We start from the raw sequence: 288358 nt of genomic DNA, 5'->3' as shown, positions 1-288358 counted from the left end.
TGATGGCCCACAGCATCTCATGGAAGCCCAGTTTTGATCTACTAGATCTGTTCCATGTAACACAGTGGTAGTACTGTACAACGTGATAGAGGGTGTTGTAAGAATAAAGACAGGATTTCGTCTCCACAAGGATTGAGTGGTTGTCACTTCTACCAATACTGTCATGGACAGATGCAACTGCGACAGGTAGATTGGTGTGGATGTATAGATTTTCCCTCGTGTTGGTACTTTCACCACCTACCACAAGCCCAGTATGGCAGCTATATCTTTCAGGATTACTGATTCATCAGTTGGGGGAGGAAGGTAGGTGGTAATCAGCAGAAGGATTCCCTGCCAATGTTTGACTTTTGCCATGAGACTTCATGGGGTCCGAAGTCAATGTTGAGGACCCTCAGAGCCACTCCCTTCCAACTGTGTGCCACCACCCCTGGTGGCTCTGACCTGCTGGTAGGAAGGACATACCCAGGGATGGTAATGGAGGAGTCTGGGATGTTGGCTGTATGATTCTGTGAGTATATCTGTCAGGCTTTTGCTTGACTAGTTTGTAGGACAACTCTCCCAAATTTGGCACAAGGAGGAGAACTTTGAAGGGTTGACTGGAATGGGTCGATGCCAAGTAATCTGTCCGGTTTTATTCTTATTGTGATTTATTGTAGTAGTTTGATACAACTGAGTGGCTTGCTGGGCTGTTTCAGAGGGCAGTTAAGAGTCAATCGCATTGTTGTGGGTCTGGTGTCAAATGTAGGCCAGACCAGGTAAGGACGGCAGATTCCCTTCCCAAAAGCACATCAGTGAACCGGATGGGTTTTTATGACTATCCAATAACTTCAAGGCCACCATTACTGATAACTTTGTATTCCAAATTTAGTTAATTAACCGAATTCAATTTCACAAACTGCTGTGGTAGGATTTGAACTTGTGTCTCAGATTACAAAATCCAGCAACAAAATCCGTTGTAGGGCTGAAGGAGGTTACAAAGATAGGGAGGGGCAAGGCCATGGAGCAATTTGAGCAAACCGAGGCATTGTGGGATCTGGAGCCAAATTAGGCCAGCAAGCACAGGGGTGATGAGTGAACAGGTCCATCCATCTGTAATCACTGATTATAGAATTATTGTTGTTGAGATTATTAATTTTCCATTTTTTTGTCTATTTGTCATACAATGCAAGTGAGAACGTCAAATTTAAAAGTCTTAATATTTCAGACCTAATCCTACTGAAGAGGTAGAGTAACTAGAGCTCTGCTGTGTTCACTCCCTAATGGGAAAGACAAAAGCGTCTCCTCTGTATTTGAAAAAGGCCATACATTTTTCGATTGAATGGTCCTCGTTGAGAAACTAATATGTAGAAAACTAATGAGGGCTGATTTCATGCATAATAAGTTCATAAACTGGTTCTTTACAAGTTTGTTTTACAGCGCTGTCTATGAGTGGTTTACATCTCTAAACCGCACCCCTGCCGACTCTTTGAGACATTGGGCAATCTTTGCTGCTTATGTAAAATGGGCCACCAAACGGGGTTACAGTTTTCATTGCACACGGTGAACAGAAGGAATCATCGACATGATCTCTTCGCCCAGTTGTGGGAGATGAAACAGGGGAAAGGTCCAGAACTACGTGCTGAGGGACGCCCTAAAGCTTGGGGCAGCCGCAGCAAAGGCTCAATGGGGAAAGACCACTGTGTAAGGTCCCCCCACCAAGCTGAACGGAGGGGCTGGATCCATGGAAAACCCTTCGAACTGTATCGGGAAAATTTTCGTTTGCTGTAAAATGTAAAAGTGTATATGGCATGACAAATGAAATGGAAGGGTTGTGAGGCAACTCATGATTGTATTGAAGAAAACTGATCTCCTTTGCACTGTTTGTATTTTTTGACTTGGTGCTGTTTGAAACTGTTTGGTAATGTATTTTTTTTTTACAGATTTTTATGAATAAAGTATATTTTGGAAATTTAAAAAAAGGTGCTGGCTATAGTTCTGTCCCATTGCTTTTGTCTTTATTTATCAAGCACAACGAAGGTGTAATTGACAAAAAAACTGCGAAGGTTTCAATTTAATTGAACCTGATTAGCAAGAAGGTGTCAATCCAACCAGTGTCAAAGCTAGGGCCAACTGTGAAGTGAACACCATCAGTGGTAACATCGGACAGGAAGTATCGTCTGTGTGTAATGTAATGTCTGACACCCTCTGTTTGCACGCCAATGACTAAAACTTTCCTGTGCAATATGTCCCGTGATCTCCTGCTGGGTCCCGATCAGCATTAGGAGCAAGGCTTGCATTTAGATGGGTCCCGGAGTGAGCGATGCTGGCAGACTCTTTCCACTTTTGTCTGGATATCCTGAGTCGGTGCTAACGATCCGCCTCAGAGTACAGACCTGTTCTTGAAAGTTCAGTTGTGCAGGGCGCTCTCGGCAAAAACAGTTCCTCTTCGAACATAATAGCAGTGAACAAAGGAGAAATGCATGTAAACAAAGCAGTCGGTTTTATGTCCAGTGGATTAGTGCAGGCAAAGACAACTTAGCACAAAAAATAACACAGGTTTTGGAATCTTGTTCGAATTCAGCGAAGATAATATAGGGCAGGGGGATATTGCTGGGATAATGATATAAGACAGTGGGTATTACTGAGGATATTAATACAGGACGTGGGGATATTACTGGGGATGCGACTATGGGGGGGGGGGGGCTGCTATTACTTGGGTAATGACATAGGACAAGGATATTATTGGGGATACTAATATAGGACAGGGGTATTTCATGTGATGATGATATAGGACAGTTAGTGTTACTGGTGTTATGATCAGATGCGGAGGAATCTCCTCGTTTGACTGCAACACGGTTTATTTCTTGTAAACAGTGGATATGCTTATCAATTAATGAGTGTTTAACCATTTATGTGCCATGATCATAAAAGAACCAATCAGACAGGTTTTCTTGAGTTTAAACAAGAAAGAGGTTAGTTTATTATACTTAAAACCAAAAACCTGATCTAAGTAAAATAATAAAATACACTTCAACTTACACACACATGAGAATCACACGCACACAAATAGATTACAGAGTGGCGATGAACAGATTGGCTGGATTAGAGTCCGGAACAATAAAAAAGGGTATACAGTCTGTGGAGTCTGGTTATTCAGCTGCCTTTCAGCTGAACTCGGTCCTGAAGTTCCTAGCTGGTAGATGTGGCCAACTGGTTCAGGGTTTTCTTGGAGACAGTGATGCAGATGGTTTTCTTCCTGGTGTTTCAGTCTGTAGCAATGATAGGCTTGGATGATTGCAGCCAGCAGGCAGGGTTTGAACTTGCAAGGTCGCCTGGGGAGAGAGAGAGAGACCCCACTTGGGTCCTTCACACTGGTCAGTCTCTGGTGTTTGTCTGTCTGTAGAGAGGAGTGGCTAGCTTCACACAGATGGTGAGTCTGTTACACGAAGACCCAGTGTATTCTCTCTTGTGCAACTTAATTAGATCAGGTCTAAGAATTCCAATCTCTCTCATTGTTTCAGTGATTACACTTTGAGTGGTCCATCTCCACCAGTGTTAATGTTCCAAGGTTGCCTTTAATGTCTTATTAATGAAGGCAAGGCCTTCCATTCAAAATTGCCAGGCCATTATTCTGGTTGGAGATTTACCAGGCCTGGGTCCCCACCTTGATACATTGGAATGTAGGGTACTTGGATGCAAATTGTGGTGGCCTTTTAGCTGCTAACAGTCATATTTTATCATTACTTTGTCTCCTATTTAAAAAAAAACAATAATTCAGGTTTCCAACCAATGGATTAAAAAAAATATCATTCAGCCTAGCACGTGTTCATGATACGGGGGATAATGATAGAGGACAGATGGCTATTACTAGGGATAATGTTACAGGACAGGGGGTTTACTGGGCATAATGATATAGGGCAGGGGATTTTACTGGGGATAATGATATAGGAGAGGGCTATCGCAAAGGGATACTGATATAGGGCGGCACAGTGGCGCAGTGGTTAGCACCGCAGCCTCACAGCTCCAGGGACCCGGGTTCGATTCTGGGTACTGCCTGTGCGGAGTTTGCAAGTTCTCCCTGTGTCTGCGTGGGTTTCCTCCGGGTGCTCCGGTTTCCTCCCACATGCCAAAAGACTTGCAGGTTGATAGGTTAATTGGCCATTATAAATTGTCACTAGTATAGGTAGATGGTAGGGAAATATATAGAGACAGTTGGGGATGTGACAGGAATATGGGATTAGTGTAGGATTTGTATAAAATGGGTGGTTAATGGTCGGCACAGACTCGGTGGGCCGAAGGGCCTGTTTCAGTGCTGTATCTCTAAAACTAAAAAAAAAAACAGGACAGGGGGTATTACTAGGGATAATGATATAGGACAGGGGGTTTTATTGGAGATAATGATATAGGACAGGGGCAATTACTGGGAATACTAATATAGGACAGGTGGTATTATTGGGGTAACTGATATAGGACAGGGAGTATTACTGAGAGTACTGCTTTAGGACAGGGGTATTACTGGGGGTACTGATATAGGACAGTAGTTATTACTGGGGGTGCTGATATAGGACAGTGGTTATTACTGGGGGTACTGATATAGGACAGTAGTTATTACTGGGGGTACTGATATAGGACAGGTGGGTATTACTGAGGGCACTGTTTTAGGACAGGGCTATTATTGGATGTACTGATATAGGACAAGGGGTATTACTGGGGGTATTGATATTGGATAGGGGTATTACTGTGGTAATAATATAGGACAGGGGGTTTACTGAGGGTACTGCTTTAGGATGGGGATATTACTGCGATAATAATATAGGACTGGGATTATTACTGGGGATACTGATATGGGGTGGGGGTGTTACTTGGGGTAATGATATAGGGCAGGGGGTATTATTGGAGGTAATGATATAGGACAGGTGTATTACTGGAGGTAATGATGTAAGACATGGGGTATTATTGGGGGTAATGATATAGGACAGGTGATATTACTGGGGACAATGGTGTAGGAGAGGGGTATTATTAGGGGTAATGACATAGGTCGGGGGTATTACTGGGGAGAATGATATTGATAATGGGTTATTACTGCCTCTTCCTCTGGCTTTTGTGATATAGTGATGTTGTTTTACTGATTTCTTTCTCATTTAGGGACAGACATTGTTCTTTTATTTCTTGTACCAAGTGCATTAGTTTTAGTTTAGTTTTTTAGTTTAGAGATACAGCACTGAAACAGGCCCTTCGGCCCACCGAGTCTGTGCCGACCATCAACCACCCATTTATACTAATCCTACACTAATCCCATATTCCTACCACATCCCCACCTGTCCCTATATTTCCCTACCACCTACCTATACTAGGGGCAATTTATAATGGCCAATTTACCTACCAACCCGCAAGTCTTTTGGCTTGTGGGAGGAAACCGGAGCACCCGGAGAAAACCCACGCAGACACAGGGAGAACTTGCAAACTCCACACAGGCAGCACCCAGAATTGAACCCGGGTAGCTGGAGCTGTGAGGCTGCGGTGCTAACCACTGCGCCACTGTGCCGCCCTGAATTAATTACATAGAATCTATTTTAGTATGTGTATATGCAGAAAATAATAGGGTGTAAGACACCTGGTCATTAGCACTTACCTCTTGACTGTTATATAGCACATTTCACTTGCTCAGAACATCCCAAATTTGAAGTTCACTCACTGGTAGGGAAACATGGCAGTCAATTTGTGCTCAGCATGTTCACACAAATACACCTGAGAAGAATGACCAGTTCATTTGTTTTTGATAGTGTTGGTTGAGGGATAAATTTAAACCAACTTTGAATAGTGCCATTGGATCTTTGACATTCACCTTTTACTTCTACAGCTCCTCCCTCTATCCCCAAGAAGGGCTAGGGTATTGTTATGGGAACACTATCATCTCCAAGCTCCCCTCCAAGTCATGCACCATCCTGACCTTGACATACATCACCGGTTATTCAATGGCACTGGGTCACTATTATGGAATTCCCTATTTAACAACACTGTAGCAATATCATCACATCAAGGATTCAAGGAGAAGGCCTACCACCAACTTCTCAGGTTACTGGAGGTGGGCAATAATGGGACATTGCCGTCATTGCCCACTCCCCTCGAGGACTGACTGGGCATCAGATTAATCTCTCATCTGAAAGATGCATCTCCAACTGTGCAGCCTTCCCTTGGCACTGCACTGAAGTATCAGCCTAGATTATATGCTTAAGTGTCTTGAGTGGAGGTTGAATTCATGATGTTTTCACTCAGAGGACCTTTGCTCCACTCTATAAAGCCTATGTTGACTGGATAGGTTGCATGGACTTTGAACTCGCACCATGCAAACATTAGCATGAAAATGCTGAGCATAAATCATGTGAAATTCCACTTGGAAAGCTTTGTGTGTTTCTTTTAAATCTTGGCGATATCACGCTGCTGCAAACACACACAAAGAGAAGGGGTTAAAAATCAGCAGGAGTGACTTGCTGCTGCTACCTGGTGCTGAGACTATTCCAGGCAATGGAGCCCGCGGGTCGGAGTCAGGTTTTGTAAAGACCAAAATTACAGCAAACGGCAGGGGTAATGTATAAACTCTACGGCACTTATTTTGTCAAATCGCACAGATATAAAGGGGGGAAGGTGCCTTTCAGGACAGTTACCCATTCAGTCAGATCCCACGGTCACTGCAAACTGATCCTGCAGAATGTAGCCGTCAGAACTACACACTGTATAACAACCCCCAGTTTTGATTGGTAGTAAACGTTAAATGGACCTTGAGAATAACACATCTTTCTGGCTTGCTCAGTTGCCCCAAGCTGTAAGGTTTCGCGTGTGCAATTCTTTCAGTGAGTTTATAACCGTGGCGGTGTACATCTGATTGTCAATCTAGCTCTATACTTACGCATGACTATTTGTGTACCTGTATCTCGTCCTCTGCTTGTATGTGCATCTGTGTGTGTGTATGTTTGTCCCTGTGTGTGTATGTGTCTATACAAAAGCAAAATACTGCGGATGCTGGAAATCTGAAATAAAAACAGAAACTGCTGGAAATCATCCGCAGTTCTGGCAGCATTTGTGGAGAGACAGAGTTAATGTTTCAGGTCTTTCATCAGTCCTAGTGAAAGTTAGATAAGGTGGTTAAGAAGGCACACAGGATACTTTCCTTTATTGGCCAAGGCATAGAATATAACAGCAGGGAGGTTATGCCAGAACTGTAGAAAACACTAGTTAGGCCACAGCTAGAGTACTGCGTACAGTTCTGGCCTCGGCATTATAGGAAGGATGTGATTGCATTAGAGAGGATACAAAGGAGATTTTGCCAGGAATCGAGAATTTTAACTATAAGGAAAGATTGGATAGGTTTTCTTTGGAACAAAGGAGGACGAGGGGAGATTTCATCAGTTCTGATCAAAGGTCATAGATTTGAAACCTTAATTCTCTCCACAGAGGCTGCCAGACCTGCTGAGTATTTCCAGGTTTTCTGTTTTAATTTCAGATTTCCAGCAAATGCAGAATTTTGCTTTAGATTAATTAGTGCCTTTCTAAATGATGATTTATGATGTCCCTCAGAACTTTTTCCAATTTTCCCACCACTGAGATTAGGCTGAGTAGCCTGAATTATTCAATCTATCCTTTCCTCCCTTTTTAAACAATGGTAGAACATTGAGAGTCCTCAAGTCCTCCAGCACCACACCTGTAGCCAGAGAGGACTGGAAAATGATGGTCACACTCTCCACTATTTCCTCCCTCACTTCTCTTAGCAATCTGGGATACATTTCATCTGGGCAAAGATGATAAACCACTTAATATTTCCTTTCTCACTATTTATACCAGCCAATATTTCACACTCCTCCTCTTTACAATGTCTGCATTCTCTCCTTTTGTGAAGGTCGACGCAAAGTACTCGTTAAGAACCATGCCCACATCTTCTGCTTCCGCTCACAGGTTCACATTTTGGTCTCTAATTGGCCATATTTCTTCCTTTGTTATCCTCTTGCTCTTTATTATTTATAAAACATCTTTGAGGTTTCCTTGAATTTACTTGCCAATATTTTTATACCCTCTCTTTGCTTTGCTAATTTCCTTTTTAGTTTCACCCCTCTATTTTCTATACTCAACTAGATTTTCTATAGTATTGAGCTCTAGGTATCTGACATAAATGTCCCTTTTTTGCCTTATCCTATTCGAGATGTTCTTTGACATCCAGATTTGGTCTGTAGATTTGGGAGCTCTATCCTTTATCTTTGTGGGAACATATTTATTTTCTATCTCCTCCTTGAATGCCTCCCACTCCACTGTCACTGATTTACCTTCAAGCAACTGCTTCCAGTTCACTTTTGCCAAATTACCTCTCAGCTTAGGAAAATAGGCTTTTTTTCAATTTAGAACATTTACACCCAGTCTATCTTTGTCCTTTTCCATAACCATGCTAAATCTAACTGAATTATGATCATTACAATATAAATGCCCTTCCACTGATACCCTTCCACCTGCCCAAATGTTCTTCTGAATGCATTTTAAGAATTCTATGTCCCTATACATTTTACACTGGTTTTATCCAGTTAAAATTAGAGTTGTTGAAATTCCTATTATTAGCCAAATGTTTCTGCACTCCTCAGAAATTTGCCTGAATATTCGCTCTTCTATCTCCCTTTGACTGTTTGTGGTCTATAATATGCTTCCAACCATGTAATTGCCTCTTTTATGTCCTCAGTTCAATCCATATGACCTTATTTGATAATACTCTTAGCATAACATCCCTCCTCACAGCTGTGATTGTTTAACCAATATTAACACCCCCTCATTTTTATCCCCCTCTCTAGTCCATCTGAAAACTCTAACTAAGAATGCTGAGCTGCTGTTCCTGCCCTTCTTTAAGCCATGTTTCAGTAATAGCAAGAATATCATCCTTCCAAGTGCCTATGTGTGCCCTCAGTTCCTCTGACTCATTCATTAGACTCCTTGTATTGAAGTATATAGCACTAAGCACTGAACAACTCCTTTGTTGTATATTTTCTAGTCTTTGTTTTCTCTGCCTTCCAAACATGCTTATTCATTTTCCTCTTTTCATTTCCAGCTTTGCTTCTCTCCCTTCTGAATCTGGGTTCAGGTTCCCATCCCCCTAACAAGCTATACTGATCAGGAAAGTTCTCCTGTACACATATCAGAAATTATTCTTCTTCCCTGTCCTTAGGACCATGTTTTCCCCAGTCTATAATATGGGAATTAAAGTTTCCTAATATTACAACTCCATTTTTGTTACACGCCTTTGAAATTTGCCAACAAATGTGCTCCTCCATCTCCTCTCACTGGAGCTCTATATATAAAAAAAACTCCCAACAATTTAACAGCTCCCCCTCTGTTCCTTAACTCAGGCCAAATAGATTCAGTCCTGGAACCATCTAGCAAATCCTTTCTATTCAGAACTGTAGCATCATCCTTTAATCAATATTGCCACACCCGCTCCACTTTTTTCCTTCTCTAAATCCGTGGCCTCTAGTTACCGACCATAATGCCACACATCTCTGAGTGTGTATGTGTGTACTTCTATGTATGTATATAACTGAATGTGTATATCTGTATTTATACATTGCTGTGTGTAAGTCCATTAGAGTAACAGTTGACACTGCCAGTATGGATCTACCCCCGTGATGAACACGTCATTGTCCATACATGGCTATGGAGCGTGCTCCATTCATAAGATGAGTGCATAAAAAGAGGGGTGGCCAGCGCTCTCCTGGGAATTCACAGCGGTGCTGGAGTCCGTGATACAAGCGCTGGTTGTGTTTTGTTGCTTTACAAAGCAAAGCTAGCAGCCAGATGTGGATTGCGGGGTTCTAGTGAGGATGGAGGTGTCGGATGTTGAGTGCAGCCAGGTGAAGCGGTTCGTGAGGCAGGACGGCCGCAAATATCTAATCTTGGACTGTAGATCATTCTTGGCTTACAGTGCCTGTCACATCAGCGGCTCACTCAACGTCCGCTGCAACACCATCGTCAAACGCAGAGCCAAAGGCTCTGTCAGTCTGCAACACATCATTCCGGCCGAAGAGCCCCGCCACCGGCTCCAAGCTGGCTTCTATTCCGCCCTCGTCCTGTACGACGAGAGGAGCCAACGATTTGACCTGGTCAGACACGACAGCACCGTTAACACGGTGCTCAACGCACTGCTGGGAGCCTCCTACCCAACTCAGATCTACTTCCTCAAGGGTAAGGGCGCTAACCAGTTTCCCATTCATCCATCTGCAATTGGACAACCTCCTCCATTCAACCCGCTTTGTCTTCCATTCACCCCCAGTTTAGTAGGGTTCACTACTCGGTTGGATTTGAATGTAGGAAATTGACCTGAAATTGCTCAATCCTTCGGTAAAGGACATCACGGTTCTAAAGTATTGTTTTTCGAGTTGCGATATTTAACATTAGAATTTGACATGATAATACTCGTGACATCCCGTTTGATATTAGTGTGGGTTAGTACTAGATCTACATCTTTAATATTCGGCATAATATTAGTGCTTACTGATGGTGATTATCACTAATAGTTACCAGTAATAATAATAATTCGCGTTAATAATGTGTTTATGGTATTATTAGTACTTACAGGTAACATTGATATCGACTGCTAATATCAGAAATTCTTGGTATTAGTAATTAGATAATAGTGGTCAATGGTGATAATATTTACCGATAATTGTATTCAGTGATGGCAATGTTAGCATTTACTGCTGGTTTTGTTAGATTTGTAACATTCAAACTGTTACCTGTGCACATCGATAACTGCTGCATTTTCATTGAAACCTGCTTTTACGCTTCATATATTACTCTGGTTTGTTCTAACAACGGTGGTTCTGATTTTATTCTGAAGTAAGCTTGTGTAAGAGGCCAAGTTACCAATATCTGTGAGATTTCCTTTTTCCCCCCGTTTACCATTACACATAAACCGGAATCGTTTCCTTTCAATCTGTTGGGAGAAAATGAGAAACAAGACGCCAATGGGTAGAGAGGACTCGGCATATGGTGGCTGTGAATGTTGACATCCGTCTCTGGGGGGCTCACATCCTCTTCATTCACAATTGTAAGAAATACTCCCTCCCTTCCCCCCTCCTCCACTACCGCTGTCGCCCCATTGTAATCTCAGCTCTGCCAGACGTGATTTTATCACGTCTCAACAACGGGCGAGAAAGTACATGAAACAAAACAATTATCAAACAAAAAAAAATGTACATGCCGTGAAATGAAACGATTACTGCGGTACATCAAACTGACCAGGAGACGGAGTCAGCCCGGGTCGAGCAACTTCGTCGCATTGCATGTTTACTTTTTCGCCCTGTGCTCTTTATCAATTAAATGCACATACAGCTTCACTGAGTGTTTAATATTCCAGAGGTTTCCCCGTGTACCCCTGACTGGTGCTGCTGTTACATCTCCCCTTTGTGCACCAAAAGTTACAACTATTTGCAACCAAATGGTCGGTGGAAAAATGCAGTGACATTATGTTGTTAATTAACCACATGGTGAGAATGTATCTTCTGGTGAGCGGTGTCTGTGGCTTTTATTGAACTATGTAACACTGGCGCCGTTTATTTTCGGCTTATTTCAAATTCTGTTTGTTTGCTGACTGTTCACATGTTTACCATTCTGATCTGTATCCCTGTCCCACCCTTTTGTTAATGAATGGACCCAGAAATGTGTGCGTGTGTGTCTATATGTGCGAGTTTGCATATATGAGTGGGTTTTCTCTCCAGTGTGCAGAATGGAGGATCAATCGCGTTCACTTCTCATCTGCCCATATGTAAAATGTGCCTGGAAAGCTACAGTTCTGTCCAGAGTGGCAATCTACCCTGGTGATGATCCTCTTAAAAGTAACAGGTCGGCAGCCCAAGGCAGAGTTGCGTTTGTGTATTGGCAGTTGGTTCACTTCATCGATTGTAATTAGATCCCAAATACTGCGAAAAAAATGGTAAAGAACAGAAACAGGCCATTCGACCCACCGGGTTTATGCCCGTGTTCTATCCCACACTATACTCCTCCCGCTCTAATTACATCTTCCCACTCTGCTCCTGTATCCCTCTGTTCTCCCTCGTGTATGCATCAAGTCTTCCCTTAAATACTTCAATGCTTTCTACTTCTCGTGACCACGAGTTCCACATTCTCATATAAATTATTGTTTGGGTGGAGGGCAGTGAAAACACAAGGAAGGACTTGCATTTATATAGCATCTTTCATGACCTCAGGATATTCCAAAGGACTTTACTGACAATGAAGTACTTTTTAAAGTGTAGTCACTGTACAATGTTAAATACATGACAGCCAATTTACACACAAGGTCCCACAAACGGCAATAATGGCCAGAGCAAACTTGGGCAGGGAGATTGTGTGTCCGTGATGGAGTCTACACCATTTTCCTTCCATGGCAGATTCCATTACAGATGTCCAATTCTTCCCACCTGTTTTCCTCTCTGTATTCTATCCATATGATACTTTACATCTAGCTGGTACAGAAAGTCTACCATAGTGTGTTTTGTAATAGACAGGGTTATAATATTGATCTGTAACAGCCTTTCACCCCACTCTCTCTCTTTCTCTGTACTTTATATATTTAACTTCTACCTCCCTTTCCCCTAAGGTGGGAGGAGTCAGAACTCCAGATTCCCTCAGGATGTTTACATTATAATTGTATAATACAATTTTAATTCATTAGATTAGATTCATTAGATTTTTCTTTAAATTAAGTTTTTCCTAATTTTCATTTCATCCAGAATCTTAATATCCAGAATCTAAATATCCAAATTCTATAATCACGGTCCCCCAACTTGTCTTTTCTATTGGAGTAAACAAATGCTTTTGAGCCTCTCGGAGTAGCTCAATTATCTAAACACTGGAATCATCCTGTTGATCTTCTTTATACTCTTGTCTCCCCCAGTTTGGACATTTGGACAGAGATATTCAACCTCCTGGGCATTAGGGCAGTTCAAACAGTTTTACACTATTGACCATATCAAACAACATATAGCATTCATATAGGACCTTTAACATAATAAAACATCTCAAGGCATTTTCAAAAGGGTCATCACACAAAAAAAATGGATAGCAAGCATATCTAATATTAATTAATGTGGCATTAATGTTGAATATTGTGATTAGAAATCATAGAATTGTTACAGCACAGAAGGAGGCCATTCGGCCCATGTCTGTGCTGGCTCTCTGCAAGAGACATCTAGTCCCACACCCTCGTCTTTACCCTGTAGACCTGCAATTTTTTTTTCTTCAGATAATGATCCAATATCCTTTTGCGAGTCGAAGAGACTTAGTAGTTGGCAGGAAAAAAGACAGAGGCGCAAGGGGAGAGCCAACTGTGCAACAGCCCCAACAAACAAATTTCTCTGCAGCACCTGTGGAAGAGCCTGTCACTCCAGAATTGGTTTTAATAGCCACTCCAGGCGCTGCTTCACAAACCACTGACCACCTCCAGGCGCGTATCCATTGTCTCTCGAGATAAGGAGGCCCAAAAGAAAAGAAAAAGAATCCTTTTGAAAACCACGATTGAAACTGCCTCCACCACACTCTTAGGCTGTGCATTCAGATCCTAACCACCCATTGCAGAAAAAAGTTTTTCCTCATGTTGCCTTTGGTTCTTTTGCCATTCACCTTAAATTGGTGTCTTCTGGTTCTCGACACCTCCACCAATGGGAACAGTTTCTCCCTATCTATTCTGTTCAGACCCCTCATGATTTTGAACACCTCTATGAAATCTCCTCTCAACCCTCTTCTCTAAGGAGAACAACCAGCTTCTCCCATCTCTCCACATAACTTCAGAATGGGTTTGTAGACAGGATATTAAATTTTCCTGTGGATTAAGATCACAAACTCATACTCTTGTTACATAATAATGCATCATCACAAAGCATATAACTCCTATTATTTTAACACATAGCAGGAAAGAGATTACTACCTATAAGCAGAACAGAAAAAGGTTTAACAAGATTCCCAATGTATCCCCTCTGAAGTGTTGAGAACAGAAAGACAGACTTGGCTTTTATATAGTGCTTTCTTGACCTTGGGACATCCCAAAGTGATTTTTTTGAAGTAATTTTGAATTACTGCATCTTAACTTGCCACCAGCAATTAGTCAAGACTTCCAACTACCAGATATTAGCAATATCAGAAATAATCAGTGAACAAATTGGAAATCAGCTCCTGACTTCTATATTTTGATGATTCATTGATTCCATGATCCCCAAGATATGTTCCCTGCTAGGAGGACTGGATGGTGGAATTAATCCTCATGGCCATACCACCAGCTGAACAATTAGAAAATAGTGACTGGAGGGGAAATCTACACAGCCAAAATTCACTGAGTTGGCCATGCACCTGGGAAAGGCAGCAGTGATAGAAATGAATGATTCTGAGACTCTGGTCATGGAGAAATGAATGAACCTGCCAGCTGTCCAGAACGGGGCATCCATCATCTTCTGAATATAGTTGGACACTGTGCTTTGGCCAAGGCCATTATAATCTTCTCCTTGTAGAAGTATGCAAACAAAAAAAAAATCTCAGCTGTGACCTGAACTGAACCGATATCCACTGGGTACACTGTGGCTGCAGTGTGTACAGTCTGCAAGATGTCCTGCAGCAGCTCATTAACAGCACCTCCCTCCCTGTGACTTCCACCATCAAGAACAAGAACAGCAATGTTGTGGGAAAGAAAGAAAAACTTATATTTATATTTTGCCTTTCATGACCACAGGATGCCCCAAAAAACTTCACAGCTAATAAGGCACTTTTGAAGTTTAGTCACAGTTGTAATGTAGGAAAAATGGCAGCCATTTTGTGCACAGCAAGCTCCCACATCAATGTAATAATGACCAGATAATCTGTTTTTGTAATGTTGATTGAGGGGAAAATATTGGCCAGAACATTGGGGATAACTCCCCTGCTCTTCTTTTGAAATAGTGCCATGAGATCTTTTACCACCTGAGTGGGCAGATGGCGCCTTGGTCTCATCCAAAATATGGCATCTTCGACAGTGCAGCACTCCCTCAGTACTGCATTCAAGTGTCAGCCTTGATTTTCGTGCTCAAGTCCTGTAATGGAACTTGAACTGACAACCTTCTGACACAGAAGAACACCATCACTTCTAACACTCCAACCAATCACACACTAGCCTGCCCTGGACATATACTGGCAATCCTTCATCACTTCTGGTCAAATACTGGAACTTGGTTGACTCTTAACTACTTTTGAAGTGACCTAGCAAGCCACTCCAGTTGTATCAAACAGTTAGAAGTTCAAGAAGATGGCTCTCTACTATCTTCTAAAGTACAATGAGATATAGGCAACAAATGCCAGCCTTCCCAGCAAAGCCAAATCCTGGGTATGGGGAAAAAATCTTCCTAACATCATTGTGGGAGTGGCACCAACTCAAGGACTGCAGCCATTTCATCATGTGCTGTTAGGCACAGAAGAGATGAAAATTACCAACATTTCCTAAACTAAATACTACAACGGTGATCTTCCTAATACTATATAGTGTGCCAGAATCACTTCAGCAAACATTAGAACTTGTTTCACTCTGGACCACATAAACCATGAGTGGGTCCTGCTCTCTTCTGCCAAAACTGTTCACTATTGCAGGATCATCCTGGAATGCAAAGATAACACCAAACTTCTTTTCTCTACTGCAAATTATCTTTTTAAACCCCTCTCCCTTGTCTCCTTCACCCTCTCCTCCAATAATAAGTATGAGGAGCTCATGGATTTCTTTGTCACTAAGATAGAGACCACCTGATCAGCTGCCTTTGCTGCTTCCTTCCCTTCCCCCAGCTCTCCAGGCCAAACCTCCTCTAAGTCACCCCTCCAACTAAACTTGCATCTTTCTGTAATTTCTCTCCTATCTCCTCGTACACCCTCTCTGAGCTCAACTTGTCCGTGAGATCTACGTCCTGCTCACTTGACCCTATTCCCACTAAACTGATGACCACTCAAATTCCCTTCCTGACTTCCATGTTAGCTGATATTATTAAGAGTGCTCTCTCCTCGGGTAATATCCCCTTTTTCTTCAAATTTGCCATTATCACCCCTCTCTTCTCACAAAAACCAACCCATCACCCATCCTTTCTTGGAAACTATCACACCATCTCCAACCTCCCTTTTCTTTTCAAAATCCTTGCCAGTGTTTATCCTCCCAAATACAAATCCAGCTTTCCCAGAACTCCATGTTTGAAACCCTCCAACCAGGTTTCCGCCCTTGCCTCAGTACCAAAATGACCCTTATCAAAGTCACAAATGACATCCTATGTGATTGTGACAAAGGTGCACTTTCCCTCCTTGTCCTTCTCGACCTGTCTGCAGCCTTTGACACAGTTGACTGCACCATCCTCCTCCACCACCTCTCCATGGTTGTCCAGCTGGGTGAGACTGCATTCGCCTGCTTTCATTCTTATGTATCAAGTCGTAGCTAGAGTCATTTGCAATGGCCTCTCTTCCTGCTCCCTCACTGCTTCCTCTGGTGTCCCTCAATGATCTATCCTTGGCCCCCTCCTACATCACATCAATAAGATGCCTCTTGGCGACATCATCCAAAAACACTGTCAGTTTCTACATGTACGCTGATGACATCTATGTCACCACAACATCTCTCGACACCTCCACTGTCTCTAAATTGTCAGACTGCTTGTCTGACATCCAGTACTGGATGATCAGAAATTTCCTCTAAATATGGGAAGACCAAAGCTGTTGCTTTTGGTTTCCCCCCTCCACACCCCCCCCCAACCACCACAACAATCTGTGTTCCCTTCCCTCTGACTCCATCCCTCTCCCTGCCCACTGTCCGAGGTGGAACCTGACTGTTTGCAACCTTGTTGTCATATTTGACCCTGCGATGAGCCTCCGAACACATATCCGGACTGTCACTAAGACCATCTATTTCCACCTCTGTAACTTCGCCTGACTCTGCACCAGCCTCAGCTCATCTGTTGCTGAAACCCTCATCCATGCTTTTGTTATCTCTAGACTTGACTATTCCAATGCACTCCCGGCCAGCCTCTCACATTCTACCCTCCATAAACTTGAAGTTATCTAAAACCCTGCTGCTCATGTCCTAACTCGCACCAAGTTCCATGCACCCATTACCCTTTTATTCTCTGACCGACATTGACTCCCAGTTAACTAACATCTCAATTTTACAATTCTTATGCTTGCATGTCAGCCATGGCTCAATTGGTAGTATTCTCACCTCTGAGAAGGTTGTGGGTTTGCGTCTGATTCCAGGACAACACTGGGTTGACACTCCAGTTTAGTACTGAAGGAGTACTGCACTGTCAGAGGTGCTATCTTTTGAATGAGATGTTAAACTGAGGCCCTGTCTGCCCTCTCAAATGAAGGTAAAAGATCCCATGGCTCTATTTTTCAAAGAAAAGCAGGATTGTCCTGGTCAATATTTATCCCGCAATCAACATCACAAGAACAGATTATCTGGTCATTATCACATTACTGTTTGTGGGAGCTTGCTGTGTGTAAATTGGCTGCCACATTTCCTACTTTACAACAGTGACTACACTTCAAAAGCTCTTCATTGGCTGTAAAGAATTTTGGAACATCCGATGGTTATGAAAGGTGCTATATAAATGCAAGTCTTTCTTTGGTTCTGTTTTCAATCCCTCCATGGCCTTGCCCTTCCCTATTTCTGTAACCTCTTTCAGCCCTACAATCCTCCGAGATATCTGCACTCCTCCAATTCTGGCCTCTTGAGGCTTTCCAATTTTAATCACTTGGTAGCCATGCCTTCAGCTCCAAGGCCCTGAGCTCTGGAATTCCCCCCTAAGCTGCTTCACCTCACTTTCCTCCTTTAAGATACTCCTTAAAACTTACCTCCTTGACCAAGCCTTTTTTTATTTATTTAGAGATACAGCACTGAGACAGGCCCTTTGGCCCACCGAGTCTGTGCCGACCAACAACCACCCATTTATACTAACCCTACAGTAATCCCACATTCCCTACCACCTACCTACACTAGGGGCAATTTACATCGGTCAATTTACCTATCAACCTGCAAGTCTTTGGCTGTGGGAGGAACCCGGCGAAAACCCACGCTGTCACAAGGAGAACTTGCAAACTCCGCACAGGCAGTACCCAGAACTGAACCCGGGTCGCTGGAGCTGTGAGGCTACGGTGATAACCACTGCGCCACTGTGCCACCCATATCATCTTCCCAATTATCTCCTTATGTCGCTCCTGTGAAGTACCTTGGGACATTTTACTACATGTAAATGTTTTGTGACCTTGTCCTATCAACACCTTTACTTTTGTTATCTTTTGCCCCACCCCCGCTTTATTTGCTTAAAACCTATTACATTTCTAACCTTTGCCAGTTCTGATGAAAGGTCACTGACCTGAAACGTTAACTCTGCTTCTCTCTCCACAGATGCTGTCAGACCTGCTGAGTACTTCCAGCATTTCTTGTTTATTCAATGACCCCACCTCCACCACCTTCTGAGGCTGAGAGTTCCAAAATCGTACAACACTCTGAGAGAAAAAAATTCTCCTCATCTCTGTCCTAAAAGGGCGGCCCTTAATTTTAAAACAGTGCCCCCTAGTTCTGGACTCCCCCACAAAAGGAAACATTTTTTTCACATCCGCCTTGTCAAGACCATTCAGGATCTTATAAACTCCCCTCACTCTTCTAAACTCCAGTGAAAACAAGCCCAGTCTGTCCAACCTTTTCTCATAAGTCAACCTGCTCATTCCAGGTATCAATCTCGTAAACTTCCTCTGAACTGTCTCCAACACATTCACATCCTTCCTTAAATAAGGAGACTAAAACTGCACACAGTATTCAAGATGTGGTCTCACCAATGCCCTGTATAACTGAAGCATAACATCCTTACATTTATTTTCATTTCTTCTCATAATAAAGGATAGCATTCCATTAGCCTTCTTTATGACTTGCTGTACCTGCATACTAACTTTTTGTGACTCATGCACTAAAACACCTAGATTCCTCTGCACCTCGCAGTTCTGCAGTCGTTCTCTGTTTAAGTAATACTCTGTTTTTTTTATTCTTACTGCCAAAGTGAACAACTTCACATTTTCCCACATTATACTCCATCTGCCAGATTTTTGCCCACTCATTCAACCTATCTATGGGCGGCACAGTGGCGCAATGGTTAGCACCGCAGCCTCACAGCTCCAGCGACCCGGGTTCAATTCTGGGTACTGCCTGTGTGGAGTTTGCAAGTTCTCCCTGTGTCTGCGTGGGTTTCCTCCGGGTGCTCCGGTTTCCTCCCACATGCCAAAGACTTTCAGGTTGATAGGTAAATTGGCCATTATAAATTGCCCCTAGTATAGGTAGGTGGTAGGGAAATATAGGGACAGGTGTGGATGTGGTAGGAATATGGAATTAGTGTAGGATTAATACAAATGGGTGGTTGATGGTCGGCACAGACTCGGTGGGCCGAAGGGCCTGTTTCAGTGCGGTATCTCTAAACTAAGCTAAACATATCAGTCTGTAATCTCCTTATGTCCTCTTCACAACATACTTTCCTACCTATCTTTGTCTCATCTGCAAATTTAGCTACCATGCCATTGCTCCCCTCATCTAATTGATGTAAATTGATATAAATAGTAAAAAGTTGATGCCCCAGCACAGACCCCTGTGGGACACCACTTGTTACATCCTGCCAATCAGAAAAGGACCCATTAATGCGTATTCTCTGTTTTCTGCCAGCCAGCCAATCTTCTTTCCATGCTAATGTTACCCACTACACCATGAGCTCCTACTTTGCGCAATAACCTTTTATGTGGCACTTTGTCAAATGCCTTCTGGAAATCCAAGTACAGTACGTCAACAGGCTCCCCTTTAGCCATGGCACATGATACTCCCTCAAAGAAGTCCAATAAATTGGTTAAACACGATCTCCCTTTCACAAAGCCATGCTAACTATTCCCGATTACCATGAGTTTTTCTAAGCGCCCAGCTATAGCCTCCTTAATGATTGATTCTAAAACCTTCCCCCACATTAGATGTCAAGTTAACTGGCCTATTGTTACCTGTTTTCTGCCTCCCCCACTTCTTGAATAGAGGGGTTATATTTGCAATTTTCCAGTCTGATGGAACCTTTCCAGAATCTAGCGAATTTTGAAAAATTAACACCAACGCATCTACTACCTCATTAGCCACCTCTTTTAAGACCCCAGGATGAAGACCATCAGGATCCGGGGACTTGTCAGTCTGCAGCTCCATCAGTTTGCTCAGAACCGCTTCCCTGGTAATTGTAATTTCACCAAGTTCCTCTCTTCCTTCCACCTCCTGATTTATAGCTATTACTGGACTTTTTTTTGTATTCTCTACAGTGAAGCCAGAAGCAAAATATTTGTTAATTTCATCCGCCATTTCCTTATTATCTACTATTAACTCCCCATTCTCACTTTCTAGAGAACCAACACTCACTTTATTTACTCTTGTCCTTTTTAAATATGTGTAGAAACTCTTGCTATCCGTTTTTACATTTCTAGCTAGCTTCCTCTCATACTCTAATTTCTTTCTCCTGATTAACCTTTTTAGTCATTCTCTGCCGTTCTTGATATTCTGACAAATCATCTGAACTGCCACTCATCTTTGTGCATTTATATGCTTTTTCCTTAAGTTTGATGCTTTTCTTAACTTCTTTTGTTAATCATGGATGGTGCGTCCTCCCCTTAGAATTTTTCTTTATAGTAGGAATATACTTATCCTGAGTATTCTGAAATATCCCCTTGAATGTCTGCCACTGCTTCTCTATTGATCTATCTCCTAGCCTAGTAACCCAGTTCACTTCAGCTAGCTCTGCTTTCATGCCCACACAGTTGCCCTTATTCAAGTTTAAAATACTAGTCTTAAACTCACTCTTCTCTCTTTCAAACTGGATGTAAAATTCATTCATATTGTGACCATTGCTACCTAGAGATGCCTTTACCCTGAAGTCATTAATGAATCCAGTCACATTACACAATATCAAGTCTAATATAACCTGCTTTCTGGTTGGTTCCAGAATGTGCTGCTCTCAGAAACTATCTCGAAAGCATTCTATGAATTCCTCATCCAGGCTACTATTGCCAATCTGATTTTTCCAGTTTATACATAGACTAAAATCACCCATGATTACTGCCGTCCCTTTATCACAAGCACCCAATATTTCTTCTTTACACATTGCTTTTTTCCTTTTGCATTGAAATTAAAGGAATAGAAAATTGGTGGGGTGTAAACAAGCTTCTACTGCCCACTTTGCACTAATATCCAAGACATATTTCACCCACTTTTGAGTTTTGGGGATTATAATGAGTACCATTACCCAGATCCCTTCAATCCTGTAAAGTACATTGACCTCAGAAAACCACAAAAAACTAGCAGTGTGTAATAAGACTATGCTTCTTTACTAATGCAGGAGGATATGAGAGATTTTCTTCAGAGTATCCTGAGTTCTGCATAAAGGCAAAAAGTCTATCGGGAATCTTGTCACCATCCAACATTGAGTCACCTGGAATAAGTTCAAGTGCCTGCGGGACTCCACTCCATGACCAGGTAGCACAGCCTCTCTGTCCCAATTGTCTTTCACTTCACTCCTCTTTTCCCAGTTTGCAGAGATAAAAATGGGAGTGGGACTCTTATCATATCTGATTTATTGTGAATGTTCCTATCTACTGACTGGCTTGTTAATAGCTTGTCCTCGTTTGGAGGCTTGTAGCTACTTACAAACATGTTAATTGAGAACTGCCTCCATCAAATAAGTTAATACAAAAGCAAAATACTGTGGATGCTGGAAATCTGAAATACAAAAAGAAAATGCTGGAAACGTTCTGATGAAAGGTCACAGACCTGAAACGTTAACTCTGCTTCTCTCCCCACAGATGCTACCAGACCTGCTGAGTATTTCCAGCACTTTCTGTTTTTACTTCAGATTTCCAGCATCTGCAGTATTTTGCTTTTATGAAAACGAGAAATTGCAATTGCATAGTGCCTTTCCCATCCTCAGGACATCCCAAAGTTCTTCACAGCCAATGGAATACTTTTGCATTGTGGTTACTGCTGTGATGTAGGGAAATGCAGCAGTCAAAAATGCACACAGCAAGGTCGCACAAGTAGCAGCGTGTATTGACACGAGAACCTGTTTAGTGATGTTGGTTGAGGGATAATATTGGCCAGGGCTCCGGGAAGAACTCCCCTGCTCTTCTTCAAATAGTGCCATGGGATCTTCTTTGCCAAAGAGAGGGCAGAGAGGATCTTGGTTTAACATCTCATCTGAAAGACAGCACCTTGAGCAGCACAGCATTTGAGTGTCAACATAGATTATGTGCTCAGGTCTCTGGAATGGGATTTGCACACACAACCTCTGACTCAGAGGTGAGAGTGCTGCCACTGAGCCAAAGCTGATGTCTGAGTCATGGGCTGGGTGTGTAGCAGTGGATTTTTACCCCTAGGTAACCCCTACATTGTGTACAATGTTGCTACACAAAACGTGGAGTGAATCCTATTGATTTTGAAATGCATTCTGTGAAAATAGTAATATGCAAATGTGTACAGAGATTTTTGCTATATATATATTAATGAAGGGAGGACTTTGCCCTGCTTTCCCTCAATTCTTTCTAGTGGTAGTCCCAGGCACAGTAAGTGTTCTTTTTTTTAGTTAAAGACACTACTGATAAAGCAATATGATGTAAAGAATGCACAGTCAGGTGGAAGTCAGAAGTTGCTGAGCAAGGCCATGTCATAACGGAGAATTGTCCGTTAAGGTGATGCAGTGTAAGATCGGAACCAGGGCTTAGTGTAGGCATGAAAGAATATGGAGGAGGATGGCTTTACCAGAGTCAACTGTTCTCTTCCAGTTTATTGCCTTTACTTCTAACAAATGTGTTTCCCCAAACCTTCTGACAAACTGTAAGGTCCCAACTGGAACTGAGCGAGATAATGTTTCCTAGAATGAAGCTGCCATAATCCCTGATGTCATAGCGTTGTGATGTCATAGCGTTGTGATGTCATAGAGTTGTGATGTCATAGAGTTGTGATGTCATAGAGTTATGATGTCATCAAATACTATTATCATTCACATTGGTATTCCATGACTCTGTCTTCTTGTTGTACAGTGCTGCTACATTTCAGCATACTTCTAGCAGGGTAAAAGAGCAGGATGAAGGCAGCCAACCTGAAAACCAGTCCCCCTGCCATGTCCTCCCATTACTGTTCACCTGCAGTCCACAGAGTCTCCAGAGACCAGACAGTCCAAATTCATTCTGTGTGTACCCCACAGTGTCCCACTATAGCACATGACTGAGACTGAATGGTTAGCATTGAAAAGTTTCACAGCCACCCCTAGCCACCAACTGACCTCTTGCCAAATATAAAAGTCGGCGCAAGTTACGTATCTAGCTAGATGTGATCAATAATGCAAAAGTTCTTAATTTTTTTAAAAAGTGTTAGTTGAGTGCTCCAGTTTTGCATTATACTATAGAGGATCTGGGTTCTTTGTTGCAATACCCCCCACCCCTGTGAGATCTGATCTCATTGATGTTCTAGAGGGGCAAGTTACCAAGCTGAAGAAGGAAGGAACATCAGAGAGAGTCAAGAGTGAGGCAAAGCCATTCCCATTGACATGAAAGCATGGGTAGAGAAACTGAACAGGTTTTCAAAGTGTCTACTGGGTCCAGGAAGGAAGAGCGCATAAGAACATAGGAAGAGAAGGCCATTCAGCTCCATGAACTTGTTCCACTATTCAATCACATCATGGCTGATCTGTACTTCCATTCCATTTACTCACGCTTTTTCCATATCTCTTGATACCCTAACCCAACAAAAATCTATCAATCTCAGTCTTGAAAGTTTCAATTGACCCAGCATCCAATCTTTTGGGGATGTGAGTTCAAGATAAGAAGGTTTACAAATGGTCTAAGCAATGGGGAGTAATTCCAGTGCTGCAGTTCCAATGGCTGGACCTTACATTGTGTCAGAACAGCATGTGATGATGAAACATCACATACAGAAAACATGCTGCTCATCGCTTCATTATCTAGACTGTTTGAGGCCCATGAATTATGAAGTCATGGCAAGCTGGATCTTCCTGTTATACACGGAACCACTGCTGCCTATTCTACGTTGTTCCATGGTGTTATGTTGTGATACAATACGGTAACATCTCAGAGCCAATTGCATTGGGAGACTTGCTTGTTAGTCGTGCATAATATGAAATTAAGGCCCACTGCTGGCAAGTGTTCAGAAAGTCAACTGCGTAGACTGCTGTCATTGTTATAGCAACTATTGTTATATATACTGATTCATATATTTGATTATAGGGTGGCCCAGTGGAAATACTCCCTTTTCTCTACCTTGGAAGTGCATATCATGCATCTAAAAAGGATACGCTCGATGCCATGGGAATTACAGCTCTCCTAAATGTCTCCTCCAACTGTCCTAACCATTTTGAGGATCATTATCAATATAAATGCATTCCAGTGGAGGACAACCAAAAAACAGACATCAGTTTCTGGTTCATGGAAGCAATAGAGTATATTGGTAGGACATATATCTCTAACTTCATAACCGTCACTATTTATTGCCTGGTTTCTTAGTGTTTTACTTTCACTAAATAGTCAGTGATTAGATGTTTGGGGCATTATTTTTAGACTAGTCCTTTGTTACCCTACAATGTTGAGAAGGTATCACTTTTAAGTGTTCCCAATGCAGACCTTTGGCACCCCAGCTGCATCCATCTAGAAAATTGAAGGTAAATCACAGGGCACATACTGTCCTCCTTGCTTAAATTGCTAACAGGTGCTCTCAGTATATGAACTGCTGAGCCAAGAGCACTAATTTATAAAAAGCACCTACTGTGGCTTAATCTTTTACAGAATTCTTAGGGACTAATTTTCATGCCCTAATGTTCCATTTACATTTCAAAACAGGGCTGGAGTGGGACCAGAATTGTGAGGGACACAGAATCATTGACTTACCGCCAACCTTAATCCAGGAGGCTAGAGCGTCCATTAAAGGAATCCTCAGCTGCAGTCAGGGAATGCTGGATGCTAGTTGGCAATTTTTTATGCCAGTTACATGTGGGCTTATAGGCTTCCATATTTAATGTCCTCCCTGCTGTCGATGTTGCAAAAATTTTGGCAGCTGCTCTAAACAGGTGCTTCCCTTCAACTGAGACTCATCTACATCCTCCCCCTTAAAGTGCTGCCACAGGCCCTTCAAATTTGGCTATCCCACTGTAGTTCATGCTCACCAGACTGTCGAGCTCCCTACCTCCTTCGGGAGTGACACAGTGTGTGCACTGCCCACTGCCTGCCTGATGTGCCTCCCTTTCCAAAATTGAGCCTCTATTGATCTTCAACTAGAACTATCTAGGTTCTACGTGATATGGATGGAAAGGGTTAAAGATTGAGTCACCCTCAGAATTGAGGAGATTGTGTAATTTAAACCAATATTATTTTTTGCTTGATCACATTATTAGTCACTATTGATATTCTGTTTTGTTTTTAAATCTCTGTGACTTTACCTCTTACATACAATGAATGTTGAAAGTATCATGAGGGAAGTAGGAGTCAATGGGTTCAATCTACTGGCACAATGTGTTGGTCGGTCACCCACACAGGCAGCGAGGAGGCCCTCTTGATTCTGAGGCTCTTGCTTCATTTAAATCAGGCAGGCAAGCTGTAGAGTGCAAAACAGGCGACCGGATTGAGGCATCATGATTGGTTCGGGGGGTCACGAGAAAGGTGGGTTAGAGAGGGATCACGATCATGGATGGTGGGGATCCCAAAGTGGCAGCAGCCCAGATCAATTTCATGAACCTTGGAGGGGAATAATTCAAAACTTAGCTTTAGCGGGCATCATTGGCTCCATCACCCATGCACTTTGGACACCCAGTGTTAGGCCTCTTTCAGAAAGGAGGCAGCCACATCACCAGTTTTACTCGAGAGGTAAGAGGACCAGCCCCATTTTAAAGCCGAAGGCACTTCAAATCAACCCCAATGAGACTGACTCTGTGAACAAACTGAGGTAATCCACACAATCAAAATGATGGCACCATTCAACAATTTGCATATAGCACCTTTAAAGTAGTACAGTAAAGTGTCCAGGGTGCAATACAGGAGTGTTATCAAACAAATTTGATACTGAGATACGTGAGGAGATGACCAAAAGCTTGATCAAAGAGACAGGGCTGGACTTGATCTGGCCCTTGGAGATGGGCTGGGAAGCGGGCGGGGGGTACACAAAATGGTGTGGGATGGCATCGGGTGGCATGCATGACATTCTCCGATCCCCATACCATTTTGTCCACGGCAGGCAGAAGTCCACCAGGAGACCAATTAAGCCAATTAGATGGTCCATTAAGGGTCACCTCCTGCCTCTGCTGGCTGTTAGGCAATGTCGGAGGGGCCCACTGCTGCGTGGAGACACTGCCAGGTATGACCTGGCGGCCTTCTGGTGAGTTTGGGGTGGGGGGAGCCCACCTCTAGGTGCAATCCCTGGGCCATCAAGGGGCCCCTCAGGGGCAATGGCTGCCCCGCAGCAAGAACCCCCCCCCCCCCCCCACCCCACACCTGCCCTCACCAACACCCCGTCATGCAAGCCCCCACCTGCCAAGAATGAGGAATATTAATTCTGCCACATGAACATTAATTTTAAACTGTTACTGGAGTGAAGAAAGAACTGGGTTAAAAAAAAAACCACAATGGATCCTCGGCTGGAGAGACATTTTTGCATATTAACAGACAGTACTTGGAAAGGACAAAGGGGCTACTCCCTGCTCCAATTTAATCCACAATGGACTTTTGATTACCGGATGTTGAAGGTGGAGGTGAAGGTGGAGGAGCTTGCATTCCAGGTTAACTACTAAGATGGCTGAATACACAGAAGACCTGGTCAGCTCAGTTTAATCACATGACTAACTGGCTGTTGCAGGAATTTGAACTTGCCACAGAGTTTTGAACTGGCAGAAAGCTGTTTGTTCCTGGACTGAAAAGACCTCTTGTGGCTGGCTCGCCGCAGCCTTTCCTGTCTGCTTCCATCTCTTTCTCATGGAACTGAAACTCACTGAAGATACATGAACCCCAAGAGAGAAAAGTCTCCTAGAGTGAACAAGGTTTAAGAAGAATACTGGGGCCCAACGAAAAGCAAGAATTACCTACAAGCAAGGACTGTACAGTGAGCTTGAAGCACAGTAACAAGAAATTCTTCAGATATTGCCTCAAACCTCTCCACTTTATTTTTCTTCTGCTCTTTTCTGTGTCTATTTGCATGTGCGTATTGCATATGCATGCTCGCGTGGGGTGAGGCGTGTATCCATAGCTGTTAACTGAATTAGAGTTTAAGTTTAAATTTTAATAAATTTCACTTTTCTTCTTGAAACCTAAGAAAGCCTGTTTGTGCTCATTTCTTTACCTTATAATTGGAAAGTGGTGAACAAGAATTTATCAAGGGGGAGCTCAAAACACAGTGTGTTTAAAATTAAACCCTGTTACAGTAAGACCAGGTGAAGGCTGTAAGGGATCCCTGGACACCTTTCTCACCTGGTTGCAACACCCCCACAACCACCTCACCGGGTCCTGCCTGTGGCCCCAGTGACCCTGACCCCACTTAACTTGGTCCTGGGGTCTCCTCCACCTTTGCGGCTCTGGGCCTCCTGCAGTATTGGCAGTGGCCACCGCTCCTGGTGGCGCTGCTGATACTGCTGAGCTGCCAGCCCTCTGATTGGCTGGCTGCTCTTGGGGCAGAATTTTGTCCCTTAAAGGGACAGCGTCCCGATAGCAGACAGTTAATTGCCTGCCTCCTGTTGAATTCAGCTGGGGCTCAGATAGAGGGCCGAGGCAGGGCTGCTCCCTGCCTTCCCGCCTGTTGCCGATCTAAAATTCAGCCCATAGTTTTTAAGGTCTGTTGTAAAGGAGGAGGGAGAGCTGGAGAGGCAGAGATGTTTAGGGAGGGAATTTCAGAGCTTATGGCATTGGCAGTTGAAGGTACATCGGCCAATTGTGGAGCAATTAAAATCAGGGATGCGCAAGAGGCTAGAATTGGAGGAGCACAGACATCTCAGCGGGTTGTAAGGCTGAAGGAGTTAGAGATAGGGAGGGGTGAGGCTATGGAGGGATTTAAAAACAAGGATAAGAATTTAAAAATTGAGCCATTGCCAGACTTGGAGTCAACGTAGGCCAGTAAGCAGGTGTAATGAGTGAATGGGACTTGTGAGTTAGGCTATGGGCAACGGCGTTTTGGATAAGCTCAAGTTTGCAGAGAGTGCAAGGTGGGAGGCCAGGGAGGAGAGCATTGAAATAGTGGAGTCTAGATCTAACAAAGGCATGGATGAGCGTTACATTAGCGGATGAGCTGAGGCAGTGGCAGAAACAGGCAATATTACAGAGGTGGAAATAGGCTATCTTGGCGATAGAGAGGATATAGAGTCAGAAACACAGCTCAGGGTCAAATAGAATGCCATGGCTGTGAACAGTCTCAGACACTGGCCAGGGAGGATGATGGAGTCAGTGGGTAGAGAAGGGAGTCTGTGGCGGGGAGCAAAGACAATTGCTTTCGTCTTCTGGAGTGATTTGAATTTAAACCCAAACAGCTACTGACCAAACATGTCACTGGTAATATTTTACAGCAGCTCTGTTATCTATTTCCTCGTGGTTTTCAAGTTAACCTTTCACATCCGTACTGCATCTTTAGTGTTGTGAAATCCACCTGAAAACATTCACCTACTTCCTGCTTCTTTAATAGGAAAAATTTACTGACCAGTTTTGTTTAAATGTCTGCTAATCAAAATGTTTTTGTTGAAACATAAATTTGAAGCAGAAAAACTGACCATAGGAACAAGAGTAGGCCATTCAGCCCCTTGGGTCTGCTCTGCCATTTAATTAGATCATGAGTGATCCATACCTCAGCTCCATTTACCCACTTTTGCTCCATATCCCTTTATACCCTTACCCAACAAAAATCTTATTTCAAAGGTTTATGAAACTCAGTGAAAAGAGAAACCTCCTCAACGTCTAACTTTAGTTCTATGTTTAAGTAACTTATATGCAGAGAGTTCCAGTAGTCGGTTACACATAGCCTAAAACTATTAAAATTAACTGCTGCATGTGATACTCATGATCTATGGATGATCATTGACAACATTCCATCAGCACTTTTCCCATTAGGCTAACCAATTAGCAATCATCTGGCTTGTTCCTTATTCTCTTTTGGAAGATTGGAATCATGTACACTGTCCACATCATTAATAGTTGGATACTACTCGAGTAACCATGGAGATCCCAAAAAATCTACCAGAGCCTAACTAATCTCCTTTCACCTGGCCCCGATAATGCTAGATTTAACCCATCAGACCCAGGAAGCTTGTCAAGCTTCAATCCTTCATGTTTCTGCATAACACAAGCCAGTGAATATAAATAATTGAGAAAGGGAAGGAGCCCTTGCTGTAAACATACTGAATGTAATATAAAGATGGTGTCATTTCATCACTATCCATTGGACTGTTTGAGACCCAGGAAGGATTATTAAACCAACAATGTGAAGAAGCCATGTTTATTAGGGTCCTGTCTGTAGATTTGAGCAACTGTAAAGGAAAGGGTAATAAGTGACTCCTGTACAAAACTGTGAATGATTGAGAGATATTTTACATTTCACGTACTTTTCAAAAGGGATCATTTAGGTTTTTTTTGAAAAAGAAAGGTAAAATCAAATTGTTGAAAGGACTGATTGAGGTTTATGTGTGTGCGCCAGGGGTGGGGAAAATTTGTGCTGGGGTGGGGGGGTTGAATGTATGTGGGTTTGTGCTGGGAGTGTAGATGAATTTGTTTGGGGGAGGGCTAAGCTCGTGCTGGGAGTGTGGGTGGGTTTGTGCTGGGGTAGATTTATACAGGGGCAGGGGGATGAGATTGAGGCTAGGCTTGTGTTGAAATAGGGGGTTGTATGCTGGGGTGGAGGTGGGTTTGTGCTGGGATTAACTTTAATTTACTGTACTAGTGGATAATAAATCGGAATGTGAATTCTTTAGGATCCAGGCTTGATGGTGTATATATTACTTTCCCATTTTGATTGTGCTCAGGTTCTCTCTTGGTACACCACAGCTTGTTTTGAATCTGCTCTGCCTCACACACGTCTGCTGTTCTTTTTCTTTTCAGATTCTGTCAAAAAAGTTGATGGCCGAATACTGGTTCACTGCCAAGCTGGCATCTCACGATCTGCCACCATCTGCCTTGCTTATTTAATGATGACTAAACGCGTGCGGCTGGAGGAGGCCTTCGAGTTTGTCAAGCAGAGACGGAGCATAATCTCTCCCAACTTTAGCTTCATGGGGCAGCTGTTGCAGTTTGAAACTCAGATCCTGGCACCTTCGTGCTCTGTAAAAACTGCCAGTCCTTCAGGGGCCCTCAGGGAACAAAGCAAATCTTCATCAACCCCAACATCTCAGTTTGTCTTCAGCTTCCCAGTGTCTGTCAGTGTTCATTCAACCCCGAATGGTCTTAGTTACTTACCCAACCCCATCACAACATCACCAACTTACTAATGGATGACAGTTAACAAACTCAGCAATGCGTCTATAAATTATATCCAATAGAATATCCAGTCAAGTGTTTGTTAAACAATCTGATCCTCTTATTTTAAAGGAGCAGAAGTAGGTTGGCATTCAGTTTTGACAATAATTAACTTAGAAAAAAACTGACTAGTTTTACACCTCATTTCTTAAGTGTGAAGACTGGAAACTGTCTTTTGCAATAAGTCACTTTTGAATAAACATGAAGTTTTCTTTGACTTTCTAATTAAATGCATTTGCCTCAGTATTTATATTGCAACTACCAATTAATGCAAGGTTCCTTCTCTATGGACAAGCTACCAGTGTGGGTCCCCATGTCAAATTTCTAGTAGGCAGCAAGTTAATATCTCTTTGCCCATGTGTAAATCATACTGGGACTTTCTTCTGGTGTTGCCATCAGCACCAGAATCTAAAATGGCTAAAATGAATAAAGGGATCACACTCCAAGTGTGAGAGAGAGAGATCTGCTACGTATCACTCTGTTCATTGGTGCCAGGCCAATTAATGAAGCATTCCAATCTCCCTGTCACATTTCTGACTGGTTGGGCCACTGCTTGGGATAGCTGCGATGTGACTTGGACTTTCAGCTAACTTACCTGTTTTCAGCTTTCTGAATTGAAAAAGGGGTTGGAAATGAACAGGTATAAAGTGGGGAAAGAAAACACCAAAATATAAATGAATACTTTTGTACTTGATGATCTGTTTGTAGAAAAATTATCCCCAACAAGATTGTAACCTGTATAAGATCAGAAAACCATCTCTTCTAGTGACGAGACACAGGAGCCCTACACACACTAGAAAAACTCAAAGTTTAGGAACAACTTGGATTGCCCACTTGCACAGAAAATAAATCCTCATCAGCAAGCTAGGTTATCCTTATAGATGGAAAGAAATGGTGTGCTGTAGTCTCTCAGGATGGACAGGCCATTGGGAGTTTGGAACATTTCATGAATGAATCCACAGTGCTGCAGTATCCACCAGAGTCCAAATAGTCCTGCATCCTTTGGAGAAGCTAGACTGCTTCCTGGTAATTTGATTGCATCTCACGTCTAAAACACCACGATCAGAAAACCACCAGACTATCACAACCAAGTTGAAAGATAAAATCTAATTGGCTGAGAGATGTTTCCCATGGCAAAGTGAAGCCAGCTCACCTGTAGATTCCCCTGACGATATGTGACATTACACAATCATTCAGAGGTACGGAGAGGGGTCAGGGGCCAGCACAGTACCATGTCAGAGAAACACTGTACCTCTTAAAATGCAAAAACAATGTCGAGTTGAAAGCACAATTTTAAAAAAGTGTGACTCAAGTGAATGATTGAAACTTGTTTCACTGAATGGCCACAGTGCAGACAGGCTGGACAGTGAATCAGTTTGATCTGCAATCTCCAACACTGTGGAGTGGCTATTACTGTTTCGTTCTGTACAGGCCACAGATCTTTCTCAAGCTGTAATTTGCTTTTAAATTGAACTCTCTACCAATAGCAATTTACTCTGGACCTTTTTTAGAAGCTGTTTCTGGTTGGCTGGGTTTGAAGATCAGAAATGAGCCTTCTGTTGACTAGTCCATCTTCACGAAACAATACCCTCTAGATTCTCTGATGCTCAGCGATTTTATTATCTTTTAAACCTCTTTTCCAAAGCCAGTTGTTACTGTGGTCCCTACGCAGTACAGACCAGCTGGTAAAGGATTTTCTTAAAAGCACAGCTTTGGTCTTGTATATATTTTTGACTTCAGTCTTATTTAAATCATCAGGAGTGGTGTGTGGTTGGGAGGGGTTATTTTTTGAGTATGTGCTGTTGGAGCCTTGAAGGCATATCTGGAGAGGAAGGCTCCCCAGCTGTGGCGCATGCTCAGAAAATCAACCAAGTGTCTCAGATGCACCCATTCAAACTCAATATTTTTTTCTACTTGTCAATATAATGGCCCAGAATTTAATGGGAAAGTAATGGTGAGATTAATACATTCATCATTATTAATGCAGCATTTGTGACGAGGAAGAGACATGCCATGAGTTGCAAATCATCACAAGTTGCTGGACAATTTGTGCCACTCTGCTGTTAATCTCCTAACAATGAGAACTTGCCCTCAAACTCCTTGTGAGTGTCAAGAAATTGCTGGATTTTTGCCATAAATACAAATTAAACTCACTGTAGAAAGTTAGGGCTGCTATTTCACAGTGTAAAGACCCTGTGAATCCTGAGAGGCCAGTCCACCTGGAAACCCAGAAAGGGAACAACTGAAACTGTGGAATCTCACCCCTGCGGGTGGTAAATCCTAGAGGATTTTTAATTTTCTTTTTATCCTTAGTGTTCCTATCAGTCTCTTTTCTTTCTCTCTTAGTCCAATCATTATTTCCCTCTATTTATCTTTCTGTATTTAATTTGACTCTAATTCACCTTATTTCCTTCACTGTCTTTCACTTCATTTCCTTCTCTATCCTTAAATTTCATTGGTTAAGGGGATAGACTGTTCATCTCATAGTTCAGCAAAATCCCAGATGCCCTTTTGACCATTATTAATTCACACACAAGATGTCCCACTTCCTTAAATTCAGGGCCAATAAGAATCATTGTTCAATCAGAGTTTTATAAGCCATTAATGAGATTATTTAAAAACCTGCTTGTTGAGCACCCACCATTGGAGCCTCACCTGAATGTAGATCATGGCACAGAATCAATGTTCCACTGTTATAGCCCTATCTCTGATCCCCACTCCTACCTAGTAAGGCTGTTCACTGATTCAGAGCATCAGAAAATTAACCCTAATGCAATATACACAAGTAAACATTTTGATATTTGCACATTATTTGTCCTATCTATTTACGAGTAAGGAGCAGTAAGTGTTATTTCAGAAATTGCTTGAGAAAAATGTACAATCAGCAGTATATGAATGTGTTGTGGTATTTTATACTTTATATATAAATCATTTCATTTGTCTCTCTGAAGGTCAGAATCTCTGATTTATTTATTGCCCAAGGAACTATTTGTAAAATAAAAAGGAAAAGGTAAACTTTTCAACTATCATTGGCTGTCATTGGGTGTGTTGATACTTTTTTTTACTATGTTTCCAACAATATTGTCAACTTAAAACAGGTCACCTTCAAATGCTACAGGGATTGCTCATTGGTGTACGTGGACCTGGAGTGCAGTTTCTGTTGTTTACTGCTGCATAGACATGACAGAGATTCACCCTCGCTGTAATACAGCAAATATACTGTCACGTATATGACTTGACTGGCCTGAGGTAAAAATATTCCACATCTAACTGGGACCGAAACTGACCTCACCGATCTAATTGTTTACTTATCTGTTCTTGGGATGTGCAATCCCTAGTTGCTATGAGATGGTGGGGCCCACTTGAAAGGGCGTTAAAAGTCAAGGACATGTGGACTGGGGTCACATGTAAGACAAACCAGGTAAAGATGGCAAGATCCCCCCATAAAACACATAAGTGAACCAATCTATGGTCATTCTTTTCTGGTGCTAGCCCACAGATTTATGGTTTTGACAGCATTCAAACTCACAAACTCTGGGTTGTTGATCCACTAGTGGTACTAATGCCACTAGACTGCTCTGCTTGATTTTACCAACTGCTCTCCAAAACTTTTTTAAGGTGTGATTAACTTTGTTCTTCACTCCTCAAAACCTCTTATTCTCAGTTATTTACATTGTTTTCTTTTGCCCTACCTCCCACAGTGAATTTAAAGGTGGTGAATTTCTGCAAAGGGGAGGGGATTCTTTCTCCCTCACCCACTCTAACTACATTGAAATTACCCTGGAGATCCAGAATAAACAGCATAAACCATCGAAGTAGGCGTGTGCGAGTGGGAAACCCCTTCTGGAAATGTCCCTCTGCAGTATCTCCTTGAGATGCAAGTACTTCTGTTGTTTTTTTGTGTTTATTCTTCCTTCCTCAAATCCTTTTCTCTGCTTACAGTTATAATTTCTTTAATTGACTTATAGACCTTGCCAATATAGACTTTTGTCAATTAGCACCACACAGGTAGATTTCCCTCACTGTCCAGTCTTCACTGACTAGAACCTGGGCAAGTTGTCATTCAGCATGGTCAGGCTGGCCAACTGAAGCTGGTCACAATGTCTGAAGTCAGCATCAAAGCACCTTATAAATGGCCTTTGCTGTAACCAGCAGAAATATCAGTCCACTCTGCAACAGAAGAATAACTCATCCCAGACAACTTTGTTAGCTCAGTAGCTGTCCTCCCAATTCCCCTGTGCTCGCTGACATACATTGGCTCCAGGTTCACCAATGCCTGGAATTTAACATTCTCATCCGTCAGTTCAAATCCTTCTATGGTCTAGCCCCTCCTTACCTCTGTAATCTCCAACCTTACAACCCTTCGAGATATCCATGCTCCTCCAGTTTTGGCTTCTTGTGCCTCCCCAACTTCCATCACATCACCCTACCTTCAGCTACAAAGCCCTAAGCTCTGGAATTCCCTCTCTATAGTTCTTACCCTCTCTCTCCTCCTTTAAGACACTCCTTAAAACCTACCTCCTTGATGAAGCTTTTCGTCACCTGTTCTAATATCTCCTCGTATGGTTTGATGTCAAATCTTGTTGAAATGCTTTTGTGAGGTGACTTGGGACATTTTACTATGTTAAAGGTGCTATATAAATGCAAGTTGTTGGCGACCTAAGGCAGATGTTCCCAAACTTTATTTGCTGAGGCCCCAGCAGAAATTCATGTCCCATGTGATGCCCTCTTTCTACAAAAGAACCACCTAGAAATTCAATCATGCCTGAAAACAGCTGCATAGTGTATGGACACATGCTGCAACTACCTGATCACGTGGTTTAAGGCAGCATGTGAAATTAATGCTGGGACTTCATTATCATGAGTTAGACATGCAGCCAGCACTACCTGTGCTATTCGTGGCTCTATGCCTATTTGGAGGCATGGGTGTAAATTGGGCGTCTCTGCTGCCATTTAAACCAGCCAGCATGTTTTAAAGGGGAGGTGCACTCTGGCTACAGACAGCATGAAGTGCTTGTAAGAAAAGAAATGGCTGCAAGACCCACAGAGCAGCCCCCAGTTTCATCCAATGCTGCCTTGGAGGCCCTGGTCCAAGTGAACAGGAGTGGGGAGATCCTGTTTCCCCTAGGGTACAGAAAACCCTCCAGGCAACATCTTCATCACCAATGGGAAATGCTCACTGAGGAGGTCTATGCCAGGAGCCTAGCTCCCAGGATATGGTTGCAATGTAGAACAAGGTTCAATGGCCTCTCCAGTGTTGTCAAGGTAAGAGTACTAGTCTTTTACTCACTGCTCGCACCTCCACCCTTACTACTCAATCCGCTCCTCCCCTGCTTGGGCTTACGACCACTATGTCTTGGTGCAACCTCGACAACAGCAGCAGAGATGGAGGCCGTCTGTTTGTTGAGCTGCACCATTGCCTTTGATGACCATGGCAGGCGCCATCTGGAGGTTTGAGGGCTCCGGCCTAATGGAGGTCTCCTGCACTGGAACAGGGGTATCCTCTTTGGCCATACCTACTGGATGTAACGGGATCATAGTCGGAGAGAATAAGGAGAGGCTGCTCATCCCAGGAGTGTCCTGAGACGATGGCCCCGGGGCCATTGGCAAGCATATCTCTTCCATTTGGGTGCGCACTGGCTCCCAGAGGGGTAGAGGCATCTGGAGGGAGGTCCATGTGCCTTGTCCCCTTCTCACCCAGCCACTGCTGCACTAAGCCCATGGCTAGAGTGCTGGAATGCAGGTCAGAGTGCACATGTTGATCTACCTGGCTCTCCATGGCAGTCACTAACCTCTCCATGGAGGAAGCCATGCACTTACAGGCCTGAGACATGGTGTTATGAAAGTGCTTCCATTATTTTTAATATTTTTATTTTTTTGAGAACTTATGTTAAAACTGAAAAGATTCCATGGATGTGTTTTTTTTTTACCAAGTTCACTGACAGGACAAGATGTTGTTTGAAAGCCACCTGTGATTTAGGCTCAGAAAACAGCAGAACCCTTGGTGACCTGGGAAAAAAAATGATTACTGAGAAGCCACATGTCAAGGTTTATGGCAGTCCGGAGGTCGACTCTCTGTTTGGTGTTTGAACATTGTTTTCAGTTTTAGTGTTGTGGTATGAACTGTTTGAAGACAGTTGGAGAGAAGAAATCACCCAGCTCACCTCCTTCTCCACCTTATTGAAGAAATCCTGCCAGGATGCAGTTTGGGAAAAAAATCCCTGATGCCGTATAGCTCCTGAGGAGCTGGAAAAATTCCTGCGATTCAAGTGTGTGCTGGCGGAAAAAACTTGATGCCACATTTCTCCTAGAAATTTCTACTAGAATAATTCTCAACATCTCTAGTGTGGACTGCTTCTCAGACGAACCCAGTGACCCATCTCCGTATACCCAGATGCCAGACCAAAAAGAGGGACAACTGACTTCCTTCCATATCTTTCTTTTTTCATCAAGAATTAGCAAGTATTTGGCCAAAGTAGGTTTTTTTTGTCTTCTTTTGTAACAGACCTCTGCAGAGTGAATTTCTGTATTTTTCTAGTGTGTGTGTGTGTAGTTGGGGAATTTCATATTTTAATCAGTGTGTTAATGTTTTTTTTAGATTAGAGATACAGCACTGAAACAGGCCCTTCAGCCCACCAAGTCTGTGCCGACCATCAACCACCCATTTATACTAATCCTACACTAATCCCATATTCCTACCAAACATCCCCACATGTCCCTATATTTCCCTACCACCTACCTATACTAGTGACAATTTATAATGACCAATTTACCTATCAACCTGCAAGTCTTTTGGCTTGTGGGAGGAAACCGGAGCACCCGGAGAAAACCCACGCAGACACAGGGAGAACTTGCAAACTCCACACAGGCAGTACCCAGAATCGAACCCGGGTCCCTGGAGCTGTGAGGCTGCAGTGCTAACCACTGCGCCACTGTGCCGCCCTCTGCTTCGTTAATGGTGATGCCTTGATTTATAATAAACTGATAATTTTGTTTTTTATTAAAGAAACATGGTTGATGTATTTTATTCTTGGATAAAAAATAGAGTATATGATTGGCTGTATCGGTAACCGGGTAAACATTTAAACAGATGTTGTGACCTGTGTAGAAGTGGAACTAGAAAATACAGTGCACTCCTCCCACCTCGGTCTTAACAATGGCGGAAACTCATGGCTTGCATGGACTCCTTCATCGCCCGTGCAAAGCTGCACATGATCTCTGGCATCTTTGAGATATGTTCTCCTACCTTTTGCTGCATGTCCAGCAGGTTTCTTGTGACTGTTACCAGAGACCCGTCATCAGCGTGGGTCTTAGCAGGGGCCTGGTCCTCAGCAGTCATCCGAGTGTCAGGGGTCCCAGCTGTCTCAGTCTCCATCTGCTGCTGTAAACTGTCTGTGTTGTGATCACCAGATTGTGGCCCCGATTCCAAACATGAACTCTCTGTGACCCACATGGGTGTAACTGCACTGGTGGAGTTGCTGAAGAAGCAGGTGACGGTGCATCCTCTGAGACAGCAGTCTCATCGTCCCCAGAGGTGGAGTCTTCGGGCTCCTCCCAGAGTTGAGGCCTGGTCCTGGGATTGTGATGAACTGCAGCAGAGAACAAACAGAATCATATTAAGGTTCACCACAATATGAGAGCTACACATCTATTCACATTCCACCTATGTGCCTGTATGCCATCATCAGGTTAAATGTATTTCAATGCTTACGCCTGGCCTTTCCAGCCTCACCATCTGCTACTGCTCTTCCTCCCTCCTCTCCTGCGAACTGCAGAGCCTCTTCCTCAGCGAGGGTGAGAAGCCTCAGGTCAGGAGCACCACCTTTGACCTCTCTCTTGCATTATGGGTCTGTTTGTCCTGCTTGACAATATTACATGTCAAGTGACAGCTAACTCCATTGTCTGTTCGCAATCCCCTCACACATGCTGGCCTGTCAGTCGCATGTTGCATCCAAACGTTCACACAAGCCAGACTTTTACACGCTTTGGCCTCAGATTGCCATGCTGCACTGAAGCTGATCATGCATTCATCGGCCTGGCATAGCTGCCCACCTGCAGATATAAATTATTGATGACCTCACGAGAGACCCTTTAGTACGATGCAACCCTGCCACTTAACCTGGCAGATGGGAGCAGGTTGTTGACACATTTCCTGTACCCAGGTTCATCGACGCACCCCACAGTTGCTCACCTCCTCTGTCCAGGCGGCCTTGGTCAGGCGGGAGGATCTTCTGATGCCATGTGGGGGGAAGTGCACCTCCCACCTTCCCCTAACAGCGTGGAGGAGAATCTGCAGGGAGGCATTGCTGTACTGTGAGGCCAGTCCCTGTCTGGTCTCAGACACTGGATGTGATTGGGCTGGTCAATGACACTAAATAATAAGGTAGGGAGTGATGGGGGGAGAAGTTTTAGTGGGGGGGTGAGGATGAAGATATGTTGCACAGAAAGATTAAATAAATTACTTAGGTTATGGATTTGGGCAGGAATGCTGTGGCCGTGATGCAGAACCTCCCTGATTCTCCAAGAGGCTCTTTTATAGCCCACCTATACCTGCTGCATTAACCGACGGTGGGTTTCACCAATCAAAAGCTACCCTCACCGCATGATCGCACGTGTTTCCTGTGCCCGCCGTCGGCCCTTTAAATTTGAATAATAATTGCATGGGATCCGGCTCCCGACACAAAAGTGGAAGTGCCGTCTACTTTTGGTTGTGCATCGGGAACAGCGCACCACGGATAAAATACAGCCCATATACACACTCCTTCAAATACCCAAACACTAGATAGTGATCAGGAGTCGAATACCTAGCCAACTGTTTCCTTCCTAACTTATCTACTGAAGCAGCCCTATCATTGCCTCAGCTAAGATCAACTAAGTCAACACTGGAATACAAGATTAATGGGAAAATACTGAGAAGTGTAGAGGAAGAGAGGGACCTTGGAGTGAATGTCCACAGATCCCTAAAGGTAGCAGGATAGGTCGAAAAGGTGGTTAAGAAGGCATATGGAATCATTTCCTTTATTGGCCGAGGTATAGAATATAAGAGCAGGGAGGTTATGCTGGAACTGTATAACTTATTGGTTAGGCCACAACTTGAGTACTGTGTGCAGTTCTGGTCACCTCATTACAGAAAGGATGTAATTGCACTAGAGAGGGTACAGAGGAGATTTACGAGGATGTTGCCAGGACTGGAAAAATGCAGCTATAAGGAAAGATTGGACAGGCTGGGGTTGTTCTCCTTGGAACAGAGAAGGCTGAGGGGAGATCTGATTGAAATGCATAAAATTTTGAGGGGCCTGGATAGAGTGGAGGTGAAGGGTCTATTCACTTTAGCAGAGAGGTCAGTGACAAGGGGGCATGGATTTAAAGTGATTGGTAGGAATATTAGAAGGGAGATGAGGAAATCATTTTTCACCCAGAGGGTGGTGGGGGTCTGGAACTCACTGTCTGAAAGGGTAGTTGAGGCAGAAACCCTCAACTCATTCAAAAGGAATCTGGATATGCATCTCAAGTGCCATAATCTGCAGGGCGAGGGACCAAATGCTAGAAGGTGGGATTAGAATAGGTGGATCCTTTTTCAGCTAGCACAGACACGATGGGCTAAGTGGCCTCTTTCCGTGCCTTAAACTTTCTATGATTCTATGATTGTGGATCAAACATGGAACCTTCCTGGTCATTGTGCCTCAGTCTCACTGGGATAAACTCATTGAGTCATTGGAACAGCTGAACATGGAATTATTAAGTTAGTTTGGACATTAGTGCCATTGATCATTGCCTCTTTTGTGCATTCTGTGACTGTCAGACTGCATAAAGCAATCTCCTGACAGCAATATCATTTCAGCCTGTGTCCCAATCAGCTACTTGGATCATTGGGATGACTCCCTGTGCCACGTGCTAGTGAGGGTAGGAATAGGAGGATGAGGCAAACGAATGCGTGGCTGAAGAGCTGGTGTAGGCAGGAGGGCTTCAGCTACTTGGATCATTGGGATCTCTTCTGGTGCAGAGGTGATCTGTACAAGAGGGACGGGTTGCATCTGAACTGGAAGGGGACCATTATCCTTGCGGGGAGGTTTGCTAGTACTACTTTGAAGGGTTTAAACTAGTCTGGCAGGAGTGTGGGACCCAAAGTAGTAGTCTCTCTGATGAGATAGTTGAGGCAAATGTAGAGGTTAAAGCAAGCAAGTCCAGTAGGCAGGCAGGGCAGGGGCAGGACAGCGAGCGTGGAAGGTCTGGTAGGCTAAACTGCATTTACTTTAATGCAAGAAGCCTTACAGGTAAGGCAGATGAACTCAGACATGGATCGGTACATGGGATTATGAGATTATAGCTGTTACGGAAACATGGTTGAGGGATGGGCAGAACTGGCAGCTCAATGTTCTGGGGTACCGATGCTTCCGGCGTGACACAGGTGGAGGTAAGAGAGGAGGGGGAGTTACACTATTGATTAAGGAGGACATCACGGCAGTACTTAGGGAGGATATCCCGGGCGGAATGTCCAGTGAGGCCATTTGGGTAGAACTTAGAAATAAGAAAGGGCCGATCACTTTGATGGGATTATACTATAGGCCCCCCAATAGTCAGAGGGAATTGGAGGAGCATATATGTAGGGAAATCACAGATAGGTGTAGGAATTATAGGGTTGTAATAGTAGGTGATTTTAACTTCCCTCATATTGACTGGGACTGCCTTAGTGCTAAGGGATCAGATGGGAAAGAATTTGTTAATTGTGTCCAGAATACTTTTCTGAAGCAGTATGTGAATGGCCCTACTAGAGAAGGGGCTACACTTGACCTCCTCTCAGGAAATGAGGCTGGGCAGGTGGTTGATGTGTCAGTGGGAGCACTTTGGGACCAGTGACCATAATTCTATTAGCTTCAAGATAGTTATAGAAAAGGATAGGACTGGTCCTCAGGTTGAAGTCCTAAATTGGGGGAAGACTAATTTCGATGGCATCAGACAGGAACTCTCAAAAGTTGAATGGGAGAGGCTGTTTACAGGTAAAGGGACGTCTGGCAAGTGGGAGGCTTTTAAAAGTGAGATCGGAAGAGTTCAGGGCCGGCATGTTCCTGTTAGATGGAAGGGCAAGGCTGGCAAGTTTAGGGAACCTTGGTTGACAAGGGATATTGAGGGTCTGGTCAGGACAAAGAAGGAGGCATACGTCAGGTATAGGCAGCTGGGATCAAGTGAGTCCCTCGAGGAGTATAGGGGATGTAGGAGTACACTTAAGAAGGAAATTAGGAGGGTGAAAAGAGGCCATGAGATTTCCCTGGCAGATAAGATAAAGGAGAATCCTAAAAGATTCTATAAGTATATTAAGAGTAAAAGGGTAGCTAGGGAGAGAGTAGGTCCCCTTAAGGATCAGTGTGGTAATCTATGTGAGGAGCCACGGGAAATGGGCGAGGTCTTAAATGAATACTTCCCATCTGTATTTACCGTGGAGAAGGTCATAGAAGCTAGTGAGTTCAAGGGAGGGAACAGCGATATCCTGGAGCATATCAACATTACAAAGGAGGAGGTTGTTGGAGGTTTTGAAGCGCATTAAGGTGGATAAATCCCCAGGGCCTGACCAGGTGTATCCTAGGATGCTATGGGAAGCAAGGGAGGAGATTGTTGGGGTCCTGGCAGAGATTTTTGTATAATCGTTAGTCATGGGTGAGGTACTGTAGGACTGGAGGATAGCTAATGTTGTGCCTTTATTTAAGAACGGCAGCAGGGATAAGCCAGGGAACTACAGGCCAGTGAGCCTTACATCAGTGGTGGGAAAGTTATTGGAAGGGATTCTGAGAGACAGGACTTACATGCATTTGGGCATTTGGAAAGGCAAGGTCTGATTAGGGATAGTCAGCATGGCTTTGTGCGTGGGAAATCATGTCTCACGAATTTGATTGAGTTTTTGAGGAGGTGACCAAGAGGATTGACGAGGGCAGGGCGGTGGACGTTGGCTACATGGACTTTTAGCAAGACCTTTGACAAGGTCCCGCATGGTAGGCTGGTCCAGAAGATTCAAACACATGGGATCCAGGGTGAGCTGGTCAGTTGGATACAAAATTGGCTTGGTGATAGGAGGCAGAGGGTGGTAGTGGTGGGTTGTTTTTCAGATTGGAGGCCAGTGACCTTGATGTGCCACAGGGATCGGTGCTGGGCCCTCTGTTGTTTGTCATATATATTAATGACTTGGATGTGAATGTAGGGGGCATGATTAGTAGGTTTGCAGATGACACCAAAATTGGTGGTATAGTGGACAGTGAAGAAGGTTGTCTAAGTTTACAAGATATAGATAAACTGGGAAAGTGGGCAAGGGATTGACAAATGGAATTTAATGCAGAAAAGTGCGAGGTGATGCATTTTGGGAAGTTAAACCAGGGCAGGACATATACAGTGAATGGCAGGGCCCTGGGGAGTGTTGTTGAGCAGAGAGACCTTGGGGTGCAAGTACATAGTTCCCTGAAAGTGGCAACACAGGTAGACAGGGTGGTGAAGAAGGCGTATGGCATGCTTGCCTTCATTGGCTGAGGCATTGAGTACAAGAGTTGGGACGTCATGTTACAGTTGTGCTAACGTTGGTGAGGCCGCATTTGGAGTACTGTGTGCAGTTCTGGTCGCCGCACTACAGGAAAGATGTGATTAAGCTAGAGAGGGTGCAGAAAAGATTCACAAGGATGTTGGCTGGTTTGGAGGGCTTGAGTTATAAAGAGAGATTGGATAGGCTGGGTCTGTTTTCCTTGGAGCGAAGGAGGCTGAGAGGGGACATGATAGAGGTATATAAAATTATGAGAGGCATAGATAGGGTAGATAGCCAGAGTCTGTTTCCCATGGTAGGGGTAACTAAAACTAGAGGGCATAGATTTAAGGTGAGAGGGAGGAGGTTTAAAGGGGATCAAAGGGGTAAATTTTTCACACAAAGAATAGTGGGTATCTGGAATGAGCTGCCAGAGGAGGTGGTGGAGGCAGGAACAGTAGCAACATTTAAGAGGCATCTGGACAGGTACTTGAATGAGCAAGGCATAGAGGGATATGGAATTAATGCAGACAGGTGGGATTAGTAAAGATAGGCATTATGGTTGGCATGGACGCGGTGGGCTGAAGGGCCTGTTTCTATGCTGTATGACTCTATGACTCTATGTCATAAAGCTTGGAGAAAAATAAAGCTTGGAAAAAGCTATTCAGCAGTCATCCACTGAACTCCGCCCAGTGTTAATGCCTTGTACCTGGGCTAGGAAGATTATTAGCCATCTTCTCAGCCATGTAATTTGCAGGAAATTTGATCTCTAATAGAGGTACCTGCTGGTCCACTGGGTGGTTACCGCTCTAATAGTTATGGGGAGGCAAGGAGAGTGTGGGAGAGGTTGAAAATGGCCAAAGAACCCAGGAAGTCGGGGACATGGAGATCTTGCTGAGCTTATTACCATGGCTTGTTCTGCTTTCCGCTGAGTAGCTGGCCAAATTGACAGCCTGATGGTAACCAGCAGGAAAAATCACCAGCAGGAGCCAGCAGCCGCAGACCCTTGGGGCTGGTCCCCAGCAATCACTGGGGGAAATGGGGAGGGAGGCGTAAGGTCAATGATAGAGGCCAGAGACAGAAGCCATTGAGATTTTCAGGGAGGAGATCAATCATTACAGTGGGGTTTGGGGGGTGGGGGGGGGGGGGGGGGGGTGGGGGGTGCAGAGAGAGGCCACGATCAATGGGCGAAGGCCGAAGCCTTCCTTGAGAGGCTTTTGGAAAACATTCCTGCTCCTCCTGACCCATGAGAAGTGCTGAAAAAGGGTACTTATCTTTTGGAACCAACAGTCCCTGCCTCCCTTTCACTACTGGGTTTCCCAACCACAAGGAAACCAGCACAGTGCAGTATATTTTAAATTGCACTAAGGGAGCCCAATTTAAACAGGTTCATGAAGTGCATGACCATTATTTTTCAATCATCTCTGGCCAGAAACATGGTTCCGAGGACTGGAGGACCGCTAATGTTGTAATGTTGTTTTAGAAGGGAGGAAAGGGTAACCTGGGTAATTACAGGAGAGTCAGCTTAACCTACTTGGTGAGCATATTATTGGAAAAAATTCTGAGAGACAGTATAAAATATCATTTAGAGAAGCACAGATTAATCAAGGACAGTCAGCATGGATTTGTTAAGGGAAGATTGTGTCTGACTAACTTGATTGAATTTTTTGAGGAGGTAACAACGAGGGTTGATGAGGGTAGCACGCTTGATACAGTCTACTTGTATTATAGCAAGGATTTTGGCAAGGTTCCACATGACAGACTGCTCAGAAAATTAAAAGCTCATGGGATCCAAGGAAAAGTGACAAGTTGAATCCAAAATTGGCTCAGTGGCAGGAAGCAAAGGATCATGGTTGATGGGTGTTTTTGTGACTGGAAGGCAGTTTCCAGTGGGGTTCCAAAGAGCTCAGTACTTGGTTCCTTGCTCCTCGTGGTATATATCAATAATTTAGACTTAAATGAAGAGGGCATGATTAAGACGCCTGCAGTTGATATGAAAATTAGTTGTGTGGTTGATAGGAAGAAAGCTGTACACTGCCGTAAGTTATCAGGTGGGAAAAAAAATGGCAAATGGAATTCAATCTGGAGAAGTGTGAGGTAATGCATTTGGGGAGGAGAAACCAGGCAAGGGATACAGAATAAATGGTAGGATACTGAGAAATGTAGAAGAACAATGGGACCTTGTAGTGCATGTCCATAGATCCTTGAATGTGGCTGTACAGTTAGATAAGGTGGTTAAGAAGGCTGATTTCCTTTATTGGCCAAGGCATAGAGTATAAGAGCAGGGAGGTTATGCTGGAACTGTATAAAACATTAGTTAGGTAACAACTAGAGTACTGTGTACACTTGTGGTCACCACATTATTGGAAGGATGTGATTGCATTAGAGAGGATAAAGAGGAGATTTACGAGGGTAGGGCCAGGAATGGAGAATTTTAGCTGTGAGGAAAAATTGGATAGGCTGGGGCTGTATTCTTTGGAACAGAGGAGACTATATGGAGATTTAATTGAGAAGTGTATAAAATGATGAGGGGTCTAGATAGAGTGGATAGAAAGGAGCTATTTCTAGAAAGGAGCTATTTCCCTTAGCAGAGAGGTCAATAACCAGGGGCATAGATTTAAAGTAATTGGTGGAAGGATTAGAGGGGAGCTGAGGAGAATTCTTATCACCCAGAGGATGGGGTCTGACATTCACTGCCTGAAAGGGTGGTAGAGACAGAAATCCCCATTGCATTTAAAAAATACTTGGGTATATACTGAGGTACCGTGACCTACAGGGCTACAGACCAAGCATTGTAAAGTGAGATTAGGCTGCATAGCTCTTTTTTTGGCTGAATGGACTCCTTTTATGCCTTAAAATTTCTATGTTTCTATGTTAAATTTTCTGCCTCTTCACTGTGGGCCATTCAGATGCCTTGATATCTGTGTTGTAAAAAGGGCTGCAGTACCCGCAATGGCATGTTGGAGATGCCTGCCCCATATTTAACCTCCTCCCAACTCTCTCCTACCCACCGTTGTGGGGGGGAGGGTGCAGGATAGGGGTAAGGGGGTGACGGTTTTTAATATCGAGGCCCATGCATTTTTCACAGAAGTCAAGACCTTCCTGTTTGTTCTTTCCTCCCCTCCCTGCTTTCCCTGCCTGGCTTAAAAACTGTTATATCTCTGAGTCCACTCAGTTCTGACGAAAGATCACCGACCTGAATCCGGAACACCATTTCTCTCTCCACAGATCTGTGAGTATTTCCAGCATTTTCTGTTTTTATTTCAGATTTCCAGCATTTGCAGTATTTTGCTCTTGTAATTCTTGCTATTAATCAGTTCCTTAGATTTCCTCAGAACTGAATTTAAACCCAGAGGATTTGGTGGGCCATTAGAATATAAAGCAGGTACATTGAAATTCGACTCCTTTAATGTGCAAGATCCTGCAAAATAATAGCAAGTCCATTGAAGTGTTGAAAAGATGAAGGCGATCAACCCACTGAGTTCACATCACATTTCCTGTTTTTCATATTTGCTTGCTATATATTTACTGGTGTGCATTATGCTTCATTATACTGGGTCCAAATTGGTTTTGACTGTCAAGACCTGCAGAGCAAACTTGTTTCTATCCTGTAAAGTCTTTTTATCTAGATTCCTCACAACAAATTCTAAATTATATGCTACTAAAAATCCCAGTCTTTCAAAAAGAAACTGAGTTTTCCTGTTCCCAGTCAAGTTGCTCCATGTTGCATGTTGTAGAATATTCTCTTTTACTGAAGATTTTACCTTTGGTGCGAGCTCACTGATTCACAGGACTGCATAATACATCATTTGCTTAGTTACCTTCCTGGATGAAGGAAGTTGTATGCAAGGGAGAATGAATGAGAAAGAAAAAGGGAATGTGACTAACAAAAACAAGAAATGCTGGAAATACTCAGCATGTCTGGCATCATCTGTGGAGAGAGAAGCAGAGTTAATGTTTTAGGTCAGTGATCCTTCTTCAGAACTGCCATTTGAATGTGACTGTAACAATGTGGGATTGTCCCTCCTTATCCTCCGCAGAGTTCGGTGTGATTGAAAACATCATCCTCCTTCAATGCCTGTCCTCTAACATCCATCTCAATGGGATTGTCCTCACATTGTTCCATTCCCAACACAGATTGCAACTCCTCTACTAGTTCCTCTTTATTCCCCATACCAAAACTTCCAGAGTCCCACAAGAATCTCATCCATATCTACATATTGTGCCTTTGTGACATTATCCAAAGACATAGGGACAACCTCTACATGTCTACTGCTGATAGCTAGCTCTAACCCTCCACCACTTCTCAATAGCCCTCCACTCTCTCCATACTGTCAGACTTCTTGTCTGATACTAAATCTTGGATGAGCAATGGCCGCCTCCAGCTCAACATCAGTAAACTGAATCCATTATCTTTGGTCTCACCATAAGTTCTGTTTCCTTGCCTCTGGCTCCGACCAATTCTGGGCAATGTCTCAAGATGAAGGAGACCATTCATAATCTCTGTGTCTTGCTCAACTTGGAACTGAGCTTAAATGCCACATTCTATCTATCTCGAAGACTGCTTACTGCTTACTTCAACCTCCGCAGCATTGGCCACCTCAGCTATCACCCCGAGGCTGCTGAAATCCTTATTCACCTGGAGGCTGAACTACTCTAATCCTCCCCTCCCAGCCTCTACTCTTCATAAACTCTAAACTGTCTGTACCCTGTCCCACACTAAATCTTGCTCACCCATCACCCCAATCCTCCCCAAATGCATTAATTTGAAAATCTTTGCCCTCATCTAGAAATCCCTTTTTGACCTCACTTCACCTTTTCCCTGCAATCTCCTCCAGAATGCTGCGTTCATCTGATTCTGGCCTCTTATGCCTTCCTACCTCCCTTTGCCCCATCACTGGTAGCAGAGACTTCCGCCACCTTGCTCCTAGTCTTTGGTCTCCTAGTCTCTTCATAAACCTCATGCATCACCACCTCTGACTCTACCATTAAAATCCTCCTCAAAGTCCAACTCTTTGACCAGGTTTCTGCTTACTCAACATAATCTCTCCCTTCCAGCTCAGCATCTATTTTCCTTACCATTATATGAGAAGTACATAGGCATATTACTTTAAATTGTGCTTATCAAGTGCAAGTTGTTGTTATTGTTGAATGGAATGGAAGAGAAGCAAAAGTGACATGAGGAAAAACTTTTTCACGCAGTGAGTGGTTAAGGTCTGGAATGCACTGCCTGAGAGTGTGGTAGAGGCAGGTTCAATTGAAGCATTCAACAGTTATATGAAAAGGAAGAATGTGCAGTGTTATGGGGAAAAGGCAGGGGAATGGCACTAAGTCAATTGCTTGTTCGGGGAGCTGGTGCAGACATGATGGGTTGAATGGGCTTCTTCGGTGCTGTAACAATTCTGTGATTCTGCATGGGGCAGCTACAGACGTAGTACTTCTTTGCGTTTGTGAGGGTGGGGGGGTGAACGTAGACTAGTCTTCGACCCACAAGGTACAGACTCCAGTATTCTTAAATCAAGATAGACAGTTTATTAAGCACAGCAAGGATTTACAATGCAATACTTAACCAACGGCAACAGTTATATAGCAGAGTGCCGAGCATCCTCAGTTCTTGCTTACTGCCATTGTGGCGCAGTCTTCTCTCTTCAAGTGTCTGTTGACTGTAGTATTGTCTCTTCTTCAAATCTGTGCATGCCATTGTCTTGCAGCACCTTTCTTTTATCCCCCTCAGAGGGTTTCTTCGTTTCATATTAAGTCATATTCCAACTTATCCCTTTCGATTGATCAGGTGTGACCTTACTTCAATACATGGTCTCTACAAATGGCTTGATGGCCTAAGTAACTGTCACACAATGGGGAATGTTTGATAGCCCCATCACCATTTCAATTAGGAATAGCCTCCCAATACCTTTATTTACATTTCCATCCCTATGAGGCCTGCAAGTCTATCGGTTGTCGTTACTCTGGGTCTCTTTAATTGAAATGGAGAGGGGCAGTCATGAGACATCCTTCCTTATCTCAAAACCAATACTGCCTTTGCCCTGCAGCAGACACTGTCTATCACCATCTTTCCAGTACAGTATACAAATATACATTTTAAATAACATGATTCCAGACACAAAGTACACAACTTATATCTTATATAATGCATTGATACACAAAGTATAACAATTCCCTAGCTTAACTGCATCATTTCCTAAAAGCATTCTACTTTTAAAATATAGCACTTCGTGTAAACTGTAGCAGGCTATAATCTGCACAGTTTCATTCAAGTAGTTAGCTAACAACAGATTAAACATGACAGTTGTTAACCCCCCAAGTTCCTACACAGGGTCTAAAAACAGGACTTAAATTGGGAGGTGACATTCTATTCTTCTCAGGACACACTGGCCAGGAAATTCCTTTGAGCTGTTCCCAGTCTGTTGCAGGCTGCTGCTGCACTCCTGGCAAAGTTATGGTAGTGGACTGGCACCAGCTTTGAGGAGTTTCCCAGTTAATGTAGTGGTCCTTCCAGTTCCCGTGCTTCGGTGTATTGAAGTGATTGGGTGCAGTGCAAAAATGAAATTTAGAGCCGGGTGCCTTACCAGAATTTGACCCTTCCATGCCCCAACCACCGATTTGCCTCCAAGTTCCACACACGTGATCCATTACAGCCAGATGCAGGAGCAGGAAGACGTACTCCTTTCAGCTGCGCAGAAACAGCCAGAAGCAATTTTTAGATTTGGCTGTTTTTGCAACAGGGACCATTCAGACTCATTTTATTTCTGCACTTCAATAATCATTGGTGGGAGTAAGGCACTATCAGGCAAACCCCCCACCTGCCAAGACTGAGGCACACATGATTTTGCCACATGAACTTTAAAACTTAAAATTGCAAGCCCCTGGATGGAAAGACATGTGCATAGAACCAGAAGGTGTTGAAACAAAGGAACCAGTCCCCGCCCCAATGCACAGAAGAAACCTGATAAAACCAGCTGGTCACGTGACCACCTGCTGCCAACTAGGGGAATTTTAAACTGGAAAAACAGAATCTGAACTCAGAACGCCATGTGCTCCTGGAACTGAAGCAAGAATTACCTTCTCTCTTGTCTACCCTCATCTCGCTCTCACCAGCTTCGGAAACCACTGAAGACACGTAAACTCGAAGAGAGAAAAGTCTATGTGAACAAGGTTTAAAAAGAGTACTGGGTCCCAACAAAATGCAAGACCATATCTTCAATCAAGGACTACAGTGAGCTCGAAGCACAGTAACAAGATATTGCCTCAAACTGTTCCACTTTATCTTTTCTTCTCTTTTCTGTCTCTATCTGTATGTGTATATCGTGTGTGCATGCTAGCGTGGGTGCGTCGTATATCCGTAGACGTGAACTGTATTAGAGTTTAATATAATAAATTTCACTTTTCTTCTTTAGACCAAAGAAAGCCTGTTTGTGCTCATTTCTTTGCCTTATAATTGGAAAGCAGTGAACAAGAATTCACAAAGGGGGAGCTCAAAACACAGTGTGTTTAAAATTAAACCCTTTTACAATAAGACCAGGTGAAGATAGTAACAGACCCCAAGACACCTTTCTCACCTGGTCGTAACAGCACCATCTCCTCTTATTGGCCACAGACCTCTCCCAGTTGTTCTGCAATGTCTCTGAAAAGGGGCTTAAGGGATTCAAAAAAATAGAGTAAATCAAACTGCTACTTCTTCATGGACAGCTGAAGCTATCTGGATTCATGGATCAGGTTCATGGGCAAGGAAATAATTACTGGCCTGGATTTTGTGGTCTGTAGCATGTAGCCATTCATCGCACTTACTTGCTCACAGAATTTTGACCTCGCTGGCCATCTGTTCCCATTTCCTTCTGAGGGCTTTCCTTGAGGGCCTGGCCCCCTGCAGACACATGGCCTGTTTCCTCCTATCGACCTCCATCACTAAGGCCTCCATCCGTGAACCTTGGTGCCCTCGCTCTACCCTGCTGCTCTGTTTGCTTAGCTTCCTCCTGCAGTCAGTTGTACTACATGCAGTCAGTGGCAGCTTCTTTCTAATAATTGCAGGTCCAGTTTACGAAGGCAAGCTGCCTTTAAGAGATACAGGATAACTGGAACACATGCTAACCATACGTGCTGCCAGGCTTCCTGTTGAGCGTTCAGCCGGCCAGTACGGGATGCACACGACTGAACGCTACGATCATTGAAATGAGGTGTGTATGGCCCCATACCCAAAAACAGGAGCAAACAAATTTTTAGCCAACAGAGTCTAACCCAGGAAGTGCAAATTAGAATATTTAATTCATTGCCAAATCATGTACAGAGAATGAAATAAAGATACGAAATATGGAATTAAGAAACAAAAGAGACAAAGAAAAATATAAATTTTTTAATTGTTTAAAAATCGCCAATAATAATTAAAGTCTGAGGAATGAGACTCCACACTTATAAAATTTAATTTTCAGTGCCAGAGGGGTTTATTGGCAGTAATTAACACTTATCACACCATTAAAGATTCAATTCCACTTGAATGGACAAGCCCTAATTTTTTCTGCTGAGTTTAGTGTGTACCTAGTGGGTAAGTCCAGCAACTTCACACTTTACATCTATTATGATGCTGAGTGTCTCGGTGAGATACTGTTAGAGCGAAGCTTCTGGAGGAGGAGGAGGGCTTCCATATTGAACTAACGTGCAGATGCCAAACATTGCTGTCTGATTTACACCTTAATAACCTTGAGTGCTGATAGCCTCACTGTTATTTCCACTGCAAAATCTGGGATACTTGTTATTGACCTCCAGGCCAGACACCTAAACATGAGGAGTTACTATGAAAACAAATGACTAAAACTCTGAAACATGCCTTTTTTGGTGGCACTGCAAACCAGAGTGCCACTGAACAGAAATTAGCAATGTCAGTGCCCCTTAGGGGGCACTCTCCCAGATGTTGGAACTAATCAATATGTAATTGGTGCTTTTTAACTTGTATATAGATATAGGTATGGTTTGGAATGAAATCAGTGCCTATCATAAACAAAGCACAATTCCTCCTGAATTTGTATTTAACAGGTATTTTAGGAACAGTAATGGTCATAGGGTTCAGAAATCAATCCCACCTGCCTGACTCATCTAGAATAAATTTTTCAAATTAATGTTCCCTAGCCAGGGTTTTGCAAAACTGGAGCTCATTCTGGGAACGGGAGCTCATATTTGGAGCAGGAGCTCATTTTGGGAACCAAAGATTTCAGTGGATGGAAAACTGTGCAGGTTGTAAGTATGTAAGCATGCTGTCTGCCTTCCTTGTATTTCCCATCTGCATACTGGCTGTGCAATACTTTGCAATACTGGGAGTGCAAATTTATAGAATCTTTCTATGCTCTTAAATCCCTTTGTTTTCCAGAAATCTAATTGTCTCTTGAACCATTGATTTGGTTTTATAGCCTTCCCTTAGAATATCCCAGAACTCTACAAGGCCACTGAATGACCTTACCCCTAAATTTCCACTGGGACTTGAACCCTTCACAGTAAACAATTTACTTTGATCAGTTTTGTCAATTCATTATACTGAAAATTTCAATTATTTCACTTAAAAGCCTTCTCTTTGTGAATTTCCTTAACCTATGCTGATATCTTCAAATCCTAGAATACCCTCTGTACCCTCCCAAGGGTAATATCCTTCCTGGCATTAGGTGACTGAGAGGTGGCGGAGGGCAGTATTTTACAAAAGGTGTTTAACCAGAGGAGTATTAAATGTAGAAGTGGTAATGATGGTTTATGATTCAGAACTTTACCCACCTTTTAAAAAAGTGTAGTACCATTAAGGAATAAAAGTAGCTTACTATAGTCCTATTAACAGATTGTTAATGAATTATCCTGAAAGAAATAGTAACTTCTTGCTGGGTGGAGGGGAATATAAACAAACTGCTCTGTTCTGAAATTGGACCAAACTACTGATCACCAACTTCCCTTTAAGGATCCCATTCTAGCTCATAATGTAAATGGTTCCCCAACCCTGTCAGAACCATCATCATCCCCTCCTCAAAAAACTCACCTTCAACCAGTTTGTCCATGCAAACTACTACCCCACCTCCAACCTCCCTTTCTGCTCCAAAATCTTAAAAATGTTTACCTCCAAAATCCATGCCCATCTTTCCCACAAATCTATTTGAATCTCTCCAATCATGTTCCTGTCTCTGCCACACCACAGAAATGGTTCTAATCAAAGTCACAAATGACATCCTCTATGATTGTCACCACAGTGCATTTTCCTTCATAGAATGTGGAACAGGCTCGAAGGACTGAATGGCTTACTCCTGTTCCTTGTAGATCTTTGTTAGGTAAGGGGATCAAGGAATATGGAGAAAAGGTGGGTAAATATAGAGTTGAGGATGAGCCATGATCTAACAGAATGGTGGAACATACTCAAAGAGCTAAATGGCCTACTGTTATTCCTATGTTTTTCATCCTATCGCCAGTCTTTTCCACCATTGACCTCACTATTCTTTTCCAGTGCTTCTCCTTCATTGTCCTGCTCAGGGACTGCCCTTGCTTTGTTCTACTCTTACTGATCTGAGACAAGGAGGCCAAAGAAGGAGAAGACTGATCTGATCACAGTTTGAGCAGCTCCATCAAGGGCTTCTGTTCTTGCCCATTTTTAGTTTTGGAGTCCCCCAGGGATCTATGCTTAGCTCCTCTTCTGCCTCATCTACATGCTGTTCCTTAGCAACATCACGTAAAGATATGGGAATAAATTCCTTACGTATGTTGACAACACCCAAGTACTACCTCTCTACTGCTTCTGAGTTATAGGAACATCCTTAGGTTTACTGCAATTCTTCTCCAAGGATCCAAAGATCTGTAAAATATGTTGTGCTGTAAGTACCAAGGGTTGTAATGAGGGTGAGACCAATGCTAAACAATTTTCCAGTCCCAACCTATGACACTCACAGATGCTGCACTGTCTCCTGAATCTGCTCTCTTGTTCTTTATAGAGCACCTAATGACATCCCTCACAACCAATTTGATTACTATTGAAATGCTGCCACTATTATTATGCAGGCTAAAGCAGCAGTTAATCTGTTCTTTTGGCAGTGCTGGTTGAGCAGGTCACTGCTGTTCCTCAAATAACATGGGAAGATTAATGCTACTAGGCAGACATGACCTCGGTTTAATGCCTTGTCTGAGAGGTGGCAATTCCAACACTGAGTGCCAATCAAGATTCATGTTCAAGTCCTGGAATGGGGCTTGAATCCATGACCATCTGACTCAGAGTGCTGCCAACTGATTCAAGCTGGCACTTACTGACAAACACTATTGCATTTCATGTGCAACTGACTCATTTATAATGGCCCTCTTAGCACAGCAGCTCAGTATATGTAGAGATACATATATGTCAAAGGTTGTTGTGATGGTGCACACTTGGCTGGATCTAAGCAGTCTATTGCAGTCCAGGAATTTCCAGTGTACAATATTTGAAATCATGAATTATAAATTGCTAATCTTCCTGATCCCGTCTCCACCTCCAACAACTTACTATAGTGATATAATGTGCTAGTCTCATCCCATGTACTGTGTTGTTACTGCACACTCATCACTTACAACAATGCACCCTGCTAGCAACAGTGCAAAACTTAACAGTAATTGCTGCAAATCCAACTTGTTTTCACATTGAACTGGATAAAATCAGAATGTGTTGGCAGGCAGTGACTAACAATCCTGTAATTCAGGGCAAATCTGATTCAGAAGCCAAATTTCATTTTTTGGAGCACCAAGCATGTGGGCTGTAAATCACACTGAAACAATGTATTGGCATTTTTATAACACCTCGTCATGCACTCAGGACATCCCAAAGCACTTTAAACCAATGAATTAACTGTTTCTTCTCCCCCACCGCAAGTACTATTTACTATTATGCATGTAAATACACAACCAATTTGCAGGCAGCAAGGCCACACAAGCAGCAAACAAATGAATTTGTTGTTGCATTGTTAGTTGAGGGAGGAATGTTGACCAAGACATCAGGGGAACACCCTGGGATCGTTTAGGTCCACCTCAACGGTAGACGGAGTCTTGCTTTGACATCTTATCCAAAAGATAGCACACCTCTAACAGTGCAGCACTCCCTCAGTACTGCACTGCAGTGTCAACTTGGATTATGTGCTCACGTCATGGAGTGGAACTTGATTACATGACATGCTGATTTGACAATGAGTGCCACCAAATGAGCTGACACTGACAAATGGGATTCAATACTATCCATGTTGTTTCATTGAAACAGTCTTAGACATGTCTGATGCATTATCCAATAAATACAAATTATGCGATTTAGATACTCATTACTTAGAATGCTTAAAATACATTTTGGCTACATCATGACCAACCTGGCACTTACTGCTGTATTTTGTAGAGATTGAGTGGAGCTCAGCCAGATGATTATTTATGATACAGCCCAAGTATATTTAGTATATTTCTAAGCAATGCATGTTTTAAAATTACCATCTACTACGTCTTAGGTTTTATTTAAGCACTTCTTGCGTAACAAAATGTCCTAAGATATCTTAGAGTAAGAAACTTGATGAGACTCTTGAAAGAACGATCAGAAAAGATCATTTCTGAACTGATTTTTGAAAGAGTTAAGATAATACACAGAAACAGGCCTTTTGGCCCAACTAGTGTCAGCATTTACCCTCCACGTGAGCAAATCATTCCAATCATATTTATCCACCCTGTCTAAAGGCCTGCTCGGGTTTGCAATTGAAACCCAACCCGAGCCCGACAGAACCACATCTGACTCGAGCTCTTTGATTTTTTCTCGCGCCCAACCCGACCACCGGAATGAAGTTGATTATATTAGAGGTTGTGCTCTACCTTGGGTGGAATTGCTCACTGCAGACTAGTTTGGAGTCTGGATGCATGTTTCCTGCCTTGACGTCTGGCTGTCACTGTGTCCGACACGTTGTCAGTCCTGTCAGGTAGCTATGCTCTAACCCTATCCCTACAACCACCTACCCAATTTAATCTTGAATATTGACATAGGGCTGGATTTTGTGTTGGAGGCGGGGCTTCTGACACCAGGCTGAAAAGACAGGGGGAACCCCACTTTGGCCTTTTTGCCCCATTTAAAGATGGGGATCCCGCTTCCAAGAGCTGCCAGCCAATCAGAGGGCCGGCAGCTCAGCAGCATCATTGGAAGCGGTGGCCACTGCTAGGACCTTGGACCCAGGTCCAGCACTGGAACCCCAGACCTCAGGCAAGTGAGCAAGGTCACCAGGGCCAGTCTGGAAGGCACCGGCAAGGGCGGGGTGGGGGCGAGGAGGTGGCCGTGCAGTCCAAGGTGGGGTGGATAAAGTGGTTCCAATTGGGGGTCATAGAGAGATACAGCACTGAAACAGGCCCTTCAGCCCACCAGGTCTGTGCCAATCATCAATCACCCATTTAAACTAATTCTACATTAATCCCATATTCCCTACCACATCACCTTCCCTCAGTTCTCCTACCACGTACCAACACTAGAGGCAATTTATAATGGCCAATTTACCTATCAACCTGCAAGTCTTTGGCTGTGGGAGGAAACCAGAGCACCCGGCGGAAACCCACGCGGTCACAGGGAGAACTTGCAAACTCCACACAGGCAGTACCTGGAACTGAACCCAGGTCGCTGGAGCTGTGAGGCTGCGGTGCTGACCACTGTGCCACAAATTGCCCACAAAGGAGGAACCCCCCCCCACCCCGCATGGAGTGTCACATGTTACAAGGCATCCCCCCCACGCAGAAGCACACCCCACCATTGGTAACATCCCAGCGACAGTGGGAAGAGGCCTCTGAGCGGGAAGACCATCATCAGCCTATCTTGCTACTGGGAAGATCACTTGCTGACAGGGAGGCAACTGGCCCTCCGCCACCACCGCCCCCCCCCCCCCCCAACCACCCATTGCAACACTCCTTGCCCCACCTCTGAACCCACCTCAGGGCCACATAAAATCCCGGCCTCATTTCTGCCTCAACCACTAACCCTGGAAGTGAATTCCACAGCCTTACAACTCAAGTCTCTCCTGCCCTCTTCGAAATCTCTTGCACTTTTTGGCTACTTGTTCTTGAGCCATCAAGAGTTTGCTTCCACCTATCCTATTCCATTTTTTCATAATTTACACCCCAGAATCCATGTTGTTGTAATGAAAAAAAGAATCTTTTTATTGACTAGCAAGGAGTTTGGGAAGAGAATTCCAAAGCACAGGGTATGGTGGCAGAAGGCTGGGAATGGGTGGCCGGGGACAGACAGTAACTGGAAGATTAGAATGTGCAACCTGTTTATGCAGGGCTAGGAAAGACTGCAGAAATAGCTTGGAGAAGGCTCTACAGTGATTTGAAAGCACACACATGGTTGGCTTCGGTTCTCAAGGACGGGTGCGAGGGATGGGTGGGACCTTGTATGGGATAGAACACAAGCCACAGAGTTCTGAATGAGCTGCTTGTGGTAAGCATTGGTGAAATTGAAAATTGAGGCGATGGAGGTATAGATGGGTGTTCTCGTGGCAGATGGAATGTGGTGGGGTGGGACATTAGCCTGCAGATAGAAGTAAATGGTGCTTCTAAGACTGAATGTGGAGTTGAGGCTCAACTCAGGAATAACCAGGCAATGAAACTGTGCATGAGTTCCTGAGGGAGCAGTCAAGGAAGAAGCTAGGATTGACACTTGAGGAGTAACGTTCCTACGAAGTTGATCAGGATGGCTTTGATATTGCCAATTTGAGTTGCTGAATGTTTTGGATCATCCAGAATTTAGTGTCAGAATGGCAGTTAGACAACAGGATGGAGTTGGAGAGGTAGAATTGGGTGTCATTGGTATATATGTGGAAGATACCTCCTGTTTACCCTTCCCCAACCAATACCAATGCAAACAAGAGAAAATGAACTAATGATGTGTCTCCTGGCTATTTGTGGGAGCTTGCTTGCACAAAACGACCGATGCATTTGCCCACAAAACACTTCAAAAAGTAATTCATTGTACTATTGGAATGCTGTACTAACAGTTTAACCCATTTTCTACTGCTGTTACTATCTGTGGAAGTCTCAAACACAAACTGGGCATTGACATCAAGTAGCTAGCCCCAGATGTTGCAGTTGTATTGCGTGGAAGCACATATATTGAACTGTTCCATAAAAATGGTGTTCAAGATCCTGAAACCCAGAAAACCTCATAATTCTGGGGTCAGCAAAGTAGCAGAAATAAAATATTGCAGTTTTCCTAATTTATGCAAACTTTCTCTATAGCCTCAGAAACTTTTGTACAACTAAAACAAAGTTACTCGATAAAAGCAGTGGAATGAAAGTCATACAAAACAAATTTTATCTGGTTACACTATCTTTTATTGGACCCTAGCTTCATCTAGGGCTGGACTGGTCTTTCTGAAAGACAAGCAAGATAATTCTTCAAATGGATTCTCTTCCTAATCATATATTTATGGACCCCAGAATAACGCCCCTTCAGAAAATTCAGCATGTGAAATATACAAAAATCATGTGCAGATGTGTTAAGGAAGGAAGGTGTAGTTTGCAAGTTTCAAAAGTTCACTGGTATTCAGAGAACAGAGTACCTCAGTACCTGATCTCATCACAAACTGTAGAAAAAAAGTCCCAGAAAGCAACAAGTATCATTAAGTTGGCATCACTGCAGTTTATTAACAATTACTTCAGTACCACACACATCACAACTCAGCACATCTTTACAAGTCAAACCTTCCACACAGCTGTACACTCTGAAATCAAGGAATAATCAGAGACTTAAATGAAAGAATCGGGGGGAAAAAAAACAAGATTCGAATTAAAATAAAAACAGCTATTTATACTAATCAGGTTTACATCTCTCCCTTCCTTCTTGTTGGTGTAAACATATTCACATTTCCAAAGTTATTTTCATTGATTTTACTACCAATACATTTACAAACTAAAATACATATGTACAGTCTCCATTGTTTATACGTACAATTTCAAGCCACTGGAAAAGTAAATGGCATCTATATTAAATTACTTAACACCCATTTCAAGAGTTCTCCTGCAAAAACATTAGCACCTTGTATTGACAAAATGTGCATATTAAAAATACCATAATTACAAAGTAAAATACAAAACAGAAGGTCACTTGATTTATCAAGTACAATACATAATACATTCCATAACATATACTGCAAATGGTAATCTAGGGCATAAGGGTAAGAAAAAATACAGCTCAATTTGAAGGAGGAGGAAGCTTAAAAAACCTAAATCAATTTTCTTTAATGAAGATGGCAGCTAGTATGACAAATTCTCTTAAGGACTGAAATGGTTTTCTTTCCTTGAATTCTGCTGCATATGCTATTTAAGCGACAAATGCCAAAAGGTAAAGCCTGGCTCGGGTATAAAATTAAAACCCGACCCGACAATAGCCAACCCGAACCTGACCCGGGCCAGAGTCCTTTAACTTTTTAAAATGCCCAACCCGACCCAAAAATAACAAACACATTAATGAACAGAAAAAAAAATCGTAGATTAAAACGAAAACAATACAGAACAAAACAGAACAGTCCAGCCAACTCGAGCCCCGAATACTGGACGCAGAATACAGACCCGCCCCGAACCCGACACAGATAGTTGGGCTTGGTCAGGTTCATGTTGGGTAGCCAGACTTTACAAAAGGGAACTGATTTATTAAGAACTCAGTGGTATGTGTTTGGGGTGAATCCTATCTAGGTATCATCCACAGTCTATGCATAGAACTGCCGGCTACATTTTACAGACTGCACAGAAACACATCTGTTTAAAGTGTGCAAATCTCTCTTATGCCGACAATATGGGAAGAGTGGAGGCATTTGATAGTGGCAGGGATAAACTACTGAAAAAGCCTAAATTGTCTGCTTGAAAAGGGGATTTGCAAGGTGAGAGAAATATTACTTTTCTCCTTCAAAATTTTATTTCGCTCAAAACAGGGGTTTCAGTTGATGTAGCCCTGATTCTCAGCTGGTAGATGGAAAACTGTATTACCAATAACAATCTGTACAATTATCTTGCATATAACACCATCTGCTGTCCATTCATGGTTAATTCCTTAAAGGCAAGCAAAAGTGTTGCTAGATTTGTAACCTCAATACCCCAAACCACTAAAAATATGCTAAAATAACTGAGAAATTGCTCTAAAACGTGATTATCTGTGCAAAATATAAAATTAATGCATGCACGAATGCAGCATTAATGTGAATAGTTAAATACAACAGTAAAACAAATGTGCAAATAAGGTCATCATATGAAAGCTTTACTGCAGTGGTGTTGGCTGTAAAGCAAACCATGGGCAATTATCATTCACTGGGAACTTCTGCAGACTCCTTTTTAAAAATAAAACTTGTAACACACCTTTTAGTCATGCTGCAAGCAAGCTTTTCAAAATGATTACACCTTTTGATACGACTTAGCAATGAGGTTTTGAAATACAATTAGTGTAGATTCAATCCCAAAAAGGTTGTCATTCAGTAAGCAGGCTAAAGTGTCGAACCAAAAGTGAACGTTCAGAAAATCTGAAAAAATATAATCGGAAGAGACCGCTGGAAAAATTGAAGTACAGAATGAAAGTAGCATTTGTATGGAACTTTGCATTTACATGCAAGCTATAGGTAAGGACACAATTTTCAAAATACCTTTACTAACTCCAATCCACATTCACAAATTGACTGCTGAATATAGCTACTCAGTTGTGAAATAGGCAGAGGTGTAACTAGTTGACAAGTGTTAAGTCCACTTCAATGCAAGTTACATTTTTTAAAAATCCAGATTCGGGGTGAAGTTTCCCGTAATTAAAAATAAAAATCAAGACCCCTTTCAGGATCACATAGCTTTGATGCCACATTATGTTTGCAGATCATCACATCTATTTTTACAACACTTTAGCACAGTGAAGTTGTAACTCAGTCACTTTTTCAGAGAAGAATCATTCCAGAATATCAACATGACCTTGTGTGTGATGGCACATTAACACTTAGAATCTTAATTCCTTAAGCAAATTCAGACCAACCATATTAGTTTAGTGATGTGCTAACAAGTTGGAACTGGTTAGCATATGCTACTAAAGTGTTGATTTTCAGAGATAAACTAGTCAACTATCGGTTTTGACCATTATCACTGCCTTTTAACAGTTCATGTGACTCAAAGGTAGATTTGCTACAAGCTTGCATTGAACAATAAATACGAAAGATGCTCGAATTTAACATTTTCCAAATACATTTCACATCAGGTCAAACCACTCTATTCCTCTCCAGCAGGCCATCTACAGAAACTCAAGAACAGCTTTTAAACAACATTCCAATTATACAGAGCTACAGATCATTAATTATGCTACTGATACCAAGGTGTGGAGTATGTGTCACCAGCACGTACAACAAAACACAAAAGGAGGGTGATGCCATTTACAAATACAAAGAATTGTCAACAGATTGGATTAAGATAGTTAATTACTTATTCAAGATTTCGAATGTTAAGATAACACACTGCAAAAGAAAATCCATTTCATCTGCAATATGACACCATTCCAATGTGTATCACATCAGATACAAGTAATTCAAAACTGATTAACGGTTTACACTAGTTATGAGCTGACGATGAGTATCAACAGCAAAATACATGAGAGAATAGATAGACGATGAGAGTCTGAACAGCAAAACACTAAGGGGAGCAGAAGCCGAGGATCTAAATAGCAAAACATGGTAACAACTTTCAAACTACCCAAACAGTAAAGGGCAAGGTTGCTTATTCACTAATAACTAACATGGATAGTGAGAGTTGAAAGTGAACTCACATTAACTCTGGCACATGTGGAAGGGCACAGCCATGGGTGGATTTACAAACCTGAATGAGATCACCACATTCTTTTCCTCCCCACCGCCTCCCCAAAAAAATCTAATTCATCTGATCATCTCCTTCTGAACAAAACATCCATCAGACTCGTATTTCCCACTGTGCAGTGGGATATCAAATCTAGATGACTGCACAGGTAAGCAGTCAGTCAGAATCAAACAAAGAGCACACAACATCACAGGATCTGCTACATAATGCTCACTTGACATCAGGGATATTCTGCACGTTCACAAAAAACATACTGCATTAATTTTCAGAAAATTATATACCACACTCTCAATTACTTTTTAGTTTGGCTTTAGAACTGAATAAATTCCATTATGCCTACTGAAAAATCGCATTATTCTGCAGTGATGACTTTGTAACAGCCTCAGGTTTAAATGTATTTCAGCTTAGCTTCATTTTGAAATTAATATCCTCAAAAATAATAGAATGAAATACAAAATGCAATTTAATCTCAGGGCTCCAAAATCATCCATAAAATACTCTGGTTTTGTCATCTGAATCATGCTCCCAGAGTAAATTACAGTCTTGCTGTCTATAATCGTCTAAAACTTTATTCATAAAGCTAACAGCATCTCAACATTCAGAAAGCTTTATAAAGTGAGTTGTTTTTTTCATCATTTATAAATATCTAACACTCCTCAAATGGGTTGCAGTAGAAAACTTCAAGCTAACTTTTGTTCCACATCACCATTTCAAAGAGGATAATCAACTAGTATGCAATGCATCAGTCCATATTCATCTGTAGCTTATCCCATTTTGTCCACACTGCACATTAGCCAATGTTGGGACTACTTTTAGCAGTGCCAAGATGACACCCGTTATCTAGTGAAGAATCTTACTTCTTACTCTATACACATCAGCCACAAGCCACATTTAAGCTACAGATAAACATTTCCGTTTTTATTTTTGTGTAAGCTTCCACAAATGTCAAAAATTAACCTCGGGTCATGTGAAAGTGCAAAACTTCAGTAGATACCCAAAAATATCAGAACAGATGGACCAAACTTCAAAGCTGGGAAAACCAAACTGTTACTGTAGATGCCATACCCATGCAAATAACCTGCCCCATAAGAACATGTGAGTTAGACATTTATTTGCATGTTGATTAACAGTGTTATCCACTGTTGTGAGCAACCGAGTTCTGCAGCACTGATCTTGGGTGAAGCTGCAGTATCACTGGTCTACAGAATTTTTATTCATTGCCCACATTAAGCAGCTCAAGTCTCTTCACAAAACAGATCATCTCTTTGTCTTTTGTGAGGGAGGCGTTATGGTTCAAGCACTGCAGTTTTTGATCAGATATCCTGGCTGGCTAAAAGAGACAGCTCAATGCCAAAATTGATTATGACAGACCACCTCTTCCAGGACTTGAATTAACCATGGAGGTAACCACTACAAACAAACTTAGCTGTGCAGATGTACTTTTTTTTATAACCGTTCTATAAGGCTCCCAACCTTCATGCTTGAAAAAATGAGACGAGAGGGAAAACAAGTAAAAAGCTGCAAATCCATTGCAGCCCAAGGCTAATAAGCATATTTTCAGAGGAAAGGACAATTTACAACATACGGCTATTGGATCTGGTGGTGAAATCAATGTTTCTTTCTTGAGGGGGAAGAATTATAAACTGAAACACCAGTTTTATTTTTAAAGTTTCTCTCAAATAAATATTCTAACAGTCACATGAAAAGGCATTCATCACACAGAGCCTTAGGTGCAAGTTCACTTTGGTGCCAAGGTTTGGCTTGGACTATGACTTCTGCTCACTCGTCGTTGTCTGCTGTGACGGACTTTCTGGCTTCAAGATCTGGTATGTGATGAGGTATTCTGGATACGCCTGGGTAAAGATGTACAAGAGTTAAAAATGGCTTAAATGCAAAGGACAACAAGACAGGAATACTATACAAACAGCAACTTGAAACCTGATATTTGATTAGCGGAATCTAGGGCGGCAATTCCCCAAGAATGCATTTAGGTTGCCAGTCATGCATAATATTAAATACATGCCTGTAAGGATAAAGAATTTTTTTCAGGCTAGGTTACAATCCTCACAAGTCCCAATATCCCTCTGCCTCCCCAGGCCACCTAACAAAGAAAGTGAGCGGATACAATTATCTGAGGTGTTAACTTGTGCGTCTCTGGAACTGACCGAAAGGCACCATTTTTCACACAGCAAAGCCCCACAAACAGTAAGATCAATGAGCACTTAGTCTAATTTCTATTAACTAAGGGAGAAATACTGTCTAGGCCACCAGAAGGATTCACTGCCTTTTTTAAAATTATTGCCATGACATCTTTAACATCCACCTAAACATTCCATCCATCGAGTAGTGACAATGCAGCATTGAAATGTTAGCCCTGATTACTTGTCCAAGTCCTGGAGTGAACCCACAATCTTCTGACACAGAAATGAGTGTTACCACCAATGGGCTGAGCTGACATTTTGTATTTGCAGGTTAGGCCCAAAGGTTGGTGCTACTGTTCTACAATAGGTAACTAATTTGAGTTTTTCCTTTGTAAAATAATTATTTAATTGAATATTTGGCCAAGATGGCTACTGTCCAACACCCAACTCCTGAAGGGATAGTATCCTTAGTGAATTTTGCCTTCGATTTGAAGGCACAGTATTTATATGTAAGTGGAGGCTGAAATAATTAAGTGGATTCCACTTTAATCAAATTGTATCTCAACTGCACTAACCAGAAAATATCTGTAATGTTCAGCTGTATAGATTTTACAGAAAACTTATTGCATCTTCAAAGACACTGAGGTTTAATACCAACTTCAGCATTACTGAACAACATCATCAGGTAGACCATGCAATAATTTAAAGATTAAGTTTGAGATCAAACCGTTAAGATCTGTGAAGTATGAAGATTTCAGTCCATCAAGACCTGGTTGGATCAAAATTGAAGCACAAAAATTTACACTAAAATTCATGCAATGGGCAGAGGTCACAAAAAACCTCATGAGATGGGCTAAAGTCAGAAAAACCTACTTCACAAGATGGGCGATAGTCACTTTTAATTAATCAGGTAAATGAGTAATGTGAGGTTTAACACGAGAAGCTTTCAGCTTAGATGATTGTGCTGACCTACTCTTGATGATCAGCTAGTAACTGAATCTTAACATTGCTTGATTCTAATTAATTTCTAGAGTTGAAATGTATACAATCCCCAGATAGTTCAGTACCTGTTCTCCCCTATAGATGACATATTCTGCATAAGCAAGTCCATTGACACTAGGCCTCCCAATCACAGAATGATGTCCCGGTGGGGCATGAGCCATCTTCATTGCACTGAATTGTAGGAATGACTTCCCGAGTGTAACTCTACAGAAGAGCATCTGTCTGCAATCAAAATAAACATAGTGCCTGTGAACCAAATATACCAACTCAATTTTACATTAAACCTTCAAACATGGGAAAATGTGAGGCAGAACAAGTTGACTTACTCTCATTAAGCATCCATGACAGATTCAGATATTATACTTTTATTTTATTCATTCATGGGATGTGGGTGTCGCTGGCCAGGCCAGCATTTATTGCCCATCCCTAATTTCCCTCGAGGTGGTGGTGGTGAGCTGGCTTCTTGAACCGTTGCAGTCCATGTGGGGTAGGTACACCCACAGCGCTGTTAGGAAGGGAGTTCCAGGATTTTGACCCCACGACAGTGAAGGAACGGCAATATAGTTCCAAGTCAGGATGGTGTGTGGCTTGGAGGGGAACTTGCAGGTGGTGGTGTTCCCACGCATTTGCTACCCTTGTCCTTCTAGGTGGTAGAGGCCGCGGGTTTGGAAGGTGTTGTTTAAGGAGCCTCGGTGGTGTTGTTGCTGTGCATCTTGTGGATGGTACACACTGCTGCCACTGTGCGTCGGTGGTGGAGGGAGTGCATGTTTGTAGATGGGGTGCCAATCAAGTGGGCTGCTTTGTCCTGGATGATGTCGAGCTTCTTGAGTGTTGTTGGAGCTGCACCCATCCAGGCAAGTGGAAAGTATTCCATCACACTCCTGACTTGTGCCTTGCAGATAGTGGACAGGCTTTGGGGAGTTAGGAGGTGAGTTACTCGCCACAGGATTCCTAGCTTCTGACCTGCTCTTGTAGCCACGGTATTTATGTGGCTGCTCCCGTTCAGTTTCTAGTCAATGGTAACCCTCAGGATGTTGATAGTAGGGGATTCAGCGATCGTAATGCCACTGAATGCTAAGGGGAGATGGTTATTGCCTGGCGCTTGTGTGGCGCAAATGCTACTTGCCACTGATCAGCCCAAGCCTGGATATTGTCCAGGTCTTGCTGCATTTCTGCACAGACTGCTTCAGCACGTGTGGAGTCGCGAATGGTGCTGAACATTGTGCAATCATCAGCGAACATCCCCACTTCTGACCTTATGTGAAGGAAGGTTGTTAATGAAGCAGATGAAGATGGTTGTGCCAAAGACAGTACCCTGAGGAACTCCTGCAGTGATGTCCTGGAGTTGAGATGACTGACCCCCAACAACCACAACCATCTTCCTTTGTGTTACATATGACTCCAGCCAGTGGAGTTTCCCCCCGATTCCCATTGACTTCAGTTTTGCTAGGACTCCTTGATGCCATACTCGGTCAAATGCTGCCTTGATGTCAAGGGCAGTCACTCTCACCTTACCTCTTGAGTTCAGCTCTTTTGTCCATGTTTGAACCAAGGCTGTAATGACGTCAGGAGCTGAGTGGCTCTGGCAGGACCCAAACTGAGCGTCACTGAGCAGGTTATTGCTAAGCAAATGCCGCTTAATAGCACTGTCAACGACACCTTCCATCACTTTACTGATGATTGAGAGTAGACTGATGGGGCGGTAATTGGCCGGGTTGGGCTTGTCCTGCTTTTTGTGCACTTCACACATTACATTGATAATGACTAAAAATATGCCTATCTAGGTTTGATGCAAAAAAAAAGGTTTGGAGGTGATAGTATATAGGACTAAATGAACCCATATACAAAGCATATTACAATGTAAACTAAAACACGGGGGCTTGAAGCAGGTATTCGTAATCTAGGTTTGGGGTGTGGGGAGGGGGTGGTGTGGGGAGGGGGTGGGGTGGTGGTGGTTGTAGAGGGAAAGAAGGCTGTAAGAGAATACACTTTATATACCAGTACCACCTCCAAATGTTCACTTTTCATGTGTGTGCCGAGACTGTGAGCAGTGTTTGACCGGGATGTGCATCACAGTTGAGCCCGATCCCAACACTTGCATTCAACAGAGGTTGCAGTTAAGAGCAGGAAGCCAAGCTGATGTTTCCCTTTCTCTTCAGCTAACTCCATGCAGACCAGGAATTGAATCCTTGACCTTGCTGGTTTGCCACAGCACAGAGTGTAGTTATCCATGATGCCAATAAAAAGTCTACAAGATGACTTTGCAGAATGTGAATTACTACTGTAAACAACCAGAATTTCGCAAATAAAAACAGAAACTGCTGGAAATACACACAGGTTCTTCAGCATCTGGAATGTAAAAGGATAGGCTAAGATTTTGGCTATAGACCGGACAAGTGCGCTCCTTAAAGGACTGATGGTGGGGACCAAGGATACTCTCCAATGCCTTGAAGAGGTTGCAGAGGAGATATACAAGAATAGTATGAAGGATTTCAGTTATGTGGCAAGACAAGAGAACCCAGGTTTGTTCATCTTAGAGCAGAGAAGGATAACAAGAGATTTAATAATGGTCGTCATGCAGGCCCCCACCTGCCAAGAATGAGGCATATTAATTTCACCACATGGACATTAAATTTCAAATTGTTGCTGTGAAGAGAAGGTCTGTTACAAGGACTGCCAGACCTTGGTTGGAAAAAAAAGGGCATTTGCATTTACTTGGAAAGCACAAAGCAGCCATTTCCTGACATTCAACCCACAATGGACTTTTGATCACCAGACATTGAAGGTGGGGGAGCTCGCATTCCAGGTTGACTGCTAAGATGGCCAAATACACAAACAGATGTGGTCCGACCAGTTAGTCACATGGCTAACTGGCTGCTGCAGAGTTTGAACTGAGTTTTATAAATTGTAGAGAGAATGTTTGAACTGGCAGAAGGCAGTTTTGCTCCTGGACTGAGAACATCTCTCTCTCGTCTGTTCCCAACTCTTTCTCAAAGAACTCCAAAAAAAACAACTGAAGACACATGAACCCCAAGAGCGAAAAATCTCCTACGGTGAACAAGGTTTAAGAATAATACTGGGCCCCAATGAAAAGCAAGATCTACCTACAAACAAGGACTATACTGTGAGCTCGAAGACCCGTAACCAAAAACTCTTCAGTTATTGCCTCAAACTTTTCCACTTTATTCCTTCTGCTCTTTTCTGTCTTTACTTGCATGTGTGTATCACATATGCATGCTGACGTAGGCGTGTCGTGTACCCGTAGGCGTCAACCGAATTAGAGTTTAAGTTTTAATAAAATTTCACCTTTCTTCTTTAAACCCAAGAAAGCCTGTTGGTGTTCGTTTCTTTACCTTATAATTGGAAAGAGGTGAACAAGGATTCACCAAGCCGGAGCTAAAAACAGTGTGTTTAAAAAAATAAATCCTGTTACAGTAAGACCAGGTGAAGGCTGAAAGAGAACCGTAGACCTCTTTCTCACCTGGTCATTACAGTGGTGTTAAAATTATGAGGGGTTTTGATAAGATAGGGAGAAATTGTTTTAACTAGCAGGGAGATTAAGTAACCAGAGTAAACAGATTTCAGATAATTAACAAAAGAACTAGGGTGATATGGAGAATTTTTTAAAAAACAGAGCATGGCAGGAAACAGCGGGAGCAGAGCAGGGCATAAAGAACCCTGGAGAGAAAGGGTAAGAGTTCACAGCAAGAGCGAAGGGGGGAACAGTGAGAGCACAGTGGGGCATAAAGAGCCCAGGAGAGAGCGAGACTTCATTATGAGTGGCGGGAAACAGCGGGAGCTGAACAGGGCGTTAAGAGCACAGGAGAGGGCGAGAGTTCACTGTGTGAACGATGGGAAATAACGGGAACAGAGCAGGGCATAAAGAACTCAGGAGAGAGAGAGCGAGAGTTCACAGAGCGGCGGGAAACAGCTAGAGTGGACCAGAGCCCAGGAGAGAGAGCGCACAAGAGAGCTCCCCGACAGCGGCAGGAGCAGAGCAGGACATAAAGAGCTCAGGAGAGAGACAGCGAGAGACAGAGAGTTCCCAGAGAGCGTCAGGAAACAGCGGCAGTAGAGCAGGGCTAGTTGCCGCCACCATCAGTCTGTAGTTTCAGAGCCAGCGTTCAGAAAGAAAAATTGAGTTTCGACATCACAGGGAAGCAGGTAAGTAATTGGCTGGTGAGTATTTCCAATTTATCTCATCAAAACTAGGGAATTAACTGGTGACTCCTTTCTTTTTTTAAATTAAAAGTAAGGTTTATCACTACTAGTAAGGTGCATTAAGTATTAGTCAGGTTTACCAGCATTAATAAGGTTTATTAGCATTAGTAAGGTTTATTAATAGTAAGGCCATTAGTATTGGTAAAGGTTTATTAGCACTACTAAGGTTTATGAGCAGCAGTAAGGTTATTAACTAACAGATAGAGGAATGGCAGGGCTGCTCCAACCTCGAGTGTGCACATCCTGCGCTATACGGGAACTCCGGGACGCTTCTCGTGTCCTGGATAACCATATGTGCAGGAAGTGTTGTCAGTTGCAGCAACTTGAGCTCCGGGTTTCGGAACTTGAGCAACAGTTGGTGTCACTGCGTTGCATCCATGAGGTTGAGAGCTTCTTGCAAGGAGTATAGCAAATAAAGCAGATGAGCTGAGGGCACAGATAGACATGTGGCAGTATGATGTCATAGCTATTACAGAAACAATGCTTAAGGAGGGACAGAAATGGCAGCTCAACGTTCCTGGTTACAGGGTTTTCAGATGTGATAGGGAGGGGGATAAGAAAGAAGGGAGAGTGGCAATTTTGGTCAAGGAAACTATTACAGCTGTGAGGAGGGATGATATATTGAAAGGTTCATCAAATGAGGCCGTATGGATTGAGCTAAGGAACAAAAAAGGGACAATCACACTGCTGGGAGTGTACTATAGACCCCCAAACAGTCAGAGGGAGATAGAAGAGCAGATATGTAGGCAAATCTCTGAGAAGTGCAAGAACAATAGGGCAGTAATAGAAGAGGATTTTAATCACCCCAATATTGACTGGGATAGTTTTCGTGTGAAAGGAATTGAGGGAGCGGAATTCTTGAGGTGCATTCAGGAGAACCTTTTTGCTGAATATGTAGCAAGTCCAACAAGAGAGGGTGCAGTTTTAGATGTAGTTTTAGGAAATGGAGATGGACAGGTGGAAGGAGTGGCAGTGGGAGAGCATTTTGGTAGTAGTGATCATAATTCAGTCAGTTCTAACATAATTATGGAAAAGGAGAGAGATAGAACAGGAGTTAGAGTTCTCAATTGGGGCAAGGCCAATTTTACTGAAGTGAGGAGTGATTTAGAGAAAGTGGACTGGAAACAGCTACTTGAAGGTCAATGTCAGAACAGTGGGAGGCATTCAAAGGGAAGATTCAAGAGGTTAAGGGTAAACACGTTCCCACAAAGAATAAGGGTGAGACAGCCAAATCTAGAACCCCATGGATGTCAAGGAGCCTACAGGGTAAGATAAGGCAGAAAAGCAAAGCTTACGCCGGACACCGAGAACTCAATGCTACAGAAAGCAGAGAGGTGTATAGAAAGTGGAGGGATGAAATCAAAAAGGAAATCAGGAAAACAAAGAGAGGGCATGAAAGAATATTGGCAAGCAAAATCAAGGTGAGCCCAAAGATGTTTTATCAATACATTAGGAGCAAGAGGATAACTAAGGAGACAGTGGGGCCCATAATAGACTAAAAAGGTAATCTATGTGTAGGAGCGGAAGATATTGGGATGGTTCTTAATGAATACTTTATGTCTGTCTTCACAAAAGAGGGGGACGATGCAGATATTGTAGTTAAGGAGGAAGTGTGAGAAGTATTGGATGTGATAAACATAGGGAGAGAGAAAATATTAATGGGATTAGCATCCTTGAAAGTTGATAAATCACCAGGGCCAGATGAAATGTATCCCAGGCTGTTAAAAGAAGCAACAGGGGAAATAGCAGAGGGTCTGACCATCATTTTCCAGTCCTCACTGGATACAGTTGTGGTGCCGGAGGATTGGAGAATTGCTAACGTTGTACCTGTGTTTAAAAAGGGAGCGAAGGATAGATCAAATAATTACAGGCCGGTCAGTCTGACCTCAGTAGTGGGCAAATTACTAGAATCTATTCTGAGACACAGGATAAACTGTCACTTAGAAAGACACAGGTTAATCAAGGATAGTCAGCATGGATCTGGTAAGGAAAGATCTTGTTTGACCAACTTGATTGAATTTTTTGAAGTAACAAGATAGATGAGGGTAGTGCAGTTGATGTGGTCTACATGGATTTTAGCAAAGCTTTTGACAAGGTCCCACATGGCAGACTGGTTAAAAAAAAAAATCCCATGGGATCCAGGGAAATGCAACAAGGTGGATACAAAATTGGCTCAGTGGCAGGAAAAAAAAGGGTAATTGCCGACTGCTGTTTTAGCAACCGGAGGGCTGTTTCCAGTGGCTTTCTGCAGGGCTCAGTACTGGGCCCCTGCTTTTTGCGGTGTATATTAATAATTTGGAAGTAAATGTACAGGGCATGATCAAGAAGTTTGCAGATGACACAAAGATTGGTCGTGTGGTAGATAGCAAGGAGGATAGCTGTAGGCTGCAGGAAGTTATTGATGGTCTGGTCAGATGGGCAGAAAAGTGGTAAATGAGGCGATACATTTGAGGAGGTCAAACAAGGCAAAGGAATACACAATTAATGGGAAAATCTGAGAAGTGTAGAGGAAGTGAGAGACCTTGGAGTGAATGTCCACAGATCCCTGAACGTAGCAGGACAGGTCAATAAGGTGGTTAAGAAGGCATATGGAATTCTTTCCTTTATTAGCCGAAGTATAGAATACAAGGGCAGGGAGGGAGGTTATGCTGGAACTGAAAAGGTTAGGCCACAACTTGAGTAGTGTGTGCAGTTCTGCTCACCTCATTACAGAAAGGATGTAATTGCACTAGAGAGGGTACAGAGGAGATTTGCAAGGATGTTGCCAGGACTAGAAAAATGCAGCTATGAGGAAAGATTGGATAGGCTAGGGTTGTTCTCATTGGAACAGAGAAGGCTGAGGGGAGATCTGATTGAAATGTACAAAATTTTGAGGGGCTTGGAGAGAGCGGAGGTGAAGGGTCTATTCACCTTAGTAGAGAGGTCAGTGACGAGGGGGCATAGATTTAAAGTGATTAGTAGAAAAATTAGAGAGATGAGGAAATACTTTTTCACCCAGAGGGTAGTGACGGTCTAGAATTCACTGCCTGCAAGGGTATATGAGGCAGAGACTTTCAACTCATTCAAAAGGAGTTTGGATAGGCACCTCAAGTGCGGTAAGTTGCAGGGCTACGGACAAATGCTGGAAGGTGGGATCAAAATAGGTGGATCATCTTTTGGCCGGCAGACATGATGGGCCAAGTGGCCTCTTTCTGTGCCTTAAACTTTCTATGATTCTGATAGCACATTTATAGATGTGATTACCCTGCAGCTTAAGTGTATGCAGGGAGAGAAGGAATGGGTGATGCCAGACAGTCAAGAAGAAACAGACAGGTAGTGCTGGAGACCCCTGAGTATGTCTCACTACCCAACAGATATTCAGTACTGAATACTGAGGAAGGTGATGGTTCATCTGGGCAGTTCAGCCAGAACCAAGGCCATGGCACCACGGCTGGCTCAGGAGCACAGAGGGGCACAAAGAATACTGGAAGAGCAACACTGATAGGGCATTCGATAGTCTGTGGCTGCAGATGTGAATCCAGGATGGTGTGTCGCCTCCCTGGTGCCAGGGTCAAGGATGCTACTCAACGGCTGCAGGACACCCTCAGGGGGGAGAGTGAACAGCCAGCAGTCGTGGTCCACATTGGTACAAACAACACAGACAGAAAGAGGGATGTGGTCCTGCAGAAAGAGTTCAGTAAACTAGGTAAGAAATGAGCAAGCATTCTCTCATAAGTAGCAATCTCTGGATTACTTCAGTACCATGCTCAACTGAGTATAGAAATAGGAAGATAGTGCGTGGCTGGATAGTACAGAAGGGAAGGCTTCAGATTCCCTGGGATACTGGGAGCAGTTCTGGACAAGGTGGAACAGGTTGCTGGACAGGTTGCACCTGAACAGAGCTGGGACAAATTTCCTTGCAGGTGATTTGCCAGTGCTACTGGAGAGAGTTTAAACTAACTTGGCAGGGTGTGGGAACCAGGAGGAAATATCAGAGAGGAATGCCAAGTTTCACAGAATACTGGGAAAGATAGATAGCACTAGAGTATGGAACAGTGAGTTATTAGGTAGGGTCAGAGTAAGGGAGAAAGTAATAAAGTATAAATCAGGGTTAACGTGCATGTACACGAGTGTGGTTAATAAGATTGGTGAGTTCCAGGTGCAGATTGACATGTGGAAATATGATGTTGTGGCTGAAAGAGAGACCTGGCTCAAAGAAGGGGCAGGACTGACTAGGTGTTAAATATTCCTGGATACAAGGTGTTCAGGAAAGAGAGAAAACAAAGAAAAGGGGGAGGAATGGCAGTATTGATTAAGGAGAGCATTGCAGTGCTGGAGAGAGAGGATATCCCTGAGGGATCAAGGACGGAATCTATTTGGCTAGAGCTAAGGAACAAAAAAAGGTGTAATTACATTGCTCAGTGTAGTCTATAGGCCACCGAGTGGAAATGATGAAGAGGAACAAATTGCAAGGAAATTACAGAGATATGCAAGAATTATAGTGTGGTTATAAGGGGGGACTTTAATTATCCAAATATAGACTGTGATAGTAGTAGTGGAAGGGCAAAGAGGGGCAAGAGTTCCTAGGAAGTGTTCAGTAAAATTTTCTACAGCAGTATGTCTCTAATCCAATGAGAGGGGAGGCACTGCTGGACCTGGTTCTTGGGCATGAGCTGGGCCAAATGGATCTAATATCAGTAGGAGAACATTTAGGTTACAGTAATCATTGTATCATAAGATTTAGGTTGGTTATGGAAAAGGACAAAGAACAATCTAGAGTAAGAATAATTAACTGGGGGAAAGTCGTCTTCAATGGGGTAAGCATGGATCTAGGCTGAGTAAATTGGAATTCAAGAAAACTGGAAAGGAAGAACAGTAGCTGAACAATGGGCAACCTTCAAAGAGAAGATAGTTTGGGCACAAAGTATATTCCCTTGAAGGGGAAAGGTAGGGCAAATAAATCCAGAGTTCCCTGGATGACGAGAGAGATAGAGATGAAGATAAAGAAGAAAAAGTGTGCTTATGATAGATGTCAGGTAGATAATACAGTGGAGAACCAGACTGAATATAGGAGGTGAAAAGGCAACTAAAAGAAGCAGAGACAGAGAGTATGAAAAGAGACTGGCAACTAACATAAAAGGGAATCCCAAAGTCTTCTATATGCATATAAATAGTAAAAGGGTGGAGTAAGGACTAAAAGGGGGATTTACACATGGAGGCAGGGGAAATAGCTGAGATATTAAATAAATATTTTCCATCTGTCTTTACCAAGGAAGAAGATGCTACCCAGGCCACAGTGAAAGGAGGTAATTAATACACTAGAGAGATTTAAAATTGATAAGGAGGAGGTATTAGATAGGCTGTCTGTACTTAAACTGGATAAAGCACCAGGACTGGATGAGATGCATCCAAGGATACTGAGGGAAGTGTGAATGGAAATTGCAGAGGCACTGACCATAATCTTCCAGTCTTCCTTAGACTCAGGGGTCATGCCAGAGGACTGGAGAATTGCAAATGTTACACCCTTGCTCAAAAAAGGATGTAAAGATAGGACCAGCAACTACAGTCCAGTCAGTTTAACTTCGGTGGTGGGGAAACTTCTAGAAAAAATAATTTGGGACAAAATTAATGGTCACATGGACAAATGCAGGTTAATTAAGGAAAGCAGCATGGATTTCTTAAGGGAAAATCATGTTTAACTAACTTGCTGGAGTTTTTGAAGAGGTAACTGAGAGGGTTGATGAGGGCAATGCTGTTGATGTGGTGTATATGGACTTCCAAAAGGCACTTGATATAGTGCCGAACAGATTTAAGCAAAATTATAACTCATGGAATAAAAGAGACTGTAGCAAAATGGATATGAAATTGGCTGAGTGACAGGAAACAAAGAGTAGTGGTTAATGGATGTTCTTTGGGTTGGAAGGTTTGTAGTGGAGTTCGTCAGGGGTCAGTGTTGGGACCTTTGCGCTTCCTGATATATATTAATGATATAGACCTTGGTGTACAGGGCACAATTTCAAAATTTGCGGATGACACAAAACTTGGAACAATTGTGAACGGTGAGAGGGATCGTGTAGAACTTCAAAAGGACATAGACAAGTTGGTGGAATGGGCAGACAAGTGGCAGATGATGTTCAATGTGGAGAAATGTGACGTCATTCATTTTGGTAGGAAGAACATGGAGAGACAAGATAAAGGGTACAGCTCTAAAGGGGGTGCAAGAGCAGAGGGACCTGGGGGCATATGTTCATAAGTCATTGAAGATTGACAGCGTGGTTAATAAAAGCATATGGTATCCTGGGCTTTATTAATAAGGGCATAGCGTACAAGAGCAAGGAGGTTCTGTTAAACTTATAAGACACTAGTTCGGCCTCAGCTGGAGTAATGCATCCAGTTCTGGGTGCCACACTTTAGGAAACATGAAGGCAATGGAGAGAATACAAAAAAGATTCATGACAATGGTTCCAGGGACGAGGAACTTCAGATATGAAGACAGATTGGAGAAGTTGGGAATGTTTTCCTTGAAGAGAAGGCTGAGAGGTGATTTGATAGAGGTATTCAAAGTCATGAGTGGTCTGGAAAGAGTAGATAGGGAAAAACTGTTTCCACTCGTGAAAAGATCGAGAATGAGAAGGTACAGATTTCAAGCGATTGGCAAAAGCAGCAAAACTGCACGAGGAAAAACTTCACGCAGCGAGTGGTTAGGATCTGGAATGCACTGAGTGTGGTGGAGACAGGTTCAATCAAAGCATTCAAAAGGGATTTAGACTGTTATCTGAAAAGCAAGAATATGCAGGGTTACAGGGAGAAGGTGGGGGAATGGCATTAGGTGAATTTCTCATTCGGAGAGCCTGTGCAGACACGATGGGCCAAATGGCCTTCTGCACTAACAATTCTATGATTTTGTGACAGTGGCTTGTGATGATCTCAAACACGCTGCCTGAAAGGGTGGTTGAAGAAGTTTCAATAGTAACTTTCAAAAGAGAATTGGATATATACTTGAAAAGGTAAAATTTGTAGTGCTACAGGGATAGAGTAAAGCTAATTGGATAAGCTCTTTCAAAGAGCTGGCACAGGCACAATGAAGACAACAGGGTTGTTGTGAAAAGAGGGAGAGGGTGCACGAGTGAAAGCATGGATGGGAGCTTTGTTGACCAGATGACGGAAAACCACTGCAGAGCCATAAAGAGAATGCATCAGGAGAGAGAAAAATAAAACACTGTTCAAGGGTACAAGTGAGGTATGGGTCAGTGGAAGTAGTGACAAAAGGTACACAGTACATTTATTTATATTTTATCCTGCATATGCACATTTTAAACCCTAAAAACTAAACTAGCTCAGATGGCCATTAAAACTGAAACATGGCAAAGGAGTAAGGCCACTGATATAGAATCACAGAATGATACAGCATAAAAGGAAGCCAATTAGCTAATGTTTGTGCAGGCTCTTTGAAAAAGCTATCCAATTTGGACCATTCCCTTGCTCTTTACCCATAGCCCTGTAATTGTTTGGTGGTCCTAAACTAAAGAGATAAGATAGTACAAGCTTTACCTTTTCCCTTTCACTGAGACAAAGGATGTCTTAATTCTATCATTTCACTGCACAAGTAAAACTTTTTTAAAATTAATTTCATGGGATGTGGGTGTCGCTGGCAAGGCCAGCATCTGTTGCCCTTGAGAAGGTGGTGATGAGCTGCCTTCTTGAACCGCTGCAGTCCAGCAGGTCAGTGCTGTTAGAGAGGGAGTTCCAGGATTTTGATCCAGTGACAGTGAAGGAACGGCGATATATTTCCAAGTCAGGTTGGTGTGTAGCTTAGAGGGGAACTTGCAGATGGTGGTGTTCCCATGTGTCTACTGCCCTTGTCCTTCTAGGTGGAAGGGGTGAGGAGAGAGTGATTGCCCTTGATATTAAGGCAGCATTTGACCAAGTGTGGCATCAAGGAGCCCTAGCCAAATTGAGTTCAATGGGAATCAAGAGGAAAAACACTCCACTGGTTGGAATCATACCGAGCACAAAGTAAGATGGTCGCAGTTGTTGGAGGCCAATCATCTCAGCCCCAAGACATCACTGCAGGAGTTCCTCAGGGTAGTGTCCTAGGCCCAACCATCTTCAGCTGCTTCATCATAAGGTTAGAAGTGGGGATATTTGATGATGATTATACGCTGTTCAGTACAATTCACAACTCTTCAAATACTGTAGTCCGTGTCCATATGCAGCAAGACATAGGCAACATCCAGGCTTGGGCTGATAAGTGGCAAGTAATATTCGTGCCACACAAGTGCCAGGCAATGACCATCCCCAACATGACAGAATCTAACCATCTCCCCATGGCATTCAACAGCATAACCATCGCTGAATCCCACACTATCAACATCCTGGGGGCGGGGTGGTTATCATTGACCAGAAACTGAACTGGAGTAAACACAAACACTGTGGCTGCAAGAGCAGATCAGAGGTTGGGAACTCTGTTGCGAGTAGCTCACCTCCTGACTCCCCAAAGCCTGTTGACCATTTACAAGGCACAAGTCAGGAGTGTGAAGGAATACTCTCCAACTTGACTGGAAGAGTGCAGCTCCAATAATGCTCAGGAAGCTCGACACCATCCAGGGCAAAGCAGCCCGCTTGATCAGCACACCATCCACCACCTTAAGCATTTACTCCCTCCACCACCTATGCACAGTGGCAGCAGTGTGCACTATATTATCCATTATCAAAGATTTTATAGCAGAGCACGTACAGAACAGTGGTAGAATCGGGCAGAGTCAGCATGGATTTACGTAAGGGAAATCATGCTTGACAAATCTATTAGAATTCTTCGAGGATGTAACCAGTAAAGTTGATGAGGGGGAGCCAGTGGATGTGGTTTATTTGAACTTTCAGAAGGCTTTTGACAAATTCCACATAAGAGATTAGCGTGTAAAATTAAAGCGCGTGGGATTGGGGGTAGTGTATTGCGATGGACAGAAAATTGGTTGGCGGACAGGAAACAAGGAGTAGGGATAAATGGGTCTTTTTCTGAATGGCAGGTAGTGACTAGTGGGGTACCGCAGGGATCGGTGCTAGGACGCCAGCTATTCACAATATATATTAATGATTTAGATGAGGGAACGAAATGTAGTATCTCCAAATTTGCAGATGACACAAAACTGGGTGGGAGGGTGAGTTGCGAGGAGGATGCAGAGAGGCTTCAAGGTGATTTGGACAAGTTGAGTGGGCTAATGCATGGCAGATGCAGTATAATGTGGATAAATGTGAGGTTATCCACTTTGGTAGCAAAAACAGGAAGGCAGATTATCTGAATGGCTATAAACTGAGACAGGGGAATATGCAGCGAGACCTGGATGTTCTCTTAGACCAGTCGCTGAAGGTAAGCATGCAGGTGCAACAGGAGGTAAAAAAGGCAAATGGTATGTTGACCTTCATAGCGAGAGGATTCGAGTACAGGAGCAGGGATATCTTGCTGCAATTCTACAGGGCCTTGGTGAGGCCACACCTGGAATATTGCGTGTAGTTTTGGTCTCCTTATCTGAGGAAGGATGTTCTTGCTATGGAGGGAGTGCAGCAAAGGTTTACCAGACTGATTCCTGGGATGGCGGGACTGACGTATGAGCAGAGATTGGGTCGGTTAGGATTATATTCACGGGAGTTCAGAAGAGTGAGGGGGGATCTCATAGAAACCTATAAAATTCTAACAGGACTTGACAGGGTAGATGCAGGAAGGATGTTCCTGATGGTGGGGGAGTCCAGAACCAGGGGTCATAGTCTAAGGATACGGGGTAAACCTTTCAGGACTGAGATGAGGAGAAATTTCTTCACCCAGTGAGTGGTGAGTCTGTGGAATTCACTACCACAGAAAGCAGTTGAGGCCAAAACATTGTATGTTTTCAAGAAGGAGTTAGATATAGCTCTTGGGGCAAAAGGGATCAAAGGGTATGGGGCGAAAGCGGGAAAAGGCGACTGAGTTGGATGATCAGCCATGATCAGAATGAATGGTGGAGGAGGCTCGAAGGGCCGAATGGCCTACTCCTGCTCCTATTTTCTATGTATATACAAGATGCACTGCAGCAAATCACCAAGGCTCCTTCGACAGCACCTTACAAAATATTGCATGTAACCATTCCCCTTGATGTACTGTAGTTTTAAAGGTTATTAAGGTACCTGGACATGGGACAGAAATTTCTTAGCAACAAACTCAGAGTCTTGTTACCAGTTTTTTCTTTGCCAAGTTTCTTACTTCTGCTCCCGAAGGAGCCCACACTTTTCTGGAGTAAAAGCTCCAATCATCTTTTGGTACCTTGCCCTACTGGCCAATGTGTATGTGTGAGCTTTGAAAGTATAAAAGCAGGCTATTCAATTTTGGGAACCATCATGGTTAAGTTAGAACTGTCCTTAACATTTACACAGACACTTCTAGCAGGATTGCCGGGTAGCAATCAGAGAACAGAAAGTCAAGTCATTTGTCTCCTCCCTAACCCAAGGGTGCTGAGGCCAAAGGTAGAGGTCCATCACCATCCAGCTGAGACCAGCTCACTTACCAAAGACTGAGGATTGCACATAGCAGCTCGCTGGGCTGAATGACTCAGCTACTCACAAGATAAGCTCAGGCAGCCATCAGGGGAGCAGACCAGCAGCTCAAACAAGAACTTGGAATATAGATTGGCATTCAACTGCACTCTTCCTCATGCCTCCCTCATATCAAAAATGCTACAATAGGAGAAACAGGCATTGTGTGTGTTTAATCACAGCTGCTATATTTAGTGTTCCACAGAGCGGATTACACATTCTCTTGAATATTGCTTTACTAGTTGATAATTCCTGATTCGTTTAGTCTGCTTAACAGTGTGAACAAATTATTGATACCAAATGCTACCTGAGAACACAAGGACATGACATACACGCTTAGAATGCTTTTGCTTTTTCATAGAAATCATTGAATGATTACAGCACAGGAAGCCATTCGGCCCATCATGTCTGTGCCGGCTCTCTGCAAGAGCAATACATCTAGTCCCACTCCCTCGTCTTTACCCTGTAGACCTGCAATTTTTTTTTCTTCAGATAATTATCCAATACCCTTTTGAAAGCCACGATTGAATCTGCCTCCACCACACTCTTAGGCTGTGCATTCAGATCCTAACCACTCACTGCGGAAAAAAGTTTTTCCTCATGTTGCCTTTGGTTCTTTTGCCATTCACCTTAAATTGGTGTCTTCTGGTTCTCGACACCTTCACCAATAGGAACAGTTTCTCCCTATCTACGCTATCCAGACCCCTCATGATTTTGAACACCTCTATGAAATCTCCTCTCAACCTTATTTTCTCTGAGAACAACCAGCTTCTCCCATCTCTCCACATAAGCTCAGAATGAGTTTGTAGATAGGATATTCAATTTTCCTGTAGATTAAGATCACAAACTCATAGTCTTGTTACATAATAAGCATCCTCACAAAGCATATAACTCCTATTATTTTAACACCTATAAGCATAACAGAAAAGCTTTAACAAGATTTCCAATGTATCCCTGGGGCATGTAACTCTCAAGAGTTGGGAACTGAAAGACAGATTTGCTTTTATATAGTGCTTTTCACAACCTTAGGACATCCCAAAGTGATTTACAGCCAATTAAGTACTTTTGCACTGTAGTCTACTATTGTAATATGAGGAAAAGCTGAAGCCAATTTGTTCACAGCAAGGTTCTACAAACAGGAAAGAGATAATGAACAGGTAACCTATTTTGGTGATGTTGGCGAAGGGTTAAATATTGGCCAGGATACAAGGTAACTAGCTAGAACATTTTCTTTTTTCAAGTTGAATGGTGTACTGAATTACTAGTCACAGTTTTCCATTTCTGATATAAAAAAACATTCTCTACAGAGAAAGCATCACCCTTACCTGTGACATATATAACATGACCTATCCTTATGGGTTGGGCATCCAGTACCTCCACCTATGCCATAGACATACTGATTACTTTTAGAGGAATTTTCTGCAAAGTAAATCCCTGCACCAAACATCCCACCAATGTACGCATGCCTTTCATCAAACCCTTTGTAAATGATGGCATTGATGAATGGAGAACCTAGAAAGAAAATATACAATTCACATTAGCTTAACATACACAGAATTATGGTACAATTAAAAGTATTGCTTCAGCCATTATAAAAATAAATCTACGTGAAGAATTAAAATGCAGTTTGCCAACATAGGTCATTTGTTGCCCATACAGCAGCTCCAGCAGTTAAATAACAGAAGCTGCATTGGAAAGACAAACTGAAAGATTGGTCACTGAAACTTGATGAATCTAAGTGTTTTGGCAGGGTGCTAGCTGAAGTGAAAGGCATTAAGACCCTGTAATGAGCAGGAGGAAGGAATTGAAGGCACTGAGGTGACATTGACTGCTTTTATATTACTGTCAATGAGGCCTTAGCGTCACTGGTTGCCATGTGACGAGCGGCAACTAAAGGCCTGCTACCTGACCTGAACCCGATGGGACCTGACATGTGTCGGGTTCGGGTTGCACTTCCGGGTCTAGCATTCGGGCTCGGGTCGGACACGCTCTATCACAGGTAAGTGGCTCCACTGTTAATTTAATTTTTGGACTAGAAAGGTGGTTTTGTTACAGTTATTTTAAGCTTGTGCAGATCAGCAACAAAGTGAAAAATGGAAGTTAAGTTAACTAATGGTTGGGTCGAGTTGGGCACGGTAAAAAATGGAAGGACTCCGGCTGGGTTGGATGTGGTTCTGTCGGGCTCGGGTCAGGTTTTTTTTTTTGCAGACCCAAGCAGGCCTTTAGCGGCAACCTCATCCTAAAACCTGCCAGGTTTAGAGTCCGGCTAGCAGTTATAAAGAAAATAACCCACTGCCACTAATGTTCATGCACAAAGTCTAAACAATCCTGCGTTCCCCAGCAAGGTAAGAGGTGACAGGCAGATGTTAAAGATCTTTCTGGCACAAAAATATTACACAATAAGAAAAAAGGTCTAGCGGTAGTTTGACAACAGACTTAAACGTGTACAGAAAGGACAGCAGCACTGACTGACTTACCTGGAGGCACTACGTAAAAATAGTCACAATCTACAATGCTATTTGGGCTTCTTAAAGCTCAAACATGCAATAATATCCACAATCCATCTGGGTTTAGAATAAGCAGTGCTTCTTTTTAGATCTTCCAATCTTTCTCTTGCCTATGCACTGAATGTTTTGTCATAAACTGAACATTTAAGGGGAAAAAGTCGAGACATTTTTGACTTCATAACTGTAGTTCAATCCTCACAAACTAAGAAGCAGCCATCTAATTTATTTTGGGTGGGGGAGGTGGGTATTAGAAATAGGACCCTGCCCTTGTACATTTTGCACAATCGGGTCTCCTATTTATATAAAACTTTGTTCTGAAACACAGCTTAATATACTTGAAAGGAGAAAGTAGAGTGAGATTAGGCAAGAGATAAAAAAACATGAGTGGTAGTGAGCAACAGATCAGTGTGGGCACGCAGGGTGATGACTTTGCTTTACATTAAGCATGCAAATTGTATTTCATTTTGAAGGCTCTACTAACTCACCGTGAAAGAGCATCCGCTCGTTATGATGATTATGATTTTCCTCTGCTACCTCCTTCTGGCGGTGAATGAAACGCTCCCGTAGTTTTTTGTTGACAACTTTCTGAATCTAAAAAGAATTTATGCACATTTTGGCCAAAAGGATTTAAACACACCAACACCCAATTAAACCAGATCAGCATCCTCCATCCCTCAATGTATAACATAGTCTCATTCTGAGCCATATCTTCAGTTTCATCCTTGATATAACATGTGGCCCCAAAATACAAGGGCTCAGAACTTTATTGGTACAAAGGAAGTTCCCTGCTCCAACACAGTGCTTCGATTTATTCATTCATGAGATGTGGATGTTGCTGGCAAGGCCTGCATTTATTGTGCATTCTGAGTTGCCCTGAGGTGGTGAGGTGCGCTTTATAGTTTGGTACAACTGAGTGGCTTGCTAGTCATCTTCTCAGGGTAGTTAAGAGACAATGTTGATATGGGATTGGAGTTACATATAGGCAAGATCAGACAAGGACTGCAGAGTTCCTTCCCTAAAGGACATTAGTGAACCAATTGGGTTTTATGAAAATCTGACAGTTTCAGTTACTTTTACTGATGCCAGATTTTTTCTTTAAGTTGAATGCAAATTCTCAAACTGCCATGGTCTGAAGGAAAGCAAGTAATTCGAGAAGGGGCTTTGCTTGTGCAGCTTGAACATCAAATAAGATGATCCGATCAGTTATTTAATCAGTCATCTTCCTTTGATCTCTATGTACAGGATCATACCAAAGTACTGTAGAATTTTGAAGGCGGGTTTCATAAAACCTACATTTTCACTCAGGCTTGGTGTATTGCTAAGCCAAAAGTGCTTATGATCTTGGGCTGTCACCCCAATACGACACTTGGTAAAAAGCAAGATGGCTTGCCTTATGAATGGGTTTGAGAAGACTCTTTTGCACGCAGGAGCAGGAAGTGGTTACTGATATTCCTTTGTGGATCAGGACGCAACAGGAGGACAGGCATTCTGCAACTCAGTTTGTTAACTTCTGCAGAAAGTTCTGTACCAAAAATGCACAAACTGTATGGACCACACAAAACTTTAGACTGCCCTCATAAAAAAGCTGCTGCCCTACACATACAGTGATGGACTTCCCTCTACTGGAGCAGCAGCTGATCTATGAAGCTGTATTCTGAATATCTACATGGAGAACAACCTGGCTGTAATGTCCTTGCAGACAGAACAGATTGGAAAGATTGTGTTGAGTGTTTCAAATTCTCACACTGAGCCAGGGAAAGGATTGACACTCGAGAGAAAAAAGACAAGCCCCAAGTGTCTGTCAGCAGGAGATATCCACAGTAAGCAATATAAAATTTAATGTCAGAAAATGGTATGGATCAATTCTTTTCTCTTTATTGTAGGATGCATTCCCATAATTAGCCCAAAGAAGGCGACTCAAAATAGAGCCAGAAAACTGCAGAACTTTGCAGAGAAATTATGAGCTCTATAGTGCAGAGATGAAGTTTTAAACTCTCTAGAGAGCACATTGGTGCTCAGAGAAACCGGGCCTGAGGGCATCAAGCAACCTGGCAAGACCACAATGAAGGGGGAAAAAAATGCCATCTGAGAGTCCTAATGCAACAAAAGACAATTTCGGTAACAAGAATGAAAGCCTGACAACAATTTAAAAACGACAACTAAAATAAACTTTCTTGGGTGGAATGAAGGGAACTTGTACAACAACAACTTGGAACAATAAAGTGCCTTTTAATGTAATAAAATGTTCCAAGACACTTCACGGTGGCATTATAAAACAAGATAAGATGATATGGGACAGATGACCAAAAGCTTAGTCAAAGAGGTAGGTTTTAAGGGGAGTCTTAAAAAGAGGAAAACGAGGTAGAGAGATGGCGACGTTTAGGGAGGGAATTTCAGACCCTAGGGCCTCGACAGCAGAAGATACACCGCCAATAATGGAGTTTTCTTTTATTCATTTATGGATATGGGTGTCGCTGACCATGCCAGCATTTATTGCCCATCCCTAATTGCCCTTGAGAAGGTGGTGGTGAGCTGCCTTCTTGACCCGTTGCAGTCCACATGGGGTGTAGGTACACCAACAGTGCTGTTAGGAAGGGAGTTCCAGGATTTTGACCCAGCGACAGTGAAGGAATGGCAATATCCTTCCAGGTCAGGATAGCGTGTGGCTTGGAGGGGAACTTGCCGGTGGCGGTGTTCCCATGCAACTGCTGCCCTTGTCCTTCTAGGTGGTAGAGGTCGCGGGTTTGGAAGGTGCTGTTGAAGGAGCCTTGGTGCAATGCTGCAGTGCATCTTGTAGATGGTATACACTGCTGCCACTGTGCGTCAATGCTGAATGTTTGTGGATGGGGTGCCAATCAAGTCAGCTGCTTTGTCCTGGATGGTGTTGAGCTTCCTGAGTGTTGTTGGGGCTGCACCCATTCAGGCAAGTGAAGAGTATTCCATCACACTCCTGACTTGTGCCTTGTAGATGAAGGACAGGCTTTGGGGAGTCAGGAGGTGAGTTACTCACCACAGGATTCGTAGCCTCTGACCTGCTCCTGTAGGTACTGCTGGTCCAGTTCAGTTTCTGGTCAATGGTAACCCCCAGGATGTTGATAAAGGGGGAATCAGTGATTGTAATGCCATTGAAGGTCAAGGGGAGATGGTCACTGCCTGGCACTTGTGTGGCACAAATGTTACTTGCCACTTATCAGCCCAAGCCTGGATATTGTCCAGTTCTTACTGCATTTCTACACGGACTGCTTCAGTATCTGAGGTGTCGCGAATGGTGCTGAACATTGTGCAATCAGTGAACATCCGCACTTCTGACCTTATAATTGAAGGAAGGTCTTTGATGAAGCAGCTGAAGATGGTTGGGCCTAAGACACTACCCTGAGGAACTCCTGCAGTGATGTTCTGGAGCTGAGATGATTGACCTCCAACAACCACAACCACCTTCCTTTGCGCCAGGTATGGCTCCAACCAGAGGAGCGTTTTCCCCATGATTTCCATGGACTCCAGTTTTGCTAGGGCTCCTTGATGCCATGCTCGGTCAAATGCTGCCTTGATGTCAAGGGCAGTCACTCTCACCTCACCTCTTGAGTTCAGCTCTTTTGTCCACGTTTGAACCAAGGCTATAACGAGGTCTGGAGCTGAGCGGCCCTGGCAAAAGTGAGCGTCACTGAACAGGTTACTGCTAAGCAAGTGCCGCCTGATAGCACTGTCGACGAAAGCCTCCATCACTTTACTGATGATTGAGAGTAGGCTGCTGGGGCGGTAATTGGCCGGGTTGAATTTGTCCTGCTTTTTGTGTACAGGACATAGCTGGGCAATTTTCCACATTGCCAGGTAGATGCCAGTGTTGTAGCTGTACTGGAACAGCTTAGCTGGAGGCATGACAAGTTCTGGAGCACAGGTCTTCAGTATTATTGCCGGAATGCTGTCACGGCCCATAGCCTTTGCAGTATCCAGTGCCTTCAGTCATTTCTTGATATCACATGCAGTGAGTCGAATTGGCTGAAGACTGGCATCTGTGATGCTGGGGGCTTCAGGAGGAGGCCAAGATGGATCATCCACTCGGCACCTCTGGCTGAAGATTGCTGCAAATGCTTCAGCCTTGTCTTTCCAACTGATGTGCTTGGCTCCCCCATCATTGAGGACGGAGATATTTGTGGAGCCACCTCCTTTAGTAGTTGTTTAATTGCCCACCACCCATTCACGACTGCATATGGCAGGACTGCAGAGCTTGGATCTGATCCATTGGTTGTGGGATCGCTTAGCTCTGTCTATCGCATGCTGCTTCCACTGTTTGGCACGCAAGTAGTCCTGGGTTGTAATCTCACCAGGTTGACACCTCATTTTAAGGTATGACTAGTTCTGCTCTTGGCATGCCCTCCTGCACTCTTCATTGAACCAGGCTGATCCCCTGGCTTGATGGTAGTGGTCGAGTGGTGGATATGCTGGGCCATGAGGTTACAGATTGTGGTTTCTGCTGCTGCTGATGGCCCACAGCACCTCATGGACACCCAGTTTTGCGTTGGTAGATCTGATCTAAATCTATCCCATTTAGCATGGTGGTAGTGCCACACAACACGATGGAGGGTATCCTCAATGCGAAGAAGGGACTTTGTCTCACAAGGACTGTGTGGTGGCCCCTCCTACCAATACTGTCATGGACAGATGCATCTGCGGCAGGCAGATTGGTGATGACGAGGCCACATATGTTTTTCTCTCTTGGTTCCCTCACCACCTGCCACAGACCCAGTATTGCAGCTATGTCCTTTAGGACTCGGCCAGCTCTTGGTGAGGGACATTGAAGTCCCCACCCAGAGTACATTCTGTGCCCTTGCTACCCTCATGCTTCCTCCAAGTGGTGTTCAACATGGAGGAGTACTGATTCATCAAGTGCCAAGGAGCGGTAGATGGTAATCAACAGGAGGTTTCCTTGCCCACGTTTGACCTGATACCATGAGATTTCATGGGGTCCGGTGCGGATGTTGAGGGCGCCCAGGGCAACTCCCTCCCGACTGTATACCATTGTGCCGCCACCTCTGCTGTCTTGTCCCACCGGCTGGACAGACCCAGGGATGGTAATGGCGGTGCTGGGAACATTATCTGTAAGGTATGATTCTGTGGGTATGCCTAAGTCAGGCTTGTTGCTTGACTAGTCTGTAGGACAGCTCTCCCAACTTTGGCACAAGCCCCCAGATGTTAGTAAGGAGGACTTTGCAGAGTCGACAGGGCTGACCTTGCCATTGTCGTTTCCGTTGCCTAGGTCAATGCTGGGTGGGCCTTCCGGTTTCATTCCTTATTGACTTTGTAGCGGTTTGATACAACTGAATGGCTTGCTAGGCCATTTCGGAGGGTATTTCAGAATGAACTACATTGCTGTGGGTCTGGAGTCGCATGTAGGCCAGACCAGGTAAGGACAGCAGAATTCCTTCCCTAAAGGACATTAGTTACATTATGACATTTTTACGACAATCAACAATGGTTTGGTAGCCATCATTAGAGTAGCTTTTTAATTCCAGATTAATTGAATTCAATTGAATTAAATTAACTGGATTCAAATTCCACTTCTGCTGTGGTGGGATTCGAACCCATGTCCCCAGAGCAATACCCTGGGTCTCTGGTTTACTAGTTCAGTGAAAATACCACTACATCACCACCTCTCCTGATTAAAATCAGGCATCCTCAAAAGGCCAGAATTAGAGAACTGCAGATACCTCGGAGAGTTGTGGGGCTGGAGGAGATTACAGAGATAAGGACGGGCGAGGCCATGGAGTCATTTGAAAACAAGGATGAGAATTTTAAAAACTGAGGCATTGCTTAAGCGGGAGCCAATGTAGTTCAGCGAGCATAGGGGTGATTGGTGAACAGGACATAGTGCGAGTTTGGACATAGGCAGCAGAATTTTGGATGACCTCAAGTTTGTGCGGGGTAGAATGTTGAGGCTGGCCAACAGTGTGCTAGAATAGTCAAGTCTAGAGGTAACAAAGGCATGGATGAGGGCCAGGGAAGTCTGGAGATGTTACGGAGGTGGAGATAGGCAGTCTTAGTGATGGTGCAGGTATGAGGCTGGAAGCTAATCGCGGGGTCAAATATGAAACTAAAGTTGTCAACAGTCTGGTTCAGCCTCACACAGTTGCCAAGAAAAGGGATGGAATTAGTGGCTAGGGAGTGGAGTTTGTGGCAGGGACTGAAGACAATGGCTTTGGTCTTCCTAGATTTTAACTGGAGGAAATTTCTTCTCATCCAGTATTGGGTGTCAGACAAGCAGTCTGATGAATTAGTGCCTGCGGCGGGGTCAAGAAGTGGCAGTGAGGTAAAGCTGGATGTTGTCAACATACATGTGGGAACTGTGTGTTTTCGGATGATGCTACCAAGGGACAGGCTGTAGATGAGAAATAGGAGTAGGCCAAGGATAGGTCCTTGCGGGGCACCAGAGATAACTGTGCAGGAGCAGGAAGAGAAGCCGTTGCAGGTGATGCTCTGGCTACAATTAGATAAGAACGGAACCAGGTGAGCACACTCCCACCCAGCTGGATGATGGTGGTAAAGCTTTTGGAGGATGGTGTGAAAGGCTGAAGACAGGTTGAGAAGGATGAAAGGGATAATTTACCTTTGTTAAGTCACACTGGATGTCATTTGTGACTTTGATAAGAGCTGTTTTGGTACTTGGGGCAGAAACTTGATTGGAGGGATTCAAACATCGAGTTCCAGGAAAAAAGGGCACAAAATTAAAAGGAAACAAGTTCAAGGACTTTAGAGGTAAGGGAGGTTGGCAGATGGGGTGGTAGTTTGCAAGGGCGGAGGGTTCAAAGGTTTGTTTTTTGAGGAGAGGGGCGATGATGGCAGATTTGAAGGAAAAGGAGACAGTACCTTAGGAGAAGGAAGCATTAGCAATGTCAGTTAACATGAGAGCCAAGGAGGGGAGTTTGTTGGTCAATAGTTAAGTGGGAATAGGGTTCAGAGAGCAGGAGGTGGGTCTCAGACAAGATGAGCTTGGAGAGGGCATGAGGGAAAGTAAGAGAGAAACTAGAGAAAAACACAAGTTCAGGGCTAGGGCAGGGGGAGATGTAGGGGAAGGAAGGGAAGTGGCAGAAGCAGGTGATCGGATAGTCTCAATCTTAGTGACAAAGAAATCTATGAACTCCTTGCACTTGTTGGAGGTGGAGGGTGGAGACAACCAACTGTATAAGAGAAGTAAGAGAGTGCTTTTAAACAACTCCTCCACCTGTGAAAAGCCAGGGTTATTCTTTGCATTCCAAAATGATCCTGGAACAGTGAGCCATTTTCACAAATGACAGCAGGACACGATAGTGATTTATATGGTCCAGTCAGATCCGGTGGTGAATGGCTAAACCAGTTGCCTGCCATATCAGTTCAAGTCTGCATCCCTTGGACTTAAGGCTACAGAGATGAGGGCCAAATCGGGGGAAACATCCAAGGTGAGAGAGATGGTTTTAAAGGGGACGGGGGCATTGAAAGTGGAGATTAGTGCATGGTTGAGCAGATCAGTAGCTGCAGAAATATTGTGGTGAACAGTGAGCCAAAGGCTCTTTGAAAGTGCAGCTGTAAGTGAACTGGGGGAGAATTTTTCCACGACACAGCGGAAGTAGGAACTGGAGGGGCAAGCAGAATGTAGGTGGAGAGCAATACAAGGAAGTGATTAGAGATGGCTTTATTTGTAATTGATATTGGGATACTGTGCTGATGTTGGGATAAAAAGGATGGTCGAGACTCAAAAAGGTTGTCTACATAGTGGGAGAGAGTGATGTGAAATTCCTAGACAGTACCTCAAGTTATTTTCCCCATAAGATACAAGCAACGCTGTCTTTGTATGTAAAGGCTGAACAAGTGCAGGAGAGCAAGTGTTAACACAGAGGTGAATATTAACACTTGAATCCAGAAGACATTTTGCTTCTTCAAGGGATCATTTAAAAAATATTAAACACTGAAAAAGGTCAAGTGAATTAAAAAAAGGTTTTATTTATACTAGAGTATGGGTCTGATCCAAAATTAGGAAAAAGACAATACTCAGGTGGTACGTGCCTTTGAGGGACAGAGCAACATCCACTGCCACTAACATGATGCAATATTGCATCCGATTTTCTCTCAGTAATTAGGTAGCAATTGTCTTCATGACCTACAAAAGTCCTGAAATGATATGCTTGAATTTTAACTTGACAATTTTTTCTGAACATTTAAATTGTGTTTGAATAAGAGAACTCAAAATAACCACTGCAAAATATTCTACAGTAACTTCTTACCTTAATGATGTTGTATCTATTAAAAACTCCACCTGCTGTCCCACCATCTCTGTGTTCACGGATTGTGCTTTGCATCTAAATAACAATATCTTTGTCAGTGTCCATTTCTCTATAATGGGACTAGACTTTGCCTTAGGATGTTTTGAGGACAAGATAGGGCATGTATAAATTTAAGTTGTTTCTTATGATAGCACTTAACCAAATATCTTCAAGAAAGAAAAGGAAAGAGAGAACTTGCATTTACAGAGCACCTTTCACGAACTCAAGACATCCCAAAGCGTTTTATAGTCAATTAAGTACTTTTGAAGTGTGGTCACTGTAGTAATGCTATAATTCCAAAGGTGATATGCTAAATGAAACCTCACCAGATTTGTACATTACTTATATTAATAACTAATTTCCTTTCAGCACAAATGATTTCTCAATAGCTCAACAACTCACAGACTAGCATGTTACAAATTAGCTCCATAATAATTTTCCATACGTAGCAAACATATTCACAGAGAACGAAAAGATAAGGACTATATCAATATTTTTTTAAAAATTTGTTCTGGGATGTGGATGTCACTGGCTAGGCCAGCATTTATTGCCCACCCCTAATTATCCTTGAGAAAGTGGTGGCGAGCTGCTGCAGTCCTTTGACATCGTAGCAGTTCGATACAACTGAGTGGCTTGCTAGGCCATTTCAGAGGGCATTTAAGAGTCAACCACATTGCTATGGGTCTGGAGTCACATGTAGGCCAGACCAGGTAAGGACAGCAGATTTCCTTCCCTAAAAACATTAGTGAACCAGATGGATTTTTACAACAATCAACAATGGTTTCATGGCCATCATTTGACTAGTTTTTTTAATTCCAGATTTTTATTAATTGAATTCAAATGCCACCTTCTGCCGTGGTGGGATTCCAACCCATGTCCGCAGAGCAGTACCCTGGGTCTCTGCGTTACTAGTGCAGTGACATTACCACTAAGCCACCGCCTCCCCAATGCACACCTTGTTTTTGATTAGTGAACGCACTTACAACCAAGAATACAAGAGCTATTTTAATCTACATTGTTTACAAAAAATTCAGTTAAAATTATTGTTGCATTTGCTTCTCAACTTCAACTAAAGATGATGCTTTAGTCAGAATAGACAACAATGAACCTGTTCACCACTGCCTGTAACAGGTAGAGACAGCAGAGGAAAAGAACAGCTACTGCTGCTTAAATTATTTCCTTTTCAGCGACCATACTCTTGCAAATATGGATGACAAGTAGCAAGAGTTCAAAACTTCTTGAACCATATGCAGCAGATGCCCTTCATATGGCAGCTGTCTACAGCCCAAAAATCTTATAATGTAAGATTAGGCTTAAATTGTATTTTTCTCAATGTTCAGGAAGCAAAACTATGCAAACATAATAGCTCAGCACTTAATTTACTAACTTTCCCTCTGCACTGCCCCAATACACAGACACCCCCCCAGGTTAATGCCTCAGAAATCCTCCCCAGGCAGCTACCACTTTAATGTGGGGACTGATAAACTGCAAGTGGCAGGCAAGTTTGAATAGCGTTCTGTATTGTAACCTTCCCATAGCTCAAACTATCATCTATAAGTGCTCAATACAAGACTACTGAATAGGAACACCAGAACAATCAGTTAGTATCCAGAGTGTTAAAACTTCAACTTTATTTGGAAATTCGCCTTCCCCACATCTGGCATTACCCTTGAATGTGATAATTGTTTAAACGTTTGACTGTCAGCAGCTTGATCATTGGGTAAAAGCTATATCCTACAGCAGCATTAATTTGCTCAAATAACAATGGCATACAGATAAATTAATGAGTTTCCTTCCATCCTCCACCCTTTCCAATTCTTTTCACCTCTATTTCTTCATTTCCATCTACATTCTTTTTCAGGAGTATACTGAACCCAGCATCAATTTTGGAGTTGGGACCCCTATCAGAAAAATTTGTCTCAGCTTGACTAAGTTGGCCATCAAGGTCAGTTTTTCAGCTTATTGAAAACTAGAATTCTGAAAACTGACATAATTTAAGTTTTGATTTAATTTTCCAACACCTAAGGCGGATGTGCTAATGTAAATAATATACATGGTACTGCGTGTAATTATTCAAAAAGTTATTTGATCATTGCAGACGCGCACATGAACAGGAAGTCACAATACACAGAGCAGTGCACACTAGGTATGAATTGAATTAGCCATGTTCAATTATTGTTTGAAGTGATATATGTAGTGAACTACAGAACTGTAACAAACCAACTTGCATTTATATAATGCCTTGATATAGGAAAATGCCAAAAGCATTCAAACATATTGAAAAAATGAACACCCAGCCAAAGGAAATCGTAATTATATTAAAAGCTTGGTCAAAGAGATGGGTTTTAATCAGGGTCTTAAAGGAGAGTGAGGTAGAGGGGAGGAGTTTAGAGAGGAAATTCCAAAGGCTGAAGCAAAAGACTACTGCTTATTTTGTTCTCAAACCCAACAAGTATAAAGTTAACAGTACCTCCTCTTCCACTGACTGGTACTCCTTGTCATCTGGCGCAAGATCGATAAGAATGGTTCCTTGGCTTGCACAATGGAAAGTCAGGTAAGGATTTGCACCTGGGAAGAGGGCAATCAACATTAGCTGATTAAAATTCATCCAGCAATCTTACTGAGCACAGAGACAAGCATCAGGCACAAGTGGTCTCATGTGAACAGACATCTCAAGAAGGTGGTCATAATGACATCAGGACAGATAAAACATAACATGTCCCAGAACCAGACAAGTTCCTGTGTATGGCATGCCTGAAAGTCAAAGTAAGTTCTGGTATGTGGGGCAGATTTAATGGTCAAAATGGAAGAAAGCTATTTACTAATGCCACGTTCTACAGACTGGTAAGATTGTGACTGGCTGATTTTACTTTACACACTTAGTGCTAAAATATAATCAACTCTGCCTAAGAGGTAAAAAAAACTGATAGGAATAAGTTAAACACATAAGGTTCAATTTCCAAAGACTTCAAATTTCAAAGCACAGTTTAAATAATGTTTATCCAACAATGCATTCCACAATATTAGCAAGGAGAAAGCTTTGACGTCTACACACGTTTCCTAAGCCATAAAGTTTAGGCAGGAAGTTTTAAAATTCTGTCCCAAGCAGCTGCATGAAAATACTGTAGTTTCCAATCTAAAACAAGCAAATAGTAGTTCAGTTTACCTTGTTGCCCCCCAAGCAGCCGTTCAACACCCTTGATTAATTTGTGACGGTGCCCGTAGGCATTAATTCCAATCTCTTTCAGCTCCTCATGTCCCATGTCTGCCAGCACATCCAAAGTGATCTGAAAATTTCAGCACATCATCAAATCCTACAGCTAAGAAAACAGCCATTCAAATTATTAAATGTTGCCACCCCAAGATAAAAAAAACTTCGATTTTCAATTTCCACCATTAACCTATCTTCCTCTCTCAGCATTCCAAAGGTACTGGTCCTTCTGCAACATCTTGGTTCACTCCTCAATTATCCCACAACAACCCTTCCTCTTCCCATGGCACCTTCCTCTTCAAGCATTGGAAACACCTGCCTTTTCACCGTTTCCCCCCACTTTCCAGGATCCCACACACTCCTTCCAAGTGAAACAGCCATTCACTTGTACTTCTTTGAATTTAGTATATTGCATTCACTGCTCATGATGCACTGTACATTGGGGAGACCAAATGCTGATTGAGTGATCGCTTTGCAGAACACCTTCATTCAGTCCGTGTGACCCCAAGCTTCCAGTCGCCTCTCTTTTGAATTCTCTGCCTCACTCCCACTCTTATCTCTACCAGTGTTCCAATGAAGCTCAATGTAATATCAAAGAATTGCACCTCATATTTATATTAAGCACTTCAAAGCCTTCAGAATTCAATATGCAGTTCAACAATTTCAGATCTAGCCTCTGCCCCCATTTTTTTTGTACAGCAGCTGTTGGCATGAATTCTGCTATTCCCATTTAAATCTCCTCCAGACCCAACCTTTGTTTCTTTACTTGTCCCATTACCTTGCATCACCATCCCTTTTGCCATTTAATCTTTACTGTCTTCCACTCCATCAGAGACCATCACCTTTCGTTCTTCATCCCCACCCCCCTTTCCCTGCCTATGTACTTGCTTAAAATTTGTTACACCTGTTTCCTGTTCTACTGAAAGGTCATCAACCTGTTTTTTGTTCCACAGATGCTGCCTGACCTGAGTATTTCCAGCATTTTTGTTTTAATTTTGATTTTCACTTACCTGTTCCCTTTCAAAAATATCCCGCAGGTGTTCCAAACCTAGACTTTTAAGGAACTGGTTTATGTTCATGTCAAGTACAGTAACTGGAAAAAAAAATACAACTGTTCATAGTTTTCAATATCAAATTAAATATATGAGCATTAAATGCATAAAGGAAAAAACCCTGCATTATTTTAGCATCTTATCATGGCTTCAGACAGTGTTAAAGCACTTCACACCCAATGAACTACTCATCTAGTACAGGTATCCACCTTGTACATGCCAATATCCAACAGTGGTGTTGGTTCAGGAGGAACAATGGCCAGGGCACCAGAACACCCTGCCCAGTTTCCCAAGTATGTCATGGGATCATCTAGAAACACCCAAACAGGTGGCTCCAACTTCATATTAATGAAATACGACAATGGTGTCAGCGTGGATTAGTAACAAGATGCAATTCAGTTGCTTCAATGACGACTGAATACCAGACACTGAGCATTTATAAGAATTGAAAAACGGCTACAAGAGCAGGACAGAGGTTAGGTACTCTGTGGCTCACCTCCAACATACCACTTTGTTTTGCAGTGCTCAGTCGATTCATTTAAAATGCACGGGCCCTTTACATTTTTTTGCGCAGCCACACAGGCGGGGTAACTTAAAGGGGCAGATTACTGTGCAGGACCTATGGGGTTGTTGTGGTGCCATGCAGTTTAGAGGGAACATTGCTCACCTCCTGACCCCTCAACCTCTCTCCAACATCAATAAAATACATCAGGAGTGTGATGAATACTGACCACTTGCCTGAATGTGTGAAACTGCAATAGTCACAAGGTCAACGCCATCCAGGGAAGAGCAATAAGGGCAGATCGCTTCATTGGCATCCGTCACCAACCTTACTAAGCACCATCTCCAACGTAGGCGTGCTGTGGCTGCAGTACATACTATGTACAGGATGCATTGCAACAATTCACCAAGGTTACTTTGACAACATTGGCCAACTCTGCAACACTCCCACTGAAAACCAGAGCAGGAATGCTGTGGGAACAAGATGACTTCCAAGTTCCCCTCCAAGCGACACACCACCCTGACTTGGACATATATTTATGTTCTTTCAATGTCACCAGGTCAATATCTTAGAATTCCCTACTCAACACCATGTGGAAGCACCAATGAACACTATATACTGCAGTGGTTCAAGATGGTCCACCATCTTCTCAGGGCAACGAGGGATAAATACAACCATAACAATATTGCTAAAACCCTGACAACAAATTAAAAATCTATATATCTGTAGATGACTTGTGTGCAATGCCAGGCAGCATATCATCATAGCTCAATCACATCTATTGTGTTTTATCAGAATCCTGGTGATAGGTCATGGCTTTCAAGTAAGTCATTGGTTGGGACTATGGTCCTTGCCTGGGTAACTTTGATTCAGGATAACTAAACTAACTATACCCAGCAACAGCGAAGCTTGACAGAAATTTCAGAAGATACAAGGTATGTCACGGCTGGGTGAGGAAGAGGTCTCAGGCTCCCCTCTGGTCCCTTTCCTGATTTGGCCCTAACAGGGTTTAACTTTTAAAGTACTGTGTTTTTAGCTTAAGCCCTCAGTGAGTCCTTTTAAACAAGTTATGTTCAACGTCCAGGAAAAAGTTCAAGTAGTGTTCCATATGAAGAAATTAATAGGTTTCCATTTGTCAGGTTTGGTTTCCGTCACACCTCCACCTCTCGCCAAATAAAATGCGACATTAGGACAACATTTCAGTATAAACTAGAAGGAAGAGACAATACAGGAAAGCACATATGCATTTCCCTCATTCATTCAGAAATTTAAAAAATTGTTTCAGCCTGTCTTTCCTTTGTAGCAGTGCTGCTTTAAACTGTCCCTTTTCCTTGAGGTGGGTCTGAGATAGTTACGTGTTACCCAAGGGTTTCTTCCCTATCGGCTTGCAATTAATTGGGACCAGGCATCCCAATAAACATGTGATTTTTGGGGAGGTTTGAGGCTTGCATATTTCCATGATTGTCTAGGGTGTCTTTGTTCCGATTAGGGTCTGCAAGGGGATGGTTAGATTTAGTCAGCCCTGATCATGGAAGGCAGCAGTGGGAGGATTCACTCTGACCTCACTTTCAGCGCTCTGGTGAGTCACGCAAGTGCAGTTCACTTCAGGGCATTGTTGGTTCCCTCTTATCCCGACTGTGGGGGTGGATTCTTTGCTAATCTTCCCTTTGTCCTCTGGGACATTCTGCTTTCAGGTATTGGTCCAGATTCTACTGCACTCCCCTGCGGCACTTCGACTAGGTGACGCATCACCCTCAGTTTCTTTGCCCTCTTGAGGACATTCTTTGTCTCTGCAGGTTTCTGTAAAAGCCGTCAGCAATTCTGGTGGGGTGCTTCTGGTGTCTGTATTTACATAGGAGGATGTGGGGTCTAATTTTTCAAACGTTTTGGGGTTAGCTGATCAGACAGTAGGGGTTTTCATTTGGGAATCCTCCCAGACCTCCTGTAACCTGTCCTCTTTGTCCCTTTTCCCCCATTCCTCTCTAACTTTTTGCCAGATCTGTGCCTGTCTGCCCCCTTTTGTTCTTGGCAGGGTCCCTCAAAATTCACCAGCCCTCTGCTGGAGGGTCCTCCAAATGCCGGTACAGGACTTAGGGGTGCAGATTTCACTGCAGATTGTGGTTTCCCCTCAACCTGGCACGTGGCAACTCCTACAGTATTCCACCACATCTTTGTGGAGTTTTGACCAATCAAACTGCTGTCTTATGCAGGCTTTGGTTTCTCGTACAACATGTACAGCCACTGTTGTCTCGTGGGCCCTTCTTAATATTTCTTTCCGGTACTTCTGTAGCACCACTACCTGGTGAACCACTGCTCACTCCTTGCTCTCAGGTCTGTGAGGAGAACTCCATTTCCTCATCATTCTTTAAATAGTAGCAATCAGGGACTCCCTCTGCTTCAATTTCAGTCTGGGCAGCCTGTGCTATCTCTCTCAATACTCGGGTCGGCTCGCTGAGCCTCAGCTAGGGAAGATCCATTTAATCCATTCCCTGGGTCCACTAACTTTCCAAAGAAAGTTTCAGACAGGCAGACCACATGGTCAGGTGTCTGCAGTGTTGATTCAGTCTCCTCTGGAGGAGCTGGTTTGGCCATGGCCCGAGTCACTACACAATCAGGGAAACTGCAGGGGACCGTCTCCTGCCACTGCCCAGTCTCTCTGACCTCCTGCAGTCTCTCTTTCACTACTGAGGAAGCTAACACATTCACCCCCTCTAGATCATTACCTAGGAGGCCAACCCCGTCCACAAGCAAAGGAACAATCCCTATGGTCACCGGTCTCGAAACTAGGTCGCACTCCAAGTGCATCCGATGTAAAGGTACAGGTGTACACTGCCCTCCAATACCATTCACCACCATTCTGGTATTTACTGACCTCTCTGGGGAAAAGGTCAGGCATTTTCCCAGTAAAAGGGATCTGGTGGCCCGTGTCCCTGAGGATTACCATGGGCTTGCCTTCCCCAGTTGAGGGGTATGGGGTTACTCTCCCTTCAGACACAAAATCCTGATAACCTTCAGGTATCCTATTAAATTTTCCTGCACCCACAGCAACATTTTTTCTGGGTCTTACTGCTGCAGTCAAAGCCACAACTTGTTCTGCTGCACTTTCCATCAGGGTCCCTTCTCCTTCACTGAGCAGGTGTGCCTTGATTAACCGTACAGGCTTTCCCCGTAGTGTCCTGCAGTCAGCTCTTAGATGACCTGCCTTATTACAATGGAAGCATGCAAGCCTCTGGGTCTCACTTTTACTTACAGTACTATCCTTTTTGCCTGCAGGAGGGCCCTCTGTGTGTCCAAATTTTCTTTTTCTCCCAGGACTGCTTAGGCTCCCATCATCTTCCCACCCTTTGGCCTTTACGGATTTGTGGGGGTGACTAGGAAAGGTTTTCCCCTGGAGAACCGACTTGTATATTCGAGCAAACTCATCAGCCAGAACTGTGGCTTGCCTCGCTCTATGTACTTTTTGTTCCTCCACAGGGGTCTTTATGGAGAGTGGGAGAGTGCTTTTAAATTTCTTGAGGAGAATTACTTCTCTGAGGTTTTCATAGCTAGGCTGCACTTTAAGAGCCCTCAACCACTGATCAAAAGCCAGCTGCTTACTTATCTCAAACTCCAAGTAAGCTTGAGCAGCTTGTTTCTGGAAGGATCGGAACTTCTGGCGGTTGGCTTCCGGTACAAGCTCAGCTGCCCTGAGGATAGCATCTTTAGTCAGTTCATAATTTGATGAACTCTCATCTGGCAACAGGGAATAAACCTCATGGGCTTTTCCAGTTAGCTTACTTTGCAGCAGGAGAGTCCAACTCTCATCCGCCTATTTTAACTGCCTTGCAAGTTTCTCAAAAGATACAAAAAATGCTTCCACATCTCCCTCACTGAATTTTGGAATCAACTGGAAGATTTCAAGAACTCAGCACACAGCCCCAAATTACTATTTACGCATCTGCTCTGATGATGCTACCTTCCATGACGGTGCTTCTGATATGACCTCCTTTTTCCTCAACCGAGGATTTCTCCCCACTGTGGTTGACAGGGCCCTCAACCGTGTCCGACCCATTCCCCGCACCTCTACCCTCACCCCTTCCCCTCCCTCCCAGAACCGTGACAGGGTTCCCCTTGTCCTCACTTTTCATCCCACCAGCCTCCATATCCAAAGGATCATCCTCCGCCATTTTCGCCACCTCCAGCGTGATGCCACTACCAGTCGCATCTTCCCCTCCCTTCCCCTGTCAGCATTCCGAAGGGATCGTTCCCTCCGCGACACCCTGGTCCACTGCTCCATTACCCCCACCACCTCGTCCCCGTCCCAGGGCACCTTCCCCTGCAATCGCAGGAGGTGTAATACCTGCCCATTTACCTCCTCTCTCCTCACTATCCCAGGCCCCAAACACTCCTTTCAGGTGAAGCAGTGATTTACTTGTACTTCTTTCAATGTAGTATACTGTATTCGCTGCTCACAGTGTGGTCTCCTCTACATTGGGGAGACCAAGCGCAGACCGGGTGACCGCTTTGCGGAACATCTCCGCTCAGTTCGCAAGCAGGACCCTGAGCTTCCGGTTGCTTGCCATTTCAACACTCCCCCCTGCTCTCATGCTCACATCTCTGTCCTGGGATTGCTGCAGTGTTCCAGTGAACATCAACGCAAGCTTGAGGAACAGCATCTCATCTACCGATTAGGCACACTACAGCCTGCCGGACTGAACATTGAGTTCAATAATTTCAGAGCATGACAGCCCCCCATTTTACTTTCATTTTTAGTTATTTTTTCTTCCTTTTCTTTTTACATTCTTTTTTACATTTTTTACTATCTTTTTTTGCATTTATTTCATTTCATCTTAGTTTGTTCAGTTTGCTTACCCACTGTTTTTTTCAGGTTTGCACTTGCTGCTGTTCAATATTCAGTGTATTCACACCTAATCTGTACTAATTCTTTGTCTTTCAACACACCATTAACATATTGTTTGCCTTTGCTCCATGACCTTTTGGTCAGCTATGTGGTCTGGTCCAATCTGCACCTTCTCCTTTGTTATCTCTTGCCCCACCCCCACCTCACTTGCTTATAATCTGTGACTTTTCTAATATTTGTCAGTTCCGAAGAAGGGTCACTGACCCGAAACGTTAACTCTGCTTCTCTTTCCACAGATGCTGCCAGACCTGCTGAGTGATTCCAGCATTTCTTGTTTTTGTTACTATTTTCCATATTGGCCATGCTTTTACTGGGGTTACTCTGTTGCCCCCTAGCTAACTCAAGCTGCCTCAGCTCACTTTCCTCCTGTTCCTTCCAGAAATTTCTTTTTCTCTCTCTCTCTTTCCCTGCTTTCTAGTTCAGGTTTCCTCTGTTCCAATTGTATCTTTGCCAATATTACTCTGCCTGACTCAAATTCGAACCCTGCCTCTGATTCTCCAGATTCGAGGGAGAAATGGTTGGCTACTAGTCCGATTTCCTAGCTTCGGCACGGAACGTGATCCCACACTGCTCAGCCATATTTCTCAACTCTTCCATACATAGTGCCTAAACTTATCCCAAGTTATTTCACCCTGGCTTGGGGAGTTACCGGCTTTGGTCGCGGACTTGTTAGTATTCCAGCACACACAACCAAAAGAAAACCTGTACTGAAGTCTTTTGTTTTGATTCAGATCAATTTGGCTTCCCACTTCCAATTTCTCATTTGTCTGTGGGTCCAATCCAGATGCCAGCCCCCAAATTTCTGTTACGACCGGATGAGGAAGGGGTCTCAGGCTCCCCTCTGGCCCCTTTTCTGGTTTGGCCATAACAGGATTTGACTTTAAAAACGCAGTGTTTTTAGCTTAACCCCTCAGTGAGTCCTTTAAAAGAAGTTATATTCAATGTCCCGTAAAAAGTTCAAATAATGTTCAATATGACAAAATTAATATGTTTCCATTTGGCAGGTGTGGTTTCCGTCAGAGAGGAACAAAACATTGCTCCTGCTTTCATCTTTAAAAGAGAAACTCAGTTACGCGATTACTTTATCATAGGGTATACTATATTCTGGTACTATGGATTTTTCAAATAAAGCATCTTGCATAAATCTAGGACTGTTGAGCTCTTTCCTGAAGGCACAGCTATTGTGAGACTTTCCCCACAACTGACATCAATAGAACACTTGTTTTAGTCAGCCTACCTTCCCCTTCTTTCCTCTCAGTGCCGGTAGCTCCATCAGCCGCACCTGAGGCACCACTAACAGCCAACTCTGCGAGTGGGCCAGTCAGGTTATCTATACTGCTAGCAGCAGACAAACAAGAGGGAGTTGAGGCTGGTGAGATCACTGCTGCACTAACAACAGTTGCCTGAGGTTTGTAACAACTAGGGAGGGCTTCTGGTGGCATAGCATCAATGAGCAAGGCCCTGATGTCGTCAGCCTGAAATAAGAAAAACAAGAACATTTACAAGTGCCCAGCCTCAGAAATATTAAACACACTAAAAGTTCTCAAATATTAACCATCAATTTATGTAGCTCCCATCATCAGCAATGTAAACACACACTACCAAAATGCAAAACAAATACTTGTTACTGTTTTGAAATTAGAACATACTGTAGCCAAATCTAAAGGAGTCTGGCCTTCCTGGTTCTTCATGGTAGGGTCTGCCCCATGAGCCAGTAGCAGAGCACAAAGCTGTGTCCTTCCTTTCTGTGCTGCTTCATGCAATGGAGTGAAGGCCCACTTATCAGTTGCATTGACGCAGGTGTTGTATTTGATTAAAAGTGCTGCAATATCCACATGCTGAAAGGAAAGCAAAATAGGACCTTAAAATTGTACCTTTACCTATATTCAAATATATTTGAAAAAGAATATGGGGAAAGGGCAGGGACTAAATTGATTCAGCTGAAGCAGTAGCAACAGCACAGCTGCGATCGGCCAAATGCTGTTTCTGTGGTGTAATTTCTATGATTAAACATCAGCATAAACGCAACGGGCTGAATGGCCTGCTTCTGTGTTATAATATTCTACATTAAAAATTAAGAATATCAATTTATGCTTTAGCCTTCCTACTATTGCAAACATTGGGAACCTGACCTAATAGTTTTTGTCATTGTTTTCTTCAAAAAAAGATCAAACAGGTTAAACACACAAAAAAAATCAGGTGTATTTCCAGACAAAAACATCCCTAATCTGGTTTCTGATCTGTCTATTTACTGATCTGTACACTTCACAATTGCGTTTTGGCTCGATTACCTTGACTTAAGTGGTTAATTACATCTAAGTTAGACAAATGTATTTAAAAGGACAAGAAAACAGCAGCAGGTCCATCGAGCTTGTTCAATCCTCGTATGATGTAACTCCTGCATACAATTACCCCCATCAACCCTCCCTATCCTTCGCAGCCATGCAATTACCCAGATAAGCCGAAAGAGAGAAAGATTCAGGTCAATTTAGGAAAAAACTGTAGAACCTCCTCTTCAACCCCCAGAGTGCAATTGAACTCCCAGAGCCAGGGTGACTGAGTATCAACCCTCGATGGCACATGTGCCTTCTACATGTATGGATGTTGGCTACTCTCCAGAACTCTTCCAGCTTCTTTTTGAATGTTATGAGAATTAGTGACAGGTGATAAAGTAGCATTTTCTTACCCCATAGGATGCTGCATTATGAAGGGGAATAAGGCCTCCTTTATCTTGTGCATTAACATCTGCACCATGCTCCAGAAGATAATCAGCAACTTCAAGGTTATTATAGCCAGCTGTGAAATAAAAACAGATTAATTAAAAATATTGCAGTATGTATATTTTTCAACTATTTCTGGGATCATTAGTATTTGTGTTAAGTTTTACAGAATTAGCTATTTCGGGAACTTCCTTATCATTGCCTTACAATCAAACTTCAAATTCCTGATCAGGGGCACATCTGTAGCCAAGGTGGATAACATATTAACGTGTGTGTCAACACACTCTGAAGAGGCAAATTCATGAAATGCCTATTCTAACATGTTGTTTAGGGACTGTGAAACTGAGAGGTAGCCACAGCAGTTGAATCATGATTGAGTACCAGGTGTTTGCCACATTAGCTGTTTCTGCAGAGCCATCACTGGAATCACCATCTTCAACCTACTGAAAAGGAGTGGTTTGATTTTTCATAAATCATTGGCTGCCAATAAATATTCTATTTTAGAAAGAAAAGGATTTGTATTTACATAGTGTTTTTAACAATGTCAGGGCACCCTAAAGGACAATGAAGAGTAGTCATTATTGCTGGGAATGGCTATCAATTTTCACGCAGTGAGGTCTCACAAAAACCAATGAGGTAATGACTTTTTTTTAGTAGCATTGCTCGAGGGATATGTACTGGCTAGGACACCAAGACACTGCTCTTCTTCAAATGGCATCACAGGATCTTTTATGTCCACCCAAGAGAGCAGATGGTATTTCAGTTATATGTCTCATCTGAAAGACAGCAAGCACCTCCAGCAGTGCAACAGTCCTTCAGTGCTGCACTCGAGTGTCAGCCTAGATTATGTGCTCAGTTTTCCGTAGTGGGACTTGAACTCACAACCTACTGCCTCCAAGGCAAGAGTGCAACTGCTGAAACCTAGGCATTTTAAATTTATCTAGGCTTATATTTTATTGAAGAATTCAAAGTTTGATTTAATTTTGTGGCAATGCGAGACTGTTTCACCTGAAAGTTTCTCACTAAATCACCTGAAACTGACAATATAAGTGGTAAAATTTCAAATTGAAATCATGGACAAACTGATAAGTCATACAGTCTTCCAAAAATTGAAATACTTGTGAATGGACTATCACACAGTAATTTAAATAAATCATTGTTGGATTTGCAGACCCAGTTATCAATGAAGTCGCCGAACTAACTAAAGCAATAACTGTCAGAGTACTTCTCAGTGCTTTACATTTGACAGCACAGTCCCTGAAAAACATGTTCTTACATGTAACAGGACATTGACTAATTATTCTTACTTCAGCGTGAGAAGCGTTGTCCTCTGCTATAGAATCACAGGTGATTTACAAAAATTACCAAAGGCCAGAAAGCAAATCAGATAGTTTCAAATGTTGTAATCTTGCATTTCTAGACATAATCAGGGCATCTTGACAATGTGAAGATTCCTTCCCTCCCCTACCATACTGTGTTATCTTCAGTGCAAGATTCGGAGACTATATAACAAGGCATTACTGCATTTGCCCTTTTCCTTCCTTCCAGTTAGTGGGCTCAGGTTATAATTCCACAATATGCCATAAAAGTGATCATTCGTTAGATGCCATAGACTTATAGAATGATGCAGCACAGAAGGAGGCCATGCGGTGTATCGTGCCTGTGCTGGCTCTTTGGTACTGCTAGCCAATTAAGCACATTCCCCTGCTCTTTCCCCATAGCCCTGTAAGGTTTTCTCCCTTCAAATATTATCCTATTTTCTTTTGAATGCTACTACTGCATCTGCTTTCACCACCCTTTCAGGCAGCATATTCCAAATCATATCAACCTGCTGGGTAAAAAAAAATGTTTTATGTGCTTCCCTGGTTACTGACCCTTCTGCCAATATCATTTTGAACACCTCCATCAAATCTCCTCTTAACCTTCTCTCCTTGAAGGAGAACAATCCCCACCTTCTTCAGTCTCTCCACATAATTGAAGTCCCTCATCCCTGGTACCATTCTAGTAAATCTCTCCAAGTCTTTGACATCCTTCCTAAAGTGTGGTGCCCAGAATTGAACATATTCCAGCTGGGAATTCTGTGGCAAGTAGCTCACCTTCTGACTCCCCAATGCCTGTCTGCCATCTACAAGGCACAAGTCAGGAGTGTGATGGAATATCCTCCACCTGCCTGGATGGGTGCAGCTCCAACAACACTCAAGAAGCTCAGTACCAGCCATAATAAAGCAGCCTGCTTGATTGGCACCCCATCCACCACCTTCAACATTCACTCCCTTCACCGACACAGTGGCAGCCATGCGTACCATCTACAAAGATGCATTTCAGCAACTCACCAAGGCTCTTTCGACAGCACCTTCCAAACCCACGACCTCTACCACCTAGAAGGACAAGGCCAGCAGATGCATGGGAACAACACCAGCTGCAAATTCCCCTCCAAGTCACACACCATCCTGACTTGGAACTATATCGCCGTTCCTTCACTGCCGCTGGGTCAAAATCCTGGAACTCCCTTCCTAACAGCACTGTGAGTGTAGCTATACCCCAAAGACTGCAGCGGTTCAAGGCAGCTCACCAGCACCTTCTCAAGGGCAATTAGGGATGGGCAATAAATGCTGGCCTAGTCAGCGACGCCCACATTCCACAAACGAAAAAAAAACTGATGTGAAAGTTAGAGAACAATTGAAAAATGAGAACAAAGTTTCATCATAAAAACAGAATATAGTAACAGTCAAAAATAAGAGCGCTGGACCGGAAAAGGGCAGACTTCAGTGAGAAAAGGAGAAGTTTAGACCAAATTAACTGGACAGGTTAGTAAAACAATGGATCAGCAGTGGGACAACATGTAGGCAAGGTGTTACCTGCAAGATGAAGTGGTGTTGAGTTCCTTCCTTGAGTATCTCTGCAATTTATGTTCTCTGGGGTACACAACTTCTGGACCCGAGCGAGACAGCCTTTCTTGGCAGCATCGAGCAGAGCAGCATCGCCACGCAGTAAGTCCTGAATATCTGTGTCCCCTTCTTTCACAAGGTCCAGAGGTGTGTTCCCATCTCTATTCTTCTTTGTTGGATCAGCTCCGTGCTAAGAAAAATGAAGGTGATCGCAATAACACACAAGGACAAGCTTCCTTTTACATAAATTGACCCATTCTTAATGATATAAAAACAAATAGTGCTGGAAATACCCAGCAGGTCAGGCAGCATCTGTGGAGAGAGAAGCAGAGTTAATGTTTCAGGTCTGTGACCTTTCAGATTTCCAGCATCTGCAGTATTTTGCTTCCATTCTTAATGATTTTTGAGAACACTTAAGAACAGGAGTAACCATTCAACCCTTGAGCCTGTTGTCATTCAATTAGATTATGGCTGATCTGTATCTTGACTCCATTTACTAGCCTTTATAATATACCTATGCCTAATAAAAATCTATCAATCGCAGTTTTCAAACTTTCAATTAAACGAACGTCAACAGCTTTTTGGAGGACAGTGTTCCAGCTTTCCACTACCCTCTATGCGAAAAAGTGCTTTCTGACATCACCTCTGGATGATCTAGCTCTAATTTTTAAGGTTATGCCCCCTTGTCAGGAGTCCCCACCACAGGAAATAATTTCTCTTTATCAACCCTTTCAACTCCTTTTATCATCTTAGACACCTCAATTAGATCGCCCCTTAAACTTCTACATACAAGTAAGTCCAAGACTAATATATGCAAACTCTTTCAGCCCCGGTACCATTCTGGTGAATTTGCATTACACTGCTTCCAAGGTCAAGATATGCTTCCTGAAGTGTGGTGCCCAGATCTGAATGTAGTCCTCCAGATGGGATCGAATCAGAGCTCTGTATGGCTGTAACATAACTTTTACCCCTTGGTATTGCAGCCCTCTTGTAGTAGTCATTGCTGTAAAAGAGTAACAAGACTCTTAGGCAACATTCTTTTATTAATTCATGGGATGTGGGCATCGCTGGCTAGGCCAGCATTTATTGCCCATCCCTAAGTGCCCTTGAGAAGGTGGTGGTGAGCTGCCGCCTTGAAGTGCTGCAGTCCATGTGGCGTAGGTTCAAGCACAGTGCTGTTAAGAAGGGGGTTTGAGGATTTTGACCCAGCGACAGTGAAGGAACGACGCTACAGTCCCAAGTAAGAATGGCATGTGACTTGGAGGGGAATTTGCAGGTGATGGTGTTCCCATGCATCTGCTGCCCTTGTCCTTCTAAGTGGTAGTGGTCGAAGGTTTGGAAGGTGCTGTTTAAGGAGTTGCTGCAGTGCATCTTGTAGATGGTACACACTTCTGCCACTGTGCATCTGTGGTGGAGGTTGTGAAGGTTTGTGGATGGGGTGCCAATCAAGCAGACTGCTTTGTCCTGGATGGTGTCGAACCTCGAGTGTTGCTGGAGCTGTAGCCATCCAGGCAAGTGGAGAGTATTCCATCACACTCCTGACTTGTGCCTTGTAGATGGACGACAGGTTTTGGGGAGTCAGGAGGTGAGTTACTTGCCTCAGGAATCCTAGCCTCTGACCTGCTCTTGTAGCCATAGTATTTATATGGCTACTCCAGTTCAGTTTCTGAGTCAATGGTAACCCCCAGGATGTTGAACGTGGGGAATTCAGCGATCGTAATGCCATTGAATGTCAAGGGGAGATGGTTAGATTCTCTCTTGTTGGAGATGGTCATTGCCTGGCAATTGCGTGGCACAAATGTTACTTGCCACTTCTCAGCCCAAGCCTGGATATTGTCCAGGTCTTGCTGCATTTCTAAATGGACTGCTTCAGTATCCGAAGAGTCGCGAATGGTGCTGAACAGTGTTCAATCAGCGAACATCCCCACCTGACCTTATGATTGAAGGAAGGTCATTGATGGAGCAGCTGAAGACGGTTGGGCCGAGGACACTACCCTGAGGAACTCCTGCAGTGATGTCCTGGAACTCAGAATATTGACCTCCAACAACCACAACCACCTTCCTTTGTGCTAGGTAAGACTCCAACCAGAGGAGAGTTTTGCCCCTGATTCCCATTGACTCCAGTTTTGCTAGGGCTCCTTGATGCCATACTCAGTCAAATGCTGCCTTGATGTCAAGGGAAGTCACTCTCACCTCCCCTCTTAAGTTCAGCTCCTTTGTCCATGTTTGAACCAAGGCTGTAACAAGGTCAGGAGCTGAGTGGCCCTGGTGGAACCCAAACTGAGCGTCAGTGAGCAGATTATTGCTAAGCAAGTGCTGCTTGATAGCACTGTCAATGACACCTTCCATCACTTTACTGATGATTGAGAGTAGACTGATGGGGCGGTAATTGGCCGGGTTGAATTTGTCCTGCTTTTTGTGTACAGGACATACCTGGGAATTTTCCACATTGCAGGGTAGATGCCAGTGTTGTTGCTGTACTGGAACAGCTTGGCTAGGGGCGCGACACGTTCTGGAGTACAAGTCCTCAGTACTATTGCCAGAATGTTGTCAGGGCCCATTGCCTCTGCAGTATCCAGTGCCTTTAGTCGTTTCTTGATATCACGCAGAGTGAGTCGAACTGGCTTAAGACTGGCATCTGTGATACTGGAGACTTCAGGAGGAGGCTGAGATGGATCATCAACTCAGCACATCTGGCTGAAGATTGTTGCAACTGCCTTATCTTTTGCACTGATGTGCTGGGATCCCCCATCATTGAGGATGGGGATATTTGTGGAGCCATCTCCTCCAGTTAGTTGTTTAATTGACACCATTCACAACAAAATGTGGCAGGACTGCAGAGCTTAGATCTGATCTGTTGGTTGTGGGATCACATAACTGTGTCTATCGCTTGCTGCTTATGCTGTTACGCAAGTAGTCCTGTGTTGTAGCTTCACCAGGCTGATATCTCATTTTGAGATATGCCTGGTTCTGCTCCAGGCATGCCCTCCTGCATTCTTCATCGAACCAGGGTGATCTTGAGACACCGGCTTGGTGGTAATGATAGAGTGGGGGATATGCCGAGCCAAGAGGTTACAGATTGTGGTCGAGTACAATTCTGCTGCTGCTAATGGCCCACAGTGCCTCATGGATGCCCAGTTTTGCGTTGCTAGATCTGTTCGCAATCTATCCCCCTTAGCACAGCGGTAGTGCCACACAACACGATGGAGAGTATCCTCAATGGGAAGATGTGACTTGGTCTCCACAAGGACAATGCAGCGGTCATTCCTACCAATACTATCATGGACAGATGCATCTGCGGCAGGCAGACTGGCGAGGACAAGGTCAAGTATGTTTTTCCCTGGTGTTGGTTCCCTTTTTACCTGACGCAGACCCAATCTAGCAGCTACATCCTTTAGGATTCGGCCAGCTCGGTCAGTAGTGGTGCTACCGAGCCACACTTGGTGATGGGCATTGAAGTCCCCCACCCAGAGTATATTCTGTGCCCTTGCCACCCTCAGTGCTCCCTCCAAGTGCTGTTCACCATGGAGGAGTACTGATTCATCAGCTGAAGGGGGTGGGGGTGGGGGGGGCGGTGCGCGGTAGATGGTAATCAGCAGGAGGTTTCCTTACCCATGTTTGACCTGATGCCATGAGACTTCATGGGCTCCGGAGTCAATGTTGAGGACTCCCAGGGAAACTCCCACCCGACTGTATACCACTGTGCCACCACCTCTGCTCGGTCTGTCCTGCAGGTGGGATAGGACATACCCGGGGATGGTGATGGTGTCTGGGACATTTTATGGTATGATTCGGTGAGTGTGACTATGTCAGGTTGTTGCTTGACTAGTCTGTTGGACAGCTCTCCCAACTTTGGCACAAGCCCCCAGTAAGGAAGACTTTGCAGGGTTGACAGGACTGGGTTTGCCATTGTCGTTTCCAGTGTCTTGGTCGATGCCGGGTGGTCTGTCCGGTTTCATTACTTAACGACTTTGCAGCGGTTTGATACAACGGAGTGGCTTGCTCGACCATTTCAGAGGGAACTTAAGGGTCAACCACACTGCTGTGGGTCTGGTGTCACATGTAGACCAGACCAGGTAAGGTCAGATTTCTTTCCCTAAAGGACATTAGTGAACCAGATGGGTTTTTACGACAATCAACAATGGTTTCATATCCATCATTAGATTAGATTTTAATTCCAGATTTATTGATTGAATTCAAATGCCACCTTCTGCTGCGGTGGGATTCAAACCCATGTCCCCAGAGCAATACCCTGGGTCTCTGGGTTACTAGTTCAGTGACAATACCACTACGCTACCGCATACCTCAAAATCTGATGTAGAGGACATTAACGTTGTTGACCTCAAATTTCAAATACAGTCAGTATACATTTCACTAAATCTGTTTTTCGTATTCACCACGCATGATCATGTGATCTACACCTCCATAAAAGCTCCCTTTATTATTTTTACTATTTTGTCCAGAATTCAAAACTTTAATTGTCAATGCATAAGACTGTATAAAATTCTAGACATGGATCAGTAAACAAGTGGTACCCAGGTAGTGGTCATGTTAGAAGTTTTGAAAGGTGATGGAACATCTGCTAAATATTATCAAATCCCTTGTGCATCATGTGCATCTTATGAAAAGATCTGTTTAGAAATCACCAAGCTTATATACAAGTCTTTCAGATTGAAAACCACATACCTTTAAAAGTAGTTTACAAATTTCGTATTTGCCTTTGGCTGCTGCTTCATGTAGAGGTGTGAACTTCCATAGGTCAGCCACATTCACCGAGGCACCATGCCTCACCAGAAGTTCTGCTACTTCATAATGTCCATACGAGCAAGCATTGTGCAAGGGCACTAAACCCCTGAAGGACAAACAGTTCAAATTTAATCATCACTACATTTGTACAAATTGTCACCTCAACCAAAAATTGTAAATGCAAACTTCGATCAAGGCTTTTTTGAACTGATTAATAATGGGCAGTTTCACACAGAATTAATCACGTTTCGAAAACTTGCTTGTGGCTCCAGGTGAATTCTGACAACAAAATAATAAAAAATATTGTTGCTAATTTTCTCCTCCTCGACCCTGAAGGCACGATTCCTTGCTGGCGTAAGGTATTGTTGGCACCAAGAGCCTGCTCAAGTGAGCACTAATCATATGAAACACTTTTCAGGCAATGTAATAAAGGGGAGCATCACAGGCAGACTAGATCCTGTCTGCATCTGATGTCTACACAGATGTATTTTCAGCAGGGAAGCAGCAACGACAAGGAACCCTGTCTGATTTTCCCCTCCCCAATCCACGGGTGTTGAGGTCAAGTGCACTACATATGCCAACATCCTGGCTGAAATTAATTAACTCAGTCATCAGGGAGGGAAAGGAACTTCAGGTCTGACTGGCCTGTACAGCTAATGTCAGCTAGTCACCTGATTAAACCTGTTGGGGGCTTTGGGGAAAGCTGGATTTAGGGTTCCAGTTTTAGCTTACTTCACAAATTCTGTCCAATGTGCATGCAAATGGCTTAGTACTGTGAGACTCAATACTTGTGTCAACACATTAAGTCTTCAACAAATGTGCAACTTAAAATTAAAATGATAAAGATTACTCCCAGCTGTTTGTGCAAATTACTTTTGAACACGAAACTCAAAATTGAGTCTAACTTTTATCTCGTTCCACCACACAATGTTGTTCTATTATATTGTTTTATAGATTCACCTTGTTTGGACTAAGTCTAGGGATATTACTTTCATGAGCTCAACCTCTGCGTAGTGATTTTCCTTGGATGATGTTTGAGGAGATGGCAACAAACCTTGAATTTCTTCCAAAGTGCTAAGAAAGATAATTTAATTTCCAACGCAAATAATCCTTGTATACAATTCAATGGAGCAATTGCTATAGACTTGATCCACATAAGACTAACTTAATATGTAGTTTAACCGCAGCGAAAAGTGGCGGGGGAGGCAAGGCAAGCAGGGGTGGCGGAGGACACCCTTCAAAACTTTCTATTTTGCAACACTTAAAACATACCACACTGATTTTCCACTTCCTTTTAAAAAATGGAGGCTTTGTAAGGAGTGAGGAGGAATATACCAAATCCCAAACTGTATATGTACATACCCCTTGTCTTTGGCATGCACATCAGCTCCATGATGAAGCAAGTACTCTACTACAGCCACTCGATTGTAACCTGCAGCAAAATGCAGTGGGGTGGAGTGCCGTCCTTCCAGGTCTCTGCAGTTCACGTTCTGGGTTGTACACAATTGCTTTAAAATAAAATAACATTACAGCCTCATCAGTAAATGTTAATGGATTTTTGCTTTGCCCTTTAAGGTTGATTTAAAAGACTAAACAAAGTCAAAGTAAAGCTACTCGTTAAATTCCAATGATTACAAACTAGCGATTAAATAACTTGGAGCACCATACTTTTGTTTGCTGTTCCACCTAGTCCAATTTTTAATCCCAACAAATAAAGAATACATTCTGAGCAGAATCCGCTTTTTATATTAATATTTAATACTACAATGGTAGTGAGAAGAAAAATGTTTGTGAGTCGACTGAGAAGTTACCTGGATTTTGCTGCAAAGGAGACATCACTTTAACCAATCTGAACTTCTGGCCCTCAAGCCACTGGCCTCCAATTTTATTCTTCTCTTGCCCAGATTGGTTTGATGCAAAGCCTTAATCCACAGGGATTTTAGGCCCTAAATTTGGTTAATATTTCTAAATAAACTTAGCGGTTACACATTTTCACCATATTAGATTTTAACGTTTGAGAATTTAAAATCACTTTGGCAATGCCTACAGCATCAGCAAACCTCTCACTCATAGAAGCAATTTAAACATTATGACCTACCACTGGTGTCAAATTACCAATGATGCACTCAATGACCATCTGCATTTATATAGCGTCTTTAACATATAAAATGTCTGAAGGTGCTTCACAGGAGTGTAATCAGTTAAAAGTGCCACATAAAGGGGATATCACAGGTGAACAAACAGGTTGGTTTTAAGCAGTAATAAAAGACAAGAGAGAGAGAGGTGGAGAGGTTTAAGGAGGGAATTCCAGAGCTCATGACCTGGACAGTTGAAGGCCTGGCAGGCAACTTGGCGGGGGCGGGGGGGTGAAGAGGAGGAAATTGGGGATACACAAGAGCTCAGAATTGAAGGAATGTAGAGTTCTCAGAGGGTTGTAGGGCGGGAGGATGCTACAGTGATAAGGAGTCCCAAGGCTATGAAGCAATCTGAGCACAAGGATGACAATTTCAACATTGAGGACTTGCTGCGCCAGGAGCCAATGTAGGTCAGTGAGCACAGGGGGAATAGTGACTGAGACTTGGTGCGAATTAGGATATGGGTAGCAGGATGAGCTGAAGTTTTTAAAGAGGGTGGAAGATAGGAGGCTGCCAGGACTCACTAGCTTAGTTAAGGGAGCTGTAACGGAAACTCGAGTGCAAGGTGAAAGTTAAATGAGGAGATGTACCTTACACAAATCAAAATATCTTAATTTCTATCCCCTCAAGCAAAAAAAATACAATAAACCTCTTACTAACTACTTATCTTAAGACAAACTCATTTGCACCATTTAGGAAAGGTTTTCTCTTGAGATAAATTGCGATTCCAACACACACATTAGAGTGTAATTTTAAGCCAGACTAAACATTCTAAACATTATTTGAATGAAACCAATAAGGGCAGTTTTGCATTAGATATAGGGAAAAATGATCAAGACCAGATACATCCGTATCTTGCCCTCCCCAATGGCATTCAGCTGCTCCATGCACCTTTATGCTCCTATTCAACTTGCATTTATACAGTATCTTTAACTTAGTAAAACATTGAAGACACTTCACAGGAGAGTAATCAGACAAAAGTTGACAGAGTCAAAGGAGGAAATATAATGACCAAAAGCTCGGTCAAAGAAGTAGGTTTTAAGGAACACCTTAAAGAACGAAAGAGGGGAAGAGGAGGAGAGTGGTTTAGGGAGGGAATTCCTAGAGAGCGGAAAGTCAATGATGGGGAGAAGGAATTCAGGTCTACACAAGAGGCCAGAATTGTCAATTTCTTGGAGGCTCTACGGATCCATTTATGGCCGATCCGATTATTAAATATTTCTGCTTTATTTCTTGTGGAAAGGAAGCAAAGGTATGCTGTTAAGCAGAGGGCTATTCCAGCATTCCAACAGCAAATGAAAAAGTTCTGTAAGAAACATGGATCCGATGATTCGAATGGAGCTCAGGTAGTTCAATCTTCCACCTTTTGCAAAAGTACCTAGCCTCTACATGGCAATGACCCAAAATAGCACTGAAACAAAGGGCTCAAAATGTGAAATGCCAGTGCAGCCTCCATATGGTGATACTGGTGATACTGAGAAGTATGTAGGAGCAATTCTAAGAGCAGTTCTTGACAAAGAAAAGTTAATGGCAAACACTGATTTAGAACATCTTATTTCCTGATTCCTCTAATACTTTTACCCAACTTATACCTTATGGCTGTAATACTTAGATATGGTTTAAAGATTTCTTTGGACCCTTTTTGCTACCTAACCATAATCTGCTTTTCTGTTGCTCTCTTAATGCTTATTAAGTTATTCTCAATTGACTATATCTTCCATTTCTCACTAGATAAGAGTTATTTTTACATGTAATAATTTATTACTACTACAACTGCAACTGTAACACCTTTGAAGTAGGAAAATGTCCCAAGGCTCTTCACAGGAATGTAATCAAAGAGCATCTGACACCGAGCCACATAAGGAGATATTAGGTGACGTGGCCAAGAGCTTGGTCAAAGAGGTAGGTTTAGCCGTATTGATTCTGACCAAATACTGGCACCTTGTGCTTGAAAAGTTTCCTTTTTATACAGGTATGTATTTTACCACAAAAATTTCCATTTTACTTTCGGACTCTGATTTCCAGTTAACCCTTTCTTCCTTCAGCTATAAGATTTGCTGCTTTGAAACCTTGCAAATCTGTCACCTTTGGCATTGATCTTCATATAGTATCACAAATGTTATGCTCATTAAAATCAACATGTTCATGACTAGATTATAATTTCTGGCGAATTATTGATAAACCCAACCAGGGAGCAGGCTATTCTACATTTGGTATTGTGTAATGAGGTGGGATTAATTAATGATCTCATAGTTAAGGATCCTCTAGGGAAGAGTGATCATAGCATGCTACAATTTCAAATTCAGTTTGAGGGCGAGAAACTGGAGTCCCACACTAGCATTCTGGAGTTAAATAAAGGTAGTTACTTAGGCATGAGGTCAGATTTGGCCCAAGTGGACTGGGCAGGAAGACTAAAAGGTAGGACAGTTGATGCGCAGTGGCAGATGTTGAAGGAGATATTCAATTCCTCCCAACTAAAATATATTCCAGAGAGGAAGAAAGATTGTAAGGGGGGAAAAAACATCCATGACTAAGCAAGGAAGTTAAGGATAACAAAGACAAAAACTAAGGCATACCATATTGCAAAGGCCAGTGGCAGGCTGGCAGATTGGGAAGCTTTTAAAGATCAACAAAGGGTTACTAAAAAAGTAATAAAAAGAGCAAAGGTAAATTATTAAAGAAAACTAGTGCAAAATATAAAAATGGATAGCAAAAGCTTCTATAAGTATATAAAAGGGAAGAGAGTAGCTAAATTGAATGCTGGTCCCTTGGAGGATGAGACTGGGGAGTTAATAGTGAGGAACACAGAAATGGCAGAGGCATTAAATCAGTATTTTGACTCAGTTTGCACTGTGGAGGACACTAGTACCATCCCAATAGTAACAGGTAATGCAGAGGTTATAGAAAGGGAGGAACTGAGAACAATCATCATCACTAGGGAAAAAGTACTGAGCAAACTATTGGGATTGAAGGCAGACAAGTCCCCAGGGTCTGATGGCCTACGTCCTAGGGTCTTAAAGGAAGTGGCAGCGGAGATAGTGAATCCATTGGTTATAATATTCCAAAATTCCCTGGATGTGGGAAAGGTTCCAGTGGATTGGAAAAATGCTAATATAACGCCCTTATTCAAAAAAGGAGGGAGGCAGAAAGTAGGAAACTATAGACCAGTTAGTCTAACATCTGTCGTTGGAAAATTGTTAGAATCCATTAAGGAAGTAATAACCAAACATTGAGAAAGTCAAAACGCAACCATCAGAGTCAGCATGGTTTTATGAAGGGTAAATCATGTTTAACTAATCTGCTAGAGTTCTTCGAAGATGTAACAAGTAAAGTGGATAATGGGGATCCTGTAGATGTAGTATATCTGGACTTCCAGAAGGCATTTAATAAGGTGCCGCACAAAAGGTTAATACACAAGGTAAGATCACATGGGGTTAGGGGCAATTTATTAGCTTGGATGGAGGATTGGCTAACCAACAGAAAGTCAGGATAAATGGGTCCTTTTCTGGTTGGCAAGTTGTAACTAGTGGGGTGCCACAAGGCTCGGTCCTTGGGCCCCAACCATTTACAATCTCTATTAATGACTTGGATGCAGGAAAAGAAAGTACTATAGCCAAATTTGCAGATGACACTAAAATAGGTGGGATAGTAAGTTGCAATAAAGAGATAAGAAATTTACAAATGGATATGGATAAGTTAGGAAAATGGGCCAAAATTTGGCAGATGGAGTTTAACGTGGATAAGCGTGAGGGTATCCATATTGGTCGGAAGAATAGAAAGACAAATTATCTAAATGGAGAGAAACTTCAGAGTCCTTCGGTGTGGAGAGATCTGGGTGTCCTTGTGTATGAATCGCAGAAAACTAGTATGCAGGTGCAGCAGGTAATAAGGAAGGCAAATGGAATTTTGGCATTTATTGCTAAAGGAATAGAGTATAAAAGTAGGGAAGTGTTGCTGCAACTGTACAAGAGTGAGACCACACCTGGAGTATTGCGTACAGTTTTGGTCCCCTTACTTGAGGGATGTAGTTGCATTGGAGGCAGTTCAGAGGAGGTTCACTAGATTGATTCCAGAGATGAGGGGTTTGACTTATGAAGAGAGATTGAGCAGTTTAGGCCTTTACTCTCTGGAGTCTAGAAGAATGAGAGGAGATCTAATTGAGGTACATATGATGATTAAGGGGATTGACCAAGTAGACGTAGAGAGGATGTTTCCTCTGGTGGGGCAATCTAGAACAAGAGGTCATAGTTTTAGGTTAAGGGGTAGCAGATGTAAAACAGAGATGAGGAGAAATTACTTCTCTCAAAGGGTCGTGAGTCTGTGGAATTCACTACCCCATAGTGCGGTGGAGTACAGTGAGTAAATTTAAGGAGAAGATAGACAGATTTTTAAGTAGTATTGGGTTGAAGGGTTATGGAGAACCGTCAGGAAAGTGGAGTTGAGGCTGAGATGACATCAGCCGTGATCGCAGGCTCGAGGGGCTGAATTGCCTACTTCTGCCCCTAGTTCTTATGTTAGTAGCCTGCTTCAAATTTATGCTAAGGAACAATTACTTAACCCTATAAAATTCATATCCGATCTATCCACTTAATCTCAAGGAAGTTCATGTATCCTAGAGGTTGTCATAGTACCTAACTGATCTCCATTATGTCTAATCACCCAGTTTCTGGCAGATGCCATCATGATTCAAATAAGCTAAACTAAACAAAATTAAACTGAACACCAATTTCATAATTCTGTGATCACTGATTTTAAATCTTATAAATGTAAAATATCTTACGCACTGGCCAAATAACATTAAAACTCGAAAGACATATTATACAGATGTATGTATGGCGGGGGGGGGGAAGAGAGGCGGGTGAGGGGGGATTCAATTACATTAAAGGGAAGAATTACTCTGTTCAATTGTCACAATCTCAAATGCTATAAAGTAGGAGAACTGAACAGTTACTAGCTGATTCAGTCACTCTGAGTCTCTGAGTTGCAATTGAATGGAAACAGCTTGGAATTTTTTTTTTAACTTTTCATGTAAGGTTACAAAGCATCAACAATCTCATGAATGAGGAATGCTGCCAGTAATCTAGTACCTTCATTCATGCTGTTAGAAAGGGAGTTCAATCCAGCATGTTTACCTTGGATCAGTAACAGAAAGAAACCATTTGACACTGTAGCTAGAGGTGATTGAAAAACCAGTAAGTGCGCAGATATTTCCCTTTAACAAACCATATTTATCTTTTAACTCTGATAGACTGAAGAAAAACAAAGAAGCTTTGTTAGTTTTTTTCCACTAAAAATTTCATAAAAATTAAACACCTTCACAGTTTCCAAGTCTCCAGCCTTTGCCGCCTCCAGAAGTCGATAATCAACATCTGAATTGTGTAAAGGGACGTTCTCTAAATAAAAACATTCAAAGAAAGGGTTAGCATCCCTGCGATCACCATGACACGTAAAGTTCACAAAATAAAACATTGCTGTACCTTTTATTTAGCTCCTTCTCAATTTTAAAAGATATTTGACAATATATTTCTCACAAATATGTATTTATAGTGTACCTCATCACATCATTTGGAGTTGGCAAAGTGCAATTATTATTCTGAAAGTAAATAGTGGTCAACTTGCACAAAGCACGATCCTACAAACAGGAAACTGAAATGTACGACCAATCTCAAGTTGTACTGTAGTGATGTTGGTTCAGAGAAGAACGATGGCTTGGACATTGTACTATGACTATTGCTTTTCTTTGAATAGTCAGGTGATTTTTTTTTGTACTCCAGAACATCCTGATTGCCAACAATGAACTCAAAGTTCTAACACCCACTACATCCTACAACATTTCTTTTCAGGTGCTAAGGATTGCCAATTTGACCACTAGCGCTTTGAAACATTATATTCTACTACTTATTTGATATAGATTTTTCAGGTTATTTCTTTATCTGAACCTTTCCCAACATCATCTGTAAGTCAGTGTGTGCACCATCAGTAAGCTGTGGAGACAGAAGAGACAATCCCAGAACCAGGAAGCAACCTGCTAAATTATCTGATCATTTTCAACATTAAATTGGTTTCGTCTTTCCTACAGCTACATGGATACTGAAAGGCCTAACATCTGCTCCTGAAGCAGAGGTGCAAAATTCAGTCAGGTGCCTGAGTTACACATCTGACATCTGCTCTTGAACAGTGGTACCAAATTCAGTTAGGTTCTTGAGATACACATCCGATCAATTATACGCCATGCACTAAATTAAAATCCAACCCAGTTGCCGAGTGTTGTCTGGTGCAACAGTCGCACACAACTTACAAGCTGAAAAAAACCTTCAGCGTGTACAGGGTTAATGACTGTTAGTGTCTGCATGCAAATTTATTAGCCAGTAAAACCTTTTCCCATTCACTAAAGGAATGAATAAAACCATAGATATGTAATCTAATGTGATCTGCATACTTTTACTTACCGTTAAGTATCTGCTGCACAGACTCATTCCCCATTTGTGCAGCCGTAAACCCTTGAAGGGACAAAATGGAAGGGTCGCCGCCATAACTTAGCAAGAGGCGACATGTTTGTAGGTGACCGCCATGTGCTGCTCTGTGTAAGGCTGCTTGACCAAGAGTGTCCAAAGCATTGATCTATGGAAAAAGAGGATACTGGTCATGGCAGAAGATTTTTTGTTCACATCTTTAATAGCATACATAAAGTTTGAGTGTGTCACACTACAACACAAGTACCCTCTCCTGGTTGAATAATATAGCTGATTATAAATTTACAATACAATGGAATTGGACAGTACCATAATCATTACAGTATCAGCTGGACAAAACTGTCTAATCTGTTACTTTATTCACAACAGGGCACATTCTGAAGATTTCATAAAAGAATATGTCACACTACTTTCATTCTCAGTCCAGAGTTAGTTGAGCTCAGTTGGGATGCTATAATTGAGCTCGATGTCTCTGGGTTAGGAAGGGATATGAAAAAAAAATCAACTAAATCTTGAGAAGTGTATAAAATGATCTGGCTTGGCTATTATATCCCATTCATTCAAATCTCCTGCCAAAAATCACTACCCAGCTAATGTGAAGAATGGGTATTTGGGGAAGACACCAGATGACTGCTGCTTCCTGTATAATGATATCCCAGATGGAGACACCACCTGCAAAAGATAGGCTTGGGGAAATTTATGACACAAAAAGGTTGGAAGAGCCTTCCCTAATGCTCAGTAGGTAAAATGTACCACATGTGTTATTGAGTCATGCAACCCAGTGTTACGCTCACATGAAGTGCGGCGAATGAAAACACAAGAACCCAAACCGAAGAGTTATAAAAATCAACTTTGCCTTTAAAAAATGGACAATGTGCTGGAAAAATGGCCACCGAAGGTCGAAAGACCTGGCCCTATATATTCAAACTGTCTGATAAGAACAAAAAGATACATTCAAAGCTAAGAGCTGTCAATTACACCCATTCTGAACCCATTAAGAGACATTTTTGAACTGAATATGTTCTTCTGAAAGAAAGGTGTGAAGTAGTCGCATCCTCCGTCATTCAATAAAATCATGACTGATCTGATTGTCACCTCAACTCTACATTCCCACCTATCCCCGATAACCCCTCACCCCCTTGCTTATCAATAATCTATCTACCTCGGCCGTAAAAATATTTAAAAGCTCTGCTTCCAGTGCCTTTGGAGGAAGAGAGTTCCAAATACCCATGACCCCAAGAGAAAAAGTTTCTCCCCACCTGTGTCTTAAATGGACGACCCCTTATTTTCAAATAGTGGCCTCTTGTTCTAGATTCTCCCACAAGGGGAAACATCCTTTCCACATCCACCTCATCAAGACTCCTCAGGATCTTAGTATCATTCAAGTCGCCTCTCATTCTTCTAAATTCCAGCAGATACAAGCCTAGTCTGTCCAACCTTTCCTCAGAAGACAATCTGCCCATTCCAGGTATTAGTCTAGTAAACCTTCTCTGAACTGCTTCCAATGCATTTACATCCTTCCTTAAATAAGGAGACCAATACAATACACAGTACTCCAGATGTGGTCCCACCACTGTCCTGTATAACTGAAGCATAACATCCCTACTTCTGTATTCAATTCCCCTTGCAATAAATGATAACATTCTATTAGCTTTCCTAATCACTTGCTGAACCTGCATACTAACCTTTTGCAATTCATGCACGAGGACACAGATCCCTCTGCCATCCTGGACCATTGGGGGTCACCAGAGGCAGGGAGATCTACGTCTCCCAACAGAAGCAAGATGTGAGACAATTTTGACCTTAAAAGTAGCTCTCTGAAGAGAAAAAGAATCAGGACAAACGTCACGAAAGCCTGTCTAGCCGAGACCTGGGAGAAATCCAGCAAACCAAAGAAGGTGCCTCGCTGTGAGTTCTACACTTCAACTTGTGCAGCAGAGAACTGAAAGTGGTCTCCCATCTCTAGAGTGAAGTGTCAGCTACAAAATCCAGGCCTGCAACTTTAAAAAGGAGAAATTGACCTCCAAGAAGATTCAACAGGTTACCGTGAACCCCAAAAACCTACCTCGCTTCAAACTCCTTACCTCTTTCCCTCTCTATCTCATGTGCGTGTGTGTGCAAGTGAACGCACATGCGGGTGCGACCATTTTGAAAATGAATATTGCTCACTAAATAGTTAATCTTCTGTTTTAAACCTACAAGAAAACCTGTCGATGTCTGTTTATTTGACAAATGAAACACCAAGGGGTTAAAACCCTAATAACAAAAACAGTGCTGCAGTCCGTTGGGAGTTGAACAGTGGGCACCACCCACACCCCTTACCATGTGGCCACAACACCAGTAAAGTCTCAGATTAGATCCAGTGCTGAAAAGGGCAAGGTCAAGAGTGGAATGGAGCAGTGGAAAATGGCATGGCCGAGAGCTAAGCGGCAGAAAAGGGTGAGGCCAAGAAAAAAAATATATGCTGCTTCAATTACTGGTTAGTGTTCAGTCAGCAGAACTTTGAGGAAATCAGTTTGTGTTCCCAGTCCAGTAAGTACATGTGCTCAGTGGCTGAAGGCAGGATTGGGATTGGCTGCAATGCCATTAGCTGAATCACCCATCATTTCCAGTTGCTCAAAAGATTAAGATACCAGTGGATGTCACTTGTGCAACTATACTCCAACATCAGTTCCTGCTTTAACATAGCAGGTAGGAGGGGTAAGCAATATTGAATTTGAGTAAAGGGGTTAAAAGAAAATGACTGCCTCATACTGAAGAGTTTTAATTTGTTTAACAGTGGTCATGATGTCTCACAGGCAGCAGGATAAGATCTGCATTCAAAATTGATAGATGGCTAGTACCAAGTATAAACAAGCCAATTCCCTTCTTTGCATTGTTAACAAGGCCCTTGCCATTCATCAGCTTTTTGGGGATGACTGCATCAACATTATGGCCTTGATGGAAACCTTGCTGACATACAATGACACCTTCCACCTAAATGAAGCCTCTCCAGCTGGCTGCACCTTCCACCACCTACCCCTTCCAGACCACTGTGGTGATTGTATGATTCGTATCACCAAATCACAAACCTCTGGCACCTTCTCCTCCTTTGACATCATATTAGAGATGGCTACCCGACCCATACCCAACAGGATCCGACGACATGTGCTGGGTTTGGGTTGGGTCGGGTCGCACCTCCGGGTCCGGCATTCGGGCTCGGGTTGGGTTGAACACATTCTATTACCACCTCCGGTAAGTGGCTCCGATGTTAATGTACTTTTTGGACTTGAAAGGTGGCTTTGTTACAGTTCTTTTAAGCTTGTGCGGATAAGCAACAAACTGAAAAATGGAAGGTAGGTTAACTGATGGTCGGGTTGGGTACGGGAAAAAATGAAAGGACTCGGGCCAGGTCGGGCTCAGGGTCAGACGCGGTTCTATCGGGCTCGGGTCAGGTTTCATTTGCAGACCCGAGCCAGCCTTTACATCTTACCTACTATCCACCCCTCACCTTTCCTCATTCTTAACTGCCCACCCAAGCACACACCAAGTTTCTCACCAATAGATTTCCATTGCTTTCCTCCCTCAGCCTCTGCACTGAGCAACTTTTCTTTGGTGATTTCTATTTTATTTATAGATACCTTCGGCCCACCAAGTCTGTGCCGACCAACAACTATCCATTTATACTAATCCTACATTAATCCCATATTCCCTACCACATCCCCACCATTCTCCGACCACCTACCTACACTAGGGGCAATTTACAATGGCCAATTTACCTATCAACCTGCAAGTCTTTGGCTGTGGCAAGAAACCGGAGCACCCGGCAGAAAGTCACACGGTCACAGGGAGAACTTGCAAACTCCGCACAGGCAGTACCCAGAACGGAACCCGCGTCGCTGGAGCTGTGAGGCTGCGGTGCTAACCACTGCGCCACTGTGCCACCCTGCATCTTTCAAACCTCTATCTCAACTCATCACGCCCTCTCCCTCCGAATTCACTGCCCTCCTATCCTCCCTTAATCTCTTCCTCCATCTCAAACTCCCTGACCCATATTCAGAGCCACTCCCACGACTTTGCCATCGGACATGGCCTCTCTACTTCTATCCTGTTAATAACAGATAAGGACATCTCTGATCACTTCCTTGTCTCGCTCTCTACTCATATTATCCCTCCTTCTGCGTCCGTCCCTAGAACAACTCTACCCCAAGCCCGTTCAACAGCACTTTCAAATTCCCAACTGTCTAGCCTTTAGCCTTCCTTTCACCATAACATTTCTGCAGCTAAAGGGCTAATTCACACCCTCACCTCCACCTTAGATGCTCTTTGTCCCCATTAAAACCATTACTCGCTCTCTCATCCTGGTGGTTTTCCACTAGTTTGGCCTTCATCTTAGCTCCCTTAAGTCCATTAAGCCTATGGATGCTGACTTAAAATGATATGGTAAACAACTGGTGTAGCCATTCATTGCCAAATCTATCTGGATAACATAAAACGCTACTGGGGCCTGCTCTCCTTTGTTAAAATTACTCATTGCTCCAGGAACATCCTGGAATGCAAAGATAGCCTCAGCTTCTCTTCACCACAAATCATCAACTTAAATCACTCACCACTGCCACCTGCATCCTCACTTCCAACAAGTGCGAGGAGCTCATGGACTAAGTTTGAGACCATCAACTCAGCTGCATCTGCCACTTCTCTCCCTTCCCTTAGCCCACCAAACCAAACTTCCCCTAACAATTCCCCATGCTTCTGATCTGAACTCGCATCTTTTTAGTTTCACTATCTGCCCCACTTCCTCTCCTCTCCAAGCTCATCCTATCCATGAGATCGGGCGGCACAGTGGCTAGCACCGCAGCCTCACAGTTCCAGCGACCTGGGTTTGGTTCTGGGTACTGCCTGTGCAGAGTTTGCAAGTTCTCCCTGTGATCGCGTGGGTTTCCGCCTGGTGCTCCGGTTTCCTCCCACAGCCAAAGACTTGCAGGTTGCTAGGTAAATTGGCCATTGTAAATTGCCTCTAGTGTAGGTAGGTGGTAGGAGAATTGAGGGAAGGTGGGGATGTGGTAGGCAATATGGGGTTAATGTAGGATTAGTATAAATGGTTGGTTGTTGGTCGGTGCAGACTCGGTCGGCCGAAGGGCCTGTTTCAGTGCTGTATCTCTCTATGACTCTATGAAATCCAGCTCCTTTGATCCTATTCTGACCAAACTGCTGACTATCCAACTTCTCTTCTGTGTCTTAGTTGATATTAATGGTTGCCTTTCCTCTGGTACTGTTCCCCCTCCCCTTCAAATCAGATATCACCACCCTTCTCCTCAAAAAATATCCACCCTTGATCCATCTGGCCTTGTAAATTACCACCCCATCACCAACTGACACCAGCCACCCCCCCACCCCCTCCACAGTCCTTGAACGTATTGCTGGCTCCAACATCCATGCTCATTTTCCCCACAACTCGATGTTTGAATCCCTCCAATCAGATTTCCGCCCCTGCACAGTAGTGAAATGGCCCTCAAGGTCACAAATTATATCCTATGTGACTGTGGTAAACTATTCTTACTCCTCCTTCTTAGCCTGACCACAGCTTTTGACACAGTTGACCATACCAGCCACTTCCACTGCCTGTTCTCTGATAGCCACTCAATGGGACTGCCCTCGTCTGGTTCCATTCTTATCTATCCAATCATAGCCAGAGAATCATCTGCAATAGATTTTCTTTCTGCTCCTGCACTGCTGCCTCTGGAGCCCCCAAGGATCTATCATTGGTGCCCTCCTATTTACAGCTCCTATTTGGTCTAACAGGTCTCTGTTGATGTTTATATTCCACAGAAGCCTCCTCATACCCCACTTCAACTTAGCCTATCAATGTATCCTTTTATTCCTTTTTCTCTCATTGACTTATCTAACTTCTCCTTATGCTATTCGCCTCAACTATCTGATGTGGTAGCAAGTACCACATATTCTCCTGAATTCCCGATTGGATTTATTGGTGGCTATCTTAATTTTATGGCCCCTAGCCTTGGCCTCTCCCACTCGCAGAAGCATCTTCTCTGTATCTACCCTAACAAACCCCTTCATAATTTTGAAGATCTCTATTAGATCACCCCTCAGCTTTCTCTTTTCTAGAGAACAGAGACCAAGCCTGTTCTCTAGCCTTTCCTGATAGTTATAAGCTCTCAGTTCTGGTATCACCCTTGTAAAACTTCTTTTCCACCTTCTCCAGTGCCTCTATGTCTTCCTACAGTCGCAGCATCAAACAAAGCTGAAGAGATCTTCTCACCTACATGCTGGCCCTCAACGATATCATCTGAAACCACAATCAGGTCCACATATATGCTGACAACATCCAGCTCTAACCTCACCACCACCTTTCTCGACCCCTCCACTGTCTGATTTGTCATATTCCTTGGGCAACATCTAGTACTAGATGAGTGGAAATTTCCTCCAGCTAAAGATTGGGAAGACCTGAGGCATTGTTTTGGTCTCTACCACACACTTCATTCCATAACCACCAACTCTATCCCTTTCCTTGGTCACTGTCTGAGGCTGAACCACCGTCCGCAACCTTGGCGTCATATTGGACCCCAAGATGAGCTTCCGACCACTTAGCCACTCCATCACCAAGAAAGCCATTTCCACCTCCGTAACATCACCCATCTCCACCCTGCCTCAGCTCATCTGCTGCTGAAATCCTTTCTTAACTCTAGGCTTGACTATTCCAATGCTTGCCTGGCCAGCCTCCCATCTTCCACCGTCCATAAACTTGAGCTCATCCAAAACTCTGCTGGCCGTATCCTAACTCACATTAATTTCTGTGCACCCATCACCCCTGTGCTCACTGACCTGTATTTGCTCCCAGCCCAGCAATGTCTCAAGTTTCAAAATTGTATCCTTGTTTTGTTTTCAAATTCCTCCATGGCCCCACCCCTCCTTATCTCCGTAACCTCCTCCAGCCTTACAACTTTCCGAGATCTCTGCCGTGCTTCAAGTCTGGCCTTTTGTGCATTGCCGATTTTAATCACTCCACCATTGGTGGCTTGTGCCTTCAGCTGCCTAGGTCCTAAGCTTTGGAATTCCCTCCCTAAACCCCTCTGCTTCCCTACTTCTCTCGTCTCCATGAAGACGCTCCTTAAAACTTATATCTTTGACCAAGTTCCTAATATCTTATGTGACTCGGTTTCAAATTTTGTTTGATAATGCTTCTACGAAGTACCTTGAAACACTGTATGATGTTAAAGGCACTATCTAAATGCAAGACGTTGTTGTAGTGAGGTGGGGCAGGGGAATGGCAGGAAGGAGAAGCAATAGAGATTCACCACTAAATTTGGGTGGATGCTTTGAAGAAAATCACACACCTTAGCTCCATGCTTGTGAAGGACCTCTACCACATCATTATGTGCTCTTTCCGCAGCCACGTGTAGGGGTGTAAGAAAACTGCAAGAAATTTAACATATTATGAAGCTTCAAAATTAATGCATTTGTTGTCACTCAGTAAATGTCTACTTCCATTACGAAGGAAGTGCAACAATACTTAACATTCATTTTCTGAAGCTTATTAGGGATATCAGTATGAATTTGAATATCTTATGAGAAAGACATTATTTCAAGTTACATTCTGCAAAATTTAAATATATAAAAGGCAACAATGGGTTAACATAAAAGCAAAATACTGTGGATGCTGGAAATCTCAACTAAAAACAAAGTGCTGAAAATACTCAACAGGTCTGGCAGCATTTGTAGAGAGAGTGAAGCTGAGTTAACATTTCAGGTCTGTGACCTTTCACCCAGACTTGCTGAGTATTTCCAACACTTTGTTTTTATAACAACAGGTTAATGTTATTTCTGAAATGGAAATTTACCAAGATAATCCTCTTATGACACAGTGAATGCATCTGGTTAGGACATGCGTCACTACTAATTAACGCAGAGGCTTACAACCAGTTACTTCAGATGGTCAACCCAAGGATCAGACTTATAACCGATTACTTTCCATGGTCACCCTCAAGGATGACAGGTTTATTACCAGTTACTTTACACAGTCACCCTGAAAAGATTTTCCCCTTCCCTTTCTACAATGTAGAAGCTGGCTTAATTATCAAGCATTTTCAAGCTGTGAAATTTGACATGGTCACCGGCATCTAATAAAGGTTTAACAGCCTAACTAGAAAATAATATTTTTTGACCAAAACATACTTACTCTTTATTTTTTTCATTGACATTTGCTCCTTTTCTCAAAAGCAGTTCTGTTACCTGCTTGCGTTTGGGGTGTTGTGAGGCCACAGCACAGTGCTGAGAAAGGAATTCAGACATTAAGTTCCAGATATTATTGGAGTTTAACTAAATGTAGACAACGTAAACTGCTTTCATCACCTTATACATCAGAGTTGTCCAACATATGGCCGGCGGACCAGCACCCGGCCCGCCAGAGGTTTCCATCCGGCCCGCGGGTATAAACTGCACCCGGGGCCGTTCCTCATCCTCGCAGGGCTCTGTGACTGGAGATGGGAAATTTCCCCTGGTTGTTTGCTTGCAGAAAAGCCTTTTAAAAAATATCGCGCTGAGTTTCACAGCTGACAGCTAATGAAGCAGGATTGCGCTTCCCAACTTTGACAGATTAGGGGTTTTCCAATGTTTTCTAAAAGCCCGCCGGAAAACCCTGAATCTGTCCGATGTTGGGAAGCGTATTCCTGCCTCACCAGCTGTCAGCTGTGAAACTCAGCACGATGTTTGTAAACAAACCAGCCACAAAGCTGCTGTGCTGAGCACACCCACTCAGTGCAACTGTCAGAAATAAAAAGGGGGGGGGGGGGGGGGGGAGAAAGAGAACAGAGAGACAGAGTGAGAGGGGGAATAAAGAGAGAGGGAGGCAAACAGAGAGACGGTGTGGGGGGAAACAGAAAGAGAGGGGGATCACAGAGAGAGGGGGTAAGAGAGGGGGATCACAGAGAGAGGGGGTAAGAGAGGGGGAACACAGACAGGAGGGGAGAAACAGGGAGAGACAAAGGGGGGGGAAAGACAGGGGGAATGGAGAGACAGGGCATGGGGAAGAGAGGGGAAACAGAGAGGAAGAGGAGAAACCGGGAGAGGGGGCGGGGGAGGAGAGAAACCGGGAGAGGGGGCGGGGGAGGAGAGAAACCGGGAGAGGGGGCGGGGGAGGAGAGAAACCGGGAGAGGGGGCGGGGGAGGAGAGAAACCGGGAGAGGGGGCGGGGGAGGAGAGAAACCGGGAGAGGGGGCGGGGGAGGAGAGAAACCGGGAGAGGGGGCGGGGGAGGAGAGAAACCGGGAGAGGGGGCGGGGGAGGAGAGAAACCGGGAGAGGGGGCGGGGGAGGAGAGAAACCGGGAGAGGGGGCGGGGGAGGAGAGAAACCGGGAGAGGGGGCGGGGGAGGAGAGAAACCGGGAGAGGGGGCGGGGGAGGAGAGAAACCGGGAGAGGGGGCGGGGGAGGAGAGAAACCGGGAGAGGGGGCGGGGGAGGAGAGAAACCGGGAGAGGGGGCGGGGGAGGAGAGAAACCGGGAGAGGGGGCGGGGGAGGAGAGAAACCGGGAGAGGGGGCGGGGGAGGAGAGAAACCGGGAGAGGGGGCGGGGGAGGAGAGAAACCGGGAGAGGGGGCGGGGGAGGAGAGAAACCGGGAGAGGGGGCGGGGGAGGAGAGAAACCGGGAGAGGGGGCGGGGGAGGAGAGAAACCGGGAGAGGGGGCGGGGGAGGAGAGAAACCGGGAGAGGGGGCGGGGGAGGAGAGAAACCGGGAGAGAGGGCGGGGGAGGAGAGAAACCGGGAGAGAGGGCGGGGGAGGAGAGAAACCGGGAGAGAGGGCGGGGGAGGAGAGAAACCGGGAGAGAGGGCGGGGGAGGAGAGAAACCGGGAGAGAGGGCGGGGGAGGAGAGAAACCGGGAGAGAGGGCGGGGGAGGAGAGAAACCGGGAGAGAGGGCGGGGGAGGAGAGAAACCGGGAGAGAGGGCGGGGGAGGAGAGAAACCGGGAGAGAGGGCGGGGGAGGAGAGAAACCGGGAGAGAGGGCGGGGGAGGAGAGAAACCAGGAGAGCGGGCAGAGGAGGGGAGAAACCGGGAGAGAGGGAGGGGGAGGGGAGAACAGAGAGATGTGGGAGCACAGAGCAAAGACGACACGGGGGGTGGGGAGGGGGCAGTGAACACAGGGAGAAACAGAGACAGAGAGAGGTCAAGATCACTCCTGAGAGATGGGTATCTATCCAGAATAGTCTGCATCGCTACATCAAGTGTGCGGGCAGAGATTGACTACTTATGCAAGCAAAAATGCCAGGTATGTCACTAAATCAATATAGTGGCGAGAAACTAAGTCAATAAACTAGTCTTCTCTTTCAAAGCCTCTTCACAAAAATGCACATTTGCTGTTGTTTTTATTAGTAAGATTAAATCTTTAATGCCTTTATCTTGTGTAATCTGCTCACCGGCCCCTTGGGCCGAGCAAAAAAATCATATTGCAACCCTCCGCCTGAAAAAGTAGGACAACCCTGCATAGTAAGTACTTAGGGTGTGTTGGAATAAAGGCATTTCTGCTCTCTGCTGTGCTTGCGTGGGCTGCCAACTAGTGAAAGTTCACCAGCTCCTCACAGGAAAGGAAGAGACATAATGAAAACAGGGTAAAATAATAACAGCACAAATAACCTTGATTCAAAGCAGTAGGAGGCGTTAACTAAATGAGTAAAACTTCAGTGACTTAATATACACTTACTCACTAAGCAATTTTTAAAAAATAATTGAATGCATTTTAGACACATTCAACTCCTGATCAGTAAATTAGTTCTTTTTTTAATTTCAGCAGCTAAGGTTAAAATTCTTGCTCCTGCCACTGAAACACTTGGAACATTAGATATTTACTGCTAATATTTTATTTTTGGAAGTTGATCATCATTCCAAAACAAATACTATTTTCATCCTATTGAGCTATCATGGGAAAAGTCTGAGAGGAGGACAGTCACATTTGGACACCATAATCCAATGGCTTTGCACCACATGTAGTCATCATCACATTGCAACCTTCCCCATTTAGCCATGATTTTTTTCTGTATTGTACCCCGACTGAGACAGCACTGAGCGTATCAAATATATAACCCCAGTATAAAATGCAGGAATCTCAGCCATTTCAACAGAAAAAGGTAGGTCAAAAAGAGAAATGAGGGGTTGGCCCGATGGGAGCTGTGTATATAGAGGTTGAAATTTGTTTGAAGACCGAGGGAGACCATGTCTACTGCAGATAGGGTTTCTCCTGATCTGCCAGTCAAGGCAATGGTGCTTTAGAATACCTTGCAAAACTGAATTCTGCAATGGTTCCTGCAAATTGGAAGGCAGCAAATGTCACCCCACTATTTAAAGGAGGGAGAGAGAAAACAGGCAGGTTCAATTGAAGCATTCAGAAGGGAATTGGACAGTTATATGAAAAGGAAGAATGTGTAGGGTTATGAGGAGAAGGCAGGGGAATGGAACTGAGGGAATTGCTCTTTTGGAGAGCCAATTGCGACACGATGGGCCGAATGGCCTTCTTCTGCACTGTAAAGATTCTATGATTCTACAGACCTATTAGCCAGACATCAGTAGTAGGGAAAATCCTAGAATCTATTCTAAAGGATGTGATAAATGGACATTTGGATAATAATGATCAGATCGGCATAGTCAACATGGCTTTATGAATGGGAAATCATGTCTGACAAACCTGTTGGGAGTTTTTTTGAGGACACTACTAACAACATTGATAAAGGGGAGTTGCTGGACGTAGTATACTTGGATTTTCAGAAAGCAAAATTAAAGCACATGGGATAGGAGGTAACATACTGGCATGAATTAAGGATTGGTTAACAGGCAGAAAGCAGAGAGTAGGAATAAATGGATCATTCTTGCGTTGGCAGGTGGTGACTAGTGGGGTACCGCAGGGATCAATAATTGGGCCCCAGCTGTTTACAATATATATCAATGATTTGGATGTGGGGACCAAAAGTAATATTTCCAAGTTTGCGGATGACACAAAGCTAGGTGGGAATGTGTGTTGTGAGGAAGATGCAAAGTGGCTTCAAGGAGGCTTGGACAGACTTAGTGAGTGGGCAATAACATGGCAGATGGAATATCATGTGGAAAAACGTGAGGTTATCCATTTTGGTAGGAGGAACAGATGTGCAGAGTATTTCTTAAATGTTAAGAGATTAGAAAGTGTAGATGTACAAAGGGACCTGTCAATAAGTCACTGAAAGCTAACATGCAGGTGCAGCAGGCAATTAGGAAGGCTAATGGCATGTTCAGCATATATCGCAAGAGGATTTGAGTACAGGAGTGGCGAAGTCTTGCTTCAATTGTATAGAACCTTGGGTTAGACCACACCTGGACTACTATGTGCAGCTTTGGTCCTCTTACCTCAGGAAGGTTATTATTGCCATAGAGGAGTGCAACAAAGGTTCACCAGACTTGTTCCTGGGATGGCGGGACTGTCCTATGGTTGGGAGTCTAGAACTAGGGGACACAATTTCAAAATAAGGGGGAAGCCACTTAGGACCGAGATGAGGAGAACTCTCTTTGCTCATACGTTTGTGAATCAAGAGATTGTCAGATTTCTAAATACCAATGACATAAAGGGATATGGGGCTAGTGTAGGAAAAAGGCATTGAAGTGGATGATCAGCCATGATCGTACTGAATGGCGGAGCAGGCTTGAAGGGCTGAATGACCTACTCCTGTTCCCATGTTCCTATGGTCCAGGTAGTTGACTTACAGAAAGCCTTAGATGGAACCCTCCCCATATGTTGGCCATGAAGAGTACAATACTCAGGCACAATGATCTCTAATATTCCCTGGCACCTAGTAGCACAGGGAAATGAACTTCACTACCCAATTTTCTAGCTACTATTTAGAAACCAATTTACTCTCTTGCTTATTTGTAAATAATTCCTTAGATTGACAAAATCTTTTATTCTATCTACATAGGATGCTAATACTTTGTATATAGAATCATAGAATGGTTACAGCACAAAAGGAGGGCATTCGACCCAGCGAGTCCATGTTGGCTCTCGACAACAGGAATTTAGTTAGCCCGACTCCCCTACCCTTTCCCTGTCGGCCTGCAATATTTTTCCCCTTCAGGTGACTATTCAATTAACTTTTGAAAGCTACAATTGAATTTGTCTCCATCATCCTTTCAGACAATGTATTCCAAATCGTAACCACTCACTACGTATAAAGTTTTTTCCTCATATTGGCCATAATCACAACACTGAAATTTCCCAACAGAAACATCGTTAAAAATTAGGATACAGTCTAACAATTGCCTTGCCCTAATTTAGCCTGTTGTACAGCATGTCCAACAAATATGGTTGATAGCAAACATTCTCCTGTGTTTGCTCTTGATGTACCAGTTGATAATGAAGGTTAAGAGAGCCAATAGCTAAGTGTTGCTGAACCATGAAAGGAGTGCTGCGGATGACTGTCATGGTCGCAGACCGAATCTCATAAGTGAGGCTGATGTAAAATGGGGTGGGGAGGGGTTCAATGGAAACTAACAGTTGTTCCTTTGCCTAGAGATCTAACAGGCCAACTCATAGGGTCATAGAGTTATGCAGCACAGAAATAGGCCCTTCGGCCCATCGTGTCCATGCCAGACATCAAGCATCTATCTATTCTAATCCCATTTTCTCGCACTTGGTCCATAGCCTTGTATGCTATGGTGTTTCAAGTGCTCATTCAGATACTTCTTAAATGTTGTGAGGGTTCCTGCCTCTACCACCACTTCAGGCAGTGTGTTCCAGATTCCAACCAGCCTCTGGGTGAATAAATCTTTCCTCAAAGCCCCTCTAAACCTCCTGCCACTTACCTTAAATCTATGCCCCCTGGTTACTGACACCTCCGCTAAGGGAAAAAGTTTCTTCCTATCCATTATGCCCCTCATAATTTTGTATACTTCAATCAGGTCCCCCCTCAGCCTTCTCTGCTCTAAGGAAAACAACCCTAGCCTATCCAGTCTCTCTTCATAGCTGAAATGCTCCAGCCCAGGCAACATCCTGGTGAATCTCCTCTGCACCCTCTCCAATGCAATCACATCCTTCCTATAGTGTGGCAACCAGAACTGTACACAGTACTCCAGCTGTGGCCTAACTAGCGTTTTATATAGCTCCATCAGAACCTCCCTGCTCTTATATTCTATGCCTCGGCTAATAAAGGCAAGTATGCCATATGCCTTCCTAACCACCTTATCTACCTGTGCTGCTGCCTTCAGTGATCTATGGACAAGTACACCAAGGCCCCTCTGACCCTCTGTACATCCTAGGGTCCGACCACCCATTGTATATTTCCTTGCCTTGTTAGTCCTCCCAAAATGCATCACCTCATAGTTCTCAGGATTAAATTCCATTTGACACTGCTCTGCGCATTTTACCAGCCCATCTATACCGTCCTGTAATCTAAGGCTTTCCTCCTTTACGACACCACCAATTTTCGTGCCATTACTCTGTTGAACCATTATTGCATAATAATTTCAGTAACCTCTCATTCTACAAAGTAACGTAATGGTCTTTTCCAATCAACATGACACTCAAAAATGAGACTGAGTAATCTCCAAATAGAGAGTCTACTTGAACAGGTAGATGTTGATCACAAAATGTCTAAGCATCCTTTTATGTTTTTTTGCCCCATTAACAGCAGCTAATGCAAATAAGGGGTTTGATACGGTGCCAACTGGGAGGCTTGTGGATAAAATTAAGGGAATTGTGGCAACATGGACAGGAAGTTGGTGAAAGAATTTAAAGGAGTATTGGTTAAATGCTTCAAACTGGAGGGATGCAGGGATCAGTGTCAGCACCACTGGTACAGAGACATACATACAAAAAGATTCCGACTTGGGTATCGGGCACATCAAAATTTACATAAGACATAAAAGGGTGCATTGTTAACTGAAAAGGACGATAAGCAACTTCAGGGGGAATTAGGCAATTAGTGGATTTGACAGATAGAAGTCAAATGCAATTTAATGCAGAGAAATGAGAGGTGACATCTTCTACAAGAATAAATAGAGAATATATACATCAAATGATAAAACTTTATAAGGGTTAGAGAAGCAGAGACTTAGAGGATTAGATGCACGAAACTTTAAAAATGGGAAGACAGGCTATAACAAAGTATATGAGAGTATGGGTTTTATAAATTGGGGCAAAAAGTGAAAAAGCAAATTGGTGATGCTAAACCAAGATGAATCATTGATTAGGCTGCAGAATACTGTGTCCATTTTTGGGTGCCCTCATTTAGGAAGGATGTCAAGGCCATGGAGTGTGTGCAGATGAGATTTTTAAGATAACAGAGACAAGGGCCTTTAGTAATCAAGAGAGACTAAAGAAACGAGGCTCTTTACATTAGAACAAAGGAGGCTCAGAAGAGATTTGATACGAGTTATGCTGTCTGTTGATAAGAGAATTAAGGAGTAAATAACTCGAGGGCATAGATTTAAGATAATTAGAACATGGGGAGATTATTTTATTAAAACACAAGACTTTTGTTCCTATGTTTCGGCTTTTCCTGAGGCAGAATGTGTCATATCATTGAAAGGGAAGTGATTCAATATTTGAAAAAGAACATTTTAAAATGGTATATGGGGGAAGGGCATAGGATTAGTACTAAGTCGACAGCTCTTTGAGAGCACCAGTATGAAGAGCTGAATAGGCTATCTCTCTGTGCTATAAAAATCTAAGATTTTTTTCATGATCATGCATTATTTAAAAATACAAATACTAAAATAATTTTTCCACTATAATTAAGCATACGAGTTTAGATCGTTACCAGTGGAGTTTCATGGGTCTGTGGATGCTTGAAATTTATTATTTCTAAAGCAAGACTCTTTTTCACTTTGGTCAAATCTGCTTCCTTGGCAGCTTGCAGTAATGAATGTCCTTTGAACTCATCTGTTTAAAAGAAAAAGCAGTTTTCAGTATCAATTTTCCACAATTTTACAAGCTGAAAACTACTAGGTTTTTTAAAATTTATTTTAATATATAGTATATGTACGGGGGAGAATGACCAATTTCTATATGCCTAGATGCTATGTAAAATTTCTGATAGGATAGACTGGAGTTCCTATGATATGAGGACTATAAATTAACTCCCAAAACAAAAGATAACAATCAGACATTTAAAAAATGCCAATGCTGGTTTAGGCACCATAGCACAAATATAATAGGAATGGAAAACACAAAATTTCCCTTGTAACTAGAAAACATACAATTGAAAACTTTGAGAATCTTTTAAATACTAAAGCACATATAAGTAGAAACAATAAAAACTTACGGCAATGAGATACATGTAATTTTAGATTGTAAACATATCAAGTAAATAACAGGCAAAATATTCTCAAGGACAATAAGCATCATTTAGCAAAAGTTTTGTGCAGCTTATGGTGTGCAGCTTTGATTAGAACATCTAAATCTGCTGTTTTATTTTAATTCCTTGGATGAATAAGATTTATCTTTGTAAATAGTTTAAATGATAATGGCACGATCCGATTATCAAGTGTTGTGGCTGTGATCTCTGGAGTAGGGAGAGGGTAAGGGTTGAAAAAGTTGAAATAATTAGTTTAACAGCTCAGTGAGTCATGCTTTAAAATGCTAATGGAAACTCAAAGATCCACTGGAACCAGCTCTCAGATTTATGACACTTTGTGCTACATGTAAATCTCAAAACTAAGGCAAGTAACTTGAAATACACTGCCGATGCTGCTTTGTGGCCAATCTGTGAATAGAGTGCTGCGATTGTGCTCCCTTAAATTTTCCATCCCTTTCTTGGTGGGATAATGCATTTAGTAATTCTTTTTCCCTTCTTTCATCTCACTCCCTCCTAACCCACAAGTACAAATGCACATACCACCACTTCATAATCTGATTCTGTCCAAGTCCATTTACTCAAATTTTAAATGCTGTAACTAGTTTAATATGCAACAATGCTCACTGCAGTAAGATCTCTAAACACTCCTGATACTTACAAGCAAGCCTCTCTTTTAACTCTGGAGTGGGAGCCATATCCATGGCACTCTTACCATGGCAGTTAACTAGAGTGGGGTCCGCACCATGGCTTAATAGAAGTGAACAGACTTCCACTCTGTTCTTAGATGCAGCTTCATGTAGTGGTGTGAATTGCCAGAGATCCATGGCATTTACACAGGCTCCATGCTAAAATGAAAAAAACACAAAATTCTAACATCCACAACCCTCCACTATTGTAACTAATATAACGTCTAACAGAGTTCTCTTTGTTTAGTGCCTTGTCAGAACCCAAAACAATAAAATGTTATAGTACTTATTAATAAGTTCTCATAATTTACAAAACTCAGTAATGTGACACTAGCTGCCTGATTCAGTTTAATCTGCAACTTTTCAAGTGTCCAACAATGAGAACTGTTGCGATCAGCTTTCCCATTAAAACAAGGGCAAGTTCAGCTGTATTTCTTTCTATACAAATAGATAAACTTCAGTAGAGAATGGAAATACACCCAATTTTCTTTAACAACTGGGTCTTAGAACTGGAGACAGAGGATGAAAAAGCAGATGCACCTATTTGACTGTTTAATAAGTTAAACAAAAGCACAATATGAAGTTTTAAATATGCCACTGCACTGGTAAATTTATATTTATGATTTGAAGTCTAAAAGTGAATGTGGCTGACCTTACCTTAAGCAGCAGTTCAGTGACCTCGTAATGGCCATATGAACAAGCATTATGAAGAGGAACAAGGCCACTAAGGAGAGAAATCAGAGGTAAGTGAAAGGATTTTACAAACCAATGCACATTAACTAAAAGCACATTTTTATTTTTGAAAAGAATTCATATTGATTTTCTCATTTGCCCAAGGAAATCCAATTGCAGTAACTTCACTGAACCCGACATCCAACTTTCTCCTTATCCCTCTTCTACCAAGGCAGAAGCTCATGGGTGCTCACAGGAAAGGCCTGCTACCCGACCCGAACTCGATGGGACCCGATGACGTGTCGGGTTCGGGTTGGGTCCGGTCGCTCTTCTGGGTCCTGCTTTCAGGGTCGGGTCGGATACACACAGTAAGAATTGCATTTTTCTCTGCTGCTAAGTGTCAAAAGTTGAAAAGCCAACCTGAGCTGGGAGTCCGGAACGTCAAGGAGGGAAACTCTCGAGTCTGCGCAGTGAGCGTCTCTATGACGTCATCACGCTCATGCTGCAGCTTCAGAATTGCAAGGTAGGTAAAGTGAACATTCCAGTGGTCGGGTCAGGTGCGGGAAAAAATGGAGGGACTCGGGCCGGGTCAGGCTTGGGTCCGATGTGGTTCTGTCGGGTTCGGGTCGGGTTTTTTACCCCTGACCTGAACAGGCCTTTAGCTCACAGCCCTTAGATAGCTCACCTATGGGATCACAGTTCATGTGAACCTGAGACAGTTCATGTGAACCTGAGACAGTCAGGACTGGTAGCCTAGTCAATCATTTCGGTTTTGAAGGCGGGGGGGGGGGGGGGGCGGCGGGGCGAGGCGAACAGGCAAACATATCGAGGTGTGGTCAAATCTCATTACTTAACATTTCCTCCACACACTTCAAACAGGGGCCACTGCATAGCAACCTTTCTCTGGACCATTTCTCTGGCTCAGGAAGTTAAGGCAAACTGTACCATCCCCATTGCTATGTTCAGATGTTTTCAGGCAAGTTAAAGAAAGTGGTAAGAGCCACAAAAAGGGAATGAGAAAAGGTTTGCGAGGGATCTCAAGGACGAAACTAAAGGTTTTTACAAATATATTAAGATAAGGTGGCTAAGAGTAATGTGTCCCCCTAATGACAGATACAGGTGACATTGCAATTGGAAATCAGGAAAGGGCAGACTTATTACATATCTATTTGGTATTGGTCTTCACAGTAGAGGATCACATAAAATACCCAAGACACAAGGAAAACTAAATCAAGATGAGGAACTAACAAGATTCAATAAAAATAACATGAAGAAGAAACCAGTAAGAATATGATAGACAAATCTCCAGGACCCGATGGCTTCACCCAGGGTATTAATGGTAGAAATTGTTGTTGATCTTCCATAACTCACTTGATTTAGGAATTATCCCACTGGATTGGAAAATTGCCAATGTCACTCTACTATTTAAGGAGGGTAACAGGGATAAACTAGGAAATTATAGGCCTATTAAGTCAAACATTAGTTGTGGGGAAGCTACTAAAATCTGTTACTAGGGACAGAGTGACTGAGTATTTGGACAAATATGAACTCATGCGAGTCAGCATCCATTTGTAAAGGGTAAGTTATGTTTAACAAAGCTAGCTGAATTTTTTTAGATAATTAACAAGGTAGATAAGGGAGTACGGATGTTATTTATACGAACTTTCAGAAGACATATGACATGGTTCCATGCAGGAGACAGGGAGACCTGAAGATATTTTTATAAATACATAATGATCATGAGAATAAATAGGAGTAGGGCCAATTAGAGACCAAAAAGGTAATCTGGGTGTGGAGGCAGAAAAAGTGGACATGGTTTTTAATGAAATCTTTGCATCTGTCTTCACAAAAGAAGGGGACGATGCAGACATTGTAGTTAAGGAGGAATGTGAAATATTGGATGGTATAAACACAGTCAGAGAGGAAATATTAAGGGTTTAATATCTTTGAAAGTGGATAATTCATGAGACCTGGATGAAATGTATCCCAGGCTGCTAAGAGAAGCAAGGGAGGAAATAGCGGAGGCTCTGACCATCATTTTTCAATCCTCTCTGGCTACAGTTCTGGCGCTGGAGAACTGGAGAGCTGCTAATGTTGTACCATTGTTTAAAAAGGGAGGAAAGGATAGACCGAGTAATTACAGGTCAGTCAGCCTAACATTGGTGGTGGACAAATTATTAGAATTCTGATGGGGCAGCATAAATCGTCATTTGGAAAGGCATGGATTCTTCTTCTTTGGCCTCCTTATCTCGAGAGACAATGGATAAGCGCCTGAAGGTGGTCAGTGGTTTGTGAAGCAGCGCCTGGAGTGGCTATAAAGGCCAATTCTAGAGTGACAGGCTCTTCCACAGGTGCTGCAGAGAAATTTGTTTGTCGGGGCTGTTACACAGTTGGCTCTCCCCTTGCGCCTCTGTCTTTTTTCCTGCCAACTACTAAGTCTCTTCGACTCGCCACACTTTAGCCCCGTCTTTATGGCTGCCCGCCAGCTCTGGCGAACGCTGGCAACTGACTCCCACGACTTTTGATCAATGTCACAGGATTTCATGTCGCGTTTGCAGACGTCTTTAAAGCGGAGACATGGACGGCCGGTGGGTCTGATACCAGTGGCGAGCTCGCTGTACAATGTGTCTTTGGGGATCCTGCCATCTTCCATGCGGCTCACATGGCCAAGCCATCTCAAGCGCCGCTGACTCAGTAGTGTGTATAAGCTGGGGATGTTGGCCGCCTTGAGGACTTCTGTGTTGGAGATACGGTCCTGCCACCTGATGCCAAGTATTCTCCAGAGGCAGCTAAGATGGAATGAATTGAGACGTCGCTCTTGGATTAATCAAGGACAATCAGCATGGATTTGTTTAGAGGTCATGTCTGACTAACTTGACTGATTTTTTTTTAACGAGAAATAAAGACTTGCATTTATATTGTGCCTTTCACGACGTCCCACAGGATTTTACAGCCAATTAAGTACTTCTCAAGCATAGCCACTGTTGTCATGTAGGAAACGCGGCAGACAAAGTACGCACAGCAAGCTCCCACAAACATCAAAATGATAACGTCCAGATAATCACTTTTCTTCTGACGGGATAAATACTGGCCAGAACACGGGTAACTCCTCTGCCCTTCTTCAAAATAGTGCCATGGGATCATTTACAGCCATTTGAGGGTAGACACAGCCTCGGTTCAACGTTTAATCCGAAAGATGCACCTTTGACAGTGCAGCACTCTCTCAGTAGTACCTTGGTGTCAGCCTTAATTTTTGTGCTCAAGTCCTGGATTGGGACTTGAACCTAAAACCTGCTGACTCAGAGGTAAGGGTGCTACCAACTGAGCCACAGCTGACTTTGAGAAGGTAATAAGGAGGGTAAATGACAGTAGCACATTTGATGCAGTCGACATGGATTTTAGCAAGGCTTTTGAAAAAGTTCCACATGGCAGACTGGTAAGAAAGGACTATGGGATCGAAGCTGGACCCAATAGTGGCTCAGTGGCAGAAAGCAAAGGTTAATGGTCGTCGGATGCTTTTGTGATCAGAAGGCTGTTTTCAATGGGGTTCTACAGTGCTTAGTACTAGGTCCCTTGCTTTTTGTGGTATATAAATGTAGGGGGCACCATTAGGAAGTTTACAGATGATATAAAAATCAGCCTTATGACTGATTGTGATGAAGAAAGTTGTAGACTACAGGAAGATACCTATTGACTGGCCAGGCGGGCAAAATAGGCAGAGGTGTGAAGTAATGCATTTGGGGAGGGCAAACAAGGCAAGAGAACACACAATAAATGGTAGAATACTTTGAAGTGTAGAGGAACAGACCGACGTTGGAGTGCATGTCCTCAGATCCCTGAAGGTAGCAAACAAGTAGATAAGGTGGTTAAGAAGGCACATGTATACTTTCTATAGAATACAAGAGGAGGGAGGTTATGCTAGAACTGTATAAAACACTAGTTAGACTGCAGTTAGAGTTCTGATCACTGCATTACAGGAAGGATAGAGGAAATTTACAAGAATGCTGCCAGGAATGGAGAATTTTAGCTGTAAGGAAAGATTGGATAGGCTGGGGTAGTTTTTTTTTGGAACAGAGGAGGCTGAGGGGAGATAATTGAGGTATAGAAATTATGAGCGGCCTAGATAGAGTGGATAGGAAGGGCCTACTATTGTTAGCAGAGGTGTCAATGACCAGAGGCAGAGATTTAAACTAATTGACAGAATGATTAGGGGGCAGGGGAGTTGAGAATTTTTCCTATCCAGAGGGGGTCTGGCACTCACTGCCTGAAAGAGTGGGAGAGGCAGAAACATACTGCATTTAAAAAAATACTTGGATATGCATTTGAAGTGCTGTAACCTGCAGGGCTACAGAGCAAGAGATGGGTCGTGGGATCTGGCTGGACAGCTCTCTTTCAGTTGGAACAATCACAATGGGTCGAATGGTCTCCTTTTGTGCCATAAATTTTCTATGTTTCTATATTAAAAATGAGAGCTTGGAATTGGAGGCAACCTATTGGTTCAGATAGGGAATTAGCTATGAGATATGACAGAGGGAGTAGGATAAGGGGTATGCACTCAAATTGGCAGGATGCGACTAGCAGTGTCCTCCAGGGATCTGTACTGGATTTGCAGTTTTTCGCTACATTTATAAATGCCTTGGATGAAGGAACAGAGAATTACATTTCAAAGTTTGCTGACAAGTTAGGTGGCAGAGTAAATATTGTAGATGGGAGCAGAAAGTTGCCAAGGGACATTAATAGATTAAGTATGTGGGCGAAGCTGTGGCAGATGGAGTTCAATGTGGAAAAATGTGAGGTCATCTACTTTTGGGCCACTGCACCTAGAAAGCATATACTGGCCTTGGAGGCAACGCAGATTCACCAGAATGATACCAGGGCTAAAAGGATTAAATTATGAGGACAGATTGCAAGAACAGGAAGTGACAAAGATGATTGATGAAGGAAAGGCAGTGGATGTTATCTATATGGACTTCAGTAAAGCCTTTGACAAGGTCCCTCATGGCTGACTGGTACAAAAGGTGAAGTCACACGGGATCAGAGGTGAGCTGGCAAGATACAGAACTGGCTCAATCATAGAAGACAGAGGGTAGCAGTGGAAGGATGCTTTTCTGAATGGAGGGATGTGACTAGCGGTGTTCTGCAGGGATCAGTGCTGGGACCTTTGCTGTTTGTAGTATATATAAATGATTTGGAGGAAAATGTAGCTGGTCTGATTAGTAAGTTTGCGGATGACACAAAGGTTGGTGGAGTTGCGATAGTGATGAGGATTGTCAGAGGATACAGCAGGATATAGATAGGTTGGAGACTTGGGCGGAGAAATGGCAGATGGAGTTTAATCCGGACAAATGTGAGGTAATGCATTTTGGAAGGTCTAATGCAGGTGGGAAGTATACAGTAAATGGCAGAACCCTTACGAGTATTGACAGGCAGAGAGATCTGGGCGTACAGGTCCACAGGTCACTGAAAGTGGCAACGCAGGTGGATAAGGTAGTCAAGAAGGCATACGGCATGCTTGCCTTCATCGGTCGGGGCATAGAGTATAAAAATTGGCAAGACATGCTGCAGCTGTACAGAACTCTAGTTAGGCCACACTGAGAATATTGCGTGCAATTCTGGTCGCCACACTACCAGAAGGATGTGGAGGCTTTGGAGAGGGTACAGAAGAGGTTTACCACGATGTTCCGAAGAAGGGTCACTGACCCGAAACGTTAACTCTGCTTCTCTTTCCACAGATGCTGCCAGACCTGCTGAGTGAATCCAGCATTTCTTGTTTTTGTTTCAGATTTCCAGCATCCGCAGTATTTTGCTTTTATTTACCATGATGTTGCCTGGTTTAGAGGGTATTAGCTAGGAGGAGAGGTTGGATAAACCTGGATTGTTTTCACTGTAACGATGGAGGTGGAGGGGCGACGTGATAGAGGTTTACAAAGTTATGAGCGGCATGGACAGAGTGGATAGTCAGAAGCTTTTTCCCAGGGTGGAAGAGTCAGTTACTAGGGGGCATAGGTTTAAGGTGCGAGGGGCAAAGTTTAGAGGGGATGTGCGAGGCAAGTTCTTTACACAGAGTGTGGTGAGTGCCTGGAACTTGCTGCCGGGGGAGGTGGTGGAAGCAGGTACGATAGCGGCGTTTAAGAGGCATCTTGACAAATACATGAATAGGATGGGAATACAGGGATACGGTCCCCGTAAGTGCAGAAGGTTTTAGTTTAGGCAGGCATCAAGATCGGCGCAGGCTTAGAGGGCCGAGTGGCCTGTTCCTGTGCTGTTCTTTGAACAAGGCTTGTATTCCCTTGAACACAGAAAATTAAAGGTGATCTTATTCAAGTGCTTAAAATGATTAAAGGATTTGACAGGGTAGGTAGAGAAAATCCCTTCCCTCCGGTTGTGGACTCCAGAACTAGGGTACATAATATCAGAATTACAGTTAAGCCAATCAGGGTTGAAGTCAGTTAACATTTCTGTATACAACCTAGAACTGTACTCCAGGGAGAATGCTATCACTGAGACTGCCCTCAATGCAGCCCAGCCTCTACCAGTCATGGATGAGCTGGACATACAGCCAACCAAATCAGAACTCAGTGATGCCATTGATTCTCTAGCCAGTGGAAAAGCCCCTGGGAAGGACAGCATTACCCCTGAAATAATCAAGAGTGCCAAGCCTGCTATACTTTCAGCACTACATGAACTGCTTTGCCTGTGCTGGGATGAGGGAGCAGTACCCCAGGACATGCGCGATGCCAATATCATCACCCTCTATAAAAACAAAGGTGACCGCGGTGACTGCAACAACTACCGTGGAATCTCCCTGCTCAGCATAGTGGGGAATGTCTTTGCTCGAGTCGCTCTGAACAGGCTCCAGAAGCTGGCCGAGCGCATCTACCCTGAGGCACAGTGTGGCTTTCGTGCAGAGAGATCGACCGTTGACATGCTGTTCTCCCTTCGTCAGATACAGGAGAAATGCCGTGAACAACAGATGCCCCTCTACATTGCTTTCATTGATCTCACCAAAGCCTTTGACCTCGTCAGCAGACGTGGTCTCTTCAGACTACTAGAAAAGATTGGATGCCCACCAAAGCTACTAAGTATCATCACCTCATTCCATGACAATATGAAAGGCACAATTCAACATGGTGGCTCCTCATCAGAGCCCTTTCCTATCCTGAGTGGCGTGAAACAGGGCTGTGTTCTCGCACCCACACTTTTTGGGATTTTCTTCTCCCTGCTGCTTTCACATGCGTTCAAGTCCTCTGAAGAAGGAATTTTCCTCCACACAAGATCGGGGGCAGGTTGTTCAACCTTGCCCGTCTAAGAGCGAAATCCAAAGTACGGAAAGTCCTCATCAGGGAACTCCTCTTTGCTGACGATGCTGCATTAACATCTCACACTGAAGAGTGCCTGCAGAGTCTCATCGACAGGTTTGCGGCTGCCTGCAATGAATTTGGCCTATCCATCAGCCTCAAGAAAACAAACATCATGGGGCAGGATGTCAGAAATGCTCCATCCATCAATATTGGCGACCACGCTCTGGAAGTGGTTCAAGAGTTCACCTACCTAGGCTCAACTATCACCAGTAACCTGTCTCTAGATGCAGAAATCAACAAGCGCATGGGAAAGGCTTCCACTGCTATGTCCAGACTGGCCAAGAGAGTGTGGGAAAATGGCGCACTGACACGGAACACAAAAGTCCGAGTGTATCAGGCCTGTGTCCTCAGTACCTTGCTCTACGGCAGCGAGGCCTGGACAACGTATGTCAGCCAAGAGCGACGTCTCAATTCATTCCATCTTCGCTGAATCCGGAGAATACTTGGCATCAGGTGGCAGGACCGTATCTCCAACACAGAAGTCCTCGAGGCGGCCAACATCCCCAGCTTGTACACACTACTGAGTCAGCGGCGCTTGAGATGGCTTGGCCATGTGAGCCGCATGGAAGATGGCAGGATCCCCAAAGACACATTGTACAGCGAGCTCGCCACTGGTATCAGACCCACCGGACGTCCATGTCTCCGCTATAAAGACGTCTGCAAACGCAACATGAAATCCTGTGACATTGATCACAAGTCGTGGGAGTCAGTTGCCAGCGTTCGCCAGAGCTGGCGGGCAGCCATAAAGACGGAGCTAAAATGTGGCGAGTCGAAGAGACTTAGTAGTTGGCAGGAAAAAAGACAGAGGCGCAAGGGGAGAGCCAACTGTGCAACAGCCCCGACAAACAAATTTCTCTGCAGCACCTGTGGAAAAGCCTGTCACTCTAGAATTGGCCTTTATAGCCACTCCAGGCGCTGCTTCACAAACCACTGACCACCTCCAGGCGCGTATCCATTGTCTCTCGAGATAAGGAGGCCCAAAAGAAGACACAAAGGATAGTGGAAATCTGGAACTCTCTAACTCTCTACCCCAAAACACTGCTGAGCTAGGTCAGTAGAAAGCTTCAAAACTGAGTGCGATATGATTTTTGATGGGCAAAGGTATTAAGGGTGATGGATCCAAGGTGGGTAGATGGAGTTAAGATACAGATCAGCCATCAACTAATTAAATGGGGGAACAGACTCTCACAGGGCTGCATGGCCTACTCCTGTAGCTATGTTCCGGTATTCACAGAAATGGACACACTGGTGATTGTCAGTTTAAACTAATCAATGTAGAATTGATAGCAAACAAGACAATATTTTTAAATAGTCTAAATTGAAAGATTATATATATATTTTTTGCACAACCCCAAGGCCATAAACAATCTCACTAAGGCACATTTGAAAGGAATGTTGTTAAGGCACTTCATTAATATGGAAGGCAGTAACATAAACAGCTATTGTTACACATCATTTCTCACCTCTCACGCGTAACAGATCAGGTTAGGTTAACTTCTCATCAGGTACGCTCAACTTATGCAGGGATTCAAAGCTTACTCCACTTTAATAGAACATTTCCAGACAACTTAACAGAATAATAAGGCCAATAAGTACCTTATTGATCAGGCCCCCCTAGAATGATGCTCAAATGACTTTTATTTACTTCTTCCCGCTACTCCCAGCCCTACGATTTAAATCCCGATGTGGCAATATATAAAAAGACGTTTTTCTTTCTCAATATTGAAACTTTAACTTTATTCTTAATAGCTCGAAATAGCACGAGGGGTTAAAAACTTGTAATCGTAAGGGATTTCTTAAAGGAAAAGTTACTGAAATCAAAGACCAGACATGCTGCAGTCAGCTTCACAAGATATAAATTGTTGTGGAAAAAGAATAGTGAAGCTAATGTGCTAACTGGATAAAATGTCCAAAATTTCACATGGGATAGAAATATCAACAGCTTGCAAATGTTCCTCAGCTCTTCATGGAGATATCAAAAATGGATCCTGAAATCTTTGTCAGAGGTGGGTTTTAAAAAGAGGATCTTAAAGCAAGAAAAGGAGGTAGAGAAGCAGAGGGTTTAGGGAAGGATTCCTAGAGCAGGGCCTAGACAGCTGAAGGGATAGCCAACAGTGGGAAATGGTTTGAGGGACTTGTCACAGAAGTTTGTGGGGACTAGGAGCCAATATACAGCAGTAAGGACAGGGACTAACACGGCTTGAAGCAAGATAGGCTCACAAGGGCAATTAGGGATGGGCAACAAATGCTGAACTTGCAAGTGATGCACACATCCCATAACAAAAAAAATAAAGAATATGGCCAATGGAGTTTTGGATGAGTTGTAGGTATACAAATGGTGGAGGATGAGAGGCTGGCCAAAAGTCTGACATGAGTGTGATGTTCTACAGTAGATAGGCTGAAGTAGGGGTGAAGGTTGGTGATACTGTGGAGGTGGAAATAGGTGTTTTTTGTAAAGAAGATATAAAATCAGAGGATGTTTACAGCACAGGGGGCAGCCATTCGGCACTTCATGTTCATGTTGGCTCTCTGTAATAGCAACTCAGCTAGTCCCACTCCCCCACCCTTTCCACATGGCCCTGCAATCTTTTTCCCTTCAGAAAATTATCCAATTCCCTTTTGAAAGCCACTGTTTCATCTGCCTCGTGTATTCCAGATCCTAACCACACACTGTGCAAAAAAGTTTTACATCACGTCACCTTTGGTTTTTATGCCAATCACCTTAAATCAGTGTCCTCTGGTTCTTGACCCTTCTACCAATAGGAACAGTTTCTCCCTATTTACTCTGTCTAGACCCTTCATGATTTTGAACACCTCTATCAAATATCCTCTGAATCTTCTCTTCTCTAAGAACAGCTTCAGCTTCTCCAATCTATCCACGTAACTGAAGTCCCTCATCCCTGGAACCATTCTCGTAAATCTTTCCTGCACTCTCTCTAACGTCTTCACATCCTTCCTAATGTGTGGTGCCCAGAACCGGACACAATACTCCAGTTGATGCTGAACCAGTGTTTTACAAAGGTTCACCCGAACTTCTTTGCTTTTGTTCTCTACGCCTTTATTTATACAGCCCAGGATTCCACATGCCTTATTAATCACTCTCAACCTGCCCTGCCACCTTCAACGATTTGTGCACTTACACCCCCAGGTTCCTTTGCTTCTGCACTCCTTTAGAATTGTATCCTTTATTTTATAATGCCTCTCCTCTTTCTTTCAACCAAATTGTATCATTTCACAGTTCTCTGCATTAAATTTCAACCACCACATGTCTGCACATTCCACCAGCCTGTCTACTACTATCCTCCTCACAGGTCACAATACTTCCAAGTTTTATGTCATCCCCAAATTTTACAGTTTACATTTTATTACCAACGTTAATCCAGTCAAATACAAGATAACAGTGAACTTATTAAAACCATTATATTTAGGTAATTTAGCCTCGAGTCTGTCCACCATTCCATTAGATCGTATAGATGATCTGTATCACAAATCCATTTACCCACCTTTGTTCCGTATCCCTTGATGGATCAATCGATTTTTGTTGGGTGAGGTTAAGTCTTAAAAAAATTTATCCCTGCATTCACTGATAGGAAAATGTGTGACTATCGTCAATTTTGAATTTCTACAACTTTTTTTAAATGAAGACATTTAAAGAACATAGCATCCACAAAAATGTTCACCAGGAGACAAATGTGTCATGCATGCTCCAGTAAGTCCCATAATTAAATTGTAAATTAGTCGCTTCTAGGAGGTCTGTTTGCTCTGCATGGGATAACTGGTTTTCTTGAATAAACCACATACTCCTCAATCCAGTTGACTGAAAATGTGGAAAAAGACAAACTTACATTTAAATAGCATCTTTCACGACTGCAGGGGGCCTCAAAATGCTTTACAGTTAATGAAGTACTTTTTGAAGTGTAGTGTCCTGGGCCCAACCATTGCCAGCTGCTTCATCAATGATCTTCCTTCAATAATAAGGTCAGAAGTGGTCATTGCACAATGTTCAGCACCATTCGTGACTCTTCAGATACTGAAGCAGTCCGTGTAGAAATGCAACAAGACCTGGGCAACATCCAGGCTTGGGCTGATAAGTGGCAAGTAACATTTATGCCACACAAGTGCCAATGACCATCTCCAACGAGAGAATCTAACTAACTCCCCTTGACATTCAATGGCATTACCATCGCTGAATGCCCCACTATCAACATCCTAGGGGCTACCACTGACCAGAAACTGAACTGGAGTAGCCATATAAATACCGTGGCTACAAGAGCAGGTCAGAGGCTAGGAATCCTGCGGCACAGTGGCGCAGTGGTTAGCACCGCAGCCTCACAGCTCCAGGGACCCGGGTTCAATTCTGGGTACTGCCTGTGTGGAGTTTGCAAGTTCTCCCTGTGTCTGCGTGGGTTTTCTCCGGGTGCTCCGGTTTCCTCCCACAAGCCAAAAGACTTGCAGGTTGATAGGTAAATTGGCCATTATAAATTGTCACTAGTATAGGTAGGTGGTGGGGAAATATAGGGACAGGTGGGGATGTTTGGTAGGAATATGGGATTAGTGTAGGATTAGTATAAATGGGTGGTTGATGTTCGGCACAGACTCGGTGGGCCGAAGGGCCTGTTTCAGTGCTGTATCTCTAATCTAATCTAATCTAAAGTAACGCACCACCTGACTCCCCAAAGCCTGTCCACCATCTACAAGGCACAAGTCAGGAGTGTGATGGAATACTCTCCACTTGCCTGGATGGGTGCAGCTCCAGCAACACTCAAGAAGCTCGACACCATCCAGGACAAAGAAGCCCGCTTGATTGGCACCCCATCCACAAACATTCACTCCCTCCACCACCGACGCACAGTGGCAGCAGTACGTACCATCTACAAGATGCACTGCAGCAATGCACCAAGGCTCTTTAGACAGCACCTTCCAAACCCACGACCTCTACCAACTGGAAGGAGAAGGGCAGCAAATGCATGGGAACACCACCACCTGAAAGTTCCCCTCCAAGTCACACACCATCCTGACAGAACTATATCACCGTTCCTTCACTGTCGTTGGGTCAAAATCCTGGAATTCTCTTCCTAACAGTACTATGGGTGTCCCTACCTCACATGGACTGCAGCGGTTCAAGGAGGCAGCTCACCACCAACTTCTCAAGGGCAATTAGGGATGGACAATAAATGCTGGCCTGGCCAGCGACAACCACTTGGCATGAATTTTTTAAAAAGCCAACTTGCGCAGAGCAAGGTCCCTCAAACAGCAATGAGTAAATGACAAGATAATCTATTTTAGTGATGTTGGTTGAGGGATAAATATTGGCCAGGACACTGAGGGAACTTGAACTAGTATTACAGGATAATTCTGTCCACCCAAAGGGGCAGACAGGGCTTCAGTTTAAAATCTTATCTGAGACACTCCCTCAGTATTGCACTGGTGTGTTAGCCTAGATTATGTGCTCAAGTTTCCAAAGTGGGACTTGAAAACCCAGGATCTTCTGACAGAGGCAAACGTTAGCAGTGAACCAAGGCACTTTAAATTTCCCTAGGCTTATATTTTATTGAAGACTTCAAATCTTTTAGTTTTATGGCAATCTGGGATTGTTTCACCGTAAAGTTTCTTACTATATTTACTAAAACCAGTGATAAAATTTGTAAAATGTGACAATTCAAAACATACAAATTGAATACAAGTCATACAGTGACATCCACAAATTGAAACACTTGCGGCATCAAGTACCACTCAGTGGTTTAAATAAATCACTAGCTGTACTGCAGCCCCCAATAATCAACCTTGGGAAATAAAAATGTCACAAAATTAGCTCAAGCAACAGAACACATACAGCCGTCAGAATACTTCATTTCAGTGTTTTACATTTGATTACACACACCCTGAAAAAATGTACCTGTGCATAACATGAATAATTAGTCAACTTCCTATTTTAGTGGCAAATGTAAAACGAGAAGAGTTCTCCACTGCTTTAGGAGAGGAATGAAAGCGCCTACACCTGCGGGATACTAGTTTGTGAAATTCATTTGATACCAGAAGTGGCACGAGAACATTACTCTATTTCCTTATGGCTCACTCAAAACCACAGATATTGTATAAAAGACAAACAACAAGTCTGTTCAGTCTGCTGAGGTGGTTTGTAAGGGTAATTAAAGCTTTAATGGACCGTCCTTACCTTATACACAGCAATGTAGTTACTTTGTGCTCTGTAAAATTAGGCTAATTTCCTATGTTTCATATTCTGTTAAAGGGATGCTTAAGTTTTTTTGGTCTGTGGGCCACATTGGGTGTGTATTAGGAGCTTTGCAGGACACATACTAAGTTCAAATCCATTTTCACATTAATCTGATTTAAGCTTTATTGCAATTAGACAGCTAAGCACTCAAATGCAAAGACCATAATCTGTTTCGAAGTAGCACTTCAATTTTGCGGATAGAAAATCTGGTACTGTATCCTTTACTGTCAGCTATTTTATATGCAGATTGAACTTTCAAAATGACTATTTCTCGCTCAATGCAGGTCAGGCAGACATCAATGTTACCTACTGCATAGTGTTAACTCATTTTCAGTAGAACAGCAGAGACTGGTGAGAGGATTATACCAAGTATTTCATTGTTTCACCTCCAGAAAGTTGCACAAGGAAAGCAGCCTCAATCAGATGAGCCATTGTGTGGCGAGTCTCTTCATATTTCACAGTGAAAGTTAAAATAAGTTGCAACAGACAAGAGGAATGTGACTCATATCTATATTGGGTTTATGGAAAGATGGTAGAGGTAATGCCATTTGTGAAATCACTGGACAGTGTGTTTACACTCTAGGCTGACTGCAGTATCTTTAGATTTAACACACTGTTGTTATTGGCTGCAGAAAAATGTAGGCAAGTAAAATGCATTTTCAAAAAAATGCTGAGCTTGAGAGCAAACATCTTCTACAGGACAAAGATTAATATAAGATCATGTGTTATCATTGGTCTTGACCTTGTATTAATAGTTACCATCCCAAGCAGTTCTAGCTGCGTTTTAATTAACCAAACAGTCCCACTTAACATGTTGCTCCATGGAGCCCTGCATTCCAACAACTAGAAAAATAATAACATTCTAATGGGTTAATATCTTTTATAAAGTTATTTGCTGATGGCGTTTGATAACTGAAATGCATTCATTGCCAAGGAGATGTACTATAACTTTAACACACCACTTTAAATTCAGCCCTTAACTCACCCTTTGTCCTTGGCGTGTACATCGGCTCCATGCTGGAGGAGGAGTTGAACAATCCGGACACGATTGTAACCGGCAGCCAGGTGAAGAGGAGTAGACTGGAAACAACAACCAACAATTTAGAAAGTAATTATCATAAATCAACAATTTTTGATCAAAACCAGCATTATTAGCTGAAATAGGCTAAAATAACCCTTATTTCTAGAAATAGTTTCCAATAGGCATTAATAGTTTGCATTCACAATCCTGTGGGCCAAGCAGTCTTCAATACTTCAGTCTTCAATTCATAAACTCCCTTCCAATGCAACTTTAGTCAACAAGCATCAATACTGGATATTTACCATACTAGAAAAATGGGAAATCCTATGTTGACATACAAAATCCACAGGGAGAAATGTTTATCTTCAGCACCTGACATAATCTGGTGGAGCGGATCCACTGCCTGATACTGAACCTGCTCAATTTGCATTCTATTGAAAACCAAGCAGGTTTTACAAGGGTTGGACAATCCACTGCATCGGATTAACACCAGGCATTGAAGGTGAAAATCTACCCTACGGGTTAACATATGTGCATGACATATTGTTAATAGTGCTCAAGGTTGTAATATTTGGATTGAAAATTAGAAAAAGCAATTTTTTTTTTAAAAGAAAGATAAATATTGTGAGGTGTTAAGTAATTTTGATATTTAAACTTATCTGTTGAATAACTGCGTTTATATTTACACTATCTGTAGTTGGTTCCACTGAAGCAAAAGAAATCCTGAACTTGATATTTTTTGCCTCGTAATTAAGATGACAACATTATCCATAACTGCATTCCCATTAACAAACCAAGCATGGCTATATATGCATGAAAACAGAGCTTGAAATTAATACTGGTCACCTAGACCGAGATCAGTACAATCAATGCTGCACTGCTAGTTTAACTAGGTTAATGATCAACAATTGCAGAGTAGCAACCTTTGCACATTATTGACCTGCAAACTCAACCTTTGAGACAAGCATCCTATGGAAAGAAACTATTGACAATAACTCTCATCTGAGGGGCGGCGGTGATAATGTCACTGGATGAGTATTCCAGAGGCTAAAGCCTGGCTACCCTACCCGAATCCGACTAGACCCAACTACACGTGCTGGGTTTCAGTCGGGTCAATGCTCCGAGTCCAGCATTCGGGCTCCGGTCAGGCCGGGCTAGACAGTGCTGCCTCCGGGAACTCACGGGATCAAACTCACCCATGATTCCCCACAACTCCACCTGCAGGAATAGCCTGCTGCCGGAGCGGATGAATAATATCCGTGTCGGGTTGGGTCAGGCACGAAAAAGAATTAAAGGACTCGGGCCTGGGTCGGTTTCAGGTTGGCTATGGTCGGTTTGGGCCCGGTTTGGGTTTCAATTTTATACCCGAACAAGCATTTACCAGAGGCCCAAGCTAATGCTCTGGGGATAAGGGTTCAAATCCCACCATGGCAGATGGTGAAATTTGAATTCAATTAATAAAAATCTGGAATTCAATGCTAGTCTTATGGTGACCATGAAGCCATTGTCGATTGTTGTAAAAAACCACCTGGTTCACTAATGCCCTTAGGGAAGGAAATCTGCTGGCCTTACCTGATCTGGCCTACATGTGATTCCAGACCCACAGCAATGTGGTTAACTCTTAAATGCCCTCTGAAATGGCCTAGCAAGCCACTCAGTTTAAGGGCAATTAGGGATGGCAATAAATGCTGGCCTAGCCAGCGACGCTCACATCCCACAACCGAATAGAAAGAAAATCTGATAAATCTGTGTCAAAGTACCTTATATAGTCTAGATTTAAAATGGCCAAGTAAATTTATCAACCTTCCCTTGATTGAAATACCCTAACCTTAAAGTCTATCTTTGGTAAGAATGGTAATATAACTCAAACACTTCAACATACTTCAAGGGGGGAAAAATGAACCCACTGCAAAATAAAGGGCAAATGTTACCTCAGCTTTCAACTGGTAGATTTTGTTGCAGGAAATAAAAGTGCTTGGTATTTTGCAGATCCAAAACTTCTAAAATTTCTGCAGAACCAATCTCAAAAACTATCACTTGTAAGTACCAATCTTTCCAACAAAATTTCTTTTCCTGCTGTAAGGGCAAGAATCAACAATACTTTCACCAAAAAATACAATCTACTGGTGATTTAAACAACTGGCAAATGTCAAGCTTGCATTTTCAGTCAAGAAAATAATTTTATATAAACTTATGTTTCTGATAAAAGATTAGATTCGATACAAAAATGATCCAAGAATTCAATGCAGGGGTGATCTGGTTATCAAGAGTGCTGAAAACTGCAGCTAGCACATTTTTATATTGAAATAGAGGTAGTAAATAGGTTTCCACTGCACAGCACATCTGCAACGGTTCAGCATGAACTACCGTTTACATCAACTGATCGGCTTTGCCTCAAGTGTCTGTACTGGTTGGCTCATGGGATTAGACACAGATCTTTTGTCAGACAGATTAAATGCCTCTCCATTAAATCCCAAACTCTGACAGAATAAAAAACTGCATTTATTTCTAGCAGTAACTGTTGTTGGCATACAATTTTTCAGAGGAAATCAAGAACTCCATTATATACTAGCTATTGATCTTCCCTGAGAAAATGAAAAGCTCAGCAGATTAAATGAAATTACAAAGCACAGAATTTCTTTAAATTACAATTTAGATAGCTGAGTTGTGTTATTCTGACAAGAATCATTTTGCAGTAAGATTTCAAACGTCATGAATCATTATTTCTCTATTACTGTCACCCACCATCACCTTCCCCATACCCAAAAGGCAGCAAGAGGCTAGATTGTAGACTGCTCCACATTTGGCTTTATAATCAGTTTACTGGCGACTTCTGCGAGGTCCAGCTGCAACCCAGTCAGGAACTGGTACAGCTTGCCCAGGCAGAGTACAAGAATCTATACCACAAAAGAACCCTTATCAAAAGAAAATTAACAAAATTCAAATGGTCCTTTAAGGTCAGATTTATATAAATTAATGAAAGGGGGAAATGTGGACCTAGGAACCTTCAAGAATTTGACATAAACTGGGAATTTTGGACATCAACTTTCCAGATAATGCAAGCAATCTCCTCATTAATACTTAATAAAGCAGGAACAAATTATTTTTGTCTGGAATAGTGCTATATATTTGCAATTTATTTAATTGCTAAAGCAACAGAATGCTCATACTGTACAATATATTTATAATTTACCCATAGTAAATAACAAATCCATCTGGCACCAAGTCAAAATTGCAGGACACTAAAATCTAAAACTAAGAGAAGCAATTTGAAATGTGTCAAATACATACAAACATTCAAATGTCTGAACTGAAAAATCTCCTTCTGCAAAGATTTACATTTTTGCAGAAGTGTGTTTGGGAAGCTTTGATAATTAATGGAACCACAGTGGTGCTAGAACTGGTTTACTGCTTTATGAATTTATATGATGTTGCTGATAACAGGAAGTGGGGATGACTTACTAATGTGCAAATAAGAAAGCTTCACATCATTTAAAAAACAGAATTTTGTTCCAAGTAGCTTTCCATTACGTTTACACAAAAATTCCAGCACACTATTTTTTTAAAAATACATGGTTCAACAGGAAATCACAAATCACATTTGGTGAAAATCCTATAAATTCTGAAGTAACAAGATTTATGGGTCCATAAATGGGTCCAGAAAGATCAATCTTCAACATTAATCTGAAAGCTCATGAAATCTAATGAATTTGCAGAAAATTTAAAGAAGCATTAAATTACTGTGAATAAGTGACCAAAGGATAGACTATTTGAACATTTATTTGAAGGCACCGACACCTTTATTTGCTGCTTTGTAAAACGATTGTTTATAAGGTTTAAATGATTCAACAAAGATACCCATTATGAATAGGGTCTTTGTATACAAGCATTTGTTATACACCAACAGAATTAGGCCAAAATTGTCAAAAGAATTAGAACAATGTCCATTTAACATATTTGGCATCATGTCAGAAAGACATTCAATATTCTGCTTTCCGACATTATACTTAGCTCTCACTCCCACAAACCAATTACTTTATCTTCTCAGAAGAAACAAAGTATAAAAATTCAACAACACAAGAGAACTCATAAAACAGCGATACAGCCATCTGTGTGTGGAAGATACTTAGATCTTTATAAGGTAAGTAAAGGTACTACCCTTCAAGAGATGGCTGGATATGCAACACAGAACAAACAAATTGAAACCCACAGATGATCAAAGTACTAGCTTTGAAGATACTAAACCTGATCTTTAAGAACATCCCAAGTAGGCTGTCCAATGATTTTTGACATGGCACAATGATTTCTTCTGGCCAAACCATAATACCATGCTATCAGTTGTCTGTCTGGAAACAGAAGAGTCAAGACTGCATGTTGCATAAAGCTGCTTTCACAGAGATTTGGAGATAAGCAACAAATCAAAATACTGCATTCTGCTTCTTAAGTGCAATGCCCAAGGTAAAAACCATAGGTAATCTTAATGATATTTAGAGAAATTCAAAAGCTATTTATATAAGCAACTTTGAGAGAATTGGTTCAGTGCTCTTTGCTTTCCAGCTCTGATCCTTTTGGCCAGGATTACAACCATAATACAAATAGTTTTCACTGCCAACTGAAAATGATCAGGTTCCAGAAGAGGAGGCAACTCAATGTTTACACTCAATGCTATTACTCATGACCTCAGTTATTGTGTCCTATTTTACGTTTCGGAAATATATACGATGAAATCAATTGCCCGATCAATCCAAGTACGTAGAAAATTGCGGCTTTTGTCATCAGAATAATGCAATGTGATGGAAATGTTGAAAATTATGTTAGGATAGGGCACGTTAGTTTGAAGCAGATTGTTTCCAGTAGTTGAGGAGTGAAGAACAAAGAACCGCAAATACCAGATTAAATATAAGAGATTTAGCGTGGAAAGCAAGAGAAACGTCTTTAGAGTTGTCATAGAGTCATCATGGCACAGAAGGAGACCATTCGGCCCATTGAGTCCATGCTGGCTCTCTGTAGAGCAATTCAGTCAGTCTCATTCCCCAGCTCTATCCCTCTAGGCCAGCAAGTTTATTTCCCTCAAATGCAATCCAATTTCCTTTTGAAATCAATGATCACCTCAGCTTCCACCACCCTCATAGGTAGCGAGTTCCAGGTCACTGTCATTCACTGCATAAGATCGTAAGAAATAGGAACAGGAGTAGGCCATTTGGCCCCTCGAGCCTGCTCCACCATTCAATAAGATCATGGCTTATCTGATTGTGGCCTTAACTCCACTTTCCTGTCTGCACTCCCATAACTCTCGACTCCCTTGTAGATCAAAAATATGTCTAACTCAGCTTTGAATATATTCAATAACCCAGCCTCCACTGCTCTCTGGGGAAGAGAATTCCTAAGATTAATGGCCCTGAGAATAAATTCCTCATCTCCATCTTAAATGGGAGACACTTTATTTTTAAACTGTGCTCCCTGGTTGCCCAAATCCTTAAATCTGTGTCCCCTAGCCCTTGTACCATCAGCTAATGGAACAGCTTAATCTTTGCCCACTTTATCTAAACCTGTCAAAATCTCATACACCTCTATCAAATCTCTCCTCCATCTCCTCTGCTCCAAGGAAAAAAAAAACCCAGCTTCTCCAACCTAACATTGTAGCTAAAATCCCTCATCCCTGGAACCATTCTGGTAAATCTCCTCTGCATCCTCTCTAGGATCCTCACATCCTTCCTAAAGGGTGGTGACCAGAACTGAACACAATACTCTAGTTGTGGCCTAACCAGAGCTTTATAGGGTCAGCATAACTTCCCTGTTTTTGTACTCAATACCTCTATTTATGAAGCCCAAGATCCCATATGCTTTGATAATTGCTCCCTCAATATATCCTGCTGCCTTCAAAGATCTATGCACATGAATGCCAGGTCCCTCTGCCACTGCAAACACTTTAGAATGGTGCCATTAAGACTATATTACCTCTCCCTTTCCCATCTGCCAAACGCATCACCTCATGCTGCACTGTATTAAATTCCATCTGCCATTCTGCTAGCCTATGTCCTGTTGCAGTCGACTGGTATCACCCTTTCTGTTTGCCATACCTGCAAGTTTGGTATCATCAGCAAATTTTGAAATTTTATTCTGCACTGACCCTTGGACAGCACCATCTACCATCCTCCAGTCTGAAAGACATTTACCACCACTTGCTGTTTTCTGGCCTTAAGCCAATTTTTTATCTAAGCTGACAGTAATCCTCTAATTCCATGAGCCTCAATTTTGTGAACCAGCCTTTTAAGTGGTACTTTGACAAACGCTTTCTTAAAGTCCATATAGACAACATCCAGTGCATTCCCTTCATCGACCTTCTGTTACTTCATCAAAAAATTCAGTTAGATCTGTCAAACACTATCTGCCTTTTACAAATCCATTCTGGCTCTCCTTAATTAACTCAAACCTTGTCAAGTGCCTGTTACTTTTTCACCGAGTATTGTTTCTAAAACATTGATGTTAAACTGACCGGCTTGTAGTTACTAGGAATGTCCTCACACTCTTTCTTGAGAAAGGGTGTCACATTTGCCACTTTCTAATCCTCTGGCACCTCCCCTGTATCTCAGGAAGATTGGAAGATTATGGCAAGCCCTTTCAATATCTCCACCCACACCCCCTACCCTAGTAATGCTCTGAACCTCGTAAAGCCGTGAAATTCATTGCAAGGGTTAGTGGCCATGTCAAAAACAATGTCAACATTCAAGATTAAATTTGACTGAAGAACGAAGGAAAAGATGGTTGATGTTGAAAGGATGTTTCCCCTTGTGGGTCTCCCATTTAAGACAGAGATGAGAAGAAATTTTTTCCCTCAAAGGGTCGTGAGTCTATGGAACTCTCTTCCCCAGAGAGAGAAGTGGAGACAGGGTCATTAATGTTTTTATGGCAGAGGTAGATAGATTCTTGACAAACAAGTGAGTTAAAGGGGGTTGGCAGGAAAGTGGCGTTGAGTCCACAAACAGACCAGCCATGATCTTATAGAATGGCGGAGCAGGCTCAAGTGGCCGAATAGCCTACTCTTGCTCCTAGTTTGTATGTATATTCATATGTATGAATGGGTTAAAAGTTTATGGAAACAGGGCAGATAAATGCAATTAGGATTATTGCTTGTAGGGGGATAAAAACTGGCACAAACTAGTTGAGACAAATAGCCTCTTTCCATGTTGCAACTTCTACGTATTTTCATTTAAAGATGGTATTCATGCAGCAGTGGTTCACCTCTGTCTCAGCTAACCAAAACTGTGCGCCACAAATCTATGCATAGTAGATATCTGGCAAAACTGAAATTTGAAGCGTCCCTTCTTCCCCCTACCTGGATCCAATTAAAGGTCTAGTTTTGGATTCTCCATACCCAGATGAAGTTGGCGGTGGCTCAAGGTGCAAGATTGGCTCAAATATAGCCCACTCAATAAGGTAGGCAGCATTAATTTAGACACCTTTAATTAACCTACAAGATCCAGCAATTAGCTCCACATGAGCACTTCAGTTGTAAGGACCAAACAAATCTTTCCAAAGCAGTTCTATGATATATAAGGTTATAATATGATAACAAGGACTTATTTCCTACCATTTGACTATACTTTGAGCAGATTTTCATTCCCCAACAACTATCCATGAGCATTTGAGTTTTTCCTTTATTCTATGTTTGGTTTATAAACACTCCATTTTTTTCCATTACTGTATCTTTGAATCTTTCTTTAACTACAAACTGCTGGATAATACCGTCACATTCATTTCACTGGGGGTATTAACATTTTAATTATTTGTACAAGACCATAAGAGCTGGGTACATTTGCAAAAAGTGCAACTGTTGCAGTAATTTTCTACAAACCTTCAGAACAGATTTCCACACCCATTTAAGCAGACTGATCCTGGTGCATCAATGAGGAGGCTCTTGGAATACTGCAAATGCTCTTTATTGCAAGCTATTTATATGCATCCTCTAAAATAGATAAGGCCATCTTATGAAAAGCTATATGGGCACATTTGAAGATTTTTACCTTATGCAAAAATGAGCACCATGATAGGGAGATATGCATTCTCCATATACCCTTAGAGGAATAAAGCCTAGCTTGGTAGCATGCATATAAAAATTAGGCAAGCAGAGAATGCAATGATTTAATGAAATGGCACAATGCTGCAAGCCCTGGGGCTTTGTTTCAGACATGATGCAGAAGAGTGTGTGCAACAGCACCATGGCGTTTTTATGGCCGTACTATGTGTATGGTTTCCCAAAATCAATCAAGCTAGGCTTTACTCACATGGTGTGTGGGAGATATTTACATTAAAAATGGGTCCTATACAACTTAGTGAAACATCCCTTTGGTTTGGAAAGGCTGCTGGACTGTTAGATAAAACAGACAACAAAAACATAGCTCACTACAATTTATTTGGAAACTATCTTGGATGAATCCTCACTCCCTCAAGAGATACAATGATGAGCTCAGTGAACAAGTGAAACATAACTCTCTTGTGCATGGAAGAAGTCTATTAATGCAGATGAACTTTCTTGTCAGAGGGTGACCACAACATTGTCTTCATTCTTGCAATGGTTATCCTACTCCCAAACAGACCCATGATCAGACCATGGAGGAAATCACAAAGGAGGAGACTGTCAAAAGTTTTCTATTCTGAATCCGTCGGTCTTTCCCCAATTCTACAATTCTATTATTGCTCACAGATAGTCCTCAGGTCTTTTCCAAACAGAGTGCTCTATGCAAGAATCTGAAATTAAATATCTAAATCTAAATACTCCAATTCTGTGTTTAAAACATTTGGGAAGAAGAGCAGGAACAAACTCCACAACATTCTGGGTACTGCCTGTGTGGAGTTTGCAAGTTCTCCCTGTGTCTGCGTGGGTTTTCTCCGGCTTGCTCCGGTTTCCTCCCACAAGCCAAAAGACTTGCAGGTTGGTAGGTAAATTGACCATTATAAATTGTCACTAGTATAGGTAGGTGGTAGGGAAATATAGGGACAGGTGGGGATGGTTGGTAGGAATATGGGATTAGTGTAGGATTAGTATAAATGGGTGGTTGATGGTCAGCACAGACTCGGTGGGCCGAAGGGCCTGTTTCAGTGCTGTATCTCTAAAATCTAAAAAAAAATCTAAAAAATTTGAAGAGCGAGGAAAAGCACATCAGAAAGACTGGTTATCTCACTGTTCCCTTCTTGGTTTACATCACAAAAGTGCCAACAACTTACATTTGATACTTACATTACCCAAGGATCAATGAATCTGTTTTTGAAAGAAATGCCCAGAAAAGAGTTTTTAGTGAAAGTGAAGATTCTTCCACATGATTATCTTCAATTGCTCACATTTATATAGTGTCATTAAAATAGAAAAACATCCCAAAGGTGCACTCAGAAAAATGGATGCCAAGCCAAAGGAGATGTTAAGAGGGGTGACAAGTGGGTTTTAAAGGAGGAAGGTGGAGAGGTAGGTTAGTTTTAGGGAGAGAATTCCAGAAGGCGGGGTTTAGGCAGCTGAAGGCATGACTATCAATGGTGGAAACAACAAGAGGAACACGCACAAGAGCTCAAAGTTGGGAGCAATAGAATTTTGGGATAGAAGGTTGGGTGGTAGGGCTGGAGGAGGTTACATAGATGGGCGGGGCAAGGCAAGAAGGGACTTAATCACAAGTATGAGAATTTTAAATTTAAGTCACTGGGGGATCAACAGCCGAAGTAAGACAGGAGTAATGAGTGAGTGGAATTTAGAACAGGTAAGATATGGCTTTTGGATGAGTTGAAGTTTACAAAGAGTGGAGGATGGGAGGTTAGTCTGAAAAGCATTGGAACAGTCAAGTATGGAGGTACCAAACAGGTGGATGAAAATTTCAGCTGCAGGTAGTCTGAGGCAGGGTGGAGTTGGCGATGTTATGGAGGCGGAAGTAGGCAGACTTTGCGACAGAGGGGGTTGGGGATGAAATATTACTATAATATTCATGTCACTGAGGAGCATTAACATTTTTATTATACAATACAAGAGATGAGCCCTTTTGTAAAAGTACAGTAATTTCCTCCAAACCTTCAGAACAGATTTCCACACTAATTTGCACAGTCTAATAATGGTGTGTCAACTGGTTCACTACTGGAACACTGCAAATACATAAAGCTACCTGCATATGCAATCTCTTAAATAGGTGGTACCATCGTACAAAAAGCTACATGGGCACAATGAAGACTTTTACCTTCTGAAAAGATGATCTCCCTTGTAGGGTGATCTTTGCCCTTCAAATAACATGCATCCTCTACGCATCCATAAAAATAAAATCTAGATTGGTAGCATGCAAATAAAAATGAGGCAAGCTGAGATTAATTAAATGGCACAAGGATGTCAATAGTCTGGTTCAACCAGAGACAGTGGCCAGGGAGGTAGATGGAATCGATGGCAAGAACTGGGGTCGGCAACGTATCCGTACATGGACACCAGTGTCTGGTAAAAATTTTGAGATCTCCAAGCCTTTAAACTTGTGTATTAAAAGAACTGCTAGGTTATATTAAAACACGAGTTTAAAGGCTTGGAGCAAGGCATTTAAAATTACCAGGAGCAAAAGTAACTAGAGAGGATCAGGATCATCGGGGCATCAGGCTAGGTCCTAGAACATGAAACTGCAACATGACTAACCATAGTGGGAAATGGCCCTGAAACGCCCTTCTCCAGTTTCCCAATGCTGGGAATCAATTAAACAATAACCATTTCAAATAGTGCCTTGTCCCGTCCAGTGCAGAGATGAGAGGTCAACTTCCAAATACAGAAAAAGAAATCATTCAAGCACAGGTCCTGTGATCGCACAACCGGGGACACCAATTCGAGAACAATGAACCATTAAATAAAAACCATAGGAGAAAAACACGAATCTTCCTATTAATATCACTTGTATTTCATCAGTGTCAGCATATTTGGTAATTGAGGAAATTGAGTGGACATACAATGAGACATGTATGTACTTGAACAGATCATTTTAGTGTTGGTATAGTGTTTGTACATATATAGAATAATTGCTGTAGGATAGTGAATACTATAGAAATACGTATAGTAGACAGCGATACAACATCATAGGGAAGCACTTGTTGTTAGGTGGTGGTCATTTTGTTTTAGTTTATTTTCATTCCAGGGGATTTCTTTCCTATCAGTGTCTGGAAAGGAATTATCAGATAGTTCAAAAGATAAAGACCATTGCACAGGTCAGGCAATTGTAGAAATATCAATGCGATCTAGTTCCAACTTTGATCTGTTTGTGAATGAGAATAGTTATTTGAGGTGAGATATTCCAAAGGATCATAATACTTATTTAGATATGCAGTTCTACAACCCTTTTGTATTTTAATGTGCTAACTACTTTATGAAACTTCACAGCCACATAGCTAATGCATTTTTGTTTTTAAAAAGAGTAATTATTTGAACAAATAAGGGTGCTCGCTTTCTGTACAATTTTGGGATATGTTTTAGGAACATTTCAAAAAGGAAATCCTGCACATTATGTAGTCTTAGAGGATACAGATTATTTCTAACCGGTGTAAAACCAGATCAACTTAGAATAAATATACTTCATAGTCTCTAATTTCTAGATGTTTGGGTAACCCTTTTGATACTCATTTATGTTGAGAAGGGCTCTTCAACTTTGATTCTGTTTTCTCCGGCTTATTGTTAGTCAGCACTGAGGTTCTGTGATCCAGAGGAAATGTAAGATCAATGGGACTCTGAGTCTATTGAAAGATCAGATACAAATTTACTGTAACTAATAAATCTGTAAGTTTGCTGAGGAAATGAGAGTAACATTTTTGTCTCACTTTTTTGTGCATTGGTCGTCAATGATGGTGAATTTGTTTAGGATGTGGTTACAAATATACTTATTGAAGCATGTTGTCCAGTTCTATGAGCAGATGTTTTGTGTTATTTTGCAAATTATTTGATATTTAAGTAGAGGTTAATGAATGATTATAGTTGGTTTATCCTGAAATAGAGAATGGAACAGTAATTGAAGCAAGAGATGAAAAGTTATTTTTTATCTTCTCTGTAGCTCTAAGTGGATAATTCAAGTTTCAACACTTTCATGTTAGGCAAACAATTTTGACCCACTATTTGTGTGTTGCTAATTAATATTGAGTTTGTTGTTTTGAATATACTTTCCTGTTCTGGTTTTGATTGTAAATTGAAAAAGAATTCTTTTCGCTCCATAAACCTGTGCCAGGAATTAGTAGACAAATTATTACATACAAGTGATCCGGTTGACCAAAGGAGTGAGTAACAATGAATGATAAGGCCATGTTCCTGGCAGACCAGAAGCAATACAATGCCCTATGGGTTCTGTTTGCTTTTGTCCTGCCGACTAATAGTTGGATTGCAAATCCAACATATTTGATACTAGACTGGGGGCTTTGAGCTGATTAAAGAACTTGGTTGCTTTATGCAGCTCTCCACCCCCTATTCCAATACACAACATAACGGAACATCTATTATAATCAAAACTGCTAACGTGTCGACCTAAATTATGTTTTACTCAATCAGGCTTTGTTTGGAGTTGTGCACGCATTGTTTATCAAAAATTAAATCTAGTATTTTATTTCCTAGTCTTTTTTAAAGAAGTGATAAACCAATGGTTGGCTTTACACTTTATATACAGATTAATTGCCCCCATGCTCGTGACTGAGTCAATAATTTTGTCAAATACCTGTGCTGCAACACGTTAGTGCCTATAAAATAAAAGCAAAATACTGCAGATGCTGGAAATCGGAAATAAAAACAAAAAGTGCTGGAAATACTCAGCAGGTCTGGCAGCATCTGTGGAGAGAGAAGCAAAGTTAACGGTTCAAGTCAGTGACCGTTCATCAGAACTGGATCTTTCCAATGTTTAACTGTAGACCATCCAGGACTGGATGTCAGACCAGCAATCTGACAGCACAGAGGCAGTGGATAGATTGAGAGATGTGGTGGAAAGGTAAAGCTTTATGTCTTCAGAATACATTGGGAAGCTGACTCCAAGTCTTTGGATGGTGTCACCAATGCCTGTTATGTAGATAAGAAAAAGAGGGGTAGGAACAGATCCTTAGTTACCCCAAAGATAACAGTGTGCTGGTATAAAAAAATAAAATGCTCAAGATTTTCTGGTTACGATCAGATAGGAAACTGGAATCAAGCGAATGCAGTCCCACTGAGCTGGAGAGGAGAGGAGTTTGGAGGAGGCCGCTATGGTCGACCATGTCAAAGACTGCAGAGATATCGAGGAGGATGAAGTGGGAAAAACCACCACAGTAACAATTACAGAGGACGCCAATTTTGACTGTGATTAGGACCATTTCAGTGCTATGGGGGGATGAAAACCTGATTAGAGAGATTCAAACATGGATTTGTAGGAAAATGAGTATGGATTTGGAAGATAACATCACATTCAAGGACTTCAAAGGGATAGGAAAGGGAGACTGGCGATGTGGCGGTACTTTGCAAGGTCAGATGGGTCAAGGGTGGGTTTTTTCCAGGATGGAGGTTTTGAAAGGGAGGTGAACAGCACCAGAGGAGAGGAAATCATTTATAATAAAAGCAAAATACTGCAGATGCTGGAAATCTGAAATAAAAACAAGAAATGCTGGAAATACTCAGCAGGTCTGGCAGCATCTGTGGAGAGAGATGTAGAGTTAATGTTTCAGGTCAGTGACCCTTCATCAGAACTGACAAATATTTGAAATGCAATAGGTTTTAAGCAAGGAAAGCGGAGGGGGGGGGGGGGGGGGGGCAAGAGATAACAAAATAGGTGTTGACAGGACAAGGTCACAGAGAATAATTGACCAGAAGGTCATGGAACAAAGGCAAACGGTATGTTAATGGTGTGGTGAAAGACAAAGCATTACTACAGAGAGGGTGTCAATTGACTGTAAAATGAACAGCCCTGGCTCCAAGCACAAACATTTAAAAAAAAAGTGGGTAGGCACAGTAGAAACGAACTAAAATAAAATGAATAAAAAATAAAGAATAGCTAAAAATAAAAAGGGGAGCCCGTCACGCTCTGAAATTAATGAACTCAATGTTCAGTCCAGCAAGCTGTAGTGTGTCTAATCGGTAAATGAGGCGCTGTTCTTCGAGCTTGTGTTGATGTTCACTGGAACACTGTAGCAATCCCAGGACACAGATGTGAGCATGAGAGCAGTGGGGGGGGGGTTGTGAAATGGCGAGCAACCGGAAGCTCTGGGTCATGCTTACAGACTGAGCAGAGGTGTTCCACAAAGCGGTCACCCAATCTGTGTTTGGTCTCCTCAATGTACAGGAGACCACATTGTGAGCAGCAAATACAGTATACTACATTGAAAGAAGTACAAGTAAATCGTTGCTTCACCTGAAGGGAGTGTTTGGGGCCTGGGATAGTGAGAAGAGAGGAGGTAAATGGGCAGGTATTACACCTCCTGCGATTGCAGGGGAAGGTGTCGTGGATTGGGAACGAGGTGGTGGGGGTAATGGAGGAGTGGACCAGGGTGTTGCGGAGGGAACAATCCCTTTGGAATGCTGACAGGGGAAGATGCGTTTGGTAGTGGCATCACGCTGGAGGTGGCGGAAATGACGGAGGATAATCCTTTGGATGCAGAGGCTGGTGGGGTGGAAAGTGAGGACAAGAGGAATCCTGTCGTGGTTCTGGGAGGGAGGGGAAGGGATGAGGGTAGAGGTGTGGGAAATGGGCTGGACACAGTTGAGGGCCCTGTCAACCACAGTGGGGGGGAATCCTTGGTTGAGGAAAAATACATATCAGAAGCACTGTCGTGGAAGGTAGCATCATCAGAGCAGATGCATCGGAGACGGAGAAACTGGGAGAATGGAATGGAGTCCTTACAGAAGGCAGGGTGTGAAGAAGTGTAGTTGAGGTAGCTGTGGAAGTCGGTGGGCTTATAATGAATATTAGTACACAGCCTATCCCCAGAGATGGAGACAGAGAAGTCGAGGAAGGGAAGGGAAGTGTCAGAGATGGACCATGTGAAGGTGAGAGAAGGGTGGAAATTAGAAGCAAAGTTGATAAAGTTTTCTAGTTCTGGGCAGGAGCACAAAATGGCACCAATCCAGTCATTTATAATGTCAGTTGGTGTGGAAGCCAGGAAGTGAATTTGGGTGGTTAATGGTTGATGGGCAGTAGAATCAAGGGAACAAGAGATGGGTCTCAGACAAGATGAGATTCTAGAATTTAAGTTGTTTAATAATGGAAACCAGAATAACTGATGAAGTGGTATTGCTAGAGTGAGTGAATGTCCACTTCATTTGGTGCCCGTCAGCCTAACAGTCATCACTAAGCTGTACTAAGACATTTCACGCATTACTTGTTGACAAGGTTATCTTCTTTCATTAGTAAATGAAATTAAATTGTCCAGACTTGCACAATTTTTAAATCTTATTTGTACAGCATGCCAAGTTGAAATATGGGGGTGCAGCCAAATCATCCCACTTTCAAGAGAGAGATGCATTGACCAAAAGATCTCTACAGATGAAATTGCAGGACAACTTCAGGCTAGAAGCTTCCAAATATGTCTCATTACTCAGTAAATTTGCCTGGTGAGCAGCTGAATCTACAAAGTTGAAGAGTGAAAATCAGGCTGAAATCCTGCTCCTGATTGTAAATGGAACAGCAGCCTGATCCACACACAAGTTGGTATTCATTTCCAAAATGCACTGTAGGTTGAGCATTTTTGTCAGAAACCATAAAAGTGAAATTAGGGCAGAGGGATGGAAAACAAAAAGCAAACAACACATGGATTGCAACACTGCTAACTGCAATAATTAAACTGCACATATAATCAGCCATTTACTCATATCGTACATCCATTAAATGATGGATATAAAATTTCTGAACAAGTCAGACTGTAGACTTATGGACTTCAGATGTCGATAGGATCCTACTCATCTGGGATGGCTCCCATTCAAATAGCATACCTACCTCAGTGTCAGAGCCTCACACCACTGGGGAAAGACACGAGGGGCCTGAGGCCTGGAATTATACACCAAACAATGGTGGCTGAAAATAATACACACTTTCAAAAGAGGTGGCAAAGAGAGGGAAAATACTAGTCAGATAAAGGAAAAAAAAAACTTCCTACAAAGGCCTGACCCAATATATAATGGGATTTATGAAACTAAAAACAGGACATAAATTTTCAGCTGAAGAAATTTAAAGCTATAAGAGCATGTGGTGTATTTATAAAGATGATGATTGAAATCCTCCAGTGTTAATCATTAGACAAAAAGCATGACCTGTAGTCACAGTGTGAACCTCAGTAACATTGAATGTTCTCCTATGGATCTTCCATCCACAAGGGATGAAAGCTGCAAAACCCGCTAAGTGAACAGACTTGCGAACCAAATGTAATGATGCATTTTTCAATTAAGGGCCAATTCCTGGAAAACAGTGAATCCTTATTTGCCATCTCAATTAAGAAAGGTGTTGAATACAGCACACTCAATTCATCGGGAGGAAGAGATGAAGGAAGGGAAAAAGAACTGAGGAGGAAAGAGGAGAATAAAAAAGAGTTGTACAGAAACCCATTATACGACCATACAAAGATGACAGGAAAAACGTTAAAAGAATTGAAGTATACTCCACTGAGGCCACAGAAAAAAATGGACAAAAGCTCTATCACACATACTGAAGAAATAATCAACAGTCACAATATTAAGTGGTGAAAACTCTGGCCTCCATAAAGTTTCCATCTTGAATCTGAACACCCAGACCTGAAGCATAGATTCTTTCAGTGTGCACAGATTCCTACACCCACTTTTGAAATAAGTTCTTGAGGAAACAAAGTCCAAGTGAGCTCATTTTTTACACTGAGGAAAAGACATCTGTAATTACAATTTGTAGGACGATATCTGTATGTGTATTTTCATTTAACTTCATTAAGATAGCATATCACTGCTGTAGTCCCACTGGGGTCTGTACAAAATAATCCTCAACAATATCCCCTGTGGGGACTGGACATTCAACCATGATCTCGCAGGAATTTCTTCCTCTTCGATGTATTAAAAATAAAAGCCTGTTTGGAGTGTAAGGTTAGACATTTTCTTACATTATTCCACTGCTGCTGCCACCTTGAAAGGAAGTCATCAGTTTGAAGCTACAGCATTTGAATTCTCGTAACTTGCGCTGTTCTATTGTATAGCTGTTATGAACATACGAACGAGTGAGGAGTAGGCCATTTGGCCCCTTGAGCCTGTTCCACTATTTGATAAGATCATGGTTGATCTAATTGTGGCCTCAACTCTACCTTCCTATCTATCCCCTATACCCTTTGACTCCCTTGTCAATCAAGAATCTAACTCAGCCTTAAAAAAAAATTCAACGATGTAGCCTCCACCGCTCTTTGGGGAATAGAATTCCACAGAGGAAAAACTTCTCCTTATCTCCGTCTTAAATGGGTGACCCTTATTTTTAAACTGTGTCTCCTAGTTCTAGCCTCTCCCATAAGGAGAAATATTCAGTCAGCATCCACCCTGTCAAGTTCCCTCAGGATCTTATATGTTTCAATTAGATCACTTCTCATTCTTCTAAACTTCAATGGATACAGGCCCAACCTTTCCTTACAAGATAACCCACTTATCCCAGGAATCAGTCAAGTGAACCGTCTTTGAACTGCTTCTAATGCAATGATATCCTTTCTTAAGTAAGGAGACCAAAAGTGTACACAGTACTCCAGACGTGGTCCCGTCAATGCCCTATACAACTGTAGCAAAACTGCCTTACTTTTATATTCCATTCCCCTTTCAATAAACAACATTTCATTTGCCTTCCTAATCCTTGCTGTGCCTGCATACTAACTTTTTGCGATTCAGGTACCAGGAGGACACCCAGATCACACTGTACTGCAGCATTCTGCAATCTTTCTTCATGTAAATAATTTTCTGCTTTACTATTCTTCCCACCAAAGTGGACAACCTCACATTTTCCCACACTATGCTCCATCTGCCAAATTTTTGCCCACTCACTTAACCTATCTATTTCCCTTTGCAGACTCATGTCCTATTCACAACTTACTTTCCGAACATCTTTGTGTCATCAGCAAATTTAGTAACCATACATTCAGTCCCTTCATCCAAGTCATTGATATAGATTGTAAATAGTTGAGGCCCCAACACTGATCTCTGTGGCACTCCACTAGTTACAGCTTGCCAACCTGAAAATGACCCATTTATCCCTACTCTGCTTCTTAGAACCATAGAAAAATTACGGCACCGAAAGAAGCTATTCCGCCCGTCGTGTCTGTGCCGGCCCAGAAGAAAGAAAAATAGAAACAAGCCGTCCAATCTAACCCCACCTTCCAGCACCTGGTCCACAGCCTTGCAGCTGGCAGCACATCAGGTGCATGTCCAGGTACCTTTTAAAAGAATTGAGAGTTTCTGCCCTCACCACCGTTCTTGGCAGTGAATTCCAGACACCCAGCACTCTCTGGGTGAAAACGTTTTTCCTCATTAAAAAAAAGTTGAGGTCTGAGGCAGATCAGCCATGATCTTATTGATGGCGGGGCAAGCTTGAGGGGCTGAATGGCGTACGCCTACTCCTATTTCTTATGGGTTTCTTTTGTTCATGTCCCCACTAATCCTTCTACCAATCACCTTAAATCTGTGTCCCCTGGTAATTGACCTCTCCGCTAGGGGAACAGGTCCTTTCTGTCTACTCTATCTAGGCCCCTTATAATTTTGTACACCTCAATTAAGTCACCCCTCAGCCTCCTCTGTTCTAAGGAAAACAACCTTAGCCTATCCAATCTTTCTTCATAGCTGCAACTTTCGAGCCCTGGCTTCATTTGCTCTCCCCAAATGCATTATCTCACACTTATCTGGATTGAATTCCATTTGTCACTTTTCCACCCACTCAACCAAACCATTGATATCATTCTGGAGTCTAAAGCTATCCGCTTCACTATCAACTACACGACCAATTTGTGTGTCATCAGCAAATGTCCCAACCATGCCTCCCACATTTAAGTTCAAATCATTAATATATACCAAAAACAGCAAGGGACCCAACACTGAGCCCTGTGGAATGCCAGTAGAAACAGCTTTCCACAAAAACATCAATCGACTACTACCCTTTGTTTCCTGGCCCTGAGCCAATTCTGGATCCAACCTGCCACATTGCCCTGTATCCCATGGGCTTTCATTTTACTGACCAGTCTTCCAGGTGGGACCTTGTCAAATGCCTTACTAAAGTTCTTGTTAGCTAACCAATCCTCTATCCATGGCAATATGTTACTCCCTGCACCATGAGCTCTTATTTTGTGTAGTAGCCTTTGATGTGGCACCTTATTAAATGCCTTTTGGAAATCTAAGTACACCATATCTGCAGGTGCTGCTTTATCCAACCTGCTTGTTACTTCAAAGAACTCTAATAAATTAGTCAAACATGATTTCCCTTTCACAAAACCATTCTGACTCTGCCTGCTGCATTAATATTTTCCAAGTGCCCTGCTCTAACCTCCTTAATAATAGATTCTAGCATTTTCCCTATGACAAATGTTAGGCTAACAGGCCTGCAGTTTCCTGCTTTCTGTCTCCCTCCTTTCTTGAATAGAGGAGTTACATTTGCTATTTTCCAATCTCTTGGGACCTTTCCAAAATCTAGGGAATTTTGGAAAATTACAACCAATGCAACTACTATTTCCACAGCCACTTCTTTTAAGGCCCTAGGATAAAGTCCATCAGGTCCTGGGAACTTGTCAGCGTTTAATTCTAACAGTTTTCTCAGCACCCTTTCCCGAGAGATTGTAATTGATTTAAGTTCCTCCCTCCCTTTCACCTCTTGATTTACAAGCATTTCTGGGATGTTATTTTTGTCTTCTGCGGTGAAGATAGACACAAATGCTTCCACCATTTCCCACTATTAATTCCCCAGACTCACGCTCTGGAGGAATAATGCTCACTTTAGTTTCTCCTTTCCTTTTTAAATACTTGTAGAAACTCTTACTATCTATTTTTATATTTCTAGCTACCTACCTCTCATACTCTAATTTCTCTCTCATTTTTTTTTCAGTCATTCTTTGCTGTTTGTGAAATTCTGCACACAATATGCAAACAAAAGCGTTAGGAATCTATTAGCAGCATTATCCCTTCATGTCCATATTCCAGCATGGAGCACAAGAAATTATTTCACAAAGGCCTAATGTATTCAGTCTCCAAACTTGCCAGGAAACCAGTGAAAAGAGAGAAATTCATGTTCTTTTGGTAAATGTACATCTACTTCCCATCTTTCTGTCTTCATGTTGATCTCCATCCAGAAAAATGGTGAGTGAATCACAGACTAGAGCCTTCACCATCCAACAGGATGCACAATAAACATAAGAATGAAGTTTTCCTTCCCTTCGAATTTCTACTTGGATTCCATCTAGTGATTCAGGATGAACTGTCAACATTTGGCCATGTCAGCCAACAAAACAAGCATCAATCATGCTTAGGGTTTCGAGCCAAGATGTCTGAATAGCAATCCAATATCACATCAACTGACCACAGGTAATAAGCGTGTCTATCTTAAAAGCTACTTTTCTAAGAGGACATTTATAGCCTGAAATTAAGGTGCATTATGTTACTCCTCTATGATTTGAGTGTTTTATATCTTTTTCAAGCATTCACTTAAGAATTGTCATCTATGCGCTCAATTACATGAGTTTCCTTAGTCTAGCTAATATGTAAGGTTTTTTCCAGGTTATAGAAAAACCTACAATTGAAATTTGGCCAAATGTCTATTGAGCATTTTCACCAGCTTGAATTTGACTTTTGCAACTATGTTTAAAAACAGATTTTCCAAGTCCTCGCCCTCAGTGAGGTACGTGACCTGCCATGAGCACAGATCAAAAAACTACAGGTGCATTGCCTAACATTTTCTGTCTACTGAAATCAATTAATTTAAAAAATCATCAGAAGCATAGTCACTATTTTATGATCCATGCTCGCAGTGGGTCAGAACTCAAAAACTACAACATTTCTGTTAAAATCATAGCCATCTCAGCTTTGGTCACAAGCATCTTGAAACCTAACATTTTGTACATTACATATTACAGATATTTTAGCCAGCAAATCATGCTACTTCAGCAAGATATCAGCAACATAATCGCAAATAAAATTGCAATCTGATTCACACGCAAGTTGGTATTCATTTCCAAAATGCACTAAGTTGAGCATTTTTGTCAGAAACCATGGAGGTGAAATTAGGACTGGGGGTGGGGGTGGGGGGGAAAACAAAAGGGAGGTAAATACATGGACTGGCAACACTGCAAGCTGCAATTCTTAAACTGTACATATAATCAGCCATTCACTTATATATCCCACATCCATTAAATTATGGATATAAAATTTTGAACAAGTCACAGACCGTAGATTTGACACTGCAGTACCAGTAAATAACCATAGTGCATAAGAAGTGTACCATATTTCCATTTCTACATCGTAGACTGATGGGGTGAGGTTCTGCAGTCTGCAATGTCAAAAATGAAAAAAAAATTCTTATTTAGTAAAAGTAATCACTATATACCACTCTGAGCTTGTGTTTTGCCCAAACATTAGTGATAGTAAACGATGTATAACATTCTTAACACTCAAGTCGTTAATTAAGAAAACATTGGTATTTAAGCTATTGTGGCCATTCTCTGTAACCTAAGACATGCAAATACTTGGCGACTACACATTGGTGCAAAACTTAAATTAAATTTACTATGTATCACATTTAATATAGAGAAACCGGAGTACCATCCATTAAAATGAAAAGCAATAGTGCAAAAGCTATCTGATTTGCTTTTATACTGCTAATTGTATTAATTTTCAGCATATAATTTATGAACTTCTTCTCCCATCTTGACCAAAAACTTGGACAGTGCAATTTCTGCTGTGTCCATGATATGCAGGTGAAAATTATAATACTGTACCCTAAGAATTGTATGGTATATGCAGCAGGCACTTAAAACATGAAAAAGTCTGTCAAGCTTGCCAGCTGACCAATAATTGTATGAGAACATAGAAAAAAATTGATTTGATAGAATGGCTAATTTTCTATAGTTAGCAAATCTCAATTTTGTAACAAAATTAGGATAAGATATTTAAGTACTTTAAATATCAGTGAAAGATACACCGTTAAAGTAGTGAGGGTTTATGGTAAAAAAAAACTTCACAGATACGTGTAAAAATAGTTCCAGGCTTGTTACTGCAGAGATTTTAACATTATTTCTTGAAATGCTTATATTAAAATAGTGTCGGTTGCATCTAGTCAGGTTGGCAACATAAACTTACTGAATAAATTTAGTGCACACCACCATCTCTATTTGAGGGGTGCCACTGGAGGTTCAAAAAGGATCCCCTGCATTTCTGATGATCTTATCTCCTGTCTTCCTAGCCCATACTTCATCAAGTAAAAACATTGGGTCATGGATTTCACAGCTAATGTGAATGCCACTTTATGGAAAACAGGACACAGGGAGAGATGGGATAAGTTGACCTGAAGATTATTCCTCATCAACTCCTACTTGCCACAGATGGAAACCACTTCTACTGAAATGCACTCCATCTAGTCAGGCTTTACACCTTGTGACAGATATGCCAATCTACTAAACAAATAAAGCACATTCAAGTCAAGGACAGTAATAACAAGGTCAAGAACAGACCATGTGTGCTACTGGGGAGCAATACACCTTCCAAAATTAAGTGGCTTATACATTATACCAAGCTCAATATTGGTCTAATGCAGGGGTGTCAAACGTATAGCCTGCAGAACAATTTAATCCAGCCCACAGGGTGCTATACTTAGGGTTGCCAAATCATCCAGCCATTGCTTCTCACAACCCGGGAGAAGTGCATCTTTTTAATTTTGTTTCCCAGCAGTCCCTGCCCGTCCTCACGACATTATCCTCCACTGGCACAGAGAGCCAGCCGCTGATCAGAGATGACCAGAAACAGGACCAGCTAATGGAAGTGGAAAGAGTCACAGAGTGGCGAAAGGTGGGGGGCTAGGTTTGGGTTGGGTGAGGGTGAAGAGACTATGGAGGCTGGAGACTGGGATTTGAGTGATGAGGAATTTGTAGGGGTGTTGCAATACAGGATCTCAGACAGGGAGACAAATGATGACAGGGGAATTGAGGTTAGAGAGAGACTGACAGGAGACTGGGGATAGGAAAATCAGGGTCGGGAGATGTCTCTGTAGTTGGGGATAGGGCCTCAGAAAAGAGGGAGACTAGGGAATGGGGATTGTGAGATTGTGGAGGGTTTGAGGGGAGCAAGAGAAGACTAGAGAATGGGGTGGGGTGGATTCGGGACCCAGCATTTTCTGCAGAGCTAGGAGCAGCAACAGGGTGAGCGGGAATGATGCTGACAGAGGAGCAGCCAGTAATGGGGTGAGTGAAACCTAGGGACCTTACTGTAGGTAAACAGTAAAAGATTGTTTCCACTGGAGGCAACGAGAGCATGGAGACTGAGGATTTTCACTGCACACAAGGAGCTGCAGTCTTGAGTTTTCATTATAAGCTCCAATAAATGGAAGAGTGAGGTACAGGAGGGCCGGGTATAGGCTGGCAGCAAACCACTCCTGCTCTGCCATGCTCCACAGAAAAGGAAGTAAACATATTTTCCCCACCATTTCTTCATTGCCTCCAGTGGTCATTTAAGAACTGTTTAGGCTGCTATTGAACTTGAAAAGCTAGTTGGAGATTTCATGACACATGCGCCACCCACCCATTCACATATTTTACAGAAGGGTCCTGAAACAGGTGCAGGACCCTTCTTTGCAAATTTAACTTGATCCAACACCAATTTCAGATGGTTGGTAGGGAAGCCTAAAAACATTGAGGATTGATATGGCTGCAGCCATGCAGCTGGTGCAGATTAGGTCCTGCACTTCGTGCCTAGAAATTAGTATAAAATGCACCCATTTTTGGGGTGTAAAATGGGCACAATAGATATCAATTTCTACCTCAGTGTGTCCAAATAGCTTTGATGAATGCGGCTCATACCTAATGCTGGAATGTCAGATCAGGCCCATTTAATTTAAGTTTGACACCCCGGTTTAGCAGACAAACAAAAATATCACGATTGGTGTTGCCACTAAACTATTTAATACATTTGACACTGCTAACCTACAGGAAAAATCAGCACATTTAAGCCAATTTAATTATTGCGCAATGCATGTCTTGAGATCCTCTCGATTCAACACCTCAAACTGCCACAACTGGCAAAAGGCCTACAAGCACCAGTATTTCACTTGTGTTTATACACCACAAGATGCTCTCTCCAGGCAAACTGCAGCTTGTTTTCCCACTGTTCAAGTGAACATAATACTTGCATGCTTTAGTGAAATCCTAGTGACAATACAAAGTTTAATTTTATTGCCCCACCTTCCATATTTGTGTGTGTGGAGTGAGGGGAGGGCGATGTGGTGACTACAAACATCTTAAGTAATCTGACAATTTACTGGTACGTGCTGTTACAGGTCTGAACATTAAGTAAATAGACCTAACATCTTTCAAGTCAACCAGGGTTTGGCTCTTTGTTTCGCTCCTGTACACCTCGGTTTTAGGTAATTAAGGCGAAAAATCATGTGCATATTCTTACCTTTCTTCCATCACTTGCATGACAGTTTACATTTAACGGAGTAAGCAATGCCATGAGCTTCTCTTCATTACCGCTCCTGGAAAAGAAAACATTTGCTTTTAGTGAAGGAAAAAATATCTCAATGTATCAGTGATTCAGCAACTACAGAACAATGGAAGATCTTACAAATAAAGGCAGTGAATAGGAAATTACATTTAGTTTATCTCTGAACCTGGTCTTCAGAGCTATAGTGATACATGATAGGGAAAAAAATCTGGTATTAAGTTTGGTCTTTGTGACTTCATTTTAAAACACAGTACGTAAAGTTACACAATGCACTCAGATATAAGCGGAATGTGAAAAACATCTGAAATTGTGACTAACCCATGTTCTGATGTGCACCTGTTCTCCAAACTGGCTGCACAAGAGCCTCCATATTACTTACTGCTGTTCATTTCTGCTTTTGTAACAATAGTACTATAGAGTGCCTCTGGGAATAGGGCTAATCTCACCTGCAATTTGAATCTAGTTTAATTTTTCCAAGTTTATTTGTGCCCAAAGTTAGTACACAACAGGAATTCAGAGACATGGAGGAGGACGACATATCGGAAATGAGCATGGGAAGGGGGACTGGGATCAGGGAGAAGAGAGAATGTCACTGATCCATTAACTAGATGCCCAGAATTCAAACACAACCTCAAGAACAAACACAAAACTCTTGTAACACCAGGTAACATTGAAGTCCTGGGTTTTAATTGGGAGAATTTAAATAATCGACTCATTTAATGATTTTTTTTGTATATTTATTAAGCAAAGTGTTATTAAGCAATTTGATGTGTCAGAATTTAGCACTTTAGTTTAGTTTAGAGAGACAGCACTGAAACAGGCCCTTCAGCCCACCGAGTCTGTGCTGACCATCAACCACCCATTTATACTAATCCTACGCTAATTCCATATTCCTACCACATCCCCACCTGTCCCTATATTTCCCTACCACCTACCTATACGAGGGGCAATTTATAATGGCTAATTAACCTATCAACCAGCAAGTCTTTGGCATGTGGGAGGAAACCGGAGCACCCGGAGGAAACCCACGCAGACACAGGGAGAACTTGCAAACTCCACACAGACAGTACCCAGTATTGAACCCGGGTCGCTGGAGCTGTGAGGCCGCGATGCTAACCACTGCGCACTCTTGGTTCAGGAACAGGATAAGCTAGATACATCGTAAAGCTCCTACTGTTCCACTCCAACAAGGTGCCTCAACTCCCAACTTCAAAGCAACAGAATAGTTTATTGCAACATACTAATATGATTTAGAGTAAGGCGCCCAATTTAGTTCCAAATTAAAGCAAGTCAGTTTTGGACTCCTAACAGCAAACTGAACTGAGATTCCCCAAACTTCTTTCCCGTAGAGCTCTTAATGTCACCAGAAAGGAGAATTCTTCATTGGAGTTCAACCCAAGTTCCCAGACTGAAAGGACAATGTGTGAACCACATCCCATTATCTACTTAATACTCTAGGAAGTCAAGACAAAGGTAACTCTTAGGAAATTAAGATTTATCTCGGATTTATTAATTTGAATACATAACCCACAGCAAAGTTACCACCTGAATGACCTTTATGGGAAGAATGGGTATTACGGCTCCAAAAGTCCATTCCTTTTTAATGCACTAGAAATCACTAGAACTAGAAATCAAAATACAAGCAGCGTCCACAGGCTCAAGATTTCAGATACTTTGCTTTCAGATTTGCTAAATAAAATGCATTTTCATTTTTATAGCTTTATCGTATCTTATAAATAATCTTACAGCAATGAAAATCCTTGAGCATAGAGCAGTTTTATCATACTATTTGTCTCATCTATTTATTTGTTTCAATGTCATAAGTGCCCAAGCTGAAAATTGAAGCCAACTAACCCAGCAAGATGGCTGCCAGTAGTCCAAGGGTTAAATAAAATTATAAATAAATTGGAATTGGATGCCCTTACCTACTGAAACAATAATTGTGGACAGCATGAAGCAAGATCAGTTGATGCAATGACTTCTCACTCATTGCCTGTTTGAGCCCAAACAGGAGAACTTTTAATCATAATGGATTTATTAACACCTGCTTCGACCCCTCCACTACCTCTAAATTAGTCACACTGCTTGTCTGACATCCAGTAGTGGATGAATAGAAATTCCTCCAATTAAATATTGGGAACACTGAAGCCATTTCTTTCAGACCCTGCCACAAACTCCTTTCCCTGGCCACTGTCCGAGGCTGAAACAGACTGCTCATATCCTCGGCATTCTATCTGATCTGGATGTGAGTTTCTGACCCATATCCTCTCTGTCACCAAGGCCACCTACTTTTATCCCTATATCAGCTGTCTCCATCCCTACCTCAGCCCACTTGTTGCTGAAACCTTCACCCATGTTGTTGTTACCTCCAGACTCAACTATTTTAATGGTCCCCTCATTGACCTCCCACTTTCCACTCTCCACAAACCTAAGCTCATCCAAAACTCTTCTGCCCATATCCTAACTTGCACCAAGTCACATTCATCCATCATCCCTGTGGTTGCTGTCCTACAATGGCACCGTCTTGATTTAAAAATTCTTATCCTTGTGTTCAAATCCCACTATCAGGTTCCCAAAAAAAGGGACAGAAAGAGAAAGGAAGAACAATAGAACGGCTTGAGAGACTGGGTCAGTTGTGATCCTGGTACAAGTAAAGGGACTCATCAAATAGTTGGGAAGCATAAAGTCCTATTAGAAATCATGTTCAGATTAGTCAATTCACACTGTAGCCCGTCCACAGTGTAAAACTGTTCAATTATGGGTAATTTCATTCAAAACGTGCAAAGTGGTAAGTATAAGTACTCCTCTGGTATAATAAGGGCTCCAATGAGAACAATCCTTAAGGATTCTTATTGTGGGTTCGGGTAGGAAAAGCTACCTCATCATTATCTCAAGAGTCTATATGTAGAATCCTAAATTTGAAGCAAAGAAAGATCAACACCTCCCTCTTCACACACCCTAAAACAATTCTGCTGCAGTTCTGTAATTAAATCATTTAGATCATTTTTGCTTTGAAGAAACGATTCACTGTCAAACTGGAAACTTTCTGCCATCAGACGCATAATCTAGGCTGGCATTCTAGTGCAGCATCAAGGAAATGTTGCACTGAGAGATGCCAGCCTTTGGAGAAGACTATACCTCAAGGTCACAGCTACCTGCTCCGGTGATCCTATGACTGTATTCAAAAGTCACTGACCTGAAACGTCAACTCTGCTTCTCTCTCCACAGATGCTGCCAGACCTGCTGAGTATTTCCAGAATTTTTTGTTCTACCTCACCACCATTTCTCTCGACTCCTCCACTGTCTCTAAACTGTCAGACTGCTTATCCGACATCCAGTACTGGATGAGCAGAAATTTCCTCCAATTAACTATTGGCAAGACCGAAGCCATTACCTTTGGTCCCTATTACAAACTCTGTTCTCTAGTTACTGACTCCATTCTTCTCCCTGGCAACTGTCTAAGGCTGAATCAGACTGTTCGTAACCTTGGCATCATATCTGAACCCAAGATGAGCTTCCAAAGACATACCACTAAGATGGCCTATTTTCACCTCTATCACCACCTGACTCTGCCCCTACCTCAGTTCATCGGCTGCTGAAACCCTCATCAATGATTTTGTTACTTCTAGACTTGACTATTCTAATGCACTCCTGGCTGGCCTCCCACATTCTACTCTCTCTAAACTTGAGGTAATTCAAAACTCTGCTGCTCGTGTCCTTACTTGCACGCAGTCCCATTCATCCATCATCCCGTTCTCACTGACCTACAGAGGCTCCCAGTTAAGCAATTAAGCAATGCCTCAATTTTAAAATTCTCATCGTGGATTTCAAATCTCACCATGGCCTCACCTCTCCCTATCCCTGTAATCTCTTCCAGCCCCACAACCCTCCAAGATATATAAAAGCAAAATACTGCGGATGCTGGAAATCTGAAACAAAAACAAGAAATGCTGGAATCACTCAGCAGGTCTGGCAGCATCTGTGGAAAGAGAAGCAGAGTTAACGTTTCGGGTCAGTGACCCTTCTTCGGAACTGACAAATATTAGAAAAGTCACAGATTATAAACAAGTGAGGTGGGGGTGGGGCAAAAGATAACAAAGGAGAAGGTGCAGATTGGACCAGGCCACATAGCTGACCAAAAGGTCACGGAGAAAAGGCAAACAATATGTTAATGGTGTGTTGAAAGACAAAGCAGAGAAGGGTGGAAATTGGAAGCAAAGTTGGACGTCCAATCGCTCTACACCTCCATCCCCCACCAGGATGGTTTGAGGGCTCTCCGCTTCTTCCTGGAACAGAGGCCCAACCAGTCCCCATCCACCACCACCCTCCTCCGCCTGGCTGAACTTGTTCTCACATTGAACAACTTCTCCTTCAACTCCATGCACTTCCTTCAAGTAAAAGGTTTCGCTATGGGTACCCGCATGGGTCCTAGTTATGCCTGTCTTTTTGTGGGATATGTCGAGCATTCTTTGTTCCATCCTACTCAGGCCCTCTCCCCCAACTCTTTTTCCGGTACATTGATGACTGTATCGGTGCCGTTTCCTGCTTCCGCCCCGAACTAGAAAACTTTATCAACTTTGCTTCCAATTTCCACCCTTCTCTCACCTTTACATGGTCCATCTCTGACACTTCCCTTCCCTTCCTCGACTTCTCTGTCTCCATCTCTGGGGATAGGTTGTCTACCAATATCCATTATAAGCCCACTGACTCCCACAGCTACCTTGACTACACTTCTTCACACCCTACCCCCTGTAAGGACTCCATTCCATTCTCCCAGTTTCTCCGTCTCCGACGCATCTCCTCTGATGATGCTACCTTCCATGACGGTGCTTCTGATATGACCTCCTTTTTCCTCAACCGAGGATTTCCCCCCACTGTGGTTGACAGGGCCCCTCAACCGTGTCCGACCCATTCCCCGCACCTCTACACCCTCACCCCTTCCCCTCCCTCCCAGAACCGTGACAGGGTTCCCCTTGTCCTCACTTTTCATCCCACCAGCCTCCATATCCAAAGGATCATCCTCCGCCATTTTCGCCACCTCCAGCGTGATGCCACTACCAGTCGCATCTTCCCCTCCCTTCCCGTCAGCATTCCGAAGGGATCGTTCCCTCCGCGACACCCTGGTCCACTCCTCCATTACCCCCACCACCTCGTCCCCGTCCCAGGGCACCTTCCCCTGCAATCGCAGGAGGTGTAATACCTGCCCATTTACCTCCTCTCTCCTCACTATCCCAGGCCCCAAACACTCCTTTCAGGTGAAGCAGCGATTTACTTGTACTTCTTTCAATGTAGTATACTGTATTCGCTGCTCACAGTGTGGTCTCCTCTACATTGGGGAGACCAAGCGCAGACTGGGTGACCGCTTTGCGGAACATCTCCGCTCAGTCCGCAAGCAGGACCCTGAGCTTCCGGTTGCTTGCCATTTCAACACTCCCCCCTGCTCTCATGCTCACATCTCTGACCTGGGATTGCTGCAGTGTTCCAGTGAACATCAACGCAAGCTCGAGGAACAGCATCGCATCTACCGATTAGGCACACTACAGCCTGCCGGACTGAATATTGAGTTCAATAATTTCAGAGCATGACAGCCCCCCATTTTACTTTCATTTTTAGTTATTTTTTCTTCCTTTTTTTTTTACATTCCTTTTTACATTTTTTACAATCTTTTTTTGCATTTATTTCATTTCATCTTAGTTTGTTCAGTTTGCTTACCCACTGTTTTTTTCAAGTTGTTTTTCTTCAGGTTTGCACTTGCTGCTGTTCAATATTCAGTGTATTCACACCTAATCTGTACTAATGCTTTGTCTTTCAACACACCATTAACATATTGTTTGCCTTTTCTCCGTGACCTTTTGGTCAGCTATGTGGCCTGGTCCAATCTGCACCTTCTCCTTTGTTGTCTCTTGCCCCACCCCCACCTCACTTGTTTATAATCTGTGACTTTTCTAATATTTGTCAGTTCCGAAGAAGGGTCACTGACCCGAAACGTTAACTCTGCTTCTCTTTCCACAGATGCTGCCAGACCTGCTGAGTGATTCCAGCATTTCTTGTTTTTGTTTCCTCCAAGATATATGCCCTCTAACTCTGGCCTTTAGAACATCCCCAATTTTAACTGCTGCACCACTGGTGGCTGAGCATTCAGCTGCTGAGGCCCTAAGCTCTGCAATTCCCTCCCTAAACCTCTTTGTCTCTCTCTATCTCTCTTTCCTCCTTCAAGATAATCCTTAAAACTTAGGTTTTTGAGAAAACTTTTGGCCATCTGGCCTATTATCTCCTTATGTGGTTTGGGAACTTTAATGAAATTTTACTGGCACCTAGAAAGGAAGTAAGCAAAACTGTAGCTTTACTAGTCAGTCAGTACTAATTTGAGAACAGCCTGTACAGCTAGCTTTATTATGACAGCATGGACAGAATACTTACAAGGCTATAGGTACAAAAGAGATGAAGCCTGAAATTATCAAATTTGTATCCTACCCAAAACTACCTGACGTTTGGTCAAATTTAGCTCTGTAACACTGTGAAGCACCTTCAGACATTTCACGTTAAGGTGCTAAAGAAACAAAATTTATTATTGTTGATGTTACTGGGATATACCTAAAAGTAAATAAATTATTTTAACTAGTAATACAACAGCAAAACATGGAAAGTAGCAATAACATCTGCAATATTTCTCAGTTATAAATATCAATTTTGCCAAACTCCACTGCAACTTGGCCTCAAGTCAACAATCAGACAGAAAATGAAAAGAAATGAAAGGGATATATACTCACTTCCTTCTTACAGATGGAGCACTGTATTTCTCCAAACAGCATGTTACAATGGAAACTGAACATCAGGGTGCAGGGATTAAATGGAAGAGTGTTCGGGAACTTCAATTAAATTTTACTGGCAACCAGAAAGGAGTAAGCAATACTGAATCACACTGCAGTTTTACTGGTCAGTCAGTATGGATTTGAGAACAGCTTGCACTGCAAGCTTTATGATGATAGCATGGGCAAAATACTACAGGGATAAAGGTAGAAAAGAGATGAAGCTTGAAATTATCAAATTTGCATCTTACCCAAAACTACCTTATTTTTGGCAGCTTTAAAATAAGTCTTCAGGCTTCTGGGCATCTAGATTACTAGTCCAGTAACACAATCAATATGCTACCAAACCCATGAATATTATCCTATTCCTCACTTTCTGGGTGAGGAGACAAATGTATTAGTTAAGAACACTTATAAGAAGAATATTTTAAACCCATCACCATATTTAACAGTTTCCAACTCAAACTACAGAGAAATCTATGTCCACCTGTAGAATTTCTGTTTATGCAGTGTGGAGGGAACACACATTCCCCATAGTGATCAATCGCATGGGAAGGAGGGAGCGCGAATGTGTGTGCATAGTTTAACCAGTTAAATCTGTGCAGTTTACAAGAGTAGATCACCGGTAAGATACCTACTGTTTCTATAGATAGAGCAACCCTATCAATAGGATTTTTAAAAATCCACAGCTGAGTAGAAATAAACACACTTCCTGTTAATGCATCTATCCCCTCCTAGTTCCATTAGTGAGTTAATCAACAATAGTACATTGGAGAACTGTAAAGCTGGTCATCTCAGCAATCAAAAAAGGAGTTAAATAGCCTCATCTCCTTAAGAAATGTTGGCTGTCTCCTCATTGTGGATAGTATCCCTCATTCTGCTTCTGTGTTACAAAAGATTAATTAGGAGGGTGGAAAAAGAGGTTGGACTAGGGACACCAGTCAGCTTGAGCATAGATTTTGATGACTTGTGGCTGCCTACTCATTCAAATCTGGCTACTTTGGGCACCTTATTACTGCTGCTCTATTTTGTTTGAACCAGTAAGAGGCATTTGCCACAAAATAATTTTTGATAAGTGCCCCTTGCACAAGGAGGGCACCACTAAAATAATGAGCTCAAGAACTAAAAATGCAAGCAAGTTTAAAACAGTAGTCTGTGACAGAGTGAACAGCTAAAAATTAGCAGCTTCCAAGATTCCTCAAACACCCATCTCATGCAATAAAGAACTACATTCCACAGTTCTGACCCTCATCAACTGCCAGAATATTGATATCCACACTGAACTACTAAAGTCATCTTCTCACCCAGAGGGCAGATCAGAAAAAAGATAATCATATCTAGATGATGAGCTGTATTTGGAGAAAATGACTCTATAAAACTAGTTATGTGGCTCCAACAATTGGCTCAGTACTCCCAAGTTTATGAAGGAAAAAAACAGTCAGAGATATCCAATTGCGACAGTGGAAATTGAATGAGGATTGTCTGTGTGACCCCCACCCCCACATGAATGTCACTGTCAGGGAGAGCTGCTAACAGACGAACAGCATCTATGGACATGTAGATCAGCTAAGAATCAAGCTTTTCAGAAGGGAGAAGAAAAAAATGGTAGAAAAAAATATTCATAGCGATACACCTCAGAAGAAATGGCTCTAAATTAGGCCTCAGCAGCCCTACTAAAACAGTGAGATGTGAAATTAATGAATAGAAAGGGATGTGAACAGTTCACTTCACATGATCCTTCACAGAAAAATGTATTGTATTACACTTACACATTACACTTTTTGTTTAAATGTTTAAAAACTGGAAGGGAAAACAGTTCCCCAGTAATCTGAAAAACATCACATTTTATTCATTATCTTTTACAAATGAAGGGAAGTAAAACACATTTTGATAATCTTTGCAAGCATAATGTGCAGTTACCACTTACCTTGCTGCTTCAAGAAGTTCGTCCTTCTTGTATTCACCTGCGTGATTGCAAAAAATCATATTAGTGCTATAAACAGAAAAAATATATTTAAAGTCCACACCCTACTGGGTAGTGCAGCAATGACGCTAAGCGCTGAAGGCAGAAGCATCACTACTGCCTTGGAGACGGGATACAAATCATACAGAGCCATTCAAATAACCAATCATTGTACACCGACTGCCTTTAAATACAGTCACTCTGACAGCAGCGTTAAGTGCCAGGTTTCCCCATTTCATGGCCACCACCTGCTTTTAAATGCAAACGTTTGTGATTGCAGACACGTTAACAATGACCAGTATTTTCACCATTTACTGCAAAAATTATATGTGGCATGTCCCTGCTCTCAAGTAAATTCCTATGACTTACATTTCAGATTTACTCTAACATACGAAAACTATCTACTTAAACGCACATCTGTTAAATTATATTGCAGTTGAGGAAACAATGCCTCAATTTACTAAGTCATTATGACTCAAAGACTTAGTTGGCAACACAATGGAAAAAGGGAAAATATAAATATATATTAAAGCCAGTAAAATTTGCACAGCAGTTTTCATGCCATATGCTATGAGCTAAAAACACAAGTCAAACTGATGTCTAAACCCTCTTGGGATAGATAAACAGGCAGCTTAAGATTGTTTTTCCCACAGAGCCACCAGCAGTAACTCAGCCAAGTGTAACACTTGTTATTAGAGAGAGGTATGAGCTCAGGCTGAAAAAATAGACTGATGTTTCTATGGCAATAGAGGTACTTGGCACAATAATTCCTCTAAAACTCACTGAGTTTATTTTAGAAAATAGACAAAAAAAGATATTCCCTATTGGAACACCAATGGAAGCAAGATAATGTGGGCAGCACAACAGGAAAAGGAGCAGGTTTTCATGCTCAATTCAAGCAATATCACTTTACATTTGTGCTGACTGCAATAGAAGGTTCATAAAATGGGGATTTCTATCTATTGCTGCATAGCATATGCGCTCACACGTTTACATACACTTATGCAGAGGCTAATTTTCTAGAAGAGGTGGTGATACTTTCTTTACACAAAATACCAGAATGAAGATGGTAACCATGGTGACACAGGTTCCCTGAGCTTTGGCTTTGTCAAAAAGTGTCATGGAAATTACCTTAGGTGTAGAAGAAATATATTGAAAAAAGAATTTTTTTTAAAATTTAGTGAGTCTAAGAAAAACCAGAAGATATGTTTTTAAATAGAATTTACACAATGCCAGTGCGACTGTATCAAAATGTAGTTGATTCTTTACATTGGAAGAATTTAACTGAATATAGAATATAAAATGTTTTTTCAAAAAATTAGTTTGATTTTTTAGTATATCAATAGTACATTTCTTATTTTGGCGTTATCCTTTTGAAGTTCAATCAGTTCTCCTATCCTACAGTACCTCAGAAATTTTGCATTTAATATTATTCACATTCTGAATTTAACAGTATTGAACGATCTAGATTTTAATATGTGCCCATTTTAATATTTGGTGTCATGCCAAAGCAATTCAATGTTCATAAAAACTATAATCATAAAACAAGCAAACAATTTCTCATCTGCAGCTTCTTGTCAATATGACCAAATACTGAAACTGAAGTTCTTTTCTTGACTTAAACCAGATAGTCAACCCAACAGCAGCCTGTGTCAACTGTCTCACACTCAGATCAGAGGTGCAAACATAGCTACATTGCTGTGGTCCAATTATAAAAAGGATGCACCAAAATAGCAGTAATCAGGCAACAGCAGCATTAACATTGTGGCTACTTTTGTACCCGTTGGTCTTACATATACATATGCATTGAACATATTAGCATTGAAAGGGAGGAACTTTTAGCTGTTTAGTGGGCTTAAAAGTGGATAAATCCTCAGGCCCAGATGAGATGTATCCCAGGCTGTTATGTGAGGCAAGGGAGGAGATAGCTTTGACACAAATTTTCAAATCCTCTCTGGCCACAGGAGAGGTACCAGAGGACTGGAGGACAGCGAACGTGGTACCATAATTCAAGAAGGGTAGCAGGGATAAACCAGGTAATTACAGGCCGGTGAGTCTAACATCAGTGGTTGGGAAACTATTGGAAAACATTCTGAGGGACAGGATTAATCTCCACTTGGAGAGGCAGGGAATAATCAGGGATAGTCAGCATGGCTTTGTCAAGGGGAGATCGTGTCTAACTAACTTGATTGAATTTTTCGAGGTGACTAGATGTGTCGATGTGGGTAAAGCAGTTGATGTAGTCTACATGGACTTCAGTAAGGCTTTTGATAAGGTCCCGCATGGGAGATTGGTTACGAAGGTAAGAGCCCATGGGATCCAGGGCAATTTGACAAACTGGATCCAAAATTGGCTTAGTGGCAGGAGGCAAAGGGTAATGGTCGAGGGTTGTTTCTGCGATTGGAAGCCTGTGACCAGTGGTGTACCACAGGGATTGGTGCTGGGACCCTTGCTGTTTGTAGTGTACATTAATGATTTAGACGTGAATATAGGAGGTATGATCAGTAAGTTCGCAGATGACACCAAAATTGGTGGTGTTGTAAACAGTGAGGAGGAAATCCTTAGATTACAGGGAGATATAGATGGGCTGGTAAGATGGGCAGAGCAGTGACAAATGGAATTTAATCCTGAAAAGTGTGAGGTAATGCATTTTGGGAGGGCTAACAAGGCAAGGGAATATACAATGGATGATAGGACCCTAGGAAGTACAGAAGGTCAAAGGGACCTTGGTGTACTTGTCCATAGATCACTGAAGGTAGCAGCACAGGTAGATATGGAGGAAGTTGTCGAGCAAGGGAGCCGTGGTTTACTAAAGAAGTTGAAGAGCTTGTCAAGAGGAAGAAGGCGGCTTATGTTAGGATGAGACGTGAAGGCTCAGTTAGGGCGCTTGAGAGTTACAAGCTAGCCAGGAAGGATCTAAAGGGAGGGCTAAGAAGAGCAAGGAGAGGACACGAGAAGTCATTGGCGGATAGGATCAAAGAAAACCCTAAGGCTTTCTATAGGTATATCAGGAATAAACGAATGATAAGAGTTAGAACAGGGCCAATCAAGGATAGTAGTGGGAAGTTGTGTGCGGAATCAGAGGAGATAGGGGAAGCGTTAAATGAATATTTTTCGTCAGTATTTACAGTAGAGAAAGAAAATGTTGCCGAGGAGATTACTGAGATACAGCCTACTAGGCTAGATGGGATTGAGATTCACAAGGAGGAGGTGTTAGCAATTTTGGAAAGAGTGAAAATAGATAAGTCCCCTGGGCCAGATGGGATTTATCCTAGGATTCTCTGGGAAGCCAGGGAGGAGATTGCAGAGCCGTTGTTGTTGATCTTTAAGTCGTCATTGTCGACAGGAGTAGTGCCGGAGGACTGGAGGATAGCAAATGTTGTCCCCTTGTTCAAGAAGGGGAGTAGAGACAGCCCTGGTAATTATAGACCTGTGAGCCTTACTTCGGTTGTGGGTAAAATGTTGGAAAAGGTTATAAGAGATAGGATTTATAATCATCTTGAAAAGAATAAGTTCATTTGCGATAGTCAGCACGGTTTTGTGAAAGGTAGGTCGTGCCTCACAAACCTTATTGAGTTTTTCGAGAAGGTGACCAAACAGGTGGATGAGGGTAAAGCCGTGGATGTGGTGTATATGGATTTCAGTAAGGCGTTTGATAAGGTTCCCCACGGTAGGCTATTGCAGAAAATACGCAAGTATGGGGTTGAAGGTGATTTAGAGCTTTGGATCAGAAATTGGCTAGCTGAAAGAAGACAGAGGGTGGTGGTTGATGGCAAATGTTCATCCTGGAGTTTAGTTACTAGTGGTGTACCGCAAGGTTCTGTTTTGGGACCACTGCTGTTTGTCATTTTTATAAACGACCTGGATGAGGGTGTAGAAGGGTGGGTTAGTAAATTTGCGGATGACACGAAGGTCGGTGGAGTTGTGGATAGTGTCGAAGGGTGTTGTAGGGTACAGAGGGACATAGATAGGCTGCAGAGCTGGGCTGAGAGATGGCAAATGGAGTTTAATGCGGAGAAGTGTGAGGTGATTCACTTTGGAAGGAGTAACAGCAATGCAGAGTACTGGGCTAATGGGAAGATTCTTGGTAGTGTAGATGAGCAGAGAGATCTTGGTATCCAGGTACATAAATCCCTGAAAGTTGCTACCCAGGTTAATAGGGCTGTTAAGAAGGCATATGGTGTGTTAGCCTTTATTAGTAGGGGGATCGAGTTTCAGAGCCACGGGGTCATGATGCAGCTGTACAAAACTCTGGTGAGGCCGCACCTGGAGTATTGCGTGCAGTTCTGGTCACCGCATTATAGGAAGGATGTCGAAGCTTTGGAAAGGGTGCAGAGGAGATTTACTAGGATGTTGCCTGGTATGGAAGGAAGGTCTTACGAGGAAAGGCTGAGGGACTTGGGGTTGTTTTCGTTAGAGAGGAGGAGGAGGAGAGGTGACTTAATAGAGACATACAAGATAATCAGAGGGTTAGATAGGGTGGATAGTGAGAGTCTTTTTCCTCGGATGAGGATGGCAAACACGAGGGGACATAGCTTTAAGTTGAGGGGTGAAAGATATAGGACAGATGTCAGAGGTAGTTTCTTTACGCAGAGAGTAGTAGGGGCGTGGAACGCCCTGCCTGCAACAGTAGTAGACTCGCCAACTTTAAGGGCATTTAAGTGGTCATTGGATAGACATATGGATGTAAATGGAATAGTGTAGGTCAGATGATCGGCGCAACATCGAGGGCCGAAGGGCCTGTACTGCGCTGTAATATTCTAATTCTAATTAGGAAGGCATATGGGATACTTGCCTTTATTAGCCGAGGCATAGAATATAAGAGCAGGGAGGTTATGATGGAGCTGTATAAAACACTAGTTCGGCCACAGCTGAAGTACTGTGCACAGTTCTGGTCGCCACACTATAGGAAGGGTGTGATTGCACTGGAGAGCATGCAGAGGAGATTCACCAGGATGTTGCCTGGGCTGGAGAATTTCAGCTATGAAGAGAAACTGAAAAGGCGAGGGTTGTTTTCCTTGGAGCAGAGAAGGCTGAGGGGGGACATGATTGAGGTGTACATGATTATGAGGGGCATTGATAGGTTAGATAGGAAGAAACTTTTTCCTTAGCGGAGGGGTCAAGAACCAGGGGGCACAGATTTAGGGTAAGGGGTAGGAGGTTTAGAGGAGAGTTGAGGAAAAATATTTTCACCCAGCGGGTGGTTGGAATCTGGAACGCACTGCCTGAAGAGGTGGTGGAGGCAGGAACCTTCACAACATTTAAGTAGTACTTAGATGAGCACTTGAAGCGCCGTGGCATACAAGGTTACGGACCAAGTGCAGGAATATGGGATTAGAATAGTTGGGTACTGGATGGTAGGCACAGACACGATGGGCCGAAGGGCCTGTTTCTGTGCTGTATTACTCTATGACTCTAATTAAAGATTTGCATTTATATAGCATATTTCACAACCTCAGGATGTTCCAAAGCACTTTACAACCATGAAGTAATTTTGAGGTTTCATCAATATTGCAATGTACATACGAACAGATGAATTAGGAGCTGCAGTAGGCACATGGTTTAAAAAATAATGAAATATTTTTGTAAAAAGGCCAGCCATGCTCTGAAGTTATTGAACTCAATGTTCAGTCCGCAAGGCTATAAAGTGCCTAATCGAAAGATCAGGTGCTGCTCCTCGACCTTACGTTGATGTTCACTGGAGCACTGAAGCAGGCCAAAGACAGAAATGTTGGCATGAGAGCAGGGCGGAGTGTTGAAATGGCAAGCAACCGGAAGCTTGGGGTCATGATTTCGGACTGAGCAGAGGTGTTCCGCAAAGCGCTCACCCAATCTGCGTTTGGTCTCCCCAGCATACAGACGACTGCACTGTGAGCAGCAAATACAGTATACCAAATTGAAAGAAATACAAATAACACTGCTTCACCTGAAAGGAGTGTTTGGGGCCTTAGATAGCGAGGAGAGAGGAGGTAAAAGGGCAGGTATTACACCTCCTGCGATTGCATGGGAAGGGGATGAGGTGTCGGGGGTAATGGAGGAGTGGACCAAGGTGTTGCGGAGGGAACGATCCCTTCGAAATGCTGACAGGGGAAGATGCGTTTGGTAGTGGCATCACACTGGAGGTGGCGGAAATGGCGAAGGATGATCCTTTGGATGTGGAGGCTGGTGGGGTAGAACCCTGTCGCGGTTCTGGGAGGGAGGGGAAGGGGTGAGGGCAGAAGTGTGGGAAATGTGCCGGACAAGGTTGATGGCCCTGTCAACCACAGTGGGGTGGGGGCGAAGATCCTTGGTTGAGGAGAAAGGAAGACATATCAGAAGCGATGTTGTGGAAGGCTGCATCATCAGAGCAGATGCATCAGAGGCGGAGAAACTGGAGGCAGGGTGTGAAGAAGTGTACTCAAGGTAGTTGTGGGCGTCGGTGGGCTTATAATGAATATTAGTGGACAGCCTATCCCCACAGATGGAGACAGAGAAGTCGAGGAGGGGAAGAGAAGTGTCGGAGATGGACCATGTAAAAGTGAGAAGGGTGGAAATTGGAAGCAAAATAGGACTAGAACAAGGGATGTTTGACATATGCGACAAAAAGACATGCATAAATAGAACCCAAGCGGGTACCCATAGCATCACCTTTTACTTGAAGGAAGTGAGTGGAGTTGAAGGAGAAGTTGTTCAATGTGAGAATAAGTTCAGCCAGGCAGAGGAGGGTGGTGGTGGATCAGGACTGGTTGGGCCTCTGTTAAAGGAAGAAGCGGAGAGCCCTCAGACCGTCCTGGTAGGGGATGGAGATGCAGAGAGATTGGATGTCCATAGTGAAGAGGCGGTGGTTAGGGCCAGGAAACTGGAAACTGTCAAAATGATGTAGGGCGTCAGAAGAGTCGCGGATTTAGGTGGGAAGAGACTGGACCAGCGGAGAAAAGATAGAGTCAAGATAGGAAGAAATAAGTTCAGTGCGGCAGGAACAGGCTGAAACAATGGGTCTGCCAGGACAGTCCTGTTTGTGGATTTTGGGAAGGAGGTAGAAGTGGGCTGTCCGGGGATGCGGGACTATGAGGTTGGACGCTGTACAGGGAAGATCGCTGGAGGAGATGAGGTCAGTGACAGTCCTGTGGACAGTAGCTTGATGTTCAGTGGTGGGGTCATAGTCCGGGGAGGTAGAAAGTAGTGAGGGAGTTGGCACTCAGCCTCTGGAAGTTAGAGGTCGATACGCAAGACAACAACAGCACCACCCTTGTCAGCAAGTTTGATCACAATGTCGAGGATAACTCCCTTACTCTTCTTCTAAATAATGTCATTAAATCTGTTACATCCACCTGAGAGCAGATAGAGGCTTAGTCCAACGTCTCATCTGAAAGACATCAGCTCCAACAGTACAGCACTCCTTCAGTATTGCACTGGTGTGTCAGCCTAGATTTTTGTGCTCAAGTCTCTAGAGTGGGACTTGAACCTTTCACCTTCTGACTCAGGCGAGTGCTACCAACTGAGCCTTGGCTGACACTAACTGTATGCAATTAACTATTGTGAAATGCCTGAACAATCTGACATATGAAATACAAAAAGAGAAAGAAAAGAGCAACAAGCCCATCAAGGCCCCCTCATCCTGTCAGTGTTTCCCAACCTTTACACCACTTCTTTAAAAATGTAACTCTCCTTGCAGAGACAAAAGAGCAGGGTAATAACCATCTCTTTCAGAAATTCATTTATAAATCAGAGATTAACCAAACATCATACCCACCCACAAACTAAGTCATCAACCACAAAATTGCACCAGAAAACTCTCTTTTTTTCAGGTTAATAGCCATAAATTTGATAGGGTGAAGGAGAGAGGAAGCAGAATCAGAATGAAGTCATCAGCAACCTTGTGAAAGCATAAAGGGCAGACAAAAAGCATCCAGGTTAGAGGAACATCTGAAATATTATCTAAGAAAATAACCTTACTTACTTCAACTTTTGCAACAATACTGGCCTCTGCCTACTGGTGCTATAATCCTTATACATGCCTTGGCCATCACCAAATCAAATACTCTAATTTTCTCCTGGCTGGTACGCCTGCTAGCCTCCCCAAACTCCAACTTGTCCAAAACTGTCATACATATCTTATGCTGCACTAATTCCCAATGACACATCACCCAATGTGGCTTCTTGTCCCCAACATGGTCCATTCTAAATCTTTGTCCTTGTCTACAAACCCCTCCATGGTTTTGTCCCACCTGGGCGGCACAGTGGCGCAGTGGTTAGCACCGCAGCCTCACAGCTCCAGGGACCCGGGTTCAATTCTGGGTACTGCCTGTGTGGAGTTTGCAAGTTCTCCCTGTGTCTGCGTGGGTTTTCTCCGGGTGTTCCGGTTTCCTCCCACAAGCCAAAAGACTTGCAGGTTGATAGGTAAATTGGCCATTATAAATTGTCACTAGTATAGGTAGGTGGTAGGGAAATATAGGGACAGATGGGGATGTTTGGTAGGAATATAGGATTAGTATAAATGGGTGGTTGATGTTCGGCACAGACTCGGTGGGCCGAAGGGCCTGTTTCAGTGCTGTATCTCTAATCTAATCTAATCTTATTTCTTCATTCTTTGGGAAAGGAGGGAAGTAGTTGATGAAAGACACAATTACCGCAGTAGAATCTCAGGAAGGGTGATCGGGCATTGGAATCACCATGGGTAGAGTTAAGCGCCAAAGAGTAAGCAATAAAACAGAAAATGCTGGAAATACTCAGCGGGTCCGGCAGCATCTGTGGGTAGAGAAACAGAGTTAGCGGTTCAGGTCGATGATCTGTCATCAGAATTGGTGAAATTATAGAAGTTGGGCACATGTACTGGTTTTACATCAGACCAAATGCTCCTTTCAGTACTGTTTGCCCACTGCTTGTCTGTAGGTTCATTTGTTAACAATTCAGCCCTGTTAACTGTGGTCTTATTTTCAGTTCTGTCGCATTTGTATTTTTATTTCATAGAATCATAGAAAGTTTAAGTCACAGGAAGAGGCCACTTGACCCATTGTGTCTGTGCCGGCTGAAAAACGATCCACCTATTCTAATCCCACCTTCCAGCATTTGGTCTGTAGCCCTGAAGATTACAGCACTTGAGGTGCATATCCAGCCTCTTCTTGAATGAGTTGAGGGTTTCTGCCTCAACTACCCTTTCAGGCAGTGAGTTCCAGACCCCCACCAGCCTCAGTGAAAAAACTTTTCCTCATCTCCCCTCTAATTTTTAAATCCATGCCCCTTCACTTCCACTCTATCTAGGGCCCTCAAAATTTTGCACATTTCAATCAATCAGATCTTCCCTCAGCCATCTCTGTTCCAAGGAGAACAACCCCAGCCTATCCAATCTTTCCTCATAACTGCATTTTTCCAGTCCTGGCAGCATCCTCATAATCTCCTCTGTACACTCTCTAGTGCAATTACATCCTTGTATCCTTTCTGTAATGAGGTGACAAGAACTGCACACAGTACTCAAGTTGTAGCCTAACCAATGAGTTATACAGTTCCAGCATAGCCTTCCTGCTCTTGTATTCTATACCTCGGCTAATAAAGGAAAGGATTCCAATATGCCTTCTAACCACCTTATCGACCTCTATGGCTACCTTCAGGGATCTGTGGACATTCAATCCAAGATCCCTCACTTCCTTTACACTTCTCAGTATTTTCCCATTAATCGTGTATTCCTTTACATTGTTTGACCTCCCCAACCTCTTCACCAAACAGTTCTCCAAGTTGAATTCAATCTGCCACTTTTCTGCCCATCCGACTGGACCATCAATACCTTCCCGCAGCCTACAGCTATCCTCCTCGCTATCTACCACACGACCAATCTTTGTGTCATCCGCAAACTTCTTGATCATGCTCCCGACATTTACATCCAAATCGTTAATATATACCACAAAAAGCAGGGGACCCAGTACGGAGCCCTGTGGAACGCCACTGGAACCAACCCTCCAGTTACAAAAAACACCAGTAAACAATTACCCTTTGTTTCCTGCCACTGAGCCAATTTTGTATCCACCTTGCTGCATTTCCCTGGATCCCAGAGGATTTTATTTTTTTAACCAGTCTGCTAGGTGGGACCTTGTCAAAAGCCTCGCTAAAATCCAGGTAGACCACATCAACTGTACTACCCTCATCTATCTCGTTACTTCTTCAAAAAATTCGGGCAAGTTGGTCAAACAAGATCTTCCCTTAACAAATCCATGCTGACTATCCTTGATTAACCTGTGCCTTTCTAAGTGGCAGTTTATCCTCTCTCAGAATAGATTCCAAAAATTTGCCCACTCCTGAGGCTAGACTGACTGGCCTGTAAGTATTCCGTCTACCCTTCGCTCCCTTTTTAAACAGAGGTACAATGTTAGCAGCTCTCCAATCCTCCAGCACCACACCTGTATCCAGTGAGGACTGGAAAATGATGGTCAGAGCTTCTGCTATTTCCTCTCTCGCCTAGGGTACATTTCATCTGGCCCTGCTGATTTATCAACTTTCAAGGATGCTAATCCCATTAATACTTCCTCTCTCCCTATGTTTATCACATCCAATACTTCACATCCTCCTCAACCACATTATCTGCATTGTCCCCCTCTTTTGTTAAGACAGACGCAAAGTATTCATTAAGAACCATACCAACATCTTCTGGCCCTATACAGAGGTTACCGTTTTGGTCTTTTATGGGCCCTACTCTCTCTTTAGTTATCCTCTTACTCTTAATGTATTGATAAAACATCTTTGGGTTCACCTGGATTTTGCTTGCCAATATTCTTTCATGCCCTCGCTTTGCTTTCCTGATTTCCTTTTTGATTTCACCCCTCTATTTTCTATACGCCTCTCAGCTTTCTGTAGTATTGAGTTCTCAGTGTCGGACATAAGCTTTCCTTTTCTGCCTTATCTTACCCGGTAAGTTGCTTGACATCCATGGGGTTCTAGTTTTGGCCGTCTCACCCTTTTTCTTTGTGGGAACAGGTTTACTCTGAACCCGGTGAATCTCCTCTTTGAATGCCTCCCACTGTTCTGACATTGATTTACCGTCAAGTAGCTGTTTCCAGTCCACTTTCTCGAAATCACTCCTCAGTTTAGTAAAATTGGCCTTGCCCCAATTGAGAACTCTAACTCCTGTTCTATCTCTCTCCTTTTCCATAATTATGTTAAAACTGACTGAATTATGATCACTACCACCAAAATGCTCTCCCACTGCCACTCTTTCTACCTGCCGATCTTCATTTCCTAAAATTAAGTCTAAAACGGCGCCCTCTCTTGTTGGACTTGCTACATACTGGATAATAAAGTTCTCCTGAGTGCACCTCAAGAATTCTGCTCCCTCAATTCCTTTCACACTAAAACTATCCCAGTTAATATTGGGGTAGTTAAAGTCCCCTACTATTACTGCCCTATTGTTCTTGCACCTCTCAGAGATTTGCCTACATATCTGCTCTTCTATCTGCCTCTGACTGTTTGGGGGTCTACAGTACACTCCCAGCAATGTGATTGTCCCTTTTTTGCTCAATCCATATGGCCTCATTTGATCAACCTTCCAACATATCATCCCTCCTCACAGCTGTAATAGTTTCCTTGATCAAAACTGCCACTCCCCCTTCTTTTTTATCCCCCTCCCTATCGCGTATTTATTTTAAAAAAGGAGCTACTCTTCACTCTTAAACAGAACTTTTATTAAAATTATATAGAATCATACCTTTCAGCCAATGTCCCAGACTCCTCCATCACTAATCCTTGGTTACGCCCTGACCTATTGGCAGGACAGACCCACCAGAGGTGGCTGCACAATGGTATACAGTCGGGAGGGAGTGGCGCTGGTTCTTCCAACATTGATTCCAGACCCCATGAATTATCATGGTATCTTCTCCAGGGTCTTGACATCTCAAAGTGTGGTCAGAATTGAACACAATACTCCAGTTGAGGCCTAACCAGTGTTTGATAAAGATTTAACATACAATCTTTGCTTTTGCTCTAATTAAACAGCCTTAACTTATCCTGCTGCCTACAAAGGTTTGTGTATGTATACCCTCAGGTTCCTTTGTTTCTCCACTCCCTTTAAAATTCTGCCACTTCGTTTACATCGTCTCTCCTTATTCTTCCCATCAACATGTACTAATTCACACTTCTCTGCAATGAATTACACGTCAAGTATCTGCCCATTTCACCAGTCCATGTCCTCCTGAAGCCTGTAACTATCCTTCACATTAGATAATGCAGTAAAGTTACGCGTCATCGACAATCTTGGAAATTATACCCTGCGTACACAAGTCCAGGCCAACATATTAACAAGGACAATGGTCCTAATTCTAGCCCTGGGGGCACACCACAGCTCAGGGTGAAAAAGAACAGGCCACCATGACTTCCTTTCTGTAATTTAGAGAATATCATATCCACACTGGGCTTTAATGTTAACAAGTCTATACTGTAGCACTTTATCAAATGCCTTTGAAAGCCCATATACACAACAAGGTCAGCAGTTATTGCTCACCCCTAATTGCCCTTGAACTGAGTGGCTTGCTCAGCCATTTCAGAGGGCAGTTAAGAGTCAACCACCTTGCTGTTGGTCTGGAGTCATATGTAGGCCACACTGGGTAAGGACGGCAGATGTCTTCCCCAGAAGGACATGACTGAACCAGATGGGGTTTTATGACAATCCAGCAGTTTCATGATTATTAATGACTAACATTTTATTCCAGATTTATTAATTAATTGAATTCAATTTATCCCAGCTGCTGTGGTAGGATTTGATCTCATGTCGCCAGTACATTAGTTTGGGCCTAAAATAAAAACAAGAAATGCTGGAAATACTCAGCAGGTCTGGCAGCATCTGTGGAGAGAGAAGCAGAGTTAACGTTTCAGGTCAGTGACCCTTCAATAGTCTGGGCCTCTTGATTACTAGCCCAGTAACATTAGTACTATGCTACCGTCCCCCTCACATTACCCTCATTAACCCTGCCCATTACATCATCAAAGAGCTCAACCAATTTAGTCAAACATGATTGCCTTGTTAAAAAAAATACTTTTTTTTATTAGCCCTTATTTCAAGTGCCAACTAATTTTGTCCCAGATCATTGTCTCTAAAAGTTTCTCCATGACACATATTAGGCTTACTGGCTTGTAATTGCTGGCTTTATCCTTTTTTTTTTTGAACAGGGGTAGAACATTTGCAATCCTCCAGTTCTCTGGTACCAACCCTATAACTAAGGAGCATTGGAAGATTGTGGCCGGAGCCTCCACAATCTCCACCCTTACTTCCCTCAGTAATCTCAGATGCATTCTGTATGGATCGAATGATATTTCTACATTGGGTACTGCCAACCTTATAAGTACCTCCTCTTTTTCTAGTTTTATCCTATCCAATATCGCTACTACATCCTCCTTTATTGCTACATTGCAGCATCAGTACAGGACCAAGGATTTCAGTACAGGAGCAAGGATCTCTTACTGCAGTTATACAGGGCCTTGGTGAGACCACATCTGGAGTACTGTGTGCAGTTTTGGTCTCCTTATCTGAGGAAGGATGTTCTTGCCATGGAGGGAGTGCAAAGAGGATTTACTAGGCTGATTCTTGGGAAGGCAGGGTTGACGTATGAGGAGAGATTGGGTCAACTAGGCCTATATTCACGAGAGTTTAGAAGAATGAGAGGGGATCTCATAGAAACCTATAGAATTTTAATAGGACTAGACAGGCTAGATGCAGGGAGGATTTTCCCGATGGCTGGGGAGTCCAGAACCAGGGGTCACAGTCTCAGGAAACGGAGTATGCTTTTTAGAACGGAGATGAGGAGAATTTTTTTTTTTTTTTAATTCATTCATGGGATGAAGGCATCACTGGCCAGGCCAGCATTTATTGCCCATCCCTACTTACTCGAGAAGGTGGTGGTGAGCTGCCTTCTTGAACCGCTGCAGTCCATGCGGGGTAGGTACACCCACAGTGCTGTTAGGAAGGGAGTTCCAGGATTTTGACCCAGCGGCAGTGAAGGAACGGCGATATAGTTCCAAGTCAGGATGGTGTGCGACTTGGAGGGGAACTTGCAGGTGGTGGTGTTCCCATGCATCTGCTGCCCTTGTTCTTCTAGTTGGTAGAGTCGCAGGTTTGGAAGGTGCTGTCTAAGGAGTCTTGGTGCATTGCTGCAGTGCATCTTGTAGATGGTACACACTGCTGCCACTGTGCGTAGGTGTTGGAATAAGTGAATGTTTGTGGATGGAGTGCTAGTCAAGTGAGCTGCTTTGTCCTGGATGGTGTCGAGCTTCTTGAGTGTTGTTGGAACTGCACCCATCGAGGCAAGTGGAGAGTACTCCATCACACTCCTTACTTGTGCCTTGTAGATGGTGGACAGGCTTTGGGGAGTCAGGTGGTGAGTTACTCGCCGCAGCATTCCAAGGCTCTGACCTGTTCTTGTAGCCAAGGTGTTTATAGGGCTACTCCAGTTCAGTTTCTGGTCAATGGTAACCCCCAGAATGTTGATAGTGGGGGATTCAGCGATCGTAATGCCACTAAATGTCATGGGGAGATGGCTAGATTCTCTCTAGTTGGAGATGGTCATTGCCAGGCACTTGTGTGGCGTAAATGTTCCTTGCCATTCATCAGCCCAAGCCTGGATATTGTCCAGGTCTTGTTGCATTTCTATACGGACTGCTTCAGTATCTGAAGAGTCGCGAATGGTGCTGAACATTGTGCAATGATCAGCGAACATCCCCACTTCTGACCTTATTATTGAAGGAAGGTCATTGATGAAGCAGCTGATGATGGTTGGGTCTAGGACACTACCCTGAGGAACTCCTGCAGTGATGCCCTGGAGCTCAGATGATTGACCTCCAACAATCACAACCATCTTCCTTTGCGCTAGGTAGGACTCCAACCAGCGAACAGTTTTCCCCAATTCCCACTGACTCCAGTTTTGCTAGGGCTCCTTGATGCCATACTCTGTCAAATGCTGCCTTGATGTCAAGGGCAGTCACTTTCACCTAACCTCGAGTTCAGCTCTTTTGTCCATGTTTGATCCAAGGCTGTAACGAGGTCTGGAGCCGAGTGGCCCTGGCGGAACCCAAACTTAGCGTCACTGAGCAGGTTATTGCTAAGCAAGTGCTACTTGATAGCACTGTCAATAACACCTACCATCACTTTACTGACGATTGAGAGTAGACTGCTGGGGCGGTAATTGGCCTGGTTGGATGTGTCCTGCTTTTCGTATACAGGACACACCTGGGCAATTTTCCACATTGCAGGGTAGATGCCGGTGTTATAGCTGTACTGGAACAGCTTGGCTAGGGGCGCGGAAAGTTCTGGAGCACAGGTCTGTACGCGTAAAGAGCATGCGCAGAGGCCGACCAGGCGCGTTGCCCAAAGATGCACACGTCATGCGATGACATCATCAGCGCATGCGCTAACCAGTCCTGGCAAGTCGGAATGCAGCGCACGAGCAGAGAGCAGGAAACCATCTGTGCATGTGCGTACCTTGGCGCAGCCTGATATCAGTGGCCGGCTGCGTTGTCAGGAATCACTTTGGCCATGTAAATACCGTGGCTACAAGAGCAGGTCAGAGGCTAGGAATCCTGCGGCGAATAACTCACCACCTGACACCCCAAAGCCCGTCCACCAACTACAAGGCACAAGTCAGGAGTGTGATGGAGTACTCTCCACTTGCCTAGATGGGTGCAGCTCCAACAACACTCAAGAAGCTCGACACCATCCAGGACAAAGCAGCCCGCTTGATTGGCACCCCATCCACAAACATTCACTCCTTCCAACACCGACGCACAGTGGCAGCAGGGTGTACCATCTGCAAGATGCACTGCAACAACACACCAAGGCTCCTTAGGCAGTACCTTCCAAACCCACAACCTCTAACAACTAGAAGGACAAGGGCAGCAAATGCATGGGAACATCACCACCTGCAAGTTCCCCTCTAAGTCACACACCATCCTGACTTGGAACGATATCACTGTTCTGTCACTGGGTCAAAATCCTGGAACTCCCTTCCGAACAGCACTGTGGGTGTACCTAACCCACATGGACTGCAGGGGTTCAAGAAGGCAGCTCACCACCACCTTCTCAAGGGCAATTAGTGATGGGCAATAAATGCTGGCCTGGCCAGCGACAGCCACATCCCATGGATGAATTAAAAAAACGTAAAACACCTCATTTTGAGGTATGCCTGGTGCTGCTCCTGCCATCCCCTCCCGCACTCTTCATTGAATCAGGGTTGGTCCCCCGGCTTGATGGTAATGGTAGAGTGGGGGATATGTCGGGCCATGAGGTGACAGGTTGTGGTTGAGTACAACTCTGCTGCTGCTGATGGCCCACAGCACCTCATGGATGCCCAGTTTTGCATTGCTGGATCGGTTCGAAATCTATCCCATGTAGCACGGTGGTAGTGCCACACAACACCATGTCCAACAGGCTTCAAAATAAACAATGCTACACTAGACCAAAGCATCACGATTATTTAGTAGCTGATACAATGGATCAGTGAATAAATCAAACAATGCATGCTGCACAGCACAATGAACCTCACTTTCTGATAGTCTGCAGTCTAAATTATGCTGTTGGTCTGCTGTTTGAAAATATTCCTTTTTTTGAAGGCTGAGCTGGTTTCTAAAAGTGGTTCAGATGCCAACAATGGCATCAGGTCTGTACGAGTTGTCAAAAGAAACCTCCAATCATCCACAAACCCATAAAACACCAGCATAAAGTGCTTCACCAGTTATGAAACAAACTTTTCTACTATTTTCTCAAGATTTTCAGCAATCCAGACTGGCAAGATCTGACAAGCCAAACAAACAGCTGCTGTCCATCTTCATCTCGAAAGGATCTGCCTTGTCAGTTGAGGACTTATTTGTGGAAATGAGCTTTAATGCTGAATGTTAAGCACAGCCTGAAAATTCCAAACAAATGTGACGTGCTGAGGTTACTCAAGTTCCAAAGGGTCAATATCCCCATCTCTGGTGATGGGAAACTGGCCCCAATACAATATTGGGTCACAAGACAAGCGGTGATGTGTGAATGAAAGCTACAGCATCAAATGCAACATGTAATGCAATGCTGGAGCAATCCACGGTGGCCCCCTCAGCAATTAATTTAGGGAGTGGACTTTTCTTCAAAATGCCAAGTTTTTGAAATATGTTTATGCACTGAAAATATGGAAGCAGTAGCAGCTATCTGTCAAGAAAATCCAACCCTAAGATCCAAAATGTGGATTGTCTTGCTGGTTAGATCTCCCAAGGGTTATACCGACTTGTGGAAGAGGAGATCAATTCCCACTTACCCAACTTAGACTTTGTGCTGTTCTCTGTGCAAAATGATTCTGCAGGATTGGACACACCAGAAAGCTTAATTATTTTGTTTGACTATCCCCAAAAAAGGACATAAATGGCAGTCCTCAAAGTAACCTTCTAGGAGGAAGACAAGGAACACCACACACAACTTTCAGGAAAAGGGCAATGTATTGCACACAGAGTTATACTAAAAACAAATCGAAGTACTCCAATTATGGGCAGGAAGGTGGAGCTGATGTAAAGGTTCAGCCATAATCTTACCAAATGGGGGAGAAGGCTCGAGGAACCGTATGGCCTACTCCTGCTCCCATTGCTTATGTTATTAACAGAATTAACCTTCTATAAAAAATGAAAGGATTTTTGATGCAACAGTTTCAAGTCAGAGACAATATGATCAGTGCAGAGAGTGAAGTAAACACTAAGCATTAACAGCATTTGAAATAAATAAAATCTTCAATTATTTTTTACGATAAGGCTTGCTTTCAAGGAAGTTCATATTTCCTAAGTCGACCAAAGAAAAATGTTTATGATCGAGCGTATTTTAAACTAGGAATATTTCTGAAATAGTTAAAAATGTGAAGCGAGACTATTGCTCACAGAAATCTGCCCCTATAGCTCACACCACCCCACTTCCACTGACTTTTACATCTTTCATGTAATATCATTACTATTTGAAAAACATGGCTATAGCACAAGTATTCTTAGGTTTTTGCCACAGGAAAAATTTGTGCTTGCATATTTTTTGCAGTGTGCAAATCTGACACAACATTTGGAGGTTAAACAGGAATTACATATGAATATAAGCTCTGACTTTTCAAAAACCAATCACAGTACACCACTTGCTGCTGCACCAGGACACCTAGTTTCCTAAATCAGAGTGAAGCTGACAACTAGAGGTATTTTTGCTCTTCTGGAGACAAATCCAGAAAACAACTAGGTTGAAACTAACAAAGTTACAGTCGCTTGGGGCCCTTGCAGCTACTAAATCTTTCATAACATGCAAAGATTGAGCTCTTTTCAAATAAACTACAAAAACAGATTTGAAGATATTATTTATATTTATGGGAAAAAGCCTTCCCACAATAGTTGAGATGCAAGCATGTTAACAGGGCACAGAGGCATTTAAGTATCCCCATTTTCAACAGAATTCAAATAGTTAAGTGCCTTTATAGCTTTCATCATTTATTTTTACTAATTTTTGGGATGTGGGCGTTGCTGGCTAGGCCAGTATTTTTTCCAATTCTGAGTTGCCCTTCTCGCACCACTGCCGTCCATGTGGTGAAGGTACACCTGCAGTGTTGTTGCAGGGAGTTCCAGGATTTGATTTAATGGTGAAGAAGGAACGACGATATATGTTCAAATCAGGACGGTGTGTGACATGGAGGAGAACTTGGAGGTGATGTGTTCCTATGTGCCTGCTGGCTTGGACATTCCAGGTGGTAAAGATCATGGGTTTGGGAGGTGCTGTCAAAGAAGCTTTGAGAAGTTGCTTCAGCGCATCCTGTAGCTCGTACACACTACAGCTATAGTGCTGTTGGTAGCGGAATGAGTGAATCTTTAAGGTAATGGATAGGCTGGTGATCAAGCAGACAGCAATGTCCTGGGCTGGCGATCAAGCAGACAGCTTTGTCCTGGATGGTGTTGAGTTTATGAGTGCTGTTGCAGCTGCAGTAGTTTCTGATCAATGGTGATCCCAGGATGTTGATGGTGATTGTGGGAGTGCGGTGGCGAGAGTTGGCCACTAAATGTTAAGCAGTAGTGGTTAGACTCTCTCTCATTGGAGATTGTTGGTTCTGAACACAGCTCTTGTGCACAGTCACAGACCTTAAATGTTACTTCTGTTTCTCTCCACAGATGCTGCCAGACCTACCAAGCATTTCCAACATTTTCTGTTTGTCTTTTCGATTTCCATCATCCCCAGTATTTTGCTTTTCTACTGGAATTTATGACTTTTATTATCTGAACCACTGGCTTCAGGCACTTTTTTTTGGGAGGGGGTAGTGGGGGAAGCAGCAAATACCAAAAGAGGGGAAGTTGACAGCATGTAAAGGGATCATTTTTGGTTACTGAAACTCAAGAAAAATATACTTGTCTTGGAGGGGGTGCAGCGTGGAATCATCAAAATACCAGTGCTTAAAGGGGTAAATTATGAGAACGAGTTGCACAAACCTCTTTGAATAAGCTTGCAGAATGGGCATGTAATTCCACCACAGATAAGTGTGAGGTATTACAAAAACACGGTTGTTAGGTATTACTTGGAAAATAAGAATCTAAATGGCATACAGGAACAAAGGGATCTGGGAGTACAAATACACAAATCACTAAAGGTAGTGACACAGGTTAATAAGGCTGTAAAAAAGCATACCAAGCACTAGGATTTATTTTTAGAGGGATAGAACTGAAAAGTTGAGAAGTTCTACTAAATTTAGTTAGACCACTGTTACGACCAGGTGAAAAATGTATCTAGCGGTCTTCTGTTGTCTTTACCTGGTCTTATTGTAACAGAGTTTAATTTTTAACACACTGTTTTGAGCTCCTTTTTTTGCAAATCCTTGTTCACAATTCCCAATTATAAGGTAAAGAAATGGGCACAAACAGGTTTTCTTCGGTTTAAAGCAAAAAGATGAAATTTATTAAACCTTAAACTTAAACTAATACGGTTCACGCCTACGGATATACGATGCGCCCACGCTAGCATGCACACGTGATATATGCAGACAGGGACAGAAAAGAGCAGAGGAAAAGATAAATACAACACTTTGCGGCAATATCTTGTTTCTGTTTCTCGAGCTCGCTGTAGTCCTTGATTGAAGATATGGTTTTGCATTTCGTTGGAGCCCAGTAGCTTTCTTAAAAACCTTGTTCACGTAGGAATCCTTGCTCTCTTTGAGTTTCACGTGTTTTCACAACAGTCAGTTCCGTGGGAAGAGATGGAGGCAGGCAGACAGGAGAGGAGATGTTCTCAGTCCAAGAGCACATGGCGTTCTGAGTTCAAATCCTTTGCTGGAAGTTCAAATTCAAAACCTCCAGCCAGCTAGTCATGTGACTAAAACTGGTTTGACCACTTGTGTATTGGGGAAGCAACTGCTGGGTCCCCACTGTTTCAACATTGTCTGGTACTATGCAAATGTCCTTCCAGTCAGGGTTTGCAATGTTAAGTTTTTGTTTATGTGGCGAAATAATGTGCGCCTCAGTCATGGCAGGTGAGGGGTATGCCTGACACCTCCACACCCAGGGGAATGAAATGCAATTTGAAGAAAATGGCACGTTTCATTACAGACTTTGAGAGAAATATAAGATACAGAAAGAAACCATGCATTGCTCTCATTCATTTCCATTCATTCACCAATCTTGAAGCTCATTAAAAATGGTCTGTTCTGGGTGCCAGGGCTGCTTTAATTTCCCCCTTTTGTTTTGCTCAGGAGAGTTAGTAGGGGCGGCGGGTCTATCCTGAACTCTCTGATTCATGCAAAGACTTTTGGCTTCAGGGGATGGGTGGTTCCCTTTTCCACTGACTATGGGGGAGGAGTCTCTGTTACTCTCCCCTTTGTTCTCTCGGACACTCCTCCCTGCAGGTATTTGTGCAGACTTAACTGCATTCTCCTGTGATACTTGGACTAGGTGAGGCATCACCCTCACGGCTTCTCTGCCCTTAGAGGTCTCTCTTTGTCACTGCAGGCTCCTGTAAATGCTGTTAGCAACTCTGGTGGGGTGCTTCTAGCATCTGCATTTACATAGGAGGATGTGGGGTCTAATTTTCACATTTTTCCGGGTTGGTTGACAGGGCGGTAGGGGTTTTCATGTGGGATTCTTCCCGGTCTTCCTGTAACCTGCCCTCTGGGTCACTTTTTCTCCTTCTCTTTCTAAACTTTTGCCAGCCATGTGTCTGCCTGTCCCCTTTTGTTCTCGGCAGGGGTCCCTTACAGTTCACCAGCCCTCTGTTGGAGGGTCCTCCTAACACCGGTACAGGACTTAGGGGGTGCAGGTTTCACTGTAGTTTGGGGTTTCCCCTCAACCTGGCACATGCGGCAACTCCTGCAGTACTCCATCACGTGATTGTGGAGTCTTGGCCAGTCAAACTACTGTCTTATGCGGGCTTTGGTCTTTCATCTACCAGCATGTACAGCCACTGCAGTTTCGCGGGCCCTTCTTGATAGTTCTCCCCGGTACCTCTGAGGCACCACTAACTGGTGCCTCTGTCCACTGCTTGTCCTCAGGTCTGTGAGGAGAACTCCAATTCCTCATCAGTACCTCATTCTTGAAACAGTAGCAATCAGGGACTCCCTCTGCTTCACTTTCAGACAGGGCAGCCTGTGCTAACTCTAATACTGGAGTGGCTCGCTGAGCCTTAGCTAGGGAAAATCCATTTAATTCATTCCCCAGGTCTCCTAATTTTCCAAAGAAAGTCTCAGGCAAGCAGACCTCATGGTCACATTTGCCTGCAGTGCCAATGTAGTCTCCTCTGGGGAGCTGGTTTGATCATGGCCTGACCCACTACATATTCAGGGACTCTGCAGGAGACCGTCTCCTGCCACCGCCCTGTCTCTCTGACCTCCTGCAGTCTTTCTTTCACAACTGGGGGGGCTACCACCTTCACCCCTGCCAGATCATTACCTAGGCACAGAACAACCCTGTACACAGGCAAACTAGGGACAAACCCTACAGTCACCAGTCCCGAAACTAGGTCGCATTCCAGGTGCAGGCCTACACTGCCCTCCAATACCATTCACCACCATTCTGGTGTTCACCGCACTTTCTGGGGGAAAAGTCAGGCCTTTTCCCAGTAAAAGGGATCTGGTGGCCCGTGTTCCTGGGAATCACTATGGGCTTGCTTGCCCCACTCGAGGGATATGGGATTACTCTCTCTTCGGATGCAAAACTCTGATAACCTTCAGGAATCCTATTAACTTTTCCTGCACTGGCCGTAGTAAGCTTCCTGGGTAGCACCCTTACTGCAGTCAAAGCCACAGCCAATTCCGTGTTTTCCATCAGGCCCTCGTCTTCACTGAGCGGGTGTTTACTGATTAACCCTTTCCCCTTTAGTTTCCAGTAGTCAGCTTTTAAATGCCCTGCCTTGTTACAATGTAAGCACACAGGTCTCCGGGTCACTCTTGTTCACAGCACCTTCCTTTTTGACTAGAGGAAGGCCCCTTGTCTCCTACTTTCGTTTCTCTTCCAGGACTGCCTGAGCTTCTATCACCTTCCCACCCTTTGTCCTTTTTTGGATTTGTGGGGGTAATCAGGAAAGGATCTACCCTGGAAGAACTCAACAAGAATGACTTAAAAATTAAAGCAAACTCATCAGCCAAAACAGCCGCTTGTCAGGCTCCCTGAACCTGCTGCTCCTTGACATGAGTTTTTATTGAGAATGGGAGAGTGTTTTTAAATTCTAACAGGATTACTTCTGAGAGTCTCATAGCTGAGCTGTATTTTTAAAGCCCTCAGCCACTGGTCAAAATCCAGCTGCTTGCTTCTTTCAAACTCCAGATAGATTTGATTAGCTTGCTTTTTGAGGGCTCTAAACTTTTGGCGGTAGGTTTCGGGTACTAATTCATATGCCCCGAGGATAGCATTTTTGATCAGTTCGTAGCTTGATGAACTTTCATCTGGCAGCAAGGAATAGACCTCATGGGCATTTCCCGTTAGTGTGCTTTGCAGTAAAAGAGACCAGGTCTCAGCTGCCCATTTTAGCTGCCTTGCCAGTTTCTCGAAGGACACGAAAAATGTTTCCACATCCTCCTCATTGAATTCTGGAAATAGTTGGGCAAGTTTTAACAATCTTGTACCCAAGTCCTGCATTCTGATCCTCCATATGGGCCATACTTTCACTAGGGTTACTCTGTCGACCCCTAGCTAACTCAAGCGGCTTCAGCTCTCGCTCTTTGGATTCTTTCCGGAATATTCTCCCTCTCTCGTTCCCTCTCCCGTCTTTGTTTTTCTTCATGTCCCAATTGGAAGGCCCTCTCTTTCTCTTCCCCTTCCTGCTGGAAGGCTCCTTCTTTCTCTCTCTCCCTTTCCTCAAATTCAAGTTTCCTCTGTTTCAATTGTATCTTTGCTAACACTACTCTGTTGGATTCTGCTTCTAAGCCTGTTTCTACTTCAGATTCAAGAGAAACATGGTTGGCCACTACCCTTAGGAGTTCAGTCTTCCTAGAATTAACACATATAGTGATGCACACTGCTCAGCCATTTTACACAAGTCCTCCATAGACAGTGCTTTTAACTTATCCCAAGTTACTTCATCCTGGCTTGGAGAGGCACTCACTTCAGTTGTAGACATGTTAGTTGCATATAAACACACACAACCACAAGAAAACTTGTATTGATTTGCACTTTTTGATTGGTAACAAATTGGCCTCCCACTTCAACATTCACTCGTTTGTCTCTGGGTAACAATCCGGACGCTAGCACCCAATTTCTGTTACGACCAGGTGAGAAATATGTCTAGGGGTCTTCTGTTGTCTTTACCTGGTCTTATTGTAACAGGGTTTAATTTTTAACATTGTGTTTTGAGCTCCTTTTTTTGTGAATCCTTGTTCACAGTTTCCAATTATAAGGCAAAGAAATGAGCACAAACAGGTTTTCTCTGGTTTAAAGCAGAAAGATGAAATTTATTAAACCTTAAATTTAAACTCTAATACGGTTCATGCCTACGGATATCCAATGTGCCCATGCTAGCATGCACACGTGATATAAACATGCAGATAGGGACAGAAAAGAGCAGAGGAAAAGATAAATACAACAGTTTACAGCAATATCTTGTTACTGTTTCTCGAGCTCGCTGTAGTCCTTGATTGAAGATATGGTTTTGCGTTTCATTGGGGCCCAATAGCCTTCTTAAAAACCTTGTTCACGTAGGAAATCTTGCTCTCTTTGAGTTTCACGTGTTTTCACAAGATTCAGTTCCGTGGGAAGAGATGGAGGCAGGCAGACAGGAGAGGAGATGTTCTCAGTCCATGAGCACATGGCGTTCTGAGTTCAAATCCTTTGTTGGAAGTTAAAATTCAAAACCTCCAGCCAGCTAGTCATGTGACTAAAACTGGTTTGACCACTTCTGTATATTGGGGAAGCAACTGCTGGGTCTCTATTATTTCAATATTGTCTGGTACTATGCAAATGTCCTTCCAATCAGGGCTTGCAATGTTAAGTAAAAGCAAAATACTGCGGATGCTGGAAATCTGAAATAAAAACAAGAAATGCTGGAACCACTCAGCAGGTCTGGCAGCATCTGTGAAAAGAGAAGCAGAGTGAACGTTTCGGGTCAGTGACCCTTCTTCGAAAGAAACGTTCACTCTGCTTCTCTTTTCACAGATGCTGCCAGACCTGCTGAGTGGTTCCAGCATTTCTTGTTTTTATTTCATACTTGCAATGTTAAGTTTTTGTTTATGTGGCAAAATAATGTGTGCCTCAGTCTTGGCAGGTGAGGGGTTTGCTTGACACCACGCTTGGAGTACTGTGTGCAGTTCTTGGTTGCCATGGAGATAGTGCAAAAGAGATTTACAAGGTTCGTGGCAGAAATCCGAGGTAATGCCCATCAGGCAAGGATGATCAGGCTGGATGACTTTTTTCTTGAAAAGAGAAGGCTGAGGGGTGTCCTTTTGGAGGGCGTTACAATTATGAAAGGTTTTGATAAGAGTAGTCACTAAGAGTGTGTCTCCACTTGTGGGGCAGAGCAAAGCTAGAGGCCATCAATAAAAGTCACCAAAAAACTCAAATAGGGAATTCAGAAGAAACCTCTGTCAGAGAGTGGTGAGAATGTGGAACTCACTACTACAGGGAGTAGCTGAGGCAAATAGTATAAATGCATTTAAAGGGGAGGCTAGATAAGCTTGAAGGAGAAGGGAATGGCGGGTTGTGCTGATAGACTTAGATGAGGAAGGATGGAAGGACGGTTGAGTACATAAACTTTGATATGGACTGGTTGGGTCAAATGGCCTGTTTCTGTGCTGTATATGCTATGTAGAATCATAGAATGTTACAGCACAGAAACAGGCCATTCATCCATTGTACCTGTGTTGACTTTTTGAGTTATCTGATTTCTCCCATTTCCTTGTCCTTTTCCTATAGATCTGCAAATTCTTCGCCTTCAAGTATTTAACCAATTCCCTGTTGAGAATTATTGTTGAATCTGCTTCCAGCAAGTCACTTTGCCTTTGGTTCTTTTGGCAACTACCAAAACTAAACTTGGCTTGCATTCCCTTGAGTATAGAAGGTTGAGGGATGATCGAATCATGGTGATGAAAAGATAAAGACATTTGATAGTTTCTCTGTATCAACCCTATTTCCTCAGGTGGAGGTATCCAGAGCAAGGGGACATAATCTTAAAATTAGAACTAAGCCATTTAGGAGTGAAATCAGGAAGAACTTTTTCACACAAAGTGTAGTGGAAATTTGGAAAGCTCTTGACCAAAAGCTGTGGATGCTGAATCAGTTGACATTTTCAAGACCGAGATCAACAGGTTTTTATGAGATAAGGGTATCAAGGAATATGGATCAAAAGCAGATAAATATAGTTGAGGTACAGATCAGCCATGATCTAATAGAATGGCAGAACAGGACTGAAATGGCCTATCCCTGTTTGCATTGCTAATTAACTTTACACTAAGAAAAAACACATCACAAGCTGGAGAGCGAAGATCTGTGAAAAATGGAATATATTTTGCATCCGGAAAATAAAATGCATTGAATAATGAATGGCATTTCTTACCAATTCTAGAATGTTCAAATAAGAAGAAATCTCTACCAATTAGACGACAGCAATTAATATTTGCTGCTGACTGTGTGTGTTAGTCAGAATAGGATAATAGCTTATAAGTTGTTGACATTGATAATAATTAAAGCAGTAAGATCTCTCTTTGGGGAGAGGGTTGTGGTGGGAGAAAAGACAACACATGAATGCAACAAAGGCACACTGCCGAGATCAAACTCGTCTTACCTGTCAGTACAGCTTTTGCAGAAGGATCCGCCAAGTCTTGAGCTGTCTTTCCATCGGTGTTCCGAATGTTGGGATCAGCTCCGTGCTGCAGAAGAACTGTACATGGAAAACAGAAACAGTATCTCATCTCAGGAACACGAACACTGCTAACTGGTAATGCTCTTCTAGGCATTGCGAATGAATAGTAATACATTGCAAAGAACTTGCATTGCAGTAAAAGCTTACTATAGTCAGAGAAACAAATCAAAGAATGATCATATGGGATATGACCTTGATAATATAAAACATTCACAGACATACTGCATTGTCCAAGGTTTCAGAGGCAGCACGTCCAGCAGCAAATGAACCTGTGAAACATTCTCATTTATACCATGCTCTGTTTTTAACTCGGCGATCCAATATATAACTGCTGTCCTACGTTTTTGCAACAATATGAACAGGCTGAAATCCTTCCATGGCTTACTACTTACATAAAACAAACCTGCAAAGCATTGGAAGCATTCCAACAAAATATAATGGGTGGGCTAATATCGTTCTAGCCAGCAGCCATCTAGTTAAATGGTAACTGGTGCAAACAATGCTAAATATTACAATAATGCAATGAATGGGCAACTGAACACTTAAATCCTGTTCTAAAACACTCAATTGGTGATCTAATCTCATTCACAGTCCACGTAGGCCTATTTATTATAATATAGGTGATGCTTTTGGAATGTAGCTTTGTTTTGTAGATCAGAAATGTTTAAAAAAAATTAATTCTGGAAACCCTAACATTACAAAGTCCTTTAAGTTGATGATTTGTTTCAATGTTCCATACAATTCATTACTGACCATCCCACAAACACCTAGTTTGGCCTTTCCCAACTTGCGTTCTACACTGTAAAAATTACAAATTTATACAAATTATTGTAGTTAACCAGTTATCTTAGGGCCGCATGACGAAACGCCATAGAAATACATCATTAGTAATAATCCAGTGTCAATATCCTTTATAATCTTGAAATTTTCATTGAGATCACAGAGAAGTTTCTTCTTGGCCAAAGAGAGAACAAACTTAATTTCCCTAGGCTTTCATTATTTGTGCCTTTCAAAGGGAATATCCTTCCAACTACTAATACGCAGTTGTGGATTGTGCTGTTCCTTGAGCTTGCGTTGATGCTCACTGGAACACTGCAGAAGACAAAGGACAGAAATGTGGGCATAGGAGCAGGGTGGTGTGTTGAAATAGCAAGCAACCGGAAGCTCAGGGTCATGCTTGCGGTCTGAGCGGAGTTGTTCTGCACAGCGGTCACCCAATCTGCGTTTGGTCTCCCTAATGTAGAGGCGACCGCATTGTGAGCAGCAAATGCAGTATATTAAATTGCAAGAAGTACAAGTAAATCGCTGCTTCACCTGGAACGAGTGTTTGGGGCCTTGGATGGTGAGGAGAGGAGGTTAAAGGGCAGGTATTACACCTCCTGTGATTGTATGGGAAGGTGCCACGGGAAGGGGACGGGGGGTCGGGAGTAATGGAGGAGTGAGTTTTCTGACTATTTCCAGCACTTGCTGTTTTATTTCAGATTTCCAGCATCTGCAGTATTTTGCTTTTATTACCATTGTTTTCAATGCTTGCCACAAATACAACTCCCTTGACGTTGAGATTCCATTGCCTTCTAATCTCTTGCTCTAGTTCAGTAAGACTGCATGACCGTGGTGTGGCATCCAACCCCAGGATGAGCTTCAAATCCCATATCCTCTTCAACACCAGAGTACTTATTTCCAATGCAATAATATTGCCCATCTCTACCTGGATTTTAGCTCCTCAGCTGCCGAAAGCCATTTCCATGCCTCTCTCACCTCTAGACTCAATTACCCCAATACCTTCCTTGCTGGCCTTCCTTTTTGTCCATAATTCATAAACTCCAGCTTGCTCAGCACTAAGCCCCATTCACCTATCATTCCCATCCTTTGGACCTACACTGGCTCTCCATCCCCAGTGTTAAATTTAATATCTTCATCCCAGTCCTCAAATCCCTCCACGGCCTTGCTCCATCCTGCCACTGTGACTTGCTTTCCCTCACGTATCCATTGCTCTTCTGATTCTATTGTCCAGTGTATCCCATTCCCTCTCCGTCCCATACTGATAGCAGAAAATTCAGCCATCTAGGAACTACTCTCCCTCCTGAGATCCTCTCTATTTTATTTTTTTTAATTCCATCTTAAAGACACTATGCAAATGTTGTTTGTATCTTTGTCCTTTTCAAAAAATTTCTTGAGATGTGGGTAGTACTGACAGGGGCAGTACTTATTGCCCATCCCTAGGTCCCCTGAGAGTACTAAAAGATCAACAACAATAGTGTGGGACTGGAGTTGTGCACAAGCCAGACTAAGTGGGAGTGACACGTTCACGTCCCTGATGGGCATTAGTGAACACGTTGGGTATTTAAAATGATCAAATAGTTTTTATGGTCATTTTTCTGGTGCTAGCCCATAAGTCACCAGATTTATTGAATTCAAAACTTCAGGTTTGCTCGTCCACTATAACCACTGGGCTACAATACCCTTGTTGACTATGTCAAAGGGACTAGGAGCCAGTTTTGCCAAGGCCACTATTTGCACAGTGACTGGTAACAATCAGGCATAGAACGAAGTGCCATGGCCAGGTGAGGAGGGGGGTCACAGTCGCCCCTCTTGCCCTTCCTCTGTTTGACCACAACAGGGTTTGTTGCTTTTTTTTTTAAAGCAGTAGTCGTGCTTACCACCTCAGTGTTACCTTTTATGTGATGGTGAAAGAACCAATCGGACAGGTTTTAGAGTCATAGAGTGAAACAGCACTGAAACAGGCCCTTTGGCCCACCGAGTCTGTGCCGACCATCAACCACCCATTTATACTAATCCTACATTAATCCCACATTCCCTACCACATCCCCACTATTTTCCTGCCACCTACCGACACTACGGGCAATTTACAATGGCCAATTTACCTATAAACCTGCAAGTCTTTGGCTGTGGGAGGAAACTGGAGCACCCGGCGGAAACCCACGCGGTCACAGGGAGAACTTGCAAACTCCGCAGACAATACCCAGAACCGAACTCGGGTCGCTGGAGCTGTGAGGCTGTGGTGCAAACCATTGCGCCACTGTGCCGCCTCTTGAGTTAAAACAAGAGGTGAATTTATTATAACTAACAATCTAAACCTGATTTCAAAATAAAAAATATGCTACACATTCAAGCACACATTCACACGAGAATCACTCACGCACACAAATAGATTAAAGAATGGAAAGTAGGTTTTGTGGTTGGATTAAAGTTCAGAATAAATTAAATTTAAATACAGTCTGAGCTTGGATGGTTCGGTTGTTTTCCAGCTGAAGTTGGATTCTTTAGGTTTTTGGCTGGTTAAAGTGCATTTTGTGGTTGGCCAGCTTGGTTCATGGTTTTCTGGGAGGAAGCCTTGTAGATGACTCTCTCCCCCTGGTCTCTGTAGCAATCTGTAAGCTTGGAGGGTTCACAGTCACAGACAATTTTCTAACATCAATGTCTTGTAGAGGGAGAGGGGGAGGGGGGCGGGAGAGGGGGAGGCACACTTCCTTCCTTGCTGCTGCACACTCAGTTACTGTCCATCTTTTTTTATGTGACAAAACTCCCAGTTTTACACAGCCTGGGGAGACAGTCACATGGTTCTTTCAATTCACTTTGTTTTTAATGAGGTTCAAAGTCTAAATCTCAAAATCTCTCTTAGGTGGTATTGTCAGTGTTTTCCCCCTGGAGGACGTCACCATTCATGAATGCCTCAAGATGGCTTTGAATGTCCCGCTAACAAGGGTGATCTGGGATGGTTATGTGTTATCAAATGGGGTTAAAGTTTCTCTAGTATCCATCTGTAATACCGTGGGGATGTGCTTTGCAATAAACATATGGTTGTTGAAGAAACTTGGGGTCTGCAAATTTCCATTATTGCTTAAGGCAAGTTCTCCTGTATGCACAAGCTTTAAACCCTCAACTGCTGTTTTTGCAACACGTGGCTTTAACCAGCCAGGTTCCAGCATCTTGATCATTTTTCTCCCTATAGTGGCAGCGGGTAATAAATTGGTTTTTAGTCCTTATGAGGTGTCTGAGATTTCCTCTGGGCCCTTTTCCTTGCTGAATTCTGAATTAAATTGCTGGATTTCATTAGCTTTGGGTTTGGGACCTGATCACTGGGTTCTTCAGTAGGTAGATCCACACCAACCTCACTTTTAGTTTTCTGGTGAGTCACACAAGTGCTGTTTACTTCAGGGTATTTTTTTCCCTTTACTATGGGGAGGGTCTCTGCTTATCTGCCCTAGTTCCTCTGGCACATTCCTGCTCACAGGTGTCTGTCAAGCTTTCACTGAACTCCCCTGCAGCACTTCGACTAGGTGAGGCATCTCCCTCACTGCTGATCAGCCTTTTTGGGAACTTTTCTTGTCCCTGCAGGTTTCTGTAAATGCTGTTAGCAGCCTTGGCAGGGTGTCTCTTTGGCCTGCATTTATGTAGGAGTGTGTGGGGTCTAATGTTCCCAACATTTCAGGGTTGGCTAACCGGACAGTAGGGGGCCCAGTTGGGAACCCTCCTGGTCTTCCCCTAATCTGTCCTCACTGTCCTTTTCATCCCCTTCTTCCCGAACTATCTGACAGCCTGTGCTCATCTGTCCCCTTTTCTTTTCAACAGGGGTCCCACACAATCCACCAGCATTCTGAAGAGTTCCCCAAAAGCTGGTATGGCACTTACGGATGCAGATTTAATTGCAGGTTGGGGCTTCACCACAACCTGGCACGTGCAGCAAATTTTACAGAACTCCACCACATCTCTGTGGAGTTTTGGCTAGTCAAAATGCTGTCTTATGCGGGCTTGGGCTTTTTGTACACCGACATGTCCAGACATTGGAAGGTCGTGGGTCATTCTTAGTATTTCTTTCCGGTACCTCGGCGGCACCGCTATCTGATGAACCATTGTCCGCTCTTCGTCCACAGGTCTGTGAGGAGGTCTCCACTTCCTCATCAGCACCTCATTCTTTAAATAGTAGCAATCAGGGACTCCCTGTGCTTCAGTTTCGGTTTGGGCAGGCTGTGATAACCTTTTTAGTACTAGGTCGGCTTGCTGAGCCTCAACTAGGGAATATCTGTCTAACCCTTCCTTTGGGTCCTCTAACTTCCCAAAGGAGGTTTCAGATAACCAGACAGTAGGGTCATCTGTCTGCAGTGGCAGTTCAGCCTGCTCTGATGGAGCTTGTTTGGCCATGGACTGAGTCACCACACAGTCAGGGAAAATGCTGGGGACCGTTTCCTAAACTCCTCTGTCTCCGACCTCTTTCGGTCTCTCTAAAACTACTAGGGAAGCTACCACCTTTGCCCCCACCAGATCATTAACCATTCACAGGTAAACTAGGGGCAATCCCCACCGGTACTGGTCCTGAAACTAGGTCACACTCCAAGTGTACCCTATATAAAGGTATGGGCATACACCGCCCTCCGCTGCCATTCACTAACACTCTTTGAATGTTCCGCTAACAAGGGTGATCTGGATATTCTACTCAGTTATCCAAAGCATTGCCCTGGCTGGGCTTCTATATATATTCTTGTTAGATTTGAGTCTCCGATTCGATCTCCCGGTATTTCAGATGCAAATTCCAGTGGCCATCTTGGTTGTCAGTTTTTTTTTTAAAGTTAACTGTAGGATATTTTCCATTTAAAGTTTAATGTAAGTTTCCAAGCGATGAATTAATATTTCTCATTTGGCATATTGTGTTTTCTTAACAAAAAAAATTAAAAGTTGCTTTCAACTTCTGCCAGGCAGCTATGAGGAACCAAATGCTCAACCTGTTACAGCCAAAACTGTGGTCCATATCTTTCTGACAGAGATGAAAGCCAACTATCTTAAAAGATGCTGTACACCGTCGCCAATATTAAGTGGTGCCACGTTTAATGTTGCCAGCAAAGTGGTTAACCAAATAGTATATGAAGCAACTTACTAGAATAAATCTGCCATTCACTGAATACAACCTCAATCACCATCTCTCTCCACAGATGTTGCCTGATCTGCTGAGTATTTCCAGCATTTTATGTTTACACAACCATAGCATTATTGCCTATAACTCTAAACACAGCACTTGCACTTATTTGCAGACAGCTGACTCGATATTTAATGGATATGCACTTCGGCCAACTACTGTAGTGAGTGTCTGCGGTGCAATGTAAAATTCTTTAGAACTGTAAAAGCAGATGGTCACAAAATACTAGACTACTCTCCCATCAAGAATTGTAACCAGTATTGAATCAAGTCTTCCATGCATAAGCTCCTGAGGTTTTGAAACTGTATTTTTAAAAACTAGTATAATTACAAAAGATTAAAAAGAAAAACACTCACTGAAACTATTTTTGTCCCTCACCATATAAACTAATTTATGTAGGCGAGTGCATAGGATTCTGGCAAACCAACATCCACAAACTGGCTCCCAACACCTACACAACTCAAAATAGTCCCCTTGCCACTAAGGACACAATTGTAAACCCAGTTTTTCCTAAGTTTACAATGCTGGATTTAGCGTAAATGTAGGGAACCAATGAATCAACTTCAATCTTCTGTAATCCAATTTGAGTGTAAAAGCAGCTTTAATTATATGTGCTTTATAGCTGTTAAGTTTTTTTTATATGCTATTTCTCACTTCAATTGCTACTTACCCACTATCCCTTTCACATTTCTTTTTAAAAATTCAACAAAGTCCAATAACAAAAATAATGTGGCAAAAGTTCAGGAGGACAGTCAGCTCGCTTGCAGAATGTTAATTAATAACCTGATCCAGTAAATGGTCAAGAGTATGACAAGTTTGCAGAAACTGAGTGGTGGGTGGGAATTGATTATTCCATGCATGCAGTATTTACAAAGAGCAACAGCGCACATAATTTGAACATGAAGATTTGTTTGGGGATTCATTTAAAAATGAGTAAAAAGTAATCAGGATTGACTACACAGGATTTGAGAGTCAGCTGAAATCACCTGAGGTCAATATGATATCACCTGACTCTCCAAAGCCTGTCCACCATCAACAACGCACAAGTCAGGAATGTGATGGAATACTCTCCACTTGCCTGGATGGGTGCAGTTCCAACAACACTCAAGCAGCTCATCATCCAGGACAAAGCAGCCCACTTCATTGTTTGTGAATGGGGTGCCAATCACTTCCTCCACCACCAATGCACAGTGGCAGCAGTGTGTACCATCTACAAGATGCTCCGCAGCAATGCACCAAGGCTCCTCCAACAGCACCTTCCAAACCCGCAACATCTACCATCTAGAAGGACAAGGGCAGCAGATGCATGGGAACACCACCAGCTGCAAGTTCCCTCCAAGCCACACAACATCCTGACTTGGAATTATATCGCCATTCCTTCACTGTTGCTGGGTCAAAACCCTGGAACTCCCTTCCCAAAAGCACTGTGAGTGTACCTACCCCACACAGACTGCAGCAGTTCAAGATGGCAGCTCACTACCGCCTTTTCAAGGGCAATTAGGAATGGGCAATAAATGCTGTCCTAGCCAGCGACGCCCACATCCAATGAACGAATAAAAAAAAACATTCTGAAGCTGAAAGCTAAGCCATAGCATTTCTAGAGAATATCAGGCACCAATACTCCAGTGGAAAAGCCCTGCTGTTAGTCCAACCACACCCACACTCAACCAGAAAGGAGCATGTGGGGTGACCAGGAGGAAGCATTTGTGTCATTAACTTTGGTCCCGGCTGATAAGTGCAAATGGCCAAGTTCCATTGTTTAAAAGGACTAAACTTCAACCAGATGATAATAAGTGGAAAAGAAGAGGAAATACCTAGGTATTTCCACTTGTCTAGACCAGGGACAGTGAGGCTAATTAAATTTCTGCCTTCTTTACCAATAGTCAGGTGGCCATCACTCTGAGTTCTCTTACTGGACTACAATGCAAACATTCAAGCAGCCTGAGGCAAGAAACTGCTATTAAAGCAGCTTAGCACAAATAGGGACTACATTATTTTCAAACAGCTAGAATTCAAGCCCACCAAATTACATTAGCTTTGTCTAAACAAGTAACCAAAATGTGATCTGTTGAAGGGACCCGGGTGGAGCATAGAATGTTTGTATATTAAGTTGATCCAACAGCCTCTTCTACCAGATTATTTCACCACCCAAGTTACACTTAACTTTAAAAAAAATACTCTACTGGCTATACTGTTATGCAGTGAAATCTTGGAATTCTGTTCAGTGCTTAGCCTGTCACTCAGTTGAATTGCTGATCTCAGCTATGCGACTTTGAAGAGTTACCAAGGTGAGCTGTGTTCACAGATGGAAGGGTGGAAAAGCTCCTTGGATGAAGGTAAATGAACCACATCATTTTCATGTGATGTCACCATATAGTATCTGGCAACTTTTTTTTCCTTTTCTTTAAAGGCACAGTATCCCATTTAAAACAAATATCAGGGAAAATCGTACAACCATCGAGTAGAATTTCTTTAAGAAAAATTGCCCAAACTAACTCTTTAGACTCCAAAAGTTGTCTGAATCCCAAAATTGAATAAAGCACGTCTTTTAATAAAGTTGAGAACAAATCAATGAGGCATGGAGAACTGCAGCAGAACAAAGGATCAAATGCATGTTGAAAGCAGAAAAAGAACTAGTGCTGGAGGAGTAAACAGGTTAGATGTATTTTTTTATATCTCATCTCAGCATCATTTGCCTCTGGTTGAGCACTATAGACACGACCTCCCTCAATTCAGCTGCACAACTATAGTCTCTAGTTTTGCTATTTTTTCCCTTCCAAAATTGACGCATCAAAAAGTCTCTCATTAGCTTTTCAGAACATTCAGCATATACGTTAAATTTAACACTGCTGCTCATCACCTTAACACAGGATTGGGGAAGGAATGATCTTCTGTAACACACAACTGGGTATTTTACTAATGGGGCATTTAATAAGGTCATTACATGCCAAGAAAATTATATGCTTTGATATTTTTCAAATTTAAAATGCAAGGTAGCTATGATCTCAATCTAACTCTTCAATCCTGTGAAACAACAAGTTAATGTTCAGCTGTTTAAATCTACAGTATTACTATGTATTATTCACTTTGAACACAAACTGAGTGGCAGATCAAACATTGACTGGCCTTTTCATCCACAGGATCCTCCTTCATGAGCAGTAAATTGAATATCTCTGCATTGATAAATTTTCAGGAAGTCCTGGATATTTCTTTTAAGGTGTACACTCAGCCCATTTGAGGGCCTTGAAGCAAAAAAAAAGACAAAATCATTCAACATCTCAAGGATACATTACTCATTCCTTCAGACATTCTGACATTGGTCACTCTCCAAGGTTCTAACAGAACTATTCTTTTAAAAAAAAAAATCCCCTTTGAAATGAATGAAACTGCTGTCAGATCACCTGCAGCAAGTTTAGTATTCTTCAATCCTTAAGGGCAATTCATCCCACATATACAAATATGTAGTCCTCCAAACTAATGGGAGGACGGAGTGGAAGGAATTATCCATATGGTCCTGGAAGAATTTGGTGCCACATATCTTGAAGGTCTAAACCCAGTAATAAATATTCTGGCTGTACCACCTATGTTATATGCAGCACATATTTTGGTCATAGCATACACGACGAATTCAAACATTTTACAGATTATATATCTGACAAAGTCTATGTGGAATTAACAGAAATTGACCTATACCCCCCGATGTTAAAGACAGTCCAACAGGGGTAGTGGAAGGGCAGAACTCAGGAAATTGCAGTTATAGCTAGATCCAGCGCAGAAGCGTTTTACTATCATACAATGCAATGGTTCAGAAATGGGCCAACTGGTGCAGAAATTGCATATCTTTTCTCAAGAGCCACCTAGTCTAATCCCACTAATGTTCATTCCCCAAAACTTTCAATATTCCTCTTTTTCAAGCAACCAGTTATCCAGCTGAAAAGAATTTAACAGGTTCTGCTTCAACAATACTTGTGTAACCTAACCCCCCCCCCACCCCCCCCCCCCAGCCTGAAAAATGTTTTTGTAACCTCACCTTTAATTCATTATTAACTTAAATTTGTGCCTTATTGTTACAATTTTGTTGATGAATGGAAGCAATTCATCTATATCTGCCTCATCATCACCTGGATAATCTTGAAGACCTCTATCAAATCACCCACAACCTTCTCAGCTCTAGTGATGAGGTACCACTGATCAGGGCTCCCATACAGGCAGACTGGTTCAGTGCAGAAACAATTGCTGTTTGCACCATAACGTTAACAGCTTGCTTCCCTGCTGCAAATTTCAATTGTAGAATGAGAGTCGGAAGCTGTGCAAGTTCTAGAAGATCCAAATATCTTCCCCACTCTCCCTATGGATGGACCAATCCTGCAGTGCCCTCCAATTACTTGGAAAGAACGATTGGACTGATCTGTTGCTAGTGACGAAGAATTCCATGAAACTCAAACGAAATTGCATAATTTCTCTGACCTAAGCAGATGTCATGATACTTTTCAATGAATACACAAACACTAAACTAGCCAACTCAGTCCTGTAGCATAAGAGACCACAGCAATAAGTGAGACAGTGCTCGCATACAGAAGCGGTGCCAACATTAAGAGTACGTAAATTCAGTTGCTTTTATTCTGTAGGCTCTTTCCTCAGAGGTAACCATTCAAACCTGCATTACATCTGTGAAACAAATCTGGCAAAATTAAATTCCTGATAGCCCAGACCAGTCTGAGATGGTTACAATCCATCTGGTTACAAAGTAGACCCTATAGCAAAATACTGAGAATGTTGGAAATCTGAAATAGAAACAGAAAATGCTAGCGATACTACTATTGTTTCAGCCTTCTCCTGCCCCACTGGACTAATCTCTTCCTATCTCAACTCTATTTTTCCTCCCCTTGTCCAGTCTCTCCCCACCTACATCTGTGACTCTTCAAATGCATCACTTTTAACATTTTCCAATTTCCTAGCCATAACTGTCTCTTCTTCACCATGGATATCCAATCTCTACACCTCCATCCCCCACCAGGATGGTGTGAGAGCTATCTGCTTCTTCCTTGAATGCAAGCCCAACCAGTCCCTATCCACCACCACCTGGCTGAACTTGTTCTCACATTGAACAACTTCTCCTTTAACTGAACTCACTTCCACTAAATAAAAAGTATTGCTATAGGTACCTGCATGGGTCCTAGCTATGCCTGTCTTTTTGTGGAAAATGTGGAACTTTCCCTGTTCCAGCCCTACTCATGCCCCCTCCTTCACCTTTTTCTGGTAAGTTGATGACTGCATTGGTGCCATTTTCTGCTCTTGCCCTGCCTGAATGGAAAACTTCTTCAACTTTACTTCCAATTTCCACCCTTCTCTCACCTTCACATGACCCATCTCCAACTCTTCCCTTCCTCAACTTCTCTGATTCCATTTCTGGGAATAGGCTGTCAACAAATAGTCATTGTAAGCCCAATGATTTCCACAGCTACCTTGACTACAATTCCTCATACCCCTCTTCCCAGCTTCTCCGTCTTATCTGTTCTGATGATGCAACCTTCCACAACAGCACTTCTGATATGCCTTTCTTTTTCTCAACCGAGGCTACCCGCCACCACCCCCACCAGCTGTGGTTGACAGGATCCTCCACCACGTCCAACCCATTTCCCACACTTCTGCTCTCACCCCTTCTCCTCCCGCCCAGAGCCACGATAAGGTTTTCCTTGTCCTCACCTTCCACCCCACCAGCCTCCATATTCAACAGATCATCCTATCCCATTCCACTACTTCCAGCGTGATGCCACCAAACACATCTTCCCCTCCCCTCACATTTCAACATTCCGAAGGGACTGTTCCCTCTATAACGCCACAGTCCAACTTCTCAATCACCCCCAACACCCTGTCCCCTTCCCATGGCAACTTTCCATGCAAGTGCAGGAGATGCAACACCTGCCCTTTTACATCCTCTCTTCTCACCACCCAAGGCCCCAAACACTCTTTCCTGGTGAAACAGTGATTTATGTGTCCTTCTTTCAATTTTGTATACTGTACTTGCAACTCACAAAGCGGTCTGCTCTACATTAAGGAGATCAAATGCAGATTGGGTGATCACTTTGCAGAACAACTCTGTTCAGTCCACAAGCATGACCCCGAGCTTCCAATGGCCTGCCATTTTAATTCTCCAACTTGCTCTCATGCTGGCCTCTCTGCCCTCGGCCTACTGCAGTGTTCGAATGAAGTTCAACGCAAGCTTGATGATCAGCATCTCATCTTTCAATTAGGCAGTTTACTGCCTTCCGGACACAAGGAGTTCAACAATTTCAGACCATAATCTCTGCTCCCATTTTGTTTCCTTTTCTTTGCATGTTTCAGTCTTGCTCTCGTTTTTCTCTTGTTTTTGCTGTCAGGCAGCAGCTATTCATTAACCTGCCATTCATACCACCTCTAGACACACCTTTTGTTTCTTTGCTTGTCCCTTTATCACCCCCTTTGGCTCTGCACCAACTATTTTGTCATTTACCATCAATCCTGTCTTCACAGACCTTCCCTTTTTGTTCTTTTCCCATCCTCCCCCATTTCACTTACTTAAAACCTATTACATTTCTAACTTTTCTGATGAAAGGTTATTGGATTGAAACATGACCTCTGTTTCTCTCTTCACAGATGCTGCCTGACCTGCTATTTTCAGCATTTTCTGTTTTTATCATGTAAAGATTCTTATTCTGAGGAAAAGAAAGCAACGGGGGAGGAGTGGAGGGGAAGAAGAAAACTACAAAATTTCAGGTCAAGCCACAGAGTTGAATCATTCTCAAAAACCTTTTAAAAAATATAATCTTGAGATGTGGGCCTTGCTGGCAATGCCGAAATTTATTGCCCATCCATTGTGGCACAGTGGCTAGCACCGCAGCCTCACAGCTCCAGCGACCCGGGTTCGGTTCTGGGTACTGCCTGAGCGGAGTTTGCAAGTTCTCCCTGTGACCATGTGGGTTTCCGCCGGGTGCTCCGGTTTCCACCCACAGCCAAAGACTTGCAGGTTGATAGGCAAATTGGTCATTGTAAATTGCCCCTAGTGTAGGTAGGTAGGTGGTAGGAGAATTGAGAGAAGATGGGCATGTGATAGGGAATATGGGATTAATGTGGGATTAGTATAAATGGGTGTTTGATGGTCGACACAGACTCGGCGGGCCAAAGGGCCTGTTTCAGTGCTGTATCTCTCTATGACTCCTTAGTTGACCTAAAGAGATGGTGGTGGCAGAGGTTTGATATAGCCAAGGGACTTGCTATGCCAATTCAGAGGGGGTTTACAGTCAACCAAGTTGGTGTGGGGCTGGGGTCACACATAGGCCAAACTGGGTAAGAACAGCGGACTTTCGCCCTACAAGACATTAATGAAACAGTTGTGTTTTTATGACAAACCAACAGATTCATCATCACTTTTACATACACCAGCTCTTTAGTTCCAGATTTTTATTTGAAAACATTCTCAAACTGCTATAGTGGGATTTAAACCTGCATTATGTGGATTATCATTCCATACCTCTGTATTAATAGTCCAGTAGCATAACTACTATACTACCATACCCCCAAATGACCAATTTAATGCCAAGTCTTAAGAATCCAAAATATAACCTCTTGAAACTTGAACTAAATTTGTAATATCACCTTCTGTAAATCAGTCTTCCTTACTCTTATTAATAAACCTGGTAATTCAATTTTCAAGCCACAGGTTAGGAGAACCAAGTGTTGAGGCATCGTTAGCATCAACACAAAACACTGGCTAACATCTGGAATAGTGTTTGATTGGGACATAGGCCTTGACACAAGGCTATTTGCTTAAAAATAGGCTTCAGAGCACAAAAATTATCACAGTTTTAGCCCATGTGTTTTTAAGCTAACAGGGACAATGGTTCACCACTTGAGAGGCAGGTGGTGGGGGAGAGCATTTAACATGGATGGCATCAACATTGCCAAAGTCAAGAACGGACTTAAAAGAATACTGTCCACCAAATCCTCTTCATCAATATCTTAGTGTTAAATAAACAATGTGAAGGTAGCACTGAAGGAGCCTCAGTCCTTTCATTTGTCCAACAGGTTTGAGGCTCTTGCAGTCTGTCTGGCCGAGAGCAGGGGCTGCAGGGAGGACGAGCAAACTCACTACAGCACCATGGTACAGGAGGCCATTCAATTTGGGGGGGGGGGGCGAAAAAGTATAAAGGAATGTAATAGTAGTAGGGGACAGTATAGTTAGAGGCATAGATACTGTGCTCTGCAGCCAAGAGCATGAATCCCGAAGGTTGTGCTGTCTGTCCAGTGCCAGGGTTAAGGACATCGCCTCAGTGCTGGTAAGGAATTTGGAGTGGGAGGGCAAGGATACAGTTGTCATGGTCCATGTAGGTACCAACTACATAGGAAGGACTAAAAAAGAGGTTCGGCTAAGGGAGTACGAGGGGCTAGGGGCTAAATTAAAAAGCAGATCCACAAAAGGGGTGGTGCAGTGGTTAGCACCGCAGCCTCACAGCTCCAGCGACCCGGGTTCGGTTCTGGGTACTGCCTGTGCGGAGTTTGCAAGTTCTCCCTGTGACCGCGTGGGTTTCCGCCGGGTGCTCTGGTTTCCTCCCACAGCCAAAGACTTGCAGGTTGATAGGTAAATTGGCCACTGTAAATTGCCCCTCGTGTAGGTAGGTGGGAGGATGTGATAGGGAATATGGGATTAATGTAGGATTAGTATAAATGGGTGGTTGCTGGTCGGCACAGACTCGGTGGGCCAAAGGGCCTGTTTCAGGGCTGCATCTCTCTATGACTAAAAGTAATAATCTCTGAACTACTAACTGAGCCATGAGCAAATTGGCAAAGGGTAAATAAGATCAGAGAGATGAATGCATGGCTCAAAAATTGGTGTGGGAGAAATGGGGTTTTGATTCATGGGGCACTGGCACCAATACTGGGGAAAGAGGGAGCTGTATCATTGGGACAGGCTTCACTTGAATTGTGCTCGGGCAAGTGCCCTGGCAAATCGTATAACTAGAGCTGTAGGGAAGGCTTTAAACTCAATAGTGGGGAGAGGGTTCACTTGAGGGGAGATTTAGAAAGTTAACAAGAAAGGAAAAGGCAATATTGCAGGGTAGTGATAGGGGTAATGGCATCCAGAGTGTGACACGAAGGGACAGAGCATACAAACATGAACAGTGCACCAGCAAATAGGGTCAGACTAGGGAAAAAATGGTTTAAAAAAAAGTTAAAGGCTCTTTATCTGAATGCATGCAGCATTCATAACAAGATGGATGAATTGATAGCAAAAAGAAGTAAATGGGTGCGATATGATAGCCATTACAGACTTTTTTTTAAAATTCATTCACGGAATGTGGGCATCACTGGCTCAGCCACCATTCACTGCCCTTGAGAAGGTGGTGGTGAGCTGCCATCTTGAACCGCTGCAGTCCTTGGGCTGTAGGTACACCCATAGTACTGTTAGGAAGGGAGTTCCTGGGATTTTGACCCAGCGACAGTGAAGGAACGGCAATATAGTTCCAAGTCAGGATGGTGTGTGGCTTGAAGGGGAACTTGCAGGTGGTGGTGTTCCCACTCATCTGCTGCCCTTGTCCTTCTAGGTGGTAGAGGTCGCAGGTTTGGAAGGTGCTGTCAAAGGAGCCTTGATAAGTTTCTGCAGTGTATCTTGTAGATGGTACACCCTGCTGCCACTGTGCGTCGGTGGTGAAGGGAAGGAATGTTGAAGGTGGTGGATGGGGTGCCAATCAAGCAGGTTGCTTTATCCTGAATGGTGTCGAGCTTCTTGAGTGTTGCTGGAGCTGCATCTATCCAGGCAAGTGGGGAGTATTCCATCACACTCCTGATTTGTAGATGGTGGACAGGCATTGGGGAGTCAGGAGGTGAGCGACTCGCCACAGAATTCCCAGCCTCTGAACTGTTCTTGTAGCCACAGCATTTACGTGGCTGGTCCAGTTCAGTTTCTGGTCAATGGTAACCACCACCACCCCCAGCATGTTGATAGTGGGGGATTCGGTAATGGTAATGCCATTGAACATCAAGGGGAGATGGTTAGATTCCTATCTTGTTTGAGATGGTCTTTGCCTGGCACTCATGTGGCGCAAATGTTACGAGCCATTTATCAGCCCAACCTGGACGTTGTCCAGGTTTTGCTGCATGTAGACACGGGCTGCTTCGGTATCTGAGGAGTCGCAAATGGCGCTGAACATTGTGCAATCCTCAACGAACAGCCCCATTTCTGACCTTAAGATGGAGGGAAGGTCATTGATGAAGCAGCTGAAGATGCTGCCTTGATGTCAAGGGCAGTCACTCTCACCTCACCTCTTGAGTTCAGCTCTTTTGTCTATGTTTGGACCAAGACTCTAATGAGGTCAGGAGCTGAGTGGCCCTGGCAGAACCCAAACTGAACGTCACTGAGCAGGTTATTGCTAATAATTGCCGCTTGATAGCACTGTCGACGACACCAACCATCACTTTACTGATGATTGAGTGTAGACTGATAGGGCGGTAATTTGCCGCGTTGGATTTGTCCTGCTTTTTGTGTACAGGACATACCTGGGCAATTTTCCACATTGCCGGATAGATGCCAGTATTGTAGCTGTATGGAACAGCTTGGCTAGGGGCGCGGCAAGCTCTGGAGCACAAGTCTTCAGTACAATGTTGTCAGGGCCCGTTGCCTTTGCAGTATCCAGTGCCTTGAGCCGTTTTGTGATATCACGTAGAGTGAATCTGATTGGCTGAAGACTGGTATCTGTGGCGCTGGGGACCTCAGGAGGAGGCCAAAATGGATCATTCACTCGTCACTTCTGGCTGAAGATGGATGCAAATGCTTCAGCCTTCTCTTTTGCACTGATGTGCTGGGCTTCCCCATCATTGAGGATGAGGATATTTGAGGAGCCTCCTCCTCCTCCTGTCAGTTGTTTAATTGTCCACTACCATTCACGACTGGATGTGGTAGGACTGCAGAGCTTAGATCTGATCTGTTGGTTGTGGGATCACTTCGCCCTGTCATATGTAGGCCAGACTGGGTAAGACCGGCATATTTCCTTCCCTAAAGATATTAGTGAACCAGATGGGTTTTTACAACAATCGACAATGGTTTCATGGTATCCATGAGATTAGTTTTTTAATTCCAGATTTAGTCATTGAATTCAAATGTCACCATTGGCCGTGGTGGGATTCAAATCCATGTCCCGAGAGCATTAGCCTAGGTCTCTGGATTGCTTGTCCAGTGACATTACCACTACGCCACCGCCTCCCCATAGTTGCAGACTGACCAAGGCTGGGAACTGAATATTCAAGGGTATTTGACATTTCAGAAGAATTGGAATAAAATGGAGTTGGGTGAGGTCTGTTAATGAAGGATGAGATCAGTATAGTAGTGAGAACTGAACTTGACTCGAAAGATCAAGATGTTGAATCAGTTTGGGTGGAGATAAGAATCAACAAGCGAAAGAAATCACAGGGATGGGAGTAGCTCATAGGCCACTTAACAGTAGTCACACTGTAGGAAACAGTATAAATCAATAAATACTGGAGGTTTATAAGAAAGATAGTGCAATAATTGTGGCTGTTTTTAATCTTCATATCAATTGGACAAATCAAATTGTCAAAAGGTAGCCTTGAGGATGAGTTCATAGTGTATTCGGGACAGTTTCTTCGAACAAGAAGTTCTGGAACTAACCAGGGAACAGGCTATTTTAGAGCTGGTAATGAGACAGGATTAATTAATAAGTTCATAGTGAAGGATCTTTTAGGCAAGAGTGATCATAACATGTAGGAATTTCACATCCAATTTGAGGGCGAGAAGGGTCTGAAATTAGTGTCTTAAACTTAAATAAAGGCAATTACAAGGTTACAATGACAAAGTTGGCTACAGTTGATTGGGAAAATAGGTTAAAAGGTAAAATGGTAGTGAAGCAGTAGCAGACATTTGAGATACATCATAACTCTCAAAGATATATTCCATTGAGTAAGACTCTACCGGAAGGATGCACCATCTGTGGCTAACTAAGGAAGTTAAGGATAGTATCAAATTGAAAGAAAAGACAATGCTGCGAAGATTAGTGGTAGGCCAAAAGATTGGGAAAATTTTAGAAACCAGCAAAGGATGACTAAAAAAAGAGGGAGAAATTACAATACAAGAGTAAACTAGCAAGCAATATGCAAACACAGTCAGGGCTTGTATAAGTATATAAAAACAAAGAGCTAGTAAACGTTAGTCCCTTAGAGGATGAGACTGGGGAATTAATGGGAAACAAGGAAATTGCGGAGACTTTGAACAAGTATTTTGTTTCTGTCTTCACTGAGGAAGACACAAAAGTTATGTCAAAAACAGTAGAAAATCAAGGGGCAAAAGGGAGGGAGGAACTTAAGACAACTATTAACTAGAGAAAAAGTACAAGGAAAACTAATGGGACTATAGGCTGACAAGCTCCCTTGACCTGATGGCCTGCATCCTAGGGTCTTCAAAGAAGTGGCTGCAGAGATAGTGGATGCACTGGTTGTAATATTCCAAAATTCCCAGATTCTGGAAAGGTTATAGCAGATTGGAAAAGTGTAAATGTAACCTCTATTCAAGAAAGGCAGACAGAAAGCAGGAAACTATAAGCCAGTTAGCCTAACATGTCATTGGGAAAATGCTGGAATCCATTATTAAGGAAGTAGTAGCAGGACATTAGAAAATCATAATACAATCAGGCAGAATCAACATGGTTTTGTGAAAGGAAAATAAGTTTGACAAATTAATTAGCGTTCTTTGAGGATGTAACAGGCAGCATGGATAAAGGGGAACCAGAAGATGTGGTGTATTTGGATTTCCAAAAGGCATTCAATAAGGGGCCACATAAAAGGTTACTACACAAGATATGAGCTTATGGGGCTGGGGGTGATATATTAGCATGGATAGAGGATTGGCTAACAGGAAACAGAGTCGGGAGAAATGGGGCATTTTTAGATTGGCAAACTGTAACTAGTGGGGTGCCACAGTGATCAGCGCTGGGGCTTCAACTATTTATGAACTATATTCATGATTTGGATGAAGGGACCGAGTGCATTGTAACCAAATCTGCAGACCATGAGAAGATAGGTAGGAAAGAAAGTTGTGAGGACACAAAGTATCTGCAAAGAGATAGAAATAGGTTAACTGAGCTGGCAAAAATTTGGCAGACAGCATACAATGTGGGAAAATGTGAGGTTGTCCACCTTGGTAGGAAGAATAGAAAATCTGCATATTATTTAAATGGAGAGACTGCAGAATGCTGCAGTACAGAGGGATCTGGGTGTCCTCGTACATGAATCACGAAAAGTTAGCATCACAGAAAGTAATTAGGAAGTCAAATGGAATGTTGGCCTTTATTGCAAGAGGGATGGAATACAAAAGTAGGGAAGTGTTGCTCCAAATGTACAGGGCATTGGTGAGACCACACCTAGAGTACTGTGTACAGTTTTGGTCTCCTTATTTAAGGTGAGATATACTTACATTGGAGGCAGTTCAGAGAAGGTTCACTAGGTTGATTCCTAGGGTGAAGGGGTTGTCTTATGAGGAAAGGTTGAGTAGGTTGGGCCTATACTCATTGGAGTTTAGAAGAATGAGTGGTGATCTTATTGAAACATAAAAGATTCTGACTGGGCTTAACAGGTCGATACTGAGAGGATGTTTCAACTTGTGGGGAATCTAGAACTAGGGAGCACCATTTCAAAATAAGGGGTCTCCCATTTAAAACGGAGATGAGGAATTCCTTCTCCCTGAGGATCATTAATCTTTGGAATTTTCTACCCGAAAGAGCAGTGGCGGCTGGGTCATTGAATATATTCAAGGCTAAGCTAGACAGATGTTTGATCTGCAAAGGAGTAAAGTGATATGGGGGGGTAGGCAGGAAAGTGCAGTTAAGGCCACAATCTTACTGAATGGCAAAGCAGGCTCAAGGGGCCAAATGGCCTACTCCTGCTCCAATTTCTTGTTAAGTTCTTGTGAAAAACACATTGCACTATTAACACTTCGTCCAGTGTTTAATACTACTTTTCTAAGGTTCTATTGGACCAGGTGCTGGAAGGTGGGATTAGATTGGGCGGCTAGTTTTTTTTCAGCCGAAGCAGACACCATGGGCTGTACGGCCTCTTTCTGTGCCATAACTTTTCTATGGTTCTACTACAATTAGTTGCAATTATGAAGAACTTCCTTCTCCAGCACTGGTATCTCAAATGGCTGTAAGTGCAACAAATGTAGTAATGCAGACTTAAGGAAGAACAGGATGTGGAAAGGGCTCAGTGCTAAACGAAGCATGTGGGAATATAGACAATAAATATCCCAGAAAGGGTCTATATTCTGTGCCAAGGTTGTTGATCTTAGTCAGGACAGCATTAGGAATGCTACAAATGGCCTTAGTTTATTACCTTTTATGTCTTGCTTGGAAGTGCATAGTAAAAAGCTTGTCAACCCAGGAAAGCCAAACAGTGTTTCACCAGGTGCAAGAAATAGAGGTCTCTGTGGGAGTGAAAATTAATAACTACAATGTCTCCTACAAAGTTGGAATTTGAAGGCATACAGATGAAAGCATACATACCACCATCTTTATTTTACATGGACAATCAGCCTTTCAGACCTGGAGTCGACATCACCAAGCTAAAATCAGTGTAGATTTAAACATCCTGTGCTATTTGCAAGTTACTTCACAGGGCAGTGGAGCTCAACTGTAACGCACATGTGCTCTACTAGCTCCCGCCTCAACAGGGTTTTCATCAGGTAGAGTTAATGAAGTATGACGATATTCAGTACAGTCCAAACTCAGTCTCTCTCACTGATCAGTAAAAAACAAGAAATGCTGGAAATACTCAGCAGGTCTGGCAGCATCTGTGGAGAGAGAAGCAGAGTCAACGTTTCAGGTCAGTGACCCTTCATCGTGACCTGCTGAGTATTTCCAGCATTTCTTGTTTTTATTTCAGATTTCCAGTATCTGCAGTATTTTGCTTTTATATAAATGCAGCAGCAAGTTTGACTCAGCAAAATCCTACAAACTGATTTCATGACTACTTAATCTGTTTCTGGCACTGCTCGCTGAGGGAGGATTGTTGTCCAGAACTCCCTTCTCTTCTTGAAATAGTGCCATGGAACCTTTAATATCCAAAGCAGAACATCTCTGGCAATCGAACACTCCCTCAGTACTGCACTAGAGTGCTAGAACACAGGTCAAATCTGGGAGTTGCATCTGAATCTACAGTCTTGTGACTCAGAGGTGAGACTGGTGTGAGCCAAACAGATAGAACACACAGGGCAATTCCTACCAGGCAACCACTGATTTTAAAATCTTAGGATTTTACGAACATCCAAATTAGGAGAGGTAGGCCATTCGGCCCATCAAGCCTGCTCTGCTATTCAATAAGATCATGGCTGATCTGTTTGTTTCGAATTCCATCTATCATCTACCCCCGATAACCTTTGATTCCCTTGCCTAACAAGAATCTATCTACCTCCGTCTTAAAAATATTCAATGATCCCGCCTCCACCTAAAGCCTGGCTACCCGACCCGAACCCGACTAGACCTGACTACATGTGTCTGATTCGGGTCGACTCGGGTCAAAATTCCGAGTCCAGCGTTCAGGCTCGGGTCGGGCTGAACACTGCTTCCAGGAAGTCACAGCATCAGGCTGACCTATGATTCCCCACAACTCCAGCTGCAGGAATAGCCTGCTGCCGGAACAGATGAAGAAGATTCGTGTCGGGTTGAGCGCAAAAATCTTTTAAAGGGCTTGGGCTGGCTGTGGTCGGGTCGGGTTTTAATTTTATACCCGAGCCAGGCTTTACCTCCATCACCTTCTGAACCAGAGAGCTCAAAAGTCTCAACGCTCAGACACAAAATTTCTCCTCGTCTATGTCCCAAAAGGGCAACCCCCAATTTTAAAATAGCGCCCCCTAGTTCTGGACTCCCCCACAACAGGAACCATCCTTTCCACATCCACCTTGTCAAGACTGTTCAGGATCTTTTATACTTCAGTGAAGTCTCCCCTCACTCTTCTAAACTCCAGTGAAAATAAGCCCAGTATGTCCAACCTTTCCTCATAAGACAACCCACTCATTCCAGATATCAATCCAGTGAACCTCCACTGAATCGCCTCCAACGCATGTACATCCTTCCTTAAAATAAGACGGCCAAAACTGGACATAGTATTCGAATCGTGGTCTCACCAATGCCTAGTATAACGGAAGCATAATATCCTTACTTTCATTTTAAATTGCTCTCGTAATAAAGGATAGCATTCCATTAGCCGCCTTTATTACTTGCTGTACCTGCATACTAACTTTTTGTGACATGCACTAGAACACCGAAATCCCACTGCACCTCAGAATTCTGCAATCGTTCTCCGTTTAATACTCTACTTTTTTATTATTCCTGCCAAAGTGAACTTCACATTTTCTCACATTATACTCCATCTGCCAGATTTTTGCCCACTCACTCAACCTATCTATAGCAGTCTGCACCCTCATGTCCTCTTCACAACATACTTTCCTACCTATCTTTGTGTCATCTGCAAATTTAGCTACCATGCCATCGCTCCCCTCATCTAAGACGTTAATATAAACTTTTAAAAGTTGCCGCCCCAGTACAGATCCCCGTGGGACTCCACTAGTCACATCCTGCCAATCAGAAAAGGACCCATTTATGCATACACTCTGTTTTCTGCCAGGCAGCCAATCTTCTATTCATGATACCCCTAACACCATGAGCTCCTACTTTGCGCAATAACCTTGTATGTGGCACCTTGTCAAATGCATTCTGGAAATCCAAGTACAGTATGTCAATGGGCTCCCCTTTATCCATAGCGTATGTTACTCCTTCAAAGAACTCCAATAAATTGGTTAAACATGATTTCCCTTTCACAAAACCATGCTGGCTATTTCCGATTACCTTGAGCTTTTCTAAGCGCCCAGCTATAGCCTCCTTAATGATTGATTCTAACACCTTCCCCACGACAGACGGCAAGCTAATTGGCCTATTGTTACCGGTTTTCCCAACTCTACTTCTTGAATAGAGCGGTTATATTTGCTACTTTCCAGTCTGATGGAACCTTTCCAGAATCTAGCGAATTTTGAAAAATTAACACCAACGCATCTACTACCTCATTAGCCACCTCTTTTAAGACCCTATATGATCCTATGTAAACAAAATTATGTAATCATAAATACATTGACACCAACAAGGAAGGTTTTATACAGATGAGGAAACTAGCTGTTGTTCAGTGGGAACAGGATGAGTACAGGCTATGAACTGCAAACTGTATAAAATGTTTCAGATGTAGATTATTGTGCCCATTCACTGTATCTTGTAATACCTTCACTTTTGAACACCCGGCTTACTTACCACATTATGCCCTTTCAAATTCTAGTGAAAAAAGGGAGTTCTAATCATTGACCCCAACCATTGGTAGTTAGCCTCATGAACCAAGTGTCTACATTTGTCAATTGAAATTGGTGCAGATTCCACAGTCTGTGCTGCAAAGGTCGCCCATGAGTCATCAAGGCCTTTGGGATTTATCAGAACAGATTACTATTACTGACGGAGAGAGTGTGTTTGGTGGCGGTTTCAAATGAACTTCAACTGCTCTGTAGTAAAAGAGTTTGTGAAGCAAAGCAATTCACTGAAGGGTAATTGAATTGGTATTTGTAATGTTGTTAAAATCAATAATTCATTGGCGCAATTAATATATTAATTACAATTATGAGAGCTGTAATGTGAATATTAATTCAGATGGGGCTAAAATCAATGATTGCACTGCAGTGTGAATCCTGGAGTGTAGTAAAAGCAAAACAGTAACTCAGATGAAAGTTTGCCTCACAGTAGCCAACCAGTTCAAAGACCAGCTAAATCCCTTACCTCGTTCTCTACCCAAGGAACAGTAACTTACCCCTCCAAGCTCAAGTCATATGATTCAACAGTGGACAGGAAGAAAAATCAAGCCACAGTGGCTCAACGACAACAATGGAGCAAGTGAGAGAAGTTTAAATTCATGCTGAATTTTGCAGGCAAAAGTGTAAAAGCAGGCAATGGGTCTGAAATGTTAACTGTCAGCCTGGAACATAAATAACTGCCACAGAAGGGTCAAATTCCTAATAAAAGGATCAAGATGCTGTCAAGTTGCATCAAGGTCTGCAAATATTTCCACGTTTAAGACTATTTCTGGCTTTAAAGGCAGACTTACAGTGGACTCCAAAAAGATGGAAAAAGTATCAAAAAAAATGACAAAAATCAAAATTTCCTGGTAGCATATCCTCCCCGTTCCCTTAGAAAATAAACCCACTGCCTTCAGTGTGTCTATCCTTGTCCAGAAATTTCTCAGACACTGAAAAACACATGCTTTCAATGTTTTCCTCTGTAACACGAGTTAAGAATGCTCTGTATGCTCACAGCTTAATTTATGCCAATTAAGTGCCTTTTTTACATTTCATATGCCTATAACCAGCATTGGAGTTCAGTGTTTTTTTTGTTTTTGGTCAGCTTTTGCTCAATTTCCAAAATGACATCACTATTCTGTCTACTGAGCTTCTTTTACCTTTCCAAATCAATCCTTGAAATGCCAATCAAAATGCCTTGTATCTTCTTGCCATTCTGTCACTTTCAATACATCTTAATGGGAACATTTTCTGTCTCAACTCACTGATTATCACTGATAATTTTCCAAACATTGTAAATTACTTACCAATGCAGACATCAATCTTTCCTTTGATTGCTGCCTCATGCAAGGGAGTATAATTCCAGTTGTCTCGAGCATTTGAATCTGCTCCATGACACAGCAGCAAACTGACCACTTCTGCATGCCCAAACGAACAGGCGTTGTGTAGTGGGATCAGACCGCCATCATCTCGTGCATGAACATTTGCACCATTTTGTAAAAGGTGTTCTACAACATCCTTCCTGCCAAATCCTGCAACGAGATGAAAAATTCACTGGCTGAATCACCCACAAACTATAATCATACAACTGCCAAATATTTCAGGAATATCAAGCCTAAAGGAATTCAGTTATCAACGCTACAGTGTTTAACCCTTGCAGCACTAAGCATGCAGTAGAAACAAATCAGCAATACCCTTTTCAATGCAAGTACAAATATAAATTCAGCAAATTTATGTAATTACAAAAAATACAATTCAAGATCAATATAAAAGCAAAATGCTTACATGATTACGAACCTGGATTACACTCTTGACCTGTTTGGAACGCTGTGGAAAAAATGCTGCATTTTCCCCGTCAAAAAAAGTCAAGGTTTCAAATTTGACAGCTAATTTGAAGTTTGAGCAATCAAGACATTTTGCATTGCATTTTACTGACACTTCAATGTTCGTAGGCTATTACAGAACAAAACTGGAGAACGTGATCCTATACATAATACAGCATATTTAAACTAAAAGAAAACAAAGGTCACAAAAATTCCCTTACGAAGAGGTTATTACGGTCATCAAAAAGCAGCACAAATATAATGTAACAAATAAAAAGCAGCAGGGGTCATGAGCTATTTTCTTCTCTTCCCCGTCACCAAAGGTATTGCACATTCTCGACATAAATCTATTTTATATCAAAAGCAAATAGTTATGCTTCAACTATAAGCACTGATCACAAACTAACAAACAATGCAAACAGCCCCAAGTGGGAAATTTGTATGTGGCACAACCATCGCCAAGTGCAAAAAATCTAAAATAAAAGCAAAATACTGCGGATGCTGGAAATCAAATAAAAACAGAAAGTGCTGGAAATACTCAGCAGGTCAGGCAGCATCTGTGGAGAGAGGAGTAGAGTTAACGTGTTAGATCAGTGACCTTTCATCAGAACTTTCATCAACAAAAAACCTAAACACACAAGTTCTCAAATCTCGGGGGAAAGACTCAAATTTGCACAGGTTTACTATCACTGGTTGGAAAAAAATATATACTCTCTCAAAAAAGGAAATCTGATTTCGAATGAACTCGGGAAATGTGGATTTGTGGACCACATATGAGGGAAGAAACAGCAAATAAGCAGCTTCTTTAGGGTGGCAAAAAAGTATTCTTCTAGTCGGAATAATTTCCTTCTGATAAAAATTATTAAGCAATTTCTCTCTCTGGATTCTCATCTCATACTGCTATTACACCCCAGTTTGCTTATTAAACTCTCTCAACTTACATTCTCTTTCGCAAATGGCTGCAAGCAAACAGCAGCAATGATTTCAACTTCTGCCTTTAGGTCACGCTGCAGCATTGCGCTCGTTATTTGTAACGCTGTTGATGAGCATAAACAACTACTGCTGCTCAAGATTCAAATTTACCCAGTTTCAAACAACAAGCTAAATGTACTCAAAGATTTGTTACCTAAATTTTGCACTTTGCGTCCATTTACTGGTTAAAGCCATTATTTGCAAAACCTACTGTGAATATTCTTGTTTTGAAGAGGTCAGGCTCTCGAAGCTCTACTAATATTAGATTCAACAATATTGAATACATTTTTTTTTTAATAGGGAAAAAATATGAAGACTTATTCAACTTTGCATCTATAAAATGCCCCACCTCATGGTTAGCATCTATATTTTCGGGACATTCTACAAAAGCATGTTTTTTTTTAAAAAAGGCAGGGCGATCAGTTACTCAATAAAGATGATGTGAATTCAGTATACATTTTATACTAATACCTTCCAGGCACAACCATTTTAATGGAATGTTAACTGTAAAAGTAATTTCAAACGAACAGCCTGAAATCAATTCAACATTTTGACAATGTTAGACTGTACATAGATGAGCCATTTACAAACTGGTGATTTTCTTTCATACAATTTATGCAACTTGTCAAAACAATGTTGTTCAATTAACTTTAGGTAGTGGCTGCTTTTTTCACGCCCTACACAATTAATACAGCTAGAGTTTTGAGGCGTGATAGAGAGGGGAGATAAAAAAGGAGGGGGTATAGCATTATTAGTTAAGGAATCAATAACAGCTGAGGAGGTATGATATGCTAAATAAATCATCAAATGAGGCCATATGGGTGGAGCTCAGAAATAAAAAAGGGGCTGGCACATTACAAGGAGTGTACTATAGACCCTCAAATAGTGTGAGGGAGATAGGGCAAATATGTAGGCAAATTTCTGAATGCAAAAACTTTAGGGTAATAATAGTTGGGGATTTCAAATACCCCAATATCAACTGGGAAACAAACAGTGTGAAGGGCACAAAGGGGACAAAATTCCTGAACTGCGTTCAGAGAACTTTTTTAGCCAGCACGTAACAAGCCCAACAAGAGGGGGCGCAATTCTAGATTTAGTCTTTGGTAATGAAGCTGGGCAAGTGGAGGAAATAACAGCGAGTGACCATTTTGGAGATAGAGATCATAGCATAATCATGGAAAAGAACAAAGATAAAACAGGAATAAAAGTTCTAAGTTGGGGGAAGGCAAATTTTACGAAACTGAGAGGTGACCTGGCGAAAGTGGACTGGATACAGCTAATTGAAGCAAAAACAGTGATGAACCAGTTGGAGGCATTCAAAAGCGAGATACTACGGGCACAGTGTAGGCATGTCCCCACAAAGATTAAGGGTGGTACTGCCAAATATAGAGCCCCCTGGTTATCTAAAAGCTTACAGGATAAGTTAAAGCAAAAAAAAAGAAAGCTTATGACGATCACAAATATCTTAATACTTTAGAAAGCCTAGAGGAGTATAGCAAGTACAGGGGTAAAGTAAAAAACAAAATCAGAAAAGCAGAGAGAGGACATGAAAAATTATTGGCAGGTAAAATCAAGGAAAACCCGAAGATGTTTTTTCAGTACATTAACAGCAAGAGGATAACTAAGGAAAGGGTAGGACCTGTCAGATGTACAGAGGAACTTATGCATGGCTGCAGAAGATGTGGGCAGGGTTCTTAATGAGTTTTTTGTCTTCACAAAAAAGAGGGTTGAGGCAGACATTGTAGTTAAAGAGGAGTGTGAAATATTAGATACAATTAGCATAATGAGAGGGGAAGTGCTTGAGGGTCTGACATCCCTGAAAGTGGATAAATCGCCAGGACCGGATGGATTGCATCCCAGGTTGTTAAAGGAAGGCAGGGAGGAAATAGCAAATGCGCTGAGGATCATCTTCAAATCATAGAAACATAGAAATTAGAAGCAGGAGTAGGCCATTCAGCCCTTCGAGCCTCCTCCACCATTCATTATGACCATGGCTGATCATCCAACTCAGTAGCCTGTTTCCGCTTTCGCCCCATACCCTTTGATCCCTTTAGACCCAAAAGCGATATCTAACTCCTTCTTGAAAACATTCAATGTTTTGGCCTCAACTGCTTTCTGTGGTAGTGAATTCCACAGGCTCACCACTCTCTGGGTGAAGAAATTTCTCCTCATCTCAGTCCTGAAAAGTTTACTCCGTATCCTTAGACTACGACTCCTGGTCCTGGACTCCCCCACCATCGGGAACATCCTTCCTGCATCTACCTTGTCAAGTCCTGTTAGAATTTTATAGGTTTCTGAGATCCCCCTCACTCTTCTGAACTCCAGCAAATATTATCAGAACCGACTCAATCTCTCCTCATATGTCAGTCCCACCATTCCAGGAATCAGTCTGGTAAACTTTATCTGCACTCCCTCTATAGCAAGAGCATCCTTCCTCAGATAGGGAGACCAAAATTGCACACAATATTCCAGATGTGGCCTCACCAAGGCCCTGTATAATTGCTGCAAGACATCCCTGCTCCTGTACTCGAATCCTCTCGCTATGAAGGCCAACATACCATTTGCCTTTTTTACTGCCTGTTGTACCTGCATGCTTACCTTCAGTGTACAAGAACACCCAGGTCTCGTTGCATATTCCCCTCTCTCAATCTATAGCCATTCAGATGATAATCTGCCTTCCTGTTTTTGCTACCAAAGTGGATAACCTTGCATGTATCCACATTATACTGCATCTGCCATGCATTTGCCCATTCACTCAACTTGTCCAAATCACCCTGAAGCCTCTCTGCATCCTCCTCACAACTCACCCAGTTTTGTGTCATCTGCAAATTGGGAGATGTTACATTTAGTTCCCTCATCTAAATCATTAATATACATTGTGAATAGCTGGGGTCCTAGCACCAATCCCTGCGGTACCCCACTAGTCACTGCATGCCATTCGAAAAAAGACCCGTTTATTCCTACTCTTTGTTTCCTATCTGCCAAGCAATTTTCTATCCATCGCAATACACTACCCCCAATCCCATACGCTTTCATTTTACATGCTAATCTCTTATGTGGGACTTTGTAGAAAGCCTTCTGAAAGTCCAAATAAACCACATCCACTGGCTTCCCCCTCATCAACTCTGCTAGTTACATTCTCGAAGAATTCTAGTAGATTTGTCAAGCATGATTTCCCTTTTGTAAATCCATGCTGACTCTGCCCGATTCTACCACTGTTCTCCAAGTGCTCTGCTATAAAATCTTTGATAATGGACTCTAGAATTTTTAAATAATTATAATTATAAATAATTATAGGTCGATCAGTCTGACCTCAGTGGTGGGTAAATTTGTTAGAATCAATTCTGAGGGATAGGATAAACTGTCACTTAGAAAGGCACACATTAATCAGGGATAGTCAGCATGGCTTTGTTAGAGGAATGTCAAGTCTTACTAATTTAATTGAGTTTTTTGAGGAAGTAACAAGGAGGATTGACTAGGGTAGTGCAGTGGATGTAGTTTACATGGATTTTAGTAAGGCATTTGACAAGGTCCTGCATGGCAGACTGGTCAGTAAAATGAAAGCCCATGGGATACAGGGAGAGGTGGCAGATTGGATCCAGAATTGGCTCAGGGACAGGAAACAAAGGGTAGTAGTCGACGGATGTTTTCATGAATGTAAAGCTGTTTCCAGTGGCGTTCCACAGGGCTCAGTGTTGGGTCCCTTGCTGTTTTTGGTACATATTGATGATTTGGACTTAAATGTGGGAGGCATGATTCGGAAATTTGCTGATGACACAAAAATTGGCTATGTAGTTAATAGTGAGGAGGAAAGCCATAGACTCCAGAATGATATCAATGGTTTGGTTGAGTAGGTGGAAAAGTGGCAAATGGAATTCAATCCAGATAAGTGTGAGGTATTGCACTTGGGGAGGGCAAATAAAGCAAGGGAATACACAATAAACAAGAGGTTATTGAGAGGGGTAGAAGTGAGAGACCTTGGAGTGCATGTCCACAGGTCCCTGAATGTGGCAGGACAGGTGGATAGAGTGGTGAAGAAGGCATTTGGATTGCTTTCCTTTATTGGCTGAGATATAGAGTACAAAAGCAGGGATGTGATGCTTGAACTGTATAAAATGCTGGTAAGACCACAGCTGGAGTTTTGCGTACAGTTCTGGTCACCACATTACAGAAAGGATATAATTGCTCTGGAAAGAGTAGAGAGGAGATTTACAAGAATGTTGCCAGGGCCTGAAAACTGCAGCTATGAAGCAAGATTGGATAGGCTAGAGTTGTTTTCCTTAGAACAGAGGAGGCTGAGGGTGACTTAATTGAGGTGTACAAAATTATGAGGGGCCTAGACAGAGTGGACAGGAAGGACCTGTTTCCCCTGGCGGGGAGGTCAGTTACTAGGGGAAGGATTAGAGGGGACACGAGGAGAAACTTTTTCACCCAGAGGGTGGTGGGTGTCTGGAATTCGCTGCCAGGAACGGTGGTGGAGGCAGAAACCCTCAATTCTCTTAAAAGGTAACTGGACATGTAACTGAAGTGCTGTAACCTGCAGGGCTATGGACCAGGTGTTGGAAGGTGGGATTAGTTTGGGCAGCTAGTGTTTTCAGCCAGTGTGGGATTGTATATAATGGAACAATGGCTGACAGGAGGCAGTCATGTTTTATTAAAAACATGCTCAAGTATAATGTCTAAAAAACATGGAAGTTCCTGCTGCAGTAAAGACAAAATTTCTCACCAATCTGAGGCACGTCATATAGTCCTGTGCAACAAAACATCTTCCAAGTACTGCAATTTTTCTCAGCACTGTAAAGGAAGCTGGATTATCCAATATGTAGAAATTACTTTATCTTACACTGGAAGCACTCTTGACACACTCGCAGGAGTGAGCCCAGATTAGCAATAAAGAGGGGGGAAAACTGCCCTTTTAAGATGCAGTCATATAGAGGCATCTGATCCCTTTGCTGACAGTTCATCAACAGATGGGAGGACTAACATGGCATAATATGAAGCTGAACAATTCATGCTGTTTCTCTAAGATAAGTTGATCTATGAGGCATTGATAATTGGAAGATGTTTCCATTGGAGGAGGACCACCATCTTCCACCAGGGCCAAGATTCAAAGAGGGGCCTTCTCAGTCCAGCTTGCACACCTGCAAATAGATGGACCCAAAAAACAGCTGACCAACCCAAGGAAGCATACAAAACATACCTTGTCTGTTGTGCCAAATAACAGCCCTACATATGGCATCAAAAGTGACAACGAGGTATAGTCCATGAACGTTCATACAATGATTTATCTTGTTTCTATCACCTGTACTACACTTTATGAAGGATGTGAAGATTCTTGAAAGGGTGCAGAGGAAATTTACCAGAATGGTTCTGGGAATGAGGACATTTCTCTACAAGATTGGAGAAGCTGGGGTTGTTCTCCATGGAGCAAAGAAGGTTGAGGAGAGATCTGACATAGGTGTACAAGATTATGACAATTTTTACATAAGGTAGCCAAAGAAAAGCTACTATTAGCTGATAGCACAAGGACTAGGGGACACAGAATGAAGGTTTTGGGCAAGCGATACTGGGGGACATGTGAGGAAGAACGTTTTTACGAAGAAAGTGGTAGTGACCAGGAACTCGCTGTCTAGAAGGGTGGTGGAAGCTGAAACGATCAATAATTTCAAAAGGAAATTGGATAGGCACTTGAGGGAAATAAACTTGCAGGGTTACAGGGATTGAACGGGGGAGTGGGACTGGCTGGATTGGTCTACAGAGAACTGGCATGGACACAATGCGCCAAATGGCCTCCTTCTGTGCCTTAAATGACTATGACTCCATCTCCCCCAGATTGCAACTCATTAAATCATTTTATGCATATTCTGGGCATCATCTCGTGCTTCATTTACCATATCCTCAACCCCATAGAATTCAGCACAATCTTTTTCTCTTATCGTGGCTGGCAGATTCAAAATTCAGGATGCATTTTCTCTTCATTTCATATCTGGCGCATCTCCAGGTTGCTTTTTTCTTTATCCCACTTGTGTACAGAGACCTCTCATGTCTTTTCACTGACTTCTCCACTTTGTCCTTTGTATGTATATGTATTACCTCATTGATCTTTTACATCAGCTGTTTTCAAATGAACATTAACACATGAACGCCATGTCGGAGACTGGTCTACCTGTTAGTTCTCTCCCCCTGCCCCTTTTTTCTCTTTTTCCAACCTTACTAAAATGCCTGCCTCTCTGTGTTCTGATACACATCCAATTATAACATACCTGCCTTTTTATTTTAGTTACAGACTAATCTGTATGTTTCAAGCATTTCCTTTAAGATTTACAGCATTTGCAGTTTCTCCCTTTTATCAGTACTTGTCAAGGTTATGACAGCATAGCCCTTGAGTATGCATTTGTTTTTACAGCCTGAAGTAACTTTTATTTTCTTTTGCAGATATTCAAATCTTTTTAAATTAAGCACCAATTCTCAGCTTTTTCAATATATGTTTACATTGGATAGACTTCAGAAAGAGATTATCCCCAGGTTAGTATTCAGGAGGTTTCTCCTATTCAGAGGTAGTGCTGGTCCATATTTCTATTGCCCATCAACTAGATGAAACAAGCGTGATAACGATCGCACAGTCCATCGAGTTTCCTGTTCTCACCTAACATCCTAAAACATGGGGCTCATTTTATCTCAGAAAAATGGCATGCTTGGTGAATCCTGCTGGAATTCAAACCCAACACCATCTAGCTGCTTGGTTTAACCTTTCAGTTCAGATAAAGGAACAAGTCCCTACTGCGTGATGGTAAGATAATAAGATAGTAAGATGGTCAGCATTTAGCACCAAAATGAATAAAAGGTACAACGAGGGACGTTAAGGCCAACAAAATGATGGCTCTGGTCACTGGTTTTCAGTGATTAAAGAACTTAATTTCCATATTTTAATACATAGGTTTGCAGGATATTTAGTGATGTTGGAAATTGCAATCCAAAATTCTGTCAGTTTTGCCAATAAAACCAGCAGACTTGCCTTTAATATGCAAAAGGATGCTATTCCCTACAATTGAGTCTACTGGATTAACATTACCAAGTCCACAATTCACTTTTCCCATGAAACCTGATGGTCTTGGTTATGTTCTCTACCCTTTATAATATTCTGGAAATCAGAGGATAGAGGGAAGACAGAAATATTTGCTCCCGTGGGAACAAACCATCCAGTTTTCACACATTCTTGAGCAATAGGAGCTAGTTGTTTGCTCCTACAAACAGATTAATTTTTAGTAACTCAATAACATTTGCATCACTCGCAAGTGAATCATCCACCCCTGTGGGTGTACCAGTGCCAGAGTCAGCTGCTGCATTGCCTTTGCTAGATAAGCATTAAATTGAGACAGTGATTCTGTCGAGTTGGTTAAGGAGTAAAAACACTGCTTACTTATAAAAATCAGATCACAACAGCAATAGTCCAAAAAAAAAGTCAAACTGACACGCAAGCTTTGGACAAGGCCGAAAATAATACCTGTGCTTTTCAAAGTTTAAGCCTGCTGATATCATTTGCATCTTGCTCCCTTGATCCTATTGACACGGAACTGACTACCCAACTTCCCTTCCTAGATCCCATGTTAGCTGATATTGTTAATGGTTCTCTCTCCTCAGGTACTTCTTCAAATCTTCCAACATCACTTCGATCCTCAAGAAAACAACCCCTCACCACCACACCCCCCACCCCCATCCCTGCAAACTACGGCTTAATCCCCAACCTTCCTTTCCTCTCCAAAGTTCTTGAATATGGTGTCACCTTCCAAATGAGTGCCCATCTTTCCCAGAAATCTATGTTTGAATCCCTCCAATCTGGTTTCTGCCCTGCCGCAGTACCAAAATAAATCTGTCACAAATGACATTCTATGCCACTCTGACAAAGGTAAACTATCCCTCTTCGTCCTTCTCAACCTGTCTGCAGCCTCTGACACGGCTGACCAGAGTATCCCTCCCCACCATCGGCCAGCTGGGCGGGACTGTACTCTCCTAATTGCATTAGCATCTATTCAGTCATTGTTAAAGAATCACCTGCAATGGCTTCTCTTCCCACTCCCGCAACATGACCTCTGGTGTCCCCCAAGAATTTATCCTTGGGCCTCATCTATTTCTCAACTACATGCTGCCCCTTGCAACATCACCAAAAGACTTCCAAAAATGTCCTCCAACTAAATATTGGGAAGACCGAAGGCATGGTCTTCAGTGTCTGCCACAAATTCTGCTCCCGAGTGATTGACACCGCTCCTCTCCCTGGCAACTGGTTGAGGTTGAACCAGACTATCATATTTGACCCACATGTCCAGGCCATCAATAAGACCACCTATTTCCACCTCTAAAACATCGCCTGACTCTGCTGCTGCCTCAGCTCAACTGCTGCTGAAATCCTCATCCATGCCCGCCACCCAGAGACTTGACTATTCCAACTCACTCCTCGCCGGCCTCCCACATTCCACCCTCCATAAACTTGAGGTCAACCAAAACTCTGAGGCCCATGTCCTAACTTGCACCATCCCGTTCACCCATCGACCCCTTGCTTGTTGACTAACACTGAGTTCCAGTTAAGCAATGTCATGATTTTAAAATTTTTAATCCTGGTTTTCAAAACCCTCCATGGCCTCATCCCTCATTAAGTCTGTAATCTCCTCCAGTCTTACAACTCTCCAAGATAGATGTGTTCCTCCAATTCTCGCCTTCTGAACATCCCCGATTCCAACCACTACACCACTGGTGGCCAGACCTTCAGCTACCAAGGCCCAAAGTTCTGGAATTCCCTTACTAAAACTCTCCACATCTCGTTTCTCCTTTACAATTCTCCTGAAAACCTACCTCTTTGGCCAAATTTTTTAGTCATCTTCCCTAATATCTCGTTAACTGGCTCAGCGCAAAGGTCTGCTACCCGACCAAAACCCGACAGGTCCTGACGACATGTGTCGGGTTTAGGTCGGGTCGCACTTCCAGGTCTAGCATTTGGATTCCGGTTGGGTCGGACCGGATTGGACATGCTCTATCACCACCTCAGGTAAGTGACTCTAATGTTAATATACTTTTTGGACTTTAAAGGTGGTTTTGTTAGTTATTTTAAGCTTGTGCAGGTAAGAAACAAAGTGAAAAACAGAAGGTAGGTTAACTGATGGTCAGGTTGGGCACGGGAAAAAATGGAAGGACTCGGGCCGTGTCGGGTTTGGATGGGGTTCCATCAGGCTCAGGTCGGGTCTCATTTGCAGACCCGAGCAGGCCTTTAGCTCAGTGTCTAAATTCATTTGAATAAACGCCTGTGAAGTGCCATTAATGTTTTACTACATTAAAGGGGATATATAAATACAAGTTGTTGTTAATAAGGTTCACAACCATCAAGCGTCTCTATATGGTAACTAATTCAGCTAGGCTGCACCTACAATATATAGAATGAAAAATAATGTTGTTTGTCAGAGGATACTTAAAGCCACACACAATACCAAAATCCTATATTCCAGATAGATTAAAATTCATAGAACAAAAAGTTCTCTCACATGATGAACGATAATGGCCCATAGACCAACCTCAGTCATTTCTTCTGACATAATGCTAAGGGTGGCACTTCTCACTTAATGAAAAAATCCAGCATCACAATCACACTGGCTGGTTCTCCTTCGAGCAGCAACTTAAACTGTTCCACCATCCTCTCTTGCCTATCTTTCCACCCATCGAACATGCTAGAGATCATTCTTACCAACCCACTTTCCATCCAACACACCACACCCACATACCACTGCCCCCTTAGACTCCGCCAGTGGAAGATAACCCCTGCTCATTTCACTGTAAAATATCCACTCGCTAAATAACTAGGCTCTAACCTTCCACTACCTTATTGCGAATGACTGGACTGACATTCTGGCCTTGACTGAAACACAGGTGTAGACACCATGCCCCTTAGAGAAGCCTCCCTGCTTGGCTATAGTTTACACCAGCTGCCCCAGCCAAACTGCTGGAGTGGCGGTGTGACCAAATTATACCCCTATCTCACTGGCAATTTTTTCTCCTTTGAGTACTCCTCTCATCTTTCCTTTAAACCCTCTTTGCCTACTGTGAATCCCCATCCCCCTCACCTCAAGCTTTTCACCGGTATAGCTGCCCTCAACAATTTCTCATCCCCTATGATTTCAATCTTCCACTCAGTTCCTCTTGCTTGTTCTCCCACCAAATATACCTGTCATCTCCAGACCCCATCATTCCATCTCTCCTGGCCTGTCTCACAGTTCTTCACCTTCCGCAAACTTCAGTTCACCCAAAATTTTGTTTTTTGTAACCTATCCCACACCAAGCCCCATGCACCCATCATCCCTGACCTTTGCTGACCTAAATTACCTTCCAGAACCCCAAAGGTTCAAATTTAAAAATGTGATCCACGAACTAAAATCCCTTCCCTACATCTGTAACCTCCACCAGCCCTACAATCAGTTCCAATCCTGACTATGATGCCTTGTACATCCCTCCCTCTCTTTACCTCACATTGGTAGTCATGTCTTTAGTCGTTGAGGTCACACACTCTGGAATTTGTTCCTTAAGCCCCTTTGCCTCTACACTTCTCTGCCTCTTTCCCTCCCTATAAGGTACTCTTTTAATCCTTGTATTATCTCTTCCTTTTCCTTTATCTTGGTGTCCATTATTGTCTGATTATACCTCTGAAGCAATATGGGGTCCTTTGTTAAGCTAAAAAATGCTACATATATATGTGCAAGTAGTTGTAATGTTAAATTCACTAAAGCTTCATACCATTCCTTCTCAGTCACATACAAAAGCAGATTACAAAATTCTTTCCATAATGCAATTGCAATGCTAAAGGCAGATTTGAATCATCTGTTGACTGATGGTTTTAGTGTCCACGCTCTAAAAAGCCAACCTGTTAATTCCAATACCATCATCCAACAGCATTCTTGCAATCAACCAAAACATAACCCCCATACTGCCTGAATATTTGCTTTTGCATCAATTTCCCAAAAATTTGCTTTAAATTATTGCACTTCTGTATAAATACTGAACAGTCATGAAGCAAAAAACTGCTGCTAGGACAGAAAATGGACAAAACCTATAAAATCAATATAAATCCCAAACTCATATATTCAAGGTAGCTACTGAACCACAGGGTTCAGGCGGCCATTATAATCAGGATAGAATTCAACATTTTCACATCACAAGCATTCCTTGATTCAATCACTGCTCTTTAATCACTACCAGGTAGCCTTACTAATGCCCTTGTTCAATAAAGAGTGCAAGCACATTAAGCAGGACCATCCTGACCATCAATATTTGCAGCAATGGGCGGGTATTCAGGTTCGCCAGGAACCAGCATCTGCTGGCACAAAACCATGCTGGTAATACACTTCTATAAATTCAGATGAAATCAGACAACAATTCTATCATAAGCTCTCAGGACCACATATGCCAAGATCACCTCGAGACCCCCACAGATCTTGTTATACACATGCTTTGCCTGCTGATGAGGATCACCTACAGTAAACAAACTCATGTGATGCCTATTATTCAGGACAAGAGGATACAGATCATGCAAAACCCCCACACTACCACAAACTGGAACTTCCGAATGGAAGTAGCAACGAGTATTAAGATTAGGCAATAATAAAACAGTCAAGGCAGATAAACTGTCACAACCACCATAGCTTTCAGGCTCACATATGGAACTAGATCACTTTTTGTTTTTGCCTGGTAGTAGAGTTAATGGAAACTGCTTCACAAAGTGAGAAAATACAGCAAGGTAATGAGACATATAAAAATCACAAAGCGAGATAGCACTGTGAGCAATACCACAGAAAATCTATTAGGAATGTTTTTTAATGAAAGTCTGACAGAGCATCAAATACAAAAAGCAGCCATGTAAAGAAAGAGCTTTTAAAGCAGGACTTAAATGAACGAAACTCTTGCTGTTAAGTAAGAGATCAAAACACACAGGAGGCAGCACATACAAGTCGCCACATGTCTCCTACTACTTGCAGCCTTTCTTCTTACTTAATTTTCCCCACCCTAGATTCATATACAATTCCAGGTGTCCAGGTGAAATACCTACACATTGAGCTCAAGATATTTTGTCATACAAGCAAAAAAAAAAGCAAATACTCTGCTGCAACAGAATTTATTAGACAGGGTAAGCAAATCAGAGTACAAGTATCCAAAAAGTGCAAGGAAACCGAACAAAAGGTGGGGGGGAAATCAACATCGAGCCTTATTTCAACACGTTGCAACACACTGCTAGAGCCAATTTTAGAATTTTTAGTTTGAATCACAGTTGACAAGGCCCCCAACAGTTCAGTGAGTTAATGTACCACAGTGTGGTGCTGAGTGATTTACACCAGAAAGGCCCCAAATTTACTGCTGGACCAATGTTTAATTTGCTGATTTCAGTGAGGGCAACAGGGGCAATACATTTTGCTTTGTATCCCTAGGCTAAGGAAAGGGCAAGGAAAACATTAAAGCTAGGGCAAACAGATGCAGTGGAGTATTCTGTCTCCAGATACTGGAGAGATAATTAAATACTACATTTTAAGCAAAAACTGTGGGCACTGTCTGGCATTAAAGGCAGTGAAAATGGTTGCCAAATTACAATTTCCTCATCATGTCAGATGTTTCCAACTGCCAAGTATTAGTGAAATATGCCATCATATTCTATCGTTCATCAAGTCTCAAAGTGATGTATTGAGTAGAACAGTAATTTGCTCCAAAAAGACCAAACTTCAGTATAATCTATGGCTGAAATTAGTGTATGGGACATATTGAGAGGACAGCACCTCTGATCAGTGAGTGACTGCAACTTTGAGTTTGGTTCATTGGTGAATGGCACCACATTACCCTTGGCTCTCACTGTGCCTGTAAGTAGCCACTTACACCCAGCAGTGACTGTACTTCAGCAAACTGTCTTTGGGATAGACTAAACCAAAAAAATAATTGGTTACAGCTACTACCAACATGAAGCATGCCCACCCTTCATGTTACACACCAAGACTTACCGATTGGATCCCGCGCCGGGGTGCGGGGGGGAGAGAGAGAGAAAGCACGGAGCTGGTGGGATCAATGCCCCTTCCAACTGTATGGAGCACCAGATGGTAATGACCAACTTTTTTTTGCCAATCAGCTAAGTACAAAATCATGACATACCTTCTCTGGACTACAATGCTATCCATTGGGGCGGCACAGTGGCTAGCACCGCAGCCTCACAGCTCCAGCGACCCGGGCTCAATTCTGAGTACTGCCTGTGCGGAATTTGCAAGTTCTCCCTGTGAACCACGTGGGTTTTCGCCGGGTGCTCCGGTTTCCTCCCACAACCAAAGACTTGCAGGTTGATAGGTAAATTGACCATTGTAAATTGCCCCTAGTATAGGTAGGCGGTAATATAGGGAAGGTGGGGATGTGGTAGGAATATGGGATTAGTGTAGGATTAGTATAAATGGGTGGTTGATGGTCGGCACAGACTCGGTGGGCCGAAGGGTCTGTTTCAGTGCTGTAGCTCTAAACAAATAAACAACATCAGGATAGCAAGGACACCAGGCAAAGTTTGATAAGACTACTTATTTAGCTTAAAGCTATCACTCAGCATTCAGCCACAAGAATGCATACAATGCCTTGATGACAAATGTTGAAAGACCCCAATGTTCATATCTATATATCAATGAACAGCAAAGCCAAATTTCAATGCCGGAAAACACCAACGCAATCGAGATCTTTGAAGAAGTTGCTTATATTGGTTAAGAGTAAGACCAATGATTCCATCAAACAGTAGCCCAGATATGATTTAATGAGCATCACCTGAAATTCAAAGTGCAATATGCTGAAAAGCTGCAAGCCTTTAAAAGCTGGCTAGCTAACAAAACAGAAAAGATTTTGCTTTGTACCACAGGATCTAAAGAAACTAGGGGACAGTTACAGAATAAGGGGGCACTCATTTAAAACTGAGGTGCAAAGGAATTTCTTCTGAGGGTACTGAATGTCTGGAATGCTCTACCCCAGAGAGTTGTGGAGGCTAGATCACAAAGTATTTAAAGAGGAGGTAGATAGATTTTTGAAATATCAGGGAGTAGAGGGCTATGAGGAGCTGGCACAAAAGGGGAGTTGAGGTCTGGGGCAGATCAGCCATGATCTTATTGCATGGCGGGCAGGCTTGAGGGGCCAAATGGCCTATTCCTGCTCCTATTTCTTATGTTCTTAAAACAAATGAAATAAATTCTGACTGCTGAAGGAGCTAGGAAAAGTATTACTTATGTTACATAGTGTTAATGACCAATATAATGTAAGAGAGAGAGACTGGTGCAAAATATAACACAAAATAGAGACTGAGGTGATGATGGAGGGGATGGGAATGGCATGGGATGGAGCTGGCTTGGGAAGGAGGGGATGAGGAGAGGGATGGCATGGAAAGGATAGAAACATAGAAAATAGGAGCAGGAGTGGGCCATTTGGCCCTTCGAGCCTGCACCGCCATTCATTATGATCATGGCTGATCATCCAACTCAGTTACCTGTTCCCGCTTTCTCCCCCTTATCCTTTGATCCCTTTCGCCCCAACAGCGATATCTAACTCCTTCTTGAAAACATTCAATGTTTTGGCCTCAACTGCTTTCTATGGTAGCGAATTCCACAGGTTCACCACTCTCTGGGTGAAGAAATTTCTCATCTCAGTCCTGAAAGGTTTACCCCGTATCCTTAGACTATGACTCCTGGTCCTGGACTTCCCCACCATCAGGAACATCCTTCCTGCATCCACCTTGTCAAGCCCTGTTAGAATTTTATAGGTTTCTATGAGATCCCCCCCTCGCTCTTCTGAACTCCAGCGAATATAATCCTCACCGACTCAATCTCTCGTCATACGTCAGTCCTGCCATCCCAGGAATTAATCTGGTAAACCTTCGCTGCACTCCCTCTATAGCAAGAACATCCTTCCTCAGATAAGGAGACCAAAACTGCACACAATATACCAGGTGTGGCCTCATCAAGACCCTGTATAATTGCAGCAAGACATCCCTGCTCCTGTACTCGAACCCTTTCGCTATGAAGGCCAACATACCATTTGCCTTTTTTACCGCCTGTTGCACCTGCATGCTTACCTTCAGTGACTGGTGTACAAGAACACCCAGGTCTCGTTGCATATTCCCTCTCTCAGTTTATAGCCGTTCAGATAATAATCTGCCTTCCTGTTTTTGCTACCAAAGTGGATAACCTCACATTTATCCACATTATACTGCATCTGCCATGCATTTGCCCACTCAACTTGGCCAAATCACACTGAAGCCTCTGCATCCAGCTCACAACTCACCCTCCCACCCAGTTTTATATCATCTGCAAATTTGGAGATAATACATTTAGTTCCCTCATCTAAATCATTAATATGTATTGTGAATAGCTGGGGTCCTAGCACCAATCCGTGCAGTACCCCACTAGTCACTGCATGCCATTCGGAAAAAGACCCATTTATCCCTACTCTTTGTTTCCTGTCCGCCAACCAATTTTCTATCCATCGCAATACACTCCCCCCAATCCCACGCACTTTCATTTTACATGCTAATCTCTTATGTGGGACTTTATCGAAAGCCTTCTGAAAGTCCAAATAAACCAAATCCACTGGCTCCCCCTCATCAACTCTACTAGTTACATCGAAGAATTCTAGAAGATTTGTCAAGCATGATTTCACTTTCGTAAATCCATGCTGACTCTGCCCGATTCTACCACTGTTCTCCAAGTGCTCTGCTATAAAATCTTTGATAATGGACTCTAGAATTTTCCACACTACCGACATCAGGCTGACTGGTCTATAATTCCCTGCTTTCTCTCTACCTCCCTTTTTAAATAGTGGGGTTACATTAGCTACCCTCTAATCTGTCGGAACTGTTCCAGAGTCTATAGAATCTTGGAAGATGACCACCAACGCATCCACTATTTCTAGGGCCACTTCCTTAAGTACTCTGGGATGCAGACCATCAGGCCCTGGTGACTTATCGACCTTCAATCCCATCAATTTCTCCAACACCATTTCTCTACTAATACTGACTTCCCTCTCACCAAACCCTGTGTTTCCCAACATTTCTGGTATGATATTTGTGTCCTCCTTTGTGAAGACAGAACCAAAGTATTCATTTAGTTGGTCAGCCATTTCTTTGTTCCTCATAATAAATTCCCCTGTTTCTGACTGTAAGGGACCTACATTTGTCTTCACTAATCTTTTTCTCTTCACATACCTATAGAAACCTTGACAGTCAGTTTTTATGTTCCCTGCAAGCTTGCTCTCGTACTCTATTTTCCCCTTCTTAATCAATCCCTTGGTTCTCCTTTGCTGAATTCTAAACTGCTCCCAATCCTCAGGTCTGTTGTTTTTTCTGGCGAATTTATGTGCCTCTTCCTTGGATCTAATGCTATCTCTAATTTCCCTCGTTAGCCATGGTTTGGTTACCTTTCCCATTTTACTTTTTGCGCCAGACAGGAATAAACAATTGTTGCACTTCATCCATGCACTCTTTGAATGTTTGCCATTGCTTTTCCACCGTCGTCCCTTTAAGTAACGTTTCCCAATCCATCATAGCCAACTCGCACCTTCGTAGTTTCCTTTACTAAGATTCAGGACCCTAGTCTCAGAATCATCTATGGAATGGTATGGGATAGAGTTGGAATGGCATGGAAGGGGTGACACAGCAGGGGTGTATGAGATGTTGGGATCAGTTGAATATACTAATTTCACTGCAGGGTTAGGGTCAATATGGAAATGTAGTGCGATGGCATGACAGGAATGGAATGGCATGGGACAGGAAGGGCATGAGTGAGGGGAATGGGCATGGGAGGAGTGGGAAGGAGTGATATCAGATGGGGGGCATGGGATGTGAATGGCATGGGAGGGAAGGGATGGCATGGGAAGGATGGAATTGCGTGGGATGGGGATGGCAGGGGAAGAGTGGTTGACATCAGAAGGGTGACATGGGAGGAAGGGAATGCAAATATTGAATTGGTTATGTATGCTAATTTGACCACAAACATTTTGTGTCTCTCTGCTGGTATTATATAGTATTTACAGCGCTTGGAATGTGCGCATCCTTTTGGACAATCAAGATTGAATGCCCTGAAAGGAGAACCATCATAGTTTCTCAGCAGCTTGTGAGATATAACATTGATTTTGAGCTCTGAGTGAAACATGACTCCCTGCGGAAGGCCTGCTTAGAGAGAAAAGAGGAGGATACACTTTCTTCTGGAAGAGGAAACTAGAGGAGGATCGTTGCATTCACGGAGTTGGTTTCGCCATCAAAAATAGAATCGCAATATACTTGTAGAACTTCCAACTGGCATTAACGAATGGCTCATGACCCTACGCCTTCAACTCAGTGACAACCAATGGGTCACAATCATCAGTCTACACTCCCACACTCAATTCTACCAATGAAAGCAAACACTCTTTTATGCAAATCTGGATTCTGAACTAGCAGCCATCCCAAAACAAGATATACGGATTCTACTGGGAGATTTTAGTGCCAGAAATGGGTGCAATTACACTGCTGGAAGGGAACCATTGGGAAAGAAGGAGTCGGAACTTCAAATGTCAGTGGTCTTCTTCTCACTAAGTGCACAGAACATGGGCTCACCATCACAAAGACACACTTTTGTCAGAAAGATAAATGCGACAAAGTGGAAACAGCCCCGATCCAAGCATTGGCACCTTCTGGACTACGTCATTGGCCGAGCTCGGGACAGGGATAGCAAGGATGTGCACATCACATGAGCCGTGCAGGGTGAAAACGTCTGCTAGACAGACCATAGACTTGTACGCTCCACCATGAGCATACGCTTGGCACCCAAATACTCGAAGATTCTCAAAGAAATAATTTATCTACATTCTCCAAGATATAAAAACAAGAGAATTCCAGGTGCAACTTTCATCCTGTCTTGTTCTCTGTTTCCAAACATGTCAGTGTGGAAAGGCTTTGGGACAAAATCGAATCTGTGATCCAAGAGACATGCACCCAGTCAATCACGCTTGAATCTCACAGGCACCAAGACCAAGGTTCAACGAGAATGATAAAGAAATACGCAAAATTCTCGATCAAAAACACCAAACCTTCATTATGTGTCAAAATCACCCAACATCATAGCAGAAACATGAAAAATACTTACTACTCAAATATGAAGCTCAGAATGACACGTCATCAAGAATGGTGGGTAGAGAAGGCCAATGAAATCCAACGTTATTCCGACCTGCATGACATGCGCAGCTTCTTCCAGGCTATCAAGACCATCTGCAGACCAAAACAAATAGTCCTTGCCCACTCCAAACTAAAGACGGCATTACTCTTCTCAAAGATGACGCAGCTATCAGAGATGGTTGGAAGGAGCACTACCAGAACCTCCTCAATCAGGAGTCAACTGTATCAGACAAAACCATCAAAACAATCCTTCAACAGCCTGAGATCATATTTGAGCATGCTGCCAACACTTGCTGAGATACAAAAGGCTATCCAACAGAAGAACAACAAGGCACATGATCCGGACAACATTCCTGCAAAGATCTATAAAGCTGGTGCTCAAGAACTCTTGCTCAAACTCTCAGACTTTTTTTTTTACAAAAATCTGGGAAGAGGAGGTGCTACCTCTCGACTTCCGCAATGCCATCATTGTTCCACTTTTTAAGAAGGGTGATAAATTTGGGTGGGAACTATAGAGGCATATCTCTTCTGTCCATAGTGGGGAAGGTTCTCATGAGAATCCGCCTGAACCGCCTCCTACCCATCAGCAAACACATACTTCCAGAGACCCAATGTGGTTTCCGGCCATCCAGGGGATCCACAGATATGATCTGCGTTGCTCGACAAATCCAAAAAAAGTGCCTAGAGCAATGTGAAGATTTCTACATAGTCTTCATTGACCTGTCAAAGGCCTTTGATTCCATCAACCGTGCAGCTCTTTGGAAAGTGCTCCAGAGACGTGGATGTCTAGCAAAATATGTTACTATCCTATGGCTCTTGCACGACGGTATGACAACCACCATCCGTTGCAATGGATTGGAGACCGAGCCCTTTCATATCCAAACAGGCGTCAAGCAAAGCTGTGTGATTGTGCCAACTCTCTTCACTATTTACCTCATCCAGGTCATGGAACTCATTCATGACCACCTTCCACAAGTGGTCATGATTGAGTTTCGATTCAACAGGAAGCTTTTCAAACTTAACAGGCTCAGAGCCAAGACTAAATGACTCTCCAGCATATTCACAACTTACAATATGCCAACGACTGTGCAGTTGTGGCCCACACCACAAGTGACATTCAGACCACCCTCAACCTCTTCAACTTTGCATACAAAAGGGTTGGTCTCACTCAACATCAGCAGGACCAAAATCCTCCACCAGCCTTCCCCTAGACAAGCATCTACATCTCCAGCTATTGTTATTGATGGGGAGACTTTAGAAGTCATTGAACTCTTCCCATATCTCAGCAGCTACCTTTCTCAAAAGTCACCATCGAAGTGGAAATCCAGCACAACCTTCCAAAAATTGTGTAACCACGTCTTTGACAATAGGGATCGCCAAAAGAGGACAAAGGCTTTAGCCTACAATTCTGTTGTTACCACTCTTCTATATAGCAGTGAGATTTGCATCACCTACCAAAGGGCACCTCTGGTCACTGGAGAATTTCCACCAGCAGCGTTTCCGCAGGATGCTCAAAACCAAGTGGGAAGACAGGCGAAAAAACTCCAGCATCCTCACCACAGCCAATTCCTCCAGCATCACAACCATGATCATGCAAAATCAGCTCTGCATCTGCGTGCCAAATAATCGGATTCCGAAGCAGATCCTCTTTTCACAACTTAAGGATGGCACCCGATCTCAAGGAGGACAAAGAAAACGTTTTAAGGACACTCTGAAGGCATCATTGAAAAAGGGACAAATTAATATCGGTGCGTGGGAGGAACTTGCTGCTAACCATGCCACGTGCCAATGCCTCATCCAATAAGCCACAACACAGTTGGAAACTGACTGCATAAAATCTGCTGCGAAACATCGAAAGCGGGAGAGAAGGGCTCTGCCTCCAAAACCCCCCTCCCCCAGGGCAACACTTGCCCTCTTGGTGCAAAGACTTGTAGTTCAGGATTGGTCTGCTGTGTCACCTGCGGACACACAAATCATGAACTCTGGTAGAGGTAATCTTCGATTCGAGGGACTGACAATGACAGCGACAGCACAGAAGCAGGCTGATCAACCCAACAGGTTAATGTCAGTGTTTTGGTGCCATATGAGCCTCCATACACCTTACCTCATTTCACCCTGTCAACATATCCTGCTACGCATTCTCCCTCATGTGCTTATATAGCTTTCCCTTAAATTCGTTCATGCTAATCATCTCAACTACGTTGGATGCCAAGTTCTGCATTCTAATCATTTCCCAAGTAAAAAACATTCTCCTGAATTCCTTATTGGATTTATTGGTGACTAGCTCATGTTTATCACCTTTACTTTTGGACAACCCAACAAGTTGAAACACCATCTCTACCCTATCAAACCCTCTCATAATTTAAGATCTATCAGGTCGCCTCTCAACCTTCTCTTTTCTAGAGTGAAGAGCCCCAGCCTGTTCAGTCTTCCCTGATAGTTATACCCTCTCAGTTTTGGTAACATCCTTGGAAATCTTTTTTGCACCTTCTCCAGTGCCTCTATCTTTTTTGTCATACGGACACCATAAATTGAGCATATTGCTCAAACATTTTACAATCAGGTACAAAGAAAAACAAATGCACACTTCAGACAGCAGATCCATATCTTGTTCCAACAGTTAATTCTACTAGCTTAGGTTATGCCACATGTACAAATAGGTATATTCTATCCTGACTCAAATTCCCAAATATTTTAAAATCTTTGTTTAATTCATTCTTGGGATAGGGGTGCTGTTGGCAAGACCAACATTTGTTGCTCATCCCTAACTGCCCTTGAGGTGGTGAGCCATCTTCTTGAATACAACTGAGTGGCTTGCTAGACCATTTCAGAGGGCAGTTAAGAGTCAACACATTACTGTTGGTCTGGAGTCAAATATAGGCCAGACTGGGTAAGGACAGCAGATGCCTGTCCCTAAAGGATATTAGTGAACCAAATGGGTTTTAATAACAATCTGGTAGTTCATGGACACTACTACTGATATTAGCTTTTTACTCCAGATTTACTTAATTAAATGAATTTAAATTCCCCAGCTGGTGGGATTTGACCTCATCTCTCCAGATCATTAGTCCAAGCCTTTGGATTACTAGTCCAGTACCACCACCACACTACTGTACCCCATCTCTTGGGAACCTCTTTAAAACTCACATTTTCATTTAGCTTATACGTCTATTTAAAAATATTTTGATTTATTTTCTCTACAATTATTAAAGAGTTAATGAGGAGGCACCATCAAGTTTTGTGACTTAGGTCTCGTACTGTAATGAAAAATCTTTAATGAAAAATAAAATTGGGAGAGTGTAAAACAGGCTGCTGTTCGATCACATCAGTTTCCATCAGGTGAGTAAGGTTAATCCATTGATTTTCAGAGCATGACGGGTCCCCCTTTTTATGCTTAGTTATTTTTCCTTTTCCCTTTTTTATTTGGTTATTTTATTTTAGGTTTTTCAGTTTGTTTAATTTGTTTCCACTGTGCTTACCCACTGTTTTGTTTTTTTAAATTTTTTTTTTGTGTTTGTGCTTGGAATGCTCTGTGCTTTAGTCATTCACACCCTCTCTGTACTAACGCTTTGTCTTTCAGCACACCATTGACATACCATTCGCCTTTGTTCCATGACCTTCTGGTCAGTTATTCTCTGTGACCTTGTCCTATCAACACTTTCACCTTTGTGATCTCTTGCCCCACCCCCACTTTACTTGCTTAAAACCTTTTACATTTCTAATATGTCAGTTCTGAACGGTCTCTGACCTGAAACGTTAACTCTGCTTCTCTCTGCAGATGCTGCCAGACCTGCTGAGTATTTCCAGCATTTCTTGTTTTTAATCCATTGACTATTCTCTGTAGATAGCTGCTGGATACCCAAATACATTTGTGATAGACTACCACCTGACTACCACTGATGCTCGAGGCAAATGGCAAAATTAAGTTTCATAATATAATTTAAAAACGGTGAATTCTGGCATTGCTCTAATAGATGCCAGCAAGATGGTTTATCACACGGGCTACACTACTATGTCACAGCAAAGTAGAACATGGATCAGCATTTGAAAATCAGCATATACAATAAGTTACTGGTCCTATGCATGCCAGAGGGAAATGGGCTAAAAATAGATCATTCTCTGCTGGTAGGATGCATTACTTTTTAAAACAAACATTTCTGTTGGCCAATTTCTCACAGTCAGTCCCAATAGAACAACATTGGCAAATATTCTGAACAGCTTAGGACAACAACATATCTCAGGATAAAGACAAAACTTAGCTCTATCAAATCCCAAGAAATTTACACATTTAGTCCTTAATCTGTGGGATGAATATTTCATTATTCAAATCAATATCTTTTGGAATCACAAGAATATTCCTCAGAAAAGCAAATCATCTTCAACTGGACCACATAACAATTAATGAATATGCAGTTAGTCCCATTGTGCAAATTTAGACTGGGCACGCAAATTCTGAATGCAGTATCTGTTCAAAAACCTAGATATAAATATTCTCTCACAACCACAATGAAGTCAGTTTCTTGCTAAGGTTTTAGGAAAGTACTAACAGTGGGCATGTGAATTTCTGTACTACATCCACCAGAATCATGAAAACCATCTAGCTATATGCAGAAAGATTTTATATATGTAGAGAGAGTATATTGAGCTATATATCATTAGGAAGTACTGTCGATAGTACTGGTGAAAACAATGAGATCATGAACTAAAGTGTATAAATAGTCACTTGGGAGCACAGAACTTGAATATTGCTGATAAAAGAGACATACTGTCAAAGCTTTTCATCTTGCATTCATCAAGAGAGTTGCAAGAATGCCAAATTTCAAAGGGAGCAATAATTTATACTGCATGAGAAAAGGGTGCTGATTGGTTGGCAAGTTGATTCTGATTCGTTGAGGTGTTGCCATGGCGAATGCACCAGGGAACTATTGTCCCTCACGTTTTTGTTTAATTCAAAAAAGGCGCAATGCTTGGACATGTTTCTTTTGTCAGCAGAGGACAGGTCTCCGCATATGAATATATGTAGCTTCTTGGAAGAAGTGAGCCACATTGTAAACCAGACTGATAATCTTAAATTGGTTGTTCGTGCAATTCTTAGCACACTCGGGAATGTTCAATAAATACTGTCCAATCTCGGTATCATGCCTAACGTTAGATATTGTGTTCTGAGTTTTGCAAGTACGAGCTTATTGAGTTCGTACATGCAGGGACCTGTCCTCTGCAGGCAAATGAAACATGTCCAAGTGTTGCGCCTTTTTTGAATTAAACAAAAAAGCGTGAGGGTCAATAGTTCCCTGGTGCAATCTCCATGGCAACGCCTTGACCAGAATCGACTTGCCAACCAATCAACGCCCTTTCCTCATGCAGTATAAATTGTTGCTTTCTTTGAAATTTGGCATTCTCATGTCTGTCCTGATGAGTGCAAGACAAAACGCTTCAAAAGCATTGTCTCTTTTTTTCAGGAATATATTGGCTTTACTGTGTATTTTATGTTTAACATACATAGTATTAATTACCAAATAGCCTATTAACAATAATTAAAGTGTGATCACCTTTTATACTCTACACCACAAATTAGTCCATTTTCAAAACAATTCAAAAGTAACTTGAAGGGGAAAATTTGCAGGGCTAAGGGGAAGCAGCAAAGGAATGGGACTAATTGGATTGCTCAAAGAGCTGGCACAGGCACAATGGGTTAAATGGCCTCCTTCTGTGCTGCAACCTTCGATATTCTATGAAGTTGTAGAAGTCTGTAGGAGACTGTTGAACATTCTAGCATTCCCACTTTACAAAAAAAACCAAACTGAGCCATATAGATGTCTCCAAAGCATGAACAGCTCTTCTCACAGAAAAAGATGAGGCCAGGAGCTTGTATCTAGATATAATGAGGCATTTAAGAACAGGTGCCAATAAATCCCACTCCCAGCTGCGAGGGAACATCCAGTCCCCAATTGCCTCTTACCTTACAATTTCCATTTAAAACGTATTAAATTAAAAACCATTCCAAATCTGCTGCAAATGGGTCTGTAAAATTCTCACAGCAATACAAAGCCAATGCTAACTCTGGAGTAAACAGGATATCAGCAAAATTTCTCATTTTCTATCCCAAAATAAACCTTGTAATTTACATCAAAAGCACATTTTAGCTCTTATAATTACACAGAGGCAGGAAGAAGCCATTCAGTCCCTCGAACCTGTTCCTCCATTCTACTAGATCATGGCTGATCTGTACCTTAAGAAACAATCAGCTGTTAATAATCATGTCTAAAGCTGCCAACATTGATCTGGCATTAACATTCTCCTTGTTAAATTATTATTTTATACAGTAGCATCAAAATTTAAGAAACCTGCAGAGACTGAAAAATAAGTACTCATCTTCTCAAAGCTTTACAGACTATATAACAGCCTCAGCAAGGGGCAAGCGAGCTTTGCAACTGAAATACCTTCATTTGATATATTAGTAAAATAGGTACCGTCAAGCTTCGACTTCTTAGCCTCCGACCAAATGCGAGACCACTTTAAGTCACATACCCATTGATTCTAAACACACTTAAGGAACTGGAAGCAAATGTACAATTATAAATTTGTGTCTGCATGGTAAAAATTGTGGCAAAGAAATGTGCAGTGAAGTGCAACCTTCAGGCATCCAACGTCGCCTCAAAGTAAAAACTTCCAAACAAAAAGTTTATTTATTTTCAAGACTCAATTCTCTTAAGTATTTCAGTTCACCATTGCCAGCAGCAAGTATCAGAAAATAACCTCTCATTCAGGCAAATCTCAAGTCAGATTCAATGTGAAATGGTAAAACGATCAAATAATGAATACAAGCATAGTTTGTTCAAATCAAATATGAAACAAGGCCTGAAAATAAAAATTACCAACTTGTGATGTGGTCTGCATATATTCAAAATATCAATTAATCAACTTACTGCATAAAAACACACTTAACAACTCACCACCACAGTGGTAATTAAAAGTAAGATTGTTTTTGACATAAAGGTAAAATATAATGGTTTAAATTACTATTACTTTCTGACTTGAAAATGTCATGGGAATTGGCTTGTACAGTGTACTGGACATTCCAGAATCAAGTTACAGTATCATGTTTGTTCATTTCTTATTTGGTATCAAAAGCTGAATAGCATTTTAACAATCTCGCCTTTGCAGGGCATGGTTTAAGTTGATGAGCTTCACTGTATTTTTTTTTTAAACTCATTCTTCGATTCAACAAAACTGAAGGCACTCAGGCGAGCCTTTTGACTATTTTAATTAGTCAACCCAAGCTATTTATCAACCTTGCAGAGAGGGACCTTGCATTTATCAAACTTCACATTAATCCAGAACAGACACAGAGATTTACTGCATTACACTGCAAAGAACCTAGAAAAAGCCAGTTATCAATCAACACTGTTTCTTCAAGGCTACCACAGACATCAGTCCATCTTCCACTTAGTTTACTCAGTGAATAAATACTACTGGATTCCTTCCCTTTCCTCAGCTGAAAAAAATCAAATAAAACTGCAGAATATTTACCCATACCACATGTACCTTATTAACTCTTGGCTAGCTGTCCTACACATTCTCTAACCGCCCCAAAGAAATCCTAGAAATTTTGATATAGTAAGCACCGATCGGTCCATTGTGCCTTTGCACATCACGTCTCACAAAGCATTTGATTATCTTACTCTGTTGCCCAAACCCTTTCCCAGCTAGATATTCACGCAGTTCTATTTTTGAATTTAACACATCAACAGATACTGATGAAATTCTGTCGGAAAATATAATACGATTTAGCAACTCTGTTACTTATTTTTATTAGGTTTCGTTCACAGCTGACATGACCTGTTCAAAAACTGGTTTCCCCACATGTCAATCCATCCCAAAAGCAACTTTAGATGAAATGTTGAACTGCAGGAACACATCTTATTGTTTTTCAAAACCCTGTTTTATGTCTTTTTTGTACCTGAATGTGCTTTCTTCTTTACAAGTGTACAAAGAGCTCACTGCAGTTGTGCTTCATTCTTCTTCTTTGGCCTCCTTATCTCGAGAGACAATGGATAAGCACCTGGAGGTGGTCAGTGGTTTGTGAAGCAGCGCTTGGAGTGGCTATAAAGGCCAATTCTAGAGTGACAGGCTCTTCCACAGGTGCTGCAGAGAAATTTGTTTGTCGGGGCTGTTACACAGTTAGCTCCCCCCTTGCGCTTCTGTCTTTTTTCCTGCCAACTACTAAGTCTCTTCGACTCGCCACACTTTAGCCCCGTCTTTATGGCTGCCCGCCAGCTCTGGCGAATGCTGGCAACTGACTCCCACGACTTGCGATCAACGTCACAGGATTTCATGTCGCGTTTGCAGACGTCTTTAAAGCGGAGACATGGACGGCCGGTGGGTCTGATACCAGTGGCGAGCTCGCTGTACAATGTGTCTTTGGGGATCCTGCCATCTTCCATGCGGCTCACATGGCCAAGCCATCTCAAGCGCCGCTGACTCAGTAGTGTGTATAAGCTGGGGATGTTGGCCGCCTCGAGGACTATTGTGTTGGAGATACGGTCCTGCCACCTGATGCCAAGTATTCTCCGGAGGCAGCGAAGATGGAATGAATTGAGACGTCGCTCTTGGCTGACATACGTTGTCCAGGCCTCGCTGCCATAGAGCAAGGTACTGAGGACACAGGCCTGATACACTCGGACTTTTGTGTTCCGTTTTGTGTTTTGTGCTTCATTGGGCGATATGAAAATTAGCTATACCACAGCCAAGTTTTTACAGTTCATAGAATCACTGAAAGTTTATGGCACAGAAAGAGGCCACTTGCCCATCACATCTACGCCAGCTGAAAAATGAGCCACCAGCCTAATTCCACCTCCCAACATTTGGTCCGTCGCCCTGCAGGTTACGACACTTGAGGTGCATATCCAGACACCTTTTTAATGAGTTGAGGGTTTCTGCCTCATATACCCTTTCAAGCAGCAAGTTCCAGACCCCCACCACCCTCTCAGTGAAATATTTTTCCGCATCCCCCCTCCAATCTTTCTAACAATCACTTTAAATCTATGCTCCCTAGTCACTGACCCCTCTGCTAAGGTAAATAGGCCCTTCACTTCCACTCTATCCAGACCCCTCACAATTTTGTAATTTCAATCAAATCTCCCCTCAGCCTCCTCTGTTCCAAGGAGAACAACCCCAGCCTATCCAATCTTTCCTCATGGCTGCATTTTTCCAGTCCCAGCAACATCCTCGTAAATCTCCTCTGTACCCTCTCTAGTGCAATTACATCCTTTCTGTAAAGAGGTGACCAGAACTGCACACAGGACTCAAGTTGTGGCCTATCTAATGATTTATACAGTTCCAGCATAACCTCCCCGTTTGCTATACCTCGGCTAATAAGGGAAAGGATTCCATATGCCTTCTCAACCACGTTATCAACTTGTCTTGCTGCCTTCAGGGATCTGTGGACATTCACACCAAGTTCCCTCACTCCCTCTACACCTCTCAGTATTCAGTAAGTGGTGGGGGCTGAGCTGCATTACCCAAATTTGTAATCACCCTGAAATTTATTTCTAATACTTGACAACATTTGAGAAACCCAAGGGAAGGGCCACGGCTCATTGCAACATGGTTGAAAAGCGTAGCAACAAAAACAAGTTGAATCAGGTAGAGATTTTCTGACAGCAAGCTTGGGTTTTAAAAGGACTGGGTTGACTAGGAAGAAAGGAAAACAATTACAATAATTTTGGGGGATCCTGAGAAATGAAAATTTGCAACAGCAACTGCAGCATACAAAGGAGTCGTCATACAAAAAAAATTGGTTATTGACTGGATACAGTATCACATACAGTATCACATATAAGTCAAGTGATTTTACAGAAAACACGTAGCCCATGTCATCTTGTGAACTGGTTTTTGGTCATCTAAGGGGGTCGGAGAAGAATTTTCCTGATTAACTCTTCCCTTATTGGCCCTGGGCTTGTTTGTCTCCGTAATCTCCCAGGAGAGGCAAAACACTTGAGAAAAGAGTTGCGTGCAACACAATTTCAGCACAATCATCTCTGACTTTACAAGTGATCCAATAATGAAACTATTGTCTGCATCATCACGACAAAAAAAATTTATTTCCCCCTTACCCTGCACAACATTCTCTCCAGCTCCCAACCACTATGACTAGAACGTCTATTTACAGAGCATGAATTCATGCCGTACGATACCATTGGGTTGTCAGTTTTTAATATTCGCAGAGTAGTAGTAGGGCCCAGATTCCAATGATCCCCGTTACTGCTCTCCTCCAGGCCCACGGCAGCATCATCATCCCCCACCCAATAAATGCTGCGTTGTTTTGACGGCGACGAGTCCCAGGACCCCGAGGATGAAGCTGTACACGGACTCGGCCCCGGGCTTCCATCACCATCGGGAGATAGCCGCTCGCCCCACCTCCTTCCTGTAGGTCCCGCTCTAATCACCCAACCTCCCGCTAAATGGGGTTACACACCTGCGGCGAAGTGCAACGGTGTAGATTTCCTGCCGGCCATGTCCTTGGCGTTCACATTGCCCGAATCCACCAGTCGCTTCACCCGCAAAACGTCGCCGTTCCTGCAGGCCTCGAACAGCTCACGGCCGGAGTCACTCACCGCCCCACCGCCACCCCCTATTGTTGGCGGCGGCACTGCCGCCCCAGAACCCGGGGGGCTAGCGTTACCGCCGTTGAATCCTGGTGAATCGGGCCTGTCGGAAACCGGAACCGTAGTCGGTCCGGGGTCCGAAGCGCTGGGAGAAAGCTGACTCCGCCGCGCCGCCATCTTCCACCGTCACTGCAGCAACGCCACCTGACGTCACTGAGCGGGCGGGGGTGCGCACGTGCGGTCCGGCGATCGCGGGCGGGGGTGCGCACGTACGGTTTGCCGATCGCGGGCGGGGGTGCGCACGTACGGTTCGCCGATCGCAGGCGGGGGTGCGCACGTACGGTTTGCCGATCGCGGGCGGGGGTGCGCACGTACGGTTCGCCGATCGCAGGCGGGGGTGCGCACGTACGGTACGCCAGCCGAGGTGGTGGCACTCTTCCGGTTGTTGTTGCTATTAGGTTAAAGCTCCGACCAAGGCTGGGGCATGGCGAGGAGAACGTATGGTGTTAAATACTGAGGGTAGCACAAATTGCTAATGTATTCACCTGGCATCTTCCATGTGGTATTTAGGAGATGAGATGCAGCAATATATGTTGACAAATGCTTCTGTATGGATGAAGGTGGGGGAGTGGCGCTAGTTAAATTGCTCTTTTGGAGAGCCAGCGCAGATTCGACGGGCCGAATGGCCCCCTTCTGTGCTGTAACGATTCTGTGAACTATTATAGGCCTTCCTGGTAGTCCACAATGGAGTTGTTGAGTCATCATGACAATCAATCTCTATAAATTAGTTTACAGTAGACCCAGACATAAGACGAGAATAACCCAAGTGGTGGACAGCTTTGGGAACTATAGGTTCCAGACGTGCTCCACTTACCAAATGTTACATCTTAAGTTCATAATTTAGTGATGTTGACAGCTCTGTGGAACCCAATTCAGCATGTGGAGATAAGTCTGCATCAAAAGACAAGTCGTTGGCTTTTTTATCATGCTCCAGAAAACTGCTCAAAAGTCCTTTTACTTTGAGGAGGAAATAAAAACAGCAAAAGAGGAGATGACAATGCAGAGGAAACTAAGAGTCCCAGAGGACAGCATTTTAGTTGACCTGGCAGCAATTGTGTGGGGGAAGCAAGGAGTGGCCTAGTGTTAGAGGGGCACAAGATGCATGATGGGGACTTAACTCTGGACGAGACCACTCCTGTAGGGTGGGTTTAAAGTAAAATCATTTACAGCGGAGAAGGGGGTCATTCCGCCCAACGATTCCATACCAGCTCTCCGCGGAGCAATCCAGTAAGTCTCACATCTCTACAGTGGGGCTGAAATGATGGGTCTACCAGGTCAGTCCTGTTTGTGGATTTTGAGAAGGAGGTAGAAGCGGGCTGTCCGGGGCTGCAGAACAATGAGGTTGGAAGCTGTAGAGGGAAGAACTCCAGAGGAGCCTGTTCCTGCCCCACTGAACTTATTTCTTCCTATCTTGACTCTTTTTTCTCTCTGGTCCAGTCTCCTACATCCATAACTTTTCTGATGCCCTAATCATTTTGAAAATTTCCAGTTTCCTGGCCCTAACGGCCTCCTCTTCATTATGGATGTCCAATTTCTCTATACCTCCATTGCCCACCAGGACGGTTTGAGGACTCTCCGCTTCTTCCTTGAACAGAAGCCCAACATGTCCCCATCCACCAGCATCCTCCTCCACCTGGCTGAACTTGTTCTCACGTTGACCCTGAGCTTCCGGTTGCTTGCCATTTCAACACTCCCCCGTGCTCTCATGCTCACATCTCTGTCCTGGGATTGCTGCAGTGTTCCAGTGAACATCAACGCAAGCTCGAGGAACAGCATCTCATCTACCGATTAGGCACACTACAGCCTGCCGGACTGAACATTGAGCTCAATAATTTCAGAGCATGACAGCCCCCCACTTTACTTTCATTTTTAGTCATTTTTAGTTATTTTTTCTTCCTTTTTTTTGCATTCCTTTTTACATTTTTTACAATCTTTTTTTGCATTTATTTCATTTCATCTTAGTTTGTTCAGTTTGCTTACCCACTGTTTCTTCAGGTTGTTTTTCTTCAGGTTTGCACTTGCTGATGTTCAATATTCAGTATATTCACACCTAATCTGTACTAATGCTTTGTCTTTCAACACACTATTAACATATTGTCTGCCTTTGCTCCGTGACCTTTTGGTCAGCTATGTGGCCTGGTCCAATCTGCACCTTCTCCTTTGTTATCTCTTGCCCAACCCCCACCTCACTTGTTTATAATCTGTGACTTTTCTAATATTTGGCAGTTCCGAAGAAGGGTCACTGACCCGAAACGTTAACTCTGCTTCTCTTTCCACAGATGCTGCCAGACCTGCTGAGTGAATCCAGCATTTCTTGTTTTTGACTCCCACAGCTACCTTGACTACACGTCCTCATACCCTGCATCTTGTGAGGACTCCATTCCATTCTCCCAGTTTCTCCATCTCCAACGCATGGTCTGATGATGCAACCTTCCACAACAGTGAGGATTCTCCTCCACTTTGGTTGACAGGGCCCTCGACCGTGTCTGACCATTTCCCGCACTTCTGCCCTCACTCCTTCCCCTATCCCCTGCCCCCCTCCCCCGAGCTGTGACAGGGTTCCTCTTGTCCTCACTTTCCAGCCCTCCAGCCTCCACACCCAAATGATCATTCTCTACCATTTCCGCCACCTCCAGCGTGATGCCACCACCAAACATATCTTCCCCACCCCTCCCCTGTCAGCATTCAGAAGGGATCGTTCCCTCTACGACACCCTGGTCCACTCTCCATCACCCCTGACACCTTGTCCCCTTTCCCTGCAATCACAGGAGGTGTAATACCTGCCCTTTTACCTCCTCTGTCCTCACCATCCAAGGCCCCAAACACTCTTTACAGGTGAAGCAGCGATTTACTTGTACTTCTTTCAATTCAGTATACTGTATTCGCAGCTCACAATGCGGTCGCCTCTATGTTGGGGAGACCAAATACAGATCAGGTGACCGATTTGCGGAGCACCTCCGCTCAGTCCGCAAGCATGGTTGCGGTTGCTTGCCATTTTAATTCACCACCTTGCTCTCGTGCCCACATTTCCATTCTTGGCCTGCTTGAACTTTAACGCAAGCTCAAGGAGCAGCACCTCATCTTCCGATTAGGCGGTCTACAGCCTTCTGGACTCAACATTGAGTTCAACAATTTGAGAGCATGATTGGCTTTTTTAAAGTTTTTTGTTTAACCATGTGCTTGTCTTAAACTTGTTTTTCATGTTTGTGCTTTTGGACCGAACTGCTCATTATGCTGCCATTAACACTCTCTCTGGGCTAATGCTTTGTCTTTTACTACAACTATTAGCACTCCCTTTGTCTTTGTCTGATGACATCTTTGTCATATAACCTCTCCTGCCCTCTGCCCTCTCACACACCTTCCCATTTGTTCTTCTGCACCCCTTCCCCCTTTCATTTGCTCAAAGCCGGTTACATTTCTAATCTTAGCCAGCTATGATGAAAGGTCACAGACCTGAAACGTTAACCCTGTATCTCTCTCCACAGATGCTGCCAGACCTGCTGAGTATTTCCAGTATTTTCTGTTTTTATGAGAGACAGTAATGGCTTTATTGGGGACGAAGGCATCAAAGGTGGAGGTGAGAGTGCAGTTGAGCAAATCAGCAGCTGCAGAAATGTTGTGGTGAACAGAGGGCCAAAGGCTAGACAGTTGGGGTTTTGAAAGTGTAGTTGTAATATTCAGCAATGAGCATGTCACAATGAGTGGAACATCCAGATGGAGCATCCCTCTTACCAAGAGACAAGAGTGAAATGCTTAGTTGAAGATGGAATAAAATAAAATATATGCAGTAAAAGTCTTAAGGCTTGAAATTGGGAGAATTCCATTAAAAAATAATTACATGTACACTAATTATTTTGGGGTCAAACATTGGACCAACTTGGACATTTGAAATGATCTCAAGTTATCAATTTTTTTAGTTTTTCAAGGGGCAAGCACAGAAGGAAGTCCGGTAGAGACGTGAAAGCGGAAAGCAGTGAAAATATCTGAGAGAAATTCTTTTTCGTACTTGGGTGGGCGGTAGAGAACGAGGATTTTAAATGAGAGGTGAGAGGGATGGAACAAAATGAGATGCTCAAAGGAGGAGAAGGGCCAGAGGAGTAGCAGGTCAGGCCAAGATGTGATTTGGTCATGTCACCATGTCACCATGTCCATCTTGGTGGGGCAAGGTGGAAAGTAAAGCCAGGTGGGGAGACTTCATTAATTTTATGGTCAGTACTCCATCAGGGCTATGATGTCGATGTAATCATCCACAATATATTCATGAATGGCAAGGGCTTTGTTGACAAGTGAACAGCTATTCTGGAGGGAGATCTGGAGAAGCTTAGTGAGAGCTGATCCACTGGCCGAGTCCACAGGGTCAGCCGTGGGAGGGGTGAGTGGGACGAGAAGGAAATTGGTAAGATTAGCCCCAGCAAGCGCACTGGAAAGTTTGGCGAGAGAGTAGGATGCGGCAATTGGGATTGCTGCTCGGAATGAGGCAGCACTGAGTGTCACAATGAGCCCTTCAGAGAATGCCAAGAGAGACACAGAGGGAATCTGTAGGCTTATCTAAGAGGGAGTCAAGCCAGGGATGGTGTCAAAAGAGCAGCGAGGTTGAGGAGTATTGAAGGGTTGGGGTAGGGATCTGGGAGGGGAGAAGTGAAAAGAGGCATGACATTGGAAGTGAGAGCTCTAGGAGGGGGAAAGAAAAAATAAGTTTAAAAAAGGGGGAGAAAAAAGTGGAAATAGAAGAAGTGATGGGCTCAGGTACAAAGCGGTAGCCAAAATGCACAGGGAAAACTCAAATTACATAGGCCTGGTTACGAAACAGTTATTAGGATACTTAAAAGTCTGATAGTAAGCAGGAATTGGATAGGAGACAATACAAGAGAGTCCAGAGTTAAAGACAGAGGTGAGACAACTTTGATGCAGGTAGGGTGGAGGCAGCATGGAGCATTTACAAACAGTTGTCTGAGTTTGGAGTTAGGTGTAGTGAGTAAAATCCAGAAACTATTTGAGGGTAGAGATATTTCCGTTGGATTGAAAATCTAGGAGGTGTACAGGATTGGTTGCAGGGCAGAAAGATGATGATGAGGTTGGAGGTCAGCATAAAATCCAGCAGCAGCAGAGGTTTGCTCTTCAGCCCTGGTGAGTGAGTCTCACCAGGAGTAAAGCCTGGCTCCGCGACCTGAATCCAGGCATACCCGACCACATGTGTCGGGTTTGGGTTGGGTCGGGCATTTAAAAAAATTAAAGGACTCGGGCCCGGGTCGGCTATTGTCGGGTCGGACCTGGGTCGGGTTTTAATTTTATACCCAAGCCAGGCTTTAACCAGGAGCAGATTGTGGCTGAAACTGAAAAACCGGTATAACTGGTGCCCAGTTACAGGCTCGGTAAGAAACTGAAGTCTCTCACTCACAGCAGCAATGCGGGAAGGGCCGCAAACTGATCAGTTGCTTTAAAAGATAGCAATGGAGCAGCAGATCAGCAATAGAAGTTGACTCTTATGGTCTATTCAATGTCGTCCAGCGCAGAAGCGTCTTGATGTCCAGAAAATAGCATAATTGAAGGTGAATGGGGAGCCCCTCTGGACTGTTGGTTAAGTAATTAACGTACTTAAAAAAGCCAATTTAGAAGTGTTTTAGCACTCAATTAAGGATTTCCGAGTTCGGGCACCTGTTTCCCGACCTATCAGCAACTTGCTAGGGTACCCGAGTCGAGCGCACAGTGGGAAGAGCTTCTTCAGTGAAACTGATTAGCTGGGAAGGCTTGGATCAGTGAAACTAAAGAGCCCTGCCATGACCAGGTGAGAGGCTGCTGTTCAAAGCACTTCTTCTCTCAGCGAGTGCTTTCACTGCTTGACAGGTGATTGCCAACTTCTTGGAAGGCACTTCACTTGTCCAGCACTTCACTCAGCTTCAGCTGCAGGTCCCTACTACCAACCTTCCCCACGGCATGGCAGCAGCTTTTGAAGCTGCACCTTTCCCTCTAATGAGGGACAACAGGAGAAGCAACACCACCATCAACAGCACCAGCTGCCTTTTCCTCAGCTGCATGCCCCTGTAAATGGCAGAGGGGATGGATTCAGAGATCTCACTGGAAGGAGAAGAGACCCCTGACACAGGTTCTACAGCAGGACTCACCAACCGTTTCTTTAGTGAGAGCTACTTCTGATAAAAAGAAAAATATCATGAGCCAACCCCCGCTAGCTCCGCACACCAGCTCGTGCCCCCCCCACCCCCATCCACTCCCTTCCTCCTTGCCACTCGCTCTCCCCGCCTCACCGTTCACTCTCTCCTCCTTGCTGCTCGCTCCCCCTCCGCTTGGTCCCCCTGCCGCTCACTCACCCCTGCTGCTCATTTGTCCCTTTGTGACGTCAGTGCACGGTGATGTCAGGATGCGGATACACGGATTAATGCTGGTAGGATGACGTGGGCGATCGGACTGCGTTGTCAGGAGCTTTATGCAAGCTACTCAAAGGCCGACATGAGTTACCAGTAGCTCGCGATCAACATGTTGGCAACCCCTGGTCTATAGGCAGAGGATCTGCCTGTAGATGTCTGAGCACCAGAGCGTCAGTAGGCTCAGGTTCTCATAGCAGGTCGTTGCTAAATCTGTGGCCTCCTGGAACAAGGCCTTTTTCCCAGTGGAGCAGGTAGGCCTGCTTTTCCAGTGACTGATAAGGTGCCTGTCATTGCTGTCACTGGAGGACCTTGACTCCCAGATGCGATAGTTGACATTTAGGGCCTTCATGTCACACTTGGAAGCATCCTTGAAGTGAAGCTTTGGGTGCCCCACTGGTCGTCTGGCCCTGCCTACCTCACCATACAGAAGGTCCTTGGCTATGCGACCGTCTTCCATCCTAAATATTGTAACCAGAGGAATATACAGGGCTATGGGGAGAGAGTAGCATGGTGAATATAGTTCTTTATTGCAACGAGCCAAAACAGACATGATCGCCTGGATGATCTCTTTCTGTGCTGTAAGCTTCTATGACTCTAGAATTTTGATTTCCTTTTTATGTTCTTTAGCAATTAATGTTAGGTTTCATGTTTAAAAAAGAAAAAGGAAACCAAGTGAATGCCCAGAAACTAGTAATTTACAGAATTACTGTTTTAAGACACATTGCTGAAGAATGTAAACATCAAAATTACTATCGATGCTACAAAGAACATGGTAGAAATAAAACAGAGTGCACTCAGTTCAAAGGAGGTGCATTCACACCTTAGACTCTCCAGTCTGCCTGTGCTATTTGTGGGTTAGAGTTAATTAATCTTGGGATAGTGCAAGGTTTCCTCCTGCATCTTGTTTGGAGGAAGGGACAGGAGTACATTAAGTGTGTTAGGCTAATTCAACTAGTTATTGTTGGCGTAATAGGTGTCTAAGTCCAAAGGTCAGCATAAGTCAAGATATCGTGCAAGTGTACGTAGCTGGCATTGATAAAAAAACTGGTGCTTTTCAGAGGCTGTAGACTGTGAATTGGTTTTGGGTATATTCAAGTGAATTGTGTTCATCTGAACTGGAGCCAGTAACTTACAAAAAGCTACAGTTGCCCTCCAGTTAACTTCAAAAGTTCACAAGCTGCTACAAAAAGCTGCACTAGTACGTGAGTAGAAAGCCTATCTTCTCCTAACCTAAGAAAGAATTGGGAAGCAAATTTATAAAGTTTCAATTCATCTCCTATTACTTTTAAAATATGGCTTTACAGGGCAGGTGTTGTACTGCAGCTGGTGCGAAGTCTAGTTGACATGAGATTACCTCATGAGGGTAGTCTGTTACATTTTGATTTCCATGCATTTGGAAGCCAGGTGGTCCTTGCAACTCCCAAATTCTAGTGCTTTTTTTTTTACATCAGTGTATACCCTAAACCTAGTCACATGAACACACCTAAAAAAAAGGAGTATACGGTCAGAACCAATTCACATTAATATGCATCCAATTCACATAAATCCACAATCAAAACGAATTTGCATCAATACAGTCAAAACCAATTCACACCAAAAGATACAGTTATGACCAAGGCAGGAGAAATGCACTGTTAATTCAGTTCCACTTCTCCATGGGTCAGAGCAGATCAATATATTTTTCCTACCTACTGAACCATAGCCAATTAGACTCTTTGTGCTCCAGAATAAAGCACATCAACCAGGTTTCTTTAAACAACAACATTAGCTATTCGGGAAAAAAATAAGTCATAACCACTAACGAGATAAATCTATATATATGAAAGCTATTTGTTTTCCGAGCCCTCAGGCACACACACACATAGATTTTTTTAAAAATGGTTAACTGGGAAAAAAGGGTTTTGGTTTACCGTTGTTTCTTAGGAACAGAAGGAATAATAAAATAAATCAGTTTGTCACATTCTGGTTGGAAATTCTTTGGTTGGGTGAGGTGTCCCAGAGTCGAATAGTCGGATGCTACTCGAAGTCTCTCCTGGTGAGGTTGATGAACAGTTTGTGATGGATAGGCATTCAAGGCAATTCAGCTACAGCAGGCATCACATAAGTATTTTAGCAGGGGTGTAGCAACAGGTCCGCTTAGGACTCACATCAGCAGTATAGAAGTCGAAGCTTTCTTCAGGTTCCAGGATTTCCCAAAACACAGGAGGCAACAGGAACCACACTGGATGCAGGAATTCTTCAGAGACAGGCGGCAACAGGAATCTGCCAGCTTTCAAATACAGGGTTTCTTTTCAAGAGGTGCAAATTTCCTTTATAGAGAGAGGTCTTTTTCTCTAGTCTCCAGGCAGGCCAGGTCTACGTTTCAAAATTTCAAATGCCTGCTCTGGTTTTTAAAAGGGTTTGAGCACAGATCACGTGGCAGGAAAGAATTCGATGAACAAGCAGTCTCATATGATAGGAAATGGCACTGATTGAAGAATCTTCATGTAGCATATTGTAGGGAAGCTTCACTTTTATATTTTGCATTTGAATCCAGCTCTGATGAACACAAAGCCAGATTGTGAGAAAAGGATATCCACAAACCAGGAATTTTATAGCTTCCATTTAAAAAAAAACAACTAATTTTCAACTTTTTAGTTTGCCTTATTACTATTATAGGGATATCTTTGGAACCATTTGACCTGGGCAGCAAAAGTAGACTGTGGATGTTCAACAAGACATGGAAATATCACAAGTTTTTTTTTCCATTAAGTGGTGGAGTGTGTCATTGATTAATGTCAGCCTAAACTCAGTTGTAGCACTCTTGCCTCTGATTCAGAACGTTATGGGTTCAAGATTCCAGTGCAGGACTTGAGCACTAAAATCAAGGCTGACACTCCAGTGCAGTGTTGAGGGAGAGTTACACTGTTGGAGGTGCCATCTTTTGGATGAGATGTTAAACCAAGGCTGCCTCTGCCTTCTCAGGTGGATATAAAAGATCCCATGGCACTATTTCGAAGAAGAGTGGTGGAGTTATCCCGGGTGTCTTGGCCAATATTTATTCCTCAATCAGCTTCACAAAAACAGATTATCTGGGAGCTTGGTGTGTGCAAATTAGCTGCTCTGGTTCCTATATTACAACAGTGACTACACTTCAAAAAGTACTTCATTTGCTGTGAAGTGTTTTGTGACGTCCGGTGGTCATGAAAAGCACTATAAAAATGTAAGTCTTTTTAAAATTAGAATCATAGAATGTTCCAGCATAGAAGCAGGCTGTTTGGCCCTTCAGCTCTGTAACTGTGTTTTTCTCAAAATGAGCCGACTAGTGTAGTGCCACTCTCCTGTTTGGCCTGCATACTTTTTAAATATTCCTTTTTTTTTTACAAATAACTATTGTTACGACCAGGTCAAGAAGGGGTCTCAGGCTCCCCTCTCGCCCCTTCTCTGGTTGGGCTGTAACAGAGTTTATCTTTTTAAACACAGTGATTTTAGCTTACCACCTCAGTGAGCCCTTGCTCACTGTTCCTTGAATATAATTATAAATAAACTAATCAGATAGGTTTTCTTGAGTTTAGACAAGAAAAATGTAAGTTTATTAACCTTATCACTGTAAACCAGTTCAAATTACTAAAATACGCGACACATCCACGCTCACATGCATACGGGAGACACACACACACAAATTAATACAGAGGGGAAGAAAGAGTCGGGAGGTTGAAGTAAAATTGGTAATAAATGGAATGCAAATACTGGGTTGTAATGTCCTTAATTGATGTTAAAGTCTTGGAGTCCTCGCTGGGGGCCACATGCACAATTTCAGCCTTGCTTCTCTGGTTCCAGAAGGCCGAATGGAGGTTTCAGCTGTCTTCTTGGTGATTGCCTGTAAAGTCTGTAGTCTTGATGGGGAGGGGGTGGTGGTGATGGTGGTGTTTGGCTCTTACAAAATCAAAGGGTGTCGCGTCTTGATTACCACTATTGACAAAAACCATCTCGCTAACTGAATCAGGGAGCACCCCCATTGTTCCAGCTAGACTGGGGTAATTTACTTCTGTCTCTCAGCCAGCCTTTGTCTTCTCGAGATGCAAATGTGCATGACCATTTTTTTAGCTGTTCAGTTCTGCTTTTTAAAAAGTTATTTGTAGTGTCCAGTAAAAAGTTCTCAAGCAGTGTTTCAAACGATGAAATTAATATTTTTCCATTTGGCGTGTGATTTCCATCACACTGTTTAAATTTCTTTTAAAAATAAATTCTCTTGGGCTCTGTTTCAGTAATGGTTTGCCGGAGGATTCCACATTGTAATCACCTGCTGTGAGTGTAGAAGAGATATTGGGAGACCATATGGAATAAATGAGTAAAGCTTTGGAAGGGCACTGACCAAAAATTGGAGATTAGATAGGAGAGGAGAAACTTCTACTGAACAGCACACCTTTTCTTGTCTCATGTTCAAGACGGCACAGTGGCGCAGTGGTTAGCACCGCAGCTTCACAGCTCCAGCGACCCGGGTTCAATTCTGGGTACTGCCTGTGTGGAGTTTGCAAGTTCTCCCTGTGTCTGCGTGGGTTTTCTCCGGGTGCTCCGGTTTCCTCCCACAAGCCAAAAGACTTGCAGGTTGGTAGGTAAATTGGCCATTATAAATTGCCCCTAGTATAGGTAGGTGGTAGGGAAATATAGGAGCAGGTGGGGGTGTGGTAGGAATATGGAATTAGTGTAGGATTAGTAGAAATGGGTGGTTGATGGTCGGCACAGACTCGGTGGGCCGAAGGGCCTGTTTCAGTGCTGTATCTCTAAACTAAACTAAACTAAAACTTTCAGCAATTTGCAGGTGTCCAAGTCCACTGAAAAATCCTTTTTCAGTTTTTTGAAAACACACAGAATTTTAAAATTTTAGTACAGAAATAAAACCACTATAACAACATCCAACTCGCTAACAGCCAAAACCTATCCACATATATACACACAAACAACAAATTCACTGGAATACACCTAAAAAAGGGCCAGAATTTATAGTATCACAGAATGAAACAGCACTGAAGGCCAGTGTGCCGATGTCAGCTCTTTGGTAGAGCTACCAATTAATCCCACATCCCAGTTCTTTCTCCATTCTTTCCTGTTCTTTGCTGTAATATTCTTCTCCCTTTGAGTATTTATCCAATTCTCTTTTGACTGTTACTATTGAATCTGCTTCCACCACCCTTTCAGGCAGTGCATTCCAGATCAGAGCAACTTGCTGTGTAAAAAATGTTTCCTCATGTCACCTCTGGATCTTTTACCAATCACCTTAAATCTATGTCCTCTGGATACTGACCCTATTACCACTGGAAACAGTTTCTCTTTATTTACTCTACCAAAAACTTTCCTGATTTCGAACACCTCTATCAAATCTCATCTTAACCTTCTCTGCTCTAAGGAGAACAAACCTGGCTTAACCAGTCTATTTACATAACTGAACTCCCTCATCCCTGGTACAATTCTAGTAAATCTCTTCTGCACCCTCTCCAAGACCTTGACATTCTTCCTAAAGTGTGGTGCCCAGAATTGAACATAATATTCCAGCTGAGCCGAACCAGTGTTTTATAAAGCTTTAGCGTAACTTCCTTATTTTTGTACTCTATTCCTCTATTGATAAAGCCAAAGATTCAATTTGCATTTTTAAGAACCTTCTCAACTCGTCTCGTTACCTACAAAGATTTGTGTACCCCCAGGACTATCCATTCCTGCCTCCCCTTTAAAATTGTTCCATTTATTTCATATTGTCTCACTTCATTCCTCCTACCAAAATGTATCATTTCACAGATGCCTGTGTTAAATTGCATCTGCCATGTGCCTGTGCATTTCGTCAGTCTATGTCCTCTTGAAGTCTATTACTATCCACCTCATTGTTTACTACATTTCTGAATTTCGTATCTTTCAAAATTATGCCCTGTATATCCAAGCCAAACTCCAGCAGCTTCAGGTGAGCACAGATGCAACGTTAAATGCAAAAATCTGGAAGTTGTTGTTCGAGTTGCACTGTGTTTCCATAATCTGTGTAAAAACGGTATTTTACTGCTTGACACATAGGAAATAGGAGCGGGAGTCGGCCATTCAGCCCCTAGAACCTGCTCCACTATTCAACCAGATCATAGCTGATCTTCTACCTCAATGCCATTTTCCCGCACTATCCCCATATCCCTTGATATCTTAGAAACCTAGTGATCTCTGTCTTGAACATACTCAATGACTGAGCCCCCACAACCCTCTGGGGTAGAGAATTCCAAAGATTCATCACCCTCTGAGTGGAGAAATTCCTCCTTATGTCAGTCCTAAATGGCCTACCTCTTATTCTGAGACTTTGCCCCTGGTTCTAGACCACCCAGCCAGAGAAAACATCCTTCCTGTATCAACCCTGTTGAGCCCTGTAAGAATTTTGTATGTTTCATTGAGATCACCTCTCATTCTTTAAAACTATAGAGAATACAGGCCCAGTCTCTACAATCTCTCCTCATAGGACAATCCCACCATCCCAGGAATCAGTCTGGTGAACCTTTGTTGCACTCCCTCTAAGGCAAGTTTCTCCTTCCTGAGGTAAGGAGACCAAAACTGCCCACAATACTTAGGTGTGGTCTCACCAAGGTTCTATACAACTGCAGTAAGAGTTCTTTACTCCTGTACTCAAATCCTCTCACAATAAAGGCCAACATACCACTTACCTTCCTAATTACTTGCTGCACCTGCATGTTAGCTTTCAGTGACTTATGAACAAGGACATCAAGGTCCCTTTGGACATCAACACTTCCCAATCTCTCGCCACTTAAGAAATACTCTGCGTTTCTGTTTTTCCTACCAAAGTGGATAACATCACAGGTCTCCACATAATATTCCATCTGTCATGTTCTTGTCCACTCACTTAGCCTGTCTAAATCCTCTTGAAGCCTCTTTGCATCCTCCTCACAACTCACATTCCCACCTAGTTTTGTGTCATCAGCAAACTTGGAAATATTACATTTGGTCCCCACATCCAAATCGTTGATATAGATTGTGAATAGCAGGGGCCCAAGCACTGATCCTTGCGGTGCCCCACTAGGCACAGCCTGCCAACCTGAGAATGACCCGTTTATTCCTACTCTCTGTTTTCTGTCCATTAACCAATTCTCAATCCATGCCAGTATCTTACCCCCAATCCCATGTACTCCAATTTTGCTTACTAACCTCTCATGTGGGACCTTATCTAAAGCTTTCTGAAAATCTAAATGCACCACATCAACTTTTTCCCCCTTATCTATTTTGCTATTTACATCCTCAAAGAACTCTAACAGGTTTGTCAAACATGATTTCCCTTTCATAAATCCATGTTGACTCTGCCCAATACTATCATTATTTTCTAAATGTCCAGTTATCACATCCTTTATAAGGGATTCCAGCATTTCCTTATTACTGATGTTAGTCTAACAGGTCTGCATTTCCCATTTTCTCTCTCCCTCCTTTCTTAAATAATGGGGTTACATTTGCTATCTTCTAATCATCAGGAATCGCTCCAGAATATGTAAATTTTGGAAGATGGACCACCAATGCATCCACTATCTCTATAGCCACCTCTTTCAACATTGGAATGTAGATCATCAGGTCCAGGGGATTTATCAACTTTCAGTCCCATTAATTTCTACAGTACTACTTTTTTTTGCTAATACTAATTTCTTTCAGTTCCTCATTCTCACTAGTCCCTTGGTTCTTTAGGATTTTTGGAAGATTTTTGTATTTTCCTCCGTGAATACAGACACAAAGTATTAGTTTAATTTCTCTTCCATTTCCTTATTCCCCAATATAAATTCCCAAGTCCCTGCCTGTTCTTCTTCTTCTTTGGCCTCCTTGTCTCGAGAGACAATGGGTAAGCGCCTGGAGGTGGTCAGTGGATTGTGAAGCAGCGCCTGGAGTGGCTATAAAGGCCAATTCTAGAGTGACAGACTCTTCCACAGGTGCTACAAATAAAATTGGCTGTCGGGGCTGTTACACAGTTGGTTCTCCCCTTGTGCTTCTGTCTTTTTTCCTGCCAACTGCTAAGTCTCTTCGACTCGCCACACTTTAGCCCCGCCTTTATGGCTGCCCGCCAGCTCTGGCGATCACTGGCAACTGACTCCCACGACTTGTGATCAATGACATAGGACTTCATGTCGCGTTTGCAGATGTCCTTAAAGCAGAGACATGGACGGCCGGTGGGTCTGGTACCAGTGACGAGCTCGTTGTACAATGTGTCCTTGGGGATCCTGCCATCTTCCATGTGGCTCACATAGCCAAGCCATCTCAAGCGCTGCTGGCTCAGTACAGTGTGTATGCTAGGGATGTTGGCCACCTCTAGGACTTCTGTGTCGGAGATACGGTCCTGCCACCTGATTCCAAGGATTCTCCGGAGGCAGCGAAGATGGAATGAATTGAGACGTCGCTCTTGGCTGACATACGTTGTCCAGGCCTCGCTGCCATAGAGCAAAGTACTGAGGGCACAGGCTTGATACACTTGGACTTTTGTGTTCCGTGTCAGTGCGCCATTTTCCCACACTCTCTTGCCAGTCTGGACATAGCAGTGGAAGTTTTTCCCATGCGCTTGTTGATTTCTGCATCAAGAGACAGGTTACAGGTGATAGTTGAGCCTAGGTAGGTGAACTCTTGAACCACTTCCAGAGCGTGGTCACCGATATTGATGGATGGAGCATTTCTGATGTTTTCTTGAGGCTGATGGTAAGGCCAAATTTGTTGCAGGCAGCCACAATCCTGTTGATGAGTCTCTGCAGACACTCTTCAGTGTGAGATGTTAATGCAGCATCGTCAGCAAAGAGGAGTTCCCTGATGAGGACTTTCTGTACCTTGGTCTTCCCTCTTAGACGGGCAAGGTTGAACAACCTGCCACCTGATCTTGTGTGGTGGAAAATTCCTTCTTCTGAAGACTTGAACGCATGTGAGAGCAGCAGGGAGAACAAGATCCCAAACAGTGTCGGTTCGAGAACACAGCCCCGTTTCACGCCACTCAGGATAGGAAAGGGGTCTGATGAGGCGCCGCTATATTTGTCTTTGCTAATCTTTTTCTTTTTACATACCTATCAAAGCTTTTACAGTCTTTTACTGTTTTTATGTTTCTTGCTAGTTTACTTTCATATTCTATTTTCTCTTTCTTTATCAGTTTCTTGGTCCTCCTTTGTTCAATTCTAAAATGCTCCCAATCTTCAGGCTTACTACTTTTTTGGCAACTTTATAAGCTTTTTCCTTTGATCTAATACAATCTTTAACTTCTCATGGTTGGATCACTTTTCCTGTTGGGTTTTTGTGCCTCAAAATAATGTAAATTTGTTGTAAACCATGTATTAATTCTTTAAATAAAGATCACAGTGGTGCAGTGGTTAGCACCGCAGCCTCACAGCTCCAGCAACCCGGGTTTGGTTCTGTGTACTGCCTGTGTGGAGTTTGCAAGTTCTCCCTGTGACCGCGTGGGTTTCCGCGTCCCACAGCCAAAGACTTGCAGGTTGATAGGTAAATTGGCCATTGTAAATTGCCCGTAGTGTAGGTCGGAGAATGGTAGGGAATATGGGATTAATGTAGGAGTGGATGTGGTAGGGAATAATGTAAGATTAGTATAAATGGGTGGTTGATGGTCGGCACAGACTCGGTGGGCCGAAGGGCCTGTTTCAGTGCTGTATCTCTCTATGACTCTAAATACTAGCCATTGCTTGTCTCCCATCTTCTTTCAATGTAGTTTCCAGAACCAACTTGCCCCTCGTACCTTTGTAGTTTCCTTTGTTTAGATTTAAGACCCTTGTTTCAGATTGAACTACATCACTTTCAAACTTAAAGTAAAATTCTATCATATTATGGTCACTCTTCCCTAGAGGCTCCTTTACAATGAGATTATTAATTAGCCCTTTCTCATTGCACAATAGCACATCTAAAATAGCCTGCTTCTTGTTGGTTCCTCAACATACTGTTCTAGAAAACCATTTCATATACATTCCAGGAATTCATCCTCCACAGCATTAGTGCTAATTAGGTTTACCCAGTCTATATGTAGATTGAAGACCCCATGATTACTGTATTACCCTTGTTACATGCACCTCTAATTTCCTAATTTATACCATGCCCTACATTACCACTACTGTATTGAATGCATGGAGTTCTTGTACTTGCACAGTAGATGTGTACTAAACTCATCACAGAAAGTTAGTTCAAGTCTATTTCCTTCTAATTACTCTTTTTAATCTGTGATAAGTCTTAATTACTTCCAAACAACCTCTCTGGCACCAAAAAATAACTTTCACATGTGTTGAGTCTCATTTCTCCAGATTTTAACTTCTTGGAGATTTTTTTAAAAATAGATCTTTTTTAACTTTTTCTTTCTGTCTCTTTTCCTTTTCTCTCCATAAATTTTTCTTTCCCTCTCTACTTCACTTTCTGTATCTGATTTAACATTGAATTCAATATTCTAGCTGACACTTCGTGGTTCAAACTCTGTGCTGTTCGTGAACAGTCCACTCTGATTGGTTAAGGAGATACACATTTTTTTGTCCTGTTCACACAGGTCACTAATGTCTTGTGCCATTTGGATCTCTAACTTCCAACAACTTCCAGTGCAAAAGGTCATAGAAATGAAATGAGGAAGGCCAAGTCTAATGAACAGCATATACTGTTCATTCACTGGATACAGTAAATTCTGGAACTTTATCACACCAGTGCAATCCCAAAACTAGTTCTCACCAATATACACCCAAGATCAATTCACATGAATACACACACAAAACGTAATTTACATTAATACATCTCTGAACTGAATCCATAGCAAGACATGCCTGAAATCATTCAGATTAGAACAAACCCAAATCCAATTTACAGTCGAAATTATCCAGAGCAATACACACCAGAATCCAATTCACAGCAAGTTAAAATCAACAGTGTTATTGTTCATTTGGAGTTTTAAACAAACTCACTTACTGAAATGTTAAGTGCTTCCTGATACCTCGATATCAAGACAGAAATTTGATTTTACTGATACCTCTTTAGTCATTACTTTATCTGTACAAGGCAAACATTGGCAGGGGGGAATTTAACATTGAAGAAGAATGGGTTTAGGTGCAGATTGGGAAATAAATTTGGCAGAAATATCAGCGTGACTGGAATCCAGCTCCAACACACCGACTTTTGGTTTAACTCAGGTGTGTTCAGCTGTGTGTCGAAGAGGCAGGTTGGTGATTAAAATATTTAAAAGAGTGTATTCCAGTGATATTTTAACCAACATTTAAATTTAACAACACATGTATAGGTTTCCTGGGCTTCCTGAAACTCGCCATTGAAACCGTGAGAAGATTGAAAGCCAGTTCATGGAAAGCAGTAGAAGTCAGGCATATAACAGCAATACATAGTCAGTGCTCACAGCTGCTTCCCTACCTCCCATCGGGAAAAGGTTTGTTGACAGCACTAGTGAAAGTCTAATTTGTGTACTTTGGAGGTATTGAGACTCAAGATCAGGATGGGTGGCGCCATGGCTGTCTCAGATTGGACCTTGGAGGAGAAGCAAGATCACGAGGGGGAGGAGGAGCATGGTGAGCCTGAGTCCTGTGACCCGGCACCCTCATAAGGAATCAGTCTCTCTGAGGATTCATTGTCCAGCTGCACCACCAACTGCTGCTGTATGAGTGAAGGCCCCGGCAGAGAGCAAAGTTATGAATTAGTACTGGTAAGGTAAGACTGCTGCAACTTATCATTATAAAGGTGACCATATTTCCTCGTTGTTGAAATCAAGTCAACATGATTGAGTGTTGATTGACATGTGGGTTGCTGATATTTAATTCTGTCACCAGGAGCTGTGAGGTACCAATCTTTCTACCAGGGAAACAACACCACTGATCTCCAGCACTTTCCCCTCTGCAGTTGTGAGCACTGAGATCTCTGGTTCTTTCCCTCTCCTTAGTGTTTTGTGTTCTCTTCTGCAATGGGGGAAAGAACACACCTATGAGTGACCGTAATGGCATGTGTTCACCTGGTGTCTGCAATGTATTTGGTGAGTGTGACTATCAGGGAAGGCATCAAGTAGAATAAGGATCAGAGTGAGTGGCAGTGCTGGATGGATAGCTGGGGATGTGAGGAAGTGCATAGATAGAGAATGATGGGTGCACTTCCAAAGTAAGTGGGTGTGAGGAGTGATGTGGTGAAGTAGGCTTGACAAGGCGGAGTCGGAATGGAGGGTGAGAGGCACAAAATGCTGTTGGTGATTGTGCAACTGCATTCACCTTTCCTGACCTGGTTAGGTTATTAAAGCTTTTCCTGCACTGAATCCAGGAGGGTGGCACAATGCTCCTCCTGCTGACCTCTTTGGCCACCTGCAGCCATGTCTTTGTTACAGCAACAGGTTTCTTCCTCCCATTGCTCGGAAGAGTATCTTTCTCTGACTTTTCACTGCATCTAGCAGTGCTTCAAGAGATGCATCATTAAATCGAGGCACAGCCTTTGACCGTCCTGAATCCATCATGAAACTTGTCCCTCTCTTTGTTCAAACTCCTAAATTCTCCAAATTCCACCTTTGGATTGGCCCTTTAAATATTCCACTACGATTGCATCATGCAGGTCTGCACCACACCCACTGCTGCACATTCAATGCCAAACGCTGAAGTAATATTACAATGAAGCGGCTCCATTAAAATAGCACAGACAGATGTGATGAAACCTCTTCCAGGTTTCACACATCCACATCACCCTGCCCGAATGAGCCTTGGAATTATTACTGGGATCATTATCTCTCGCTGTCAATAAAGTATTTGTCCCGTTTACTTTCAAACACATTGATTTGTTTGCACAGCTTCTAACAAATTAATTTATCTAACAGATAAATGTTTTCTTATCTTTAATATCCAATAAAGATCTCCTATGTAAGTAATTGAATAATACTCCATTTTACTACAGTCATCTATTAAGGCAATCAGCATTTCAATTGTAGTATTTTCTACAGACTGCAAATAAAAACATTTCTTGTATCTGAGAGGCAAAACCTCAGCTAATCCCTGTCTTTCTAAATTCCTTCCTTTCAAATTAAACTGTGAAAAACACCTTGGGATGTTTTTCTATGTTAGTTTCACTGTGTTGGAGGTATTATATAAATGTAAGTTGTTGCTGAGGCTCACAGCTGACAAAGACTGCTTGCATGGCACGTGTAGTGAGTCAGTCTTCAGCTAGCTTTTATTTATGTTGAACAGCGATTGGCAACCTTCTGTTTTCAGATGTTGATCTCAATCTTCTACCTCAATTCAGTACTGGCTGTAGATTAGTACTGAACAAAAATTGTGGGTCCTGGATTGACATCCAAAACTAGAAAGGATGCTTTCTAAGGAGTGTACCTGCAGAAATACTACCCTACCCCTGAAATGAACTGAGGAGCAGTCTTCCAACTGGAATATTCTTTTGGGCCTCCTTATCTCGAGAGACAATGGATACGCGCCTGGAGGTGGTCAGTGGTTTGTGAAGCAGCGCCTGGAGTGGCTATGAAGGCCAATTCTAGAGTGACAGGCTCTTCCACAGGTGCTGCAGAGAAATTTGTTTGTCGGGGCTGTTGCACAGTTGGCTCTCACCTTGCGCCTCTGTCTTTTTTCCTGCCAACTACTAAGTCTCTTCGACTCGCCACAATTTAGCCCTGTCTTTATGGCTGCCCGCCAGCCATAAATAAGCAGGAATAAGCAACATGGAATTACATAGAATATAAAGCACAGAAGCAGACCAACTGGTCGATGATGGTCTTCGCAAGAGTTGGTGAGTCAACAATCCTGCTGCTGTTGATCCTATTTTCCAGCACTAAAATGGCAATGAATTATTCAGATATTTAAAGCAGAAATTTGGTATTACATTTTAGAGTTTCCCCAAGACTTGTGTGTTGAAGGCTGGCTGACAGTTTCAACAAACAAACTAAGTCCCGCATGAATGAAAATCTAAGGTTTTATTCACTGCAGTGTGCTAGGTAGTGTAAGCGATGCTTTGAATATAAAAAGAATGATAAATGGATATTTATACAGCACCTTTGATGACCTCAGGATATCCTAAAGTGATTTAAATCCAGTTAAATTCTTTTGAAATGCAGGGTTGGATTTTATTCCAGCGACGGGGGGTCCTGGTGGCAGGCCGCAAGGTGGTGGGCTCAGCCCTCCGTTGGACCCCTGCTGCTACCACACAGCAGGCAGCCAATTAACTGCCTACCATTGGGGACGCCGTCCCTTTTAGGGATGAGCTCCTGCCTCCAAGAGCTGCCGGTCAATCGGAAGGCCGGCAGCTCAGTGGTGCCACTGTGAGCAGTGGCCACAGCCGGCCCTGCAGTACTGAAGATTGGAGAGGACCCTGGGAGAGGTAAGTGGAGTCGGGATCAGGGTCGAATGGGGTCACCAGGGCCCTCAGGCAGGCCCCAGTGACGGGTTGGTGGGGAGGGGGTGATAGCGAGGGCGGGGAGAGGTCTTCCTGGGGGTGGGGGTGGTCATCACTGCTGGAGAGGATCTCTGGGGGCCTTGGATTGTACCCAAAGAAGGGACCCGCCAGGACGCCACCAGGCTTTACCTGGTGGCATCTCCCTTTGGCGGCGGGCCCCTCCATCTTCAACAAAATTGAGGTGGAAGCCTTCCTGCCCAGGACAAAATGCCAGGGTGCCCAGGAGACATCAGGAATGGTGCCTCCTGCTATTTTGTTTGCCCCCCAACCTCCATGCCCGTCAGCAAGAGCACAACAAAATCCTGCCTGCATCACGGTTGCAACGTAGGTAATGCAGCAGGCATTTTGCACACAAAGGTCAAGATTTTATCTTGGTGACGAGGGCTAAAGCCCTCTCAATGACCATCTCAAACAAGAGAGAATCTAACCCTTGATGTTCAATGGCTTTACCATCACTGAATCCCCCATTATCAACTTCCTGGGGGTTACCATTGACCAGAAACTGAACTGGACCAGCCACATAAATACTGTGGCTACAAGAGCAGGTCAGAAACTGGGAATTCTGTGATGAGTAATTCACCTCTTAACTCCCCAATGTCTGTCCACTATTTACAGGGCACAAGTCAGGAGTGTGATGGAATACTCTCCAATTGCCTGGATGGGTGCAGCTCCAACAACACTCAAGAAGCTCAACACCATCCAGGACAAAGCAGCCCACTTGATTGGCACCCCATCCACCACCTTCAACATTCAATCCCTTCACCACCGATGCACAGTGGCAGCAGTGTGTACCATCTACAAGACGCATTGCAGCAACTCACCAAGGCTCCTTCGACAGCACCTTCCAAACCTACGACCTCTACCACCTAGAAGGAAGAGGGCAGCAAATGCACGGGAGCACTACCACCTGCAAGATCCCCCCAAGCCACGCATCATCCTGACTTGGAATTATATTGCCGTTCCTTCACTGTCGCTGGGTCAAAATCCTGGAACTTCCCTCCTAACAGCACTGTGGCTGTATCTACACCCCAAGGACTGCAGCAGTTCAAGAAGGCATCTCACCACCACCTTCTCAAGGGCAATAAATGCTGGCCTAGCCAGTGATGCCCACATCCCATGAACGAACTTTAAAAAATTACCAATAATCTCAGCTATCCTGTAACCTACCTTTATAACTTAATGTCCTCATCTCTCAGGAACTTGTCCAGCTCTCTTTTAAAGATCTGCAGAGAATTCATACTCACCGTACGTTTCAGTAATCTGTTCCTGAGTAACAAAATACTTCCTAGAATCTAACTTGACTCTTTGTTCATTCATATTATTTTCATATCCCTCCTTTCCCCATCCTTGTGTAGCTCAAATAACCTATCCAACTGGAAGAAATCAAATTCCTTCCATTATTTTAGAAACCTCAATGATCCTTCCTCTAAGCCTGCATTTCACCCATGAAAAAGCCCCAATTTCCTGAGCTTACCTTGACAGCTAAAG

General features: G+C 42.9%; 2 protein-coding genes across 3 annotated transcripts; one reads left to right on the top strand and one right to left on the bottom strand.

The window, feature by feature from the left end:
- Positions 1-9723: 9723 nt before the first annotated feature.
- dusp4 (dual specificity phosphatase 4) lies at positions 9724-33900 on the top strand. The gene is made up of 4 exons (XM_068030355.1): positions 9724-10191; positions 21402-21538; positions 24301-24520; positions 30130-33900. The coding sequence occupies exons 1-4, from the start codon at positions 9831-9833 to the stop codon at positions 30513-30515; spliced, it is 1104 nt and encodes a 367-aa protein (XP_067886456.1). The 5' UTR covers positions 9724-9830; the 3' UTR covers positions 30516-33900.
- A 24766-nt stretch (positions 33901-58666) lies between these two features.
- On the bottom strand, positions 58667-266234 carry tnksa (tankyrase, TRF1-interacting ankyrin-related ADP-ribose polymerase a). 2 transcript variants are annotated; one of them, XM_068030356.1, is made up of 28 exons: positions 265904-266234; positions 235755-235979; positions 211073-211168; positions 184849-184885; positions 176068-176143; positions 172901-172948; positions 151455-151549; positions 136859-136925; positions 136174-136360; positions 134979-135100; positions 127390-127481; positions 126548-126626; positions 119190-119361; positions 118054-118133; positions 111968-112113; positions 110546-110711; positions 105830-106049; positions 102938-103047; positions 101901-102089; positions 101489-101726; positions 94808-94890; positions 93753-93873; positions 93057-93154; positions 90548-90622; positions 82781-82886; positions 81114-81300; positions 65091-65247; positions 58667-63735 (listed from the first exon to the last, which is right to left on the bottom strand). In XM_068030356.1, the coding sequence occupies exons 1-28, from the start codon at positions 266208-266210 to the stop codon at positions 63649-63651; spliced, it is 3666 nt and encodes a 1221-aa protein (XP_067886457.1). In that variant the 5' UTR covers positions 266211-266234; the 3' UTR covers positions 58667-63648. The 2 variants fall into 2 exon arrangements, with proteins under 2 accessions (XP_067886457.1, XP_067886458.1); XM_068030357.1 differs by lacking the exon at positions 172901-172948.
- Between the last annotated feature and the right edge of the window lie 22124 nt (positions 266235-288358).

This window comes from Heterodontus francisci, chromosome 4 (genome assembly GCF_036365525.1).
Source record: "Heterodontus francisci isolate sHetFra1 chromosome 4, sHetFra1.hap1, whole genome shotgun sequence".
NCBI lineage: Eukaryota > Metazoa > Chordata > Chondrichthyes > Heterodontiformes > Heterodontidae > Heterodontus > Heterodontus francisci.
The sequence above is the reverse complement of the archived record's forward strand: the minus strand, read 5'-3'. Positions and strand labels throughout refer to the sequence as shown.

Bases quoted from the DNA above. Each gene is read 5' to 3' on its own strand.
- dusp4 (XM_068030355.1), top strand. From the start codon at position 9,831: ATGGAGGTGTCGGATGTTGAGTGCAGCCAGGTGAAGCGGTTCGTGAGG. The intron at 21,539-24,300 runs GTAGCACAGCCT...ATTTGATTATAG, and splicing joins GGACTCCACTCCATGACCAG to GGTGGCCCAGTGGAAATACT. The intron at 24,521-30,129 runs GTAGGACATATA...TTTTCTTTTCAG, and splicing joins GGAAGCAATAGAGTATATTG to ATTCTGTCAAAAAAGTTGAT.
- tnksa (XM_068030356.1), bottom strand. From the start codon at position 266,210: ATGGCGGCGCGGCGGAGTCAGCTTTCTCCCAGCGCTTCGGACCCCGGA. The intron at 118,134-119,189 runs GTAAGTAAAAGT...GTTTTTATTTAG, and splicing joins TGTGCAGCAGATACTTAACG to AGAACGTCCCTTTACACAAT. The intron at 102,090-102,937 runs GTAAGAAAATGC...CTTTCCTTTCAG, and splicing joins ATAATGCAGCATCCTATGGG to CATGTGGATATTGCAGCACT.